The sequence below is a fragment of the Amblyomma mixtum genome, chromosome 3 (genome assembly GCF_055824585.1).
Source record: "Amblyomma mixtum isolate Tamu chromosome 3, ASM5582458v1, whole genome shotgun sequence".
Classification (NCBI taxonomy): Eukaryota; Metazoa; Arthropoda; class Arachnida; order Ixodida; family Ixodidae; genus Amblyomma; species Amblyomma mixtum.
The window spans coordinates 402,161,155-402,449,512 of NC_143014.1; the positions used below are offsets into that span (position 1 = coordinate 402,161,155).

Genomic DNA, 288,358 nt, shown 5'->3' on the forward strand with positions numbered 1-288,358 from the left:
TCGCACTGAGGTTAAATTTGGCTCCAAATTTTGTTTACAATGCGTTTAGTGTGGGTACTTGCTTGATTAATTATGAATTAATCTGAAATCTCTAATCAAAATAGCAATCTTTCGCAGCATTAGTACCGACAGCGCCACTTCACGCCCACGGGTCAGCGAGAACTGTATTGGGCACGGTGCTAGAATTTCTTGGGATGGCACGATGGCACCTCCGGAGGCAAGAGGCATGGGTAGGGACTTTCTTTGTCCACCTGGATGTGGCGTTACCTAGAGTTACGCCGTCTGCGCCTGTGATCAGCCCCATTACGCGTTGTCTCCTATGGGTGACGCTGTAAACTCTGAAGATGCGGCAAGCAGTAGCACGAGAAGGTACTCGTACAGCTTCCACCCTCACCTTTGATCACGTTCCACGAGACGGTCGCGGTAATGCCGGGCGTACAGTCGTCTACACACCTGTGTACACTGCTCGAATAGCGCGCCAGAGCCTACAAGTATGTCATTTACGAGTGGCTTAGAGCTCAAAACAAAACCTCATCGCACATGTAGATTCATATAGGTCGTGCTTAAGTTTTCAACTCTTCAAAAATTGTAGGGCAGATTTCAGCTACGCGACGTGACAAACCGGATGCGTGTTCGCTCTGCGGGGATGCGAGTGGCTAACCCACTGGGCACTGCCGGGGGATGAGCGAAATTTCTCGGAAGGGCAGAACCGGGCAATGAGGCAAGCAACACTTGGAGCGCCGCCAGTGCTCGCCACTTGAAGCTGTCACTTGGTCCCTCGCGCAAAATTTCGCAATACACAGAACTAAGCCTTATATAAAATCCTGCGCGTCATAAGGTGGATAAGTCTGAGTGCCAATCTATGATGGTTAAGAAGACTGGTGTGGGGAAGAAATGCAGACTAAGCTTGCGACAGTAAAACCGGGTGTAACATCGAGGCATTGGAAAGCAAGCCAGATCCGAACATGCGCCTTCTCAATGCATGTGACAGTCTGCTCCCCGAAAATCGTTAAGAGATTCTTAGCCAAAGGATTCTTTGTTGGTTTATGGGGCTGAACGTCCCAAAGCAGCTCAGGTTGTGAGGGGTGCCGTAGTGAAGGGACTGGAAATTTCGACCACCTGGAGGTTTAACGTGCACTGACATCGCACTGAAATATTAACCAAGTTGAGGCAGAGGGATCCAATTAAATACCTCAAACGGGTACGGAAGACGCATTACAAGGCTAGATTAGTGTTGAGTTCATTTTATGGCTCATAAGCGACTAAGGTCTGTTTTGGTAAACTACTAAAAAGTTTCGTAAACTACTAAAAATTTTCGAGCTAAAGAAATCAACTCGCCAAGTATCAACTTCCATTTCACCTCCAGCAAAGCTGCAGCTATCGGCTAAAACAACACCACGCTGCTTATCAGTTGTTTTTTGCAACATTACCGAACTCCAAGAGGGCCATAATTTGTTCACAGTTCGAATGTTTTGATGAAGCCCATGCATTTGTTCGCGTAAACCGGCAGTTCAAAATAAGCGAGTTTGCATTAACGAGATTCAGCTGCATTAATGTAAGTAGTGATTGCAGTTTAGGGGCGGTTTAGCACTATAGTGGGAACTAAGTCTATGGACCAATTACTACTGGACTAAGGCCTACCTGGACGAGTGACGGCGACACGGACAACGTGACCTGCTTGCATGTTGGGGCTTCCAGGGGTTCTGACGTAGCCGTGCGCCCCCCAGGCTGTTCTTTCTTTTCCGGCAGGAAACGCAAGTCTTTTCCCAAGCAAGGAGGCTGAAAAGGAATAAAAAGGATGCTAGCAGTAATAGTAAAAAAAAATCTCACAGGATGGTTACAACAGCATAACTCGAGCAACAGCTATTTGCGATGAATGCAATACTGGCTTTCCTTACTGGCATTTCTCGGAGTGTACGTGCCTTAGTCTCGTCAGCGTGTTCTCACTCGCAATGCAACTGGGTTCCCACCCACAGTGCGGCGCGTTGCCCTGGCATGTTGCAGAGACATTGTGCGTGACGACACGGCATGCTGACCAATCATTGTGACGCGCTATTGCACCCAAGTCACCACCGCATAACCGGGAAATGTGCCCTTAGTAAAGTTGTGGTTGGTTGATGGGGTTTAACGTCGCAAAGTGACTCAGGCTATGAGAGACGCCGTAGTGAAGGGCTCCGGAAATTTCGACCACCTGGGGTTCTTTAACGTGCACTGACATCGCACAGTACACGGGCCTCTAATAAAGTTGTAGTGGAGTTCATTTAAGGTATAGCGCCTAATCATTGTTTGTAAATGTTGCTTCTAATGTAATCATTGTAAACACACCGTGAAGAAGGGTGCGGCTTGTTTTATTTAGAAGGTTAGTCGCAACGCAGCAAGTAATTATTCGTCCAGACTACGTTATCTCCTGCTTTTACTATACGCAGATATTCCTGAACATTTCACTGAGCGCAAAAATGTTTTAAAACTAAAACAGAAATCGAAGACAGGCATGGAAAAGTGCCTGTCTTCTCAAACAGCTACCAAACAGCTATGATTTTCCAAAAGTGCTCTGGCGCAATCTTGCCTACCAAACACAGTGATAACCCTTATGCTACCGGCGATACACAAAGCGCCAAAGTCGAGGTCCGAAACGATAAGAACACTTCGCGAGAGTATTCGATTCTGCCGCGAGTGCCTTAACACGAGCTTCAATGTGATCTGTGCGGACATACCATGAGTCGGGATCCTTCCTGATGTTCGGGGTGGTCAGAGGGTGCTCGCTCTCTTTGGTGGGCATGAGTCGGGACCCTACAAGACTGAGAGGGAAACTCAACTGTGATGAAATATTGAAGCGATTTTCGGCAGTGGATATGAGGTGGCAACCAAATTGGCCGCACCCTTTTTGATTAGTCGGACGTACAGTTCGAACTTAATTTTTATGTACTCGGGAAAGGGATATAAAATAAAATGTCTCTGAGCATTGTCACCGTTTCGCTCGAGAAAGAAACAACAAAAGAAAAGGAGTAGATGCGACTGATAGTTAATACGAATCAAGCTAAGGCAACAGTTTTCGTTTTGCTTAAAATTATCGTGAAAGCGAGTGCTGCTGTTCAAATTGCCAATACCGAGAAGGCACCGAAGAACAAAATGTCCGGCGCCACAGCCAAAAATGTGACCAGAAGAGAACAGAAAACTGAGGGCGGTGGGCGGACGGGCGGCCAGGAGCTTTTCATAAACAGGTCGAAGGGTGCCGGCACGTTCGACACTAGACTGTGCTCGTAGAACAGGAAAGAATTGAAAAGTAAGCTCCAGCACGCTTTACCCGGAGTCCAAAAAAAAAATCGTCTTTTTTTTTTGTGGTCATGAAAGGGCTCCTGTAATCGTCATGTAAGCAGAACTCCGTCACCGGCAATCTGAGTGGCTGGGGCTGCCTTGGCAAGTCAACACTGCGTGCAAGCTTGTGCTGCATGTGTGCAGCGCATGGTTCGCATTTGTGGCACCTAATCTTTGGCACTGGGCGAGTGAAATCGAAATGGGCTTGTGAAATGCGATTTTGTTTATTTTTCGTGTTTTCTGTACAGTAAGGGGATTAACTGCTGTTTGCACGCACCGATTTCAGCAAATCTACCCTCACTGATGTCTGGCTCATTCTCATGAAGAACCCTGCGCACGCCTATGGATGCTATTCAAAAACTTGTCTAAGCATCTTAGCTGCCGACGCTATACAGGCACTCATGATCTCGGCAGCAAGTGCGGGAGCACACGTGTGTAGAATTCGGTGCATGGAATATGCGTGATGAGTGACTACTTTCCTCGAGCATCAAAACTGTGAAAATTGGCCAAATAGCCCGACAAAGCCTGGGTGGCTCACTACCACATCTATGCGTCTCAGGCTATGCTAGGGGAGCCACGAGGCCAGTCGGCCACGACAATAAATCTCTCATCCGCTCCGTCGTCAGCAAACAAACAAACAGTTATTGAACGTGAATGAGAGTGAGCAAACGTGAATGAGAGTGAGAGTGAGTGGACATGAGGGTGGTTGAATAGTTGTGAGCACCAGTGAGTCATTGTGAGAGCGAGTGGTCATGACTACGAGTGAGTGGTTGTGAGTGTGAGTGGACATGAGTATAAGTGAGTGTGAGTGGTCATGAGTGTGAGTGAGTGGTTGTATGAGTAGAGAAGCGTGCAAGTGTGAGTGAGTGGTTGCGAGTGTGAGAGGACATGAGTGCATGTGTGAGTGAGTGGTTGTGAGTGTGAGCGGACTTGAGTGCAAGTGTGAGTGACTGGTTGTATGAGTGGACAAGAGTGCAAGTGTGAGTGAGTGGTTGCGAGTGTGAGAGGACATGAGTGCGTGTGTCAGTGAGTGGTTGTGAGTGTGAGCGGACTTGAGTGCGAGTGTGAGTGAGTGGTTGTGAGTGCGAGTGGTCATGAGTGTGAGTATGTGTGAGTGGTTGTGAGTGTGAGTGGTCATGAATGTGAGTGAGCCACCTCTCATGGTGCCGCGGTATGTATTCCAGACATGTCAGCATAACCAACATATAGAACCACAATGAACTGGAACCACAACAGATAAGGCTCCAGAAGCAAAGGCTCAAAGTTTTGCACTCAATATACACCGCCAGGATAGGCACTGATAAGGGAAAGTACCTCTAAGCACCCCACTATATTTCTAACAAGGCAGACCGCAGTTTTAAAATATGGGAAATTACTGCAAAACGAACTACAAAAAGTACTAATTTTTTCCCAATCGTTCCCCATGCCGCCGTGCTTTCAGCGTCCCACGCTGCCAAGACATAAGAACACAAAAACCAAGACGGTATTAAAGACGAGAAAAAGCAGTAAGAGAATAAAAAAGCAATTAGAACACTATTCGAACACACGTGCATGTGCACGTGTGCATTCAAACACACGTGCAAATTGGTTACCCAGCACACTACCCAAGACAATACATCAGCTTTCCGGTGCCCGCCAACAATGGTGACACTAGGCCGCAAAAGCCATACTTTACCCCTAAAAACAACTTTTGAACCACCGCAGTGGCTCAGTGGTTACGGCGCTCAGCTGCTGACATGAAACATGCGGGTTCGATCCCGGCCGCGACGGTCGAATTTCGATAGAGGCGAAATTCTGCAGGGCCATGTCCTGTGCGATGTCAGTGCACATTAAGTGGGGACATGGGTCTTGAAACATTTTTTTTAATTACAGGTCGAATGCAATGAAACTCCACAGACTTATTCAGTTTTTCCTGCTGATTTCAAATATGCAATGTGTTTATTTCTAGGCCAATTATTTCCTGAGATATTAATATATATCATGCCATTGTCTGCTCAAACAATAGAAAAAAATGGGCCACCAGAAATTTAATTTTAATATGCGGGTAGGTACTACAATGTGTGAGGAATGCAACGCTGGAAGCAGTTTTCAGTTTTTTGCATGGAATGTTAAAGCACGCCGCGTTAGGAATATTGTCCAGCAAGATTTTTTTTAATGCGCTTTCTGGAAGCTCAGTTATCTGTAGCCAGAATTTGAATTTCAGCGTGTTCACGCCTTTCCCTCTCCTTTTCTCACTTTTTTGCACGCCGCCTAGCGGTGCGGAGCTTCCTGATCTGCCGGAGCTATGCGGCTTGTTGGCCGCGGCCATGGTAGCTGCCTAAGGTCTGAAAGAATGTAACCAATAGCCACCTATCAACTTGTATACGCAGGTGTGGGTGACGGAGTAGGATGCGAGCATGAAAGATTCGCCAGGAAGGGCTTGCCAAATTAAGAGGGAAGGTGTTTCAGAGCCTTTCAACTGCCCCCTCCCCCACTGCCGCTGCATCTGATCGGCGGGTCTACGTGTCAGTTGCATATGTCACTTACTCATCACGTGGCTGGCTGGCCTATTTTCACTGTTCTCTCATTGTTTTACGTCATCTGTGTTCACATTTTGGCGCCATTAGGCGATGAGAGATCAGCTATGAAAATTAAGACACGTGCGCAGAATAGATGCCACAAGTATTTCGCTCAATGATGCGGGAAGATCCGCATCCGGGAGATGGCTCTAATAGCTGTTCGTTATATCTAACCTACGCTCCGTACGTAGACGCCGTCCACAGACCCTCTGAATTTTAAATGGGAGCAGTGGGGAAGAAAGAAGGTTTTCCAACACCTCCTACATAAGAAACAAATGGAGTAAGACCACGAAACTAGGAAAATAAGTTATGACACAAATTTACAGCAAATAATGCGTCGGTAAACTTGATCCGGCTTTCACTGCGAAATGAGTGACTTCCTTCCACTTTTCCTCTCGACATGAAAGCTTCATTTCAGTTCCCCAAAGAATAATTCAGACGTACTCTACATTTGCCCTGCATGGAGATATTATATCTATAAGTATCATGTGCTGAGGTTGTCCACGCGACTTCGCACCTGCTACTAACCACAAAAGGCCATCATGCAAATTTAGCGTGTACAGTTATAGCCTTTATTAGTAGAGTGTCGGTCTGTGAGTGGGAGCTCAATACTCCACTTTAGCAGCGGTCAAGGAGCACTGAATTCGTCCTCCCTTACCCTTGAGACAGGCAGATTCAGTACATGCCGATGCGATGTGTCATCCCTTGACATGCACAAAAAAACTATTTATTTTATACTTTACTTACTGCCTTTTCAGCCTTTCCCACTCGAGGAGCTGGCTGTAATAACGCTGCCGTTCTTTTGGTCGCGACAAGACTTTGAAAATACGGCGTCACAGAAGGCACATAACCAGGGCAGCCAGGTGTGATTTCTGCATAGAAACCACAAAAAGTGCTCTTTGCAGCGCCAAAAAGCGAAACCTTACGCACATTTAAAAGGTGCCATTCTGACTTAAGCGGTGATATTTTTGCACCAAAAATTAAGTGCTTATGTGCAAAGTTTTGGAAATTCAAATTTTCTTTGCATTAACTTATGGAGTTGTGACGACATTCTGGCTGCCTTTTTTTTTCGCGGCAGTGAATATTTTTGAAGTGTGCTCTATACTCTCCCAAGTCCTAATGAATTCTGGTCGAGAGGACAGTGACATGTTGGATCAAGATTGTTGCGCAGGTCTGGGTTTTCTTGACATTCCCAAACTGTGTGAAATAGTGTGCCAGGTGCTCCACAGAAGGGGCAGAATGAATTGCGTATGTCTTGATACCATTAGCTCATAAAGTAGGGATTGGACAGTTTGCAGCCGCCGGATGATGTGTTCTTCAAATTTACTACGGCTTTTGTGAGCTAGAAAATATTTCCTTGTAACAATCTTATCGTAATCTTTAGTTTCAGCGTAGCTTAGTAAGGGTGAGGCATCGTTAATGGTGTCAGAGAGAGGCTGCGTGCCAGATGCTTGGAGGAGGGCAGCTCGAGCAGCTGTGTTGGCCACCCCATTGGCCGTCGTTGAGAGGTGCCCTAGTGTCCAGACCATCTGGACATTCTGGGGAATGGACGTTTCGAAAATGTTCCAACATGGAACGCCCACGTGGTCCCTAATATAACTAAGTACCGCTATGTGTGAGTCGGACATAATCGTTTCCTTGCTATTCTTGGATATCGTTAGTGCGATAGCTGCTTCTTCAGCCGATGTGGTATCCTATACATACTATTTCTCACCGGAACAAGCTGCCAATTGGAGCTGCGAGTGCTCATCGTGATGTATTTTTATGGCTAATCAATGACTGGTGATTTAACTGTTCTTTCAAATATTAGTTGAACAAATGCACTGCTGCTTCTTCGGTTGTATATTATTTGTTTAATTTATCTGTATACATTGCTTCTTTGTCAACCCTCACTCCCCCTTTGCTCTTTCTCTCATGTGATTTTATTCAACTGCTTATCACTTTAACGTTGTACCCACTCCCCTGCTATAAAGCTTTGGAGCTGCAGCGTGTACTGAAAATAAATAATAAAATAAACTGCATGCTTGCCGTGCAAAAGCTCAAAGGATAAACTTCTGAGTAAGAGACTAAAAGGTGCACGAACCATAGCACAGCAGCACATGAAATAAATGCGCTCACTGAGTGCCCTTTCAATCGTCCACAGAAAACATGGCAGAGATAGGCAAGTTGTCTACTAGCGCTGCTTCATGGAACCCCTGAGAGAGAGCCCATGTAGCTGTCGCTCCTTTTAAAAAGCAGAGCCTTAGTCATGCCGCCAAACTTCAGTTTGGTTTCCTGATTCTCCCAGCAGTGCAGCCTGCATAGAGATCCAGCAGCCTATAAGCTAGAATTTCTAATAAGTTGCCGTAATTGTCGAGCAGTCATGTCTGAATACGTTGCTGAGTAAAGACTAAGATGAAAAAGAATTCCAATTTCATTGAAGTGGAAAGTTTCCATACGTTCACTATTCCCTACATAAACAAACTCTGCCTTGTAACCGTACACAGGAAATGTACCGGGTGTTTCAGGGAACACCTTAAAAATTAAAAAAGGCTTTTTGGAGAAAAATTATGGCATTTGAGGCACAGTATTACTAGTGTTGGCAAACCAAGAAAACTGGTCAACTGTCTTCAGTAGTAAGCAGGTTAACGCATTTTTAACTTTTTACATGTAGAGTTAGGCACCTAGCTGCATATATAGATTTGTACCCGGTCGCTAGTAATAGCCATATCAGTTCTTAGCATTTCGAAAGCTACCCTTGGCGCTCTGGCTTGACAAAGTTTGGCTTTTTCCACTAGCCACGTAGACTGGAAGGGTTACTTGACATGCACAAAAAAGCTAGTTATTTTATACTTTACTTACTGCTTTTTCAGCCTTTCGCGCTCGAGCTGCTGTCTGTAATAACGCTGCCTTTCTTGTGGTCCCGACGAGACTGAAAATACGGCATCACAGAAGGGACATAATCAGGGCAGCCAGGGGTAATTTCTGCATAGAAACCACTAAAAGTGCTTATTGCAGCGCCAAAAAGCGAAACCATAAGCACATTTAAAAGGTGTCATTCTGACTTTAAGCGGCAATTTTTTGCGCCCCAAATGAAGTGCTTATCTGCAAAGTGTTGGAACTTCAAAATTTATTTGGATTAACTTATGGAGTTCCGACGTCATTTTGACTGCCTTTTTTTTTGTGGCAGTGAATGTTTCTGATGTGTGCTCTAAACTCTCCCAAGTCCACTCTCCCTGAGTTTCCTAACTTTTGTCTTTTTAAAATTTAGCGAGGGGCTAGATTCTTCTCCCCCAAGTAGTCAATCTACAACAAGGTTTCGAAACCTGAAATGAATTGTACCTCACTGTTGTCATCACTCTGGCTCAGATGCTTTCCACACCAAGAGATCCTGGTCACTTTGCATGCTTCCGAAAATCCACCCCCTCCCGCCCCGCATTCTTATCCAACCCTTATTCCTTTCACTACTCGTACTGCAACTGGCGCCTGGAGCAACCTTGCACTTCCCTCTGCTAAATAACAAGCACAGGATGTCTGCCGGATCTTAGCTACTAACATCTGCCAACGACGTGCCCAGAACCACTGCATTTTTTAAGAATGCTCGAATCAATTACTGTGTATTCTGTCCGGGAGCACCCTTTCATTCACGGGAGAGCATTTCTCATAACATTTTCATTAATTTTTCTGGCCGCCATCACAGTCAGTTCCTCCACGATTTGTGCGTACGCTTAGATACTTGTATATCTTGCGTCTAAATACCTTCCAATCCTGATATATAATCATTGGGGCCACCATTAAAAACTGTATGAAATGATGTCTGCAAGCATGGTTAGAGTCCTAAAACCTCCGCCTTCATTGAACGCATCTTCGCCAATGTCACCTCTTTTCACCCTTATGCTTCCTCCCACCCTTAGAGAGTGTGGAGATAGCGGTCTCAGTCTCAATGGAGATGTCCTCGACTGACCGTCCAAGCTCCCATTCCATGGGTTTCATAGCTTAAGCCCTAAGCTGGCACTAGCAGGCTATGGCTTCAAAGCTGAAAGCATTTTCATCTTCCTGTATTAAAATCATTTGCTTCTCTCTCTTTCATTCTCATATCGCATACCATTGCAAACCATGGCCTTGCACATTTAAAACCTATTTGGACACAACTGTTTCACTCGAAAAATTAGCGGTGTGAATAATGCCCTCTTCAGGTCTATTGCATTCGAGCAGTGATTTAGTTTTCAGGATGAAAATACTTCTCTTCACAAAATCCTCTTAACTGATTGTCTCCATTTCAAACGATAAGGCAATATGTAATAATCACTCATTATGGTTAGCCGTCGTTAATTCACCAGTTAACGAAAACACGTATAGATAATCACTGTTTCAGTATCATGGTTCAAAATAAGGAAAACTTTGCCAATAGAAGCCTGCTTTCAACGTGGTGTCCTCCATAAAGAGGTTCCATCTTTCAAAGGTCAGTTAAATAACTTGAGATGCCTACATGGAGCCAATGCTTTGTAATAAAATTATATCATTCCTGCATTGACGTGTGTTTTCTGTCATTCCAACTGATTACACTATTGTTCAATCCTGTTTTGTAAGCTGCTGCACTTATGCATGCATACTGTATGTGCCAATGCATGCTTTCGCTATTGACCCAACAGTTGTTTGCTGGTGTTTCCTGTGCAGTTTCATGATGAAATAAATTGAATGGGCATTTCTGGTGCTTCTCTGGAAATGAGCTTGCGACCTCACCTGGCGTACTTCCTGTGTTGTCGACAGGAAGATGACCAACAAGACACCCACGCGACGACAGCACTCTAGATGGAAACATGGAGAAAGAAATATATATATGGAATACGAAAAGATGGAAGTTCTCAAATATAAATTCATACAAATGATTTTCAACCATGCTACACACGTACTGCATACGCACTTGAAATTACGAATATTAGTTCACCCCACACCAAAGTTCTGTCATTAAAAAATGCAGTGAAAATGGAGGGCCACATCCAGCTGCAATCCATTTCGATATGTCAAAAGATTATCATATTATGCACGAAAGTAGTGCTTACCTTGAATATTCATTAAAGGATGCTGTAACAGGGCATTTATGCAGCCAAAAAAACTTTTACTCACGTATATTGAGCTCCGGACACACCTACCCAAAATTAAGTACACCATTAAATGTTTTCGGGTTACACTAGACAGATAATTTGACTCCAAGCCACACGGTGATAACTTAAGCCCTGAGCTGGCACTAGCAGGCTATGGTCTCAAAGCTAAAGGCATTTTTATCTTCCTGTATTAAAATCATTTGCTTCTCTCTCTTTCATTCTCATATCGCATACCAATGCAAACCATGGCTTTGCACATTTAAAACCTATTTGGACCCAACTGTTCGACTGGAAAAATTACCATTGTGAATAATGCCCTCTTCAGGTCTACTGCATTCGAGCAGTGATTTATTTTTCAGGGTGAAAATATTTCTCTTCACGTAATCCTCTTAACTGATTGTCTCCATTTCAAACGATAAGGCAATATGTAATTTATCACTTATTATGGTTAGGCATGCTTGTGATTTTAATATGACACGAAAAAAATGTTAATTTACCAGTTAACGGAAAAACATGTGGTGAATCACTGTTTCAGTACCATGGTTCAAAATAAGAAAAACCTTGCCGATAGAATTCTGCTTTCAACATGGTGTTCTCCACAAAGAGGTTCCATCTTTCAAAGGTCATTTAAATAAGTTGAGGTGCCTACATGGAGCCACTTCTGTGCATAAATAGGACCTACCATATAGACATGCACCATTCTAGTTGAGTAGCTTTGGAGCTCTCTGTAGATGAATCTGGGAAAGAATAAAAACCTGGTACCCTTTCTTTTTATAATAATGGGTCCAATGCATCAAGAAATGAGATTTTGAAATGTTTAATGTGAAACACGACAAACCTATTTACTTCAATATTTTACCAGAAAAACAAAGTCAACCTTCTTTATGCTAGCCAATTCCTCTGCTATGTCACATCTCCACTTTTATGCTTGCCAGTTTGCTTCTGGAGCCTCTTTCATCTGCTCTGCACCTCCCTAAGTGCCTTCGGCGACTGTCCTTGTCACGCAACCATGTCATGATGTAACGCCACGGTTGTATGCCAAATGCTTTAGCAAGCTGCCGGAAATATCACAGGGCAGAAACTGGGGCCATGCTGTCATCACCGAATGCGTGAACTGCATCTAAAATGATAACTAGGAGATGTGCATTCAAAAACGTCCATTCTTTCCTGTGCACAGTCGGACTAGTTGGGTAAACCACTCAGTGGACTTTTGCCTTCGCTTCTGGGGTCTTTCGAGCACAGGGTGTGACATGGATCCTTATTGCTAGCTAACATATCGACATACGTGGCCCAATCTGCAGCATGCATCTTTTCCAAGTCTCTTCAACAAAAAAGAAAAAAACATTGAAATAACTACCTAGATCTCATGAAATCACGCACGTCACCTTAAGTAAGGAAAGCGCAAAGCAAAACATGGCCACATTCAATCAAACATACAATGTACCTTATTTGCTTTGTCTGACAGGTGTTAAAAAATCAGCAGAGGTAAACGGAATTCCCAGTTTTGCTTCGGAATCGTCTTTAACCGCAGAATTGCGAGCGGGTGTGAACTCCGGAGAATTTGGGTGCCCTTCCTCGCCAGTTCAAAAACCAGGCTGTTCAGAGAGAAATTAATAGAACATTTGGAATGGGCTGCTGGGAAAGAGTGCAGGAACAGGGACAAGAGAAAAGAAGACGACAGGACGGCCAGCGCCTGTCCCGTCGTCTTCTTTTCTCTTGTCCCTGTTCCTGCGCTGTTTCCCAGCAGTGTGTACCAACTCGCTCAACTCACCGTTTTACTGAAATTTGGAATGAGCCTAGGTGGCAGATGACGTTTTAGCTGCAAATTGTACGACAAATTAGCGTTCCACTCAAATGTCAGTTATTCGCTCTTTAAGACTCTTTACAACTGCACAGAAATAGATGCTACAGGAAAACTCAGGATGCACTACATCACCCATACCCGCCCATGTGCAACGACATGAACATTGCATGAAGAAACAAAATGACCCCGCCCTGCGAGTGCTGCACGATGGTATTGTTCCAGCGCCTAATGCACATCTTTATTTAAAGCAGCAGGTTACCTCGCGTACCTGTTATACTAACCCAAGTGTTTTCGAGCTCTCTAATTACACGAAACACTGCAGGAACCAAAAAATCAGAAAAAAAATCCCATCTAATTTTTCAGTGTGCAAAAATGGATAGGGAAGCCAAACATAGTCTATCATGAACTTTTTTCCGTGTTCTGTGAAATAAAGTGAGACAAGCAAGCATATTGAGAACAGAATATAAAAATTTTTTCCCATTCCGACGCGACATAAAAAAAAAACAGAACAATGAAAGGCATTGAGGTAATAATATAGAAAAATTCTTATAGTAGTTAGTTTTTGTTTGCTTGGTTCTAAAATCTCTGCACCGATTTGACATACGAACTGCAAAAGAATGCTGCTTTGCATCCGAAGCTGGACTGAAACTGCACCGCGTGAACACACACCTTACACTCAGAAATCCTGGCTCGACACCCAGTGCGTTAACTCCCTTGTTTCTTTCTATGCATCCAAGACAACTTCTATCGACTCACTCTGAAAGGCCTTGTGCACCCTGGGTGTACCCACGTGCCTGACCTTCGTCTGGATGCGATGCAGGTATTCTACACGAGCTCTGCAAAAATTAGCACACACAACGAAGAATCCTCTTGAAGCAGCTCATATATCTCATGGCTGGAGATCTACCCTGCAACACACACACATCGAAAGTATCTAATAATGAAGCCAAAGTAGGGTGTGAATTTAGGACCGAATTCCTTATGCTTGCAGACTGGGTAATTCAGTGTATGTGAGACCTATTATGTAAGAATTTTATAAATATAATTACACCCTCTCATCGCCAAAACCACCATTTGACACTTTCACTACACATACATCAGGATGATGTAAGAAGCATTTCTGATCTTCCTTCTCTGACCGATGTCCGAAGTCTATGTCATCCCCGCTAGGAGCTCCCTGTGTAAGCAGCACGTCTTCCGCTCTACCACGTCCCGGCAGGTTACTCTTCCTGGTCCTGACACTGTGCTGACTTAAAGCTCTATTAACACAGAAACAATGAAGATAGAATGCAGAGAGAAGTACGAATAGTTGACTGAAAGTAGTTTTATGCCAAAGCAAGTCATAGAGAGCCCGGTACGAATTCTCTTGAAGGAGAAGAAACCTGTAAGCGAATTAGTGATGCTGCTGTTTGTGATAGTATTTTGTGCAGACTATGTACAGATAATAAAGTGGAATGACTTTCGCCAAAATCTGGAATAGTGCCTCTTTTAATTAAAAAGAAGCCGTGCTTTCCATGCTGACAAAGACTCCGCATGTGGCAACCGTGCACAGTCCAGTCTTCTACCTGTGCCCCTGTCTTTCTTAGATTTGTTCAATTTGGGCACAGGCCCAATGGACACTTTGATGCATTGGAAGCACGAACACTTTACGCAGCGTCAGCCATTGCAATGAAGGCCGGTTGCCTCAGGCTCAAGCCGGTGGGCAAATGGCAGCGGCGTCGTTATTGAGAATAGTCGAGAAACGGACCAGTGCCATCCTGAACTCGCAGTAACATTCTACAGCTTGGAAATCACAGCTTTCAAAATATTACAACAAACTGCAAAAAAGTTACAAGAATACGAGTAGGCAGAATCAGTGTTTTGAACATTGAGCTTTAAAGTTAAGGTAATCCAGGTACGTATTTGCAAATGACTTCAAAGTGACTGCCAAAGGCCAACCTAAAAGCATTTCACACAAGTTCGTAGAAATATACAAAAAAGTTTTGCATGATCTGATACTATTAACACCGTGAATCTAATTTAACGGAGTTCTAGAACACATTCAGAGGAGAGCACAACACGCTTAATCCCTGCAGTGTGTTGCCATAAAAACCTGAGCCAAATAATGCACTTCTGAATGCTGCAGAGAACCCACAATCACGTGCGACAACCAAATTTCACATGCTAAGCGCTCCAAATTTTCCACAAGTGCAAACAATGCCTAACAACAGAATCCTTACCTTTATACATTGGCAGGGGCAATGCTTGAACACTGTCGTGTGGAACTGTGCACCTTTAAAGAGAAAATAGGTGTCACTGCCAGAGCCTTTCATAAATCTTTCTTTAAACAGGCCAAGATGACAAAATTTCCAGTTTCAGAACAAGGTCTACTTTGCTTCTGCCAAACGCTCTCCTTAAAAGCTAGGAACCACAACTTAACACATTTCAAGCTAAAAACTAAATACGCAACTTTACACATCGCCTGGCACGGTCAGGCCAGAGCCAGGCCTCTCACAAACCAGGAAAAGTTAAAAGAGCCACATCTTTGCAGGCTACTAGGAGAGCCTACAGATAGGCATCAGTAATTTATAGATCACAGGTCTCCATTTCTACACTTCACAGTATGCAACACCATGCAATTTCTTGACTACCTAAGTGCTCACGCACTAACATTTTCCCTAGCTTTTCAATGAAGACTGTGATTGGCCCTTCGTTGGGCTCGAAAGTTGGCGAGCCGGCAGAAGAGCGGCAACCTTCCAGCGTGCAAAAAGTGACAAGAGGAGAGGGAAAAGCGTGAAGACACTGAAAATAACAATTTCACTAAAGATAACTCAACTTCTATGTAGCGCATTATAATTTGCTAGGTGGTGAAACTGCATTCACTGCTTAACAAGAGGGTCTTAGAAATAAATTTTTATTAATGAAGTCACAACTATGAAATCTTCAGAGAACATGCATTTTTGCGTGTTGATTCCAAATATGTAATTTAATTTAATAGACAACAAGTCCTTGTGCACTTACGCAATATGTTAGGTAACTTTTGCAGAGAGTTTGAAAGAAATTCTGCTGTAAGGAACTCGTTAGACTACATGCCACTGGTTTCTCTTGACATAAAGCTATGCAAAAGGGTAAAATTATCATCCTGCCTCTTATAGAAGGTGAGTAATAGGATTTTGAAATCATCAGTTTCTTCCAGCTTGTGAAGTGGCAAATTCAAAACCCTGTAACTCAACTTCTATGATAGGCAGGATAATAATTTTGCCCTTATTGCATAGTTTGATGTCAAGACAGACCAATGGCGTGCGTCCTAGCAAGTTTCCTGCTGCAAAATTTATTGAAAGCTGTCGGCAAAAAGTTGCATAACATATTATATAAGCTCCCCCCTCAAGTGAGCTGAGGGATCAGAAAAAAAAAAAAACTCATGCTGAATTATCAGTCTTTTTTAAAACTTCAAATTTACTGTTCTATTATAGTGAATTACATGGCGCATTGAACTCGAAGGCATTTTTCTATTGCCTTCTTTTTTTTTCTTTCATTTCAGAAGCTGAATACGCTTTCAGCCCCTGGCCCACCTACTGCATCAGGTTTCTCAATTAGTCCCATTTGATCCTTTGGCCTTCGTTTGCGAAAATTAACTACAAGCGGAAATTTAAATTCCTTCCACCCCACTGGGGCAGAGCACAACTAACCTGACGTTTATGTCGATGGAGCCCTCGGGGGTGCTGGACGACTGTGAATTCTGGATGGAGTGCAGGCTCACAAACCCGTCCGTCTTGAGACGTGACAGCTGCCGGAGGGTGCGGCCACCATTCATGTGGGCAGCCTGCATAAGGACCACAAGACACCCGCGTGTGGCCACTGCCCAGTTTGCATGCAATCATTCCGTTACGTGGCAAGTATGAGGGCTAGCTTCTTGTACGAAATGCATGCCTAGAGGTTTTCACGCACCTCATGCCGTTCACCACTTCACAGGTGTAGCTTTCGAGGTCCTGCTGACACTCAAGCGTCTTATCGTCACTGTGTTATTGCCCTGCCCGCAACTTTGAGACTGGCAAGGAAGGCTCTTCCTCCCGGAATCAGGAAGCAGCTGGTTTGTATCAGCTGCATTGTTAGCACAGATTTCTGCAAGGCACCGTACCACCTAGCCCATAGCACTGCTTGAGCCACAGCTGGCCTGCGCGTCCCGATTCTATGCTCTGCTGCTCTCAATGATGCACCGTAATGCCTCAACTCATATGCATCGTATGGTGTACTATGACATCTCACTGTGTTGCTCCTTCTCTCCTGCGCACACTCCGCTTTTCCCCTCAAACCACCGCGGTGGGTCAGTGGTTACGGTTGTCATCTGCCGACCTGAAAGATGCAGGTTCGATTCCAGCCATGGTGGTTACATTTCGATGCAGGCGAAATGCTAGAGGCCCATGTACTGTGCGACGTCAGTGCACTTCAAAGAGCCTCAGGTGGTCGAAACTATCTGAAGCCCTCCATTACTGCGTCCCTCATAGCCTGAGTCACTTTGGGGTGTCAAATTCCATTAACCCTTTGAAGGTTTTTGCCGTATATGTACGGCGGCGGTCTTCTGTCCCGCAAGGTCTTTGCCGTACGGGTACGGTTTCGATCTTCCGTTTGAAATTTTGCGCCAAAAGAACAATGCGTGCTCACTGGGGGGTGCTGCCACCTCTTTGGACTTACAACAAGTGTTTGAATTTTGTGCTGCCTTCTTACGGAGATAAGCAGAACTTATGTCTAGCTTTAGCGCAGCGGCACAGACTGCGGCAACAGCCCTTTTGTAGTTTTGGTTTCGCCGCGTGATCGCAACGGAGTCGCGCGAAATTTGAGTTTTCTTTTTGGCAGCACTATCTTGCAGTGGCTGCCGAAGTTGATCTCTATCTTTATTGGCGCTGCTCTTAGCTTGCTTACCACCGTTGCTCGCGAGGTATTCTCGCCCTCTGTGGCAACGCGCCTATGCGGTTTCGATTCCGCCGCGGGATCGCAACGGAGTCGTGCGAAACGTGTTTTCTCTTTGTGGGCACTGTTTTGCAGAGGCGGCGAAAGTTGATTTCTATCTTTATTGGTGCTGCTCTTAGCTTGCTTATCACCGTTGCTATTCTATTCTATTGAACATTTTAAGTTCTTGCTGGACAATATTCGTGGAGCGGTGTGACTTAACATCTCAGGCATACCGCAACTTTATTAGATCCCCCTTAAGAAGCCTTTTATAGCCGTAACAGAGCCCACTTGATCTAGACATTTTTAAGTCTAGCTTTTCTGCAAACAACACAGCCTATGCAGATAGATCGCACAAACAGCCTCCCGAGCCTTCTGACCTCTCCCTCACAATCTGTTCGTACCAAAGTTACTACTCCCACTAAGGTGTCCGGTTTCTGAAGTCAAGAACGGTACGTGACTGCCTCGCACCACTGACATCAGCAGTTATTGCCAAGGTGGCAGCCAGTGAATGAACGTCGTGCGGTATGAACGGCTTTCAGACTTAGTCCTTCGTGGGCGGACGCTTTGTACCGCAGCACTTTGCGGGCCGTGTAAAATTGCGCAGATAACCAAAAGAGCGGGTGCATACTCTGCGATATTAGCCGGAAGCACGAGGCGACACTACTACTGCACGACTGTGACTATACGTGAAAACGCCAGCTTGCCCAGCTATTATATTTCAGCGAGGTAAACCCCTGTCACTATATATTTCATCTCAGGGCAAAAAGCCAGCCGCCGAACCCCTCGACAAACTTATATGCGAAGATATTGTGCGTATGTCGGACGTGTAATCACCATCTTAATGGTCAGCTGTACACGAAATGTAACGAATACGTGACACTTGATTAGCAGATACCCTCGGTCTTTCCTGTGAAGACCATTCGCACAGGCAATGTAGATGGCAACATACTAATTCGGATCTGATAAAAAGGAAGCCTTCCAGATTGTGCCAGTGGCATTCCGAGCCTTTCCAAAGTGTGGTTCACGGCTTAAGCATAGGACTACTGCCAGAATCGTGGATATACTCTGTAGCCAAAATACTGTGTTCGTCGCCAAGAGTGTAGCTCCACACCCTGTGAGAACTGACTTTTTCAGAGAAGCATGCCACTTATAACTAAAAAATACCTCTTTGAGGTAGTAAAATGGCTTCTGCAATATAGTACTAACAATTTTGGCGGATGCCAGAAAACAGATGAATGCTGGTAACTAGTAAGCTGGTCAACTTAATTTGAATAGTTAATTTTTTAACGATTAGAGAAAGGCACTTGATTGCAAATGAAGATTTTGTAGCTGGCCATCAGCAATAGGCAAATCAGTTTTTAGAATTTCGAAAGCGTGATCACTGTGGGCACTGTGATTCAAAAAATTTCAGAAACTTCATGCGAGATTCGAAAATTGCCTTCTGGCAAAGCACACATAGCGACATCTGCTTTTGTACATCACTCCAAGAGGGCAAGACCATAACCACTGAGCCACTGCGACGGCCAGGTTTGAACCATTACGACACCAAGCAGTACAAGCGCTTGGTGTCGTAATGGTTCAAACCTGCCACGGTACAAGCGCTTGGCAGGTTTGAACCATTACGAAACCAAGCGCTTGTACCGTCCTCTCTTTTGTCAGGACAGCAGCGTGGGCATGTTGGTTACTCATTGGTGATGGAACAGCAAAAAACACCGGGGGCAACATACATGTGCTGACTTACAACTCATTTTAATTTCGAAGAAACAGGGCTTCTTTTAACTTCTTCACACCCTGAAAACACATGGGTCACAACTATATTGTTAACGATATCATTTCTGATGGATGAGCTTCCTGCTCAAGGGTCTCAGAGTTTAAGACCTGCGACTTGAGTTCAGTAGAGGGCATGCCTGCGGGGCCTATGAGCACGTGATTTTTGAATATGTGAAATTCTCGAAAATCTGCTGAGCCACAATGCAGATAGAAATTGTGTGATCAAAAATTTAGATACTATAATATTGATGTTACGACTCACCAGCTACAAATAACTAGTTTTCTCTCTTCTGAAGTACCCCAAACTGCTATCACTATACCACAGAAGTTGTCTTTATACATCAGAAAGCATACTGTCAAAAATTAGTGGCGGGCTTCCCTGAAACACCCAGTATATACATTGAGTCTGGCTGTCATCACTTCCCTATAGCACAAACATATTTAATCTTCGCCGTAGGTCAGCGGTAGATAGGGTGACTTTTTTATATATGGCTGCGATGTTGATGAATCAGCCACAAGCAGTGACTCTCATGGATGTGGAATGAGAAGAAGCGCAGCAGGCACTTGGTACCCCAACTCCGATGGCCACAGAACCCCAGGCCATGACCTTCGCCGCTGCAGTACGCACTCTTGAGCCCCCAATGACACCCTATATGTCCTCTCCACCATGAACCACTTGTTCCAAAACGCTGTCTGCCTGTTTCTGCCTGACCAGCCTACAGGCAACGCTCAAACGCCACGAAATGCCACGCCTAGAACTCTTCCGACAACTGTCCGCTACGCTTCCAATGCGCTGAGGCCGCATATTCTTCGTCACTGCACCTATAGAAGAATCGGCCTGCACAGCAACTTAATTGATGCCCCGTGACCAAAACGCAGCCAATGGCCCCAGACCTGCGCAGAGAGGATTACGGGTCATTGAGCTGCCTGTCCCGCTCACCATCACTGTCCACACCACGTTTCGCATTGCTGGGCCGCAGCTACGCAGCGGCTGTTCGCGGAAGGTGCTAAAGTTCCGCAGAGGAAACCAAAGAATGCAACTTTTGGAGCTGAGGTTGCTCACCAGCGAAACAACGAAGATCCTCCACAGAACATGAAGATGTTGGATCTGCCACGCCGACGCCGCACACAAACACGAGAATGATGAAGGCGCGATTGGGCTTTAGAATGACCACATCAACCAGAAAAGCCCTGACGACGCGAGCTACCCACCATCCACATACCGACAAAGCCGTGACCCGACGCACACAGGAGGCCATCGTATTACGTGAACAGGGTGATGCAATGCGCGAGTGGCCATCAAGGGACACACCTTTCCTGTGACCTTCGTAGTACTACAACATGGTCTCGCGATGTGATACTGGGAACAGATTTCCTTAATGAGCATCAGGTGATCATCAACCAGCGTTCCAAGCTCATCACACATTCAAGAAACGAAGCTTTCCCTTCGATGACAAGCACAAAGAAGCATGTTGGCCTGAATGTCTGGGTGAACAAGGGAGCATCCCAAGCCGGTCAAGCGTCATGGTCACCGTAGGTGCCACAGATGCCAAGAACATGAAAGCTCTCAATGAGGGGAACACAGAATTGGTTCTAGAGCGCGGAATCGGCTTCACAAGAGGCATAGTACACATCCGCAATGGCCAAACTGAAGTGATGCAGACGAACTTCAGCGAAGAATTCCGGCATGTTAACAAAGGAACAAGGATTCCTTTCATCGACGAACTCTCCGACATTCTCGACGCCTTCACCCTTTCCCGTCCAGACGATTTACCTAAGGAAGATCACAAGCACGTCTTAGACATAAACCAAGTCCTGCCCCAGAACAAGCAATACCAGGTCCGCTGTCTGCTTTGAAGCTACAGTGAGTGCTTCTCGTCATTGCCGAAGGCTCGACAAATGCACTTTGCCAAGCATCGTATTGTAACAGACCAGCACGCCAGACCTCTCCTCCAGAGCCCCTACCGTGTGTTGCCCCGATATGCTTTGCGACGACGTCATTCAGCCATGAAAGAGCCCCGGGCGGCACCGGTTGTTCTAGTGAGGAAGAAAGGCAGTGCACTTTGACTCTGCGGTGATTACCGACACCTGAGCAACATAACAAAGGACGTCTACCCACTTCATCGCATTGACGCCACACTGGACTGGCTGTGCATGTGCTACATGTGTATGCATGTGCTGCGTAAAAATTGTGAACTCATAAAATCAATATTAAAAATGCTATTTATGGATTGAGTAACTCACTGATTGATTGATTGAATGACTGAACCTTGTACACGGGAAATTCTCTTTCCAGCACATAGGATAGCTCTTGCTCACGAGTCCCATTAGTGAAGCATGCCACGACCACTCGAAGATGTCCGCCCAATAGTGGTTTCCAGCTTCAGCAGGCATAGCAATACTTAATTGCAAATCTGCGCGTCAGCGTCTAGCATCTAAGCTCGGACAAGGCATCAGTATCGAACTGGCTGCAAATTTTATCGGAATCTAGACAGGCGTGTCGCAACATTCTAATGTGGAATAGCAGCCTAACATTCACACGACCTCGGTAATATACAACGCGGATGACAATCACGGCGCTCTCGTTACTCCTTTTCCATGAGCGTCCTTAACAGCTCTCGGCAACTGACGTTGAATGCAGCGGTGCCATCACTGTGCACCTTGCCTTGGGCTCACCCTCATAAACATTCTTTCTTTTTCCTGCAGGCCTCATTTCTGGCACTCCCGCTGTGAACGACGCTGTTGCTTCGGCTTCACTCTGAACCGCCGATATCCAAAGTGCCGAAGCGCCTGCCAGAGTCCATGCACAGCGAAAGAGGAAGCAAACAATGACACCAAAGAAAAACGGCGCGGCCGCAGGCGTCGACACAGAAGCGCCGCTTCAAGTACGCCCACCCAAGCCCTGCTGCAGATGCGCAGTGTTTGCACTTGCCTCTTCGTGGCCCATCAGGCTCGCGAACGACCCTGAGGACGCCTCGCCCCGTGGAGAGGTACACGCGTGACCCCATCACTACCGAAGGTGGGGGAGGAGTCGCTCGCGTGATAATGTAGTTCGTGCCCAATTAACTCCGCTTAAGAACGGAATTCCTCTCACCCGGACTTCCTCACGGGAATAATTAATTATTTCATAGACGTTATTTATGACCAAGCCTACTTATACAGCATCTACAGGTTTAGATCGTGACAGACGCCTTGGGCTTCAGTGTAGGTTAGCTCCTAAGGTATTCAGTGACAGAACTGAACAGAAAGCAAAGTAGCGGAAGCATCAACCGCATTTCTCTGTCTGAAAGTGACAGGAAGAACTTACAGTATGCTGAAGCTTATCGGACGCCATCCAACTTTGGAATACGCGTGCTGTTTTTAAGTGCATGGATGCTCAGAAATAATTAAGTTATGGCACACTGGAGAGGCTCTGTAGATTATCATTAATGATAATTATGGCTCACCTACATGATGTGAAGGGTGCCAGTTTGCGGTAAAGCTCATGGCTTCAGTAGCGCAAGCCTTAGACAGTAGTGATAAGAACATCATGTTAGCGTGCCGCCTATCGGCGTGCTCAATGCACTACAAAATGGCGGTCACCAAAGTCTGAGTTCATGCCGCAATAAGGACAATCATTTCATCCATCTCAACGATTGAAAAATGAAAATGCCTGTATTTCTTAGTGAGCAGGGATTCGTTACAGCTGAGTCATATAATGTTTCGCATTTATACTTAAATTACGAGTAATGGGCGTCTAACAAGATTAAGTGATGTGATTAACGCTGCATATGTGATCGTCCTCACTTTGTGTAAACAAGCGTCCTCTTATTTTGTTGCGTTCTGTTTTCTTTTGGGGCTTCTCTTATTTGGGCTTCATGCGTAAGAATGAAGGTAGCGTTCAGCTCTGAAAGCAGCGAAGCGCACATCTCTGCAGAGCGCGCATTCCGCATTCAGGCTGTAGGTTTCGAGCACTGTGGTTTCAGGTTGCAACTTCATCAGCGATCCAGCTGCCATTCTAAACGTTCAAGCAGAACAGTGTGCACAACTACATGTTTTTTTTTCGTGCGCTTTTGGAACCAGCGGACTGTGCGACATAGAGCGAAGTGCGCATTGATGAGGAAATATGTGCTAACACGCGCGCGGCAGTTATTGAAATGTCGTGATAATAAACATTGCCAAGTCTGCCCGGACTGACGTGCTTAGCATGGAAGTTGATGACTGGATGGCTGTCGCAAGTTTGGCCCATCGCGGCGTAGATGGAATGTCTTGTGTTGTAATCTTGTTTGCGCCATAGTGGTACTGCCGCTCGTTATGCAACACTTCCCGTTTTTTTGTCTCCTAAATGGGAGTTATGTGTGCTGTGGCTACAAAGCTTGTATCACATTAGCGCAAGCAGCTCTTGTTTGAGAAAAATTCGCCATAACAAGGAGTCAGGGGAGATGATACAACAATGTTGCTGTTCTTCATTGATGTTTCCGTTTGTTTGCTGATCCGGCGACACGCTGCGACAGGCGGACAGGACAACGTTTTCTTCCACTATGTCCGTTTATCTTCAGCTATATTGCAAAGTGGTCAGCAGGTACTCCCAGTAAAATCTACAACTTCGAACTCTTAAGCAGACCGAGTCCACACCAAGCGGGATCCTCGTCAGCCTCCGACTATTAAAGAGTCTAGCACCCAAACTACAAGTTTCAGAGCCAGGCCAGAACCCGCAACCAAGTGAAATATCTGCCTCCAGCTCTCAAAGAGCCCGGAGCCTGCAACAAGCCGGATATCCGTCAGCCTCTGAGTCATGACCGTATAGGACCATTTCGTAAGGTTTAAAGCGGGTCGCTTCATACACTTTCCTTAGGCGAACAATCATTTGGCACAAATCTTAACACCCTGCCCGTTCAAACTTTCAGGCTCTCGAGCTGGGCTTGCAATGTCGTCGCCTGCAGCACTATCAGCGTTCATGCGGGCTAAACTACCAGTCTCCAAGGATGTGGATTGAAAACGTGGTCTTCTTCATCTTCCATTTCTGCGCGTGAAAGCGCCATCAGAAGACCATGCAGCAAGCCACACGAAATGACGGGAGATTAGAAGCAGTGAAATTCAGCTATAAGGCCCACTGATATCGCTATGTAATTAAGCAACCTAAAATATTCCTTGCCCTGAGTCTATGTCAGTGCACGTCAAAGAACCCCAGGTGGGAGAAATTTCTGAGCCCTTCACTGCGGCATCCCTCATAGCCTGAATCGCTTTGGGACATTAAACCATCATAAACTATTTTTGAAAATTTGATAGCCTTCCCTGAAACACCTGGTATATATCTAGGGAGCACTAGCCTTTATGCACTTCGGCTAAGGAGTACTGAAGAGCACTAATAAAGTCCATGAGCTGTAGCTGCCCATTTTAATCCAATAGAAATGCCTTCTGGAGGCATCTGCATTGCAGTCCTTTAAATAAACATCATCCGCATGCTTCTGAAAAAAAAATAATTGATTTGATGGATACTCACCCCTCAAGTTCAGGAAAAGTAAGCCGAGAAATTTTCAATTTCAGGGGAACTGAAAAGAAATAAACCCAGAAGTGCACGTTTATACGCAGCTTTCAATGTATCTCGCCATCTGAGGATTTGCAGAAAAGCCTTAAAAGTGTTTAGAATACAAGAAATCTAGAAAAAGAATCTACCCTACAATGAACTCAAGTAAGTCTACTCGGCTACTGACTTCATCAAGAGTGAAACAGTAAAGAGCCATTACGTCCTCGAGAAGGGCCGCATTTGAAATTGTGAAGTAGCAAATTCAAATTACACTGAGAGGCCAGCTGAAAGTAACTTCTATGCATACTCAAGCCGAAAAAAGCAATTTCTTTGAGACTGGAGAGTTAAAAAGACATTGCTGAATAAGTCAGGCACGGATATCCTCCCAAAGTTTTAACAAATGAAGGGCATAGCCTCTCCTTGACATTTTTGGCTGTTTTCATCGTTAGAACTGGCAGTGAACTTAAATAATAGCGGTGCAACTTCCCATGTCTTCCTCTTCACATCTAAGATCACTCGTAGACACTCACACCAGTGGGCGCTGTGCCTCTTCGGCCCCCCCTGTACGCGATGCAAGTGTTTCAGACGACATCTGCAAAAAATTTAGAACACAAGACCCTTAAATTTGTGGCATTGGGTATGTGAAACACGCTTTCGTCTCATCTTATTTTAAATTTTCAAACTGGAAAAACCTTCGTTTGCAAGCCCAGATCTCAATAATTCTTTTCGCACTTGTCTCTGGAACACGTGATGATATCTAATGATATTAATCGGTACCCAGGAACGCATCGCAGCGCACCTTTAAAGAGTCGCCGAAGGAAATGCTAAGTCAGGCTACACTGATACGTGGTAGGCTTCTCTGAAAGTTAGGAGAGTTTCAAATTGGGCTAGTTGGTGGTTGTTATTCTCGTGCATTGTTGCGCTTACGAAGGAACTTGGACACAATCAGGGACGACACAGAACAGATGTGCGCAAACTATCAACTGCAAGTTTATTTCTGAGTGCATGTATATATAGGCATTGTCAAGACAAAAACAAAAACAAAAACAAATCCGTGATCACATCGTCATGGCAAGATATCTTTTAACGTCCTGTCCAGCAGTAAAAAACATGCATTATCTTTCTGACTTAGCTGTTTGTTATTATTTTTCCAAAAATTCTTTTTCCTGATTTGAGAGCTCGATAGAAGGCACGCTTACACATGGCCCTTCTTTTCCTGATTGTATGCAGTATGCTTCCCAAAGTTCCCTGATTAGCTTCTCTCTTGAACCGAGCAGTATTGCTGTCTGCTTAAAGTGAGGTGTGCAATTTTTGCATCTGGCGCAATGCGCTGCCAGATTTCCCGGTGAGTTGACAAGACTGCAGTTGCGCCTATGTTCTCTGAGCCTCTCATTGAGGCACCTACTGGTCTGGCCAACGTACGTTTGCCCGCATGATAGCGGTATCTTATACACAACACCTTCGCGGCATTCCACGAACTTTGTCTCATGTTTGACGCCACATGACACCTCTTTCTCGGCATTGTCTTCGTCGTTTACTTTCGCGCACATTGCTTTCAATTTTTTGGGTGCTGAAAATACAACTTTTACGTAGTGTCTTTGTGCAACCTTTTTCAGGTTGTGGGAAAGTGCATGGACGTATGGGATAACCACAGGCCTCTTCTTTTCTTTGGCATTGCCTTGGTCCTTTGTTCGGACTGTTCTTCTTAGCACTTTCTCTGCCACGGAAACGAGCAAAGGTGTCGGATAGCCTGCTTTTCTCAGGCGTGTTGCCTGCAGATGGAAGCTTTCTTGCATCTTGTGGCTGCATGATTTCTTTATGGCCTGCTCAAAACATGACATGGCCATATTTCGTTTGATCAGCTTGGAATGGGCAGAGTCATACGGTAGTAGGCCTTTCTCATTGCGCGTTTTGATCTGCCAGCATATATGTGGTTCAAGAGTGAGAGCTAGATCAAGGAACTGTGTCCAAGTTCCTTCGTAAGTGCAACAATGCACGAGAATTCTCTGAAAGTATAATTTTCAACGAAAGCAGTGCCTTTCGCAGAGGTGCAATCGTTCCATGGGGTAAATTTTGTCCAAAAATTTTTGAGCACCGAAAATGCCAACAAGTTGCAAGTCAGACCCTTGTCACACGGGTGCGCTTAACCACAGTTTTCGATACCTGTGGTTACTACTATCCACACAGCAATCAAACTGCGGTTATCGCGAACCGTGCTTGGCAACCTTGGTTTAGGTCATTAACCGAGAAGGTGGCGGCATCTATAGACAGAAAGTGCACGTAGGTGTCAGAGCGAGAAGTGCACGAGGTGGCCCGCTTCAAGAACATACTTTCCTTTGCACAAAATTATGTTTCAAGAGCAACAAATCAAAATAGGCAGTGTGTATAGTACCATGCGATGACACTTTTATGCAGAGTTCGATCTCGTCCGAAGGTGCAGTAACAGTGCATTGCAGCAATGTCCCACGGCACTCAAGCTAATCATTTTACCACATTTAAACTGAAAAATCTGTGGTCCTGCTGCAACGTTGAAGCAGCTGACACATTCGCAATGCTCGCTGCAAGCGCCACCATCAATGGCGCTCTGGCGTGCTACTCCAAAGTCATCGCTAGGCCTAACTTCTTTCGTATCGAAGCCACAGAGGACGGCGCCTTTGAATTGACCAAAACTATGCTACATTGTCTACTTATGGCACTGCCTCACTGACAACCTCATGGTTTCATATTAAAAGAAAGATATATGATTGATTTAAGCGACACCTTAGCAGTGGCACTGGCGTGCAAGCAGATCGGGCCAGTTGCACTGAAATGGCGGCAGCTGCTACGGGGCTGGGAGCATAAAACTACCTTGTATTGCAATTATTACTCCTACCAGCAACTCGGTACAGGTCAGCAGTCCTCAAGGAGGACTGCTTTATTTTTGGCATTCACGTAACCCAGAGCTTATCACTGTGTTCGTTGCAGCGCAACTCAGAACGGTGGCGAGCCTTGTGACGACAACGAATCATGATTCGAGATAACCGCAGTCAAGTTTGGTATCTGTGTTTAGACTGCCTGAGTGACTGTAGGTCAACCAACACCAACGTTTCAGCATCAGCAAAATTTCAACAAACATAAAAAAAATGGTGGCTAACAGAGCAAGATGGTCATCTGCATGTGCCATCTGTGAAGTACGATCGTTGGCTAGACTTGGCACATAAAATGCAGCGGCAAGTTCAAAGTGCATCATTATGCGGGGAATAAAACAAATTGAATTTTGTCACCAAAATTCAGAGGTGTGATCATTACACGATTGCAATCATTATGAGATTAACACTGTAAGTGGCCCGCACAAATCTCAGCATAACAGTGTAATGCACTTCAAAAAAGTATGATAAGATTATGAGTGTACCACTACAGTTAAATGCTGAAGGCAACATGCAGCAGGTAATGTCGAAATTTATAAGCGCGATTGGTAGTTGTCTGAGCCAGGCCTAAATGACATTAAAAAGGGTAGACAAAATAGAACTGTTGGTCGACTTCATTCTGTTGTAATACTGAAAACATCTCAGTACCCATGTCCAACATTCTTGGGAAACAATTATGAAAGTTGAAAGATTTCAATATACTATTCTAGAAACATTAAAGAGCGCTTGCAGAAGAATGCAAAGGCATCACGTTGGGCCCGATGTCACTGCATTATGAACTCCATTTTTGGCCCGTCTTCCTCAGCCAGGAGGCACAGCTGCAGTCATGAGTAATTGAAGGAGTCCTCCAAATACCGAATGCAGAAAAAGCAAAACTGTTCCTAAATAAGCTTGCATGAAAGAACATTTCATCAACCTCCTTAGTTCGAAAACCTGCTTGAATTAGTTGCGTTGTCATTGCCACCTGCCACTTACAGGGGTACATATTTTAAAAAATACTATCCCTATTATTATATAGGTTTTAACATGGGCAATGAAAAAGGTTTTAGCGGAGGGCTCCGGATTAATTTAGACCACCTCAGAATCTTTACCGTGCAATGACATTTCACACCGCAGGCCCTCTTTGGGTTTCACCTCCATGGAAATGTAGCCACTGCGGCCTTGATTGCCTGCCACCTCCATGCACTCAGAAGCAGAGCACCCCAACCATAGCCACCATGGTTTTTGTTTGTGGCAGTTTAGAGTGCCAAAGCAAAGCAGGCTATGAAGGACACCATAGTGAAGGGCTCAGGAAATTTTGACTACCTGGGGTTCTTTAACATGCACTGACATTGCACAGTACACAGGCCTCTAGAATTTCGCCTTCATTGAAATTCGACTGTTGTGGCCAGGATTGAGCCCCCGTCATTTGGGTCAACACCCAAGCGCCCTATCCAGTGACCACCGTGGCGGCCGTACCTAAGGCAACAAACGTACTGAGCACTGCACTCTCGAAGGAAAAATGCTCAAGAGCGTAGTACTACTGCAAGAACGTAGCTTAAATGCCGCCTTTTCACATAGCCTAGAATAAACATAGTATGCATGACTATGCATATGCAAATTAAACACTACGACACTAAATCGCAAGTAATTTTTACTTCATAAAAACCAATAAAATTTTACCACCAGTGGTGTTCTTGATAAACTGTTCAAGGTGGCAATCAACCACGACACTGCCAGTACTATAGCTACATTAAAAAAATCAGAAAGGACCAGCAAACGACAAAGAGGAGAAGAGTGATTTCCTCTCCACCATCGGCAGAAGATCAGAAAGGGCACATTGAACACACATTTAATCTATACCACCATCAGGGGTACACCTCTTTAAAGGGGTAGAGATATCAAATTCCAAGGTTGTACAAAAGACTGCCATACGTTTCCTTTGTATGTGAGGACCATAAGAGCGAAGTATTAAATTTAAGGGAGGTCTAGAACATATTTTAATTTCATTTTAAAGTTTGTGAAAATGCTCACTCTTGAATGCTGAGCCATCGCTAGTGCATCAATGTGACGTAGGAACAGAGAAGAAAACACAAGCATTTCCTACGTCATTGCACAGTTTTCTGACGTACGGGACCAAGTTTTGCGGTTTTGCGGCCTAGCAACCTTGGTTACGCACGCTCGCTGCACGCTCGCGAGTGCGACGGTGCTTTACGCCCGGCGTTGCCGCAGGCGATGTCGTTGCCGAAAGATCCACTTTTGCAGAGGCATATTGCCCGTGCTATAATGTAGGAAGCATTCTCTAGTATCATGGATGTTATGTATTTTCTTGTGCGAACGTGAAGTACGCCGAGCATGCAGGCCGGCCGGCCAGCCTGGATCCCATCTGTCGGCGTCATAAAAAGGAGCTAAAGTGTGTTCTTGACGCAAAATAATAAACCCTCGGATAAGAAATGTGAAAAATGTGTCATTTTTGAGGATCGCTGACGAATACTGAGCTGCTGGCAAAGGTAACGACTGTGATACGAGCAAACTTTTTGCCACAACCGCCTCGCAGCTGCCGCTGGCCCGACGTTGCGGTCCGGCTCGCCTGGCGCCCACTCGCTTCGCTGCTGAAGACGTCGTGGAGATTTACTATACTATTATTTTATTGTGAGATGATGCTGTTGACAGTAAAGCAATGTGTAGAGTAGGCCTTTTATTATAGCGCAGGCGACTTCCGAAGCGCCGGCCGCTGCGACTTCGATGCGGAAGAGGCTATAGGCCTAGCGACGACCACGGCAACCAGGCAGCAGAAGAGCTCGTCGCCCGGAGTGCCCGCGAGCGATGCCGTTGCCGAAAGCTCGAAACATAAGCAGGCATGCTTTGTCGCTGCTCGAGCAGTCTTTCTGAGGGACTGCTGTACGGTGGCGAAGTGCGACACCGGTTGCGGGCGGAGCTTGGGTAGAGCGGCGCAGCGATGCTCACCGCTCCGTGTCCCTGTTGCAGTGGGGCGGCAGTTCTAAAGCGACGATGTGGCAATATGGCTTGATGAATGTTGCTGCGCGTGCATTATTTGTCTAAATAATGATTGCACTTCGCGCTCTGAGCTCGCTACTTGTTTTTGGTCGGAGAATGTTTTCGCTCGGCCACTGATATGCCCAAGGCACGTCGGCCAACGGGTCTCGTTTTGGTCGGCGGCGTTGTCACACTAGGACGACGCTTGGTCGTTGGGGCATCGTCGTCGTCGTCGGTGCAGTGTGACTGGCTAGTCTGGGAACGACCAGATTGGCCGACGCGACCGTCGGCGTCGCTGTCGCGTCGACCTCGGGATCCCGTCGGCCTAGTGCGAACGCGCCTGAACTGCGCGCTGGTCCCAGGCTGCCCTAGTCGTCGCTAGGCCTAGGTGGTCTCGCTTCCGCAGTTGACGGCGCTTTGGAAGTCGACTGTGCTATAATAAAAGGCCTACTCTTCACATCGCTTTAGTGCGAACTCGTTCCATAATAGAAGATAAGTTCGATTTCCACGACGCCTTCATCAACGGAGCTAGCAGACGAGCAGCGCGCACGAAGAAGCAGCGTCGAGCTGTCGGGATGGGAAAACGTCGGCGTGAGGTCGGCGCTGTTGTCGGCAGTGTGTGACACACGGGTCGGCCGACGGCTGCTATCTCGGCGACGCGACGACGATGCGCTCGTCAGGCGATGACCGGCGCTCGGTCGGCGTCTGCGCAGTGTGACAGACGCGCCGACGGCACGAAAATCGCTGCCGCCGACCATCGCCAGACTGAAATCGGCCGATCGTCGGCGTAGTGTGAACGCGCCTTTACCATTTGACGTTGCCTACACGCTCGGCGTTCGCTGGCACAATTTGAGCTGCGTCAGGCCTGACGCCTGCCTCCTCTTCGGAATCGCTGGCCAGCGGATCAAAAAAGAAGTGGTTGTCGGGGTTCGAACCGCGGCGTCTTCTTCCTCGTCTGCGTCATCCCGCGATTCCTCATAATCAGTGTCTTCGCCGAAATAAAACTCTTCTTTCCGACTCGGAGCTGTTCGACTTGCCCTCCGCCCGGCTCTCCGTGTTTACGCGCACCACGTGCGTGTCAAGCAGACGACATGCCTACACGACGTCACGGCTTTCCGGACCCACGTGACAACGCATTCTCTGGTTTTTGACATCATGAAAGAGCTTGGCAAAACCTGGCAACTACGAACCGAAACTGAAACTGCTGGGTACAAATAATACGATTATTATTTATATAATGCGAGTTCATGCTTCTAATTCTAAGATGGTGTTCCAGGCTCACTGAATCGCTACGCATTATTTACAACCCAGAGATACAACACAAAAATTTGGTGTCTCTACCCCTTTAAGGGTCCCAATGTTACATCTTGCTTAAAGGGGTGGAGACACCAAATTTGTGGTTCGCGCGTTCTTAGTTTCAGACGTTTCTTATGGCTCCAGGAAGCATGATACACACTCAAAGATTCATATATTCACAGTGAATAATTTATTATAGCATTTTTAGGTGAACGATTTTCGGTTTCGGTTTCGGAACGCCGAGTTGTACAGTGACGTCACAGAGGGGGAAGATCAACTGCTTCGCTTGGTCACGTGGGCCCACAAAAGTTGTGACGCACCTACTGCTGCATCGTCTGCTTTCCCACACACGTGCTGACCAGCGCATATGAAAACAAACAACTGCACGTCTAGTCCCAGCAGCTCGGATTCTGACAGATCTGATTCCAACGAGTGAGGACATCGACTTTTTTTTTTGTTCGCACGCTAATATCGCCTTCGCGGGTTCGCGTGAGGATGCGAAACACTTTGCAAAATGCCAGTAAGCATCGCTGCGCCGCTCTACCCAAGCTGCGCCCACAACCGGTGTCACACTTCGCTGCCGTGCAGCAGTACCTGAGCGCTGCTTGGGATGGAGTACAAATATCACAAGAAAAGACAAGATCGCCTTGTTATCAGAACTGCCAGCTATACTCGAGCAGCGACAAAGCATGTCTGCTTATGTTGGGAGCTTTCGGCAACGGCACCGCTCGCGGGCGCTCCGGGCGACGAGCTCTGCTGCTGCCTGGCTGCCGTGGTCGTCGCTAGGCCTATAGCCTGTTTAGCGAGCGGCCGGCGCTTCGGAAGTCGCCTGCGCTATAATAAAAGGCCTACTTTTCACAAATAGCTGTAGTGTTAACAGAATCATCTCACAATAAAATAATAGTATTGTCAATCTCCTCGACGCCTTCGGCAGCGGAGCTAGCGGGCGCCAGGCGAGCCGGACCCCGACGTCGCGCCAGCGGCAGCTGCTAGGCGCGGTTGTGAGAAATTTGCTCATATCACAGTTGTTACCTCTACTAGCAGCTCAGTATTGGTCAGCGATCCTCAAAAATGACATTTTTTCACATTTCTTGTCCCATGGTTTATTATTTACGTCAAGAACACTCTTTAGCTCGCTTTTATGACGTCGGCAGACGGTATCTAGGCTGACCTACCGGCCGGCAGACTCGGCGTACTTCACGTCCGCACAAGAAAATACAAAACAGCCATGCTACCAGAAAGGATGCTTTCTAGATTCGAGATACGACAGCATGACTGTGCTAAAAGTGGATCTTTCGGCAGCGACACTGCCTGCGGCAACGCCGGGCGACGACCTGCGCGCTGGTCCCAGACTGCCCTAGTCGTCGCTAGGCCTAAGCTGGTTTCACATCCGACTCCGCAGCTGAGGGCGCTTCGGGACTGGCCAGCGCTCAGAAACGTGCTCCGCTCGGCACCCCTTTACTGTGAACTCGTCCCACAATAAAAGATATGTTTGATTTCCACGACGTCTTCAGCAACAGAGCTAGCAGACGGCAGGCGAACCGCACCAGGTAGCAGCAGCACAAAACCGGCTATGGGATGAAATTTGCTTGCATCGCAGTCATCACTTCTACCAGGAACTCGGTATTGGCCAACGATCGTCAGAACAGATGCATTTTTGATATTCATATATCCCAGGGTTTGCTATGAACGTGAACAAACAATACTATCGCGTTCTTCAGATGCCGGCGTTCGGCACGAAGACTGGCGCAGGCCGCCCGTGTTTTGGTATGTGTTTTGGTATGACGTCACTAAAACTTTATTTTTCTACACCCCTTGTGACGTCATGGTTGATGGCGCTAGCGAATGGGTCTAGGTCGTGAGAGTGAGCATTTAGGTAATCTTTGGAACCGAATTAAAATATTTTTTAAACGTTTGTTGCGTCCAACACCTGGCTGTGACTGCCCTTGCATACATAGGAATCCCATAGCAGGCTTTTTATAGCTTCAAAATTTGGTGTCTCCACCCCTTTAACGAACAGCTGGTTATGAAGCACGTTTTCAGCTACATGTTCACCCACTAAAATTCCAGAAAGGAACAATACAAAATTATTATTCCACGATTGCCATTGCTCTCTTCCCTGAACATGCCATGTACGATATCTCCCACGCATTTCAGCAATTTCAAACAATCCACCACCGGTTGGAAAATGGAGTGTCAGTGAGTGGCATCATGCAGATTGCTGGCTCCACTGTAGAAGCCAATGCTGCAAGCTTTAAACTGATTGCTCCGGGACGATTTACTGAAACTAAGGTGTTGCTGAGATCCTGGCATGGTAACAGATCATGTTTAATCCTACGAGATACATGTGGCCTAGCACGAATCCAGAAGAATTGATGTGATAAACAAGGCCGTTAATCCAAGAACATTTTTGGAATTTTGCTAAAATATCATAGTTCCCTTGCGGAATAGAAAATGAAGAGTTCAACTGCGATTCTTCTTTCCTTTTCCACTTGCGGCTATAAAGCATCAAACAGATGGGCACAACTGCAAGAGGGCAATTTTGCAGGAAAAACAAAGGCAGTGAAGTTTTCGTGCACTGCAAAACAACAAATGCAGGGCGTCAGCTTAGGCAGATACTAATACCCTCTAAAAGAAACAAACCATAATTAAAAAGCCTATGGTTATACTGGCCTGCAGTCCCTCGTGACAAAATCGTCTGCTGAAAGCACTGTATCCTGTGGAATTTTGCGTACTACAAGTTCCATTCTCTCGTTACCGCGTCTCACACCCTTGTGCGGCCGTCGTTTATGAACCGCGGTGAAATGTCTTCAAAATAAAAGGTCATCGCGCATCTGGAATGACCAGACTAATCCACATCCTGTCGTATTACACACGGCAATTTTGTTTACAATAGTATCCGCAATGCACATTTGAAGAGCTAACAACAAAGCAATGCACTCCTAAGATTCATAAGGTTCAACAATAAATAGAAGAACCTCTAAAGTAGCCAGCGTGGAGTTCTGCCAAAGTAAGTTGCTCTGCTGTGGATGGCAGGTGAAGCGTAGTGCCTTCATCCTAACTCTTCTAACCACCACTAGGTGTACATAACCCCTAATGCTTTAGGACGCAAGCGCACAGTCTTGCCCAATCACACTCTCCATCATGCTATGGCAATTGAGTTTCTTCAGATGAAACATTAAGCATTCATGTCAATCACAGTGTGACTTGTGTCGCGCATTCTTCGCTATGAAGGAAACGCGAAGGAAATAGATCCTGAAGTGTATCTTTCCGCAGAAACGTATGCGTTCAGATTTAGTTTAAGGAGCCACTGCATCAACGTCCACACCACGTGCCCCTAACAGAGCCCTTCAGCTTGCTCGTCATATTTCAATACTCAGAAATCCAAGAAACGGACCGGAGAACATGCATTTTGTTTCCAGTGAGAAAAACATGTAGACAGAGGAAGAGTGGACACCACGCACATCGGAATGCTGCTGCTTTGCCTTGCTACTGAGGTGGGGATAAACACGTGATCTCACCTGGAAGGCCTTCCAGCACGCTCGGCAGAAAGACAAGCTGCCTCTACGTGACGACAGCAAGCCAGACAAAATCCTCCATTTACAGGACGTGGCGACAACTCTCCAGATTAGAAAACGTGAGCTGACCATCAAGCCGGCCTCTGTACTGGCCGCCGTCCTTCCTGCACCACGAGTCGCATACAGATCTCAGCTGCAGCATACACACCAGGGCACACATACACTGCAGAAAATCTATTCCTTCGGACCATATACTCCGCAGCCAGATTTCGAGTACGTGAAAGACAGCACTTTTGGAAGAAGTTATTTCAAGCGCCTCTTGGAGCCCCCAGGCATGAGACAAAAACCTGACAGCAGAAGCAGCTGAAGCAGCCTAAGAAGGTTACTGCTACCACGCTACGGGGATTTCTTGTCCAGATGGCAGTAATAACTGCGTGACAGCTTCACTTAACAAAGTGGTGCATAACCGGAATATGTGCCCAGTTCTCACACGTCACTTTTTCTGCAGGTAAAATCAATTGAGGCGCCCACGGAGATCAGAATGGTTGCTATTACGCTGTAAAAAAAAAATACGCGAAATACACGTCGTTCCCAAACAACATAAGCGAATTCATATCATTTTCTTCGAGTTGGGTTTTTCATACAAGCACTATCTGCCAGCCTCCAGACCAGCATCCTAGCTCAAACACACGAGCAGCTACCCCAACAGGGTGATGCAAAGCGCAACTGGCCGTCAAGGCCTGTGGCCTTCGTAGTACAACAGCATGTTCTCGCGACGTGATACTGGGCATAGATTTCCTTAATGAGCATCAGGCGATCATCAACCTGCGTTCCAAGCTCATCACAATTTCGACAAATGAAGCTATCCTTTCGATGAAAAGCAAGAAGAAGCATGTTGCCCTGACTGTCCTGGATGAACAAGGAAGCATCCCACACCGGTCAACCGTCATGGTCACCGCAGGTGGCACGGATGCCAAGAACATGAAAGCTCTCCTCGAGGGGAACACGGAATTGGTTCTAGAGCGCGGAATCGGCGTCGCAAGAGGCATAGTACACTTCTGCAATGGCCAAACTGAAGTGCTGCAGACGAACTTTAGCGAAGAATACCGGCACGTTAACAAAGGAACAAGGATTCCTTTCATCAATGAACTATCCAACATTCTCGATGCCTTCACCCTTTCCCGTCCAGACGATTCACCTAAGGAAGATCACAAGCACGTCTTAGACATAAACCAAGCGCTGACCCAGAACAAACAAGACGAGGCCTGCTGTCTGCTTAGAAGCTACAGCGAGTGCTTCTAGTCACTGCCGCAGGTTCGACAAATACTGGTTGCCAAGCAACGTATTGTAACCGACCAGCACGCCCGACCTCTCCTCCAGAGCCCCTACTGTGTGCTGCCTTGAAATGCTTCGCGACGACATCATCCAGCCATCAAAGAGCCCCTGGCCGGCACCGGTTGTTCTAGTGAGGAAGAAAGGTGGCGCACTTCGATTCTGCGGTGATTACCGCCACCTGAACAAGATAACAAAGGACGTCTACCCTATTCCCCGCATCGACGCCACACTGGACCGGCTGTGCAATGCCAAGCATTTCTCATCGATGACCTCAAGATCAGCTACGGGAAATTGAGGTCCATGAAAGAGATCGCGAGAAGACCGCATTCATTAATCCGGATGGTCTCTTCGAGGTCAAGGTGATGCCATTTGGTCCCTGTTCCGCACCAGCGATATTTCAGGGAGTAATGGATAATGCCGTCAGGCCTGAAGTGGAAGATTTGTCTGGCATATTTATATGACATAGTTGACTTTGTCTTGAACTTTGGAGATCATCTAAAAAGGCTTCTAACAGTACTGGAGGTAATCAAGTCATCCACTCTCACCTTGAAAGCAGAGAAGTGCCACTTTGACTATGAAGAGCTGCTGTTTCTCGGCCACATTGTTTGCAAAGAGGAAGCACGCCCAGACCCGCATAAAAGAGCTGCAATCGCACAGTTTCCATTGCCAGGTGATAAAGCTGTACGCAGACTTCTTGTACTATGCATGTATTACCGATGATTTTTCAAGAACTTCTCGCACATCGCCGTACCTCTGACCAAAATGACAAAGTTTCGCACATTGCCAAACCTCTAACCCAAATGACAAATGCAGACGAGCCATTTAAGTGGAGAGTGCCGCAAGCAGAAACCTTCAAGGAACTTCGGCGTCGTTTACAGTCCCCAACTGATCCTCGCGCACTTTGATAAAAATGCCGAAATTGAAATTCATACCTACACAACCATCGCGCACTTAGGCACCGTCCTCGGTCAGAAAACCAATGGGCTAGAGAAAGCAATCGCACCATCCACCGCATTCAAGAGAAGTATTACCCCCGACAGATCTAGGCAATGATGGCGCAAATTTACCAATTCCGGAGTGAGCATACAATAGCCCCAAAATCAAAGACAGAGATAATAATAGTGGCAAAGAGGGTGATTACACAAGGCACTGAAGCAGTGCAAAACATATTCACAACAACTCCTGCAAGACTACCCCACCAAGCAAAGAGAGATGCTACGATACCAAATCATCGATTTTAAGGTATGCTGCTTTTCCCAACCATCAAGGCATATCGATATTATGCGAGTAACAGTGGCATTTGCATGGCTGCTGCAACAACCCTGCTTTTCTTTTGAAGGCAAAGAGTAAATATTTTCTTCAGAAAGGTTCCCTAAGCTTTTAACAAATGCACGTGGAACTTTTTACAGTCATCGAACCCGGCCACTACAACGTTATTTTTCACACCATAATCCTTCGTCAAAAGATACTCCAAAAACAGTTCTTGATTTTCATGAATGAAGCTTTGTGATCGAAGAAATAGATGGACATAGGCTCGACTTGCTGCACCAATACCTGGCTCTTAAAGATGATTTCTACGGAAGCATTTCGGGAGGTTGTCACACCCGTATGTCTCCACCCACCCTGCCCATCTGGCAGGTTGAAGTTAATGGGTGATCCCGAGAGTTTGCTTACCATTGTCAGTGCTAATGCATGTAACACACATCTCTCTCACCACCCCAAATACATGTACGCATGATTCAGGCTTCCGCTGACCCAGGGAGCCAGTTATGCGCACTTCCTTTCCTTAACATGATCGGAGTGCAAAACGTAGTAAACGCCAACGGCAATGAGCACAATGAACGCCGACGGCCTATGGCTTCCGCGCTGCACATCTGGCACAACGTTGTCAATGTCTGCAGTCCACATCTCTCTCTCATCACCCCACGTATCTACAAGCTTTGAAGAGAATTTTAAGGCGAAAGCCTTTAATGGCTCATGTTTGCGGTGTCTGTCTATGCTCGCGGTGTCTGTCCATGCTCGCTGTGTCCATCCGTGCCCTGGGATCGTGCCAACTGTGGCCTCTCCTCCGCGCAGCGGCGCGGCCTCCTCCGTAATTTCCTTTCCTCAATTTCATTTTCTTCATTACGGCCCCTGTTTCTGTTTCTTCTTTCACTCCCACTTCCTCCCTTACTCTACAACTGAATGACGGGTGTCCACCGAGGATCCAACATAATCATCACGAGCACGCCATCCGAAGAGACGGCAAAACAAATCAAGCAAATAAGACAACTCAGCATCCAGGGGGTCAACTACGAAGTCAACACGTACATAGCGCGCCGGATGATGTGATCCGGGGAGTCATCCATAGAGTTGGGCCAGGCCTCAAGACCAAAGAACTACTGGCGGAACTTAGAGTCCTAACGCATGGAGTCGAAATTGTCGGGGCGAGACTGTTGGGTAAATCCTCCTCAGCAATGCTCCTCTTCGACGGCAAATTCCTTCCCAAGCAAGTAATTTTTGCAGAGGCTAAGTACTAACGCTACCCGAAAGACCCTGAAAAAGATCCATGCTACGATCGAAACGTCGGGTCAAAATTGAAATCTTGATACAACGAAGTTTGCGGGGTCGTGAATAATCGTTCGTTATTTTGAAATATCGTAATGATGAAATACTCGCAAAAAAAGATAGTATTACTGGACAATGAAAACACTGTACCTTCAGGAAGGGCACACAACAAGCTACGTAATTCTCAAACAGGAATGCACTCCAGCACCTCGAGGATAGCGCAAAAAAACAATGCGAAAGGCCAGTGATCAGAACCAAGCGTCAGCCAGTTAAATAGACTTAAACATCTTCCCATACTGAGCACAAATTCAGGCATTCAAACCTCTGATCTTGACGAGTCATTTAAGAGAAGACATAAGAAAGAGCTTGTTTTTCCATCAGAACAGTTGCTCAACCAAATTCGCCAGATTTAAACACTATAAAAGCGTTCAAGTCTGTGGCGCGATTACCCTACGGGAAGAGCCTCAGTACGCTCTGCTACAACGACAATGACTGTAGTACCTGCTCCGCCAATCCTGAGGTGTTGGTTGGATGGCGCTGACCATCTTCATGCTGGGAAGCGTGTACTGAGGCCCGAGCAGCAAAGGCCGCAGAGTAGGTCCCCTCCACTGAGGCCTGAAAGATATACAGATTATTAGGATCATTAGACCAAAACACGTCGGAAACCTCATCCCAGACCTCTCCTGCATCCAACAGCACTTTTCACTTTCATTATAACTGCACCAATCCGATTTAGTTCCGAGGGGTCTTCTCCGGCCCTCTCAGTTTAAGTGGTTTTCCTTTAATGAAATTCCGTTTAATGCGGTTGTCGTTCACAGCAGTGTGAAATTTTGTTTGGCCTTCCGGGCAGCCGTTCAGTTTTCGTTAAAATTGATTATGGCTCGTAGCCTATATCATTCTGTCAACATGAGGACTGAACGAAACGGAAGTGTTGCCATAAGACAGATATACTTACAGAAAGGTACTGTCATGTGGAGATAATGACGTCATGGAAAAGAGACGACCACACTGAAGTGGCACTAAAACTCACTCTTGAATGAGATGACCCTGCTGAAAAAAGTTATGATGCAAAAAACCCGATATACCTCTCCGATCCTTTCCATACATTGGTACGTTGTCCTCAATTTAACCTAAACTCTTAAAGGCTTCAGCCTCAATACAAAACAAGTTTTTAAGACCCTCCTCCCCCGTTAAGGAACGGCTAGTGGTGCGCGAGGATGCGCGATTGCGCTGAAAGCGGTAAAGAAGTGACATCCGCCTCTGCTCAGGCACCACCAATCGTGGTGCAAGGCTGAAGGGGGGCAGTCTGAAGCATTCACTTCTCCACAAGGATACTGCCTTTGTGGCCATTAGCGCCTAAGTAAACAGACTTCTCGCAGTGTACACAGGGCAGCATGGGGTGCGTAGTACGGTGCATTCACAATGGACCTGCGGCCCCGTTAGTTTGGCATCGGGTATGCTAGGTGGTTCGGACATGAAAGCATGACCCTCTCAGATGCAATCTAATATTGATTGTTTCTTTTACAAGAAAGTAAATTTTTTGAAGTTCACTGATTTTTTTTCCAAACTGTTTGGACCATAGTATCAGGACCTGCCAAGTCTGAAATATTGGTTGGAAACTGTGTAGGCAGCAGTATATATATATATATATATATATATATATATAGTAGCTAACCGGAAACCTTTCCAGTTAACATTCCTGCCTTTCCCCTTTCTCTGTATCTATCTATATAAAAATCCCGATGACTTACCACATTCATCTGTGAAATCTCGAAGTTCAATGATGGGTCATATCATGGAGGCAAGTGCTGATACTCAATGATTTGTACCTGCAATGGAAAAAACAATTTTTGGCTAAATTCTATAAACGGGCAAAAGCAGGAGTGCACGAATGTTGGCTTGTCTTGTTACTTTACTGTTGGCTTTCATGCTGCTTCTCATGTCGGTAAATAGCAGGGTTTTAACATGGTCAACAGAGTAGGACGAGTGAAAGCAATTGATGCAACACCGCCTCAAAGTCAACTGCGTGAAAAGACATGGCGCGAGCAGCCCGCGTGCATAGCACACTGATTCCACCCCGATGAAAGCCGCAAAGGCACACAGAACACTGCAAGCTTTCGTTTACGCTGTATATTATGTATCTTTTTCGCCTTCAGATACACAATCCACAGAGCCCAGGCAGCAACAAAAAAAGAAATCACTTCCTGTACTGATATCAACAGCCTGCCACAATGAACCACTGCATGACCGAGACTAAACTCGCCCTATCCGCCAACTGCAGATAAGCAAGCAAATAGGAAATAAAATGAAAAAAAAAAAAAAACTCCCGAAAAGGTTTTGACAATTAAGATATGTCGTATGCAGTACGTGAAAACTTGACATTGGCCGCAGTCAGAAGGACCGTACGCGAGCGCGCCTCAAGTCGGCGTCTTTTGCGCCGTCATTCAACAATGCATTCAATTCAGAACTTTCAAGCCTCTGCAAGAGCGCACGCAAGCGTGTCAAGTAAGCTGAACAAAATTTTCGAAATCACCGCGACGCCACGAATCAAACGGTCCCCGACAGCGAATGCTCAGAAAGACGCAAACGGCTCAATTTTACTTCAGTGCAAAAACCTCGTGTGGACGCTTACCGTCGAGCCGGCGCAAAAGAATCCCCAACTTCTCACTCGTCAGAATCGACCGAAGAATGGTCCCGACTTCTTCATTGAGGGAACCATTCCCCATGGCCGCATCCCACGCTGCCAAAACATAAGAACACAAAAACCAAGATGATATTAAAGACGAGAAAAAGCAATAAGAGAATGAAAAAGCAATTAGAACACTATTCGAACAGACGTGCACGTGCACGTGTGTATTCGAACACACGTGCAAATTATTACCCAGCACACTACCCAAGACAATACATCAGCTTTCCGGTGCCCGCCAACAATGGTGACACTAGGCCGCAAAAGCCATACTTTACCCCTAAAAAACAACTTTTGAACCACCGCAGTGGCTCAGTGGTTATGGCGCTCAGCTGCTGACATGAAACATGCGGATTCGATCCCGGCCGCGACGGTCGAATTTCGATGGAGGCGAAATTCTGCAGGGCCGTGTACTGTGCGATGTCAGTGCACATTAAGGGGGGACATGGGTCTTAAGACATTTTTTTTATTTACAGACCAAATGCAATGAAACTGCACAGACGTATTCAGTTTTTTCTGCTGATTTCAAATATGCAATGTGTTTATTTCTAGGCCAATTAGTTCCTGAGATATTAATATATATCATGCCATTGTCTGCTCAAACAATATAAAAAAAATGGGCCACCAGAAATTTAATTTTAATATGTAGGTAGGTACTACAATGTGTGAGGAATGCAACGCTGGAAGCAGTTTTCAATTTTTTTTCCGTGTGGACAAATGGGTTTAATATTTAGTTTCATGTGTGTCATGTGTTTTCTGACACTGTATGTCTGGTTAACTCACTTGAAAACTAACTATTAAGCCCATTTGTTCACACGGACAAAAAACTGAAAACTGCTTCCAGTGTTGCATTCCTCACACATTGTAGTACCTACCTACATATTAAAATTAAATTTCTGATAACCCATTTTTTTTTCTATTGTTTGAGCAGAGAATGGCATGATATATATCTCAGGAACTAATTCACCTAGAAATAAACAAATTGCATATTTCAAATCAGCAGAAAAAACTGAATAAGTCTGTGCAGTTTCATTGCATCTGGTCTGTAAATAAAAAAAAAATGCTCTAAGACCCATGTCCCCCCTTAAGAACCCCAGGTGTTCGAAATTTCCTGAGGCCTTCACTACAGCATCCCTCATAACCTGAGTCACTTTAGGATGTTAAATTAGCATAAACCATAAATTATTCTGGCAAATTTTTGGAAGTCTTCCCTGAAACTCCTGATATATAAGTATGCACACTTGCAACTGCAGTGTTTAAAATAAACGTCACCTGCAGCCTTCTGAAAAAAAAATGCTTTTATGGATACTCACCCCTTAAGTTCAGGACATACAAATAAGTGGAGACAAGATCTCAATTTCAGGGGACTTGAAAAAGGAAGAAACCCAGACGTGCAAATTTGAATGCAGCTTTCAATGTATCTTGTATCTGAGGAGTTTTATAAAAGCTTAAAGTGCTCAGAATACAAAAAATCTCCCAGAAAAAGAGTCTACCACATAATGAACTGAAGCAAGTTTACTCAGCTACTGACTTCGTCAAGAGTGAAACCATAAAAAGCCGTTACGTCCTTGAAATGGGCCGCTTTGGAAATTGTGAAGTTGTAGCATACTCGACGATACACTGAGAGGCCAGTAGCCCAAAAATGCATTTCTTTGTGATTGTGATGTTAAAAAGACATTGGTTATCAAGTCGGGCACAGATATGCTAAACTCCACCACTCTAGCAGTAGTCCTTTCACATCCAAAACTCTTTTTAGTGAGGGCTCTGAAATCTTGTTCACACAAACTGACACAGACAAGAAAGCCCATTAACAGAACACCACATACGACTCTCGCAGGGTGTCTAGCTGAAGTGTCACAGGCCATGCAAGGGATCTTTCAAGACCCCACCTTTTGGATGGCGTGTTTAGATAAATAGAAAGCACTCGCAGAAAGCACTCGAGCCCAAGAAGCCTACATACCTTCAAACTTGATCAGTACAACCCAGGAATGACGGACAAGAGAAAGAAATAGCGCTTTTGCACCAAGTCCTTAATACTTTAAACTCGATCTTCGGATGAGTTGCAAAGGTATTGGGCTTTGGCAAGGTCAGATTTATAAAAGTCTGCGTGGTATTTGAACACGACTCAATACTAGGAAGTTCTCAAATATAAATTTATCCAAATGATTTTCAACCATGCAACACACATATTGTATACGCACTTGAAATTCCGAACATTATTTCTCCACACACCAAAGTTCTCTCATTAAAAAATGTAGTGAAAATAGAGGGCCACATCCAGCTACAATCCATTACGATATCTGTCAAAAGATTACCATATTATGCACAAAAGTGGTGCTTACCTTGATTATTCATTAAAGGTTGCTGTATCAGGGCATTTATGCAGCCAAAAAAAAACTTTTACTCACATAATTTGAGCTCTGAACACACCTACCCAAAATTAAGTACACTATTAAATGTTTTCGCGTTACACTAGACAGAAATTTAGACTCCAAGCCACATGCTGATAACTTAAGCCCTAAGCTGGCACTAGCAGGCTATGGCCTCAAAGCTGAAAGCATTTTCATCTTCCTGTATTAAAATAATTTGCTTCTCTCTCTTTCATTCTCATATCGCATACCATTGCAAACCATGGCCTTGCACATTTAAAACCTGTTTGGACACAACTGTTTCACTCGAAAAATTAGCGGTGTGAATAATGCCCTCTTCAGGTCTATTGCATTCGAGCAGTGATTTATTTTTCAGGGTGAAAATACTTCTCTTCACAAAATCCTCTTAAATGATTGTCTTCATTTCAAATGATAAGGCAATAATATGTAATAATCACTCATTATGGTTAGGCATGCTTGTGATTCCTACCCATAACATTAAAAATGACACAAAAAAAGTTAATTTACCACTTAACGAAAACACGTATGGCCAATCGCTGTTTCAGTATCACGGTTCAAAATAAGGGAAACCTTGCCAATAGAAGACTGCTTTCAACATGATGTTCTCCATAAAAAGGTTCAACCTTTCAAAGGACAGTTAAATAAGTTCAGGTGCCTACATGGAGCCAATCTATGTTCAAATTATATCATTCCTGCATCGAACTATGTTTTCTATCATTCCAACTTATTACACCATTGTACAATCCTGTTTTGGAACTGCTGCACTTATGCATGCATACCTTATGTGCCAATGCATGCTTTTGCTATTGACCCAACAGTTGTTTGCTGGTGTTTCCTGTGAAGTTTCATGATGAAATAAATTGAATGAGCATTTCTGGTGTTTCTCTGGAAATGAGCTTGCAACCTCACCTGGGGAACTTCCTGTGTCCTCCACAGGAAGGCCACCAGACACCCACGCGACGACTGCACTCTAGCTGGAACAATGGAGATGGAAATATGAATATGGAAAGATGGAAGTTCTCAAATATAGATTCAAATGATTTTCAACCATGCAACACACATATTGTACACGCACTTGAAATTCCGAATATTATTTCTCCACACACCATTGTTCTGTCATTAAAAAATGTAGTGAAAATAGAGGGCCACATTCAGCTACAATCCATTACGATATCTGTCAAAAGTTTATCATATTATGCATAAAAGTGGCGCTTACCTTGAATATTCATTAAAGGATGCTGTATCAGAGCATTTATGCAGCCAAAAAAAAACTTTTACTCACATAATTTGAGCTCTGAGCACACCTACTCAAAATTAAGAACACTATTAAATGTTTGTGCGTTACACTACGACTCCAAGCCACACGCTGATAACTTAAAGCACGAGTAAGGTGTCCACTTTCCCGGGGGTCCAGTTATGCGCCTCTCCTAAAACCGAGGGTCATTTTTGATATCTATCTGTGTTGCGGCGCTATACCATTTTAGAGTCTGAGATATGGGCAAAATGCGGCCCCCACCGCTAGGCAGCATCGTACAACATTCAAACGCGCTGGGAACCTCGTGTATAAACAGCACAGAACAGCACTTTGACACATTCCTCATCTAAGTGTATACTACACAAATCCCTGGGTCATTTTTTGTAGGTGCTTTTGTTCACGTTTTACGATTTTTTTGTACCCCTTACCATTCAGCTACGCGCCGTGTCGCCGCCACTGCCGACAGATGGCGCAAGTAGTACATGTCCAGGAAAGCTGGGCATGGGAGAGCTAAAACCTTCCCTGATTCCGGAACAGTGTTTCAATCTTACCATAGAAAGCATGCGTAGTGCTTGCAATACCTCCAGGAGTCCAGGAATGCGAAACATTTTCATAGCGACTCTACTGCAAATTGCCGCAAATGCACCCCACTTCTAATGCATAACACAGCTTTGGCCACCATCAGAGTCGTGCCAAAATGAAGAATTTGTGCTGAAAAAGTTTTCACGAAATTATAGCAAAGCATAGGTACTGGGCATTCTACACGCAAAGTATCAAATCGCTTTCTTCGCTGTGCTCAGGCCTTTCACTAGACAGAATTTATGTTAATTTTCATCAGGGTAGATTTTTTGTTTAAAATGAGCATTGCGGCGGACAACAAGGAAACGGACGCAGCCCCTCATAGGTTCACGGGGAGTAGAAACATGATGCTAAACTTAAAACAGAAGCTGCGCTCGGCTGGAGCGATTGTTGGCGGAGAGCATTTGCAGCGAAACCAAAGTCGCCACGCTGCAAGCGAAGCGTGTCGCCCGTCCCAGCCGCATCGCTAGTGCGCCACCTGGAGAGACCTCACAACCGTGCACATTGCGGCCTGTTGCCGAAGTGGACAGACAGAACCACGAAAACAGATTCCTGGCGGTGCTACGCTGCATCTTCGCACGCACTCCCCTGGTGTCTTTTATACAGTGCGGATGTCTGACATTTAACAAAGAACTGAGGCGGTAAAAACAGGCCGGCGAAAACTTCCTTACGATCAAGTAAAACCTGGCGAGGTTTAGATGCTTAAACAACACGAAACAATCGTCAACAGTACAAAGCCGAGGATGAGAAATGCAGAACGATACGCGCGGAGCTGCGCAGTCCTTTTGTTTTGCGCTGCCATTTTGTCATTCTGCATTCCTTGTTGTCCTCGCATTTTTCGCATCGCTTGAAATTCCTAAAGGAACTCCTCCAGTGCTTGCTATAACCAGAAAAGCGCCAGTAATCAAGACTACTCAATCCTGTGCAAGCGCACTTTGTTACATTCAGCAATGCCTGCGATACCAGAGAATCACAAGGCACCGCATCAATGCCATATCGTCCCCAGCGCTTAAGGTAGCGGTTCCACTGCCGCCATCTTGCGAGTAGTTCATATTCTGCCACCAGGCTACGACACTGATCCATCACTGAGAAAGTGTCTACCCGTCTTGCCCCCAGCGACCCGAGACTGGTTTTGGTTGAGATGTTGAGATACGTGTCCGGTCCTTTCTTGACCCGTGCACCTGTGCTGCGTGAGGGTTCTTTTGTTGCTGCGCCTGCCTTCAGAGGATTACAAACGAACCATGGCAAGCCCGGCTGCTAGTCCTCGTCGTGCGTGGGGGGAGGTGTTGGCTGGGGTGGTTCCGCATGCTTCTTTCTCTGCCTGTCCCTTGCCAAAGCCAAAGAGAGTGGGGCGAGCCGGGGCAAAGAGGGTACCGTCTTTGTCCAAACGGCGTCAGAGGTGAGGTGATCCTTGTTCGGGATAAGGATGCCAGCACGGGAACAGAGGACCGTTTCCTTCTCTCTCTTGTTTAGCCTTGGCTAAATAGCCGCAGAAAGCTGTACCGTCGATGTTACTATCTGGAGGGCCTCCTTTGAGGGAATGTGCCGTTTCGTTCTTGAGTTTTACGCGACTACAGACTTTCCTGTTTTCAATGTCGTGACATATATTAGTGGGAGCAAAGAAAAAGAAAAAAATAATGCTGCCCAGCCCGCATCGCAAAAGGCACAACGTCGACACAGTGGAAACTTGGGAGAGTTAGTGATAACTGTCGACATAATTGCACAGAGCAAATTAGTAAGTAAGCGAAAAGAGGAAGCGGACGCCAAAAATAAGGAAGGTGTGAAATAAAGAAAATTAATTATGTTTATGTCCCATGTATATATTTCTAGCGTTTTTTTTTTTTCAATGAACCTTATAGTTGAAATCGGTGCCTTTCTTGTGTCCTTCCTTCTGCCCTCGTCTTTTGCGCGTTCAATCACTTCGTCACTGTTGATGCATAGTAATATTAGTAGTAGTCGGAACACTCCTGGTCTAGAGTGTAACCTGCTAACTATAGCGCTGAAAAAAAATATATTTTTTTATCAAATGATATTGCATCTATGATAAGAAAACTATAACAAAGACAGCTATACAATTTAGTCAACGCTCAGCGTATGCCTGTCCAACCTTATAAACTATGGTTGGTAAAGAAAAAGGCAGAGAGAAGTGGGCAATTGTCAATTTCTGTTTACCCTTGAGATGAATCGACATTGCGCAAGAGACGTGAAATTGCTATTGAGAGGGTTAGCACCGCAGGGTGTCGGAATGTGTTTACCTCAGAAGCAAATATTCGTCGTACATGCGGCGGCACCTTGCAACCAATTCCGATCAACTTCGACGGAATTTTGCCAAGGCTCACAAAAATGCAGTATACAGATGCATACCATTCACGAGGCGGACTCGAGACTTTTTTATAGACATTGTACGAAGAAGAACGGGGGGGGGGGGGGCGAGGTGTGCAGGAATGCTGCCAAAAAAAAGGGGTCGGCTACAAAGTGATAGTTCTGTAGGCACCTAGGGTGACCCCCTCCCCTCTCTCGTTTGGACCCTCAACTTCGTGCTCTTATTCATTTTAGACGTACGTCTTTCTTGTATCCAGTTCGCATCATTAGGTTGCTTATTCCCTCCAGAATTTTCCATCGCGTGTTGAAATGTATATCTTTCTAACCTTGCGTCGATTTGCCTCGATTTGGTTGGGTCAAAGATTGAAAAAGTGCGCCCGCGTATGTGTGTGTGTATGCGTGCGTGTCCACGCGCGCGTACCTGGAAACTGTAGGAACAGCTGCTATTTTCACACCGTCTATTGTCAGGAAACTATAGCCTCGTTTACATGAACCCGACTTCGGCGGGTCGAGCCAGGAGATCGAGTTGAGCAAGGTCAGCCCAACTTGACTGCATGTTTACATGAACTCGATTTTAGCGAGTCGCGACCGGTTCAACAGCAGCGGCACCAAGCGTCGAACGGCGCAGCGGGAAAGGGCAGTGGCAGCCGGGAAGATTGCGGCATGCACGGCTGCCTCGCAGGCGCTACGGCGCAAGCGAATAACAGGTTCGCATTTATCACCCCGCCTTCCACTAACCCTACTCAGACCGGTTTACGTGCTGTCTGCTGTTGGGGTCGAGTGAGTCAACCCACCCCCTGCAGCGGAGTTGACTGGACTCGCTCCCTCGACTCCCGGACCCGACTCGTTTACATGAACCCAGTAACCGGTTTTCAGCTCAAATCCTCCACTCAACCCGTCATGTAAACACCGCTTATAACGTGCTTGTAATCATTTGCCGAGAATTCCTTTTCCTGCGGCGCTAGTCTACCCCGCCTGCAGGAGGGGCGCGCAGCAAGGGGAGGGGGCGGTCCTTTGTGCCAGTTCCCGAAAAGGGGACTTCTCAGCACTATAGTCGGTTACAACAAAAGAACGAAGCGGCACACGCAACTCAGACGGAGCTCTCCAGCCAATCACGTCGATTTGTGTGGCTGTGCATGCAGCCAAGTCTGCGAAAGAGAACGAAGGAGTCGGCGCTTTGTCCCCGTGTCGCCGACGGTGGATGTCCTTTGTTCGGGATAAGGCTAAAAGAATAATAACGCAAAAAGAAAGGAAGAGATTTTGCTGCCCCGGCATCCGCCATCGTCTCTAGGAGCACCTGAGCAGGAGCAGGGGAAAAGACAGGGAGAAAGGCGAAGGTACTAGTAGGTGTGGTGCCCCCGTTAATTGTCTCAGCTGCACTGGCCACTAAAGGGGGAGGGGGGGAGAGGGCTGGGCTGCTCACCTTTCGCATAGATCCGCGCGAGAGCGTCTTTTTCGCAAAAGCGCTGAATGCTACAGGTGGGGTCATATTCGGCAACAGACGGTCGTGGCAGCTTCAGTCTCCACTGCTGTCGCGGCGCACCTGTGGTGACCGAACAGAAAACTGTTCGGTCGACGCGCTTGGCTGGGCGGTCTCCTTTGATAGGCATGTGCTGCTTCGTTCTTGAGTTGTACCCGACTTATATACCACATGGATTCATTTCAGCGGTGGAACATGGCGCCCTCTGAACCACGGCATTCGTTTGAAAGAAGTGCGAGTCTAGTTCAGGAAAACTGCACCTGCTCCATGGTTAGTGCTGAAATAGTGCAGCTGCAGCCGCCATGGAAGCAGATGTTGGTTTGCGGGTTGTGATAAACGGCGGAGACTCAAGTAACTTTCACTCGTCGACAAGCTAGAACGCTGCTCGAGTTCTCCAAAGAAACGGATCGAGGCTGGTTCATGGCAACATGTTATTGTGATGTGCGGTTTGCACATTTCTTCATGAGATACGAGAGGTTGGCTGCCGCTGATGTAGGCTGTAAACAGCTGGCTCCAATTCATTGGCATCGCAAAGGCTAGCGACGACCAGGCCTGCACTCGACCATCCGTTTTGGCAGCAGACAGTGCCAAACTGCGCTCAAAGTGCCGGAACTAGCGGTACACACCCGCCGCACCGCCGCTGCCGCAGAACTTTGCCGAACTGGTGCATTGAGTGCAGGCGAATCGAGCGCTCTCCAACTTCCCCTCCACAGCGCTAGCCGGAACAACGAACAACCGGCAGCACGAAGCGAAAGCCTGTCTCTTCCCTTTCCTGTCGCTTTAGCAATGCCAAAGCTGTCCTCGAAAAATAATACGACGCCCAGAATGCGTTTCGTAGCGTCAGGTGAAAAAAATTGGCAGTGGCTTAGCACTTCTATGCCTGGATATACGTAGCGTCAAGTGATCCGGTGTTTCGGCCGCACGTTTCGCCTTGGCTGCTCGACGGCAAACTGCCAGGCGACAACCTCGGGATCGGAAGAATTTACATTTTCCAGTCTTCTGCGCCGTTTGGCAGCGGCTCGACTCTCGTTAGCTTACCAGAGCTTACATGTTGAGCGCGACCGTCATTTCTCCGCGCACCCTCCTCGCGCATGCGCAGTAGCGCGCGGCGCAACTGTCGTAAACACGAGGTCACGCGTCGGAGAGGAGCGCACGCCGGCGGCGCCGGCAGCGAGGAGCTCGCACCGGCGGACCTGCGCCTCTCGTGACGTCACGCGGTTCTCGCGCTGCGCATAACAGGCGGCGCACACTCGCGCAAAACTCGGCTCTGACCCGCGTAGTGTGGCTTTACTAGCTTTACGCTACAAAACAATCCAGCAAAGCAATATGGCGGAAATCTGCTTGGAAGTTCGACACACACTACATAGGGCAAAATCGAGGGAAACGTGCGAACATCGTAGAGGTATCGTTCCCTCTCGTGAACACCTCCTGATTGTAAATGTTTAGCAGCGCCACACTCGTTATTTTTTTGAACTGTGATTATTTAGTACACGTGCATGTGTGTAGATGGCGCTACTTACTAAATTTATCTACATTTATCGCATGTCGCTGCGTTATTGCTATTATTGTTTGTATTCTGTGGACTTTGTTCTTGGCAATTGTTACAAGTTGATTAAAGGAATGAGAGACCGACATTTTAATAGTATATTTGCCAGAAAAAAAGAAGCCGCGGAACGTTTCAAGAGCTTGTGTCCTTCATGAGGAGAACAAAAAAGGTAGCTAAAATCAACTAGACATTGCGCATTCCCCAAAAGCCGTAGAGTAAAGGCGATGCTTAGCCGCGTAGAGCGAAGTATTAAGTTTCTTCACGCAAAATCTCAAAACTGCCACGCGCTGGTTACCTGAACAATTTTGCATTCCGTTTTTAACTATTTCGAAAAAACGCTAATTTTGATCAGGAATAATTTTAAACTAAACAAGGCAGACGGATGAAATTTTCAGAATGGAAGGGCGATTAGACGATCTCAAACTGTACAAAAAGGCGCCGCAATGCAATACATATCCCAAAAGTTATTGCAGATTACATTGTTCTGTTTTCTATGCTTTTCAAACATGTGTGGCTAATAAACTAATACATACACGTACTTCTAAATGCTTAACTATGTTGATTAGCATCCGATCTCAAAGTATCTCGAAAGATATTTCTCTAGGTGCAAGAGGTTTTTCACAATTTTGCATTTCCTGAGACAAGTTGAGCTCAACTGCCAGTTTTCATCTTTGCGTTTTCTTTTACAGTTGAAACAAATTTGCAGCTACCGTTAAACAAAATGCATCTTTTGAAAGCAGAGAAAAGTAGCTTTTTGGAGATATCTGAACCATATTTATGAAGCGAACGAGCGAGGTACAGTCGACGTACAAATATCACCAAAAATGGTTCCCGCTCACCGTCAGTGGGACCGCCACCTTAAAGGAGCTCTGAAATGGCGCTCTAATAAAATGGCGGTATGCATGGGATGCTAAAGCACGCCGCGTTAGGAATATTGTCCAGCAAGATTTTTTTTTAATGCACTTTGTGGAAGCTCAGTTATCTGTAGTCAGAATTTGAATTTCAGCTTGTTCGCGCCTTTCCCTCTACTTTTCTCACTTTTTTGCACGCCGCCTAGTGGTGCGGAGCTTCCCGATCCGCCGGAGCTATGCGGCTTATTGGCCGCGGCCATGGTAGCTGCCTAAGGTCTGAAAGAATGTAACCAATAGCCACCTATCAACTTGTATACGCAGGTGTGGGTGACGGAGTAGGATGCGAGCATGAAAGCTTCGCCGGGAAGGGCTCGCCAAATTAAGAGGGAAGGTGTTTCAGAGCCTTTCAACTGCCCCCTCCCCCACTGCCGCTGCATCTGATCGGCGGGTCTACGTGTCAGTTGCATATGTCACTTACTCATCACGTGGCCGGCTGGCCTATTTTCACTGTTCTCTCATTGTTTTACGTCATCTGTGTTCAAATTTTGGCGCCATTAGGCGATGAGAGATCAGCTATGAAAATTAAGACACGTGCGCAGAATAGATGCCACAAGTATTTCGCTCAACGATGCGGGAAGATACGCATCCGGGAGATGGCTCTAATAGCTGTTCGATATATCTAACCTACGCTCCGTACGTAGACGCCATCCACAGACCCTCTGAATTTTAAATGGGAGTAGTGGGGAAGAAAGAAGGTTTTCCAACACCTCCTACATAAGAAACAAACAGAGTAAGACCACGAAACTAGGAAAATAAGTTATGACACAAATTTAGAGCAAATAATGCGTCGGTAAACTTGATCCGGCTTTCACTGCGAAATGAGTGACTTCCCTCCACTTTTCCTCTCGACATGAAAGCTTCATTTCATTTTTCCAAAGAATAATTCAGAGGTACTCTAGATTTGCCCTGCATGGAGATATTATATCTATAAGTATCGTGTGCTGAGGTTGTCCACGCGACTTCGCACCTGCTGCTAACCACAAAAGGCCATCATGCAAATTTAGCTTGTCCAGTTATAGCCTTTATTCGTAGAGTGTCGGTCTGTGAGTGGGAGCTCAATACTCCACTTTAGCAGCGGTCAAGGAGCACTGAATTCGTCCTCCCTTACCCTTGAGACAAGCGGATTCAGTACATGCCGATGCGATGTGTCATCCCTTGACATCCACAAAAAAACTACATTTTATACTTTACTTACTGCAAATATTTTCAGCCTTTCCCACTCGAGGAGCCGGCTGTAATAACGCTGCCGTTCTTTTGGTCGCGACGAGACTCTGAAAATACGGCGTCACAGAAGGCACATAACCAGGGCAGCCAGGGGTGATTTCTGCATAGAAACCACAAAAAGTGCTCTTTGCAGCGCCAAAAAGCGAAACCTTACGCACATTTAAGCGGCGATTTTTTTGCACCAAAAATTAAGTGCTTATGTGCAAAGTGATGGAAATTCAAATTTTCTTTGGATTAACTTATGGAGTTCTGACGACATTCTGGCTGCCTTTTTTTTTTCGCGGCAGTGAATATTTTTGAAGTGTGCTCTATACTCTCCCAAGTCCTAATGAATTCTGGTCGAGAGGACAGCGACATGTTGGATAAAGATTGTTGCCCAGGTCTGGGTTTTCTTGACATTCCCAAACTGTGTGAAATAGTGTGCCAGGTGCTCCACAGAAGGGGCAGAATGAATTGCGTATGTCTTGATACCATTAGCTCATAAAGTAGGGATTGGACAGTTTGCAGCCGCCGGATGATGTGTTCTTCAAATTTGCTACGGCTTTTGTGAGCTAGAAAATATTTCCTTGTAACAATCTTATCGTAATCTTTAGTTTCAGCGTAGCTTAGTAAGGGTGAGGCATCGTTAATGGTGTCAGAGAGAGGCTGTGTGCCAGATGCTTGGAGGAGGGCAGCTCGAGCAGCTGTGTTGGCCACCCCATTGGCCGTCGTTGAGAGGTGCCCTAGTGTCCAGACCATCAGGACATTCTGGGGATTGGACGTTTCGAAAATGTTCCAACATGGAATGCCCACGCAGCCCCTAATATAACTAAGTACCGCTACGTGTGAGTCGGACATAATCGTTTCCTTGCTATTCTTGGATATCGTTAGTGCGATAGCTGCTTCTTCAGCCGATGTGGTATCCTATACATACTATTTCTCACCGGAACAAGCTGCCAATTGGAGCTGCGAGTGCTCATCGTGATGTATTTTTATGGCTATCAATGATTGGTGATTTAACTGTTCTTTCAAATATTAGTTGAACAAATCTACTGCTGCTTCTTCGGTTGTATATTATTTGTTTAATTTATCTCTATACATTGCTTCTTTGTCAACCCTCACTCCCCCTTTGTTCTTTCTCTCATGTGATTTTATTCAACTGCTGGTCACTTTAACGTTGTACCCACTCCCCTGCTATAAAGCTTCGGAGCTGCAGGGTGTACTGAAAATAAATAATAGAATAAACTGCATGCTTGCCGTGCAAAAGCTCAAAGGATAAACTTCTGAGTAAGAGACTAAAAGGTGCACGAACCCCAGCATAGCAGCACATGAAATGCGCTCACTGAGTGCCCTTTCAATCGTCCGCAGAAAACATGGCAGAGATAGGCAAGTTGTCTACTAGCGCTGCTTCATGGAACCCCCGAGAGAGAGCCCATGTAGCTGTCGCTCCTTTTAAAAAGCAGAAGAGCCTTAGTCATGCCGCCAAACTTCAGTTTGGTTTCCTGATCATCCCAGCAGTGCAGCCTGCATAGAGATCCAGCAGCCTATAAGCTGGAATTTTTAATAAGTTGCCGTAATTGTCAAGCAGTCATGTCTGAATACATTGCTGAGTAAAGACTAAGATGAAAAAGAATGCCAATTTCATTGAAGTGGAAAGTTTCCATACGTTCACTATTCACTGGCTTGTAACCGTACACAGGAAATGTACCAGGTGTTTCAGGGAACACATTAAAAATTAAAAAAGGCTTTTTGGAGAAAAAAAATGGCATTTGAGGCACAGTATTACTAGTGTTGGCAAACCAAGAAAACTGGTCAACTGTCTTCAGTAGTAAGCTGGTTAACGCATTTTTAACTTTTTACTTGTAGAGTTAGGCACCTAGCTGCAAATAGAGATTTGTACCCGGTCGCTAGTAATAGCCATATCAGTTCTTAGCATTTCGAAAGCTACCCTTGGCGCTCTGGCTTGACAAAGTTTGGCTTTTTCCACTAGCCACGTGGACTGGAGGGGTTACTTGACATGCACAAAAAAACTAGTTATTTTATACTTTACTTACTGCAATTTCAGCCTTTCGCGCTCGAGCTGCTGTCTGTAATAACGCTGCCTTTCTTGTGGTCCCGACGAGACTGAAAATACGGCATCACAGAAGGGACATAATCAGGGCAGCCAGGGGTAATTTCTGCATAGAAACCACTAAAAGTGCTTATTGCAGCGCCAAAAAGCGAAACCATAAGCACATTTAAAAGGTGTCATTCTGACTTTAAGCGGCAATTTTTTGCGCCCCAAATGAAGTGCTTATCTGCAAAGTGTTGGAACTTCAAAATTTATTTGGATTAACTTATGGAGTTCCGACGTCATTTTGGCTGCCTTTTTTTTTGTGGCAGTGAATATTTCTGATGTGTGCTCTAAACTGTCCCAAGTCCACTCTCCCCGAGTTTCCTAACTTTTGTCTTTTTAAAATTTAGCGAGGGGCTAGATTCTTCTCCCCCAAGTAGTGAAGCTACAACAAGGTTTAGACACCTGAAATGAATTGTACCTCACTGTTATCCCCACTCTGGCTCAGATGCTTTCCACACCAAGTGATCCTGGTCACTTTGCATGCTTCCGAAAATCCACCCCCTCACCCCCCCCCCCATTCTTATCCAACCCTTATTCCTTTCCCTACTCGTACTGCAACTGGCGCCTGGAGCAACCTTGCACTTCCCTCTGCTAAATAACAAGCACAGGATGTCTGCCGGATCTTAGCTACTAACATCTGCCAACGACGTGCCCAGAACCACTCCATGTTTTAAGAATGCTCGAATCAATTACCGTGTATTGTACCCGGGAGCACCCTTTCATTCATGAGAGGGCATTTCTCATAATATTTTAATTAATTTTTCTGGCCGGCGTCACAGTCAGTTACCCCACGATTTGTGCGTATGCTTAGATACTTGTATATCTCACGTCTAAATACCTTCCAATCCCGATGTATAATCATTGGGGCCACCACTAAAAACTGTATGAAATGATGTCTGCAAGCATGGTTAGAGTCCTAAAACCTCCGCCTTCATTGAACGCATCTTCGCCAATGTCACCTCTTTTCACCCTTATGCTTCCTCCCACCCTTAGAGAGTGTGGAGATAGTGGTCTCAGACTCAATGGAGATGTCCTCGACTGACCGTGACAAGCGCAGCCAGACTCCTTTGCTGTCCAAGCTCCCATTCCATGGGTTTCGTAGCTTAAGCCCTAAGCTGGCACTAGCAGGCTATGGCTTCAAAGCTGAAAGCATTTTCATCTTCCTGTATTAAAATCATTTGCTTCTCTCTCTTCCATTCTCATATCGCATACCATTGCAAACCATGGCCTTGCACATTTAAAACCTATTTGGACACAACTGTTTCACTCGAAAAATTAGCGGTGTGAATAATGCCCTCTTCAGGTCTATTGCATTCGAGCAGTGATTTAGTTTTCAGGATGAAAATACTTCTCTTCACAAAATCCGCTTAACTGATTGTCTCCATTTCAAACGATAAGGCAATATGTAATAATCACTCATTATGGCATTATGGTTAGCCGTCGTTAATTCACCAGTTAACGAAAACACGTATGGCCAATCACTGTTTCAGTATCATGGTTCAAAATAAGGAAAACTTTGCCAATAGAAGCCTGCTTTCAACGTGGTGTCCTCCATAAAGAGGTTCCATCTTTCAAAGGTCAGTTAAATAACTTGAGATGCCTACATGGAGCCAATGCTTTGTAATAAAATTATATCATTCCTGCATTGACGTGTGTTTTCTGTCATTCCAACTGATTACACTATTGTTCAATCCTGTTTTGTAAGCTGCTGCACTTATGCATGCATACTGTATGTGCCAATGCATGCTTTCGCTATTGACCCAACAGTTGTTTGCTGGTGTTTCCTGTGCAGTTTCATGATGAAATAAATTGAATGGGCATTTCTGGCGCTTCTCTGGAAATGAGCTTGCGACCTCACCTGGCGTACTTCCTGTGTTGTCGACAGGAAGATGACCAACAAGACACCCACGCGACGACAGCACTCTAGATGGAAACATTGAGAAAGAAATATATATATGGAATACGAAAAGATGGAAGTTCGCAAGCGAGATGCATTGCCAATCAAATTGGTTTTTGAGGAAACAAAATGGCGCAGTATCTGTCTCACATATATATCTCAGTGGACACCTGAACCGCGTCGAAAAATGAAGGGAGGAAGGTGAGAGTGAAAGAAGAGAGAAAGAGGTGCCGGTCTGTGGAACGCAAAAGGCGCCCGTCAGCTTGCGCAAGCTTAGAAGTTAGATATGCCGAGCTTCGCACTGGGCTACGGAAGCGCTTCATGAAGCTCGATAAAGGAGAGTGTTACAAATTTTGGAAAACCTTCATCTTGACTACAGTTGCCTTCCAAAAGGGCTACGCAAGTTTTGAACATCTGTGTTGGCGACATGACGTACACAAGCTAGAACACAATTCATACTGGTGTGGCACCACAGGGACAGGGACAGAGACAGAGTGACAACAACACAAGTGCTCACTAACAACTGACAAAGTTTATCCCTGTCCCTGTGGTGCCAAAGTTTATCCCTGTCCCTGTGGTGCCACACCAGTATGAATTCGTACCAACTCGCCCAGTTTTCAACTCTTTAGAACACAAGCCCGTCAGCAACAAGAATTATGAGGTTGGATACTAAAATCAAGGTAAACAGGAGGGAGCGGAGTCTTTTGTGGCAACTGCAATATCCATCTATCCTTCACAAAGGAAAAAAAAGCTTCTTTACAAGTCTCCACACTGGAAAATATGAAATTTTTTCGTTAATTTATTTGTGGTCGGTTGTGGCAACCAAAACGGTCCCTTTCGCATTTTACACCCATTAAGCCCTGATGTCCAATTTTGACACCATACCTGTAAATCAATTATTACTTGCACCACGAGCTTCAACTTTTTACTGCGCGGTTATAGTGCGCTAGACATTCTAAAAACATGAAGCAAAAAAATCTACGACGAAAATAAAAAATCCAGAGCCGAAAGGGCTAGACAAGGTCCACATTGCCCTCATGCGTCGCCATCGTACACCCGTAATGAGGTTGGCACCGCGCAGGGCTCGGTGCTCTCCCCTTTTCTATTCAACGCAGCACTCGTACCACTTTCAACAACCGTTCACGTGATCCGCCACCTTCGACACACACTCTATGCAGGCGATATCACGCTGTGGACCATTCATGGTAGTGATTCAGCCACAGAAAAAACCTTACAAACCACAGCTAACATCCCACAGCACAAGATAAACATCGGACTTTCCTGCTCCCCAGAAAAGTCTGAACACCTCCTTATACGCTCCACATCCCGCTCTTCACCCACCGCTCGCATTACCATCGCCTTGAACCAATGACCCATTTCCTATGGGATGGACTTCCCCAATCCTCTACTGCAAGCCAAGGCCTCAACAACTTAAAATGCGTATCCAGACTGCAGAGCCCTTCTTTCTCCCCATCACACCACCCATACCTTCGCTACTCTTAGTCAACTTTTCCTCGAAACACTCACCCAACATACCACCAGCCGCGCCACGCGGCCCGTGCACGGGAACGTCTGAAATACCACTGGTCGGAACCTTACGCTGTATGGGTGGACGCGGCCTGCACGGTTACTGCGGCAGCAACAGTGCTTGTAGATCACACCCTACAACCTACTGCTACGCTCTCCACTCACCTTCCTCCAGCTAGAAACCGCTGAGAAAGCAGCGATAGCGCTCGCGCTTACTCGCCCGGAAGCCGCCAATATAATTAAAGGCTCCGTTAACCTCCCTCCTAAATTTCCCGAAACGGTGAGTCGACGAGAATTGTTGCATTCTCAATTTGCTTCCCGCATGCCTGCCCTTCCATGTGGAGCTCATATGAGACTTTGCGTACTCCGGTAATCCCGAAAACTAGGCCGCCAATGACCACGCCCAAGGACATGGCTTGTGCAGGGAGAGTAATGGGAAGGCAAGATAACCGCCGGTCTTCCTGGTGGCGGCGGACTGGGCGCCGGCTCTTCCCGGGAGCGCATGCACCCTTCAGCGAGCTGACGCAAGCTTATAAGGCCGAGCGCGCCAGCTCTACCCTTCACCCCTCCTTGGATAACTACCACCATCTCCTCCGGAAACGCCTTCAGACCCGGACACTCCCATCCCCCTATATCCTCTCCCTGATCCACCCGCGAGCCTACATCCCCACTACTCTCTCTGCACCACCCACTCGCCACCGTCAGCTATATCCTCTCAAAATGCTAGGTGCATCCTCCCCCGCAGGGCATGGAGCGCATGACCAGCCGGTGGAAATGAGAGACCCTCTTGCGCTTCGCGGATTCGGAAACGCACAAGATCGCGACACACAGGACCGCCGACGTGAAGGACCATTGTGGACTCATGGCATCTGAGCGCCGTGTGGTCGTATGGACGCTGAAGGGCGTACGTGCCCTCAACACCCTTCGGTCTAATAAAGTTTCTCTCCTCTACATGCACTTCGGTCAATTGGCGACGGATTTCAGCAGGTTGAAGGCCTCTTGAGTTCAGATATCGAAGAACAGCGTGAACGTCGCACCTCGCGGTAGATATAAGACAGCGTTCCGTTACACAAGCGGCTGCCGAGCCGAGAATGGCCGGCCAGGTGGCACGCGATAGCTGGTTTTAGAGAGAAGGGAACCGCGAACAAAGCAGTGTGGCCAACAGCGGCGCTGATAGTTTTCCTGCAGCCCCAACACTTTGGAGACCTTACTTTTGGAATTGCCCTGGTACTTGTCTACCTCAAGAGGTCGCTAGCCGCACTGAGCTCACGGTGCATCGTGAAGAAGGCCTGGAAGCTCATTCTTCTGTGTGCTCAGTGCTGGGGCATATAGGCAGCTTCACAGCAGTGACCGCGAAAGGCGGTGGTGGTCCGGGTTCCTCCGGAACTCTGCTTCGATTGGCAGGGCTTTTTAGAGTATCAGTGAGTTGGCGCGCAACTGGAGTCATGGAGGTGGTAGATAGAGCGCCAGGCGCGGATTGGCGCATGGCCCTTAGCCAAGACCTGCTATCCTGTGGTTGAAGTTCTTTGATAGATGCCCGAAGCATGGCGGAATGAGCTTATTTACACGCATATTGTACACATCCCTTCAACTGGCTGCCAAAATGCACAATTTATTTTTTCTTCTGGCCGCAAATGCACCGTTATGAATTAGTGGACAGTCTGCTGAAGACTAAAGTAAGTCCTAGAACGCAGCCCTTTTTGGACAAAAAAATAGCCACGAAATATATATTGTGCGCTATGTTTTATGTTCGAATTAATGTAGTTCCACCTAGTCGACGAAGAGGTGGCTAAATGTTGAGTGAAAAAATCGAGACCCTACAGGAACCACGCCTGACCGCAAAGCGTTTCTGTTGTTGATCAGTCGCTTTAAGGATTGTAGCAACTTCATGACGCTCGGCTTAGAGCCTATTTTGTTTCAGTTGTGCTAAAAAGAAAGAAACATTGGAGTCTATGATAAAAAGTCTTTCATCAAGCTCTGGGCAAGGAAATCGTCCTAAACAGTGTCTTTTGCTTTAGTTATGAGGTGAAAGGAGTCTACCCTCGGCGACCTTTTTAATTGTTGAAATTTCTAAGCCGAAAGCCTTTAATGCCTCATACTGTCGTGACCAAGACGTGTTAGCAAATGTTCGAGTTTCAGATGCATGCCTTATATGGGCATATGCCAATCAATAGCCAACCGATACTTAATAGGGCGCAATCGAAAGATATCGGAACATGATATAAACGAATTTCATGATTATATCATTGCACTTAATGACTAAATGACAAATTGGTAATTAGTAGTAAAGAAGTGGCATGTGGGACTGTGCATTGCGCCTGTACCTTAACTAACGCTAATTAATCAGTGTATCAGTTAAGGTCACGTTAACTATTACTAACGATACATTAACTAGTATAGGAAAATGCGCGAGTATTGCTTAACTATCAAACATCAATAATAGACGTTTCTAGGCGTTTCATACACATTGTGTCGAACATTCTAGAGTTCCGTCACTTGACAGGTGAGTGACAGGACATGATGGATGGCATTAGAAGAATAGTAAAGACCAATTAGCCTAATTAACCTTTCTAGTCAGACCAGATAAATAAATAAAACCGAGCAGGAAATCGGTCGAGTTGGGGAATAGAACCAGGATGAGCGGAGTGCGAGACGAGCGCGCTAACTACTCCGCCATGCCAGCTGGATAGTTTGGAATGAACAAAGGCGCGTCTAGCTAATACGACGGCTTCGTTCACTCTCATCTTCCTCCCTTCCCTTACGGCGAGGTTCAGGTGTCCACCGAGATATGTGAGAGAGATTTCCTTTACTCAAAAACCAATTTACCATCGAGCAAAGCGTAGAGCCGAATGGGCGATGGCGTTCTGTGAACTCCCTGGCAGCGTTGCAAGACGCTGTCACGTTCCACTCAGAGGCGAAGCTTAACATCTTAACCATACATCACTGATGCAAGCAGCAACACTGCCTTAAGGCTTTCGCCTCACCGCACTTTAGGTCAACAAAGTGCCGTCCTGAATTTTTCTAATCATATGCAGTGACTTAAATTCTTCTCAAACTTCTCAATGAAAAAAGTACATAGAGAAAGTTCACCTGTCCTAACGACACACTCCTTCATAGCTAGCCCCGTTCTTCTTCATATGAAATGTGCTCTGTGTTCATCTGTGAAATGATACATCTTTAAACATCAGGCAGGTAGCCTAGGAGTAAACGCTGCAGAGCATATTTGTCTTTGAATGATTAGAAAACCGCAAATAAAAGTGGCTTTCCCAGCTGAGGGGTATTTTAGTTCAGTTTTACATCGACGGTGACGCCACTCCAACGTCTGAATTCCTGTAGTGCAATCATTCATCTGAAAAAAAAATCACCCTGGTTTTCTCAGCCCAGCAAGATGATGATTTGGGTTTATTACCGAGCAGAGCGCACTTTCGCCTCCTTGACAAAATTACTTAAAGAGACAAAAAGGGCCTCACTGTCAGAATAATAAAATTACATCACTGAACGTTTTCCCGCAAACGCTCCACCCAATCAGAAGGCACGGCGTATTCTTGCACAGTTTTCCTGGGCATCCCAGCTAGAGTCAGCTGATGGCCGCCACACCCAAAAACTACGTAATTTAATGAGAATTTTTTTAGCTTAAAATTTTGTGCCAACTCGAGAATACGGCAATATTCAGGGCGAACATGGCAATTAATATTTCTGACGCTGCTTTGCCACAAGTGTTAATCGCGATATCGCAGTTTCCTTCCGGGGGAACTTTATATGCAAAAAGTAATTGTTGCTGTTCGCACAGTGGGTTTTATTTCCTTCACATTTCCTCACAACTTGCTCCTTTGTCTAACGTCTCCGAGAATTTTAACCCTCGAACGTTAACTAGGTGCCCGTTCCTTCTATAGTAGCAGCAACGTACTTACAAGCGTCAGTAAAGTGTATGCCATAATAGCCGTAGTATCCTATTTCATGCATTAGCATTCCTTGGCGTACTGCCATTTCTTGACTTGCGTTCAAGAAATGCACTTGACAACCAGTTTTTTTTTTTCGTAAGCCGCGCCTCCTATTTGTCAGGATTTACAATCACACGAATAGACTGCGTACAGACCAGACTACGACAATAGCACCTGGACCGGTTAGCTCGAACGCTAAAACGCTCAAACCGTTACGAAGTGAATATAAGCCTTGCATAATAAGCGAGCTTGGGAACCTCTAAGAGTGCTTAATCACGCCCCTCTCATTCTCCTACAAGTACAGGAAGTCGTCTGGGCAACGCTGCGCTGTCTACGGAGGCAGTGACAGACACAAAAGAAGCAGCTGGGTTGTGGAGCGCTGTGACCGATGTACACGACGTGTTTGGATATTGCCGCACTTAGTTTAGCCATCACTCTACCGGCGCTCCCGTGCGGTCTGTCTTCGACCTTTGTCGCGCGCCGGACTTCGTCCTCTTCTGCTCGGTGCTAGTGGCTGCCGGCTGCGCTCTGCCCAGTGTGCTCGCCAGGTACTGTTCTGCCAGAGATAGAACGTCCTACCGGCGTCCGTGACATTTTTGGTGGAGGTGCTGGGTACGATCTATGTACGAAGACGTCCCAGGAACCTCCAGCGCTCAGCCACACCCCCTGGACACGACACCTGTCCACAAGTCAAGCCGCCGCTTGAAAGGCTTAGCCCCCGAGTACAATCCCCTCACCGCGCCATCACGCAAGATGACCTCTACGGTGGCCAGCCAGACCTTCCAGCAAACTGTGAGTTCGCCACCGCTGCTTCTTCATTCGCCTCGTAAGCCCGCGTCGTTTCATGGTGACAAGTTTGAAGATGTGGAGGACTGGTTGGACGGGTATGACAGGGTCTCTGAATTTAATCTGTGGGACGAGGACCGCAAGCTTCGGAACGTCTACTTTGCCCTCCAGGACGCCGCTAAGACGTGGTTCGAAAACCACGAGTCCGCCATCCACACCTGGCAAGACTTCCGGCGCCATTTGCTGGATACGTTCAGCAGCAACGAACGGAGGGAGCGTGCTGCATTGGCCCTGCAATCGCGAGCGCAGCAGCCAAACGAGAGCGTGGCGATGTTCGTGGAGGATATGACCCGGCTTTTCAACCGCGCTGATCCTTCGATGTCGGAAGCCAAGAAGGTGCGCCATTTGATGCGGGGCGTGAAGGAGCAATTGTTCGCTGGGCTCGTGCGCGATCCTCCGGCTACAGTCGCCGATTTTGCAAAGGAAGCGGCAGGCATGTAGCGCGCCCTGCAGCAGCGGTTTGCGCACTACGGCCGTCCGTCAAACATCACTGCTGTGGAGTGCCACATGCCGAGGCCCGGGGATGAGAACACCACCCTCCGAGAGCTCATCAGGAGCATCGTTCGCGAAGAGCTGCAGAAGCTTCGCTCTGTGGAGCAGCCTCCTAGTGTCACCGCCATCTCGGAGGCTGTCCGTGACGAGATACGCCGCACGGTGCAGCCCACTCCACCTCCGCAACCGCCAGCGCCCTATGTGATGACATACAGCGAGGCATTGCGAAGCCCTGCGCCACCACCGCCGGCGTTCTACTCTCCAGCCCCTACCGCGCCGTCCGACCGATTCCCGTATACGACAGCGCTGCCAGCCGACCGCCCACCCGTCACGAAGGCAAACATGTGGCGAACGCCGAACAACAGGCCCCTGTGCTTCCACTGCGACGAAGCAGGCCACATCCGTCGTCACTGCCCGTACCGCCGGATTGGCCTGCGTGGCTTTTCGCCCGACGCACCCCTGCCACGCTATGGTGAACGACCCCGCAAGATCGATCAGTACCTAGCGGCCAACGTCCCACCTGCACCCACTGCCCAACGTCAGTCCAGGTCACCGTCGCCTCGACGTTTTTCTTCACCAGCCCGCCAGTCCTACGTCCGGCAGTCCTCCAGCCCGCGCCGGGAAAACTGAGGACGGCGACCCCCGGAGGTAGGGCCGCCGTCACCGGACATGACGAACATCCTCCGCTCACCGACGTTAGCATGCGACCCGACCTCCGACCCCACGCCGCGACGACCTTTCGACGCCCAGAGACGCCTTCGCTTGACGCCTCAATTGGACAATCTGAACGACCCTTAAGTCCGACGACTTTTCAACGAACGGAGACGCCTCCGCTTGACGCCCCAACCCGACCGCGAGAACGATCCCCTAGTCCGACCTCCCTCACACAGCGTTTTTCTGAAGGTGACCAAGCTTCGGCTGAAATCCCGGTCATCGTTGATGGCCGCCGCGTGACTGCTCTCGTAGATACCGGCGCCGATTTCTCCGTCATGAGTCGTGGTCTGACGCTTGTCCTGAGGAAAGTACTGACACCTTGGCCTGGAACGCACATCCGGACAGCTGGAGGCCATCTGGTGACACCGCTTGGCGTCTGCACCGCTAGAATGGAGATTCGTGGTGTTACCTTCACTGCCTGCTTCGCTGTGTTGGCTCATTGCTCGAAGAACCTCATCCTCGGGTTAGATTTTCTTCAGGAACACGGTGCGATAATCAACCTCCGCGAACTTGTCGTGACGTTCTCAACTCATTGTGCCCTAGCCGACAGCAGCGAGCCCGACAGGCCTGTTTTTCGCGTGTGTGATGACAATGTCACGCTACCACCACGCTCCAGTTTGTTTATTACGGTGGAGTGCTCCAACCCACGCACTCCTCACGGGGTTGCGTAAGGCAACCTGTCGTTACTGCTGAATCAACAAGTCTGCGTTGCGCGGGGTGTTACTTCCCTCCGCGGACTGCGAACGCAGCTTTTTGTTACGAACTTTAGCGCCGAATACCGCCACTTGCCACAAGCAACCGCCATAGCCTATTTCGATGAAATTAGTGACTCAGTCTCCCACTGCGCCTTGTCCCTCAACGATACCCATGCATCGACCTCTGACGCCCCCGTTATGACTGACGTGAACCCCGACCTAACCGCCGATCAGAAACACCGCCTCCACATGATCCTCGACTCTTTTCGTGACTGCTTTGCGACCACTTCTAAAGTTCGGCAAACATCGGTCGCTAAACACCGCATTGTAGTGGATGAAGGCGAGATGCCTATACAACACCACCCCTATCGAGTGTCTGCGAAAGAACGGGAGGTGATTCGGAGGCAGGTTGAGGAAATGCTCCGCGACGAGGTTATCCAGCCGTCAACAAGCCCGTGGGCTTCGCCCGTTGTGCTGGTCGCCAAGAAGGATGGCACTCTCCGATTCTGCGTCGACTATCGTCGCCTCAACAAGATTACTAAAAAGGACGTTTATCCGTTGCCCCGAATTGATGACTCGTTCGATCGCCTGCGTCATGCCCGATACTTTTCCTCTCTTGATCTACGCAGTGGGTACTGGCAGATCGAAGTTGATGAACGGGACCGTGAAAAGACCGCGTTCATAACCCCCGACGGCTTGTACGAGTTCAAGGTGCTCCCCTTTGGCCTGTGTACCGCTCCTGCCACCTTTCAAAGAATGATGGACACTGTCCTGGTTGGCCTCAAATGGCAGTCGTGTCTCGTCTATCTTGATGATGTGGTTATTTTCGCTGCGACCTACGAAGAACATCTCAAACGCTTGAGTGCAGTATTGACGGCCATCCGATCAGCCGGTCCATCTCTAAAACCCGAAAAATGCCACTTCGCGTACCAACGATTGAAGTTTTTGGGCCATGTTGTGACACCTGAGGGTGTAAGCCCCGACCCCGACAAGACGGCCGCTGTAGCTGCGTTTCCGACTCCCACTGATAAGCGAGCTGTGCGCCGGTTTCTTGGCCTCTGCGCATATTACAGACGCTTCGTGCAAGACTTCTCCAGGCTGGCTGAGCCTCTCACACGGCTGACAAAAGACGATCAGCCTTTCGTCTGGGCACAGGAACAGCAGGACGCCTTCGAAAAGCTCCGCAAACGCCTACAAACAACGCCCATTCTTGCCCATTTCGACGAGGAGGCGGATACAGAACTTCACACCGATGCCAGCAACATTGGCCTCGGTGCTGTCCTCGTCCAGTGGCAAGATGGTGTTGAGCGCGTGATTGCTTACGGCAGCCGCACGCTGTCTCGGTCCGAGGCCAATTACTCAACCACTGAAAAGGAGTGCCTAGCTGTTGTGTGGGCGATAACGAAGTTCCGGCCCTACTTGTATGGTCGCCCGTTTCGGGTCGTGAGTGACCACCACTCACTGTGTTGGCTCGCGAATCTTAAAGACCCCTCGGGCCGGCTAGCTCGTTGGAGCCTTCGCTTGCAAGAATTTGATGTAACAGTTGTCTACAAGTCGGGAAACAAACACAGCGATGCAGACTGCTTGTCCCGTGCTCCTATCCCGTCCATCTCTGACGACCTCGAAGATGACCCTCTCTTTATTGGTGCTCTGACCACGTCCGCCCTCGCTCAACAACAGAGGGACGACACGGAATTGCGGCCACTCATCGATTATCTTGAGGGTACCGCCTCGTTACCGCCTCGTCTATTCGTGCGTGGCTTGTCGTCGTTTTGCTTGCGAGATGGCGTCCTCTACAAAAGAAATTACGGCCCGACGGACTCCGGTTACCTGCTCGTGGTTCCAACGGCGCTCCACACTGACGTTTTGCAGGCATGCCACGACGAGCTTCCTTCCGGCCACCTCGGATTTTCTCGAACGATGGCACGAGTTCGTCACCGGTATTACTGGCCCAGGCTTTCTGCGGCTGTCAAGCGTTATGTACGCACTTGCCGAGAGTGTCACCGTCGGAAGAAACCACCTTTCATGCCGGCTGGCTTGCTCCAACCCATTGCTCCGCCGAGAATTCCTTTCCACCAAGTCGGCATGGACTTACTGGGCCCATTTCCCACGTCATCATTGGGTAACCGGTATATTGTGGTTGCCACCGACTACCTCACCCGGTATTGTGAGACGAAAGCTCTTCCCCGCGGCACTGCTGCTGAAATTGCTGACTTTTTCATCATCAGCATAGTCCTCCGCCATGGCGCCCCTTATGTCGTTTTAACTGACCGAGGCACAGCGTTCACGTCCACGCTTACTCAGGAAGTTATGCGGCTCAGTGGCACAAGTCATCGTAAGACCACAGCTTACCATCCTCAAACCAACGGCCTAACCGAGCGCCTCAATAAGACTATCACTGATATGATTTCTATGTACGTCGATGATGACCATAAGAACTGGGACGAAATCCTTCCGTACGTCACGTTTGCCTACAATACTGCCCTTCAAGAGACGACGGGGTTCACCCCATTTCGTTTGGTACACGGTCGTGAAGTTGTGACTATGTTGGACACGATGTTGTTGCCCGATATTGCACGCCCATCCGTTGCCGACGCTGATTCATTCGTTCGCCATGCAGAGGCTGCCCGCCGGCTGGCTCGGCAACGAACCTGCGTGCGGCAAGAAGTCGATGCTCACCGCTATAACCTCCGTCACCGCGAAGTCATTTTCCAGCCTGGCGATCAAGTGTGGGTTTGGAGCCCCATCCGTCTGCGCGGTCGCTCCGAGAAGCTTTTGCGCCGTTACTTCGGCCCCTACGAGGTCCTCCGCAAACTCAGCGACGTTACGTATGAAGTGCGCCCGCAAGGAAGTGTTCGTTCTTCCAGACGCCCGCCGACATCCGAAATTGTGCACGTCGCAAGACTCAAGCCATACCATGCCCGCTAGGACACCTCTCACCACGTACGGTGCCTGGGATTCTGTTAACACCCACACGTGGCTCCCCCTCACTTTCAGGCATCGAGTCGATGCCTTTCCAGAGGGGAGGGGCAATGCCGCACTTAGTTTAGCCATCACTCTACCGGCGCCCCCGTGCGGTCTGTCTTTGACCTTTGTCGCGCGCCGGACTTCGTCCTCTTCTGCTCGGTGCTAGTGCCTGCCGGCTGCGTTCTGCCCAGTGTGCTCGCCAGGTACTGTTCTGCCAGAGATAGAACGTCCTACCGGCGTCCGTGACAATATCTATGCCGCTGCATGCTGTTCAGCTTGCGTTTTTTTTCTAACGGGCGTTAAAAACGCCAACCTGCGTTAAATATTGATCGGCGGGGCGCTCAAGACGAATTATAAGACAAGTAAGAAAGCCGAAAGCACAAAATGGGCCTCACTGGAGCATTCAGTGATCGTGTAAGAGGAACATGCAAAATTGCTCGATGGGATGGTGTGTGTGTGTGTGTGTGTGTGTGTGTGTGTGTGTGTGTGTGTGTGTGTGTGTGTGTGTGTGTGCGCGCGTGTGCGTGCGTGTGTGTTTGTGTGTGCGTGTGCGTGTGTGTCTCGTTTATTCAACCGTTCTTCTGAGACACACACACACAAGGAGGACAGCTCCTCGCCCGGAGGTTGCGTGCGCCCCCACGGTGCGTTTATAGGCGTGCTGAGGACTGGTGGCGGATTTCGGCTCGCATGGCGTTCGAACCCATGCTGATTGATGGCCTGTACCCACCGCAGTACCCACTGTGCCAATGCTGCTAATCGGCTACACAAGATGAAAAATGCAGCTTACACATACAGCGTTGATTTTGTGTGTTTACGCGTTAGCAGCATCGATCTTGGCGGACGCGCTGAAGAAGCGCGACTGCATAGACTTGCGGATAGATTGGAACTTAGACTTCCAAGCAGATCTCAACATAGAAGTGAATGAATTGGGTCGAGTGCGGTGGTCCAAAAAATTATTTTTTAGCATAGGAGATGACACAGCAATTTTCTCACATCCCTCTGGGTACCCGAACCGCGGCGTAAGGAAAATGGGAAAGGCAGGATGAAAGACGAGAGAGAGAAAGAGGTGCCGTAGTAGAGCGCTCCGGAGTAATTATGATCGCCTGCGGGTCTCTGGGCAATGTGCTACGACATCCCACAGCCCACGGCAACCTTTGCGTTTCACTTTCATTGAAAAGCGGCCGCCGAGGAAGGGTTCGAACCCGGGAGCTCTAGCTCAGCACTCGAGCGTCGTAACCACTGAGCCACCGTAGCTCATAAGAGCGAACGACAATGACCCATTTTAGTCATTCCAACCACCTCGCTTGCATTTTGTCGTCTTCAGGGCTCACCGCCTTATATTGGCACATCACGGCTACACGCTCGCAATTCGTGGCTCTCAAAAATACCAGCTCGGGAGGGCTTGAAATAGTGGCTTGTCAAAATTATATCACAACTGCTATGTGTACAATTACTCCCACATTATCCCTCAAATGGCAGAGGTCCAGATAAACATTTTATATCAATGCTCGCTGCATTACTGAAGATTGTGGAGTTCTCACAACACATAGTTTCAAAAAACCTTCAGCGGTTCTCACACTTACCGGAGAGATTTGAGCCGGTGGGGTACAAAGTTCCTGCGAAAGACATCGTCAGTGAACAGAATGGCCTCGCTGGAAGTCCCATACTCAAGAACAGTTCGACTACAAACTATGTCTTTAATTATGGCTTCGGGCAGCGCTGCCAAAGTGCGGTCTGGCGGTCCTCCCGTCTGTACCCTACGTCGTGCCGCTTGGCATGACAGCCAGAAAATTGTGGTTCTCTCCGTGTTTAACAGGTGGCACCACAACGCTTTTCAAATTGCGGCGCCCAAATTTCTTTCGTGTTCTATTCTATGAAGAACACTGTGCGTTTTCTGTATCTTGCGAAGTAGTTTATCACTCAGTTTATCTACTCGACTAGCGGTGCGCTCGCACCGAGGCAATGCTCTTGTACACCGCCAACTGCCTGACTGACCTGCAACCGTAATAAACTCGAGCGGTCTGTCCCTTAACGCTACTTCTTATGGAGGCAGGCACTGCCCGTGCTACTTCAATAGCTTAGCAACATTTATTCTGCGCCTGCTTCTGCAGACAAAGTACAATGGCGCCGTCGTTACCCAATTCCATGAGAGAAACCACAAATAGAGAAACCACTACAGTGTCCCTACACAATGCGAATAATGGCTGCAGTGAGGCGATTCCATGTTGGAGCTCAGTCAAAAACAGGAAGTGTGCTCAGACCACTACGCGCTTGCTGTAGCGTCTCTGCGCATCTTATGACCGGCAATAATCACGTAAAGTCAATGTGATCTCGTGGGTACGCGATGAATAAGAGGCAACGAGAGGTTTTACTGTGGTTTTCATATGCAAGCTTTCACAGCAAAAAGGAGCGCAGAGATTAGCCTAGAGGCAAGCAGAACGCGCAACCCGGCCGCTGCTCGTTGTCGTCAGGCGTAGCGAGCGCAGCGACTCGCGGCTGCTTTCAGCTGGAATAGCTACGCTTGGGATGTCGCCGAATCAATGCTAAAGAAACATGCTTAATGCCCAGTCTTGATGGGTAAGTCTGGTTCTAAACCGTATTCCTATAACGTGCACAAATGTTTAGCACTTCGCACCTTTACCTTTGAACTATCATTCAGGAGAAGACATAAGCAAGTGCAGCGTCCTCCATTTAAAGAGTGGCTCGACCGAGTCTACCAAATTTGAACAGCAGAAAAGCGTTGCTGTGTGCGTCACGAGTACGTTATGGCAAACGGCGCAGTACTCTCTACTTGAGCCAACGTACCAGATCCCAAGGTTCACCAGGTTGGTCGCGACGCCAGCTCAAAGCTTCGGGTTGACGATAGCTTGCATTGGCCCTTGGGACGTTACCCGCGCGGTGTCCTTGCTGCACGATAGGATGGAAATGAGACAGAGTCTATTTGACAAATGCAGCTAGCCGTAAATCACATCCCACTTCTGCCCTCCTGTTGCGAACTATCCAATTGAGAGCTGAAAGGTGCTACCATATGAAAGATTTTAATGGGTTCGTTTGCGCTGACAATGAAATTGCTTGGCGAGGCGACAGCAACAACCTTGCTCAGGGATCTTCGAGAAAGAAAAGCACCACGCCGGCGGACGAACTCAATTTAAAGACAGAATCGTATTTCGTGAACAATGGGTATGTAACAACGGGAGTCATCGTGAATAACGTGGAAAGAGAAACCGCTTTGATATAACTATTGAGCGAGTGCTCTAAACGGGAATTAAAGGTACAAAAGCTAAATGAGAGGAAAGAAGTGTTCATTTGGGCGCATAAATGTACGCAGATGTCTCCTCAGAGGCCAAGCACACCTGTGCGTGATGACCACCTCTACGGCGCCCTGACGCAGTAAGGAGTTCGTCGAAAACAGTAACAAAAGATTTATCTTGGTTAGGCGAAGTGTGACTCAGGTGAGTTAGCTATAGTAGTTCTGGATAGTTTCACATGAGGCTTCTCGACGGTTTCGCTTATTACGGAAAGTTTTCGTTGCAAAAAAAAAAATTGCGCAGTATACCCTTGCAGTACGATGAGCGCACAGCCCAGCCACTGCTCGTAGGTTTCTGACGCAGGCATCCCAATGCCTCGAGGGTAGCGCCAAAGTAACGCAAAAGGCCATTGATCACAATAGAGGGCCAGTCTGTTAAATCGGCTTAAATATCTTCCCATACTGAGAATAAATTCAGGGATTCGTACATTTGTTCTTGATGAGCCACTTATGAGAAGATATAAAAATAGCTTGTTTTTTTTTTCACTCAATCAGTTACTCAACCGTATGCGCCGTATCTAACACTACACAAGTCTGTGGCGCGAGTATCCTTCGGGGACCACCTAAGTACCCCCTGCTTGAGTGAACGTACCAGCTCTGGGAATTCGATAGCCTGGGGGGAGCGCCGCATAGCCTCTTCATAAAAAGAAACGGGCAACATGGCCGGATTAGCCACGGCAGCGGAGTATTCATCCTCCGCTAAGACCTGAAAAAGATACAGACTATCAAGATCATTCGACAAAACCACGCTGTCGTGAACCTTTTCCCAGACCTTTCTACTCCCAACAACCAATTTCCCTTTCGCTGCAATATCACCCTTCCTCTTTAATACCGCAGGGCCTTCTCTGAGCCCTCTCAGCTTAAATGGTTTTCTCAAAGTACTTTAACCTTTCTTACCTCCTCCTCCTCCTCTAAGTACTGTCATTCTCTTCCCTGCTACTGTTATTCACAGCAGTGTGAAATTTTCTTAGAACTTCTGGGTACCCATTCAATTTTCTATAAAACTGAATAAGGCGCATTACCTATACCATTTTGCCGGCATGAGAGCGGAAGTAAGAAGAGGTTTTGCCATAAGATAGAAATAGTTAGAGAACGGTACTAGCACGCGGCGATAACGATGACGACGCCGTGAACAAGAGACGACCGGACTGAAGTGGCACTAAAACTAACCTTTCAATAAGCTGATTATCGCCCACAAGGACTAAAAAAATCGTGCCCGGCGGCGATAGCAACCAGCGGGTCGGTGTTCGTCCAAGAACACAATGACAACATCCTCCACCGTACTAAATTGAAAGAGAGCAATAAATGCTCGAAATAAAGGGCACAGTAGAACGGCAGTAATTTCGAAGACCGTAGAAACAGGAAAGCATAAGTGTGTTTTTCTAGAGCATTCTGATCTGTTCTTGCATATGTAATCCTCATAGCCCAAGTGCCACCGAGGATAAACAAGGCGCAGTAGTAGAGGTACATGAAAACAGCAAAATTACCCCTCTTGTAAGCAGGCCCCATCTTAAGAGTGTGCGGCGAACGAGAATAAATGGTTTGGTTTGGTCTCTCGGGGTTTTGCGTTTCAAAGCAACTCAGGCTATGAGGGACGCCGTAGATAAGAGCTACGTAAATTTCGACCACCTGGGGTTCTTAACGTGCACTGACATCGCAGAGTACACGGGCCTCTAGAATTTCGCCTCCATCGAAATTCGACCTCCGCGGCCGCGATCGAACCCGCGTCTTTCGGGTCAGCAGCCAAGCGCCATAACCACTGCGCCACCGTGGGACATCATGTGACCAGCGCTAATCACGTAACTGAATGTGATCTAGTGCGTGTGCGATGAGTACGAGGCGACGAGCGCCTTCTTTGCGATTTTATTATGAAGCTTTCACTGTAAAAAGGAAGACATAGAATAGCCTAGTGGCCCGAAGAAAGCGCCACCCGGCCGCTGCCGTTGTCTTCACGCGCAGGGAGCCCTTACGCGTCGCGGGTGCTGGCAGCTGGAACCTAAGCATTCAATGGCGCCGAAACAATATGAAAGAACGATATTCAATACCAAATCTCGGATGGTAAGCATGCCTGAAACGTATTCCCATACAGAGCTCAAAGGGTTGTCTTCGAAGTGTTCTCTTCTCCAGTGACGCAACACCGCATTGCGTTAAGCGCTACCTTGGCTTCCTTGACGTGCATAAGCTGGATAGTGTTATTGTAATGTGAATTGCACCGCGCTGCTCCTAAGCCTGGTTGTCATCTTAGCTCTTTTGCTCTGTATCGACATGCGTGGCAAGCGTATCGGAAATTGTCATGCGAAAGCGTTGCTTTCGGCCGGTGTTCTATCGATCGCACGCAGTTGTCTCCAATATTGTGTGTAACACACTACAAAATAGACGCTCTCAGTATAGTAGTAAACCCCTCACTCAAGTGCGCGATGAGCACTTCTAGGGCGCCGAGACGATCTAAGTTAGAAGAAAAAAAATACCAAACGTTTTATCTTGGTTAGGCCAAATGCCAAAAAGGTGCGCTAGCCCTAGTTGTTCTGGATAGTGTAAAACCTGAGACTTCTCAGCGGTTGGGTTTCTTAATGAGCTTTGATTGCAAAATAGATCGCGTAGGACATCGTTGCAGCAGGCCGAGCGCACAGCCCAGCCACTGCTCGTAGGCTTCTGGCGAAGGTATTCCGGCGCCCCCAGGGGGCTGGCGAACAAAAATACAAGCTTGTGGTAGAGCCAAAACAAGGCGGAAAGCTGATGATACCGACCGTTAGTTATTAACGGCGGCTTAAATACCTTACCATACTGAGAACAAAATTCGGGGCTTCGGAACTTTCTTCTTGACGAGTCACTTAAGAGAAGACATAACAAAGATCGAGTTCTTCTATTCAAACAGCTGCCTAACCGAAGGCGCTGGGTCTAGATATTACAAAATGATTCAAGTCTATGCCGCGAGTATCTTTCGGAAAGCGCCTAAGTACCTCCAGCTACAGTGAACGTACCTGCTCATGCAAACATGCAGGCTGGTTGGCGCGCCGGCGAGCACCTTCAGGAAATGAAGGGCACACCGTATCCCGGGTAGCCACCACCGAAGGATATCTCCCCTCCACTAAGGCCTGAAAAAGAGATTATCAGCGTCATTCGACAAAAACACTTTGTCGTATATTTCATACCTGACCTCTCTTCCTTCCAACAACCCATTTCCCTTTCGCTGCAACCTCACCCTAGCCATTTCAAGTCGGGAGGCATTTTCGGGCGCTTTGAGCTTAAGTGGTGTGCCCTTGGTGTCATGCTGTTTCCTGCCATTGTCTTTTACAGAAACGTGGCATTGTGTGAGGTCTCTGAGGTATCCATTCATTTTTCATAAAAGTGAATAAGGCACGTAACCACTATCTTATTCGCCGCGGGAGGGGAAAAGAGGTAGAGATGATGTCGCAAGATTGAAAGAGAGAAAGGTATTTTCTTAAGGTGATGACGACGCCGTGGACAAGAGACAACGGGACTGAAGAGGCACTAAAACTAGCTCGTGAATTACCTGATTTTTGCCTACAAAGACAAACAGCTAGCCGGAGGCGATAGCAACCAGCCGCTCGGCGTTTTTTCAGGAACAAAATCACCACAACCTCCAAGGCACTAAATTTAAAGATAGCTATAATTCCTGGAAATAATGGACAGTCATTCCGGCAGAACGGGCAGAATAGCAGTCATTTCGAAGACCTGGAAACAGGAGCGCATAATACTGTTCTTCTAGAGCGGCGCTTTGGTCTCTCCTTGGATATCAAAGACTGATAGCCTATGTTCCACCGATGGTATACAAGGCGCACTAGTAAAGGTACAAGAAAACAGCAGCCTTAAACCCCTCTTTATCAGGGACTCAGAGGTTGCAGTGAACGTGACTAAAAGGTATACAAACGAAACGACTACAGAGAACAAGCATACATTAGCGGTCGCAAATGGCTTAAAGAATACGACGCAGTGAACGTCACTAGTAGCTCCGTCAGGATTTACTTTGCATTTTAGCTCGTCAAGTGGTCGCAGCATTTTTAAGGATCCGAAACGGCGGCGTAACAGTTTTTCTCCCAGTCCTCAGCGACAAAGAAGCGTCTATACAGATATGCGGTGAACTGGCTTGTATTCCCCGTCGTGTAATCAACGATTGCATACCATGAAGCGTCGGTGGGTTGCCATCCCTACCCACATGATCATTTGTTAGCTGTGCGCTAGGGATAGGTGGCGACGTCGAGATTGTCTTCTGTGAGGTTCGGTAGCATTCCGTAGAGTGCGGCGGAGACTACTCAGGTATGTAATAGTGTTATGTTTGCTACTGCCTGTGTTAACTCCAAGGGTTGCTTTCTTCACTTTCCAACATGGCTGCCTCAGGTCTTGCGGTGACCGCCACTACGTACTTGCATCGTAGCGACGCAAAGAGGACAGAAGACAGCGACGGGACGAGGTCGAGAGGTTCAGCTTGTATACGGCGAAACACAAGTACTATTCTTCCTCACGAGGTCGCAGACAGATTTGTGTTCGCGGCGCTTCATGGAACAGGCGCACATGCTTATTCTTCGGTTTGCGCAGCGGCGATAGAACTGGCCGGCTTCAATGCAGTGAACGCAAAGTGGGAGGTATTGTTCAGCGGTCCTCCAGATCTCTCCAGTCCTTGGCCTGGCTTGCTCAAGTATGGGTTCTTACGGCTGCGAAGAGGGTTCCTGACTGTAGCTTTGCGTGACTGCGTCGGATCCGTAACGCGGCGACATGAACCATGAGTCGCGATCTTGGTCTATGCTGCCCTTTGACAGACGACCAAAGCCTGATGCACATATTCACCAGCCGCAAATGTTACTGAGGCCACGTCAGGTGAACGTGGCAGAAAAGGCCTAGCAGATGCGAGCAATCTGGCGGCCGGCTCCCAGCACATCAGCGTTGCTCGCTAACATGTATCTGGGTGGCCATATAATAGACGTGTATCCGCCAGTAGTGCTAAGCCAGCTCTGGCAGGGGGTGCACCGGCCATGGGGTATTAGGCAACAATTTTCGGTGGGTTCGGTACGAAGGCGGCGCAAACCACCCCTTAATGCCTTGCGCCGAGGAACTTGATTACATTGTTCTCTGCGATTTCATATTTCAGGGCAGACACGATCCTTCGATGCAGACGCTTGCATCCGCGCCAGGGAGCTGGTTGTGAGATCTGAGCAAAACGCTTGCTCTTTGCAAGCGAGCTCCTGAATGCCTCGTTCGAATGTGTCACCCGATGTCCGAGAACCCTAGCGGTTCTCGTATAGGCCGTTGGTGTCGAACGCCCTATTGAGAATAAGGCGCCTCTTAACTTGTTCTCCTTGTCAAATCAGTTATGTAGGTCGCACAGTTGAACGAGTCCAGTTACTCTTCGGCTATTTTCTGTGGCAGACCCTGGAAGCTTGGCGGGTCATTGGGTAGGCCGACAAACACTAACGATGTCTAAACGACGAGTTACCTCTTTGGTAGCATAACCAATAAGATACTCTGCATCTCCACCAGACGGCACGTACTCGTGAATGCACCAGTAGACTGATGGGGTACTGAAACGAAATCTCTAATTGGCTTCATTGCTCACGCCAAATAATTTAACAACTCGGCGGAGGTGGAAGAAAGACTCCTCTGTGGTACTCGACGAACAGCGTTATCAACAGCGCTCTGAATCCCGCTCAATTTAAATACAGCATCAAAGATCCGCGGTAAGTGCGTGCGTGAACGATAGCCATTATGAACAAAAATTAGGGTGGCCGTGTCAAAAAGGAAAGGAAAAGAATAGCGCCCGGCCCGCACCGCTTAGAGCACAATGGGCTAGCCATTATGAACAGCGGGAAAACAGCAGAACGCAAGTAATACTTTTAAAAAACCTTTGTTCTCTTCTTACCTAGCAAAAGAAATGATAAGCCCCTTTGCTGCCGAACATAAAGATCAAAAGTAGAAATAGAGACAGATACAGCGCCTCCCGAGACTTTGTGACCCTTTCGCGAGTACCTTGCGGCGCCCACCAACGCACCTTCTGCACTGTGGGATGAACATGATATTGGGAGCCAGCGGGCTGTCTGGGCCGGAGGATACTGCCTTGTGCAGGAGCAGGGTATGTGTATCGTGCTTGGTTGCCTCGAGACTGCAAACCTTCGACGGGATCCTAAAAAAGAGCGGGAATATATCAGGATAATCGCGTAAAAATCTCGTTGTCCCCAGTCGTATCCCAGTTATCACATATTTCCAGAAACCCATTTTTCCATTTTAACAAACCCATCTCTTCCCGTCTTATCACAAAGGAGCATTCTGCGGTCCCACCAATTATTGTGCTTTTCGTTTTGTAATACCGCCGAAAAAACTAACGGCACGGAGAGATCCAAAAATATTTTTCTCATCATCGTCATCATCACCGTGACTGCACCCACTGCAGGACAAAGGCCTAGCCTATATCTGACAATTCAACCCGTCAAGTGCCCCCTTCTCATCTCCGCCCACCTAACTTTCAGCCGCCCCCGGCTCCACATGCCTTTTCTTGGAATCCAGTCTTTTACCCTTAAAGATCATCGGATATCTTGCCTTCGCATTACATGCACTGACCACTCCCTTTCCTTCCTTTTCATTTCGACTAAGATGTCATTAACTATTTTTGTTAGCTGACACCTTCTGCACCCTTCCTGTCTATTGACATTATACCTCTCGCGATCCTTTCCATAAGTTGGTGCGTTGTCCTCAATTTAACCTTAACTCTTTTAGTTAGCATCCAGATGTCCGCACAATAGGTAGTACCCGTAAGATACAGCTGTTATATACTAGTCTCTTAAACATTGGTAAGTTGCCACTCTTGGTCTCAGAGGACCTGCCGAATGCGCACCTCACTATTCTTCTTAGTGCGAAAGCACTGTTCCGACGGGTCACCTACGAGATAGATCTTGGGGTGTTTGTATGTTTCCGCAGTTTGTGAGTATCTGCCAAGTAAGATGGTTTGGTTTCTGGGGTTTAACGTCCCAAAGCGACTCAGGCTATGAAACGTCGTAGTGAAGGGCTCCAGAATTTCGACTCCCTGGGGCTGTTGAACGTGCACTGACATCGCACAGTACACGGGCCTCTAGAATTTCTCGTCCAAAGAAATTTCCACCGCATAAGTAATAATAAATATAAAAGAAAATACCTATATATATATATATATATATATATATATATATATATATATATATATATATTTATATTACTGGCATTCGGACCCTCCGTGGCACTGACAGACCAGCTTCACACGCCGCTGCTCGAGAGCATTAGGCTATCGCCGCAGCCGAATGCTTTTCGTGTTATAGTGCAACACACTGTTGCTGTGTGCACTGCACATCACTTTCTTCATCCACTAGTACTAATACTACTAAAATATTACTTTCGTTTTCGGATATGTGGAGCAGTGACAGGGAGATGTACACTGCGGTGTCATCGAACTCTTGCAAACGAAGCATCAATCAAGCGAGGTGTCCGTTGGTGCCTTTGAACTTGTGTAGCCACCACACAGCTTCTTGATCGCGGACAATCTTCGTATTGCACACAGTTTCCTGCGGCTTTTCCGCGCTACCTTGACGATTGCGGGGCTTCGAGTGCATACACACTCTGCTCGGCCAGCGGCAAGCAATGGCTGACGCTCCTTGACTTGGTCAACATCACTCGCGACGTTCTCCTCTCAGTCTGTAGCACCGAAAGGACTGTACATGTCGCTGAAGTGACTGCCGGCTTCCCATTAGAGTGGCAGCTCTGCTTATGTGAGCTCGGTGACAGGTTTGGCGATCAGTCAAAACGTACTCCAAGACTATTCTTATTATGCACGTAGTATGAGCTATGGATTCATTTCTTCTCACTGGAAAAAAGGGAAGTGGCAAAAAGCAGGTGCCTTGTGAGTGCGAGGGTATACGCCGTCCTTGGTGATCATGTTGTAGAGAGAGACCAGCTCCTGGTATGGGAAACGGCACTTCACAGGCTTGAGAGTTCCTGCAGAATTCTTCTTTGTCAGTAGAGATTTCAGGCTTTTCAGGTACTCGTTGAAGCCCACCGCGAAGACGACACGTTGTCTGCGTACACGAAACAGGTTTGTGACTCAAGGTCTGCCCATAACTAGCTTAAATGGCGGTGGGAAGGAGTAAAGAAAGAGGGTCATGGCCATGATCTCGAATAACTTATCTGGCGTGGAGAAGACCCTTAACTCTCAGTATCATACGCAGAATGCGTATGGCCAGTAGCCCAATTGTAAGTACTTGGAGGAAAAGTATTTTGCATGAAAAAACTCAGTCGAGGGCATCATATTCCAGTTGGAGGGTTCAATAAGTTTGAAGCGAAAAGCTTCACTACGCTAGTCAACACCGCGCTTCGCGTGAGCCAGCGTATGTCGGAGCACGAGTGACGTCGCGTACGGCGCAGGCTACTGCGCATGTGACCCGCCGCTTCTCCTCCTCGCCACCCTTTGACCTTTCGCCGCAGCCGTGCGCAGTGCGCATTTGAAAGGAGGGGTATATAAGGCAAGCTTGCCCATAGAACAGGCGCACGCTGCCGCGCGCTCTGCGTCATCGTGTGACGTTCGCCAAGCGCGTGTTTATTGCGGATGACCGCAGCTTTTCGCTTCGAGATATCCAGGCTTAACCTTAGCTAAGCCCCAGCTAAATTTATTCTTCGATACGCTGCTCAGTCTTTCGTAATCGAGGCAGTACCAGACAGTTTGTTTCTCTTCTTTAGAAGATGACCATTGCCACTAAAGGTGAGGAAGTTAAGCGCAAAAAAACAAAGACAAAGTGGAGACGTGGACGGGACAAGCGCTATCGTCCACGTCTCCACCGTCCACGTCTCCACTTTGTCTTTGTTTTTTGCGCTCTAACTTCCGCATCATGAACTACCAACAGGCCCAAATTACTACTCTGCCACTCAAGGGTTCGTCGAAGGCTTGATGGTGTCGTTGCGAAGGATGGTGTTCATAGAGCCCCAGATTGCTGGGCGTTCTGCCTGCACACACAGTAGAGGCTTTGGTAAAAAGGTGGTATTAGGTCTTCAGTAAAATTCCGATAATCGGCAATCCACATTACCAGGAACTTTGATGCGGGTGAGAAGTATTCCCTATAACTCTGAAGGAGAAAGCAGATCTGGGTGCTATAGTCATGGGTGAAGCACGTCCTTGTAAGTTTGCTGGGCGGCGTTATTTTGAACTCTAGTAGCGCCGTCCTCGAGTTTCTTTTTCTGTGAACTTCTGTCACCTTAAAAGGCAGCAACCTAAACTCCAAGATTTGCTTTTTTCAGTTTCCATCACGGGGGCTTGCAGGTCTTCCGGTGATGGACGCTACGTACTTACGTTGTGGCGGCGCAAAGCGCATAGAAGACGGCAAAGGCACCACCATTAATGCGGGAGTTAGGCCCGGCGAGAGTTCTTCCCGAAACAAGTACCGTTGTACCTCATGAGGTCGCGGACCAGGTTGTGGTCGCGGTGTTTCGCGGAGAAGGCGCTCTTCCAGAATGCCCGGTGTGCGCAGTGCCGTAGGATTTGGTCGGCTTCACCGCAGTGAAGGAATTGGAAAGTGTACAGTACGGTCCACTGTGAAAGGGCACATGCGATCGCGTGGCCTCCGCGCTTCATGAAACGCTGCCGCTCAGAACTTGCGGGAATTGTCGGCAAAAGACGCATGCGCAGTAAGCACAGCGGCTGGTCTTTTCTCGCATGCTCCTAATGCCGTACATTCTCGCCGCATCTAGGTAGGAGGGCTTCGTGAAACGTGGAGGCCACGCGATCGCATGTTCCCTTTAACAATGGACCGTACTGTACATCCGCGGTGCTGCAGAGGTCCTCCTTCCATGCCGGGGCTTGCTGAAGCATGGGTTAGCAGGTCAGCCACTGGAGTGTTAGCGGTGGTGCGCAGTGTTCCAGGCCTCGGCTGGCGCGGCTTCTTCGGCTGCGTACGCGGCGCCGTAAATCATGGTATGGGATTGTGTGGTCGAGGCGGCCGTTTCACACATGCCCAAAGCCTCATGGACTTTTTCATGAATCACATATATTGTTACGTGGTGGCCACCCGAAGAATGAGGCGTTATGAACGATGGACAAGAGATTATTTAATGGACCCCGACCTAGAGCGAGCGCTCCGTTCACGCCACTGCCAGCTTCGTCTTCTTCGCAACATTACCCGGGGCAACCGAGCGATCGTCCCGACCGTAAATAGAAGACACCGACGAAGGGATGCGCGATACGGGGATGGGCTTCCAGGGTAGAAAAGAAGTGGCAATGTGGTGAAGTGCTGGCCGCCACAGGGGATGAGATGATAGGCGAATGAGCCCCGGCCCACGAAGCATCCAGGCCGTAGGGTGCCAGGAGCTGACGGCCGAGGTCCTTTGACGCACCAAACGGCAGGGGCAGGGGAGCGGTGTCCTCACCTGTGGGCAGGCTCTTGGGTCAGTCGGGTGATTCTGGTCGCGGCAACGATGTCAATTCGTCGTGTCTTGTGGTCCGGGTGGAGGACGGGGTTGGGGTGAGCGGCGAGGTCGGTTCAGGTCGGGCGGGGCGGACCAGGTACTCACCGCCGACGTCCATGGCATGCGCTAGACGGTGAAGCTCCGGGACCAGGATGGCGATGAAGGGACCCTCCCCCCCCCCCCCCCCCTCCCCGCATTTCACACCAAATGTTACGTGGCGGCCAGCCGAAGAACGAGATGTGATGAGCGATGGAGAAGAGATGATTTAATAGCTGCTGGCCCAGCAAGAGTGCTCCGCCCCGTGCCACTGCCAGCTTCGTCTCCTTCGTAACAGTATTAGTGATTCGATATGAAGTTAATGCGGTCAAAGTCAACGAAATTTAACCAGGATTCTCTTCGGTAGCACCCAGAACATTTCCTTCACCCGCTGATGTGGTATCGTGGTGCCTGGCGGAAAACACACTTAGCAAACGGTTGTATTTGCCAGGTGTGGCAGACTGTGGCTGCTGTCGTGGTGAATTCAGGAACAGTTTTCGGCGGATTCGATACGAAGCCGGTGAAAACGGGCCCTGCATGTCTGGAACTTTATTGTCTTCTCCGCCATTTAAAGGCAGGCACGATCCTTCTATGTAGGCACTTGCTTCGTTCTAGGGAGCTGGATGGGGGATCTGAAAAAAAAAATGACTGCTCTTTCCATGTGAAGGAAGCTCCTGAATGACTCCAGGAACGCTCTTTCGAATGCATCCCACAACGTGCGAGAGCACTAGTGGCACTGGCATCATGTTTACTCACGACGGTATGAAATGTGAACAGCGCCTGTGAACAAAACGAAATATTTACCTCTGTGCTTTAATTTTCCATATTCAGCTACCCTGATTCGTGGTTGAGGGCAAAGGATCTGCCGAAGCACAAATTTGTAAACCTTTTCTGAATGGATATCGAGCTGCAGACTAGAAATATATGTGTATTTGCGTTTCATTCCGTCCTGGATGTACATGCAGGGCATTCCATTGTGAATTAGGCACATCATAACTTGATATTCTGGTAAAATGACTTATCTACGTCCCCGAGTCGAACAGCTGCAATTATTCTTTGGATGCTTGGGCTTTGGATGCCTGCGATAGTCTTTGGATGCTTGGCTGGTTCTTGGGCTCGCGGAGAAACACTGGCGATGTCTAAGTGACACCTCGGCGGCGGCAATAAAAAGAAGATTGCTGTTCTCGAAGACAGCATCGCTGCCGCTACCATCGCAGCTTAATTGACGGCATCGAACATTCGTCATAAGGGGCATGGAAGAACGACAGTCATCTCAAACAGAATGGAAAGAGCAGAGAGTGATTAATGTTTTTCGAGGCGCTCTGGTCTCTGTTTCCCCAGGTAATAACGCGGCAAGCCCCTGTTCCGCCGAAGATAAAGTGCAAAAGTAAATGTCAAATACGTATACAGAGCCTTGAGAAAATTTCCGACGCGGTCGCGAGTACCTTGCCGCAACCGCCAACGCACCTTGTGGACCTGAGGACGCAGGAGGTTCCAGGAGGGCTGCTCGCGGCCGCGGTGTGCATCTTGAGCAGCGGTAGCAGCCGCTGCCACCCGTGTATAGTTGTCAGGAAACTGCACTGTCGGTCGGGGGGCCTGAAAAGGAGCCAGAGTTTGTCAGAATAATAGCATAAAAATGCCATTGTCTCCAATCACATCCCAATTCTCATTTATTTAAACTATTCATTTTTCCTTCTGAACAAATAATCTGTTCCCAACTTATTTCAGTGGAGCATTCTCGGGAGCCATCCAGGGCAGGCCTTTCGTTTTTCGATACCGCGGAAGGAACGGATATTACGAAGTGCACACAAACTCTGTTTTTAGTAGCGTGTTTTCTTCAGTCATTGCCATCTATAAGCATATTTTATTTTTCATTGTCCCTCCTTCGAAGTATTTATTTCATACTGTATATTTATTACGCCAGATAACCCTATCTTTTAGGACAGGGGTGGCGGTGAGTGGTATTTAGCCAGTACCACTAGGAAGTATTTTGACACCGGTGCAATAAGAAACACTTTTCCGGCGAGATTTCTGTGAAGATTCAAAACTGCATGACAACGAAAGGATCTGCATGTATTGTATGACGCGTGGAGGCGGTCTATGCCTTAAGATCAAGCTCTGAATGCTAGGTAAAGCAGGTAGTATGAAGAATGTGGATGTACGATATTTGTACCTAGCTTCGCTATACCCCGTTATATTTGGTGTAGTGAAGCGGTTCTGGTCAAGTACACCGCGTGCCATTGAAACACCTCATAAACATAGAGTAGTAATTAATTACCCGCATAATGAACACCTCCCAGACTTTGGCTGTCCAAAAGTACTACACATTTTTTTTTTTACCAGTAAATCCACCCATTTAATTTAGCGGCTCTCTGTTCATGTTGATAGTGAATCCAATGAGACAGCCTTTCTTCAACGCTGAAATAGGTGCGAAATACTATAAGGTGCCTAGTCTCGCAAGTCAAGATACTGCACTTCGAGGAAACAGCTAGCCTGAGGATTCCGCGAAGTTCTAGAGCCAATAAAAACCGCGCCTCCCATCTCTTCCCATCTGATCACAAATGACAATTGTGAGGTCCCACCCATGTTTGTGCTTTTCATTTTGTAATATCGCGGAAAAAAGCTAACGCCACGGAGAGAACAAAAAGTATTTTTGTCATTATCATCATCACCCTGACTACACCCACTGCAGTACAAAGGCCTGGGCTAATTTGATAATTAACCCCGTCAAGTGCCGCCTTCTCATCTCCGCCCACCTAACGTTCTGCCGCCCCCGGCTGCCCTTGCCTTTTCTTGGAATCCAGTCTGTTATCCTTGAAGACTATCAAATATCTTGCCTTCGGATTACATGCCTTGACCAAGCTATGTTCTTCCTTTTCATTTCGACTAGGATGTCAATAACTATTTTTTGTTCCCTCACACCCTCTGCACTCTTCCTGTCTCTTGAAATTATACCTCTCGCGATCCTTTCCATAAGTTGGTGCGTTGTGCTCAATTTAACCTTAAGTCTTTTAGTTAGCGTCCACGTTTCTGCCCGCTAGGTAGGCACCCGTAAGATACAGCTTTTATATACTAGTGTCTTAAGGGACATTGGCAAGCTGCCGCTCACGGTCTGAGAGGACCTGCCGAATGCGCCCCGCACTATTCTGATTACTGCGAAAGCAATATCCCCATGGGTCACCCCCGAGAGAGTCCTTGGGATGTTTGTATGTTTGAGGTGTTTGTGGGTATCTGTCATGTAAAAGTACTAAATAAAATTAAAACGAAATATATATAAAGATATATATGACTGGCATTCGGACCCTCGACGGCACGGTCAGACCAACTTTCCACGCGCAGCTGGAGAGCACTAGGCTATCGCCGCAGACGAACGCTCCTCGCGTTATACTGCAACACATTCTCGCTGTGTGTACTGCACATTACCGTCTTCATCCACTAATCCAAATACTACTTCCAAATCTTGTTGGCGTTTTGGGATATATGAAAATGGTACGCTGATAAGAAGATGTACGCTGCATGTGTTGGTGTGCACATCAATGCGGCAGAAACACGGTCCCATAGCAGTGCGCGTTGGTGTTGACAACATTGCTGCAGAGACTGGGCACTAAAAGATAGGCCACTGGCGGTTGACTATGAAAAGCTGAAGATGCGCGTAATTAAAGCTCGAAACTTTCTATCAGAGCTCAAAAATCTCTTCACTAATAAAAGATGCACAACTTCTGGGGACGCACACCTTCGCGGAGAGGTAGTCGCTCTGTCGAGAATGGTTTTGTATTCGACTCCATCAAGTGATTGCACGATCTTGAAGAGTCCAAAATAGCGCCGTAGTAGTTTTTCATTCAGTTCTCAGAGGCGAACTAGCCTCCACAAGGATTCTAAGTCAACTGGCTTGGATTCCGCGTTGTGTCACCGACGATTGTGGCGTCGATTATCATTGGGTTGCTGGTTATTGCTACGAAACAAGGCTATCTGTAAGAAGTGATGTGGACAATTCACGAGATGGAATACTGTTTTTTTTGTCTTATCCACCCGTTCCACTGCAGTACTTTCTGTGCTTCCTTCGACTCCGAATAACGGGCTAGGAAATCGGTCACAACTAACACTAATTAATCAGTATACTAGTTCAGGTTACGTTAACAGTCACTAACCATACCTTAACTAGTACCACGAAATGTGAAAGTCATGTTTCACTATCATCAACCATCATTATTATTTAGACGTATCTAGATGTTTCATACACATTTTTTTCGAAAATTCCAGAGAGTTTCATTATTCACAGGTGAGTGACAGGTCATGATGGATGACATTACAACAACGGCAAAGACCAATTAACCTAATTAACCTTTCTAGTCAGACCCCATAAATAAATAAAACCGAGTAGGGAATTGTTCGAGTTGGGGAATCGAACGAGGGCCTCCGGACTGCGAGACGAGCGCGTTAACCACTCCGGCATGCCAGCTCGATTGTTTGGAATGAACAAAGGCGCGTCTAGCTTATACGGCGTCTTCGTTCACTCCCATCTTCCTCCCTTGGCTTACGTCCAGATTCAGACGTCCACCGAGATATGCAGGAGAGACATTTCCTTTCCTCAAAAACCAATCTACCGTCGAGCAAGGCGAAGAGCCGAATCGGCGATGGCGTTCTGCTGACTTGCTGGCAGCGTTGCGTAATGTTGTCACGTTTCACTCATAGATGCGAAGCTTAACATCTTAACCACACATCAAGCAGCAACACTGCGCTTAAGGCTTTCGCCTCACCGCACTTTAGGTCAACAAAGTGCCCCGCTGATTTTTTATAGGGATTACACGCGCTCACAAACAATTGTAAAACTCTGCGGGGCGATTACAACAAGAATGCTGTGCGGTAGTTGAAAAACAGCATCTCTGCCGCTTTCTGCCGTGCTCAGTTTAGAGACAGCATCGAAATATCGAGATAAGGAGATTGAGCGACTGTTACCTTAAAAAGCGTAGAAATTATAGCTCGCGATCATGATTTATGAGAGTGCTCTGGTCAATTTTTGCTTCGCAAACGAAGTGATAAGCCCTTGTGCCACTGGCGGTGAACAAATCACAAAGGTAATGATCACAGACGGCAACAACGGTTCGCGGCGATCATCACATGTGCCGCGATTACACTGAGGCAACCGGCAACGTACCCTGTGCACCGGAGGACGTTCAAGTTGCCGAAACATTGCGGGGTGTGCGGGGCGGTGGAGTGCCCCTTGAGTTGTGGAAACTTCCTCTAGGGCTCGCATGGGGATGTGCGTAGGGTGCTGTCCCTCTAGGCAGGCCTGAAAAGGAGTCAGGGTGTATCAAGATGATTCAACAAAACTATCATTGTCGCTGGTCTCAATTTAATTCTGCTAGCATGTTTCTAAAAAGTCATCCCTTTTTCCGCACAACAGGCATCTTCCCGTCTTATCGCACGGGAGTGTTCTCAAGCCCGCTCCACGTCAACGTTGTTCATTGTTCAATATTGCGCAAATGAACTATAACTCGAGGAGCATAAAAACGCTTTGTTTCTGTCCTTTATTGCCATCGAGAAGCCTGTTAAATTTTCGCGGTCGATCGTTCTTCGAGCACCGCCACAGCGTTGTTCGACAAGCGCTGTTTCGAACACCGAAACTTCTACGAAATGCTATAAAGCGCCATCAATCGTCTGTAAGTATTACTGCACTTCAGCCTTGTGGAAGAACTGCTACCATGAATTTTCTACAGAAATCCCTGAAGCAAAAAACTGCGCCTTACCACAAAAGGTCTCTGTAAGAGCAGCTGTATTACGGAAGCTAGTAGCTTGCTGATCTTCGGGTTGGAGCCTAAAGTCGTTTGCTTTGCTACAGTGAGCTCTAGTTGTGCTTTCTTTCGGCAACATTACGAGTTGCTACTCGAATTAAACACAGTAGTTTATGATAAACGTTTTCAACAAGCTCTGGCAAGAAGGAATAGTGCCGGCCGAGTGGAAACACGCGGTAGTGGTAATGATCCCGAAGCCAGGCAAGAAACTCCAGGTCGAGAACCTCAGGCCGATCTCCCTCACGTCGTGCCTGGGCAAGACGTACGAGAAAGTAATCACAAAAAGGATCCAGTCGCACCTAGAGAAAACCCAACTGTACCCAGACAGCATGTACGGGTTCAGAGCCCACCTGTCTACGCAGGACGTACTACTCCAACTCAAGGAGGAAGTACTCGAGAAAATGCCGAGAAGTGGCGAAAACGTTGTCATGGCCCTCGACATAAAGGGAGCCTTCGACAACGTGAGCCACGCCGCCATCATGGAAGGCATCAACAACACCAACTGCGGGGGAAGAACCCACGACTACATCAGGGCCTTCCTGAGCGACAGAACAGCGACCGTGGGACTAGGCGAGCTGAGAAGCGACGTCTTCACCACGCCTTGCAAAGGAACACCCCAAGGCTCCGTGATATCGCCCGTCCTGTTCAATATGGCGATGATCGGGCTAGCAAGACGACTCAAGGAAATCCCGGGCATCCAACACGCGATTTATGCCGACGACATCACGGTGTGGGTCACCCAAGGATCGTTAGGGGAGAAGCAAGACAGACTACAAGAAGCTGCGACCTGCGTAGAGACCTTCGTCAGGGAGAGAGGCCTGAGATGTTCGACGGAGAAGTCGGAAATCATCAGGATCGGAAGAAATCCTACCAAAGCCTCGCTGGAAGTAGTTCTAGAGGGGCAACTGATCCAAGAACAGAACATGGTACGAATCCTAGGCATGTGGCTGCAGAGCAGCCGAAAATGCAGCCATACCATCAGCCTGCTGAGAAGAGCCGCGGAGCAGGTTGGCAGAATGATCAGTAGAGTCTCTCAGAGAAGGTACGGGATGAAAGAAGAAGATACCCTCAAACTCGTCAACAGCCTAATCGTTAGCAGAGTTATGTACTCCTTGCCCTACCACGCAACAACAAAGGCGGAGCGAGAGCAAGCCGACTGTATTCTCAGGAAGGCATACAAGATTGCTCTACACCTGCCCAGAAACGCATCAAACGAGAAGCTACTCCAACTCGGAATCAGCAATACCTTCGATGAGCTTGCCGAGGCTCAATTGGGGGCACAACTCATTAGACTCAGAGGCTCCTCTACGGGAAGGGCGCTCCTGAGAAGGTTGGGTCGGAACACGTGCGGACTGGTAGACAGATACGCGGACGTACCGGACGACCTTAGAAAGACCTTTAATGTAGGACCCCTGCCTAAAAACATGGATCCTAACCTACACGAGGACAGACGAAAAGCAAGGGCCGAGCAGATAGAAAGGAGGCTAGGCCGATCAGAGAACACAGTCTATACGGACGCCTCCATGTACGTACATGCAGGGAAGCGCTTAGCCGCTACGGTGGTAGTTAATAGCACAGGAGACATGGCCACATGCGCCTCAGTGGAGGTCGTGGGCATAACGGAGGCCGAGGAAATTGCCGTCGCGCTGGCGGTAGCAGAAGGCTATAGGAAAGGCCGATCCCTAAACATCTTAACAGACTCGAAAGACACGTGTAAAAACTATACGAAGGGCAGAATTAGCGGCATGGCCCTCAGGATAATCAGTGGGGCAGCAGCCTCTGCTGAGAAGACACCCATACAACACATAATCTGGGTCCCAGGCCACGCAGGCGTAGCGGGGAACGAAAGAGCAGACAGCCTAGCTCGAGGGCTTACATACCGAGCAGGCATGTCAGATGTTCTGGAGCTTCAGCTACTACCATGCGAGGGGGGATACACAGAGACATTACAACTATATAGGGGGACTAGATTCAAGTACCCACCACCACACAAAGCCCTCACGAGGGAGGAAGCAGTCGGCTGGCGTAGGCTACAAACAAACTCCTTCCCCAACTTGTACATCTATAACAAGATGTCACCAACACAATACAGAGCAAACTGCCCCTGGTGCGGCGACACACCCACACTATACCACATAACATGGGAGTGCGAACGAAATAAAGCATTCCACCAACACGAATTCCCGAGTGCGGAGCAATGGGAGAGCCGGCTCACCAGCAGCGAGCTCGCGGCCCAAAGGGCCTTAGTGCGGCACGCTACTGATGCAGCGCGACTCAGTGGAGCCCTGGACTAGGGGCCCAACCTTGCTGAAGAGAAGCCTCAAGTCGCTGGCGCCACGAAAGACGACGGAGGCTTCGAATCCGCGAATCTCTTAAAAGATTTCAATAGAAGTTTTCTACTACTACTACTATCACTAAGCTTTAGGTACATAAAACACTCTCAAGAGGGTGAGTCGTAACAGAAGAAGTACCTATTCGATCGGGCTAATTATATCTCATTTTTCTTCTTCCATCTTATCACATTGGAGCATTCTGGGGTCCCACCCATGGTTGTGCTTTTTCTAATCATCATCATCAACCTGACTACACCCACTGCAGTACAAAGGCCTCGCCTGTAACTGATAATTAACCCCGTCAAGTGCCGCCTTCTCATCTCCCCCCAGCTAATTTTCCGCCGCCCCCGGCTGCACTTCCCTTTTCTTTAAACCGTCAGATATCTTGCCTTCGCATTAACTGCCCTGCGCAAGCCCATTTCTTCCTGTTCATTTCGACTAGTATGTCAATAGCTATTTTTTGTTCCCTGACACCCTCTTCCCTCTTCGTGTCTCTTGATGTTATACCTCTCGCGAACCTTTCCATACGTTGGTGCGTTGTCCTCAATTTACGTTTCTGCCCAATAGGTAGGCACTCGTAAGATACAGCGTTTATATATTACACTCTTAAGGGACATTGGCAAGCTGCCACTCATGACCTGAGAGGACCTGCCGAATGCGCCCCGCACTATTCTTATTAGTGCGAAAGCAATATCCCCATGGGTCAACCCCGAGAGAGTCCTTGGGATGTTTATATGTGATGACATAGTATCCGGCTGCCTTGTGGAAAACATGTGTAGCGAGCGGTCGTAATGGCCAGGTCGGGCAGACGGTGGCCTGTCGTAAATTCAGGAAGAGTTTTGGGGGGTTTCGATACGAAACAGGCGAAAAACAGCCCTGTATGTCTTGCATCTGGAACTTTATTGTCTTATCTGCCAATTAAGGGCAGGCACGATGCTTCTGTGCTTCAGAGCTGGATGGGGAATCCGAGCAGAAATACTGCTCTTTCCTTCCGATGGGAGCTCCTGAATGGCTCAAGGAACGCTGTATTGAATGCATCCCACGGCTTGCGAGAGCCCTCGTGGTGCTGGTATAACATTTACTCTGGATGGTATGAACACTGAACAGTGCCCGCGAAAAAAACGAAATATTTTACCTCATTACTTTCAGCTGCAACATGCAGCTAGCCTGATTCGTGGTTAGGAGAAAAAGAATCTGCGGAAGCACACATTTCTAAACCCTGTCTAAATGGAGATGTAGCTGCAGAGTAGAAATGTACGCTATATGTGTATTCGCTTTTCATTCTACCCTGAATGTACATGCCGAACATGCCATTGAGAATAAGGCGCATCTTAACTTTCTATCCTAGTCAAATGAGTTATGTAGGTCCCATAGTGGAACAGCTTGTCTTATTCTTCGGCTCTTGGAGAAACACTAGTGATGTCTTAGTGACTGGTTGCAGCTTTGGTGGCTTACGAGCAAGTCACCCTGCATCTCCAGCAGACGCCACATTCTCATGGCAAAACCGTGACCGTAACAGTAGAGGGATGCGGCACTGGCAAGAACTTTTAATTGGGCTGACTTGCACCCACAAAGAATTGAACACCACGGTGGCGGCGATAGAAAGAAGATTCCTCTGTGGTTCTCGAAAAACAGCATCGTCGCCGCTACCATCGCAGCTTAATTGACGGCATCGAACATACCCAATGAGGGTCATGGATGAACGACAGACATCTCGAACAGCATAGAAGGAGCAGAGAGTAATTAAGGTTTTTCAAAGCGCTCTGGTCTTTTTTGCCGAGCCAATAAATTGATAAGACCCTGTGCCACCGAAGATAAAGTGCAAAAGTAAATGTCAGATATGGATACAGCTCCGTCAAAGAATTCCCGACACGGTCGCGAGTACCTTGCCGCAACTGCCAACACACCTCAAGCTCATGACACAGGAGGTTCCAAAAGGCCTCGTCGCCGCGGCTGAGGGCGTCTCGAGTAGGGGGAGCAGCCGCTGCCACAGGCATCGTGTAGTCAGGGGACTGCACTGTCTCACCGGGTGCCTGTAAGGAGCCAGAGTTTGTCAGAATAATTGCATAAAAATGTCATTGTTTTCAATCACATCCCAACTCTCATTTATTTCCAACCACCCATTTTTCTTTTGGAAGAACCAATCTGTTCCCAAGTTACCCCATACGAACATTCTCGGGTGCCATTCATTACAGGGCTTTCCATTTTCTGATACCGCGTTTTCTGATACCGTTTTCTGATACCGCATCACGGAGTGCCCACAAACAGTGTGCTCTTATTATCGTGTTCTGTTTGGTGAATACCATCTATAAGCAAATTTTATTTCTTATTTCCCCTCATTCCACGTATTTATTTCGTATTGAAAATTTATTAGGCCCGATAACAATTAATCTGATCTTTAGAAGCAGTTGGGGGGGCGAAGATCTACCCTGAAATATTTTTTCTTATTGAATGGTATTTAGCCAGTGCCGCCTAGAGAGTATTTTGGCGCCGGTGCAATGCAAAACACTTTTCCAGTGAGATTTCTGTGAAGATTCAAAACTATATGACAACGAAAGCCTCTGCATGGCTTTGTATGGTGCGTGGAGGCGGAATGTGCCTTCGAGTCGAGGTCTGGACGCTCGGTAAAGGAGGTATTATGAAGAATGCGGCTGTAGGGTCTTTGTAAATAGGCTCGTTATACCCTATTATACTTTGTGTACTGAAATGGTTCTCCCAAACTACGCCACGCACCGCTGTACAGTGTATAACACTTGGGTGCATACTGTATCAGAACGAGTCAACATAAAATCTCGTTTGCCCCACTCTCACCACTATGGATGCGTTAGCATTTGTAAAGTCTGTATACCACTTGGCTGCATACCACTTGCATTCAAAACCTCAGTAAAACACTCTCCGGGGCATGTTGGTTCATAGCTGGCAAGAATTAAAGCGCAACAAGACGACACAAAGTAGGAGAAAAAACGACAGGACAGGATTGCATACCACTTGGATTCCCGGAATCTAAATATATGTCTTGAAACAGCCACGGCTAAGTAGGCTATTTTCTTTTTTACATTTTCCTTACAAATATATTACAGCGGTAAATTTTTTCAAGCTGACTTCCACCATTTTCGTTCGGGTACTTGGCAGCCACTTTATTCTCTAAATTACGAACCGGTTGGAAAAGCTTACGAGTGGGGTTTTTCCAAGCTGTTTTAAATCACAGCAAATGTCTTAATTCCCAGCAAATATGATGCCTAATATATACGCTGATATATCATCAGTTATTTGCCACACGTTTACCGTAATATCGCCAATTTATGCTAGAGAACTTCACAAAGACTTAACTATTTAACTTCGCAGAGCGCGTTTTACAAGCTTCACATTTGCGCGCAAGTTGCTGCTTTTCTTTGGCTCACATCGGAGGGTTTTATGGAAGCGACGAGGTTTAACAATGTGCCCTTTACTTCTGTATAGTATTAGCAAGCAACTTCGTTAAATTTCCAAATGTCACATGAGTGCTAGCATAACAGCGGAAGCAGCCTACATCATCCACTGGCATTTCTCGATCCTGAGGCACTACTTGATTTTCATATGTTGCATATCTCGACACGGGCATTCCTTGCGTGCCTGGCGCGCGTTGCACAGATTGATGCCACTGTTTTTCTCTCTTGAATCCCCCATTATCACCCTACGCAGGCGTGCACGCCCTGCGGTCATGGAACTTTAATTCACAATGTCAACTCTAATTTAAGCTTAGATAGTAATGATGGCGTAATTCAGCCTCCACATAACCAATCACTATCCTATTTTTAGTGCTTCAGAATTAGAAGGGTTTGCTTAAGGGTTTGCTTAAGCGGGTTTGCTTAGAAGGGTTTGCTTAAGCCACCGTCACCCGCAGCCACCTCAACCCAATGCGTCGACACCTCGAACACACGGAACTTTAGGCATAGGTTGCTCTTCACGAGGAATTTCTCGGGTCGAATCATTAATTCGCCTGTCACCTGCACGATGGGAGTAACGAGGGCCGCGTGACGTGGTGCGGACCGTGCGGTGTCATCACAACCTTCCCACCATAGCAGGTGGCAGAAAAATTAATGACTGGTCGTAACCGGTTGCTACAGACGAGTAGCTTGGGTGTTGCAAGCCCCACCAGTGGCCGTTTTGTAAGCAGCCACCTCGCGGAGCATTGGTGCATTAATTAACCACTGCACCACTTCGCCATGAGTGCTGTAAGGAGTCCCAGCGATCCACGATTGGAAAGTAGGCAATGACCAATTGCGGTATGTGCCCCTTAACCCCTTACGCTGTTGCGCCATACCCTTACGGCGTAGTCACAGTAGAATTAGAAGGGACAGAAAATGCTAACGCACTGAAACAATCCACCAAAGATAGCCTGACAGTTTTCATGTCTATTGGTTCTCCAATGCCTAGCAATCGTAAATGATTCACTACATCATTATTCAAGCGGGGTTAACTTGTCCAGATGGTTCGTGTTACTGAGAGGTCTTCGGTTACTACTGTCATCATCATCATTGCAGCCAACGTATCCCCGCAAACTTAATCTCATCCGCCCACCTAACTTTCCGCCGCCCCCTGCTACGCTTGCCTTCTCTTGGAATCCACTCCGTTACCCTTAAGGGCCAGCGGTTATCTTGCCTTCACATTACATGCCCTGCCCAAGCCCATTTCTTCCTCTTGATTTCGACTAGCATGTCATTCACCCGCGTTTGTTCCCTCACCCACTCCGCCCGCTACCGATGTGTTAACGTTACAGCCATCATTTTTCCTTCCATAGCTGGCTCTGTTGTCCTTAACTTAAGCTCAACCCTCTTTGTTAGCCTCCAGGTTTCTGCCCCATAGCTGAGCACCGGTAAGGACTATAACTTGTCCTTGAACAGCCATTTAGTTTATTAACGTGTGAGCATTAGAAGGATGTGCGCAAACGGAATCAGCGAGCTACGGCTCACTGGCAGCTGTTCCACCTGCGACGTTTGGCGGATGGCAACCTGCCCTCCTGGGTACAAACTTAGCATACTACATATACGAAATTATTAAACTACCATAGGTAGTATATGCCCCGCATCGTGTACCATGAGGACACTTCAAATGAGCAATGATTATTGTCACGATCACTACAGAAGTTTTTACAGGACACTGGCCTTATGAGTCCGTGTCAGTGGTAGGGACGCAAGCTCAAGCAGAGCAATTGCTGACAGGCGTCTGTAAGGCGGTAGTCCCGTTTGTGTATTTACTCCACCACCACCACAACGAACCTCAGTAGGTCACGTCGGTACAATGACTACTAGTGCGTTAGGCGTGGATGAACTGAACCTAAGTATACCACCTCGGATATAAGGAACGTACCTGTGTTAGCCTCGGATATAGTTTACTTTTGTGTGTTATCTCGGATAATACAAAGCGAAGTATTCGACTTCAGATATATCCAACTATCGTGCCTGGACCTCAGATGTGTGCAAATTGGTAAGTTAATTTTGGTATCTCGCGCATTATCGGCCACTTGGAATGCGACTTCTTTGCTGCTAACCCATACTAACGGTCCACGAAGGATCGTCTAAAAGTAATATTGAGCAAAAGTTTCTGATTGTATTCACCATTCCAAACGACACGCCACTGTCCAACGTACATTTGGACCGCCCGGAGTAACTAGAGCACCAAGGCTTACTAAAAGCCATAAGAAAGAAAGGGAATCTACAGATCAAGGTGAAGTGATCAGCTATTCAGCACTGCTATTATACAGTTCTGAAGGTGTTTTGATACATTTTCACTAATTTTAAAATGCGCATAGCGTGACTAGTATCCAACTAAAAATTACTGAAAACGCTAATGACACCCGGCACGAATGGCAGTTAATAACCAATTTCCTTCATAAGGATTCTAACATCCATAGAACTAAAATTCAGAATGACACAGGACCATGCAATGACCGTAATGAAATTTCCATTAGCTTAAGTGGCCACTTTTTTCTGCTGCATTGCTCTATGATCAACCATGTTGAATAATCTACTCAGGTGTGAATTTTGATATTGCATGTGCCCCACATGTACCGAAAAAGAGCAAAATACGTATATATTTTTTTTTTCACTCAAAACAACTCGTGCTAGTTTATGCTCGGTCGGTTCACTTACACTTTTCCAGGAGATCCTGGTCGACGGCTGAGGGGGAAGACATGGCTGGAACCGAGCTGCACCTCGGATTCTTTTTGAAGGGTGCTAATACGTGTTACTTTCTCTCTCTCTCTCAGTAGCAGAAGAGCTATCACCTCTACTACCAGAAACTACAGCTTCATTCCATTTCACCATTTTCTTAGGAAACGTATCGAAAAAAAGCAATCTCCACGCGACTCATGTCTTAGCTTTTGAAATTCGAGTTAATTTCACCTCTCGAACTTGGTTTCCTTGAATGACCTTCCACTTGCGCGGTTATCATTTGCTGATAAGATCAAGGAGGCCATTTACAATCCTGTTCTCGTTGGAGCCGTATATTTATCTTTAGAGTACTTTTAACCTCACCGAGCAGCACAGCACCGAAGCATATCATGCTAGCGCATATATCCGCAATTGGCGTAATTGGCCACATCGACTGACATTATTTTGACCAGCCTAAGTGCGGCTCTTTTAATGGAAGCCTCTTTATCATAAAGGTGATCTATATTAAAAAGACAATAGTTCATAGCTTGTTCCCTGTATTTTCACGTGCATTGTGCTGCGTGTTCCACTGTGAGTACACCTTTAAACATGAGAAAACTAGAACGAGAGGAAATCCAGATAAAGCCTTTTCATCTTTCAGCCTTTAGAAATTCATATATCAAAGAAAACCGGTTTTGCCACGAAAAAGCTTTTGAGCTCAGCGTTGCATATGCAGGTGATCGCACTGCAGCCTTCCTTCGTCTGAAAAAATCAGCTCAAAGTCCTCGAGATGAGTACCTGAATTTTGCTTCCGAAAATCCTCGTTGGAGCCGTATATTTATCTTTAGGGTACTTTTAACCTCGCCGAGCAGCACAGCACCGAAACATATGATACTAGCGCATATATCCGCAATTGGCCTAATTGCCCACACCGACTGACATTATTTTGACCAGCCTAAGTGCGGCTCTTTTAATAGAAACCTCTATCATAAAGGTGACCTAAACTAAAAAGACAATAGTTCATAGCTTGTTCCCTGTACTTTCACGTGCATTGTGCTGTGTGTTCCACTGTGAGTACACCTTTAAAGATGAGAAAACTAGAACGCGAGTAAATGCTGATAAAGCCTATTCATCTTTCAGCCTTTAGAAATTCATATATCAAAGAAAACCGGTTTTGCCACGAAAAAGCTTTTGAGCTCAGCGTTGCATATGCAGGTGATCGCTCTGCAGCCTTCCTTCGTCTGAAAAAATCAGCTCAAAGTCCTCGAGATGAGTACCTGAATTTTGTTGTTAGGAAGCACAGCGCTTTCGCACTTGCCACTCATGGACACATTAACAAAATTCGCCCCACAAAGCAGGAGCGGAGCGAAGTAACAACACGCCCTGGGGGAGGACCCAGCATACTATAAAAAGTACACCTGTGTAAATTTGAAACGACTCAAGTAATCAGGACAAAATACCAGTAACCTCTTTTTTCTTTATAAGTGAGCATTATGTGCTAGAAATGAAGAAAATCCTCCCGTTAGATTTTTCTTGGTCCCTAATGGGTTATGCCCATGTGCTGCAGAAGATGAATAAGACGCAAAAGTAAATACATGACACGAAAACAATGCCTGACAGCGTTACCCACGTCCCCAATACGCATCAAGCTTATGCTGTAAACGAGGATAAAGGAAAACATCCATTAGTACCCAAAAAAATTCCATCCAAATTCCAAAAAAACTGTCCATCGTGGCAAGTGGCAGTGGCATCATTGCTCGTGTGATGTTGCTCGCTAGAAGGAACCTCAGTCTCACAAGCCCCACCAGTGGCGAACCCTGCCATCGCAGGCCGGTGGGGCATTGTTTAAGCACGGCACCACTGCGCCATGAGTGTTAAGACAACTGCAAGTGGTCTATGAATTTTACGCAGAGAATGACCCATTCCGCGTATACGAGGATTAAGACATCAACGTTCTCGGGTCCATACCATTCTCGCTGATCTAAAAGGTGACCTGAAAGCGGCTTTCAATAGTGTGGTGGTATCCCTAGAAGGTAAGGGGACGCCGCTTAACAAATGTCCTTAACATAAATCAGTATGTCAGGACAAACAACGCGGCTTCATGGTTTCACGTCATGGAAGGAGGCTGGCTATGTGTTGGGAAGACGATTTAAACACAGGTAAATAACGTAATACGAAGATAAGGACTGAGACAGTTATCTTCCTCAAGGATCTTTGTACTTGCGTTCATTTTACTGCGTTTTGTTGTGTTTAAGCTTTTCCCCTATGCGCACACATGCAGTTGAAACACCTTAAAAAAAAAGTAGTACTTGTTTACGACCTAACGAACATACCCGTACTTTGGCTGTCGAGGAGTACAACTTATTCTTCCTTCCCGCAAAAAATGAGCCCACTTCAACTAAAAGGCACACTGCTAATGATGGTTGTGAATCCTCTAACCAGCAATTTTTGAGCCCCAACATAGGTAAGAAATAAATAATCATCTGTCTTACGTCAAAATCACTGTACTTCAACATAGGCAGTGAACAGCCAGAATGAATCTTTCGGGAAAAATCTTAAGAAACAATAGAAACCGCGCCTGGTTACAATAGGTCTCTCTTTGATTGGCCGTATTGAGGACTGAAGAAACTTCTTTATTTAAGGTTTAACGCCTAATCATTGTTTGTAGATGTTGCTTGTAATGTAATCATTGTAAACACACCGTGAAGAAGGGTGCGGCTTGTTTTATTTAGAAGGTTAGTCTCAACGCAGAAAGTAATTATTCGTCCAGACTACGTTATCTCCTGTTTTTACTATACGAATATATTTCTGAACATTTCATTGAGCTCAAAAATATTTTAAAACTAAAACGGAAATCGAAGACAGGCATGGAAAAGTGCCTATAATCTCAAACAGCTACCAAACAGCAGCACATGGCTATGATTTTCCAAAAGTGCTCTGGTGCAATCCTGCCTAGCAAACACAGTGATAACCCTTATGCTGCCGGCGATACACAAAGCGCCAAAGTCGAGGTCCGAGACGATGAGAACACTTCGCCAGAGTTTTTGATTCTGCCGCGAGTGCCTTAACACGAGCTTCAAAGATGATCTGTGCGGACATACAATGAGTCGGGATCTTTCCTGATGTTCGGGGTGGTAGAATGAGCCTTGAGCACGGCGAATACAGACTGTGGCTCGTTCTGGGCTGTTCAGAGGGTCCTCGCTCTCTATGGCGGGCTAAAAAAGAGTATGAGTGTATCAGAACGAGTCAACAAAAATCTCGTTGTCCCCACTCTCACAACTATGGATGCGTTGGCATTTAAACGTCTGTATAATCCTTGGGTGCATACTTTATCAGAACGAGTCAACATAAAATCTCGTTGTCCCCACTATATCCACTATGAATGCGTTAGCATTTTAAAAGTCTGTATACCACTTGGCTGCATACCAATTGCATTGCATACCACTTGGATTTCCGGAATCTAAGTATCTGTCTTGAAACAGCCACGGCTAAGTAGGCTATTTTCTTTTTTACATTTCCCTTACATATAGATTACAGCGGCAAATTCCTCCAAGCTGACTTCCACCATTTTCGTTCCGGTACTTGGCAGCTACTTCATTCTCTAAATTACGAACCAATTGGAAAAGCTTACGAGTGGGGCTTCTTCCAAGCTGTTTTAAATAACAGCAAATGTGTCTAATTCCCTGCAAATATGATGCCTCTGCGCTGATATATCATCATTCGTTTGCCACACGCTTATTTGAAGCTAGAGAATTTCACAAAGACTTAACTATTTCACTTCGCAGAGCGCGTTTTTCAAGCTTCACATCTGTGCGCAAGTTGCTCCTTTTCTTTGGCTCACATCGGAAGGTTTTATTGAAGCGACGAGTTTTAACAATGTGCCCTTTACTTCTGTATAGTATTAGCATGCAACTTCGTTAAATTTCCAAATGTTACATGAGTGCTAGCATAACAGCGGAAGCAGCCTACTTCATCCACTGGAATTTCTTGATCCTGAGGCACATCTTGATTATCATATGATGCATCTCTCGACACGGGCATTCCTTGCGTCCCTGGCGCGCGTTGCACAGATAGATGCCACTATTTTTCTCTCTTGAATCCCCCATTATCACCCTGAGCAGGCGTGCACGCGCTGTGGTCATAGCACTTTAATTCACAATGTCATCTCTAATTTAAGCTGAGATAGCAATGAGGGCGTAATTCAGCCTCTATATATCCAAGCACTATCCAGTTTTTAGTGTTCCAGCGTTAGAACGGTCCAGCATTAGAAGGTGACCACCGTTGCCCGTCGCCACCTCACCGCAATGTGTCGACACCTCGAACACAAGGAACTTTAGGCATAGGTTGCTCTTCCCGAGGAATTTCTCGGGTCGAATCATTAATTCGCCTGTCACCTGCACGATGGAAGTAACGAGGGCCGCGTGACGTGGTGCGGACCCTGCGGTGTCATCACAACCTTCCCACCATAGCAGGTGGCAGATAAATTAATGACTGGTCGTAACCGGTTGCTACAGAAGAGCAGCTTGGGTGTTGGGAGCCCCACCGGTGGCCGTTTTGTAAGCAGCCACCTCGAGGAGCCGTGGTGCATTAATTAACCACTGCACCACTTCGCCATGAGTGCTGTAAGGAGTCCCAGCGATTCATGGTTGGAAAGTAGAGAATGAGCAATTGCGGATATGTTCCGCTAACCCCTTACCCTACTGCGCCATACCCTTAAGGCGTAGCCACAGTAGAATTAGAAGGGACAGAAGATGCTAACGCACTGAAACAATCTACCAAAGATAGCCTGACAGTTTTCATGTGTATTGGTTCTGCAATGGCTTGTAATCGTAAAAGATTCACTAAATCATTATTCAAGCGGGGTTAATTTGTCCAGATATTTCGTGTTACTGAGAGGTCTTCGGTTACTACTGTCATCATCATCAGCCTGACTGCACCCACTGCAGGGCAAAGGCCTCTCCCAGGTCCCTCCAACTGACCCTGTCCTTCGCTAGTTGGAGCCACCGTATCCCCGAAAACTTCTCTGATCCGTCCACCTAACTGTCTGTCGCCCCCTGCTACGCTTGCCTTCTCTTGAAATCCACTCCGTTACCCTTAAGGACCAGCGGTTATTTTGCCTTCGCATTACAGGCCCTGCCCAAGCCCACTTCTTCCTCTTGATTTCGAGAGGCAGACGCTGAGTACAGAGTCCGTATTCACGGCTAAAATATCGTACCGTACCGAGCACAAACGGCAAGAGATAAGCACCCATGTGCTTAACATAAGAGCGCCTTCATCAATTTAAAGACCTACACAGCAGGCTGTGCCCGATATGAAGAGCGCAAATTGTTCCAGTATGTGCTCCTAGCACCTTGCAAAAGCACCAGAGTACCCTCCACTTCAATGGCTTACCACGCTCCGCGATCTTGAAAGCCAATCGGGGCGCCTGAACGAAGCCACCGGAGGCGGAGTGCACACCGGAGGCTGCTCGCGTTGTAGCGAGGCCTGAAAAGGAGACAGTCTATCATTCATTACGATCAATCGACCAAAAAACCTTTATAGTAAATCTCACACCATATCCGTCCTGTTCTCAAAAACCCACTCTCTTTCTCTGCAATCTCTCCCTTCCCATTTTATTCCTGGGGGTGTGCTTGGTTCCGCTGCTCAGAAGTGGTCCTGATTAAGTATCGTTCTGTTGCGTGCTATTTTAGTTCACAGGAATGTCAAATTGTTCTTGGCCTTCCAGTAGCCTGTTCGTTTCCCATTAAAATGAATTAGACACCTGAGCAAGATCGTTTTCGCCCAAGCAAAGGCGAGGAGGGGGGGTGGAGGCGAAAGGGGTGCCGTAGGATACTTGTTATCGAAAGGTATTCGCACGTTGGGTTGAGAACGCTGAGGACAAGGACCTAGAAGACGTAGCTGTTACTGAAACTCATTTTCTAAGGGGCTGGTTTTTGCCCATAAAGCATGAAACTATCGGTGGCGGTGATGGCAAACATGCGTGCTCTCATCAGCGCTCAGTTTAAAGAAACTATCAGATGTTCTGAATAATACGCATGTAAGAACGGCATTCATCACGAACAATGTGGGCACTGCATCGAATAATGATATTTTTCTAGACCGCTTTGGTCTCTACTTGCTTAGCAAAGAAAGTGTAAAGCCCATGCGCTGCAGACGATGAACAAAGCGCAAAAGTAAATATATGAGACGAAAACAATGCTTCACAGCGTTATCCCCATCTCCAATACGCATAGAGCTTATGCTATGAACGAGTATAAAAGTGAAACATTTATTAGCGCCTAATAAATGGCTTCAATAGTCCGATAAGAACAATGCCTGGACGCGCACGCCGTCATGCGGGGTTGGGGGGGGATTGGATTGGATTGGAGTAAACTTTATTTGTGCCTGCAGTTGGGCGCTCGCGCGCCCCGACGAGGGCTTACGTCGTCTACGAGGCTGCCGTTACTCGGCGCGGGTCTGCGCTCGCCGTTGCCGGCTCGCTGGGTCCCTGCCTTTCGAGCGCCCCGAGGACCTGCTGGACGGCCCATAGCTGTTGGTCATGGTCGTTGCTCTTCGCTGCTGCCTCCAGCCGCGGCGGGATTGTTCCTGATCTTGCTTCCTTTGGATTTCTGATGCAGTCCCACAAGATGTGCTTGTGATCTGCCGGCTCCCTCCGGCAGACTCTACACGTATCGGTCGGGTAGGTCTCGGGGTACATGCGATGCATCAGTCCCGGGCTCGGTAGCGATCCGGTCTGGAGCTGTCTCAGTAGTACCGCCTCCGCTCGACTCAGCCTCAGGTGCGGGGGTGGGAGAGTCCTGCGAGCCAGGCGGTAGGCCTTCGTGATTTCGCTGTAGTCGGTCATGCGGTCCTTGGCTCCGAACCACGTCGGACGGTGTGTTGCCGGGGCGCGGTTGGTTAGCGCTCGCGCCGCTGCGTGTGCCGTCTCATCGTGGTTCGCGCTGCGTTCCGACGCGTCGCCCGCGTGCGCCGGAAACCATTTGATTCTTACTCTTCTGTCTTGCAGTTTAGTCGCTCGTAGTACGCGCTCGGCCTCCCTGCAGACTTGGCCTTTGGCGAAGTTTCGCACCGCCTGTCTCGAGTCACTCAGCACCGTGTAGCAGTCTGCGTCGGCGATGGCCCGGGCGATGGCCACCTCCTCCGCTTGTTCCGCTCCGGCGCCTCTCACGCTCGCTGCCGTCCTCGTGGCGCCGGTCGACGCCTCTATGGCGACCGCTGCGAAGGCGTTCTGTTGGTATTCGGCCGCGTCCACGTACCGCGCGTGCTCGTCGTTGGCGCGCAGGTCGATGAGAGCCTTGCCCTCGCCGCTCTTCTTTCCTTGTTATACTCGGGGTTCATGTTCTTGGCTATGGGGTCGATTCTGGTCTGGCGTCGGACCTCTTCGGGAACGGGGAGCTTCGTCTCCGCGTCGTTCGAGTGTCCTATTCCCAGGTCGTTAAGTATCTTCCTCCCGGCTTTGGTCGTGGACAGCCGCAAACTAGATGGACAACCTAGCTGGCAGGTGGGCCCATCGTGGCCGGCGGCAGTAAAGAAATCATTGATGGCGTGATGTTGCTGGCTAGAAGGAACCTGAGTCTCAGAAGCCCCAACGGTGGCAGCACCTGGCATCGCATCCCAGTGACGCATTGTTTAGCAGCGACACTACTGCCATGAATTTAATGACGACCGCAAGGGATCTATGAATGTTAATTACAGAATGATCCATTCCGCATGCATGGGCATTAAGTCATAAGAAACGTCACTCCTACGCCGGCCCCACCCACTCGGCCCGTCCGCCAGCTTCTGACGCGCGCGGTAGTTCCTCGGGAGGAGGGGGGGAAGAGATGCGGTGCTTCCAAACCAGCTGGAGTGGCCGCGGCCATGGTAGCTGCACGACGTCCGAGAGAGTCGGCGCGGTGAACCCATGATAGCCCTCCGCTGCTGACGTCACTTGCACGACATGACTTCGTGTTCCAGGTTTCGCGCTCAAGCCCGATACCTCTGTTCGCCGCTAGGTACTAACGCTGGAACCCGCTGGAGGTGGGTGGTGGTGAAAAACTTAATATTCAAAGAGATTTTGAGGATCAAAAAACCCTGCTGCATGGTCGGTATCCTTAGTTCGGGACACCGCACGACGAGGCCCCGTCTCGCGCCCGCTTTACTAGAGCCCTTTTGGACTCCAGTGTGGAGTAGTTGAGAAGGGCAGTCTCGCATGCCTCTCGGGTGGGGGTGGGGGAAGGGGGAAGGTGAGGATTCTGAGTACATGCCCACACCATGTGAAAGATATCGCAGATCTCTCCACAGTGCGGGTAGCGCCCATCGGTGTTCGGATCGAAGTGTTTTGCTATGGCAGGACAGAGAAGAGTTCCTGTCTACAGGCGCCGCAGAGTTCGCTCCTCCGCCTTACTCAGCCCCTTGGCAGGTACTGGGTAGAGACGGTGGCTGTCGCAATAATGAATTAGGATTTCGCGGAACCGCAGAAGCGGTTTATGAGCTTCTGAGCCAGGAGAGCTAGGATGAGGAGCCCGGTGTGTGAGCGCTCGGGCGGCCGCATCAGCGGCTTGATTGCCTCGTAGACCCTGGTGGCCAGGAGCCCAGATCACTTTTGTGCGAGTTGGATCGGCGGCAGCGCGTCTTAGAATTTGGGAGGCAGGAGAGGATATTTCGCCTGCAAGATAATGTTCACAGGCCCGGCGAGAGTCTGTGATAACTGTTCTCGATTTTGGATCGGCGGCAGCGAGAGCTATTGCGACTTCCTCCGGGCTCGCGGCCACTGGACGACCAGCGGCCGAATGCTCCCAGTAACGTCTAGGCGCACCTCGTGATCGGCACTGCTCACTTAGTAGGTGGGGACTACATGATGCCGCGCAATAAATACGGTACGATGTGATTCCTCTATACAGTTGGATTGTTATGAAAGCTTTCACTTTAAAAAGGAGCGCCAGAGGTCACCTGGGCGGTGGGCAGAGCATGCTGCCCAGCTTGTGCTCTTTGGCATATGGTGCTGGACGCATGACGCATCACGGGGGCTGGTAGCGGGAAAAACTAAGCTTTGGCTAGCGGAAAAAACAATGCGAGAGGCAGACGCTAAGTACAAAGTCCATATTCACCGCTTAAATATCCTACCGCTGCAAGCAGAGATAAGGCCAGAGATAAGGCCAGAGATAAGCACATTTGTATGTGATAAGTCATTTCAGGAAAAACATCAGAGCGGCTTCATTAATTTAAAGAGCTGCTCAAAAAACTCTGCCCGATCTGAACGCTGCAAATTGTTCCAGTATGTCCCCCAGCACATATCGCAAGCACCAAAGCACCGTCCGCTTCGAAGGCTTACCAGGCTCCGCGAACTTGAAGGCCGGTCGGGGCACCGGAGCGCAGATTCCAGAGGCGGAGTGCTCATCGGAAGGTGGTCTCGCTCTAGCGAGGCCTGAAAAGGAGACAGTCTAATCCATTATGACAATCCGACAAAAACCTTTATTTATATCTCTCCCCATATCCCTCCTGTTCTCAAAAACCCACGCATTTTTCTCTACAATCTCTGCCTTCCCATCTTATTACCATTGTTCTTTTGCAGGATAATTTAGTTCATGGCAGTGTGAAATTATTCTCATCCTTCCTGTATTCTCCTCATTTCCTGTATTCTCTTCACTGCACCATGAGTGTTATGACGACTGCGAGTGGCCTATGAATGTTAAGTAGACAATGGTCCATTCTGCATATATGGGGATTAAGCCATCAATGCTCGCGCGTCGACACCCTTCTCGCTGTGCTAAAAGGGGCTCTGAAAGGGGTTTTCAATCAAGTGCCTGTATTCTTAGAATGCTAGGGGACGCCCCTTAACAAATAGCCTTAAGAAAATCCAATATGGCATGACAACGAACGCGGCTTCATGGTTTCACGTCATGGGAGGAGGCGGGCTATATCTTGGGAACGCGATTTAAACACAGGTAAAGGACGTCATACGAATAGAAGGACTGACACAGTTACCTTTCTGAAAAATCCTTGTTCCTGCGTTCATTTTACTCGGTTTTATTGTGTTGAAGCCCTTCCCCTATGTGCACACATGCAGTTGAAACACCTTAAAAAGTAAGTTGTACTTGTTTACGACCTAACGAACGTGCCCGTACTTTTCTGTCAAGAAGTACAACTTGTGCTTTCTTCTCGCAATAAATGAGCCCACTTCATTTGGTAGGCACACTGCTGATGATGGTTGTGAATCCTCTAAGCAGCAATTTTTGAGGGTCAAGATAGGTACGAAATAAAGAATCATGTGCCTTACGTCAACATAACTGTACTTCAACACTGTCGGTTAGTAGCCAGTATCAATCTTTTGGGGAAAATCTTAAGAAACAATAGAAAGCTCGCCTGGTTACAATATGGCTCTCTTCGATTGGCCGTATTGAGGACTGAAGTAAGTTATTTATTTAAGGTTTAGCGCCTAATCATTGCTTCTAAACGTTGCTTCTAATGTATTCATTCTATACGGACATCGTGCAGAAGGGTGCGGCTTGTTTTATTTAGAAGGTTAGTCGCAACGCAGAAAGTTATTAATAGTCCAGAGTACGTTATCTCCCGTTTACACTATACGAATATCATTCACAACATTTCGCTGAGCATAAATATCTTTTAAAACTAAAAGGAGCATAGAAGACAGGCATGGAACAGTACCTGTCATTTCAAACAGCTACCATACAGTAGCGCATGACTATGATTTTCCAAAAGTGCTGTGGTGCAATCCTGCCTAGCAAGCACAGCGATCACCTCGAAGCTGCCGGCGATAAACAAAGCGCCAAAGTAGAGGTTGGAGATGGAAAGAACACTTCGCGAGAATTTTCGATTCCGCTGCGAGTACCTTAACACAAGCTACAACGTGCCCTGTGCGGACATACCCTGAGTCGGGATCCTTCCCGATGTTCAGGGTGGGGGAGGGAGCCTTGTGGAAGGCGAAGACGCACTGTGGCTCGTGGTCGGCTGCTCACATGGTGTTCGCTGTCTTTGGTGGGCTAAAAAAGAGCATGAGTGTATCAGAACGAGTCAACAAAAATCTCGTTGTCCCCACTCTGACCACTATGGATGCGTTAGCATTTGAATTCCAGGATTCCTTGGATTCCAGGAATCTATATCTTTCTCTTGAAACCGCCAATGCTATGTAAGCTATTTCCATTTTTACATTTCCCTTACAAATAGGAAACCGTGGTAAATTCCCTCAAGCTGACTTCCACTATTTTCGTACCAGTATTTGGCAGCTTCTCTATTCTCGAAATTTCGAGCTGAATGAAAAAACTTACGAGTGGGGTTTTTTCCAGGCTGTTTTAAATCATGCCAAATGTGTCCAACTGACAGCAAATATGATGTCTCTGCGCAAATATACCTTCACTGGTTTGCCACACGTTTACCGTGGTGTCACCAGGTTCGAGCTAGAGAACTTCACAAAGACGACTTAACGGTTTCACTTCGAAGAACGCGTTTTTAAAGCTTTACTTTTGTTGGTGAGTTGCTCGTTTTCTTTGTCTGGCGTCACAGGATTTCATTGAAGCGACGAGTTTCAACAATGTGCCCCTTACTTCTGTGTAGTATTAGCACGTAACTTCGTGAAATTTCCAAATATTAGATAAATACTAGAATAACAACGGAAGAAGCCTACTTCATCCAGTGGCATTTCTTGACACTAAGGCACTTCTTATACGCGGCATCTCTCGACACGGGCGTTAATTGCGTGCCTGGCCCGCGTTGCATGGACAGATGCCACTATTTTTCTCTATTGAATCCCTCATTATCACCCTGAGCAGGCGTACGCGATAAAACTGATGGCTAATTCAGCCTCCATAAAACGAATCACTATACCATTTTTAGTGTTTGAGCACTAAAAGGGTCTGCTTCAGCGAGAACGGTGGCCACCATCGCCCGTCCCCACCTCGCCGCAATGCGTGGACACCTCGAACACAACGAGCTTTAGGCATAGGTGGCTCTTCCCAAGGAACTTCTCAGGACCGATCGTTAATTTACCTGTCACCTGCACGGTGGTCAGTAACGAGGACCGCGGGACGTGGTGCGGACCCTGCGGTGTAATCACAACCTTCCCACCAATGTGTTACAAGCCCCACCGGTGGCCGTTTTGTAAGCAGCCATCTCGAGGAGCAGTGGCGCATCCATTATACCACTGCCTCCCTTCGACAGCCCAGCTGTAAAGAGTCCCAGCGATCCGTGACTGGAAAGGAAAGAATGACCAATGGCGGATATGTGCCCATTAACCCATTACCGCTATTGCGCCATACGCTTCAGACGTAGCCACAGCCGAATTAGGAGGGACAGAAAATGCTAACCCACTGAAACAATCAACCAAAGATAGCCTGACAGTTTTCATATGTATTGGTTCTGCAATGCCTTGTAATCGTAAACCATTTACTAAATAATTATTCAAGAGGGGTTAATTTGTCCAGATGACTCGTATTACTGAGTGGTATTCCGTTACAACTGTCATCATCATCAGCCTGACTACGCCCACTGCAGTGCAAAAGCTTCTCCATTTTCTTGCCAATTAACCCTGTCCTTCGCCAGTTGCAGCCTCCGCATCCCCGCAAACTTCTTAACTCATCCGCCCACCGAACTTTCTGTCGCCGCCTGCTACGCTTGCCTTCTCTTGGAATCCACTCCGCTACCCTTAAAGTTCAGCGGTTATCTTGCCTTCGCATTACATGCCCTGCCCAAGCCCATTTCTTCCTCTTGATTTCGACTAGCATGTCATTAACCCGCATTTGTTCTCTCACCCACTCCGCCCACATCCGATCTCTTTACGTTAGAGCTATCATTTTTCTTTCCATAGCTCGCTGCGTTGTCCTTAACTTAAGCTCAACCCTCTTGGTTAGCCTTTACGTCTCTGCCCCATATGTCAGCACTGTAAGGACTGTAAACTGTCCTTGACAAGACTTCTAGTTTATTAACGTGTTAGCATTAGAATATGTGCAAACAGAAACTGCGAGCTACAGCTCACTGGCAGGTGTTCCACCTGCGTGTAAACCGGGGCTCTCGAACTGAGCAATGATTAATGTCACGATCACTCCTGAAGTTTTTGCAGGTGATGGGTCTTGTGAGTCACTGGTGGGGATGCAACCTCTTAAATCAGTGACTCAGGCGAAGCAACTGCTGACAGGTATCTGTAAGGCGCTTGTCCTGTATGCGCATTTACTCTGCCACGACCACAACGAACCTCTGTAGGTCACGGCGGTACAAAGAGTATTAGTGCGTTAGGCGTGGATATACCGAGCCTAAGTAGGCCACCTCGGATATAATGAACGTTCTTGGTTATCTCGGATATTGCAGACCGAAGTATACGACTTCAGATATAACCAACTATCATGTCTGTACTTCGGATATGCGGAAATTGTTAAGTTAGCTTCGGTATCTCGCGCATTATTGTGCCACCTGGAATACTTCTTGGCTGCTAACTGATGGAAACGATCCGCAAAGCATTGAGCAAAAGTTATTGCCTGTATTAACCACTCCAAACGACACGCCATCGTTCACCGTCCACTCGGACTAACCGGAATAATCTCACCACCAAGTGTTTACTAAGAGCCATAAGTAAGAAAAGTCACCTACAGTAAAGGTGAAGTGACAGACATTTAGCTCTGCTCTTACACAGTTCTGGAGGTGTTCTGGTACACTTTCAGGCATTTTTAAATGCGCTGAACGTGACTAGTATCCGAGTCAAAATTGCTGAAAAACGCTAACAGCACCCGGCGCCGTTGGCAGTTCATTACCGATTTCATTCATAAAGATTGTAACACCCATGGAACTGAAATTTAAAATGACAGGGGAACATAAAATGACCGTAATGATTTCCATTTGGCTTAAGTGAAAAATTTTTCTCCTGCATTGCTGTATGAGCAGCCATGTTGCCTAACGTATATGCCGATGCGAATTTTCATTTTGCGTGCGCTCCACACGTCACGATGAAGCGCGATTTTTTTCACTCGAAACAACTGGTGCGGGTTTGGACTCGGTCCCTTCGCTTAATATAAACTTATCCAGGAGGTCCTAGTCGACGGCTGAGGGGGAGGACGTAGCTGGGATCCACCTGCGCCTCGGATCCTTTTTGAAGGGTGCTAATATGTGTTACTTTTCTCTCTCTCTCTCTCTCTCTCTCTGTGAGAGAATATCTATCACCCCTACTGCCAAAAAGTGCCCTTCCATTTGATATCATCTTTTTCTTAGCAAAGGTATCAAAAAGCAATCAATCTCTAGGCGACTGATTACATAGCTATTGAAATTCAGGTTGATTTCACCTCTCGAATTTTGTTTCATTCAATAACTTTCAAGTGACTTAAGCTGTTATCATTTACTGATAAAATCAAGGAGGCTGTTGTCGTTGCAGGAGTATGTTTATTCACCTCACCAAAGTTTTTGATAGAGGCCACCAAGGCTCCGTTCATCACAGACTGACCTAGTTAAGAACTGGTACACCTCTACAACTCCTTCAAACCTATTTTTCTAACCGATCGCAAATTATCCAGATAAACGTTAACCTGCTCACTGCAAAGCCTGTAATCATGGAAGTTTCTTAATATATCTTGGGCCTTTTACTTCTTCTGTTGTACAATAACGATTTTTCCAACTCATTGTGTCACGTGAAATATGTTGTACTCAAACGACACCACAGCTTTCACATCCGCAAAATCTGTGACTGTACTTTTACACAAAATTAACGCTGGTCAAAATAATTTATTACAGTGGGGAGTTAACCTTGAGCATATCAATCGTGAGAAACTCGAATTCATTATGTTTGATTCACCAAGAATTCACTTCCCATATCTGCATCGGTGCACCTTCAGTCTTTTTCTAGCACCTCCTGACACAGCCAATCTTGATGGAGTAGTTCTAAAGGGAAATATAAAATTTTATCTCATGCTCATTCTTTATGAAAGAAGTTTATGTTTGGACTATATATCATTATCAGACCGCACTAATGTTTCCAGCCAGATATTTTACCGCTACACTACATTAATGTCCATAATCATCTCTCTTAATGCTTGTCTTTCGCGGCCAATACATACCTCATGCATTTATACCACAACGAGCGCCCTTAGAACGAAGCTAGAATCTGCACAACATCCAGAACTACACAATGAAGATTGGTTGTGTCAGTAGGTGCTAGAAAGTGTCTGTTAACGCGCACCTATGCAGATATGGGTGGTGAAATCTGAGGTAAATGGAATATAACCAACTTCAAACACGTACGCAGCCCGAAAAAAGCGTGTCGGAAACCACTGATGATATATCAGCGCAGAGGCATCATATTTGCTGGGAATTAGACACATTTGCGGTGATTTAAAACAGCCTAGAAAAAACCTCAGTTTTAAGCTTTTCTACCCGGTTCGTAATTTCGAAAATAGAGGAGCTGCCATGTACTGGGACGAAAATGGTGGAAGTCAGCTTGAAGGAATTTACCGCCGTTATCTACACTCCAAACGGAAAGGGGTAAAAAGGGAGTGAAGTTGTCATACAGCACACAAGCTTTAAAAACAATGTGCACTAGTGGACCCCTTACTCCCTTTGTAGTCCCATACAGGCGTATTCGTGTCTAGAGTGTGTTTGTACGAGAAGTACAAAAAAGAATATAGCCTACTTAGCCGTGACTGTTTCAAGACAGAGATTTAGATTCTGGGAATCCAAGTGGTATGCAGTGGAAGTGGCATGACGCCAAGTCGTATACAGACGTTTCAAATGTTTTTTCCTTTCCTTTCCGTCACGTGTATGAGTTTGAGGGTGAGGAGAATGCCTTCGAAGTAGCCTATTCTGCGGTACATCCGCGGGTGTTCGTTTCCAGCTGGTGGTCGAGACCTGTTGCCGGCATCTCTACCTGAAACACGCGACACGGCGCGTGAGGCAAGCTCGACCGAGGGAAGCACCGGAAACGGGACCTTCTTTTCGAAATATGGCCGTCACGGTTGGGCATAGTACCCGCCAACCCACCAGGTGCTCGGCACTGTAGGAGGCACAGGAAATTCGGCTCTTTTGTGCCCAAACTTAAGCCCATTGTTCGCTTGGGTCGAAGATGACCGCACGTCGACACGGCCAAGCATGCTGACTGCAGCCAGGCTGCACTGCGGTCTTCTCAGCGTAGTCCGTAATGGCAGGCATGGCATCAGTCATCGTCGAATATATAGAGGCTCGGAGCCACCATGGAAAAGAGATGGTGGTGTTGGTGAAAAACTTTAATATGCAAAGAGAGTTTGAGGGTAAAAAAACCCTGCTACATGGTCGGTATCCTTAGTCCGGGACACCGCTCGACGAGGCCCCGTCTCGCGCCCGCTTTACTAGACCCCTATGAGACTCCAGTGTGGAGCAGTTGAGGAGGGCAGTCTCCCATGCATCTCGGGTGGGGGTGGGGGAAGGGGGAAGGTGAGGATTCTGAGTACATGCCCACACCATGTGAAAGATATCGCAGATCTCTCCACAGTGCGGGTAGCGCCCATCTGGGTTCGGATCGAAATGTTTTGCTATGGCAGGACAGAGAAGAGTTTCTGTCTACAGGCGCCGCAGAGTTCGCTCCTCCGCCTTACTCAGCCTCTTGGCAGATACTGGGTAGAGATGGTGGCTGTCGCAATAATGAATTAGGATTTCGCGGAACCGCAGAAGCGGTTTATGAGCTTCTGAGCGAGGAGAGCTAGGATGAGGAGCCCGGTGTGTGAGCGCTCGGGCAGCCGCATCAGCGGCTTGATTGCCTCGTAGACCCTGGTGGCCAGGAGCCCAGATCACTTTTGTGCGAGTTGGATCGGCGGGAGCGCGTCTTAGGATTTGGGAGGCAAGAGGGGATATTTCGCCTGCAAGATAATGTACACAGGCCCGGCGAGAGTCTGTGATAACTGTTCTCGATTTTGGATCGGCGGCAGCGAGAGCTATTGCGACTTCCTCCGGGCTCGCTGCCACTGGACGACCAACGGCCGATCGGCACTGCTCACATAGTAGCAGGCGACTACATGATGCCGCGCAATAAATACGGAACGATGTGATTCCTCTATACAGTTGGATTTGTTATGAAAGCTTTCACTTTAAAAGGGAGCGCCAGAGGTCACATGGGCGGTGGGCAGAGCATGCTGCCCAGCTTGTGCACTTTGACATATGGTGCAGAACGCATGACGTATCACGGGGGCTGGTAGCGGGAAAACTAAGCTTTGGCTAGCGCCAAAAACAACCCGAGAGGCAGACGCTAAGTACAAAGTCCATATTCACCGCTTAATTATCCTACCGCTGCAAGCAGAGATAAGGCCAGAGATAAGGCCAGAGATAGGCACATTTGTATGTGATAAGTCATTTCAGGAAAAACATCACAGCGGCTTCATTAATTTAAAGAGCTGCTCAAAAAACTCTGCCCGATCTGAACGCTGCAAATTGTTCCAGTATGTGCCCCGAGCGCATAGCGCAAGCACCAAAGCACCGTCCGCTTCGAAGGCTTACCAGGCTCCGCGAACTTGAAGACCGGTCGGGGCGCTGGAGCGCAGATTCCAGAGGAGGAGTGCTCATCGGAAGGTGGTCTCTCTCTAGCGAGGCCTGAAAAGGATACAGTCTAATCCATTACGACAATCAGACAAAAACCTTTATTTATATCTCTCCCCATATCCCTCCTGTTCTCAAAAACCCACGTATTTTTCTCTACAACCTCTCCCTTCCCATCTTATTATCATTGTTCTTTTGCATGATAATTTAGTTCAGAGCAGTGTAATTATTCTCAGCCTTCCTGTATTCTCCTCATTTCCTGTATTCTCTTCACTGCGCCATGAGTGTTATGACGACTCCGAGTGGCCTATGAATGTTAAGTAGAGAATGGTCCATTCTGCATATATGGGGATTAAGCCATCAATGCTCTCGCGTCGACACCCTTCTCACTAAGCTAAAAGGGGCTCTGAAAGGGGTTTTCAATAAGTGACTGTATTCCTAGAATTCTAGGAGACGCCCCTGAACAAATAACCTTAAAAAAATTCGATATGGCATGACAACGAACGCGGCTTCAAGGTTTCACGTCATGGGAGGAGGCCGGCTATATCTTGGGAACGCGATTTAAACACAGTTAAATGACGTCATACGAAGATAAGGACTGACACAGTTACCTTTCTGAAAAATCCTTGTTCCTGCGTTCATTTTACTCCGTTTTATTGTGTTGAATCCCTTCCCCTATGTGCGCACATGCAGTTGAAACACCTTAAAAAGTAAGGTATACTTGTTTACGACCTAACGAACGTGCCCGTACTTTGGCTGTCAAGAAGTGCAACTTGTTCTTTCTTCTCACAATAAATCAGCCCACTTCATTTAGTAGGCACACTGCTGATGATGGTTGTGAATCCTCTAAGCAGCAATATTTGAGGGTCAAGATGGGTACGAAATAAAGAATCATGTGCCTTACGTCAACATAACTGTACATCAACATTGTCGGTTAGTAGCCAGTATCAATCTTTCGGGAAAAATCTTAAGAAACGATAGAAAGCGCGCCTGGTTACAATATGGTTCTCTTCGATTGGCCGTATTGAGGACAGAAGTAAGTTATTTATTTAATGTTTAGCGCCTAATCATTGTTTCGACACGTTGCTTCTAATGCATTCATTGTAAACAGACATCGTGCAGAAGGGTGCGGCTTGTTTTATTTAGAAGGTTGGTCGCAACGCAGATAATTAATCGTCCACAGTACGTTATCTCCCGTTTACACTATACGAATATATTTCACAACATTTCGCTCAGCATAAATATCTTTTAAAACTAAAAGGAGCATAGAAAACAGGCATGGAACAGTGCCTGTCATTTCAAAGAGCTACCATACAGCAGCGCATGACTATGATTTTCCAAAAGTGCTGCGGTGCAATCCTGCCTAGCAAGCACAGCGATAACCTATAAGCTGCCGGTGATAAACAAAGCGCCAAAGTAGAGGTTCGAGACGGAGAGAACACTTCGCGAGAATTTTTGATTCCGCTGCGAGTACCATAACACAAGCTACAATGTGCCCTGTGCGGACATACCCTGAGTCGGAATCCTGCCCGATGTCCGGGGTGGGGGAGGGAGCCTTGTGGAAGGCGAACACGCACTGTGGCTCGTGGTCGGCTACTCACAGGGTGCTCGCTCTCTGTGTTGGGCTAAAAAAGAGCATGAGTGTATCAGAACGAGTCAACAAAAATCTCGTTGTCCCCACTCTGACCACTATGGATGCGTTAGCATTTGAATTCCAGGATTCCTTGGATTCCAGGAATCTATATCTTTCTCTTGAAACCGCTTACAAATAGGAAACCGTGGTAAATTCCCTCAAGCTGACTTCTACTATTTTCGTCCCAGTATTTGGCAGCTTCTCTATTCTCAAAATTACGAGCTGAATGAAAAAACTTACGAGTGGGGTTTTTTCCAGGCTGTTTTAAATCATGCCAAATGTGTCCAACTGACAGCAAATATGATGTCTCTGCGCAAATATACCTTCACTGGTTTGCCACACGTTTACCGTGGTGTCACCAGTTTCGACCTAGAGAACTTCACAAAGAAGACTTAACGGTTTCACTTCGAAGAACGCGTTTTTAAAGCTTTACTTTTGTTGGTGAGTTGCTCGTTTTCTTTGTCTGGCGTCACAGGATTTCATTGAAGCGACGGGTTTCAACAATGTGCCCCTTACTTCTGTGCAGTATTAGCACATAACTTCGTTAAATTTCCAAATATCAGATAAATACTAGAATAACAACGGAAGCAGCCTACTTCATCCAGTGGCATTTCTTGACACTAAGGCACTTCTTATACGCGGCATCTCTCGACAGGGGCGTTAATTGCGTGCCTGGCCCGCGTTGCATAGATAGATGCCACTATTTTTCTCTATTGAATCCCACATTATCACCCTGAGCAGGCGTACGCGATAAAACTGATGGCTAATTAAGCCTCCATAAAACGAATCACTATACCATTTTTAGTGTTCGAGCACTAAAAGGGTCTGCTTCAGCGAGAAGGGTGGCCACCATCGCCCGTCCCCACCTCGCCGCAATGCGTGGACACCTCGAACACAACGAACTTTAGGCATAGGTGGCTCTTCCCAAGGAACTTCTCAGGACCGATCATTAATTTACCTGTCACCTGCACGGTGGTCAGTAACGAGGACCGCGGGACGTGGTGCGGACCCTGCGGTGTCATCACAATCTTCCCACCAATGTGTTACAAGCCCCACCGGTGGCCGTTTTGTAAGCAGCCATCTCGAGGAGCAGTGGCGCATCCATTATACCACTGCCTCCCTTCGACAGCCCAGCTGTAAAGAGTCCCAGCGATCCGTGACTGGAAAGGAAAGAACGACCAATGGCGGATATGTGCCCATTAACCCATTACCGCTATTGCGCCATACGCTTCAGACGTAGCCACAGCCGAATTAGGAGGGACAGAAAATGCTAACCCACTGAAACAATCAACCAAAGATAGCCTGACAGTTTTCATATGTATTGGTTCTGCAATGCCTTGTAATCGTAAACCATTTACTAAATAATTATTCAAGAGGGGTTAATTTGTCCAGATGACTCGTATTACTGAGTGGTATTCCGTTACAACTGTCATCATCATCAGCCTGACTACGCCCACTGCAGTGCAAAAGCTTCTCCATTTTCTTGCCAATTAACCCTGTCCTTCGCCAGTTGCAGCCTCCGCATCCCCGCAAACTTCTTAACTCATCCGCCCACCGAACTTTCTGTCGCCGCCTGCTACGCTTGCCTTCTCTTGGAATCCACTCCGCTACCCTTAAAGTTCAGCGGTTATCTTGCCTTCGCATTACATGCCCTGCCCAAGCCCATTTCTTCCTCTTGATTTCGACTAGCATGTCATTAACCCGCATTTGTTCTCTCACCCACTCCGCCCACATCCGATCTCTTTACGTTAGAGCTATCATTTTTCTTTCCATAGCTCGCTGCGTTGTCCTTAACTTAAGGTCAACCCTCTTGGTTAGCCTCCACGTTTCTGCCACATATGTGAGCACTGTAAGGAATGTAAGTTGTTCTTGACAAGACTTCTACTTTATTAACGTGTGAGCATTAGAATATGTGCAAACAGAAACTGCGACCTACAGCTCACTGGCAGGTGTTCCACCTGCGTGTAACCCGATGGCTCTCGAACTGAGCAATGATTAATGTCACGATCACTCCTGAAGTTTTTGCAGGCGATGGGCCTTGTGAGTCAGTGGTGGGGCTGCAACCTCTTAAATCAGTGACTCAGGCGAAGCAACTGCTGACAGGTATCTGTAAGGCGCTAGTCCTGTTTGTGTATTTACTCTACCACCACCACAACGAACCTCTGTAGGTCACGTCGGTACAAAGAATATTAGTGCGTTAGGCGTGGATATACCGAGCCTAAGTATGCCACCTCGGATATAATGAACATTCGTGTGTTATTTCGGATATCGCAGACCGAAGTATTCGACTTCAGCTACAACCAACTATCATGTCTGGACCTCGGATGTGCGGAAATTGTTAAGTTAGCCTCGGTATCTCGCGCATTATTGTGCCACCTGGAGTACTTCTTGGCTGCTAACTGATCGAAACGATCCGCAAAGCATTGAGCTAAAGTTACTGACTGTATTAACCATTCGAAACGACACGCCATCATTCAACGTCCACTCGGACTACCCGGAATAAGTTCACCACCAGGGGTTTACTAAGAGCCATAAGTAAGAAAAGTCACCTACAGTAAAGGTGAAGTGACAGCCACTTAGCAGTGCTCTTAAACAGTTCTGAAGGTGTTCTGGTACACTTTCAGCCATTTTTAAATTCCCTGAACGTGACTAGTTTCCAAGTCAAAATTCCTGAAAAACGCTAAAAACACCCGGCGCCGTTGGCAGTTCATTACCGATTTCATTCATAAAGATTGTAACACCCATGGAACTGAAATTTAAAATGACACGGGAACATAAAATGACCGTAATGATTTCCATTTGGCTTAAGTGAAAAATTTTTCTCCTGCATTGCTGTATGAGCAGCCATGTTGCCTAACGTATATGCCGATGCGAATTTTCATTTTGCGTGCGCTCCACACGTCACGATGAAGCGCGATTTTTTTCACTCGAAACAACTGGTGCGGGTTTGGACTCGGTCCCTTCGCTTAATATAAACTTATCCAGCAGGTCCTAGTCGACGGCTGAGGGGGAGGACGTAGCTGGGATCCACCTGCGCCTCGGATCCTTTTTGAAGGGTGCTAATATGTGTTACTTTTCTCTCTCTCTCTCTCTCTCTGTGAGAGAATATCTATCACCCCTACTACCAAAAAGTGCCCTTCCATTTGATATCATCTTTTTCTTAGCAAAGGTATCGAAAAAGCAATCAATCTCTAGGCGACTGATTACATAGCTATTGAAATTCAGGTTGATTTCACCTCTCGAATTTTGTTTCCTTCAATAACTTTCAAGTGACTTAAGCTGTTATCATTTACTGATAAAATCAAGGAGGCTGTTGTCGTTGCAGGCGTATGTTTATTCACCTCACCAAAGTTTTTGATAGAGGCCACCAAGGCTCCGTTCATCACAGACGACCTAGTTAAGAACTGGTCCACCTCTACAACTCCTTCAAACCTATTTTTCTAACCGATCGCAAATTATCCAGATAAACGTTAACCTGCTCACTGCAAAGCCTGTAATCATGGAAGTTTCTTAATATATCTTGGGCCTTTTACTTCTTCTGTTGTACAATAACTATTTTTCCAACTCATTGTGTCACGTGAAATATTTTGTACTCAAACGACACCACAGCTTTCACATCCACAAAATCTGTGACTGTACTTTTACACGAAATTAACGCTGGTCAAAATAATTTATTACAGTGGGGAGTTAACCTTGAGCATATCAATCGTGAGAAACTCGAATTCATTATGTTTGATTCACCAAGAATTCACTTCCCATATCTGCATCGGTGCACCTTCAGTCTTTTTCTAGCACCTCCTGACACAGCCAATCTTGATGGAGTAGTTCTAAAGGGAAATATGAAATTTTATCTCATGCTCATTCTTTATGAAAGAAGTCTATCTTTGGACTATATATCATTACCAGACCGCACTAATGTTTCCAGCCAGATATTTTACCGCTACACTACATTAATGTCCATAATCATCTCTCTTAATGCTTGTCTTTCGCGGCCAATACATACCTCATGCATTTATACCACAACGAGCGCCCTTAGAACGAAGCTAGAATCTGCACAACATCCAGAACTACACAATGAAGATTGGTTGTGTCAGTAGGTGCTAGAAAGTGTCTGTTAACGCGCACCTATGCATATATGGGTGGTGAAATCTGAGGTAAATGGAATATAACCAACTTCAAACACGTACGCAGCCCGAAAAAAGCGTGTCGGAAACCACTGATGATATATCAGCGCAGAGGCATCATATTTGCTGGGAATTAGACACATTTGCGGTGATTTAAAACAGCCTAGAAAAAACCCCAGTTTTAAGCTTTTTCTGCCCGGTTCGTAATTTCGAAAATAGAGGAGCTGCCATGTACTGGGACGAAAATGGTGGAAGTCAGCTTGAAGGAATTTACCGCCGTTATCTACACTCCAAACGGAAAGGGGTAAAAAGGGAGTGAAGTTGTCATACAGCACACAAGCTTTAAAAACAATGTGCACTAGTGGACCCCTTACTCCCTTTGTAGTCCCATACAGGCGTATTCGTGTCTAGAGTGTGTTTGTACGAGAAGTACAAAAAAGAATATAGCCTACTTAGCCGTGACTGTTTCAAGACAGAGATTTAGATTCTGGGAAACCAAGTGGTATGCAGTGGAAGTGGCATGACGCCAAGTCGTATACAGACGTTTCAAATGTTTTTTCCTTTCCTTTCCGTCACGTGTATGAGTTTGAGGGTGAGGAGAATGCCTTCGAAGTAGCCTATTCTGCGGTACGTCCGCGCGTGTTCGTTTCCAGCTGGTGGTCGAGACCTGTTGCCGGCATCTCTACCTGAAACACGCGACACGGCGAGTGAGGCAAGCTCGACCGAGGGAAGGACCGGAAACGGGACCTTCTTTTTGAAACATGGCCGCCACGGTTGGGCATAGTACCCGCCAACCCACCAGGTGCTCGGCACTGTAGGAGGCACAGGAAATTCGGCTCTTTTGTGCCCACACATAAGCCCATTGTTCGCTTGGGTCGAAGATGACCGCACGTCGACACGGCCAAGCATGCTGACTGCAGCCAGGCTGCACTGCTGTCTTCTCAGCGTAGTCCGTAATGGCAGGCATGGCATCAGTCATCGTCGAATATATAGAGGCTCGGAGCCACCATGGAAAAGAGATGGTGGTGTTGGTGAAAAACTTTAATATGAAAAGAGAGTTTGAGGGTAAAAAAACCCTGCTACATGGTCGGTATCTTTAGTCCGGGACACCGCTCTACGAGGCCCTGTCTCGCGCCCGCTTTACTAGAGCCCTATGAGACTCCAGTGTGGAGCAGTTGAGGAGGGCAGTCTCCCATGCATCTCGGGTGGGGGTGGGGGAAGGGGGAAGGTGAGGATTCTGAGTACATGCCCACACCATGTGAAAGATATCGCAGATATCTCCATAGTGCGGGTAGCGCGCATCTGTGTTCGGATCGAAGTGTTTTGCTATGGCAGGACAGAGAAGAGTTCCTGTCTACAGGCGCCGCAGAGTTCGCTCCTCCGCCTTACTCAGCCCTTTGGCAGGTACTGGGTAGCGACGGTGGCTGTCGCAATAATGAATTAGGATTTCGCGGAACCGCAGAAGCGGTTTATGAGCTTCTGAGCCAGGAGAGCTAGGATGAGGAGCCCGGTGTGTGAGCGCTCGGGTGGCCGCATCAGCGGCCTGATTGCCTCGTAGACCCTGGTGGCCAGGAGCCCAGATCACTTTTGTGCGAGTTGGATCGGCGGGAGCGCGTCTTAGAATTTGGGAGGCAAGATGGAATATTTCGCCTGCAAGATAATGTTCACAGGCCCGGCAAGAGTCTGTGATAACTGTTCTCGATTTTGGATCGGCGACAGCGAGAGCTATTGCGACTTCCTCCGGGATCGATGCCACTGGACGACCAACGGCCGAATGCTCCCAGTAACGAATAGGCGCACCTCGTGATCGGCACTGCTCACATAGTAGCAGGCGACTACATGATGCCGCGCAATAAATACGGGACGATTGATTCCTCTATACAGCTGGATTTGTTATGAAAGCTTTCACTTTAAAAAGGAGCGCCAGAGGTCACCTGGGCGGTGGGCAGAGCATGCTGCCCAGCTTGTGCTCTTTGGCATATGGTGCAGGATGCATGACGCATCACGGGGGCTGTTAGCGGGAAAAACTAAGCTTTGGCTAGCGCAAAAAACAACGCGAGAGGCAGACGCTAAGTACAAAGTCCAAATTCGCCGTTTAAATATCCTACCGCTGCAAGCAGAGATAAGGCCAGAGATAAGCAGATTTGTATGTGACAAGTCATTTCAGGAAAAACATCACAGCGGCTTCATTAATTTAAAGAGCTGCTCAAAAAACTCTGCCCGATCTGAACGCTGCAAATTGTTCCAGTATGTGCCCCGAGCACATAGCGCAAGTACCAAAGCACCGTCCGCTTCGAAGGCTTACCAGGCTCCGCGAACTTGAAGACCGGTCTTGGCGCCAGAGCGCAGATTCCAGAGGCGGAGTGCTCACCGTAAGGTGGTCTCGCTCTAGCGAGGCCTGAAAAGGAGACAGTCTAATCCATTACGACAATCCGACAAAAACCTTAATTTATATCTCTCCCCATATCCCTCCTGTTCTCAAAAACCCACGTATTTTTCTCTACAATCTCGCCTTTCCCATCTTTTTCCCATTGTTCTTTTGCATTATAATTTAGTTCAGAGCAGTGTCAAATTATTCTTAGCCTTCCTGCATTCTCCTCATTTCGTGTATTCTCTTCACTGCGTCATGAGTGTTATGACGACTGCGAGTGGCCTATGAATGTTAAGTAGAGAATGGTCCATTCGGCATATATGGGGATTAAGCTATCAATGCTCTCGCGTCGACACCCTTCTCGCTCGGCTAAAAGGGGCTCTGAAAGGGGTTTTCAATCAAGTGACTGTATTCCTAGAATGCTAGGGGATGCCCCTTAACAAATAGCCTTAAGAAAATTCAATATGGCATGACAACGAACGCGGCTTCATGGTTTCACATCATGGGAGGAGGCGGGCTATATCTTGGGAACGCGATTTAAACACAGGTAAAGGACGTCATACGAAGATAAGGACTGACACAGCTACCTTTCTGAAAAATCCTTGTTCCTGCGTTCCTTTTACTCCGTTTTATTGTGTTGAAGCCCTTCCCCTATGTGCACACATGCAGTTGAAACACCTTAAAAAGTATGTTGTACTTGTTTACGACCTAACGAACGTGTCCGTACTTTGGCTGTCAAGAAGTACAGCTTGTTCTTTCTTCTCGCAATAAATGAGCCCTAATATGTGTTACTTTTCTCTCTCTCTCTGAGAGAATATCTATCACCCCTACTACAAAAAGTACCCTTCCATTTGATATCATCGTTTTCTTGGCAAAGGTATCGAAAAAGCACTCAATCTCTATGCGACTGATGACATAGCTATTGAAATTCAGGTTGAAATCACCTCTCGAATTTTGTTTCCTCCAATAACCTTCAACTGACTTACGCTGTTATCATTTACTGATAAAATCAAGGAGGCTCTTGTCCTTGGAGCCGTACATTTATTCACCTCACCAAAGTTTTTGATAGAGGCCACCAAGGCTCCGTTCATCACAGACTGACCTAGTTAAGAACTGGTCCACCTCTACAACTCCTTCAAACCTATTTTTCTAACCGATCGCAAATTATCCAGATAAACGTTAAATTGCTCACTGCAAAGCCTGTAATCATGGAAGTTTCTTAATATATCTTGGGCCTTTTACTTCTTCTGTTGTACAATAACGATTTTTCCAACCCATTGTGTCACGTGAAATATTTTGTACTCAACCGACACCACAGCTTTCACATGCGAAAAGTCTGCGAGTGTACTTTTACACAAAATTAACGCTGGTCAGAAAAAATTATTACAGCGGAGAGTTAGCCTTGAGCATATCAATCGTGCAAAACTCGAATTCATTATGTTTGATTCACCAAGAATTCACTTCCCATATCTGCATCGGTGCACCTTCAGACAATTTTTCTAGCACGTTCTGACACAGCCAATCTTGATGGAGTAGTTCTAAAGGGAAATTTGAAATTTTATCTCATGCTCACTCTTTATGAAAGAAAAATATGTTTGGACTATATATCATTATCAGACGGCACTAATGTTTCCAGCCAGATATTTTACCGCTACACTACGTTCATTTCCATAATCATCTCTTTTAATGCTTGTCTTTCGCGGCCAATACATACCTCATACATTTACACCACAATGAACGCCCTTACAACGAAGCTAGAATCTACACTACATACAAAACTACACAATGAAGATTGGTTGTGTCAGGAGGCGCTAGAAAGTGTCTCTTAACGCGCACCTATGCAGATATGGGTGGTGAATTCTGAGGTAAATGGAGTATAACAAACTGCAAACACGTACGCAGCCCGAAAAAAACGTGTCGCAAACCAGTGATGATATATCAGCGCAGAGGCATGATATTTGCTGGGAATTAGACACATTTGCGGTGATTTAAAACAGCCTGGAAAAAACCCCAGTTTTAAGCTTTTCCACTCGGTTCGTAATTTCGAGAATAGAGGAGCTTCCATGTACTGGGACGAAAATGGCGGATGTCAGCTTGAAGGAATTTACCGCCGTTATCTACACTACAAACGGAAAGGAGTAAAAAGAGAGGGAAGTTGTCATACAGCACACAAGCTTTAAAAAGAATGTACACTAGTGGACCCCTTACTCCCCTTTGTACTCCCATACAGGTGTATTCGAGTCTAGAATGTGTTTGTAAGAGAAGTACAAAAAAGAATATAGCCTACTTAGCCGTGACTGTTTCAAGACAGAGATTTAGATTCTGGGAATCAAAGTGGTATGCAGTGGAAGTGGCATGACGCCAAGTCGTATACAGACGTTTCAAATGTTTTTTTTTCCTTTCCTTTCCGTCACGTGTATGAGATTGAGGGTGAGGAGAATGCCATCGAAGTAGCCTAGGCTGCGGTACGTCCGCGCGTGTTCGTTTCCAGCTGGTGGTCGATACCTGTTGCCGGCATCTGTACTTGAAACACGCGACACGGCGCGTGAGGCAGGCTCGACCGAGGGAAGCACCGGAAACTGGACCTTCTTTTCGAAACATGGCCGCCACGGTTGGGCATAGTACCCGCCAACCCACCAGGTGCTCGGCACTGTAGGAGGCACAGGGAATTCGGCTCTTTTGTGCCCAATCTTAAGCCCATTGTTCGCTTGGGTCGAAGTTGACCGCACTTCGACACGGCCAAGCATGCTGACTGCAGCCAGGCTGCACTGCGGTCTTCTAAGCGTAGTCCGTAATGGCAGGCATGGCATCAGTCATCGTCGAATACATAGAGGCTCGGAGCCACCATGGAAAAAGAGATGGGCTCGCTGCCACTCCACGACCAACGGCCGAATGCTCCCAGTAACGTCTAGGCGCACCTCGTGATCGGCACTGCTCACATAGTTGCAGGCGACTACATGATGCCACAAATAAATACGGGACAATATGATTCCTCTATACAGTTAGATTTGTTATGAAAGCTTTCACTTTAAAAAGGAGCGCCAGAGGTCAACTGGGCGGAGGCACAGCATGCTGCCCAACGTGTGCTCTTTGGCATATGGTGCAGGACGCATGACGCATCACGGGGGCTGGTAGCGGGGAAAACTAAGCTTTGGCTAGCGCAAAAAACAACGCGAGAAGTAGACGCTCAGTACAAAGTCCGTATTCACAGCTAAAATATCCCACCGCTGCAAGCACAAAAGGCCAGAGATAAGCACATTTGTATGTGATAAGTCGTTTCAGGAAAAACATCAGAGCGGCTTCATAAATTTAAAGAGCTGCTAAAAAAATTCAGGGGGCACTTTGACTGTCTAAAGTGGGTAGAGGCGGAAGCGTTTTCCGCATCACCTTCGCTGTTTCTGTGGCACTGGTGGCGTCACATGTAATTGAGTACTAATTACTAAGTGATGACAAATCACTAATCAGTGGTTAATTACTGATTAATGCCTGAATACGAATTAACTGCTAATTAATGACGCTTAAGCTTCGCCTTTAGGAGTGGAACGCGAGAGCGCGTTGTAGCGCTGCCAGGGAGTCCACGGAACGCCACCACCCGTTCGGCGCGATGCCTTGCCCTTTGAACGCAACGCTTTCTGAGGAAAGGAAATGGCGCAGTAATTCTCTGTCATCTCGGTGGACACCTGAACCGCACCGTAGAGGAAGGGAGGAAGTGGGAGTGAAAAAGATAGATAAAGAGGAGCCGTAATGAATAAAATGAAAATTGTATTTGAGGAAAGGAAATTACGCAGTAATTGTGTCACAAAATTCAGGGGGGGGGGGGCACTTTTTTGACCTAAAGTGTGGTCACTGATGTGTAGTTAAGAAGTTAAGCTTCGCCCCTAAGAGTGGAACGCGACAGCGCCTTGCAACGCTGCCAAGGAGTCCATAGAACGCCATCGCCCATTCGGTTCTACGCCTCGCTCGTCGGTAAATTGGTTTTTGAGGAAAGGAAATGTATCTGTCTCTCATTTGTCGGTGGACACCTAAACGTCGCCGGAAGGGAATGGAGGAGGATGACAGTGAGTGAAGACACCGTATTCACTAGACTCGCCTTTGTTCATTCCAAACCATCGAGCTGGCATGGCGGAGTGGATAGATGCTCGTCTCTCACGCCGAAGACCGGGGTTCGATTCCTGAGCTCGACCAATTTCTTAATCGGTTTTATTTATTTATAAGGCCTGACTAGTAAAGCTAATTAGGCTAATTGGCTAATTAAGCAATTAACTAAGCTCAGTCCCACTTACTTGGAGCATCACTATACGATCCCTTCATTTGGTTGCATGGTTACTAGCCAAAGTACAATTGGCCCCGTTTGAAATTCGCGCACCGTGACGTCACGACCGTTTCCACCAATTGAAAAGCGTGACATTTTCTGTCGACAACTGCTGCTTACAACGATGAGACATTAAAGGCTTCCGCCTTAAAAACTCTGCCCGATCTGAACGCTGCAAATTGTTCCAGTATGTGCCCCGAGCACATATCGCAAGCACAAAAGCACCGTCCGCTTCGAAGGCTTACCAGGCTCCGCGAACTTGAAGACCGGTCGGGGCGCGGGAGCGCAGATTCCAGAGGCGGAGTGCTCATCGGAGGGTGGCCTTGCTCTAGCGAGGCCTGAAAAGGAGACAGTCTAATTCATTACGACAATCCGACAAAAACCTTTATTTATATCCCGCCCCATATCCCTCCTGTTCTCAAAAACCCACGTATTTTACTCTACAATCTCTCCCTTCCCACCTTATTCCGATTGTTCTTTTGCATGATAATTTAGTTCAGAGCAGTGTCAAATTATTCTTAGCCTTCCTGTATTCTCCTCATTTCCTGTATTCTCTTCACTGCGCCATGAGTGTCCTGACGACTGCGAGTGGCCCATGAATGTTAAGTAGAGAATGGCCCATTCTGCATATATGGTGATTAAGCCATCAATGCTCTCGCGTCGACACCCTTCTCGCTGAGCTTTTAAAAGGGGCTCTGAAAGGGGTTTTCAATCAAGTGACGGTATTCCTAGAATGCTAGGGGACGCCGCTTAACAAATAGCCTTAACGAAGTTCAATATGGCATGACAACGAACGCGGCTTCATGGTTTCACATTATGGGAGGAGGCGGGCTATATCTTGGGAACGCGATTTAAATACAAGTAAAGGACGTCATACGAGGATAAGGACTGATACAGTTACCTTTCTGAAAAATCCTTGTTCTTGCGTTCATTTTACTCCGTTTTATTGTGTGGAAGCCCTTCCCCTATGTGCACACATGCAGTTGAAACACCTTAAAAAAAAAGTTATACTTGTTTACGACCTAACGAACGTGTCCGTACTTTGGCTCTCAGGAAGTACAAATTGTTCTTTCTTCGCGCAATAAATGAGGCCACTTCAATTAGTAGGCACACTGCTGATCATGGTTGTGAATCCTCTAAGCAGCAATTTTTGAGGGTCAAGATAGGTACGAAATAAAGAATTATGTGCCTTACGTCAACAAATCTGTAGTTCAACATTTTTGGTTAGTAGCCAGTATCAATCTTTCGGGAAAAATCTTAAGAAACAATAGAAAGCCGCGCCTGGTTACATTAGGTCTCTCTTCGATTGGCCGTATTGAGGGCTGAAGTAAGTTATTTATTTAAGGTTTAGTGCTTAATCATTGTTTGTAAACGTTGCTTCTAATGCATTCATTGTAAACAGACATCGTGCAGAAGGGTGCGGCTTGTTTTATTTGGAAGGTTAATCGCAACGCAGAAAGTAATTAATCGTCCAGACTACGTTATCTCCCGTTTACAATATACGAATATATTTCACAACATTTCGCTGAGCATAAATATCTTTTAAAACTAAAAGGAGCATAGAAGACAGGCATGGAACAGTGCCTGTCATTTCAAAGAGCTACCATACAGCAGCGCATGACTATGATTTTCCAAAAGTGCTGCGGTGCAATCCTGCCTAGCAAGCACAGCGATAACCTCTAAGCTGCCGGCGATAAACAAAGCGTCAAAGTAGAGGTTCGAGACGGAAAGAACACTTCGCGAGAATTTTCGATTCCGCTGCGGGTACCTTAACACAAGCTACAACGTGCCCTGTGCGGACATACCATGTGTCCGGATCCTTTCCGATGTCCGGGGTGGGGGAGGGAGCCTTGTGGAAGGCGAATACGCACTGTGGCTCGTGGTCGGCTGCTCACAGGGTGTTCGCTGTCTTTGGCGGGCTAAAAAAGAGCATGAGTGTATCAGAACGAGACAACAAAAATCTCGTTGTCCCCACTCTGACCACTATGGATGCGTTAGCATTTGAAAGTGCATACCACTTGATTCCAGGAATCTATACCTTTCTCTTGAAACCGCCAATGCTATGTAAGCTATTTCCATTTTTACATTTCCCTTACAAATAAGAAACCGTGGTAAATTCCCTCAAGCTGGCTTTCACTATTTTCGTCCCAGTATTTGGCAGCTTCTCTATTCTCGAAGTTACGAGACGAATGAAAAAACTTACGAGTGGGGTTTTTTCCAGGCTGTTTTAAATCATGCCAAATGTGTCCAACTGACAGCAAGTATGATGTCTCTGCGCTCATATACCTTCACTGGTTGGCCACACCTTTACCGTGGTGTCACCAGTTTCGAGCTAGAGAACTTCACAAAGAAGACTTAACGGTTTCACTGCGAAGAACGCGTTTTTAAAGCTTTACTTTTGTTGGCGAGTTGCTCTTTTTCTTTGTCTGGCGTCACAGGATTTTATTGAAGCGACGAGTTTCAGCAATGTGCGCCTTACTTCTGTATAGTATTAGCACGTACCTTCGTTAAATTTCCAAATATCAGATGAGTACTAGAATAACAACGGAAGCAGCCTACTTCATCCAGTGGCATTTCTTGACACTAAGGCGCTTCTTATACGCGGCATGTCTCGACACGGGCGTTAATTGCGTGCCTGGCCCGCGTTGCATAGATAGATGCCACTATTTTTCTCTATTGAATCCCTCATTATCACCCTGAGCAGGCGTACGCGCTAAGTCATAGCACTTTAATTCACACTACCATCGCTAATATATGCAGATAAAACTGATGGCTAATTCAACGTCCATAAAACCAATCACTATACCATTTTTATTGTTTGAGCACTAAAAGGGTCTGCTTCAGCGAGAACGATGGCCATTTTCGCCCCTCCCCACCTCGCCGCAATGCGTGGACACCTCGAACACAACGAACTTTAGGCATAGGTGGCTCTTGCCAAGGAACTTCTCAGGACCGATCATTAATTTACCTGTCACCTGCACGGTGGTCAGTAACGAGGGCCGCGGGACGTGGTGCGGACCCTGCGGTGTCATCACTACCTTCCCACCAAAGTGTTACAAGCCCCACCGGTGGCCGTTTTGTAAGCAGCTATCTCGAGGAGCAGTGGCGCATCAATTATACCACTGCCTCACTTCGACAGCCCAGCTGTAAAGAGTCCCAGCGATCCGTGACTGGAAAGGAAAGAATGACCAATGGCGGATATGTGCCCATTAACCCATTACCGCTATTGCGCCATACGCTTAAGACGTAGCCACGGCCGAATTAAGAGGGACAGAAAATGCTAACACACTGAAACAATCAACCAAAGAGAGCCTGAAAGTTTTCATATGTATTGGTTGTGCAATGCCTTGTAATCGTAAACCATTTACTAAATTATTATTCAAGAGGGGTTAATTTGTCGAGATGATTCGTATTACTGAGTGGTCTTCCGTTACTACTGTCATCATCATCAGCCTGACTACGCCCACTGCAGTGCAAAAGCATACCCCTTGTCTTTGCAATGAACCCTGTCCTTCGGTAGTTGCAGCCTCCGTATCCCCGCAAACTTCTTAATCTCATCCGCCCACCGAACTTTCTGTCGCCGCCTGCTACGCTTGCCTTCCCTTGGAATCCACTCCGTTACCCCTAAGGACCAGCGGTTATCTTGCCTTCGCATTACATGCCGTGTCCAAGCCCATTACTTCCTCTTGATTTCGACTAGGATGTCATTAACCCGCCTTTATTCCCTTACCCACTCCGCCCGCTTCCGATCTCTTAACGTTACACCCACCATTTTTTTTGTCCATAGCTCGCTCCGTTGTCCTTAACTTAAGCTCAACACTCTTGGTTAGCCTTTACGTCTCTGCCCCATATGTCAGCACTGTAAGGACTGTAAATTGTCCTTGACAAGACTTCTAGTTTATTAACGTGTTAGCATTAGAATATGTGCAAACAGAAACTGCGAGCTACAGCTCACTGGCAGGTGTTCCACCTGCGTGTAAACCGGGGCTCTCGAACTGAGCAATGATTAATGTCACGATCACTCCTGAAGTTTTTGCAGGTGATGGGTCTTGTGAGTCAGTGGTGGGGATGCAACCTCTTAAATCAGTGACTCAGGCGAAGCAACTGCTGACAGGTATCTCTAAGGCGCTTGTCCTGTATGCGCATTTACTCTGCCACGACCACAACGAACCTCTGTAGGTCACGGCGGTACAAAGAGTATTAGTGCGTTAGGCGTGGATATACCGAGCCTAAGTAGGCCACCTCGGATATAATGAACGTTCTTGGTTATCTCGGATATTGCAGACCGAAGTATTCGACTTCAGATATAACCAACTATCATGTCTGTACTTCGGATATGCGGAAATTGTTAAGTTAGCTTCGGTATCTCGCGCATTATTGTGCCACCTGGAATACTTCTTGGCTGCTAACTGATGGAAACGATCCGCAAAGCATTGAGCAAAAGTTATTGCCTGTATTAACCACTCCAAACGACACGCCATCGTTCAACGTCCACTCGGACTAACCGGAATAATCTCACCACCACGGGTTTACTAAGAGCCATAAGTAAGAAAAGTCACCTACAGTAAAGGTGAAGTGACAGCCATTTAGCTCTGCTCTTACACAGTTCTGGAGGTGTTCTGGTACACTTTCAGGCATTTTTAAATGCGCTGAACGTGACTAGTATCCGAGTCAAAATTGCTGAAAAACGCTAACAGCACCCGGCGCCGTTGGTAGTTCATTACCGATTTCATTCATAAAGATTGTAACACCCATGGAACTGAAATTTAAAATGACAGGGGAACATAAAATGACCGTAATGATTTCCATTTGGCTTAAGTGAAAAATTTTTCTCCTGCATTGCTGTATGAGCAGCCATGTTGCCTAACGTATATGCCGATGCGAATTTTCATTTTGCGTGCGCTCCACACGTCACGATGAAGCGCGATTTTTTTCACTCGAAACAACTGGTGCGGGTTTGGACTCGGTCCCTTCGCTTAATATAAACTTATCCAGGAGGTCCTAGTCGACGGCTGAGGGGGAGGACGTAGCTGGGATCCACCTGCGCCTCGGATCCTTTTTGAAGGGTGCTAATATGTGTTACTTTTCTCTCTCTCTCTCTCTCTCTGTGAGAGAATATCTATCACCCCTACTACCAAAAAGTGCCCTTCCATTTGATATCATCTTTTTCTTAGCAAAGGTATCGAAAAAGCAATCAATCTCTAGGCGACTGATTACATAGCTATTGAAATTCAGGTTGATTTCACCTCTCGAATTTTGTTTCCTTCAATAACTTTCAAGTGACTTAAGCTGTTATCATTTACTGATAAAATCAAGGAGGCAGTTGTCGTTGCAGGCGTATGTTTATTCACCTCACCAAAGTTTTTGATAGAGGCCACCAAGGCTCCGTTCATCACAGACTGACCTAGTTAAGAACTGGTCCACCTCTACAACTCCTTCAAACCTATTTTTCTAACCGATCGCAAATTATCCAGATAAACGTTAACCTGCTCACTGCAAAGCCTGTAATCATGGAAGTTTCTTAATATATCTTGGGCCTTTTACTTCTTCTGTTGTACAATAACGATTTTTCCAACTCATTGTGTCACGTGAAATATTTTGTACTCAAACGACACCACAGCTTTCACATCCGCAAAATCTGTGACTGTACTTTTACACAAAATTAACGCTGGTCAAAATAATTTATTACAGTGGGGAGTTAACCTTGAGCATATCAATCGTGAGAAACTCGAATTCATTATGTTTGATTCACCAAGAATTCACTTCCCATATCTGCATCGGTGCACCTTCAGTCTTTTTCTAGCACCTCCTGACACAGCCAATCTTGATGGAGTAGTTCTAAAGGGAAATATGAAATTTTATCTCATGCTCATTCTTTATGAAAGAAGTCTATGTTTGGACTATATATCATTATCAGACCGCACTAATGTTTCCATCCAGATATTTTACCGCTACACTACATTAATGTTCATAATCATCTCTCTTAATGCTTGTCTTTCGCGGCCAATACATACCTCATGCATTTATACCACAACGAGCGCCCTTAGAACGAAGCTAGAATCTGCACAACATCCAGAACTACACAATGAAGATTGGTTGTGTCAGTAGGTGCTAGAAAGTGTCTGTTAACGCGCACCTATGCATATATGGGTGGTGAAATCTGAGGTAAATGGAATATAACCAACTTCAAACACGTACGCAGCCCGAAAAAAGCGTGTCGGAAACCACTGATGATATATCAGCGCAGAGGCATCATATTTGCTGGGAATTAGACACATTTGCGGTGATTTAAAACAGCCTAGAAAAAACCCCAGTTTTAAGCTTTTTCTGCCCGGTTCGTAATTTCGAAAATAGAGGAGCTGCCATGTACTGGGACGAAAATGGTGAAAGTCAGCTTGAAGGAATTTACCGCCGTTATCTACACTCCAAACGGAAAGGGGTAAAAAGGGAGTGAAGTTGTCATACAGCACACAAGCTTTAAAAACAATGTGCACTAGTGGACCCCTTACTCCCTTTGTAGTCCCATACAGGCGTATTCGTGTCTAGAGTGTGTTTGTACGAGAAGTACAAAAAAGAATATAGCCTACTTAGCCGTGACTGTTTCAAGACAGAGATTTAGATTCTGGGAATCCAAGTGGTATGCAGTGGAAGTGGCATGACGCCAAGTCGTATACAGACGTTTCAAATGTTTTTTCCTTTCCTTTCCGTCACGTGTATGAGTTTGAGGGTGAGGAGAATGCCTTCGAAGTAGCCTATTCTGCGGTACGTCCGCGCGTGTTAGTTTCCAGCTGGTGGTCGAGACCTGTTGCCGGCATCTCTACCTGAAACACGCGACACGGCGCGTGAGGCAAGCTCGACCGAGGGAAGCACCGGAAACGGGACCTTCTTTTTGAAACATGGCCGCCACGGTTGGGCATAGTACCCGCCAACCCACCAGGTGCTCGGCACTGTAGGAGGCACAGGAAATTCGGCTCTTTTGTGCCCACACATAAGCCCATTGTTCGCTTGGGTCGAAGATGACCGCACGTCGACACGGCCAAGCATGCTGACTGCAGCCAGGCTGCACTGCTGTCTTCTCAGCGTAGTCCGTAATGGCAGGCATGGCATCAGTCATCGTCGAATATATAGAGGCTCGGAGCCACCATGGAAAAGAGATGGTGGTGTTGGTGAAAAACTTTAATATGAAAAGAGAGTTTGAGGGTAAAAAAACCCTGCTACATGGTCGGTATCTTTAGTCCGGGACACCGCTCGACGAGGCCCCGTCTCGCGCCCGCTTTACTAGAGCCCTATGAGACTCCAGTGTGGAGCAGTTGAGGAGGGCAGTCTCCCATGCATCTCGGGTGGGGGTGGGGGAAGGGGGAAGGTGAGGATTCTGAGTACATGCCCACACCATGTGAAAGATATCGCAGATATCTCCATAGTGCGGGTAGCGCGCATCTGTGTTCGGATCGAAGTGTTTTGCTATGGCAGGACAGAGAAGAGTTCCTGTCTACAGGCGCCGCAGAGTTCGCTCCTCCGCCTTACTCAGCCCTTTGGCAGGTACTGGGTAGAGACGGTGGCTGTCGCAATAATGAATTAGGATTTCGCGGAACCGCAGAAGCGGTTTATGAGCTTCTGAGCCAGGAGAGCTAGGATGAGGAGCCCGGTGTGTGAGCGCTCGGGTGGCCGCATCAGCGGCCTGATTGCCTCGTAGACCCTGGTGGCCAGGAGCCCAGATCACTTTTGTGCGAGTTGGATCGGCGGGAGCGCGTCTTAGAATTTGGGAGGCAAGATGGAATATTTCGCCTGCAAGATAATGTTCACAGGCCCGGCAAGAGTCTGTGATAACTGTTCTCGATTTTGGATCGGCGACAGCGAGAGCTATTGCGACTTCCTCCGGGCTCGATGCCACTGGACGACCAACGGCCGAATGCTCCCAGTAACGAATAGGCGCACCTCGTGATCGGCACTGCTCACATAGTAGCAGGCGACTACATGATGCCGCGCAATAAATACGGGACGATGTGATTCCTCTATACAGTTGGATTTGTTATGAAAGCTTTCACTTTAAAAAGGAGCGCCAGAGGTCACCTGGGCGGTGGGCAGAGCATGCTGCCCAGCTTGTGCTCTTTGGCATATGGTGCAGGATGCATGACGCATCACGGGGGCTGTTAGCGGGAAAAACTAAGCTTTGGCTAGCGCAAAAAACAACGCGAGAGGCAGACGCTAAGTACAAAGTCCAAATTCGCCGTTTAAATATCCTACCGCTGCAAGCAGAGATAAGGCCAGAGATAAGCAGATTTGTATGTGATAAGTCATTTCAGGAAAAACATCACAGCGGCTTCATTAATTTAAAGAGCTGCTCAAAAAACTCTGCCCGATCTGAACGCTGCAAATTGTTCCAGTATGTGCCCCGAGCACATAGCGCAAGTACCAAAGCACCGTCCGCTTCGAAGGCTTACCAGGCTCCGCGAACTTGAAGACCGGTCTTGGCGCCAGAGCGCAGATACCAGAGGCGGAGTGCTCATCGGAAGGTGGTCTCGCTCTAGCGAGGCCTGAAAAGGAGACAGTCTAATCCATTACGACAATCCCACAAAAACCTTAATTTATATCTCTCCCGATATCCCTCCTGTTCTCAAAAACCCACGTATTTTTCTCTACAATCTCGCCTTTCCCATCTTTTTCCCATTGTTCTCTTGCATGATAATTTAGTTCAGAGCAGTGTCAAATTTTTCTTAGCCTTCCTGCATTCTCCTCATTTCGTGTATTCTCTTCACTGCGCCATGAGTGTTATGACGACTGCGAGTGGCCTATGAATGTTAAGTAGAGAATGGTCCATTCGGCATATATGGGGATTAAGCTATCAATGATCTCGCGTCGACACCCTTCTCGCTCGGCTAAAAGGGGCTCTGAAAGGGGTTTTCAATCAAGTGACTGTATTCCTAGAATGCTAGGGGATGCCCCTTAACAAATAGCCTTAAGAAAATTCAATATGGCATGACAACGAACGCGGCTTCATGGTTTCACATCATGGGAGGAGGCGGGCTATATCTTTGGAACGCAATTTAAACACAGGTAAAGGACGTCATACGAAGATAAGGACTGACACAGCTACCTTTCTGAAAAATCCTTGTTCCTGCGTTCCTTTTACTCCGTTTTATTGTGTTGAAGCCCTTCCCCTATGTGCACACATGCAGTTGAAACACCTTAAAAAGTATGTTGTACTTGTTTACGACCTAACGAACGTGTCCGTACTTTGGCTGTCAAGAAGTACAACTTGTTCTTTCTTCTCGCAATAAATGAGCCCTAATATGTGTTACTTTTCTCTCTCTCTCTCTCTCTGAGAGAATATCTATCACCCCTACTACCAAAAGTACCCTTCCATTTGATATCATCGTTTTCTTGGCAAAGGTATCGAAAAAGCACTCAATCTCTATGCGACTGATGACATAGCTATTGAAATTCAGGTTGAAATCACCTCTCGAATTTTGTTTCCTCCAATAACCTTCACTGACTTACGCTGTTATCATTTACTGATAAAATCAAGGAGGCTCTTGTCGTTGGAGCCGTACATTTATTCACCTCACCAAAGTTTTTGATAGAGGCCACCAAGGCTCCGTTCATCAGAGACTGACCTAGTTAAGAACTGGTCCACCTCTACAACTCCTTCAAACCTATTTTTCTAACCGATCGCAAATTATCCAGATAAACGTTAACCTGCTCACTGCAAAGCCTGTAATCATGGAAGTTTCTTAATATATCTTGGGCCTTTTACTTCTTCTGTTGTACAATAACGATTTTTCCAACTCATTGTGTCACGTGAAATATTTTGTACTCAACCGACACCACAGCTTTCACATGCGAAAAGTCTGTGACTGTACTTTTACACAAAATTAACGCTGGTCAGAAAAATTTATTACAGCGGAGAGTTAGCCTTGAGAATATCAATCGTGCAAAACTCGAATTCATTATGTTTGATTCACCAAGAATTCACTTCCCATATCTGCATCGGTGCACCTTCAGACAATTTTTCTAGGACGTTCTGACACAGCCAATCTTGATGGAGTAGTTCTGAAGGAAAATTTGAAATTTTATCTCATGGTCACTCTTTATGAAAGAAGAATATGTTTGGACTATATATCATTATCAGACCGCACTAATGTTTCCAACCAGATATTTTACCGCTACACTACATTCATTTCCATAATCATCTCTCTTAATGCTTGTCTTTCGCGGCCAATACATACCTCATACATTTACACCACAATGAACGCCCTTACAACGAAGCTAGAATCTACACTACATATAGAACTACACAATGAAGATTGGTTGTGTCAGGAGGCGCTAGAAAGTGTCTCTTAACGCGCACCTATGCAGATATGGGTGGTGAATTCTGAGGTAAATGGAGTATAACCAACTGCAAACACGTACGCAGCCCGAAAAAAACGTGTCGCAAACCAGTGATGATATATCAGCGCAGAGGCATGATATTTGCTGGGAATTAGACACATTTGCGGTGATTTAAAACAGCCTGGAAAAAACCCCAGTTTTATGCTTTTCCACTCGGTTCGCAATTTCGAGAATAGAGGAGCTGCCATGTACTGGGACGAAAATGGCGGATGTCAGCTTGAAGGAATTTACCGCCGTTATCTACACTCCAAACGGAAAGGAGTAAAAAGAGAGGGAAGTTGTCATACAGCACACAAGCTTTAAAAAGAATGTACACTAGTGGACCCCTTACTCCCCTTTGTACTCCCATACAGGTGTATTCGAGTCTAGAGTCTGTTTGTAAGAGAAGTATAAAAAAGAATATAGCCTATTTAGCCGTGACTGTTTCAAGACAGAGATTTAGATTCTGGGAATCAAAGTGGTATGCAGTGGAAGTGGCATGACGCCAAGTCGTATACAGACGTTTCAAATGTTTTTTCCTTTCCCTTCCGTCACGTGTATGAGATTGAGGGTAAGGAGAATGCCATCGAAGTAGCCTAGGCTACGGAACGTCCGCGCGTGTTCGTTTCCAGCTGGTGGTCGATACCTGTTGCCGGCATCTCTACCTGAAACACACGACAGGGCGCGTGAGGCAAGCTCGACCGAGGGAAGCACCGGAAACTGGACCTTCTTTTCGAAACATGGCCGCCACGGTTGGGCATAGTACCCGCCAACCCAACAGGTGCTCGGCGCTGTAGGAGGCACACGGAATTCGGCTCTTTTGTGCCCAAACTTAAGCCCATTGTTCGCTTGGGTCGAAGTTGACCGCACTTCGACACGGCCAAGCATGCTGACTGCAGCCAGGCTGCACTGGTGTCTTCTAAGCGTAGTCCGTAATGGCAGGCATGGCATCAGTCATCGTCGAATACATAGAGGCTCGGAGCCACCATGGAAAAAGAGATGGGCTCGCTGCCACTCGACGACCAACGGCCGAATGCTCCCAGTAACGTCTAGGCGCACCTCGTGATCGGCACTGCTCACATAGTTGCAGGCGACTACATGATGCCACACAATAAATACGGGACGATATGATTCCTCTATACAGTTATATTTGTTATGAAAGCTTTCACTTTAAAAAGGACCGCCAGAGGTCAACTGGGCGGAGGCAGAGCATGCTGCCCAGCTTGTGCTCTTTGGCATATGGTGCAGGACGCATGACGCATCACGGGGGCTGGTAGCGGGGAAAACTAAGCTTTGGCTAGCGCAAAAAACAACGCGAGTTGCAGACGCTCAGTACAAAGTCCGTATTCACCGCTAAAATATCCTACCGCTGCAAGCACAAAAGGCCAGAGATAAGCACATTTGTATGTGATAAGTCGTTTCAGGAAAATCATCAGAGCGGCTTCATAAATTTAAAGAGCTGCTCAAAAAATTCAGGGGGCACTTTGACTGTCTAAAGTGGGTAGAGGCGGAAGCGTTTTCCGCACCACCTTCGCTGTTTCTGTGGCACTGGTGGCGTCACATGTAAATGAGTACTAATTACTAAGTGGTGACAAATCACTAATTAGTGGTTAATTACTGATTAATGCCTGAATACGAATTAACTGCTAATTAATGACGCTTAAGCTTCGCCTTTAGGAGTGGAACGCGAGAGCGCGTTGTAGCGCTGCCAGGGAGTCTACGGAACGCCAACACCCGTTCGGCGCGATGCCTTGCCCTTTGAACGCAACGCTTTCTGAGGAAAGGAAATGGCGCAGTAATTCTCTGTCATCTCGGTGGACACCTGAACCGCACCGTAGAGGAAGGGAGGAAGTGGGAGTGAAAAAGATAGATAAAGAGGAGCCGTAATGAAGAATATGAAAATTGTATTTGAGGAAAGGAAATTACGCAGTAATTGTGTCACAAAATTCAGGGGGGGGGGGCACTTTTTTGACCTAAAGTGTGGTCACTGATGTGTAGTTAAGAAGTTAAGCTTCGCCCCTAAGAGTGGAACGCGACAGCGCCTTGCAACGCTGCCAAGGAGTCCATAGAACGCCATCGCCCATTCGGTTCTACGCCTCGCTCGTCGGTAAATTGGTTTTTGAGGAAAGGAAATGTATCTGTCTCTCATTTGTCGGTGGACGCCTAAACGTCGCCGGAAGGGAATGGAGGAGGATGAGAGTGAGTGAAGACACCGTATTCAGTAGACTCGCCTTTGTTCATTCCTAACCATCGAGCTGGCATGGCGGAGTGGATAGATGCTCGTCTCTCACGCCGAAGACCGGGGTTCGATTCCTGAGCTCGACCAATTTCTTAATCGGTTTTATTTATTTATATGGCCTGACTAGTAAAGCTAATTAGGCTAATTGGGTAATTAAGCAATTAACTAAGCTCAGTCCCACTTACTTGGAGCATCACTATACGATCCCTTCAATTGGTTGCATGGTTACTAGCCAAAGTACAATTGGCCCCGTTTGAAATTCGCGCACCGTGACGTCACGACCGTTTCCACCAATTGAAAAGCGTGACATTTTCTGTCGACAACTGCTGCTTACAACGATGAGACATTAAAGGCTTCCGCCTTAAAAACCCTGCCCGATCTGAACGCTGCAAATTGTTCCAGTATGTGCCCCGAGCACATATCGCAAGCACCAAAGCACCGTCCGCTTCGAAGGCTTACCAGGCTCCGCGAACTTGAAGACCGGTCGGGGCGCGGGAGCGCAGATTCCAGAGGCGGAGCGCTCATCGGAGGGTGGCCTTGCTCTAGCGAGGCCTGAAAAGGAGGCAGTCTAATTCATTACGACAATCCGACAAAAACCTTAATTTATACCCCGCCCCATATCCCTACTGTTCTCAAAAACCCACGTATTTTACTCTACAATCTCTCCCTTCCCACCTTATTCCGATTGTTCTTTTGCATGATAATTTAGTTCAGAGCAGTGTCAAATTATTCTTAGCCTTCCTGTATTCTCCTCATTTCCTGTATTCTCTTCACTGCGCCATGAGTGTCCTGACGACTGCGAGTGGCCTATGAATGTTAAGTAGAGAATGGCCCATTCTGCATATATGGTGATTAAGCCATCAATGCTCTCGCGTCGACACCCTTCTCGCTGAGCTTTTAAAAGGGGCTCTGAAAGGGGTTTTCAATCAAGTGACGGTATTCCTAGAATGCTAGGGGACGCCCCTTAACAAATAGCCTTAACGAAGTTCAATATGGCATGACAACGAACGCGGCTTCATGGTTTCACATCATGGGAGGAGGCGGGCTATATCTTGGGAACGCGATTTAAATACAAGTAAAGGACGTCATACGAGGATAAGGACTGATACAGTTACCTTTCTGAAAAATCCTTGTTCTTGCGTTCATTTTACTCCGTTTTATTGTGTGGAAGCCCTTCCCCTATGTGCACACATGCAGTTGAAACACCTTAAAAAAAAAAGTTATACTTGTTTACGACCTAACGAACGTGCCCGTACTTTGGCTCTCAGGAAGTACAAATTGTTCTTCGCGCAATAAATGAGGCCACTTCAATTAGTAGGCACACTGATGATCATGGTTGTGAATCCTCTAAGCAGCAATTTTTGAGGGTCAAGATAGGTACGAAATAAAGAATCATGTGCCTTACGTCAACAAATCTGTAGTTCAACATTGTCGGTTAGTAGCCAGTACCAATCTTTCGGGAAAAATCTTAAGAAATAATAGAAAGCGCGCCTGGTTACATTAGGTCTCTCTTCGATTGGCCGTATTGAGGGCTGAAGTAAGTTATTTATTTAAAGTTTAGTGCTTAATCATTGTTTGTAAACGTTGCTTCTAATGCATTCATTTTAAACAGACATCGTGCAGAAGGGTGCGGCTTGTTTTATTTGGAAGGTTAATCGCAACGCAGAAAGTAATTAATCGTCCAGACTACGTTATCTCCCGTTTACACTATACGAATATATTTCACAACATTTCGCTGAGCATAAATATCTTTTAAAACTAAAAGGATCATAGAAGACAGGCATGGAACAGTGCCTGTCCTCTGAAACAGCTACCATACAGCAGCGCATGACTATGATTTTCCAAACGTGCTGCGGTGCAATCCTGCCTAGCAAGCAGAGCGATAACCTCTCAGCTGCCGGCGATAAAAAAAGCGCCAAAGTAGAGGTTCGAGACGGAAAGAACACTTCGCGAGAATTTTCGATTCCGCTGCGAGTACCTTAACACAAGCTGCGACGTGCCCTGTGCGGACATACCTTGAGTCGGGATTCTTCCCGATGTTCGGGGTGGTGGAGGGACCCTTGTGGAAGGCGAACACGCAATGTGGCTCGTGGTCGGCTGCTCACAGGGTGCTCGCTCACTTTTGTGGGCTAAAAAAGAGCATGAGTGTATCAAAACGAGTCAACAAAAATCTCGTTGTCCCCACTCTGACCACTATGGATGCGTTAGCATTTGAAAGTGCACACCATTTGGATTCCAGGAACCTAAATCTTTCGCTTGAAACCGCCAATGCTATGTAAGCTATTTCCATTTTTACATTTCCGTTACATATTGGAAAGCGTGGCAAATTCCCTCAAGCTGAATTCCACTATTTTTGTCCCAGTATTTGGCAGCTTCTCTATTCTCGAAGTTACGAGATGAGTGAAAAAATTACAAGTAGGGTTTTTTCCAGGCTGTTTTAAATCATGCCAAATGTGTCCAACTGACATGAAATATGATTTCTCTGCGCTCATATACCTTCACTGGCTTGCCACACGTTTACAGTGGTGTCACCAGTTTCAAGCTAGAGAACTTCACAAAGAAGACTTGACGGTTTCACTTCGAAGAACGCATGTTTAAAGCTTCACTTTTGTTGGCGAGTTGCTCGTTTTCTATGTCTGGCGTCACAGGATTTTAGTGAAGCGACGAGTTTCAACAATGTGCCCCTTACTTCTGTATAGTATTATCACGTACCTTCGTTAAATTTCCAGATATCAGATGAGTACTACAATAACAACGAAAGCAGCCTACTTCATCCAGTGTCATTTCTTGATACTGCGGCGCTTTTCATATGTGGCATTTCTCGACTCGGGCGTTCCTTGCGTGCCTGGCGCGCGTTGCTAGATAGATGCCTCTATTTTTCTCTATTGAATCCCCCATTATCACCCTGCGCAGGCGTACGCGCTGAAGTCATAGCACTTTAATTCACACTACCATCGCTAATATATACAGATAAAACTGATGGCTAATTCAGCCTCCATAAAACCAATCACTATACCATTTTTAGTGTTTGAGTACTAAAAGGGTCTGCTTCAGCGGGAACGGTGGCCACCATCGCCCGTACCCACCTCGCCGCAATGCGTGCACACCTCGAACCGAACGAACTTTAGGCATAGGAGGCTCTTCCCAAGGAACTTCTCAGGACCGATCATTAATTTACCTGTCACCTGCACGGTGGTCAGTAACGAGGGCCGCGGGACGTGGTGCGGACCCTACGGTGTCATCACTGCCTTCCCACCAAAGCAAGTGGCAGATAAATTGATGACTGGTCGTTACCGGTTGCTACAGAAGAGCAACTTGGGTGTTACAAGCCCCACCGGTCGCTGTTTTGTAAGCAGCCACCTCGAGGAGCAGTGGCGCATCAATTATACCATTGCCTCACTTTGACAGCTACCAAACAGCAGCGCTTATGATTTTCCGAGAGTGTTCTAGTCCATTCTTACCTATAGTCGGATACAACTTAAGTCTGCAGTGAAGCTCCGCCCACATTCATGCTTCGCGCACAGAACTCCTCCACGACGAAAAAGTAGTCCTCTGCTTAAACGCTTTTTGTTACGTAAACAAGAAGCTTATCACAGGAAAAAAAATTATGAGCTCTAGAATTTTTACATATTGATTATTTTATATAGTTTAACATTGAAAAACTAATTTCGTTTACAGTTGCGATTGGCCAGCGGAGTAATACAGGATGCCGCGGACCGCGGCCCAGTGTTAGCAACTGCTGTTTTTTTTTAAGTTGTATCCTACTATAGTAAGCACAGTGAGAACCCTTATGCTGCAGGCGATAAACTAAGCGCCAAAGTAGAGGTCCGAGACGTGAACAACGCTTCGCGATAATTTTCGATTCTGCTGCGAGTATCTTAAAGCAAGCTCCAGCGTGCCCTGTGCGGACATACTATGAGTTGGGATCCTTCCCGATGTTCGGGGTGGGGCAGCGAGCCTTCAGAAAGGCGAACACGGATTGTGGTCCGTCCTGGCTTGTGTACAGGGTGCTCGCACTCTTTGGTGGGCTAAAAAAGGGGATGAGGGCATCAAAATGAGTCAACCAAAATCTCGTTGTCTCCATTCTTACCACTTTGAATGCGTGAGCACCTGAAACGTGTGTGCGAGCGGAAATGCCGTCTGTCAGTAGCCAGCAGCAGGTGAAAATCTGCTCACCGGCTACGAAAGAACTTTGTATACAACCTGTACTATTTTTGGTACACTACCGCTGATATACAGAACATAAGTATGCCATCTCGGAAATAACGAACCTAAGAAGGCCACCTCATTGTAACAAAATTTTGTGCCTGCAAGTTGAATTTAAGAAACATGGTTGTGTTCACCGTGGATAAAACGAGCTTAAGTGCATCACCTCTGATATAACGAAGTTTGAAGTGTCTACCTCTGATATGACGAAGTTTTAACTGCTAACGCATTTAAAGGGCGTGCAGAATGTCGCCTCAAAGTTTCTTCTCCACTACAGTTTCCAAAAATACATTTTTTTCTAAACGTGCCATCTCTTCCCATCCTACGTCATGGGACTATTCTCGGACTCGTTCTAAAGCCATTTTTGTTGTTCATACCGCGGGAAGGGTCGACAACACTAGGAGCATACAAACGAAGTTCTTTGGTTTTAGTATCAAGCTCTTTTTCGTTAATGTCATCGAAATTTCAGTGCAGGTGAAAGCGTCTATCTGGTTTTATGTCATGCGGAAAGCCGGGATGTACCCTTGGGGCATGGTTTAAACGCTGGGAAAGGAGGTAATACGAGGTGCAGGACTAAGGCAGTTATGTTCCTCTAAGCTCTTTATCAATTTGTTCGTTTTACCCCGTTTTAGTGCGTTGAAGTCGTTTTCCTCGAGTACACCGCATGCCGCGGAAACATGTTAAATGAGGAAGTAGTTATTTAGTCGCATAAAGAACGCGCCCCTATTTGGCTGTAAAAATGTAGAATTTATTTTTCTTCGCGCAATAAATGAGCCCCTTTTCATTTAGTGGACACACCGTTCATGATGATAGTAAATGCTGTAAGCAGCCTTTTTTAGTTCTAAGATAAGGAAGAAACAAAGAAGTATCTGTCATATGTCAACATCACTCCAATTAAACACAGCCGACAAGCAGCAAGATTGAATTTTCCGGCAAAAATCTTAGGAGAATAGAAACCGCGCTTGGCTACAATGGACCCTCTGATCGACTGTATTGAGGACTGCAGTAACTTGTTTATTTTAGACTTAGTGCCTAATGTTGTTTTTGTGCTACGATGTACTCAAGCTGTGTTTTGTTCACCGTACTCCCTGCACAGACTCCGCCTTGAAGGGTACGTTTTGGTTGATTTAGAATGTTAGCCACAACGCATAAAGTATTTACTCATCAGGCCTAATTCATCTCTTGTTTTTACTACTTGAATATATTTCTGGCCTTATATATAGCCTTGTCCACCTCCATAACGGTCCGTCAGACCTCCTGATTACTGAGTTTACAAACGAACCTCCTGCCTTTTCCGAGCTACTGCCATTGCGTGGGCCGACCAATTGGCCGAAGTTACTGAGTGTTTTGCGTTCGAGGCCATGGTACGACCGGACACGTCCCTAAATCGCATCGATATTTGCTCCGGGCTATCAGCGGCTCAACAGCGCGGCCAACGCGCCCTTCTGCTCCAATACAAAACCTGCTTCGCAACCTCCTCGAAAGTGCGGCAAACGGCGGTCACGAAGCATCGGATCTCAGCGGTTATGGTGCTCGGCTGCTGACCCAAAAGACGCGGGTTCGATCCCGGCCGCGGCGGCTAGAATTTCTTTGGAGGAGAAATTCTAGAGGCCCGTGTACTGTGCGATGTCAGTGCACGTTAAAGAACCCCAGGTGGTCGAAATTTCCGGAGCCCTCCACTACGGCGTCTCTCATAGCCTTAGTCGCTTTGGGACGTTAAACCCCATAAACCATAAACCATGACTTCCGATAATGCTCGCCCCATACGACAGCAGCCGTAACACGTTTCCCCGAAGGAAAGCGACGCCATCCAAACGCAGGTGAAGCAGATGCTTACAGACCGCATTATTCAGCCACCTAAGAGCCCGTGGTCGTCGCCTGTTGTTTTGGTAAAGAAGAAGGAAGGGACATTGCGCTTTTGCGTTGATTACCGTAAGCTGAACGCCATAACGAAAAAGGACGCATACCCGCTGCCTCGCATCGACGACTCACTCGACAGACTTCGCCGCGCCAAGTATGTTTCGTTGATCGACCTAAAGAGCGGATACTGGCAGATTGAGGTTGATGAACGTTACCGCAGAAAAAAACTGCCTTCATCACACCCGACGGCCTATATGAATTTAAGGTGTTGCCTTTCGGCCTTTGCTCAGCGCCGGTAGCGTTTCAGCGCATGATGGACACTGTCCTGGCTTCTTCAAAAGGGCTGAACCCCTGGCCCGTTTAAAGCGTCCCGATCCATCATTCGTCTGGACTGTCGCGCAACAGGCTGTTTTCAGAGAGCTGCGATGACGGCTGCCCACTACCCCTGTGCTTGCTCACTTTGATGAGGAGGCTGTTACCGAGATACACACCGACGCTAGCAATATTTGGCCTAGTGCCGTCCTCGTTCAACATCAAGAAGGCGTGGAACGTGTGATCGCGTATGCCAGTTGCACACTCTCGCGCACCGAAACCAACTACTCCACCTCAGAAAGGAGTGCCGCGCTGTCATCTCGGCCACGATGAAATTTCGGCCTTATATCTACGTCCACCATTTCGAAGTGGTCACAGACAACCATTCCTTGTGCTGCCTGGCCAATCTCCGGGACCCTTCAGGCCGCCAAACACGCTGGAGCCTTCACCTTCAGGAATTTGATCACACAATTGCCTATAAGTCCGAACGTAAACACGAAGATCCCGACCCGCTCTCGCGCGCACCCGTCGAGCAAGCTGATGACGGCACAAAGTATGACAATCGTTTTAGGCGTAATCAGCAGTTTGGACTTGGTGGCAAGGCAGCGTGCTGACGCTGACCTGCGGTCTGTCATGGATTACCTAGAGGGCCATGCTTGCAACGTAACTCGACCCTTTTCCGGCCACTTGTCCTCTTTTTACATTCGCAACGGTGTACTGTACAAGAAAAACTCACGCAATGGTGACCGGACCTACCTCCTAGTCGTGCCATGAGACCTCCGCGAAGACATCCTTTCCGCGTGTCATGAGGAGCCCACCTCTGGCCACTTGGGATTTGCACACACGCTTGCTCGAGTGCGTAAGGTCTATTATTGGCCTAAATTTGCTGTGACCATCCACCGCTACGTCAGAGGTAGCCGTGAGTGCCGGCGTCCAATGTCGCCACCGCTAAAGCCTGCAGGTTAACTCCATCCAATTCAACCACCTCGCACACCTTTTTACCATGTCGGCACTGCTCTTTGGGCCCATTGACTATCATCTTCTGGCAGTAAGTGGATTATAGTTGCGACTGATTATTTGACGCGCTATGCCGAAACCAAGGTAGTACCGTGCAGTACATCCTCTGAAATCACGCATTTCTTCATACAACACATCGCTTTACGACACGGCACCCCATCCTCCGTAATCACCGATAGGAGCACTGCGTTCACGGCGGAGCTCATGCACGAGGTGTTCCATCTGAGTCACACGACCCACCGCAAGACTTCTGCATACCACCCGAAGTCAAACGGGCTCACAGAGCGCCTCAACAAAACCTTAGCGGACATGCTCGCAATGTACGTCGACGTACAGCAGACGACCTGGGACGAGATCCACGCATACGTGACGTTTGCCTATAACACGGCGATTCAGGAAACGACTCGCTTTACGCCGTTGACCCTCGTCTATGTGCTTGACGTACGAACAATGCTCGATGCCATACTTCCGTGCACCCCTGTCGACCAGGCGCTCATGTCAGACGCCGAGGAGTTTACCCGTCACGCAGAGGAAGCCCGGCAACTGGCCCATATGCACGTCCGACGGTAGCAGGGCATGGATGCACAACGCTACAACCAACGACATCGACACGTCGAGTACTATCCCGAAGACAAAGTGTGGGTATGGACCCCAGTACGTCGCCCAGGACTGTCGGAGAAGGTCCTGAGCCGCTACTGTGGACCGTACACAGTGCTGTGCCGCATCACGGATGTGACGTATGAAGTCCTCCCAGATGGCACTCTGCCGAACTCTGCCGAGTTCGCGCCGCCCACCTCAGGCTGAGGCCGTGCACGTACTGCGTATGAATCCTTACTTTACGCAGTAACGGGCGCCTCTTCCACGTTTTCTTTAGAAGCGAAAAGCTTCACTAGCCTAGTCAACACCGCGCTTTGCCACTTCTGCGCATGCGCGGAACCGAGTGACGTCACGCAAAGCGTAGGTTGCCGCAGCCGTCACCGTCGACTCGTCACTACTTAAAAGAAAGAAACTGTGTCGAGGCTGGAAATCGACCAGGGCCTTCAGCATTTGAAGCCGAGACGCTACCACTCGGCCACGAAGGCTCAAGGTTTGAGCATGAATAAAGGCGCATCTAGTGAATGCATGGGTTTCATGAATAAAATAAAAGGGATGAAAAAATAACAAAAGAAAAATAAAAAACGAATAAAAGCAAGTAAAGGAAAATTACAAAAAAGAATAACCATACGAAAAGAACCAAATATAAAAATAAAAATGAAAACAAGAAATTATGAAAAATTGAAAAAAAAAGAATAGAAACGAAAATGAAAATTAAATGAAAACAGAAGATATTAAAAATAAAATAAAAACAATAAAATAGGGAAAACAGAAAAAATGGGGAAAATAAAATATGAATAAAAAGAAAAAAAACAATGCGCAAGGAAACGCTTTCGTCTTGTAGCACTTTACACAGCCAAAGTGTCCCCTGAATTCTAACCGCGTCGGTTACCGTCTCCTCCTCCGCCTCCATACAGGCAGCGTGTTGTGGACGGCCGAACGCCTCCACCGTTATCGTGGTGCTCCCAGTGCTTTGTGCGCCAACTTCGACAGCCATGACTTCCAACCAAGCACAACTGCAGCTTTTCGCTTGTATATCCAGGCTTAACCAGAGCTAAGCCGCTGCCTAATTTTTTGTTTGTGCCTGCAGCCGTTGAGCGGCCCGTGACAGTTCGTTCGCTTGCTTACTTCCTCCCGTACGCTCAAAGTGCGCCCTCGTTTTTGCTTTCTTTTTTTGAGGGGGAGGCGGAATATTGCCGCCAGGTGTCCCTGGGCGGCGCCCAGATGACGAAGAAGTGAGCGACTCGCGTGCTCTCAAAGCTGGGACTCTGCTTCTCTGCTTGCGGCCTGTGCCTAGCTCTTTTGATTCCGGTCCTATTTGTGACATGTACACTCGCCGTCAAATGTAAATGGAAGCTGACTTTGTCAAGAAATTTATTTTCCTTACATCTAAATCATAATGGTCCATGTTTGTTGGTGCACACTGCAAGTCGCAAAATCACAATTAGGCTTCACATATGTATCCAAGGATGCATGAATTCAGGGGGCTATGACTAAATTTTTTCGTTATTATTGCCTTCTATTTACTTCTGACGCCACCTGTACATTAAAGTCCCCACCCACCCTGCTACCCTGGCAAGTGGCAGTTAATGGTTGATCGCGAGAGTTCGCTCACAGTTGTCAGCACAGCCCACATATCTCTCTCATCACCCCACGTAAGCGCGACTGGAAGCATAGCGCCTCACGATGGTTGGAGGTTTGAAAAGCTAAGCTTGGGTTAGCGCGAAAACAACGCGAAAGGCAGACATTCAGTACAGACTATGCACTCACAGCTAAAATATCTTAACGTAACGAGCACAAAAGGCAAGAGATAAGCACCAATGTATTTGATCAGCCATTTCAGGAAAAATATAAGAGAGAGCGCCTTCATCAATTTAAAGACATACTAAGCAGATTCTGCCCAATCTGAACGCCGAAAATTGTTCCAGCATGTGCCGCGAGCATCTTGCGCAAGCACAAAAGTACCATCCGCTTCAATGACTTACCAGGCTCCGCGATCCAAAACGCCGGTCTGGGCGCAGGAGCGCAGCTTCTTGAGCCGGACTGTACACCGGATGGTGCACTAGTTGTGGCGATTCCTGAAAAGGAGACACAGTCTATCATCCATTATGAACATTCGACAAAAAAATTGGCAGTGATTTAGCTCTGGTTAAGCCTGGAGGATTGCGAAAGCAACATCTGCGCCTAGCCGTATATTGTTGCGTGAGCTACATTGCCCACAGTCTCGCCAGTGCTCTTTCACGGCCATACTGCTCATACGCGAGGAGAAAGTGACGTCACTACGCACAGCTGGCGTGCCTCGCCCCGCGCACTCGCCTTCCTTTGCTTAAAACGATTGGAGTGTACAACGTTGACAACTCCAACGGTCTCATTTCAATTCTGCTCGCATGTTTCCAAAAATCCCTTCTATCTTCTGTACAGCCTGGTTCTTGCTTGGCAAGGCCATGTGCCGCCGATGGTGAACAAAGCGCAAAGCAAATAATCAGAGACGGCAAGTTCGTTTCGCGGAGATCTTCACATTTGCCGCGATTACCTTGCGGCAAGCGCCAACGTACCCTGTGCACCGGATGACTTTCAAAGTCCTGGAACTTTGGGGGGTCTTCACAGAGACGAAGAGCAGGGAAAACACCCTCTAAGGCTTGCGTGTGGTCGCTCGCAGGCTGCCATTCCTCTACGCGGGCCTGAAAAGGATTCAGGGTGTACCAGAATGTTTCAACAAAACTGTGACTGTCCCCGGTCCCATTTGAATTCTGCTCGCATGTTTCCAGAAATCTATCTTCTACGCAGCCTTCTCTTGCTTGGCAAGCCCATGTGCCGCCGGCGGTGAACAAAGCGCAAAGCTAACGATCAGAGACCGCAAGTACGTTTCGCGGACATCATCACATTTGCCGCGATTACATTGCGGCAAGCGGCAACGTACCTTCTCCACGGGAGGAAGTTCAAATTCCGGGATCCTTGGGCGGTCTTGAGTGCCCTGGTGTGCCCGGTACGCAGGGCAAACCCCGTCTCTGGCTACCGTGGGCTTGTGTGTAGAGTGCTCTCGGGCCTGAAAAGGAGTCAGGGTGTATCAGGATCACTCAACAAAACTGTGATTGTCCCCGGTCCGATATGAATTCTGCTCGCATGTTTCCAAAAAGCCATTCTATCTTCTGCACAGTCTGCCTCTTCCCTCCTGATCTCACGGTGGTCTTGACTCGCGAGAGATTGGCTCGCATCCCACGAACGGGTGAGCCTGTATAACAAATGGGATGACGAGACAAAGCTAAACAATGGCATTGTTTTATTTTACCGGCGTTTCCAACTTATGGTATCGCAACATTAAGGGGACGTTAGAACTTGGTCGGCCTTCAAGACGAAGTTCTCCGAAGTCTTTGGTCGCCCGGCTGTCAGACAACTCTGCGCCGAACAGCGCTTGCGTGAACGGTCGCAGCAGGTCGGCGAAAGCTTCACTAGTTATACAGAAGATGTAATCGCTCTCTGCAACCGAGTGAACGTCAGCATGACGGAAGCTGACAAGATAGAACAGATCATGAAAGGCATTGATGATGATGCCTTTCAAAGGCTGCTCGCTCGAGACTTGCGCACCGTTTCGAAAGTCATCACGATGTGCCAGAGCTTCGACGAGCTGCGTAAGTAGAGGGTCCTGACTCGTACGCACTCAGCTCAGGCCGAGTCACTTGCCGGACTGACACCCGCAGCTGACAACTCTTCTCTGCTGCAGCAAATCAAGGACTTTGTACGTGAGGAGGTGCCCGTCAGCTTTCACTTTTACCTAGCCCTCAAGGGTCGCCACCATATTTGGCCCTTGCTCTCCAACATGCAATTCGAGAGCAGGTTGCTGAGTGCTTCCGTCAGCGCTTTCTCCATCACCTGTCGCAGCTCTGCTGACGTACGCTGACGACGCCCCCACACCTGTCGCAACCCCTCTGAATTATGCCAACCTAGTCCCAAAACCTGTCGCGCGTCCAATGACTTACGCCGAAGTCGTCGCACAAACTCTGCCGCCTACGTACCCTGTAATGCCGGTGCCCGTAAGGGCGCCGGCACCTTATCTCCGACCCTCTCCACGAAACCGACATCCCTGGCACACAACGGATAACCGGTCTATTTGCTACACTTGCGGATTGCCTGGCCACGTAGCCCGCCATTACCTTCGCCGTCTCCCAGTTTCGGCACCGCCAGTCGGGTACTGGCCTCCATAGCTTCAGTACTCCGCGTCTGCTGAGCCCCGTGTGTCGACTCCTCCTTTCTCCCCCGACCGTTCAGCTATTCCCGACCGCCGTTCCCCTTGGCCGCGACGCCGTTCCATTTCTGCGATGCGTCGCCACCCTAATGATTCTCAGAAGGAAAACTAGATGTCGCACTTCCTGAGGCAAGAACTGCGTCCTCGTCGAACTACCCAAGCCCCGAGCTGTCACCTGCGAACGTTATTGACGTTTCGGTCGAGGGAACTTCTGTCATGGCCCTTGTTGACACTGGCGCTGCAATTTCTGTAATAGACGCGAAACTTTGTCGCCGCTTCAAGAAAGTTAAGACGCCAGTTGCCGGTCTCTCGCTGCGCACGGCCAGCGCTCAGCACATCAAGCCGTCAGCAGCTTGCACCTCTCGAGTTTTAATTCAGGACGTCCTCTATACGATCGAGTTCGTCGTCCTGCCGTGTTGTTATCACTCTGTTATCTTGGGCTGGGATTTCCTGTCTCGCCTTGCCGATGTCATCGATTGCGCTCGCGTTGAAGTCGGGTTCTCTGCTCTGCCCCAGTCCCTGCCGGACGCTGCTCCTTCACCGCCATGTACTGAAGCCCTCGTCGCCGAAGACATCGACCTGCCTCCATGCTCTTCCGCCTTGTGCGCATCTCTTGTGACCCTTTCCGTGACGACACTGTCCTTTTAACGCCAGCCCATACTTTTCTCCGCCGCAAGTGTCTTCCCCTGCCTTACGCCGTATTGACTATTTCTCCTGGCCTTTCCGCGCTGTGGGTCTGTGAGCCGTTCTCCTGCCCTAGTGCTTTGCGCCGTGGCGAATGTGTCGCCATTGTCCAACCGATCGCGTCTATTCTCACCCGTGAGGAGACTGTTGTTTCGTCGCACATCAATCTCGCTGTGCCTAACCCATCATCTTCTACACCCACTCCTTTCTCTACACAACTATTTCTCCGCTCCATCGACGCAGTTCTTCCTCCGCCGCAGCGCACGCAGCTTCTCCACTTGCTCCACCAGTTCCGCGCCTCCTTCGACTGTCATCACAGCTCACTGGGCCAAACGTCGACTGTCACACATCGCATAGACACAGTTAGCCACGCTCCTCTATTGCAGCGCCCCTATCGTGTGTCGGCACCCGAGCGCCAAGTTATTGAAGATCAAGTCGACCAAATGCTCAAGAGCGGCACGATTAAACCCTCAAGCAGTGCTTGGGATTCGTCAGTTGTGCTTGTCAAAAAGAAGGACGGCTCCATCCGTTTCTCTGTAGACTACCGAGCCTCAACAAGATTACGCGCAAGAACGTCTATCCACTGCCACGCATCGATGACCCGCTAGACTGCTTGCAAGGTACCGAAATATTTTCCTCTTTAGATTTACGTTCCGGGTACCGGCAGGTACCCATGGAAGAGGCCGATCACCCCAAGACAGCTTTTGTAACACCTGACGGCCTATATGAATTTACTGTGATGCCTTTCGGCCTTCACTTTACTTCACTTTATTCCCTTAAAGGCCCCCAGGATTGGGGGTATTACATAAGGGGTGGGTTACATTGAAAAATCAGATTGAATAAACAAAGAAAAAACGTAAGATACAAATATTATTCGCTGTTAAAGGTAGAAGCTAGACAGTTCGCAAATGTTGATGGGCAGGTGATTGCGGCGATGTCGTGTGGAAGGCTGTTCCAGTCCTTGGCTGAGCGTGGAAAGAATGACGATGCAAATGTAGTTGTACGCGTACATGCTCCCGCCACGCTTGAGAGAATCATGGATAACATTCTGCGTGTGCTCAAGTGGAAGACCTGCCTATATTACCTCGACGACATCGTCGTGTTTTCGCCTGACTTTGAAACTCACCTCTACCAACTGAAGCACGTTTTGACCTGATCTCTGACGCCAGCCTCCAGCTCAACTTAAAAAAGTGCCATTTTGCCGCTCGTCAACTTACCATTTAGGCCACGTTAGGAGGGTGTCCGTCCGCACCCGGCTAAACTTCGTGATGTGGCTGCGTTCCCTCGAAATACTTCTATCAAAGAACTGCGCAGCTTCCTCGGTCTGTGCTCATACTTCCGTAGGTTTATACGCAACTTTGTCTCAATTGCTGCGCCTTTGACACAACTTCTGTCCAGCAGTTCCGAAATACTTTACACAGCGTTCCACTGATGCCCTTAATTGAAATGAACGTGCTGTGGGTTGCACTGCCCATCTCTGCATTTTCATGTCCGTTTGTTTTACTGTTAAGCTGCTGGACTACGATGCCCTCTAGTCATAGACCTTAGTTTTTTGGAATCAGGTTTAGCAACTGCGCTTTTTTTTGAAAAAAAAAGTATGCTTGATAAAAGAGACCTGTGTTTTCGAATAAGGGACTAATTACTCATTAGCATCCACAGAAGCCCAGCGTTACGGCTGCAAAGGAAAGCTGTGCATCTTCCACGGTTCATCATCAGCCTGACAAAGCCAACTGTAGGGCGAAGACCTCCCCCATACTTCTCAAATTAACCTTGGCGTTTGCCAGCTGCAGGCACCGTATCCCCGCAAACTTTTTTCAGACACCTATCATTTTTCTTTCCGAATCTCGCTGCGTTGACCTTAACTTCAGCTTAACCCTCTTGGTTAGCCTCCACGTTTCTGCCCAATAGGTGAGCCCCGATAAGATGCAGCTGTTGTATTCTTTTCTTTTAAGGGATAGTGGCAAACTTCCATTCATGATCTGACAGAACCTGCCATATGCGCTCCATCCCATTGTTATTCTTCTAGTTATTTCCCTCTCATGATCCGCATCAGCGGCCACTACCTGCAAAAAGTAGATATATTCGCTTTCTACTTCCAGGCCCTCGCTACCAACTGCAAACTGCTCTTCCCTTTCTAGACTGTTGAGCATTACTTTGGTTGAGCATAGTGGTGTTCTGAGCCAGTTGGTAAAGCATGTTTAAGGGAGGCGTAGCGCGAAAAAAAGACTGTCCTGTGTCTTGTGTCTCTCTCGTCCCTGTCTTTTTTCGCGCTATGCCTCGCTTAAACATTATTTTGGTTCTCTGCATGTTAATTTTCGGACCCACCGTTGTGGTCTGACTGTTCAACTCATTCATCATGCTTTGCAATTCATGTCCTGAGTGACTTAGCAAGGCAATGTCGTAAGCGAATCGCAGATTACTTTAGTATTCTCCATTAATTCTTATCCCCAACTGTTTCCAACTCAGGCTTCGGGATACCTCCTGTAAACAAGCGATGAATAGCATTGGCGAGATTTTGTCTCCCTGTCTGACATCTTTCCTTACTGGAATTTTATTGCTGACTTTATGGAGGAACATTGCAGTAGCGCAGTGGTTAAAGTATATATATATATATATATATATATATATATATAGCGAAGTAACGTCGATCGGAAGACCGATCTTCTTCAGGAAGAAGATCGGTCTTCCGAACGAAACGTCGAGTCGAATAAATATGTTTCCTTTAACGAAGCGTATACTTCGCTATATACTCTTGTAAGCAGCCAAGTACTTTATGATTTCGCAATATATATATATATATATATATATATATATATATATAAGAAGGGGGTGAAGATCGGATGGATCCGGTAGAACATAAACGTAATTCGGTTGACACACGGTAGAAAAACAACAACTTTATTCTAACGTTTCGACCAGGGTCTGGCCTTCGTCAGAGTGATGATGATCACTCTGACGAAGGCCAGACCCTGGTCGAAACGTTAGAATAAAGTTGTTGTTTTTCTACCGTGTGTCAACCGAATTACGTTTATATATATATATATATATATATATATATATATATATATATATATATATATATATATATATAAAGCAAACAAGGGAAGGGTAATGAGGGGCTCGTTATAAATATGACAGAAGCCAACAGCCACAGAAACCAAGGGGCACAGGGGATTTTTTTTAAATTCATTTATTTATTTTGTGGTGTTGATCAATTTAGAATATTACTGAATATGTTATCGCTTAAAGATAATTGATTAGAAAAGCAGAAGAAAAAACAACCACATGCCGCCGGTGGGATCCGAACCCACGACCTCCGAAAGCGATAACATATTCAGTAATATTCTAAATTGATCAACACCACAAAATAAATAAATGAATTTAAAAAAAATCCCCTGTGCCCCTTGGTTTCTGTGGCTGTTGGCTTCTGTCATATATATATATATATATATATATATATATATATATATATATATCACGATGAAAAAACTTGCTCGACTGCTAACAACATAAGTAAAGAGTTGAAGTACACTTCTTAAAGAAACATTTATTTACCGACGGTTTCGGACGGTGGACCGTCCTTCATCAGGGTAAGGTTGTTTGTGAACAAAAACGATCCACTTGCTCACGGCACCGCACACAGATGGAGAGGGGAAGACGCTCTCCTTTGAGGAAACAAAACAAAACACGAAAAGCAAGACAGTGGCGGACAAGGGTGTTCCTGCCGATTAAGGGGAAAATGAGGGCTGCAATGCGAGCACACAAAAAAAAAGAGAAAAGAAAAGAACGAATTCAAGAAAGGGGAAAAGAGGGGGTGGGGGAAGGGAAGGAGGCAAAAGGTTGTAGCGGAAGTGGAGAGGGGTGAGATGTCTGCGAGGAAAACCGTTGAGAAGAAATATTGTGGGCGGAGGCTTCCTTCGGCGGGAGCGGGACGTTCGAACACGCGGGAAGAAAACATTATCGCGCCCGTTGCATCACAGTGCCAACCGCCCGACAGAAGTGTGGTTACTGACTCTTTGAATGTGAGTTACGGCGGCGGCGCGATCACATCGGCGGAGAGTTAACCGACCAGACGCCGGACGGAAACCTGATCCCGTGGCTGGGCCCCGCGGAGACCCAGCGCCAGCCCCCGGCCGCTACTCGTCAGCCGCGCGCCCCCTCGCAGACACATAATAAACGTTTTCCTCCTCCTCCCTCGCAGACACTGCGCCGCCGACGAGGTGCCCTTTCCAAGGAGCGAAGTGGGGGGCAGAGCAACGAAAAAACGAGAGAAAGAGAGTTCGGACGCAGAGCAGGAAAAATAAAGAAGAAAAAAGAAGGAAACAAAAGAAGAAAAGAGAAAGAAAAAAAGGAAAAAAGGAAAGAAAAGGAGGCATGACGACTTGCAAAAAAGTGAAAAAGGGGGGGGGGGTGGCTTGCTAAGTACCTCCCTCATCTACCTCACCTTATTGAAAAACACGAGGTAGCCCAAATTCACTTACGGCCCCTTGTTAGCGCCCTGCGCCTTCGTAAGGCAGGCAAGTAGAAAATTGGGCTATCTAGCTGGACGACCGACGAACGGGATTCACAGTGATCCACAACCATATTAGTGTATAGCAACACTCCTAATCCTCGTTCGCAAACCAATGTAATGTATAGAGTATCATTCTTGTCGTTCTGTTTGAAATGGCATTTAAAAAAAGGGGGGGGGGTGGAAGGCCCCCTTATGGTTTACTGCAGAAGTCGTTTCAGCAGCAATGTTTGGGCATAAGGAAGAAAAGAAAGGCTGGGGTAGGAGACAGGCGGCATGTAGACGCAAACACTCAAAATGGTATGACCTCAGGCGATTCAGTCGAAGAGGCTGTGAATCTTACTGGGCCTCTGATTTCTGAAGTGCGGAGAGAGCTCCGGGGTTCTCATTTATACCGGCCTGCACCGTATTAAATTTGAAAATAAAGTATGACTCCCGTTGTTCCCGCTCACGGGTATTTTTGAAACCGCTCTGTAGCAGAGTGACTTTAATTTTGTCGAAATCATGATTTTCTTGACGGACGTGTTTCGACAGGGGGAGGAGAGGAAGTGATTTGGCATGCGCTCGGTGATTATTGAATCGAATTCGGAAGGGATTCTCGGTCTGGCCAATGTATTGCATTTGACAGTTGCCGCACTCGAGCATGTACAGTACGTTACTACTGTCACAATTCAAGTTCTCTCGAATGGAGTGTTTGAAATTAGAGTGTGTGCTCTGAGCCGACGTCGTTTTCTGCATGTGCTTGCAAACTTGACACCGATTCTTCCCGCAAGGCACGCAACCTACAGGCTCTTGTTTACTTATAGTAGAGTGAACCACATAATTTTGCAAATTTTTTGGTCATCGGTAGGTGACCAGTGGAGCCGTTGGGAAAACCTTTGAGAGTCGGTCGCTTTGTTCGATGATGTTAAAATGTTTTCTTAGAATTTTGTTTACATTCGGAAGGTTGTTCGCAAAGGTTAAGACTAGATTAGAGCGGTGTTCATTGGGAGCTGCTGACGCGGGATCCCCGAACAGTTCGTTACGGTTTCTCTCTTCCGCTTTTCTAATTGCATCATCGACAATGGAGAGCGGATAGCGCTGATGATTCAAAACCTCCCGCATACGATTAGAATTATCCTTAAAATCTTCTGAGCGTGAGCACACTCGTTTGAATCTGATGGCCTGAGAGTATGGAATAGAGGTTTTGCAGTGGCGTGGGTGGCAGCTCTTGAAATGGAGGTACTGTTGTCTCTCAGTGGGCTTCCTGTAGACACTGGTGATTAAGATGCCCTGTTCTATTCGAATCAAGACGTCCAAAAAGTTAATCTGATTGGTCGAATAGGTGTGCGTAAAAGAGAGGTTTGGATGTATGTTGTTAAATGATGAGATAAACTGGATGAGTTGGTCCTCAGTGCCGGTCCATACCATGAATATATCGTCTAGGAAGCGTCTGTAGAAAGCCGGTTTTGTTGGATATGACCGAAGAAAGTCCGATTCAATGCTGTTCATGAATATGTTGGCATAGTTTGGCGCCATCTTTGTGCCCATAGCGGTGCCACTCGTTTGTAGGTAGAAAGAGTTGTTGAATTCGAAGGAGTTGAGTTTGAGAACCAGATTAGTCAGTTCTGCGAGGGTACTTTTGCTGGGAGAATCCAGTCATTTGTATTTCTCATACGATGTGACCAGAGCCCGGATGCCGTCATCATGCGGTATATTAGTGTACAGGGATACCACGTCCAGGGTTACCAGAAAAGCTCCTTCTGGAGCAGTAAATTGACTTAATTCTTTTAGAAAATGAGTAGTGTCACGAATGTAAGATGTGTGTTTAGGAGGGATATGCCTGATCAGAGAATCAATGTAGCTGGAGATCGGTTCCGTGAGTGTGCCAATGCCGGAAACGATCGGTCGACCCGGATGATTTTCTTTATGTATTTTTGGGAGCATGTAAAAGCGCCCTGGAGACGCATTTAATGGCGTCAGCGCCTTACTTACTCGTGGCGGTAATTCACCTTCATCGGTGAGTTGTTTCAAGGTTTTTTCTATAATTTTACTGTGCCCAGTGGTGGGGTCTGATGAAAGCAAGCGGTAGAAATTGGAGTTATTGAGTTGGCGGTATCCCTCCTGGATATACTTTTCTTTATCTAAAATTACTATGCCGCCTCCTTTGTCAGCGGGTTTAATAACAATGTCCGTTCGCTTGCTGAGTGATTCCAAGGCGTCACGCTCTTCTCTGGAAAGATTCGGTGGTCCCGGTTTGTGTGCCTCGAAGGCCTGAATGATGTCTCGTTGAATCGCTTTTAAATACATGTCCAGATGTTTATCCCTACCGGATCTCGGTGTCCACTGTTCCTGAGAGGGAGGGAATGAGTTATAATTTTGGTTCTGCTTATCAGAAAAGTACTCCTGGAGTCTCAGATTTCGAGAAAAATTGTCGAGATCCTTTAGTAATTTGTATTCGTCATATCGGCCAGTACTTGGACAGAATTTCAGTCCACGTGACAATACCGATTTTTCCTCTTTGCTAAGGGGTGCGTTTGAGAGATTAATAATGTTCTCCTGTACATCCGAACCCTCCAATGTTTGATTAAATGGGGTTGCATGATCGCTTGCAGGCATGAGGGTGTATGTAGGTTGTAATTTGTCCTCTCTTTGTTGTGAAGGCACGGCGCTCTCTCTTCCTTCCTCAAGCTGGATGTTATCTCGCGAGAATTTTTTGCATTTGTTATTCCAGATTTGCTTAGCCTTGCTCGACTGAAAGAACTCAAGCTCTTGAGTCTCCATATCCGAAAGTACCACGTTTTGACGAGCTCGCCTCTCCTCACGGCTCAGTGATGCCAACATCTCTTTGCAATGGTCTATAGTTATTTTCAGAAGGTTTAGGGATGCGTTAAGCAGAACTTGGCTCCAAGCTAGGTGATTGGTTTTCGAGAGATTGTTCATCGACGGCGTTAAAGACACGGAAAGGCCCTTGGGCACCGTATTTGATTTTAGGTATATTTTAAGGGACTTTATGTGGAGCTCGTGCCTGATCCTTTTGTCTATCATTTTTCTTAATTTTAAAAATTGTCGAGAGTGTGTAGCAGCAGCTGAGGGGGGAGTGGGCGGCTGAGCGCGATCACACCGTCAATCCTGTCTCACTCGCTGGGCGGAGCCGCAGCGTCGCCTGAGGTCATACCTCGATTTCGGGGTCATACCATTTTGAGTGTTTGCGTCTACATGCCGCCTGTCTCCTACCCCAGCCTTTCTTTTCTTCCTTATGCCCAAACATTGCTGCTGAAACGACTTCTGCAGTAAACCATAAGAGGGCCTTCCACCCCCCCCCCCTTTTTTAAATGCCATTTCAAACAGAACGACAAGAATGATACTCAATACATTACATTGGTTTGCGAACGAGGATTAGGAGTGTTGCTATACACTAATATGGTTGTGGATCACTGTGAATCCCGTTCGTCGGTCGTCCAGCTAGATAGCCCAATTTTCTACTTGCCTGCCTTACGAAGGCGCAGGGCGCTAACAAGGGGCCGTAAGTGAATTTGGGCTACCTCGCGTTTTTCAAAAAGGTGAGGTAGATGAGGGAGGTACTTAGCAAGCCACCCCCCCCCCTTTTTCACTTTTTCGCAAGTCGTCATGCCTCCTTTTCTTTCCTTTTTTCCTTTTTTTCTTTCTCTTTTCTTCTTTTGTTTCCTTCTTTTTTTCTTTTTTATTTTTTCCTGCTCTGCGTCCGAACTCTCGTTTTTTCGTTGCTCTGCCCCCCACTTCGCTCCTTGGAAAGGGCACCTCGTCGGCGGCGCAGTGTCTGCGAGGGAGGAGGAGGAAAACGTTTATTATGTGTCTGCGAGGGGGCGCGCGGCTGACGAGTAGCGGCCGGGGGCTGGCGCTGGGTCTCCGCGGGGCCCAGCCACGGGATCAGGTTTCCGTCCGGCGTCTGGTCGGTTAACTCTCCGCCGATGTGATCGCGCCGCCGCCGTAACTCACATTCAAACAGTCAGTAACCACACTTCTGTCGGGCGGTTGGCACTGTGATGCAACGGGCGCGATAATGTTTTCTTCCCGCGTGTTCGAACGTCCCGCTCCCGCCGAAGGAAGCCTCCGCCCACAATATTTCTTCTCAACGGTTTTCCTCGCAGACAGCTCACCCCTCTCCACTTCCGCTACAACCTTTTGCCTCCTTCCCTTCCCCCACCCCCTCTTTTCCCCTTTCTTGAATTCGTTCTTTTCTTTTCTCTTTTTTTTTTGTGTGTGCTCGCATTGCAGCCCTCATTTTCCCCTTAATCGGCAGGAACACCCTTGTCCGCCACTGTCTTGCTTTTCGTGTTTTGTTTTGTTTCCTCAAAGGAGAGCGTCTTCCCCTCTCCATCTGTGTGCGGTGCCGTGAGCAAGTGGATCGTTTTTGTTCACAAACAACCTTACCCTGATGAAGGACGGTCCACCGTCCGAAACCGTCGGTAAATAAATGTTTCTTTAAGAAGTGTACTTCAACTCTTTACTTATATATATATATTATATATATATTGCGAAATCATAAAGTACTTGGCTGCTTACAAGAGTATATAGCGAAGTATACGCTTCGTTAAAAGAAACACATTTATTCGACTCGACGTTTCTATATATATATATTGCGAAATCGTAAAGTACTTGGCTGCTTACAAGAGTATATAGCGAAGTATACGCTTCGTTAAAGGAAACATATTTATTCGACTTGACGTTTCCATCGCAAGATCGATCTTCCTCAGGAGTGATTTTACTTTGTTAATGCATCCCCTTTTATAGGGGTGGGCACAGACAGGTAAATGAGAAACACAAAGCACATAGCAGAAAAATACACATTAAAAAAATTGGAGGGATTACGACCCACACGGAGAAAAAATAGACAGTGCGATTAACAGGTACACAGTAAGAAATTACAACGTCCAGATGCGGCCTCTGCTTTGTTAAGCACCACAGGCTTGCTGACTGACAGGCGTGCCCAGCTCCGAGATGCTCGACAGGGTGCGTGGCCGTGCAGAAACTTGCTACGAAAATTGCTGCACGGCAACTATATATATATATTTATATATATATATATATATATTGTCACGTGCTTCCACAGAACCTCGACGGAAGAAGCAGAAGATGAAGGACTGACCAGCAGGGAGAAAGGAAGAGAAAGAGCTGACGGACGCTGGTAGGCTTCCTGCTTCCATCCTGCTCCGACCGATCCCCTCTGTGAATAAACCCCCGTGCGTGCTAAGCACGTAACAATATATATATATATATATATATATATATATATATATATATATATATATATATATACGAAGGGGTACCCAAAAGGAAACCGGACTAAATTTTTTGGTCGGCAAAGCTTCTGTGGTACCGCGTTTTGCCACTAGGAGCGCATAGAACGAACATTCCAGAGTCAGTAAGCCGAGTGCCGTCGTTGAAGGAGGTCAGACTAGTTTAGGCAGAGTTTTAGAGTGACGACTGTTTTGTGTGAATGTCGTTTTTGCAATGGCTGATTTTCGTGAACAGCGTGCGCCGGTGAAATTCTGATTTCTGCTCGGGAACAGTTGAATGGAAACTTGAAATATTAAGAAAGACGTACAAGGACGATGCTATGGGGACAACTCAAGTGTTCCTGAATCGAATCTTGAATCAAAGCAACAATCATGCCAATGGAAAACTTCAAATTCACCTCGCCTCAAGAAAGCTCGTCAGGTGAAACCAAACCTCAAAACAATGCTAATTTGTTTTTTCGACGTGAGAGGAGTCGTCCATTGAGAATTCGTTCCGCAGGGTCAGACAGTTAGCCAGGATTTCTACTTGGATGTTTTGAAATGATTGGGCAACAGTGTGCGGTGGAAGCGGTCAGATTTGTGGCGGTCGGGTGACTGGTTTTTCCATCATGGCAATGCCCCTGCTCACACAGCCCTGTCTCTACGACAATTTTGGACCAAAAATGGCATGACCTCTATTCTTCAACCCTCATACTCTTTTTTCCTTCATACGTTCATACGTTCAACCCTCATACGTTCTTTTTTTCGGCACCAAACAAGCTCGGCAAATTGTGCGCCATTGTAGATAGAAGGGCCAGGGAAGAGGAAAAGAAACGAAGAAAAACAAAAAAAGGTTGCCAGATTAAGCATGACCGGCGGTTTGTCCCTTGTGCTGAAGGGGTTGTGTATCAAGTGCCGTTCACGTGCGGGAAGACCTATATAGGTCAAACAGGAAGGTGCTTGAACACCCGCTTAAGAGACCACAACACTTCATTAAGGGGGGCTCCGTCGTCAAACTTGGCCTTGCATTACAGGAACTGTTCCCAGAATAACCAACCTGATTCTTCTGAAAAATCATGTACCCCCATTTTTAACGAAACTAAGGTTCTGTACAAACACAAAGATAAACTAACACGGGAAACCAGTGAAGCCTTTCATATTCAAAAAAACAGTGACTCGTGCGTGAGCATCCCCTCTGTAACAGTTCATGACTGTGAACTGAAGTATCTGGATCCAGGTGATTGATGTATCATTGTAGCTTTTGGTGTTGCCATGCGTTCTTGGTTGTCATTGGAGTATATATTGCGTGTTGTTCCTAATAAAGCCTTCAGTTGATAGTCAGCGCCGGTCCTGTTGTACTCTTTTTCGTTGTCCTTTCGTTTAGCGCTGTTTTTTCCAAGAAACATGTACCAACTAGCTCAACTCTCCGTTTTATTGAAGTTTATTTCTTGTACATTGAGCCCTATTCCTTGTGTTAACCCCGCTCCTCTTAACAACCAGTCTGCATTGGCTTCACTAATCGCTCTGTGTGCTTTCAAGGCACGGCTAGCCTCGTGGCATGCGAGTCGTGCGCTGTGCCCGGTTGAGGTCCAGGTGTTGTGCGACGGGATGCTTCCTTCAAAGGGCCACAGCCGCAGGATGTGCCGGATAATATCTTCGGAGTGGTGGCGACAGCATCGCTTTTACAAGGACTGCCTCTGGGTAGCATGCGGCCAGGATCCTCTTCACGCCCGGCGCTTCCGTGAGTGGTGTGAAGTGGCGAACAAGCACACGGATTTCCTTTGGTACTCGTCCCGCCCTTGGGCGCCTACGAAAATGAAGCCCACCAATCCTGAAGGGAAGCTACTGGTGTTGGGTGAGCAGCGAGTGCCAGAGAGGTTCCAGGAGGTGCTGAAGGTCGGTCCGAAGTTTTGCTTCGAGCCGACGCTTGACAAAGAGGAAAAACTGGCTCTAGGAAGGTCCATCTCACCTCATACTCTCCCGACCTTGCCCCGTGCTACTTTCTTTGTTTCCTAGAATGAAAAAATAGGTGAATGCAAAGCGTTTCGCTGTTGTTGCTGAGGTGAAGAACAAAACGACGGAGGCACTGTCAAGCATCACAAAAGATGAATTTAAACTGTTTTGAAAAATGGAATGAAAGATTCGACAAGCGTACCATTGCAAGTGGGGAATACTTTGAAGGAGATTGAAGGTCTGTGCTTAAAATGTGAACAAATAAGTTGAAACAAAAATAAGTCCGGTTTCTTTTGGGTACCCCCTCGTATATATATATATATATATATATATATATATCCTTGTATTTTCACATAAGGCTCTTCTTCTCCCTGGGTCCGCAATGCCCGCATGACTTCTGAGGTTTCCGCTGAGTCAAATGCTATCTCGGAAGCAATGAATACTATATGTAAGGGTCGGTTATATCATGCACATTTCTCTGTCACCTCATCGACAGTGTGAGTATGGTCTATTGTCGAGTATCCTTTACGAAAGCCTGCCTGATCATTTGGTTGATTGAAGTCTAAGGTTGTCCCAACTCTATTAGCGATTACCTCATTAAATACCTTCCAGACAACAAACAGTAAGCTGATCAGTCTGTAATTCTTCAAGTCCTTGACGTCTCCTTTCTGATGAATTGAGATAATATTAGCGTTCTCTCAAGCTTCTGGTACGCTCGCGGTCATAAGGCATTTTGCATAGAGTGTGTCTAATATTTTTAGCACAATCTCTTGTCCGTCGTTGAAGAGATCCGCTTTTAGCTGATCCTAACGAGCTGCGTTCGCGCTTTGCATTCACCTTAAGGCTTTCTTTAATTCCTCTTTCTTTATTGGCTGGAAGCCCCATTGCTGTGCGCTACTGCCTCTCTGATTAGGGTCCTGATTACATTGGCTACTTGATAGTTTTCTGTAGAACTCTGGCGACATTAACTATGTCCTCCATACTGGTAATTATATTCATATTATTATATTAGTTTATTATTACCTGATTCCTTGAGTTTGGCTCAGATATGACGCCTTCGGCCACGCCCTCGCGGAGCCATGTAGTATATTTCTCCATTGTCGTCCAATGCAGTGGTCCACTCTGGAGGACTGGGTGTTAACACCGGCTTTGCCACACGTTGTCTAGCCAGGCTGGGCACGGATGATGAATCCTGGGCTTGTATCTGTAAGAAAAGTGAAACCTCCTTTCAATGTTGGTCAGTTAAAAACTAAATTTCGTTTCGGACGAGCTCCTGCCTGTTGACTGCGGCAAAGGAAAATGGAAGCGTGTAGCTCTCACACAAACACAAAAAGAGTGCTTTTTGAGAATTTTGATTGAGAACAAGAAAGAGCGCTAATCTGAGAAGTGAGAAATTATAGCTGCCACGAAGCAAACTAAGTCAAGCTTTTAAATGTTGGAAATTTTGGGGTTTAACTTTTCGAAACTACACATGCACCAAAGAGTGGCTCCTGATTGTGGGGCTCACAGTTATACCACCCGTGGTTCCTTAACTTGCGCAGACATCGCATAGCCCCTGACATTTTTTTTTGGAATTCGCCTATACCAAAATCTGGCCGTCGATGCCCGACACAAAACAGCAACCTTACGCTGACCAGCTTCTTGAGTCAAGTGACGTTTTCGTTCCACTCTCAACAGAGACACAGATTACAGTGAGACGTAATGGAATGCATGGTGTTTGGGATCGCTTATTCTTCAGGTTTATAAGACAATAAAGGGAAAAAAGCTCTCAGCTCTTCCTTTTCTCACGTAGTGCAAGGTATTTATGCTAGAATTTGATACATTTCTAAAAAAACTAATTTTAGAACACAGCTTTTTGGATTGAAGTTTTAAGGCGCATCTCCATGTGCCCATCCGAGGCGCACGAGCCCAGCGCCTACGCATACCAGCCTACGCAGGAGCCGGTCTGCGCATGCGCGAGGCGCAGACGCGTGCTGGCGCTGGCGCTTGGCAAGTATCTGTCCCTGTCAGATATTTGCGCCCCGCTTGCGCAGGCGCCGGAAGTGGCTCGCTGGTTTTCGGTCGGTGTAACCAATCACAGAACGCAGTTGACTCGGCATCCGGTACGGACCTTCGCGCCGTTTTCTTCGCTGAGCTGAGCGGAGCGCGAGTACAATCGACACGCCATTGAGTTGCGTATGTTTTAAGGCGAAAGCCTTTTATGCCTCATCGTTGTCGACAGAAGGTCGTCAGCAGAAGGTTGTCAAGCAGAGGTGTCACGCTTTTCTAGTCAGACCAGAAAAAAAAAATTTGTGCACGATGGGATTCGAACCACCATCCTTCCGTTACGCAGCCCAGCGTGCTAATGGCTACGCTACTTCCGAAGATCAGCTGGCATAAATGATTCGCAAAAAAAAACCAGAACCAATATAAACAACGACTGGCCACAAAGAGCATCTCTGTAGCTTCTTGGATAGTCGGCTTGGCGCCTAAGGTTGTTTCGTTGTGCTAGAGTGAGCTCTTCCTGTGCTTTCCATCGGCGACATTTCGAGCGGTACACGAAGTAAACAACGGAGTCCAATTTCACCATGCTCTGCGATGGAAATCATGGTAAAGAGTGTGTTTTGTTTGATTTATAAGGTGAAATCAAAAGTATTTATTCGACCAGCCTCCGTTCGGTGCCGTTTTAACTTGTTGACATTTTTTCTGGATATTTTACCTCGAGTTAAATTCTTCCTAAACTACACCAATCGTTTAGAATCTTCACCCTCTGAGTGCCGCCTAATGAAAAGGGTTTGTACAAAAAAAATATCAGTCCTAAAGACGCATTACTTCCTAGCTTGCCCCGTGTATTTTTATATAAAGTGTGCTCTGTTGCGCTGTGCACTAATATGTCTTTAAGCATCAAGTAAATAGCTCCAGAGTAAACTTTGACAGACCTTATTTGTTTCCCAACTTCTCACTCGTCAGAATCGACCGAAGAATGGTCCCGACTTCTTCATTGAGGGAACCATTCCCCATGGCCGCATCCCACGCTGCCAAAACATAAGAACACAAAAACCAAGATGATATTAAAGACGAGAAAAAGCAATAAGAGAATGAAAAAGCAATTAGAACACAATTCGAACAGACGTGCACGTGCACGTGTGTATTCGAACACACGTACAAATTATTACCCAGCACACTACCCAAGACAATACATCAGCTTTCCGGTGCCCGCCAACAATGGTGACACTAGGCCGCAAAAGCCATACTTTACCCCTAAAAAACAACTTTTGAACCACCGCAGTGGCTCAGTGGTTATGGCGCTCAGCTGCTGACATGAAACATGCGGATTCGATCCCGGCCGCGACGGTCGAATTTCGATGGAGGCGAAATTCTGCAGGGCCGTGTACTGTGCGATGTCAGTGCACATTAAGGGGGGACATGGGTCTTAAGACATTTTTTTATTTACAGACCAAATGCAATGAAACTGCACAGACGTATTCAGTTTTTTCTGCTGATTTCAAATATGCAATGTGTTTATTTCTAGGCCAATTAGTTCCTGAGATATTAATATATATCATGCCATTGTCTGCTCAAACAATATAAAAAAAATGGGCCACCAGAAATTTAATTTTAATATGTAGGTAGGTACTACAATGTGTGAGGAATGCAACGCTGGAAGCAGTTTTCAATTTTTTTTCCGTGTGGACAAATGGGTTTAATATTTAGTTTCATGTGTGTCATGTGTTTTCTGACACTGTATGTCTGGTTAACTCACTTGAAAACTAACTATTAAGCCCATTTGTTCACACGGACAAAAAACTGAAAACTGCTTCCAGTGTTGCATTCCTCACACATTGTAGTACCTACCTACATATTAAAATTAAATTTCTGATAACCCATTTTTTTTTCTATTGTTTGAGCAGAGAATGGCATGATATATATCTCAGGAACTAATTCACCTAGAAATAAACAAATTGCATATTTCAAATCAGCAGAAAAAACTGAATAAGTCTGTGCAGTTTCATTGCATCTGGTCTGTAAATAAAAAAAAAATGCTCTAAGACCCATGTCCCCCCTTAAGAACCCCAGGTGTTCGAAATTTCCTGAGGCCTTCACTACAGCATCCCTCATAACCTGAGTCACTTTAGGATGTTAAATCAGCATAAACCATAAATTATTCTGGCAAATTTTTGGAAGTCTTCCCTGAAACTCCTGATATATAAGTATGCACACTTGCAACTGCAGTGTTTAAAATAAACGTCACCTGCAGCCTTCTGAAAAAAAAATGCTTTTATGGATACTCACCCCTTAAGTTCAGGACATACAAATAAGTGGAGACAAGATCTCAATTTCAGGGGACTTGAAAAAGGAAGAAACCCAGACGTGCAAATTTGAATGCAGCTTTCAATGTATCTTGTATCTGAGGAGTTTTATAAAAGCTTAAAGTGCTCAGAATACAAAAAATCTCCCAGAAAAAGAGTCTACCACATAATGAACTGAAGCAAGTTTACTCAGCTACTGACTTCGTCAAGAGTGAAACCATAAAAAGCCGTTACGTCCTTGAAATGGGCCGCTTTGGAAATTGTGAAGTTGTAGCATACTCGACGATACACTGAGAGGCCAGTAGCCCAAAAATGCATTTCTTTGTGATTGTGATGTTAAAAAGACATTGGTTATCAAGTCGGGCACAGATATGCTAAACTCCACCACTCTAGCAGTAGTCCTTTCACATCCAAAACTCTTTTTAGTGAGGGCTCTGAAATCTTGTTCACACAAACTGACACAGACAAGAAAGCCCATTAACAGAACACCACATACGACTCTCGCAGGGTGTCTAGCTGAAGTGTCACAGGCCATGCAAGGGATCTTTCAAGACCCCACCTTTTGGATGGCGTGTTTAGATAAATAGAAAGCACTCGCAGAAAGCACTCGAGCCCAAGAAGCCTACATACCTTCAAACTTGATCAGTACAACCCAGGAATGACGGACAAGAGAAAGAAATAGCGCTTTTGCACCAAGTCCTTAATACTTTAAACTCGATCTTCGGATGAGTTGCAAAGGTATTGGGCTTTGGCAAGGTCAGATTTATAAAAGTCTGCGTGGTATTTGAACACGACTCAATACTAGGAAGTTCTCAAATATAAATTTATCCAAATGATTTTCAACCATGCAACACACATATTGTATACGCACTTGAAATTCCGAACATTATTTCTCCACACACCAAAGTTCTCTCATTAAAAAATGTAGTGAAAATAGAGGGCCACATCCAGCTACAATCCATTACGATATCTGTCAAAAGATTACCATATTATGCACAAAAGTGGTGCTTACCTTGATTATTCATTAAAGGTTGCTGTATCAGGGCATTTATGCAGCCAAAAAAAAACTTTTACTCACATAATTTGAGCTCTGAACACACCTACCCAAAATTAAGTACACTATTAAATGTTTTCGCGTTACACTAGACAGAAATTTAGACTCCAAGCCACATGCTGATAACTTAAGCCCTAAGCTGGCACTAGCAGGCTATGGCCTCAAAGCTGAAAGCATTTTCATCTTCCTGTATTAAAATAATTTGCTTCTCTCTCTTTCATTCTCATATCGCATACCATTGCAAACCATGGCCTTGCACATTTAAAACCTGTTTGGACACAACTGTTTCACTCGAAAAATTAGCGGTGTGAATAATGCCCTCTTCAGGTCTATTGCATTCGAGCAGTGATTTATTTTTCAGGGTGAAAATACTTCTCTTCACAAAATCCTCTTAAATGATTGTCTTCATTTCAAATGATAAGGCAATAATATGTAATAATCACTCATTATGGTTAGGCATGCTTGTGATTCCTACCCATAACATTAAAAATGACACAAAAAAAGTTAATTTACCACTTAACGAAAACACGTATGGCCAATCGCTGTTTCAGTATCACGGTTCAAAATAAGGGAAACCTTGCCAATAGAAGACTGCTTTCAACATGATGTTCTCCATAAAAAGGTTCAACCTTTCAAAGGACAGTTAAATAAGTTCAGGTGCCTACATGGAGCCAATCTATGTTCAAATTATATCATTCCTGCATCGAACTATGTTTTCTATCATTCCAACTTATTACACCATTGTACAATCCTGTTTTGGAACTGCTGCACTTATGCATGCATACCTTATGTGCCAATGCATGCTTTTGCTATTGACCCAACAGTTGTTTGCTGGTGTTTCCTGTGAAGTTTCATGATGAAATAAATTGAATGAGCATTTCTGGTGTTTCTCTGGAAATGAGCTTGCAACCTCACCTGGGGAACTTCCTGTGTCCTCCACAGGAAGGCCACCAGACACCCACGCGACGACTGCACTCTAGCTGGAACAATGGAGATGGAAATATGAATATGGAAAGATGGAAGTTCTCAAATATAGATTCAAATGATTTTCAACCATGCAACACACATATTGTACACGCACTTGAAATTCCGAATATTATTTCTCCACACACCATTGTTCTGTCATTAAAAAATGTAGTGAAAATAGAGGGCCACATTCAGCTACAATCCATTACGATATCTGTCAAAAGTTTATCATATTATGCATAAAAGTGGCGCTTACCTTGAATATTCATTAAAGGATGCTGTATCAGAGCATTTATGCAGCCAAAAAAAAACTTTTACTCACATAATTTGAGCTCGGAGCACACCTACTCAAAATTAAGAACACTATTAAATGTTTGTGCGTTACACTACGACTCCAAGCCACACGCTGATAACTTAAAGCACGAGTAAGGTGTCCACTTTCCCGGGGGTCCAGTTATGCGCCTCTCCTAAAACCGAGGGTCATTTTTGATATCTATCTGTGTTGCGGCGCTATACCATTTTAGAGTCTGAGATATGGGCAAAATGCGGCCCCCACCGCTAGGCAGCATCGTACAACATTCAAACGCGCTGGGAACCTCGTGTATAAACAGCACAGAACAGCACTTTGACACATTCCTCATCTAAGTGTATACTACACAAATCCCTGGGTCATTTTTTGTAGGTGCTTTTGTTCACGTTTTACGATTTTTTTGTACCCCTTACCATTCAGCTACGCGCCGTGTCGCCGCCACTGCCGACAGATGGCGCAAGTAGTACATGTCCAGGAAAGCTGGGCATGGGAGAGCTAAAACCTTCCCTGATTCCGGAACAGTGTTTCAATCTTACCATAGAAAGCATGCGTAGTGCTTGCAATACCTCCAGGAGTCCAGGAATGCGAAACATTTTCATAGCGACTCTACTGCAAATTGCCGCAAATGCACCCCACTTCTAATGCATAACACAGCTTTGGCCACCATCAGAGTCGTGCCAAAATGAAGAATTTGTGCTGAAAAAGTTTTCACGAAATTATAGCAAAGCATAGGTACTGGGCATTCTACACGCAAAGTATCAAATCGCTTTCTTCGCTGTGCTCAGGCCTTTCACTAGACAGAATTTATGTTAATTTTCATCAGGGTAGATTTTTTGTTTAAAATGAGCATTGCGGCGGACAACAAGGAAACGGACGCAGCCCCTCATAGGTTCACGGGGAGTAGAAACATGATGCTAAACTTAAAACAGAAGCTGCGCTCGGCTGGAGCGATTGTTGGCGGAGAGCATTTGCAGCGAAACCAAAGTCGCCACGCTGCAAGCGAAGCGTGTCGCCCGTCCCAGCCGCATCGCTAGTGCGCCACCTGGAGAGACCTCACAACCGTGCACATTGCGGCCTGTTGCCGAAGTGGACAGACAGAACCACGAAAACAGATTCCTGGCGGTGCTACGCTGCATCTTCGCACGCACTCCCCTGGTGTCTTTTATACAGTGCGGACGTCTGACATTTAACAAAGAACTGAGGCGGTAAAAACAGGCCGGCGAAAACTTCCTTACGATCAAGTAAAACCTGGCGAGGTTTAGATGCTTAAACAACACGAAACAATCGTCAACAGTACAAAGCCGAGGATGAGAAATGCAGAACGATACGCGCGGAGCTGCGCAGTCCTTTTGTTTTGCGCTGCCATTTTGTCATTCTGCATTCCTTGTTGTCCTCGCATTTTTCGCATCGCTTGAAATTCCTAAAGGAACTCCTCCAGTGCTTGCTATAACCAGAAAAGCGCCAGTAATCAAGACTACTCAATCCTGTGCAAGCGCACTTTGTTACATTCAGCAATGCCTGCGATACCAGAGAATCACAAGGCACCGCATCAATGCCATATCGTCCCCAGCGCTTAAGGTGGCGGTTCCACTGCCGCCATCTTGCGAGTAGTTCATATTCTGCCACCAGGCTACGACACTGATCCATCACTGAGAAAGTGTCTACCCGTCTTGCCCCCAGCGACCCGAGACTGGTTTTGGTTGAGATGTTGAGATACGTGTCCGGTCCTTTCTTGACCCGTGCACCTGTGCTGCGTGAGGGTTCTTTTGTTGCTGCGCCTGCCTTCAGAGGATTACAAACGAACCATGGCAAGCCCGGCTGCTAGTCCTCGTCGTGCGTGGGGGGAGGTGTTGGCTGGGGTGGTTCCGCATGCTTCTTTCTCTGCCTGTCCCTTGCCAAAGCCAAAGAGAGTGGGGCGAGCCGGGGCAAAGAGGGTACCGTCTTTGTCCAAACGGCGTCAGAGGTGAGGTGATCCTTGTTCGGGATAAGGATGCCAGCACGGGAACAGAGGACCGTTTCCTTCTCTCTCTTGTTTAGCCTTGGCTAAATAGCCGCAGAAAGCTGTACCGTCGATGTTACTATCTGGAGGGCCTCCTTTGAGGGAATGTGCCGTTTCGTTCTTGAGTTTTACGCGACTACAGACTTTCCTGTTTTCAATGTCGTGACATATATTAGTGGGAGCAAAGAAAAAGAAAAAAATAATGCTGCCCAGCCCGCATCGCAAAAGGCACAACGTCGACACAGTGGAAACTTGGGAGAGTTAGTGATAACTGTCGACATAATTGCACAGAGCAAATTAGTAAGTAAGCGAAAAGAGGAAGCGGACGCCAAAAATAAGGAAGGTGTGAAATAAAGAAAATTAATTATGTTTATGTCCCATGTATATATTTCTAGCGTTTTTTTTTTTTCAATGAACCTTATAGTTGAAATCGGTGCCTTTCTTGTGTCCTTCCTTCTGCCCTCGTCTTTTGCGCGTTCAATCACTTCGTCACTGTTGATGCATAGTAATATTAGTAGTAGTCGGAACACTCCTGGTCTAGAGTGTAACCTGCTAACTATAGCGCTGAAAAAAAATATATTTTTTTATCAAATGATATTGCATCTATGATAAGAAAACTATAACAAAGACAGCTATACAATTTAGTCAACGCTCAGCGTATGCCTGTCCAACCTTATAAACTATGGTTGGTAAAGAAAAAGGCAGAGAGAAGTGGGCAATTGTCAATTTCTGTTTACCCTTGAGATGAATCGACATTGCGCAAGAGACGTGAAATTGCTATTGAGAGGGTTAGCACCGCAGGGTGTCGGAATGTGTTTACCTCAGAAGCAAATATTCGTCGTACATGCGGCGGCACCTTGCAACCAATTCCGATCAACTTCGACGGAATTTTGCCAAGGCTCACAAAAATGCAGTATACAGATGCATACCATTCACGAGGCGGACTCGAGACTTTTTTATAGACATTGTACGAAGAAGAACGGGGGGGGGGGGGGGGCGAGGTGTGCAGGAATGCTGCCAAAAAAAAGGGGTCGGCTACAAAGTGATAGTTCTGTAGGCACCTAGGGTGACCCCCTCCCCTCTCTCGTTTGGACCCTCAACTTCGTGCTCTTATTCATTTTAGACGTACGTCTTTCTTGTATCCAGTTCGCATCATTAGGTTGCTTATTCCCTCCAGAATTTTCCATCGCGTGTTGAAATGTATATCTTTCTAACCTTGCGTCGATTTGCCTCGATTTGGTTGGGTCAAAGATTGAAAAAGTGCGCCCGCGTATGTGTGTGTGTATGCGTGCGTGTCCACGCGCGCGTACCTGGAAACTGTAGGAACAGCTGCTATTTTCACACCGTCTATTGTCAGGAAACTATAGCCTCGTTTACATGAACCCGACTTCGGCGGGTCGAGCCAGGAGATCGAGTTGAGCAAGGTCAGCCCAACTTGACTGCATGTTTACATGAACTCGATTTTAGCGAGTCGCGACCGGTTCAACAGCAGCGGCACCAAGCGTCGAACGGCGCAGCGGGAAAGGGCAGTGGCAGCCGGGAAGATTGCGGCATGCACGGCTGCCTCGCAGGCGCTACGGCGCAAGCGAATAACAGGTTCGCATTTATCACCCCGCCTTCCACTAACCCTACTCAGACCGGTTTACGTGCTGTCTGCTGTTGGGGTCGAGTGAGTCAACCCACCCCCTGCAGCGGAGTTGACTGGACTCGCTCCCTCGACTCCCGGACCCGACTCGTTTACATGAACCCAGTAACCGGTTTTCAGCTCAAATCCTCCACTCAACCCGTCATGTAAACACCGCTTATAACGTGCTTGTAATCATTTGCCGAGAATTCCTTTTCCTGCGGCGCTAGTCTACCCCGCCTGCAGGAGGGGCGCGCAGCAAGGGGAGGGGGCGGTCCTTTGTGCCAGTTCCCGAAAAGGGGACTTCTCAGCACTATAGTCGGTTACAACAAAAGAACGAAGCGGCACACGCAACTCAGACGGAGCTCTCCAGCCAATCACGTCGATTTGTGTGGCTGTGCATGCAGCCAAGTCTGCGAAAGAGAACGAAGGAGTCGGCGCTTTGTCCCCGTGTCGCCGACGGTGGATGTCCTTTGTTCGGGATAAGGCTAAAAGAATAATAACGCAAAAAGAAAGGAAGAGATTTTGCTGCCCCGGCATCCGCCATCGTCTCTAGGAGCACCTGAGCAGGAGCAGGGGAAAAGACAGGGAGAAAGGCGAAGGTACTAGTAGGTGTGGTGCCCCCGTTAATTGTCTCAGCTGCACTGGCCACTAAAGGGGGAGGGGGGGAGAGGGCTGGGCTGCTCACCTTTCGCATAGATCCGCGCGAGAGCGTCTTTTTCGCAAAAGCGCTGAATGCTACAGGTGGGGTCATATTCGGCAACAGACGGTCGTGGCAGCTTCAGTCTCCACTGCTGTCGCGGCGCACCTGTGGTGACCGAACAGAAAACTGTTCGGTCGACGCGCTTGGCTGGGCGGTCTCCTTTGATAGGCATGTGCTGCTTCGTTCTTGAGTTGTACCCGACTTATATACCACATGGATTCATTTCAGCGGTGGAACATGGCGCCCTCTGAACCACGGCATTCGTTTGAAAGAAGTGCGAGTCTAGTTCAGGAAAACTGCACCTGCTCCATGGTTAGTGCTGAAATAGTGCAGCTGCAGCCGCCATGGAAGCAGATGTTGGTTTGCGGGTTGTGATAAACGGCGGAGACTCAAGTAACTTTCACTCGTCGACAAGCTAGAACGCTGCTCGAGTTCTCCAAAGAAACGGATCGAGGCTGGTTCATGGCAACATGTTATTGTGATGTGCGGTTTGCACATTTCTTCATGAGATACGAGAGGTTGGCTGCCGCTGATGTAGGCTGTAAACAGCTGGCTCCAATTCATTGGCATCGCAAAGGCTAGCGACGACCAGGCCTGCACTCGACCATCCGTTTTGGCAGCAGACAGTGCCAAACTGCGCTCAAAGTGCCGGAACTAGCGGTACACACCCGCCGCACCGCCGCTGCCGCAGAACTTTGCCGAACTGGTGCATTGAGTGCAGGCGAATCGAGCGCTCTCCAACTTCCCCTCCACAGCGCTAGCCGGAACAACGAACAACCGGCAGCACGAAGCGAAAGCCTGTCTCTTCCCTTTCCTGTCGCTTTAGCAATGCCAAAGCTGTCCTCGAAAAATAATACGACGCCCAGAATGCGTTTCGTAGCGTCAGGTGAAAAAAATTGGCAGTGGCTTAGCACTTCTATGCCTGGATATACGTAGCGTCAAGTGATCCGGTGTTTCGGCCGCACGTTTCGCCTTGGCTGCTCGACGGCAAACTGCCAGGCGACAACCTCGGGATCGGAAGAATTTACATTTTCCAGTCTTCTGCGCCGTTTGGCAGCGGCTCGACTCTCGTTAGCTTACCAGAGCTTACATGTTGAGCGCGACCGTCATTTCTCCGCGCACCCTCCTCGCGCATGCGCAGTAGCGCGCGGCGCAACTGTCGTAAACACGAGGTCACGCGTCGGAGAGGAGCGCACGCCGGCGGCGCCGGCAGCGAGGAGCTCGCACCGGCGGACCTGCGCCTCTCGTGACGTCACGCGGTTCTCGCGCTGCGCATAACAGGCGGCGCACACTCGCGCAAAACTCGGCTCTGACCCGCGTAGTGTGGCTTTACTAGCTTTACGCTACAAAACAATCCAGCAAAGCAATATGGCGGAAATCTGCTTGGAAGTTCGACACACACTACATAGGGCAAAATCGAGGGAAACGTGCGAACATCGTAGAGGTATCGTTCCCTCTCGTGAACACCTCCTGATTGTAAATGTTTAGCAGCGCCACACTCGTTATTTTTTTGAACTGTGATTATTTAGTACACGTGCATGTGTGTAGATGGCGCTACTTACTAAATTTATCTACATTTATCGCATGTCGCTGCGTTATTGCTATTATTGTTTGTATTCTGTGGACTTTGTTCTTGGAAATTGTTACAAGTTGATTAAAGGAATGAGAGACCGACATTTTAATAGTATATTTGCCAGAAAAAAAGAAGCCGCGGAACGTTTCAAGAGCTTGTGTCCTTCATGAGGAGAACAAAAAAGGTAGCTAAAATCAACTAGACATTGCGCATTCCCCAAAAGCCGTAGAGTAAAGGCGATGCTTAGCCGCGTAGAGCGAAGTATTAAGTTTCTTCACGCAAAATCTCAAAACTGCCACGCGCTGGTTACCTGAACAATTTTGCATTCCGTTTTTAACTATTTCGAAAAAACGCTAATTTTGATCAGGAATAATTTTTAAACTAAACAAGGCAGACGGATGAAATTTTCAGAATGGAAGGGCGATTAGACGATCTCAAACTGTACAAAAAGGCGCCGCAATGCAATACATATCCCAAAAGTTATTGCAGATTACATTGTTCTGTTTTCTATGCTTTTCAAACATGTGTGGCTAATAAACTAATACATACACGTACTTCTAAATGCTTAACTATGTTGATTAGCATCCGATCTCAAAGTATCTCGAAAGATATTTCTCTAGGTGCAAGAGGTTTTTCACAATTTTGCATTTCCTGAGACAAGTTGAGCTCAACTGCCAGTTTTCATCTTTGCGTTTTCTTTTACAGTTGAAACAAATTTGCAGCTACCGTTAAACAAAATGCATCTTTTGAAAGCAGAGAAAAGTAGCTTTTTGGAGATATCTGAACCATATTTATGAAGCGAACGAGCGAGGTACAGTCGACGTACAAATATCACCAAAAATGGTTCCCGCTCACCGTCAGTGGGACCGCCACCTTAAAGGAGCTCTGAAATGGCGCTCTAATAAAATGGCGGTATGCATGGGATGCTAAAGCACGCCGCGTTAGGAATATTGTCCAGCAAGATTTTTTTTTAATGCACTTTGTGGAAGCTCAGTTATCTGTAGTCAGAATTTGAATTTCAGCTTGTTCGCGCCTTTCCCTCTACTTTTCTCACTTTTTTGCACGCCGCCTAGTGGTGCGGAGCTTCCCGATCCGCCGGAGCTATGCGGCTTATTGGCCGCGGCCATGGTAGCTGCCTAAGGTCTGAAAGAATGTAACCAATAGCCACCTATCAACTTGTATACGCAGGTGTGGGTGACGGAGTAGGATGCGAGCATGAAAGCTTCGCCGGGAAGGGCTCGCCAAATTAAGAGGGAAGGTGTTTCAGAGCCTTTCAACTGCCCCCTCCCCCACTGCCGCTGCATCTGATCGGCGGGTCTACGTGTCAGTTGCATATGCCACTTACTCATCACGTGGCCGGCTGGCCTATTTTCACTGTTCTCTCATTGTTTTACGTCATCTGTGTTCAAATTTTGGCGCCATTAGGCGATGAGAGATCAGCTATGAAAATTAAGACACGTGCGCAGAATAGATGCCACAAGTATTTCGCTCAACGATGCGGGAAGATACGCATCCGGGAGATGGCTCTAATAGCTGTTCGATATATCTAACCTACGCTCCGTACGTAGACGCCATCCACAGACCCTCTGAATTTTAAATGGGAGTAGTGGGGAAGAAAGAAGGTTTTCCAACACCTCCTACATAAGAAACAAACAGAGTAAGACCACGAAACTAGGAAAATAAGTTATGACACAAATTTAGAGCAAATAATGCGTCGGTAAACTTGATCCGGCTTTCACTGCGAAATGAGTGACTTCCCTCCACTTTTCCTCTCGACATGAAAGCTTCATTTCATTTTTCCAAAGAATAATTCAGAGGTACTCTAGATTTGCCCTGCATGGAGATATTATATCTATAAGTATCGTGTGCTGAGGTTGTCCACGCGACTTCGCACCTGCTGCTAACCACAAAAGGCCATCATGCAAATTTAGCTTGTCCAGTTATAGCCTTTATTCGTAGAGTGTCGGTCTGTGAGTGGGAGCTCAATACTCCACTTTAGCAGCGGTCAAGGAGCACTGAATTCGTCCTCCCTTACCCTTGAGACAAGCGGATTCAGTACATGCCGATGCGATGTGTCATCCCTTGACATCCACAAAAAAACTACATTTTATACTTTACTTACTGCAAATATTTTCAGCCTTTCCCACTCGAGGAGCCGGCTGTAATAACGCTGCCGTTCTTTTGGTCGCGACGAGACTCTGAAAATACGGCGTCACAGAAGGCACATAACCAGGGCAGCCAGGGGTGATTTCTGCATAGAAACCACAAAAAGTGCTCTTTGCAGCGCCAAAAAGCGAAACCTTACGCACATTTAAGCGGCGATTTTTTTGCACCAAAAATTAAGTGCTTATGTGCAAAGTGATGGAAATTCAAATTTTCTTTGGATTAACTTATGGAGTTCTGACGACATTCTGGCTGCCTTTTTTTTTTCGCGGCAGTGAATATTTTTGAAGTGTGCTCTATACTCTCCCAAGTCCTAATGAATTCTGGTCGAGAGGACAGCGACATGTTGGATAAAGATTGTTGCCCAGGTCTGGGTTTTCTTGACATTCCCAAACTGTGTGAAATAGTGTGCCAGGTGCTCCACAGAAGGGGCAGAATGAATTGCGTATGTCTTGATACCATTATCTCATAAAGTAGGGATTGGACAGTTTGCAGCCGCCGGATGATGTGTTCTTCAAATTTGCTACGGCTTTTGTGAGCTAGAAAATATTTCCTTGTAACAATCTTATCGTAATCTTTAGTTTCAGCGTAGCTTAGTAAGGGTGAGGCATCGTTAATGGTGTCAGAGAGAGGCTGTGTGCCAGATGCTTGGAGGAGGGCAGCTCGAGCAGCTGTGTTGGCCACCCCATTGGCCGTCGTTGAGAGGTGCCCTAGTGTCCAGACCATCAGGACATTCTGGGGATTGGACGTTTCGAAAATGTTCCAACATGGAATGCCCACGCAGCCCCTAATATAACTAAGTACCGCTACGTGTGAGTCGGACATAATCGTTTCCTTGCTATTCTTGGATATCGTTAGTGCGATAGCTGCTTCTTCAGCCGATGTGGTATCCTATACATACTATTTCTCACCGGAACAAGCTGCCAATTGGAGCTGCGAGTGCTCATCGTGATGTATTTTTATGGCTATCAATGATTGGTGATTTAACTGTTCTTTCAAATATTAGTTGAACAAATGTACTGCTGCTTCTTCGGTTGTATATTATTTGTTTAATTTATCTGTATACATTGCTTCTTTGTCAACCCTCACTCCCCCTTTGTTCTTTCTCTCATGTGATTTTATTCAACTGCTGGTCACTTTAACGTTGTACCCACTCCCCTGCTATAAAGCTTCGGAGCTGCAGGGTGTACTGAAAATAAATAATAGAATAAACTGCATGCTTGCCGTGCAAAAGCTCAAAGGATAAACTTCTGAGTAAGAGACTAAAAGGTGCACGAACCCCAGCATAGCAGCACATGAAATGCGCTCACTGAGTGCCCTTTCAATCGTCCGCAGAAAACATGGCAGAGATAGGCAAGTTGTCTACTAGCGCTGCTTCATGGAACCCCCGAGAGAGAGCCCATGTAGCTGTCGCTCCTTTTAAAAAGCAGAAGAGCCTTAGTCATGCCGCCAAACTTCAGTTTGGTTTCCTGATCATCCCAGCAGTGCAGCCTGCATAGAGATCCAGCAGCCTATAAGCTGGAGTTTTTAATAAGTTGCCGTAATTGTCAAGCAGTCATGTCTGAATACATTGCTGAGTAAAGACTAAGATGAAAAAGAATGCCAATTTCATTGAAGTGGAAAGTTTCCATACGTTCACTATTCACTGGCTTGTAACCGTACACAGGAAATGTACCAGGTGTTTCAGGGAACACATTAAAAATTAAAAAAGGCTTTTTGGAGAAAAAAAATGGCATTTGAGGCACAGTATTACTAGTGTTGGCAAACCAAGAAAACTGGTCAACTGTCTTCAGTAGTAAGCTGGTTAACGCATTTTTAACTTTTTACTTGTAGAGTTAGGCACCTAGCTGCAAATAGAGATTTGTACCCGGTCGCTAGTAATAGCCATATCAGTTCTTAGCATTTCGAAAGCTACCCTTGGCGCTCTGGCTTGACAAAGTTTGGCTTTTTCCACTAGCCACGTGGACTGGAGGGGTTACTTGACATGCACAAAAAAACTAGTTATTTTATACTTTACTTACTGCAATTTCAGCCTTTCGCGCTCGAGCTGCTGTCTGTAATAACGCTGCCTTTCTTGTGGTCCCGACGAGACTGAAAATACGGCATCACAGAAGGGACATAATCAGGGCAGCCAGGGGTAATTTCTGCATAGAAACCACTAAAAGTGCTTATTGCAGCGCCAAAAAGCGAAACCATAAGCACATTTAAAAGGTGTCATTCTGACTTTAAGCGGCAATTTTTTGCGCCCCAAATGAAGTGCTTATCTGCAAAGTGTTGGAACTTCAAAATTTATTTGGATTAACTTATGGAGTTCCGACGTCATTTTGGCTGCCTTTTTTTTTGTGGCAGTGAATATTTCTGATGTGTGCTCTAAACTGTCCCAAGTCCACTCTCCCCGAGTTTCCTAACTTTTGTCTTTTTAAAATTTAGCGAGGGGCTAGATTCTTCTCCCCCAAGTAGTGAAGCTACAACAAGGTTTAGACACCTGAAATGAATTGTACCTCACTCTTATCCCCACTCTGGCTCAGATGCTTTCCACACCAAGTGATCCTGGTCACTTTGCATGCTTCCGAAAATCCACCCCCTCACCCCCCCCCCCCCCCCATTCTTATCCAACCCTTATTCCTTTCCCTACTCGTACTGCAACTGGCGCCTGGAGCAACCTTGCACTTCCCTCTGCTAAATAACAAGCACAGGATGTCTGCCGGATCTTAGCTACTAACATCTGCCAACGACGTGCCCAGAACCACTCCATGTTTTAAGAATGCTCGAATCAATTACCGTGTATTGTACCCGGGAGCACCCTTTCATTCATGAGAGGGCATTTCTCATAATATTTTAATTAATTTTTCTGGCCGGCGTCACAGTCAGTTACCCCACGATTTGTGCGTATGCTTAGATACTTGTATATCTCACGTCTAAATACCTTCCAATCCCGATGTATAATCATTGGGGCCACCACTAAAAACTGTATGAAATGATGTCTGCAAGCATGGTTAGAGTCCTAAAACCTCCGCCTTCATTGAACGCATCTTCGCCAATGTCACCTCTTTTCACCCTTATGCTTCCTCCCACCCTTAGAGAGTGTGGAGATAGTGGTCTCAGACTCAATGGAGATGTCCTCGACTGACCGTGACAAGCGCAGCCAGACTCCTTTGCTGTCCAAGCTCCCATTCCATGGGTTTCGTAGCTTAAGCCCTAAGCTGGCACTAGCAGGCTATGACTTCAAAGCTGAAAGCATTTTCATCTTCCTGTATTAAAATCATTTGCTTCTCTCTCTTCCATTCTCATATCGCATACCATTGCAAACCATGGCCTTGCACATTTAAAACCTATTTGGACACAACTGTTTCACTCGAAAAATTAGCGGTGTGAATAATGCCCTCTTCAGGTCTATTGCATTCGAGCAGTGATTTAGTTTTCAGGATGAAAATACTTCTCTTCACAAAATCCGCTTAACTGATTGTCTCCATTTCAAACGATAAGGCAATATGTAATAATCACTCATTATGGCATTATGGTTAGCTGTCGTTAATTCACCAGTTAACGAAAACACGTATGGCCAATCACTGTTTCAGTATCATGGTTCAAAATAAGGAAAACTTTGCCAATAGAAGCCTGCTTTCAACGTGGTGTCCTCCATAAAGAGGTTCCATCTTTCAAAGGTCAGTTAAATAACTTGAGATGCCTACATGGAGCCAATGCTTTGTAATAAAATTATATCATTCCTGCATTGACGTGTGTTTTCTGTCATTCCAACTGATTACACTATTGTTCAATCCTGTTTTGTAAGCTGCTGCACTTATGCATGCATACTGTATGTGCCAATGCATGCTTTCGCTATTGACCCAACAGTTGTTTGCTGGTGTTTCCTGTGCAGTTTCATGATGAAATAAATTGAATGGGCATTTCTGGCGCTTCTCTGGAAATGAGCTTGCGACCTCACCTGGCGTACTTCCTGTGTTGTCGACAGGAAGATGACCAACAAGACACCCACGCGACGACAGCACTCTAGATGGAAACATTGAGAAAGAAATATATATATGGAATACGAAAAGATGGAAGTTCTCAAATATAAATTCATACAAATGATTTTCAACCATGCTACACACGTACTGCATACGCACTTGAAATTACGAATATTAGTTCACCCCACACCAAAGTTCTGTCATTAAAAAATGTTGTGAAAATGGAGGGCCACATCTAGCTGCAATCCATTTCGATATGTCAAAAGATTATCATATTATGCACGAAAGTAGTGCTTACCTTGAATATTTATTAAAGGATGCTGTAACAGGGCATTTATGCAGCCAAAAAAAACTTTTACTCACGTATATTGAGCTCCGGACACACCTACCCAAAATTAAGTACACCATTAAATGTTTTCGGGTTACACTAGACAGATAATTTGACTCCAAGCCACACGGTGATAACTTAAGCCCTGAGCTGGCACTAGCAGGCTATGGTCTCAAAGCTAAAGGCATTTTTATCTTCCTGTATTAAAATCATTTGCTTCTCTCTCTTTCATTCTCATATCGCATACCATTGCAAACCATGGCTTTGCACATTTAAAACCTATTTGGACCCAACTGTTCGACTGGAAAAATTACCATTGTGAATAATGCCCTCTTCAGGTCTACTGCATTCGAGCAGTGATTTATTTTTCAGGGTGAAAATATTTCTCTTCACGTAATCCTCTTAACTGATTGTCTCCATTTCAAACGATAAGGCAATATGTAATTTATCACTTATTATGGTTAGGCATGCTTGTGATTTTAATATGACACGAAAAAAATGTTAATTTAATAGTTAACGGAAAAACATGTGGTGAATCACTGTTTCAGTACCATGGTTCAAAATAAGAAAAACCTTGCCGATAGAATTCTGCTTTCAACATGGTGTTCTCCACAAAGAGGTTCCATCTTTCAAAGGTCACTTAAATAAGTTGAGGTGCCTACATGGAGCCACTTCTGTGCATAAATAGGACCTACCATATAGACACGCACCATTCTAGTTGAGTAGCTTTGGAGCTCTCTGTAGATGAATCTGGGAAAGAATAAAAACCTGGTACCCTTTCTTTTTCTAATAATGGGTCCAATGCATCAAGAAATGAGATTTTGAAATGTTTAATGTGAAACACAACAAACCTATTTACTTCAATATTTTACCAGAAAAACAAAGTAAACCTTCTTTATGCTAGCCAATTCCTCTGCTATGTCACATCTCCACTTTTTTGCTTGCCAGTTTGCTTCTGGAGCCTCTTTCATCTGCTCTGCACCTCCCTAAGTGCCTTCGGCTACTGTCCTTGTCACGCAACCATGTCATGATGTAACGCCACGGTTGTATGCCAAATGCTTTAGCAAGCTGCCGGAAATATCACAGGGCAGAAACTGGGGCCATGCTCTCATCACCGAATGCGTGAACTGCATCTAAAATCATAATTAGGAGATGTGTATTCAAAAACGTCCTTTCTTTCCTGTGCACAGTCGGACTAGTTGGGTAAACCACTCAGTGGACTTTTGCCTTCGCTTCTGGGGTCTTTCGAGCACAGGGTGTGAAATGCATCCTTATCGCTACCTAACATATCGACATACGTGGCCCAATCTGCAGCATGCATCTTTTCCAAGTCTCTTCAACAAAAAAGAAAGAAACATCATTGAAATAGCTACCTAGATCTCATAAAATCACGCACGTCAACTTAAGTAAGGAAAGCGCAAAGCAAAACATGGCCGCATTCAATTAAACATACAATGTACCTTATTAGCTTTGTCTGCCAGGTGTTAAAAAATCAGCAGAGGTAAACGGAATTCCCAGTTTTGCTTCAGAATCATCTTTAACCGCAGAATTGCGAGCGGGTGTGAACTCCGGTGAATTTGGGTGCCCTTCCTCGCCAGTTCAAAAACCAGGCTGTTCAGAGAGAAATTAATAGAACATTTGGAATGGGCTGCTGGGAAAGAGCGCAGGAACAGGGACAAGAGAAAAGAAGTTGTTTGTTTATGTTTGTTTATTAGGGTTTAACGTCCCGAAGCAACTCAGGCTATGAGGGACGCCGTAGTGAAGGGCTTCGGAAATTTCGACCACCTGGGGTTCTTTAACGTGCACTGACATCGCACAACACACGGGCCTCTAGAAGAGGAAAGAAGACGATGGGACGGGCAGCGCCTGTCCCGTCGTCTTCTTTTCTCTTGTCCCTGTTCCTGCGCTGTTTCCCAGCAGTATGTACCACCTCGCTCAACACGCCGTTTTACTGAAATTTGGAATGAGCCTAGGTGGCAGATGACGTTTTAGCTGCAAATTGTACGACAAATTAGCGTTCCACTCAAATGTCAGTTATTCGCTCTTTAAGACTCTTTACAACTGCACAGAAATAGATGCTACAGGAAAACTCAGGATGCACTACATCACCCATACCCGCCCATATGCAACGACATAAACATTGCATGAAGAAACAAAATGACCCCGCCCTGCGAGTGCTGCACGATGGTATTGTTCCAGCGCCTAATGCACATCTTTATTTAAAGCAGCAGGTTACCTCGCGCACCTGTTATACTAACCCAAGTGTTTTCGAGCTCTCTAATTACACGAAACACTGCAGGAACCAAAAAATAAAAAAATCTTATCTAATTTTTCAGTACTCAAAAACGGAGAGGGAAGCCAGACATAGTCTATCATGAACTTTTTCTCGTGCTCTGTGAAATAAAGTGAGACAAGCAAGCATATTGAGAACAGAATATATAAATTTTTTCCCATTCCGACGCGACAAAAAAAAACAGAACAAAGAAAGGCATTGAGGTAATAATATAGAAAAATTCTTGTAGTAGTTAGTTTTTGTTTGCTTGGTTCTAAAATCTCTGCACCGATTTGACATACGAACTGCAAAAGAATGCTGCTTTGCATCCGAAGCTGGACTGAAACTGCACCGCGTGAACACACACCTTACACTCAGAAATCCTGGCTCGACACCCAGTGCGTTAACTCCCTTGTTTCTTTCCATGCATCCAAGACAACTATCGACTCACTCTGAAAGGCCTTGTGCACCCTGGGTGAACCCACGTGCCTGACCTTCGTCTGGATGCGATGCAGGTATTCTACACGAGCTCTGCAAAAATTAGCACACACAACGAAGAATCCTCTTGAAGCAGCTCATATCTCATGGCTGGAGATCTACCCTGCAACACACACACATCGAAAGTATCTAAGAATGAAGCCAAAGTAGGGTGTGAATTTAGGACTGTGAATTCCTTATGCTTGCAGACTGGGTAATTCAGTGTATGTGAGACCTATTATGTAAGAATTTTATAAATATAATTACACCCTCTCATCGCCAAAACCACCATTTGACACTTTCACTACACATACATCAGGATGATGTAAGAAGCATTTCTGATCTTCCTTCTCTGACCGATGTCCGAAGTCTATGTCATCCCCGCTAGGAGCTCCCTGTGTAAGCAGCACGTCTTCCGCTCTACCACGTCCCGGCAGGTTACTCTTCCTGGTCCTGACACTGTGCTCACTTAAAGCTCTATTAACACAGAAACAATGAAGATAGAATGCAGAGAGAAGTACGAATAGTTGACTGAAAGTAGTTTTATGCCAAAGCAAGTCATAGAGAGCCCGGTACGAATTCTCTTGAAGGAGAAGAAACCTGTAAGCGAATTAGTGATGCTGCTGTTTGTGATAGTATTTTGTGCAGACTATGTACAGATAATAAAGTGGAATGACTTTCGCCAAAATCTGGAATAGTGCCTCTTTTAATTAAAAAGAAGCCGTGCTTTCCATGCTGACAAAGACTCCGCATGTGGCAACCGTGCACAGTCCAGTCTTCTACCTGTGCCCCTGTCTTTCTTAGATTTGTTCAATTTGGGCACAGGCCCAATGGACACTTTGATGCATTGGAAGCACGAACACTTTACGCAGCGTCAGCCATTGCAATGAAGGCCGGTTGCCTCAGGCTCAAGCCGGTGGGCAAATGGCAGCGGCGTCGTTATTGAGAATAGTCGAGAAACGGACCAGTGCCATCCTGAACTCGCAGTAACATTCTACAGCTTGGAAATCACAGCTTTCAAAATATTACAACAAACTGCAAAAAAGTTACAAGAATACGAGTAGGCAGAATCAGTGTTTTGAACATTGAGCTTTAAAGTTAAGGTAATCCAGGTACGTATTTGCAAATGACTTCAAAGTGACTGCCAAAAGCCAACCTAAAAGCATTTCACACAAGTTCGTAGAAATATACAAAAAATTTTTGCATGATCTGATACTATTGACACCGTGAATCTAAAGGAGTTCTAAAACACATTCAGAGGAGAGCACAACACGCTTAATCCCTACAGTGTGTTGCCATAAAAACCTGAGCCGAATAATACACTTCTGAATGCAGCAGAGAACCCACAATCACGTGCGACAACCAAATTTCACATGCTTAGCGCTCCAAATTTTCCACAAGTGCAAACAATGCCTAACAACAGAATCCTTACCTTTATACATTGGCAGGGGCAATGCTTGAACACTGTCGTGTGGAACTGTGCACCTTTAAAGAGAAAATAGGCGTCACTGCCAGAGCCTTTAATAAATCTTTCTTTAAACAGGCCAAGATGACAAAATTTCCAGTTTCAGAACAAGGCCTACTTTGCTTCTGCCAAACGCTCTGCTTAAAAGCTAGGAACCACAACTTAACACATTTCAAGCTCAAAACTAAACACGCAACTTTACACATCGCCGGGCACGGTCAGGCCAGAGCCAGGCCTCTCACAAACCAGGAAAAGTTAAAAGCGCCACATCTTTGCAGGCTACTAGGAGAGCCTACAGATAGGCATCAGTAATTTATAGATCACAGGTCTCCATTTCTACACTTCACAGTATGCAACACCATGCAATTTCTGGACTACCTAAGTGCTCACAGACTCACATTTTCCCCAGCTTTTCGATGAAGACAGTGATTGGCCCTTCGTTGGGCTCGAAAGTTGGCGAGCCGGCAGAAGAGCGGCAACCTTCCAGCGTGCAAAAAGTGACAAGAGGAGAGGGAAAAGCGTGAAGACACTGAAAATAACAATTTCACTAAAGATAACTCAACTTCTATGTAGCGCATTACCAAGTTCTTGCTGGAATATATTCGTAGAGCGGTGTGATTTAACATCTCAGGCATACCGCAACTTTATTAGATTCCCTTTAAGAAGCCTTTTATAGCCGTAACAGAGCCCACTTGATCGAGACATTTTCAAGTCTGGATTTTCTACAAACAACACAGCCTATGCAGATAGATCGCACAAACAGCCTCCCGAGCCTTCTGGCCTCTCCCTCACAATCTGTTCGTACCAAGGTTACTACTCCCACTAAGGTGTCCGGTTTCTGAAGTCAAGAACGGTACGTGACTGCCTCGCACCACTGACATCAGCAGTCATTGCCACCAAGGTGGCAGCCAGTGAATGAACGTCGTGCGGTATGAACGGCTTTCAGACTTAGTTTCTCGTGGGCGGATGCTTTGTACCGCAGCACTTTGTGGGCTGTGTACAATTGCGCAGATAATCAAAAGAGCGGGTGCATACTCTGCAATATTAGCCGGAAGCGTGAGGCAACACTACTACTGCACGACTGTGACTATACGTAAAAACGCCAGTTTGCCCAGCTATTATATTTCAGCGAGGTAAACCCCTGTCACTATATATTTCATCTCAGGGCAAAAAGTCAGCCGCCGAATCCCTCGACAAACTTATATGCGAAGATATTGTGCGTATGTCGGACGTGTAATCACCATCTTAATGGTCAGCTGTACACGAAATGTAACGAATATGTGACACTTGATTAGCAGATACCCTCGGTCCTTCCTGTGAAGACCATTCGCACAGGCAATGTAGATGGCAACATACTAATTCGGATCTGATAAAAAGGAAGCCTTCCAGATTGTGCCAGTGGCATTCCGAGCCTTTCCAAAGTGTGGTTCACGGCTTAAGCATAGGACTACTGCCAGAATCGTGGATATACTCTGTAGCCAAAATACTGTGTTCGTCGCCAAGAGTGTAGCTCCACACCCTGTGAGAACTTACTTTTTCAGAGAAGCATGCCACTTATAACTAAAAAATACCTCTTTGAGGTAGTAAAATGGCTTCTGCAATATAGTACTAACAATTTTGGCGGATGCCAGAAAACAGATGGATGCTGGTAACTAGTAAGCTGGTCAACTTAATTTGAATAGTTAATTTTTTAACGATTAGAGAAAGGCACTTGATTGCAAATGGAGATTTTGTAGCTGGCCATCAGCAATAGGCAAATCAGTTTTTAGAATTTCGAAAGCGCGATCACTGTGGGCACTGTGATTCAAAAAATTTCAAAAACTTCACGCGAGATTCGAAAATTGCCTTCTGGCAAAGCACACATAGCGACATCTGCTTTTGTACATCACTCCAAGGGGGCAAGACCATAACCACTGAGCCACTGCGACGGCCAGGTTTGAACCATTACGACACCAAGCAGTACAAGCGCTTGGTGTCGTAATGGTTCAAACCTGCCACAGTACAAGCGCTTGGCAGGTTTGAACCATTACGACACCAAGCGCTTGTACCGTCCTCTCTTTTGTCAGGACAGCAGCGTGGGCATGTTGGTTACTCATTTGTGATGGAACAGCAAAAAACACCGGGGGCAACATACATGTGCTGACTTACAACTCATTTTAATTTCGAAGAAACAGGGCTTCTTTTAACTTCTTCACACCCTGAAAACACATGGGTCACAACTATATTGTTAACGATATCATTTCTGATGGATGAGCTTCCTGCTCAAGGGTCTCAGAGTTTAAGACCTGCGACTTGAGTTCAGTAGAGGGCATGCCTGCGGGGCCTATGAGCACGTGATTTTTGAATATGTGAAATTCTCGAAAATCTGCTGAGCCACAATGCAGATAGAAATTGTGTCATCAAAAATTTAGATACTATAATATTGATGTTACGACTCACCAGCTACAAATAGAACTAGTTCTCTCTCTTTTGAAGTACCCCAAACTGCTATCACTATACCACAGAAGTTGTCTTTATACATCAGAAAGCATACTGTCAAAAATTAGTGGCGGGCTTCCCTGAAACACCCGGTATATACATTGAGTCTGGCTGTCATCACTTCCCTATATCACAAACATATTTAATCTTCGCCGTAGGTCAGCGGTAGATAGGGTGACTTTTTTATATATGGCTGCGATCTTGATGAATCAGCCACAAGCAGTGACTCTCATGGATGTGGAATGAGAAGAAGCGCAGCAGGCACTTAGTACCCCAACTCCGATGGCCACAGAACCCCAGGCCATGACCTTCGCCGCTGCAGTACGCACTCTTGAGCCCCCAATGACACCCCATACGTCCTCTCCACCATGAACCACTTGTTCCAAAACGCTGTCTGCCTGTTTCTGCCTGACCAGCCTACAGGCAACGCTCAAACGCCACGAAATGCCACGCCTAGAACTCTTCCGACAACTGTCCGCTACGCTTCCAATGCGCTGAGGCCGCATATTCTTCGTCACTGCACCTATAGAAGAATCGGCCTGCACAGCAACTTAATTGATGCCCCGTGACCAAAACGCAGCCAATGGCCCCAGACCTGCGCAGAGAGGATTACGGGTCATTGAGCTGCCTGTCCCGCTCACCATCACTGTCCACACCACGTTTCGCATTGCTGTTCGCGGAACGTGCCGCAGTTCCGCAGAGGAAACCAAAGAATGCAACTTTTGGAGGTGAGGTTGCTCACCAGCGAAACAACGAAGATCCTCCACCGAACATGAAGATGTTGGATCTGCCACGCCGACGCCGCACACAAACACGAGAATGATGAAGGCGCGATTGGGCTTCAGAATGACCACATCAACCAGAAAAGCCCTGACGACGCGAGCTACCCACCATCCACATACCCGACAAAGCCGTGACCCGACGCACACAGAAGGCCATCGTATTACGTGAACAGGGTGATGCAATGCGCGAGTGGCCATCAAGGGACACACCTTTCCTGTGACCTTCGTAGTACTACAGCATGGTCTCGCGATGTGATACTGGGAACAGATTTCCTTAATGAGCATCAGGTGATCATCAACCAGCGTTCCAAGCTCATCACACATTCAAGAAACGAAGCTTTGCCTTCGATGACAAGCACAAAGAAGCATGTTGGCCTGAGTGTCTGGGTGAACAAGGGAGCATCCCAAGCCGGTCAAGCGTCATGGTCACCGTAGGTGCCACAGATGCCAAGAACATGAAAGCTCTCAATGAGGGGAACACGGAATTGGTTCTAGAGTGCGGAATCGGCTTCGCAAAAGGCATACTACACATCCGCAATGGCCAAACTGAAGTGATGCAGACGAACTTCAGCGAAGAATTCCGGCACGTTAACAAAGGAACAAGGATTCCTTTCATCGACGAACTATCCGACATTCTCGACGCCTTCACCCTTTCCCGTCCAGACAATTTACCTAAGGAAGATCACAAGCACGTCTTAGACATAAACCATGTCCTGCCCCAGAACAAGCAATACCAGGTCCGCTGTCTGCTTTGAAGCTACAGTGAGTGCTTCTCGTCATTGCCGAAGGCTCGACAAATGCAGTTTGCCAAGCATCGTCTTGTAACCGACCAGCACGCCAGACCTCTCCTCCAGAGCCCCTACCGTGTGTTGCCCGGATATGCTTTGCGACGACGTCATTCAGCCATGAAAGAGCCCCGGGCGGCACCGGTTGTTCTAGTGAGGAAGAAAGGCGGCGCACTGTGATTCTGCGGTGATTACCGACACCTGAGCAACATAACAAAGGACATCTACCCTCTTCCTCGCATCGATGCTACACTGGACTGGCTGTGCATGTGCTACATGTGTATGCATGTGCTGTGTAAAAATTGTGAGCTGATAAAATCAATATTAAAAATGCTATTTATGGATTGAGTAACTCACTGATTGATTGATTGAATGATTGAACCTTGTACACGGGAAATTCTCTTTCCAGCACATAGGATAGCTCTTGCTCCCGAGTCCCATTAGTGGAGCATGCCAAGACCACTCGAAGATGTCCGCCCAATAGTGGTTTCCAGCTTCAGCAGGCATAGCAATACTTAATTGCAAATCTGCGCGTCAGCGTCTAGCATCTAAGCTCGGACAAGGCATCAGTATCGAACTGGCCGCAAATTTTATCGGAATCTAGACAGGCGTGTCGCAACATTCTAATGTGGAATAGCAGCCTAACATTCACACGACCTCGGTTATATACAACGCGGATGACAATCACGGCGCTCTCGTTACTCCTTTTCCATGAGCGTCCTTAACAGCTCTCGGCAACTGACGTTGAATGCAGCGGTGCCATCACTGTGCACCTTGCCTTGGGCTCACCCTCATAAACATTCTTTCTTTTTCCTGCAGGCCTCATTTCTGGTACTCCCACTGCGAACGACGCTGTTGCTTCGGCTTCGCTCTGAACCGCCGATATCCAAAGTGCCGAAGCGCCTGCCAGAGTCCATGCACAGCGAAAGAGGAAGCAAACAATGACACCAAAGAAAAACGGCGCGGCCGCAGGCGTCGACACAGAAGCGCCGCTTTAAGTACGCCCACCCAAGCCCTGCCGCAGATGCGCAGTGTTTGCACTTGCCTCTTCGTGGCCCATCAGCCTCGCGAACGACCCTGAGGACGCCTCGCCCCGTGGAGAGGTACACGCGTGACCCCATCACTACCGAAGGTGGGGGAGGAGTCGCTCGCGTGATAATGTAGTTCGTGCCCAATTAACTCCGCTTAAGAACGGAATTCTTCTCGCCCGGACTTCCTCACGGGAATAATTAATTATTTCATAGACGTTATTTATGACCAAGCCTACTTATACAGCATCTGTAGGTTTAGATCGTGACAGACGCCTTGGGCTTAAGTGTAGGTTAGCTCCTAAGGTATTCAGTGACAAAACTGAACAGAAAGCAAACTAGCGGAAGCATCAACCGCATTTCTCTGTCTGGAAGTGACAGGAAGAACTTACAGTACGCTGAAGCTTATCGGAAGCCGTCCAACTTTGGAATACGCGTGCTGTTTTTAAGTGCATGGATGCTCAGAAATAATTTAGTTATGGCACACTGGAGAGGCTCTGTAGATTATCATTAATGATAATTATGGCTCACCTACATGATGTGAAGGGTGCCAGTTTGCGGTAAAGCTCATGGCTTCAGTAGCGCAAGCCTTAGACAGTAGTGATAAGAACATCATGTTAGCGTGCCGCCTATCGGCGTGCTCAATGCACTACAAAATGGCGGTCACCAAAGTCTGAGTTCATGCCGCAATAAGGACAATCATTTCATCCATCTCAACGATTCAAAAATGAAAATGCCTGTATTTCTTAGTGAGCAGGGCTTCGTTACAGCTGAGTCATATAATGTTTCCGCATTAATACTTAAATTACGAGCAATGGGCGTCTAACAAGATTAAGTGATGCGATTAACGCTGCATATGTGATCGTCCTCACTTTGTGTAAACAAGCGTCCTCTTATTTTGTTGTGTTCTGTTGTTTTCTTTTGGGGCTTCTCTTATTTGGGCTTCATGCGTAAGAATGAAGGCAGCGTTCAGCTCTGAAAGCAGCGAAGCACACATCTCTGCAGAGCGCGCATTCCGCATTCAGGCTGTAGGTTTCGAGCACTGTGGTTTCAGGTTGCAACTTCATCAGCGATCCAGCTGCCATTCTAAACGTTCAAGCAGAACAGTGTGCACAAGTACATGTTTTTTTTTCGTGCGCTTTTGGAAGGAAAAGAATCGGGAATAACCCAGCCAGCGGACTGTGCGACATAGAGCGAAGTGCGCATTGATGAGGAAATATGTGCTAACACGCGCGCGGCAGTTATTGAAATGTCGTGATAATAAACATTGCCATGTCTGCCCGGACTGACGTGCTTAGCATGGAAGTTGATGACTGGATGGCTGTCGCAAGTTTGGCCCATCGCGGCGTGGATGGAATGTCTCGTGTTGTAATCTTGTTTGCGCCATAGTGGTACTGCCACTCGTTATGCAACACTTCCCGTTTTTTTGTCTCCTAAATGGGAGTTATGTGTGCTGTGGCTACAAAGCTTGTGTCACGTTAGCGCAAGCAGCTCTTGTTTGAGAAAAATTCGCCGTAACAAGGAGTCAGGGGAGATGATACAACAATGTTGCTGTTCTTCATTGATGTTTCCGTTTGTTTGCTGATCCGGCGACACGCTGCGACAGGCGGACAGGACAACGTTTTCTTCCACTATGCCCGTTTATCTTCAGCTATATTGCAAAGTGGTCAGCAGGTACTCCCAGTAAAATCTACAACTTCGAACTCTTAAGCAGACCGAGTCCACACCAAGCGGGATCCTCGTCAGCCTCCGACTATTAAAGAGTCTAGCACCCAAACTACAAGTTTCAGAGCCAGGCCAGAACCCGCAACCAAGTGAAATATCTGCCTCCAGCTCTCAAAGAGCCCGGAGCCTGCAACAAGCCGGATATCCGTCAGCCTCTGAGTCATGACCGTATAGGACCGTTTCGTAAGGTTTAAAGCGCGTCGCTTCATACACTTTCCTTAGGCGAACAATCATTTGGCACAAATCTTAACACCCTGCCCGTTCAAACTTTCAGGCTCTCGAGCTGGGCTTGCAATGTCGTCGCCTGCAGCACTATCAGCGTTCATGCGGGCTAAGCTACCAGTCTCCAAGGATGTGGATTGAAAACGTGGTCTTCTTCATCTTCCATTTCTGCGCGTGAAAGCGCCATCAAAAGACCATGCAGCAAGCCACACGAAATGACGGGAGATTAGAAGCAGTGAAATTCAGCTATAAGGCCCACTGATATCGCTATGTAATTAAGCAACCTACAATATTCCTTGCCCTGAGTCTATGTCAGTGCACGTCAAAGAACCCCAGGTGGGAGAAATTTCTGAGCCCTTCACTGCGGCATCCCTCATAGCCTGAATCGCTTTGGGACATTAAACCATCATAAACTATTTTTGAAAATTTGATAGCCTTCCCTGGAACACCTGGTATATATCTAGGGAGCACTAGCCTTTATGCACTTCGGCTAAGGAGTACTGAAGAGCACTAATAAAGTCCATGAGCTGTAGCTGCCCATTTTAATCCAATAGAAATGCCTTCTGGAGGCATCTGCATTGCAGTCCTTTAAATAAACATCATCCGCATGCTTCTGAAAAAAAAAATAATTGATTTGATGGATACTCACCCCTCAAGTTCAGGAAAAGTAAGGCGACAAATTTTCAATTTCAGGGGAACTGAAAAGAAATAAACCCAGAAGTGCACATTTATGCGCAGCTTTCAATGTATCTCGCCATCTGAGGATTTGCAGAAAAGCCTTAAAAGTGTTTAGAATACAAGAAATCTAGAAAAAGAATCTACCCTACAATGAACTCAAGTAAGTCTGCTCGGCTACTGACTTCATCAAGAGTGAAACAGTAAAGAGCCATTACGTCCTCGAGAAGGGCCGCATTTGAAATTGTGAAGTAGCAAATTCAAAATTACACTGAGAGGCCAGCTGAAAATAACTTCTATGCATACTCAAGCCGAAAAAAGCAATTTCTTTGAGACTGGAGAGTTAAAAAGACATTGCTGAATAAGTCAGGCACGGATATCCTTCCAAAGTTTTAACAAATGAAGGGCATAGCCTCTCCTTGACATTTTTGGCTGTTTTCATCGTTAGAACTGGCAGTGACCTTAAATAATTGCGGTGCAACTTCACATCTAAGATCACTCGTAGACACTCACACCAGTGGGCGCTGTGCCTCTTCGGCCCCCCCTGTACGCGATGCAAGTGTTTCAGACGACATCTGCAAAAAATTTAGAACACAAGACCCTTAAATTTGTGGCATTGGGTATGTGAAACACGCTTTCGTCTCATCTTATTTTAAATTTTCAAACCGGAAAAACCTTCGTTTGCAAGCCCAGATCTCAATAATTCTTTTCGCACTTGTCTCTGGAACGCGTGATAATATCTAATGATATTAATCGGTAACCAGGAAAGCATCGCAGCGCACCTTTAAAGAGATGCCGAAGGAAATGCTAAGTTAGGCTACACTGATACGTGGTAGGCTTCTCTGAAAGTATAATTTTCAACGAAAGCAAAGCCTTTCGCAGAGGTGCAATCGTTCCATGGGGTAAATTTTGTCCAAAAATTTTTGAGCACCGAAAATGCCAACAAGTTGCAAGTCAGACCCTTGTCACACGGGTGCGCTTAACCACAGTTTTTGCTACCTGTGGTTACTACTATCCACACAGCAATCAAACTGCGGTTATCGCGAACCGTGCTTGGCAACCTCGGTTTAGGTCATTAACCGAGAAGGTGGCGGCATCTATAGACAGAAAGTGCACGTAGGTGTCAGAGCGAGAAGTGCACGAGGTGGCCCGCTTCAAGAACATACTTTCCTTTGCACAAAATTATGTTTCAAGAGCAACAAATCAAAATAGGCAGTGTGTATAGTATCGTGCGATGACACTTTTATGCAGAGTTCGATCTCGTCCGAAGGTGCAGTAACAGTGCATTGCAGCAACGTCCCACGGCACTCAAGCTAATCATTTTACCACATTTAAACTGAAAAATCTGTGGTCCCTGCTGCAGCGTTGAAGCAGCTGACACATTCGCAATGCTCGCTGCAAGCGCCACCGTCAATGGCGCTCTGGCGTGCTACTCCAAAGTCATCGCTAGGCCTAACTTGTTTCGTATCGAAGCCACAGAGGACGGCGCCTTTGAATTGACCAAAACTATGCTACATTGTCTACTTATGGCACTGCCTCACTGACAACCTCATGGTTTCATATTAAAAGAAAGATATATGATTGATTTAAGCGACACCTTAGCAGTGGCACTGGCGTGCAAGCAGATCGGGCCAGTTGCACTGAAATGGCGGCAGCTGCTACGGGGCTGGGAGCATAAAATTACCTTGTATTGCAATTATTACTCCTACCAGCAACTCGGTACAGGTCAGCAGTCCTCAAGGAGGACTGCTTCATTTTTGGCATTCCCGTAACCCAGAGCTTATCACTGTGTTCGTTGCAGCGCAACTCAGAACGGTGGCGAGCCTTGTGACAACGAATCATGATTCGAGATAACCGCAGTCAAGTTTGGTATCTGTGTTTAGACTGCCTGAGTGACTGTAGGTCAACCAACACCAACGTTTCAGCATCAGCAAAATTTCAACAAACATAAAAAAAAATGGTGGCTAACAGAGCAAGATGGTCATCTGCATGTGCCATCTGTGTAGTACGATCGTTGGCTAGACTTGGCACATAAAATGCAGCGGCAAGTTCAAAGTGCATCATTATGCGGGGAATAAAACAAATTGAATTTTGTCACCAAAATTCAGAGGTGTGATCATTACACGATTGCAATCATGATTAACACTGTAAGTGGCCCGCACAAATCTCAGCATAACAGTGCAATGCACTTCAAAAAGTATGATAAGATTGTGAGTGTACCACTACAGTCAAATGCTGAAGGCAACATGCAGCAGGTAATGTCGAAATTTATAAGCGAGATTGGTAGTTGTCTGAGCCAGGCCTAAATGGCATTAAAAAGGGTAGACAAAATAGGTTTGGTTTGGTTTATGGGGTTTAACGTCCCAAAGCAACTAAGGCTATGAGAGACGCCGTAGTGGAGGGCTCCGGAAATTTCGACCACCTGGGGTTCTTTAACGTGCACTGACAACGCACAGTACACGGGCCTCTAGAATTTCTCCTCCAAAGAAATTCTAGCCGCCGCGGCCGGGATCGAACCCGCGTCTTTCGGGTTAGCAGCCGAGCACCATAACCGCTTAGCCACCGCGGCGGCGGTAGACAAAATAGAACTGTTGGTCGACTTCATTCTGTTGTAATACTGAAAACATCTCAGTACCCATGTCCAACATTCTTGGGAAACAATTATGAAAGGTGAAAGATTTTAATATACTATTCTGGAAACATTAAAGAGCGCTTGCAGAAGAATGCAAAGGCGTCACGTTGGGCCCGATGTCACTGCATTATGAACTCCATTTTTGGCCCAAGTCTTCCTCAGCCAGGAGGCACAGCTGCAGTGATGAGTAATTGAAGGAGTCCTCCAAATACCGAATGCAGAAAAAGCAAACACTGTTCCTAAATAAGCTTGCATGAAAGAACATTTCATCAACCTCCTTAGTTCGAAAACCTGCTTGAATTAGTTGTGTTGTCATTGCCACCTGCCACTTACAGGGGTACATATTTTAAAAAATACTATCACTATTATTATATAGGTTTTAACATGGGCAATGAAAAAGGTTTTAGCGGAGGGCTCCGGATTAATTTAGACCACCTGGGAATCTTTACCGTGCAATGACATTTCACACCGCAGGCCCTCTTTGGGTTTCACCTCTATGGAAATGTAGCCACTGCGGCCTTGATTGCCTGCCACCTCCATGCACTCAGAAGCAGAGCACCCCAACCATAGCCACCATGGTTTTTGTTTGTGGCAGTTTAGAGTGCCAAAGCAAAGCGGGCTATGAAGGACACCATAGTGAAGGGCTCAGGAAATTTTGACTACCTGGGGTTCTTTAACATGCACTGACATTGCACAGTACACAGGCCTTTAGAATTTCGCCTTCATTGAAATTCGACTGTTGTGGCCAGGATTGAACCCCCTTCATTTGGGTCAACACCCAAGCGCCCTATCCAGTGACAACCGTGGCGGCCGTACCTAAGGCAACGAATGTACTGAGCACTGCATTCTCGAAGGAAAAACGTTTAAGAATGTAGTACTACTGCAAGAACGTAGCTTCAATGCCGCCTTTGCACACAGCCTAGAATAAACATAGTATGCATGACTACGCATATGCAAATTAAACAATGCGACACTAAATCTCAAGTAATTTTTACTTCATAAAGACCAATGAAATTTTACGACCAATGGCGTTCTTGATAAACTGTTCAAGGTGGCAATCAACCATGGACACTACCCGTACTATAGCTGCATTGAAAAAATCAGAAAGCACCAGCAAACAATGCAGCAGAGAGGAGTGATTTCCTCTCCATCATCGGCAGAAGATCAGAAAGGGCACATTCAACACACATTTAATCTATACCACCATCAGGGGTACACCTCTTTAAGGGTCCCAATCTTACATCTTGCTTAACGAACGGCTGGTTATGAAGCACATTTTCAGCTACCTGTTCACCCACTAAATTTCCAGAAAGGAAAAATACAAAACTATTATTCCACGATTGCCATTGCTCTCTTCCCTGAAAATGCTATGTAAGATATCTCCCACGCATTTCAGCAATTTCAAACAATCCACCACAGGTGGGAAAATGGAGTGTCAGTGAGTGGCATCATGCAGATTGCTGGCTCCACTGTAGAAGCCAATGCTGCAAGCTTTAAACTGATTGCTCCGGGACGATTTACTGAAGCTAAGGTGTTGCTGAGATCCTGGCATGGTAACAGATCATGTTTAATCCTACGAGATACATGTGGCCTAGCACGAATCCAGAAGAATTGATGTGATAAACAAGGCCGTTAATCCAAGAACATTTTTGGAATTTTGCTAAAATATCATAGTTCCCTTGCGGAATAGAAAATGCAGAGTTCAACTGCGATTCTTCTTTCCTTTTCCACTTGCGGCTATAAAGCATCAAACAGATGGGCGCAACTGCAAGAGGGTGATTTTGCAGGAAAAACAAAGGGGGCAAAGCTTTCGTGCACTGCAAAACAGCAAATGCAGGGCGTCAGCTTTGGCAGATACTAATACCGCCTAAAAGAAACAAACTATAATTAAAAAGCCTATGGTTATATACTGGCCTGCAGTCCCTCGTGACAAAAACATCTGCTGAAAGCACTGTATCCTGTGGAAGTTTGCGCACTACAAGTTCCATTCTTTCGTTACTGCGCCTCACACCCCTGTATGCCGTCGTTTATGAGGCACTGTGAAATGTCATCAAAACAAAAGGTCATCGTGCATATGGAATGACCAGACTATTCCAAAGCCTGTCGCGTTACACAGGGCAATTTTCTTTACAATGGTACGCGCAATGTGCATTTGAAGTGCTAACAACGAAGTAATGCACTCCTAAGATTCATAAGGTTCAGCATTAATTAGAAGAACCTTAAAAGTAGCCAGCGTGGAGTTCTGCCAAAGTAAGTTGCTCCGCTGTGGATGGCAGGTGAAGCGTAGTGCCTTTATCCTAACTCTCCTAACCACCACTAGGTGTACATAACCCCTAACGCTTTAGGACGCAAGCGCACAGTCTTGCCCAATCACACTGTCCATCATGCTATGGCAATTGAGTTTCTTCAGGTGAAACATTAAGCATTCATGTCAATCATGGTGCGACTTGTGTCGCGCATTCTCTGGCTATGAAGGAAACGCGAAGGAAATAGATCCTGAAGTGCATCTTTCTGCAGAAACGTATGCGTTCAGATTTAGTTTGAGAAGCCACTGCATCAGCGTCCACACCACGTGCCCCTAACAGAGCCCTTCAGCTTCCTCGTCATATTTCAATACTCAGAAATCCAAGAAACGGACCGGTGAACTTGCATTTTGTTTCCAGTGAGAAAAACGTGTAAACAGAGTAAGAGTGGACACCACGGACATCGGAATGCTGCTGCTTTGCCTTGCTACTGAGGTGGGGATAATCACGTGATCTCACCTGGAAGGCCTTCCAGCACACTTGGCAGAAAGACGAGCTGCCTCTATGTGACGACAGCAAGCCAGACAAAATGCTCCATTTTCGGGACGTGGCGACAACTCTTCAGATTAGAAAACGTGAGATGACCATCAAGCCGCCCTCTGTACTGGCCGCCACCACGTGTCCTTCCTGCACCACGAGTCGCATCCAGATCTCAGCTGCAGCATACACACCAGGCCACACATACACTGCAGAAAATCTATTCCTTCGGACCATATACTCCGCAGCTGGATTTCGAGTACGTGAAAGACAGCACTTTTGGAAGAAGTTATTTCAAGCGCCTCTTGGAGCCCCCAGGCATGAGACAAAAACCTGACAGCAGAAGCAGCTGAAGCAGCCTAAGAAGGTTACTGCTACCACGCTACGGGGATTTCTTGTCCAGATGGCAGTAATAACTGTGTGACAGCTTCACTGAACAAAGTGGTGCATAACCAGAAAATGTGCCCAGTTGTCACACGTCACTTTTTCTGCAGGTAAAATCAATGGAGGTGCCCTGGGAGATCAGAATGGTTGCTATTACGCTGTAAAAAAATATACGCGAAATACACGTCGTTCCCAAACAACATAAGCGAATTCATATTATTTTCTTCGATTTGGGTTTTTCATACAAGCACTAACTGCCAGCCTCCAGACCAGTGGCCTAGCTCAAACACACGGGCAGCTGGCTGCAAGTAGGCCGCAGATCTGTGGCCTGCTTCAGCCAGCCCTCCAAGTTTCACTTTTATTCACAAAGCTCGTTCACCATCGCACTTCTTTTCAAACTAAAATCGGCCAATCAGCTACGTCCACAGACAATACTGATCCTTTGTTGACAGAAATATGTGAGGGTCCCTTAATTTATGTTACCTTCAGATAGATGTCAGGTGCCTTCAAAAGTGCACAAGGAGCGAGGAACATGGCAACCGTCTATCTCCCCTTCACCCTCCTAAACTGGCAAATGAATCAACCCACCAAGACATGGGAACAGAGGGAGAAAAGCCCACCTCCTTTCCGTTCCTGTGTAGCCTTCGCTGCAGATCCACTCAAGTGTAGTAACTTCCTACTTTTCTATTTATTGCATACCATCAGGCATTAACTTCAATATTGCAAAGGGTGAAAGCATTGAGGTGGTAATAAAAGGCATGGAGAATGCACATTGCAGTGGCCATGGCACAGGTAATCTATAAGCTGACCCATTACCTACCTTCCCCAATGCACAAACCATCCTTATGCAGGTAGAATAGAAGAGCTCCTCAGTTTATTTTTTTTTCTGGGAGGGGAGGGGAGTGGTGCCTGCTGCCATTGTTAAGTTCTCGCCTCCTTACTGAAAGCAAGACAAAGGAGAGTTATCTACCATTAAATTGTTCCTGCTCGAGCAAGCCATGGACTTCCATTGTGCCAGTAATGCTATGAAAGCTTGGTCCTGCTTCATTCGGAAACCCCACTCTTACCCACATGTACGTTTCCCCATTTTAATAGACACTAACTTCAATATTGTAGAGGGCGAAAAGATTGAGCTGGTAATAAAAGGCATGGAGAATGCACATAGCAGTGGCCATGGCACAGGTAATCTATAAACTGACCCATTACGTACCTTCCCCAACGCGAAACGGTAAAACGGTGGCTAGAAATACCAGCAAAACCAAGGTGGGAAAGGCTACAAGCAAGAAGGGTTGCACGTTTAGCTGGTGATTATTTTATACCAGCTTTAACAACTGGATATCCAGGAATTCCAGGGGAGTGTTAAGGCATGTAGAGTGAAGACAAAATTAAGCTGGCCACTGCCTTTGCTTGTTTCCTTCAGTGCTTTCACTGTGTGCAGATAATCGCAACGCCATACAAGCGAACAAGTGTGGGTGCTATGTATTTTTACTTCTAGGTTGCAGCTAAGATATCTACTGCCATTTTTATATTATGAACCATCAGTGTACCGAACTAATACACAATTGCCCTGAGGTTCAATATATCCAGATTTGACTACTGTTAGTACACTATAAAATACAAAATTGATGCAAAAGGCATTGCGAGCAGTGGCGATTGCTACCTAACATGAGCAACCGAGCTGCGGCAGACAGGAACCAATGGACATGAATAAGGATGCAAGGACAATTAGAAAGTGCAGCGATAGTGAGAAAGCACATGAGAGAGCTCTGAGGACTGTTTGATATTTAGAAAAAAATAAAGATGAACATCTTTTCACCGAACACACGCGCATGTCTAGGCACTCTCCTAATGACAACCGCACACAAACGACTACTGCACATATCTACAACACCAAAGAAGCACTGTATACACAAAGCTGCGTGCATGTTGCGTCCTTTCCCTAACTGACCATGCATGCGGCTCAACAAACAGGATTTCTGCCTTTGCAAGGAAAAACAATGGAGCTTGCGGTATCAGACAAGGACTGCATCTGGTTCCAGTTCTAGTTCAGTTACAAGTTGGCAGAAAAAATTATCTTCATTTCCGTTCTGGTTGAGATACGGCTTTGCTTCTGGTTTTCAGTTCAGTTCCGGCTTCGGTTGGAGTTCCTCCTTGCTGGTACCAAATAGAAAAAAAAAATAAATCTCTTGACCTGCACCTTCTTCGACACTTATTGCTTAGTAAACGTTAGGGAGGCATGCAGCAGCAGTAAAAGCTCCAAAGTTACTCAATTCCGAATCCAAGAGAAAGCTGGACTGCAGCTGGGACATACCATGCGATGGCTCAAGTGAACCCTACATTCCGATAAGTAGCTTCATTGCCCTTGAAGCACAGCATGCCTCTAGTGGAATAGGTTGGAGACTGCCGCAATCCACGCTGGCTTTGCGTATTGTTTCCCATCAACTTTGATGTCGGAGGCCATCCTGCAGCAAGAAGAAACCAATGTAAATGAAGGCATGCAAAGGATTTCATGTGAAGACCATGCACCGTAATAAATTTAGATTTCAAAATCATCTTACACCGACTTGAGAATGAAATTCACATCCTAGAGAATAACGCAACCTGTGTAAACGCAAGAGAGCTGCACTGATCGACGTATACATGTAATAAGACATTTATTCAAAATAATATTATTGCTAAAATTTGGATGCACACTGGAATAGATTTAATTTAGTGATTTTGAGCATGCAAATTGCATGGAGCAACCTTAAATATCAACAAGCCCAGCCTAACTTTCAATACATTTTCATCGCCAAATGATAGCTCCACAACTTTTCAAAAATTTTCACAAACGGACGTAGAAACAACTCAGTGTAGAAGAGTTATCGTCCCCATCATCGGTTGAATGAACATAAAAAAAAAATTGGAGAAAACACTTAAGCTTTGCTCTAAGCATACGACACGATAGAGCTAATGAGTTAATGACCATATATAAGGAATTGGTCATTCTCAACTTTACATTCATAGGTCTCTGGGAGTCCTCACACCACTCCTTGTGCCATGATGCAGTGGTTAATGGATGCACCACTTCCCTGCAATGGCAGGTGCTGCCATCGGTGAATCTTTTGCGACCCAAGTTGCTCTTGCTGTGCAATCTTTCACGATTAACCATTAACTTAGCCGCCACTTCCCAGGGCAATTAGTTTGCTCACAATTCGGTGGGCAGCTTGTGATGACACCACAAGGTCACGTGACCCAGGTAGCCCACCTAGGCTGCTTTTGTGAGGCTGGCTGCCTATTTACCACACCACCCTATTTATCGATCCACGCCGACGACACCCGAATTTCTGCACAGCAGAAGCCTTAATGCTATCGCGTTTTATCAAATCTGGGCACGGCTCTGAATCTTGACTGTAATCAGCTGCACATCCTTATTTATGCCACTGTGAAATAGGCAACACTGTCGCTAGAGGACTCCTCTTTAGACAACCAACGGCCTGACAATCCAATTGAGAACTAGCTGCGCTGAAGAAGCCTGAACATTATGCAACTACAAAACAATCCTTGAAGGAAGCCTCATTAAAGCATAACTCGGTGGAGACCAAGACTCGCTTACAGAGGTTCACATAGTATGAGAAGCACCGTATTTACTCGCACAATGATCTCACTTTTTTTTTAAATTGACGCAAACTCAGGGATGCGATCATTATGTGGGGGAAAATTTTCTACAAAAAATTTTTGAGCACCGAAAACGCAAACAAGTTGCAGGTCAGACCCTTGTCACACGAGCATGCTTAACTGAGATTTTTTCTAAATACTGTATATGCTACCAAAGGTAGCAGAGTTGCACGTAGGTCCACCATCTTGCCTGTCAAGCAACCGAAGTTATTCGGTGAAGCTGCACTCCGTTTCTGCAGGCGACATGCATAGTGCATCACCGATCAACTGCGGGTGCTTTTCCAAGGTTTGTAGGCCACTTTTTCGCTTAATCACAAACAGAGCATCGAAACAACTGGCAGCGCAACACATTCAAGTAATATAGGAAAGAAAAAAAACTGCTGCTCTTTCTAGTGCTGTACGTGAGCTGCAGGAGCAGGCGATTTACACAGCTGCCTTCCTCGAACTCTTTACTTGTAACTTAACAACACTCAGTATTTTAGATACACCGTACAAATGCAGCATTCATCTTTGCGGCAACATTTATTCACCGGAACTGCGTCAAAAAACCAGTTTATACCCCCTTTATTGAATCCGAAACTCCTACAAAAAGTTACAAGCCAGAACTATAAAAAATACAGTATAAAATTCAGAATACAGTTTACTCAAAACTGGATGAATGTTAACATCTGAAACAAACAATCAGATGCCTAAACATGTTTTCCATCGCTTGAAAGTTGTTTTTCATTGAGGTTTTATGCCAACAAGGATAAATACGCACTGCAGAGCTCTATTTTAGTGCTTGAACAGTGTAAACGAAAAAGTGCACAGCCGCAAGTCTAGCCTGTTTTCAGTAAAGAAATCTCAATCAAACTTTTAGCAAAAAAAATGTTAATAAAGTGCCTGTACTTGAACAAAACATGCTCACTGTGCAACATAACCAGATTTTTTATCTAGTAAGCTGTACCTAGTTCATGCTCTGTTTCAGATAGAAAACTGCACTAAATATGAGGTCTATACCAAATTATCTGTAGCAGCTCTCAATATCCAGGTTCTCCGAGATCATATCACTTATGAATCAGCGATCAACTGCCAATGGTATTGAAACTCGTGTACACCTTTAGATTTCCTCCGGACCCGTACCATCGACCTTCCAGAAGGCACAGGGTATCACAGCCACACTTTCAGGAAAGCTGTTTCGTTGGGTGCCTTTCAACTCTGGTGACTCGAAACGTAACCTTTAAGAGTGGCGAACTGCGGTTCATTTCTCAAAAGGTAGTTATAGGTGTACTATGTAATAAAGCAAAAAACCAGTTAAATCCTTATATTTTACATCACGGCACATTCACTCTCTTCTGTATGCTTTAACCTAGTGGTGATCTACAATGCTGGTTTGTTGGTTTATGGCGTTTAACATCCCGAAGCAACTCACGCTAGGACAGATGCCGTAGTGAAGGGCTCCAGAAATTTTCACCACCTGGGGTTCTTTAACGTGCACCGACATCGCCCAGTACATGGGCCTCTAGAATTTAGCCTCCATCAAAATTCGACCGCCGCAGCCAGGATCGAACACACGTGTTTCGGGTCAGCAGCCGAGCACCAAAACTACTGAGCCATCGCAGCCGGTGTGTCGACATCCCGAGCCGTGCATTATTAGGAAAAGAATATGAACTATCTTTTCTATACCAGTTTGTGAAAAGGCAGTGGTGTGCATTCCATGCAAAAAACTGGCAATTCCAGCGACGTTTGCATAAATCTAACAGCTCACACACATCTGCGAAAATTCAGGAGGCTTGCAGCAGCCTTTTAACTTCCCCCCATGGATGCACAGCCAACAAAAGCACCTTGCTGTGAGTCAAGCAATTCCACCTGAACAATACTTGATGTAAATGGCACTTGAGTGAAAATTGATGTCTCTTAAGGCATCCTTGCCTACAAACCTGTCAGTAATGGTACCAAGATCAACAGCTGCTGTTGTGAGGTGTTGCTCTTTAAAAACTGTATAGTTTAATTCCAAAATAACACACAAACCTTGTAGGTGAATGAGAACACCACAGCATTTCATTTCAGGAGAGCAAGCTGCTGGGCTAGTTGCTGAAGCATGTTAAATAGAATTCAGCACAAAAAAAAAGGACAAGGGACAAAGTAAGAGACACAGAGCGCTCGTGAACGTCTCTGTGTCTCTTACTTCGTCCCTTGTCTGTTTTTTTTGCGCCGAATTCTATTTAACAGCATTTCATGACTGCAGACACAGACAATTCACAAAACAAACACTGTGGAAGTATGCTTAGATTTATTTATCACATTATGCCGCGTGGCAACCAAGCATTCAGAAAAGAGAAAAAAAAACATTCGTAGCAACCACTGAAGTCAGCGGCGAATGACGGAGCGGGGAATGACGGTATAGAGTACAACGCTTTGCCACTTTCCGAACGATTGGTGCAGCTGGGAGCTGAGCACCCAGTCATTCTGATGGAACTGTGATAGAATAGCTGCACCGCGAGAGCTACGGATGTGAACAGCACCGAACATAGACAGCGGCTGGACAGTGGAAAGACTTCTAACTTGGCAGGCTGTCAATCCAGTTAGTTGCAGCGGTGGTGTTGGGAATTACAAAAAAGCGTCCCGAAAACGCAAACAAGTTGCAGGCAACTTGGTTAAGTTTGGTATCCACGGTTAAGCATAACCACGTTTAGACTGCCCGTGTGACTGCAGGTCAACCAGCAGCAATGTTTCACCATCAGCAACTTTTCAACCAACCTCAGAACAAAAATGCCGGCTGGCAGAGCAAGATGGTCATCTGCACATGCCATCTGTGAAGTAAGATCATCGGCTAAACTTGGCACATAAATTGCAGCGGCAAGTTCGGGGTGCGATCACTATGCGAGTAAATACAGTATACATATCTAGGGAGCACTTGGCTTTACGCCATTCGGATCAGGAGTGCTGAAGTTCAGTAATGAGGTTTTAGGCTGTAGCTGCCCCTTCTAATCCAACTGATGCACCTCCCAGAGGCATGTGCACTGCAGTGTTTTAATAAAACATCACATGCATGCTTCTGAAAGAAAAAAATGATTTTATGGATACTCACCCCTGTAGTTCATGATGGAAAAGACATTGGAGATAGGCCTTCACACCAGTTGAGGGTTTTTCAGTTGCAGGGGAGCTGAAAAGGAAAAAACGAAGAAGTGCATGTTCGAACACAGCCATTAAACTTATCTTGTAGTTGAGGAGTTGCCCACTAAGCTTAAAAGCACTCAATTTAAAAATCTGAGAAAAAGAATCTACCACGTAACTAAGTCAAGCAAGTTTACTCAGCTACTGCCCTGGTCAAGAGTGAATGCATAAGCAGCCATTACACACGTGAAAAGGACCACTTTTGAAATTGTACAGTTGTAGCAAATTCATTGATAATCATTTACACACTGAAATGCCAGCTGAAAATGACCTCAATTACCTTCTATTTGGTCTAAAGCTGAAAATGCAACTTGGTGTTTGTGGGGTTTCTAGTTGTGGTTTTGTTGCGATTGTGGCTTGTTAAGAAAAGTCAGGTACTGATATCCTACCAAAGTTTTAATAAATGAAGGGCATGGCCTTTCCTTTAAATCTTGGAAGTTTTTATCGTTAGTGCTGGCAAAGAGACCTTAAATGATTTCGGTGCAACTTTTCATGTCTTCCTCTTCACATCAAAGGTCACTCGTAGACACTCACACCGATGGGCGTTGTGCCTCTTCTCGTCTCCCCTTGACGCGACGTAGGTATTCGAGACGACGTCTGCAAAATATTTAGAACACAAAATCCTTAAATTCCTGGCCCGACAGAAAGTGACACACAGATGCACGAAAGACATGTTCCTACAATGAAACTGTTCTGTTGGACAAAAAAAAAACATCCAAAAATAATATATATAATGCTGATCCCGAGCGCCCTATCATTAATGTAACTGGTGCCTGCCACGGTGGGCAGTTTGCTCTATCTGATAGGCAGGTTGTGATGACAACGCAATGTCACATGACTCAACTGCCTTTCAGGTTCCTCTCCGGGCGCCACCTGTCAGAGTCATGCTCGTTATTTTTTTGCTCACAATGCTGATGCCAGATTTTCTTGGTAACGGGGCCTTTAATGTTATTAGTTTAAAATATCATAAATGATAGGATCCATTATACAATAACTGATATGAAATTTAAAGCAAGGTGCTCACATTGCTAGGACTGCACCAATGTGCCGTTCCCAAGCATAGGATAGCAAGCTCATGGAAGCGCCATACGTGTCACTTCCACTATCAACTGAGGAGGACACCCTCTTCTCTATGGGCATGTGCAGCACCATTGCAGTGAAGGTTAGCGCAGTGTACATTACGTGGTAGTCCAGCGTTGAGGACACGGGACTGTGCGACCTGGTTCCGCAAAACCTGCGACAGGCCGAGCATCGGTCCAGGAGAATGCCGCAATGTTTCTTGTGGGAAGCAAGGACTTCATGGCTTGTGCACAGACTGGATCTAGGAAGATGGCGCCGTTCTGGCTTCCAACTCTGCACATGGAAAAGCAACAATCCTTTGAGGAACCATTCGTGCTAACCGGGGCAGACTCCCCAGGCCGTCTTTGTGTCTGGTTACTAAACAAAACCAGCACATTACAAATCAAAGCAAATGATAAGTAGCACCCCTACTCAAGAATGTCCTAATAAAGCCTATACTAAGCCTTAAGCCACCGCATGCTCTTTGATCATGGTAGTTGTCATGCCTAGGTAATGAAGCCTGCCTTGCCCCCTCCCCACAGCAAAGAAGATTCCGCAAGTAATCAAATTTTGTTCTTTATTCATTTGCGCCACAGACTTGATGCTTACCTCTACTATTTGACTGGCTGATGACAAAATAGATGCACCACTGAATTTGGAAAAATGGAAATAAGGTAAAGCTAGATCCGCATGCAGACCAAAGTGCGTATTCCAGGTCAAGCTCGGCACATGGAGGACAGTTCGTGTGAAGCTCCAATTTCTCTTACGCAATGAACTGCTCAAGCCCAGCTGAAGGTCGACAAAAGCCACCAAAATCAAGGATCATGGGAATGTTTTTTTTATTATTGTTCACCTGTGGTGTTGATCTCGCACACGGTGCTCTGCCACTAGGTGACTGCTGTCCATTCTTCTGCTTTCGGGGCTATTTATGTGTAGTGTAAACTAACCTTCAGGGTGTTCACCAGTGCCACCTCCTTTCATAGCGGCGGACGTAGTCCGTTCTGTATTATCGCGAGCTCCACATGGAACTGATCAAACGGTGGCATCAAGAATACCAAAGGCTACCTATTGCATAGAAAAGAAAAGCATCACTTATGTTCCTTTCTTTTGGTGATTGTTGGCTTCCTTCATGTATGTCATAACGAGCCTTTTTTTTCCCTTCCCGTATCTGCTCAATTGCGGTAGCATGGCTCACAAGTGGAGGAAGGTACGGGCTACCAAAACGCACAGCACAAGCTCAAGCAACTGCGTGCACTCGGTACAAACAAAACGGTCTGAGTGCCAAGGGAGCGACAGGGTCAGTTCGTATATGCCTTCGGTATAGCACAACAGAATGCACAAGAAATTCATATTGAAAGCCATCGTGCTGGCTGAGGCTCAGATATAAGCCATTAGAGGATATTCCTACAATGTAAATATATATCAGCCTGAACAGGAGCATAAATAGCTGTCTGCTTTAACTTCATCATGAAAGAGTCCCATAAGCAGGAGGAAGGAAAAATGAGATCCCATTTTTTTGCTGTCACGAACCAAGGGGCAAACCATAGCATTCACAATTACTGCTTTTCCGAACAGGAGTACATCGGTTTGGATATTTCTTCAGACCCTGATGGATTTTACGAACTCCTTTCTTAGCGTCTGCCCACCACCTAGTGGCAGCTGCAGGTTTGCCACACATGCAAGTTGCAGGTGATGACACTGGCTTCCTCGTCGCTGCATGTCCACTTATCGCCTCTGTTCTTGCTGCTTCAGGCAAGTTTGTCATGATACAAGACATCGGGTCGCCTCGCGTACCATTCTGCTGCATAGACTCTGCCTCTAAAGCCACCAAAGTGTTCGCGGACCACTTGGTGTTGCTTTGCCTGTGCCGCCAATCCATGAGAGGCCTAGCTCCCTCGGACCAACACAGCTGTGTATGACACGTCGGCCTCGACGCAGCTGCCACCTTACCACCCATTTCTCCATGCATGCTTGCCGTGATGCAAGATATTCGACACGATCGACCTGGGCACTAGCATACCGCAGTGAACATGCATCGTCTATGCAGCACACAAATAAATGCTGGCAGCTGTCGTCTCCCTATGTTGGCATGGCAGTGTGTGCATGTCGCATCAGTTTCATGTGAACCTGCTGGGATATGAAAGACCATATTATCCATCGTTCTGTATAGGCGTAAGCAGTACTGAACTTTCCTTTGATGTCACTGATCCCCACGCACTAAATGCCACTCCCTCTCCAGTGTGCAGCGACATGCTGTGAACCCCGTAAGGAATTTGGGTGTAACGAGACAAAATGCTTCATCATAGAGACTCGAGGAGACAATTCACATAGCAGTATCAAAATACTTATTCTTGCATGCAGCTGAATAATGTGTATGGCAGTAGTCATGGCTGTTTACGTTAACTACAGCTGGTAGTAAAATCAGTTTCTCATCCAAATGCTAGCTTTTTGAATTTAGTTAATACGCAAATTAATTACCTTGATTCACCTGTATTCTGACGTTCACCAAAACTGCTATTATCATACTGCATAACCTCTTTTTACATAAAAAAAGCCTATTTTAAAAAATTAGTGGCGGGCTTCCCACAATACCTTGTATACAGACTCAGTCTGGCAGCCCCCCGCTTTCCAGCATCCAAAAGGTATTTAAATTCGCAGCAGGTTAGTGTTAGAACGGGTGGCTTTTTTTATATGGCTTCGATGCCTATGAATACATGACAAGATATACAATTAAAATGCGAACTGCGTAGCCTGCTGTGTCCATCAATTTATGCCAACTGGAAACATCCCTAGCTGATCGCAATGAGCAACAGTAATGATTAAACGGTGGGGGAAAATGTTCACAACCTGACCTCATGTTCCAAGCTGTCACCTGTAGCAACATCGCTGCTTCCAGATAATTAAACGTATTTGTGCAGATGTGTTATTCTACGCTCTCATGCAGAAGTCCAATATTATGCACAGGGCAACAAGAACTAGAACACCCTGCAGGGAAGTGGTATACAAAGAATTCTGTTCATCTGTGCTCCGTGAGCACTGCATGCATGCGTCTGAAAAACTGCGTCCGGTGGACGCGCTGTGCATCTACCTTTTTTGTTCTCTGGATGGAGAGCCTGCTGGTCAACGTGGTTACGCGATGCAGGTATTCCACACAGACTGGCAAGTCTTCATTCCCGGTGCACCAAGAGACACAGCCAGGAAGCCTGCAGTGGTAATTACAGACCGCAATTTTTCCCAGTACTGACGAGCAAAGTGTCCGGGAACCAATTTTGGCATGCTAAGTAGAGAGTGTCAATTAGGACTGAGGATGCGACAAGCCTTGCTGACAGCAGCTAAAACCTAACTCACCTAACTAGACACGTTAAATGATTGCTATACATTAACGTTCACCCCAAGCTTAGCTTTAGTGCATTCTCTATTCCCTAAAGCATAAATTGCTTCGTTTCGTTAAGCCGACAATAGTAACCGAAAAATGATAAAATCGTAGCTTGATTGTGCAGGCCTTCCAAACCTACAGAACTGTCTTCTGCCCCCCCCCCCCCCGGTCCCTGTGGCGTTTTGCAGCTAAGCCCACAGTCGCGTGGAGACAAAATGAAAAAACACCGTGTGTTTTGCGATGGCAGTGCAAGTTAAAGGACCCTAATTGGTCGAAATAAATTCCTAGTCGTTCACTACAGCATCTCTCAAAGGCCAGCAGCAGCTGCAGTACATTACATCCCACATAACACTACATGCACTGTCATTCTGCACACCAAAACCTATACTATTAGGATTTTCACTGCGTGCATGTTTAGCGGTATGCTCATTATTTCCCAGTAAAGTTAACACATACATCATATGAGGAAAAAGCCACAGCTCATTCTAGAATAACTTGTAGTTACATTTACACCCCAATGGTAACTGTAGTGTGACTTTATGGCACTTTGACAGCAGTATGCAAACAATCAAAATGCTGAATGAGTGCACACGCCTGCTTTTGGCTGAGTCATGAATATTGCTGCCATCCATGGTCATACCCCAGCTTAGTGTTCAACCTGCCTTTTAATGTTGCTCTTGATGTTGAATATTACAATCTGAATATTGCATTGCATATTTTTGGGCAGCTGGCTGTGTCAACAGTACCGTCTGCTGAAGCAGTGAGGGCAAGAAAAATACTACAGTATTTTGTTTGTGGTCTTGGATACTGTTTGATCTTAATGGTGTGTTTTGGTGCGGCTGGCCATGCCAGGAATGCTTTCCCATACAGCAGTAAAGATGGGCAAATACATATACTAAATAGTTTGAGTTCATGACCATGAATGCAAAATTCACTATGAACGACCACACTAACAATGTCTTTTGAATCACAACTCGAAGAGCCACTCATAAAGGTGACAGAAACAGAGAGGGTGCCTATAGTAGCATGGCAGGGGAGGATTTCCTATGCAAAGCATGAAAGCCTTAAAAAAAATGTCCAAGAAATCATAACGAAAACAGCGCAAACTTCACGAAGGATGCAGAAAGGGGAGAGGAGAGACAGGCAAGAAATACATGTTTCAAATGGGACCGCCCCCTTTAAGAATGACCCATAAATCCACCCTTGTAGCACTACAACACACCATGTTTCACATCCACATATCTAGTTCGGTGCATACTAATTAATACACATGACTGTACCTTTTCGGACTATTACTAGAAGGGTAGGAGTACCTATAGCGGCTGCAGTATAGGTTTCAGTGTTGTTCATTATTTCAATGCTGTTTGTCATGTTTAACGTGCAGAGCTGCTGTTTAACATGTAGAGCTGCTGCTGTACACTACAATTTCCTGTACTTGGTGAAATACTAGCTTGCAGTGTCATTCACTTCACTTTATTCACCTTAAAGACCACCTTTAGGGGGTATTACATAAGGTGTGGGATAATATATGCAGTAACAAGTACAAGTCATTATCTTTGAATTATAAGTATATTTCATGAGAAATGGCATTAGGCAGGCAGAATTCTTTTACCCTAATTTCTTTGGGGTACTTGCCTGAATCGATAAAAAGAAAGTCGGATATGGGCATAGTCAGCGGTGACGATGAAACAAAACTAGCGATTGCACCGGTGGCGCCATCTCGTTTGTCGACCGTAGAGATTCGGCAAAGGAAGGGGGTGCTTTGCAGAGGATTTGAAGACGCTGCTTCAACTGCTTTATCAATGACCACAAGAAACAGTTTGGCCAAAACTCCCCTCAATCTTTCATGAAAAAGTGTCTTCAAACTTTCCGCAAAAGCAACCCTCACCGTTCTCCTTTGACGATTCTCCATGGCTGAAACGAGATGGCACCACCGGTGCAATCGCTGAGAAAACACCTAGTTTTGTTTCGTCGTCACCACACACGATGCGAATATCCAACATTTTTTTATATCAATTCAGGCAAGTAGCCAAAGCAAATGTAGCATAAGACAATTCTTCTGACCAAATGCCATCCCAGGTGAAAAAATCCTAACTGGTTCCAGCTGGAACCAGTTCAACTGGGTTATGGAACAATTCCCAGCTGGAACCAGTTGCCTTTCTGGTTCCAGCTGGAACCACTTGCCTTTCCAGTTCCAGCTGGAACCAGTTGCTTTTCCGGTTCCAGCTGGAACCAGTTGCCTTTCCAGTTCCAGCTGGAACCAGTTGGCTTCTGGTCTAAACTCCGACTAGTGCCAACAAATTCGGCGACATTCTTTGTTCCTACTGGCACCAGTTAGACCTTATATTTTCAGCTACTTATGCTGCCTGTACTGAATGCATGTAGGGTCAAAAGCTATTCACTGTGCAACCATGCAATGAATTACATGCGACAATACGATGAACAATTTAAGCAAATATGGGTCACTACGGCATTTCTGGCTGAAACCATTTATTTTGTCTGCCTGTTCAACGCTCTCCGCAAATCTTGGATTTTCTCCGAGAGGAGCTTCGGCACTGCAGCGACTGTCTGTTCCACGTCAACTCCTTTTTTGCGCCCCCAGTAGCGAACTGTCTCTGCATATGCAAAAAAAAAACATAGTTGTAGCTTGCATGTCTAATTAAGCATGACAGGCACATGAACAATACAAATTCCACACCTGCAGCAATTACTAGCACTAGCTGCAACTACAATGGTAATACTTTTTTTGCTATAACATGAAGAGAAACTATACATTATCACATAGCAAAGATACCGAATGCACTTATGATAATACGCACATCACTGGCAGTAGGTAACATACAGATATAAGTGGCAAAGCATGTGCCCAGCATGATCTGCCGCATGCCACTGAAAGCAGCCCCACACACTTCCACACAACAAACCACCGGATAAGCACTCTTCCTTACCTGCAACTACGTCCACTTTCTCAGGAGTAAGTTGCTGCCTGGGTGGCTCGCCCAGGCCCCTTTTTGAAGGGGCAATGTTGCCACTGAAGCTCCGCGTTGCCAGGACTTCAGTGCTCCATATAGCCTGCGCGGTGTCTTTGCACACAATGGTTGGCTTTCTGCCTGCCATTATTTTTAGTGCACTTGCAGCACTGATAATTACTCCTTTTGCAAGGTGGAACTGCAAGGAATAAGAATTTCACCTTGTGTAATATGGGTTCATAAATGCTGAGCAACAGGTTAACAGGTAAAACAGATCATTCAGCACTCTGCTATCTTGGCAAGTTTTATGTACTGAGGTTTTTACAGACACTGTTTGGTGGAATAAGCTGAAAAGAGCTCTAAAAGAAGTTGGATGCTGTTTCGAAAGACGTAACAGAACTGCGGGTTTCTGTTTAATATAGTATCCAGCAAATGAAACTCGTATCTTCACAATTGTATTAATGTGATTTTTAGCTAACAACCAAGCATGGTAACATGATACTTCTGCTACAAGATTGATTACTGGAAAGAGACACTGTGGTCAGAACTACTCACAGATCCATCCGCGAGGTGTGTGAAATCTTGATCTGGAACTGCAAACAAACCACAGAAATAAAGTATGCATCACAATAACACAAGCTTATCCTCCCAACAGGTTCACAGCACATAAACAATAGGTCAATTATGTTTGCCACTGTCTTCAGGTAGCCACCAGCATCACCTAGGTCACATTCATGGCACACAATTCAACTAGTAAAGTTAAAGGCTCAGTAGACTCCACTGACCATTTAAAAATAGTTACCTTCACTGCTGTAAGTGATACACAAAGTGCTGGCTTCTTGCTTATGACACCTTTGTCACAACATGCAGTACAAAACTGACAGCCAGAATATGTGTAGCAGGATGTCCTGCAGCCTTTTTCAAACTCTCTAAATCTAGTGAAGTTTTTAAGACATTAGCAAGTGAATGAACAATAAGCAGAATAACAACAGAAAGCAAGGCACCAAAGAATGGCAGTTGAAGATAAGAGAAATAAAGTTATATCACAAACCAGCATTTTCATGGGACATTCTGCATTTATCTACTGGCGCTTTGGTATGTTTTAGACCAATGGTTATGAAAACTTACCACACGAGGGCTGCGAAGGTGCTGCATCACTTTGCTCCTTTGTGGGAGAAGCCTGCACTGATGCAGGGGCATCTGCAATATTAAAAACAAATGAAATAACTTGACATTGCTATATATATTACTATATATAGGAAGTTAGTGAGATTACTCTCATGTCCACTCGCAATACGTAAAAAGAGGAGGACAAAACTAAAGTAAACATTGCAAATATTGGGGATTGAACAAAAACAAAGTTCATTGGTGAGGCACATGCATTTCCACAACAGCTTTGTTCAGGTTTCATGCTCACGCTTTGTCACCTGAGGGCATCATGCCTGCGTGACAGATTGTGATTCTGCTTCTCACTTCATCCCTCTCCCTCACAGTGCAAGGTAGCCAACTGGAGCAGCCTTCTGGTTAACATCCCTGTGTTCTCTCTTCCTCCCTCTACAAATGATCTACTGGTGATTCCAGATGCTTCAGTCCAATGTGTAAAAGCTACTGCACATGAGCCCCGCAAGCTCCACGTTTTTCTCAAGGACGGCTCTGTGCTAGTGCACCTGAGGCTGCAAATTACTAGCTCTTTCAAAAAATAGTGCACACAGTACAGTACACTGTTACATCATATGGACTGCAACTATGATGGAAGGTCAATTAGCCTATATATAGATGAACTAACAATAGGCTAGGCAACCGAAAATAGAAAGGTAAGGGAACAGCACGAAATACCGACAGACTATAGTTGGATACAACTTAAGAAGGCAGCGGCTTTTCCCCGTCAAGGGACTCCCTTCCAGCCAATGGCGTCGGCCGATTTTCATGACCTTGCTAGTGTCACAAGGCAGGGAGTGGTAGATAAAAGGGGATAGTCCCCTCCCTCCATAGTCAGGAATAGACCCCTCTTTCCATTGTGGCACCGCTCCCTGCATTGTCACCCTAGCACAGTCATGAGAATTGGCCGACACCATTGGATGGAGGGGAATCCTTTTACGGGGAAAAGAAGCTGCCTTCTTAAGTTGTATCCGACTATAGGAAACGGCAAATAAAAGTAAAAAATAACATATATTGGCTAAGCATGCGACATTAAAGAAAGACGCCTGGCATAAAAGTGCACTTACTGCATTGTGGTTGCTGCTCAGTGCTCTTGTGGACCCTAGCATAAGACTTATCCACAGGTGGAGCTGCATTTAAAAGTTCGCATCCGTCATTTTGTGCATGTAAAAAACATGAACAAATGTTGAGCTGCAAACTGTGTCAACAATATACTAGCCGTTCATGAACTTAAATGTCGTTAACAGCAGAGAAATGAACCAACTTACTTTTGCAGCTTTTCACTACTTCGTGAGGAGATTCCTCAGCCACTGTAATAAAAATTCTGGCATTACAAAAATTACTGCGCAATTTACATTATGAAAAACTAATTACAATCAGTTTATAGTAGAAACTGCCTTGCATGCTTCAGCAACAAATGACATGCAAAGAGAACTGAAATGCCAACACAGAAACAAATATATTAGGTACTGGAAATACAAGCGAGGTTGATTAAAACTTCTAAAAGACACTCCTTACACCTTCGAGAAATTAATCTGTGCTAGTATTGAGCTTCCCCTAGCTAAGATCTCAATTTGTTGTTGATGTTTCAGTTGTGTTCACATTTCATTTGTTGCTTATGTACGTACGAAGCAAAGTGGTCAAGTTGAAATTTTGGTCATGCTTCAATAAATTTAAGAGTGCCATACAGCAAAAGTTCCAAGTACACTTTCATATACACAAGCCCAGACTGATCTCATGCATCAAATATAAGATTGTGCAGGTGATGAGATTCCTAAGCAAACTCCATAAGATAAATTCAGGAAATTAACCCAGTCTTTCATATAAGTATTAAGCAACTGACAGGCACTGTAAATTATGAATGTTCATTTTTCAATCTGTCAGCTTGCTAATCACACTATGGTGAAAGTTTAAAGCATAACTTAGCCCTTTCATTTAATCCCCTTTTCATTCTTGCAATGATTTATCACACTGTCAATCATCAAGGTCGGGAAGAACTTACATTTAAATATCTTGCTCTCGAGGCATCGCTGCAGAGAGTCAACCTGGTTTTTTAAGAATTCTTTGTCTGCCTCCAGTTTCCGGGCCGTCTCTTTCCAATAATTTTTGCTGGCAACTGCCTGCCGCAGCTCCGACGATGAACACAGCGATTCGTCATCTCCCGAAGAGCTAGATGTGGAGAGGCGCCTCTTTTTGTTCTGAAGCATAGAAATGATAAACACATAAAATATTGTCCCATAAGAAATGATGAACTGGTACCTACTTTCTGCTCGTCGTTTTGCATCGCCTTTGTTTTGCGGTGAGCATCGTTCAGATGCTTATCCAAGATATTGGCATACGTTGTTTGCCTGGCTTTTGCTTTTTGTTGTTTCTTTTTTCTGGATATCTGAGGAATTATGGGATAACAGGAATGGTATATTATACATATATTCGGCATGTGCATTTAGCATATGTGCAACTGTATGTATGTTCACACAGTACCTGTTTTTCTTTCCTCCTTTGATCTTCTTCATCCGAGCATTCCTCAGCCCTAATCTTCGGTTTGAGGACCCTTTTTGTTCTTTCTTCAATGTCTTCTCGTCTTTCTGCATACATCGTGGATAAAATTAGCACGGTCTCATAAAATAGACAATTTAATCAGTATCACTGGAATTATAAAATCAATATGATACAATGAGGGTAATTAAGCCCCGGCTCTACAATCCAGTACAATGCTCCAAAATTTCAGTTCGTTTACGTGCGTCGCAGCGTTTTCTGCAAACCTTGCTCACCTCGAGATCTGTACATACACGTTTTTTTTTTTTTTTGTTAAAGCTCGTATCTTGTAAAGGCGCTATACTAAGGCTGTATCGTAATTCAATATATATCTGAGAGATAACTGGGTAGCGGTATCATTGACAGAATTTTTGTTCCAACGCTGTAGAACAATGAACCATGTAGGACTGCATGCTGCGCCGCAGATATGCACTGCCAGAATTATTTCACGCCTCCAGCAATCTGCTTCAGCAGGCGAATTATGCACTCATAATTGTGCACAATGACGAAAGTTAGCGCATGCGTTGTCACCCTTTCTGTTGTCCAAACTAACCAACTATATATAGCCCAAATCGCGCCACTCAGAGTAAATATCTGGGCACGTGCATGCCCACACTTAGAGCGTATACGACTTACCGGCCAGGAGGAGTACTTGGGCGTTATAAAACCCCGTTCCATCACCATCTTCTTTGGTATCAAGCCAGAATACCGAGTAAATTGCTTTGTTGTCAAAGTCTTTTGTATTCGCCGGTTTGAAGCTGTCAATGTCGGCCACGTCTACAACGTGCAACTTATTGTCTCTGTCGTCAACAAACCTTACTAACGCAAACATCTCCTAAGTTAAAAGAAAAGCTCTAATTACAAGCGAGTGGAGCCGGCAAACAATTATATCAGGGAACCAACGCAAATGAAGCACGGCGCATTCAAAAAAGCATGGAGCAAAAAAGCAATTTCCTCCATGCAAAAAAGCCATGGACAAGGTAGATGGCGATGGCGATGGAAGAGACCGAAAGCGCCGAGGCCCCAAAGGCCCAAAGCAGCGTCGGTGCGCATTCGGGGCAAGCGCTATACAAAACATCATTTCAAAAACTTTTTGAATAACAATAAACATTAATAATAATTTTTTGCAATATTATTTAAAATTGCTTTTTGCTTCTTTTCAACAATTTTTCGTAATATTTTAACATGGCTAGTAGTACGCTAATCAGGCAACTCAATCCAATCCAATCCAGTTGTCAGTTGTGTTTTGTAGCGTGTGTTGCGGCGTGTTGTGCTTTGTGCGTGGAGCTCTCATCGGTGGCACAATGCGGAAGCGGTACCTGGACTCAGAAGCCAGTTTCTCTGACATTCCAAGGTCTACTAGATGGCGATTTGGTCATACAGAGCGCGGCGCATTGGCAGAAAATGAAGTCTCCGACGGCGACGAGCAGGCTCCGCTGCCCGAGCAGGCGCTACTCGAACAGCACCCCATAGCCGACCCATTCTTAACAGCGTTCACGCTGCCGCCCGATGATCACGCTTGTGAAACAGAGCAACCAACACAGCAGCACGAAGAATCAGGCCTTAGTGCAGCCGACCTGCTTGCGCTTACAGTAGACTTCGTGGTGCGGTTCGACTTGCCCTGGACTGCAGCTGAGGCTCTCCAGAAGCTTATGACCTTCGTCCTTAAAAGACGGGATATCCCCTCGACAAAGTATTTGTTCAAGAAATGTGCCGAGGTAAACATTACGGCTGCAACATTCAATTTCTACTGTGACCAATGTATGACACTTGTTGCGGAAACATCGGGCAGTCTTGCCGAACGTAATGCTGTCCGCGGGAGATGCCCATCTTGCAACACGGAATATTGCGGACGACAAATGCTGCTTCATGGACACTTCTTCCTCAGCCTTCCAATTGAGGATCAGCTGAAGTTACTCCTTGCCGAAGGAGAGGTGTCAGCAGCTCTTCACGAGCGGCTAAAAGATATCAATAATCCCGAGAAGCCACCGGGTGAGATGTCCGACATCACTGACGGTGAAGCCTACAAGGCAATGCGTCAGAAGCTATCGATTCACGACCTGACGTTGACGCTGAACTCAGATGGAAGTAATGTCTTCAACTCGTCAAAATACAGCATCTGGCCAGTTCAAGTCATGGTGAATGAACTTCCTGTACGCCTCTGCCAAAAAAGTGTGCTGACGTCCATGCTCTGGTACGGGCAATCGCACCCTGACATGACGTTGCTCCTGGGAAGTTTTGTGCGGCAAATAGAGAGATTGGCTTGCAATGGAGTGAGCTGGAAGGTTGGCACAGAGACTATCCTTTCAAAGGTATGTTGCTGTTGGCGGTTGTTGTTGATCTAAATTCATTATTGAATCGGAGTAGAGGCTTATTTTTTGTCGTGCACTTGGCTTGCAAATATAGGCTAGTTGGCATGCCATTCATATAACAGTCAAACGTGAGTAGGCAGGCTGAAAAAAAGAGATATGGACAAGACGTTGGGATGTGGGCCTGTATAACATACTACTGAACTGATGCTGAAAATATGCTATGAAATTGTGTTTCACATGCGAGAGTCTGAGTTAATTTGAAATAGTCTTAATTTTGAAACATTCATTACAAGGTAATTTCTACATTGCTTGGACAACATACGTATAAATGTTTCATCATTTAATTGTAAAAGCTACAAAATCTTAGCCAAGTGGTAACTAAAGTAAATACGATTAAAATGTAGCACCTCACTGCAGCGGAAATACACCTTTGCAGGAGTCATTATATAGGATTGGTTTCTAGCCTTCATTTTGTATTTGTGATTTTGTTACCCTGCAGATTCATTGCTTCAGCTGCTGTGCTGACTCCCCAGCAAGGGCGATCATGCAGAACATGCTCCAATTCAATGGGCATTTCGGCTGTGGATGGTGCCTACACCCAGGCACTGTTATTGATGGTGAGCAGCCTTACAACCACTTGACATTCAGAAATTATAAAAACTGGTCAATGGATACATCTGCCTTGATAAAATGGACATCTCAAAATATGCGCAATCAATGCTTAAAACCACTGGGCACAGTGACACTTTTGTATAGGAGTAGTAAAAGGAGTGCAAAGATTGGGAGGTACCTTTACTTTTTAGATTCATGCCAAGAGCCTAGAGGAGCCTGGAAAAACTTGCACAAGTCTTAAACCTGCTGATGGAAAATATTCAATTATGTTGTTGCGAGTGCATATTTTGAATGCATTTGGCTGTGCATTGTTAAGTCCACATTACATGTGTCAGATTATAGGTTGTTTACAGAAAGCATTTTTTTCGAGGCAACAGGTGGCACTACGAGGTATTTATCATAGCAATATTGTGGCCATTGCAATGGGTTTATTAGTATGTTGTAAAGCTGCCAAAAGCTGGTACGATAACTGCATTTTGCTTCAGTAGTTGTGGCCGTTCTATTGCATCTTCACATTCTTGTGTGCGCTAATTTGTCTCCTTAGATCACCCAACACTGATCTCAGTGTTGTTGATTTGCTCTCGTCTCTGGTGACTGCCCTTCATTGGGAGTAAATGCAAAAACATTTGTGTGCTTTGCAGTGCTAGACATCTAAAAAAATCTCTAGGTGTCTAAGTTATTCCACAGCCCTCCACAACAGTTTGACTCATTGCAGAGGTGCAATGTAAGACCCTATTTACCTAATGGTCCCCATGACCCCTAGGCTTTATTTAATACTGCTGCATTCAGTTCATTAATGGTAATGGTGAATATAATTTCAATTCTCAGCATCACGTTTTTCATGTTGCAAAGTGCTAAGATTATTCTACCTCTCTAGACGACAGCACTGAAAAGCTAGAGCAGCAAAGCATCCGCATGAGAACATTTTGCCCACAGGCCTAGGTTTGTTGAACAACAGTCCATTCTTTTTCAAATCTATTTTTGTGATTTTTTTTTTTAGTATATCACAACTGCTTTTTTCCTGTATAGTTGTTTGAAGTTCTGGACACTGCAGACTTTAAGGCAGAAATACTGATCGAGCTCTTTTCCAATTTCTCATTGTGCCTGTTATTCTGTTCTTGCTTTTGGATACAGGGACAGTCAAGTATACTGTTGGTGACCCAGTGCCTGATAGGACTGCAGATGAGACCATTGAACAGATGAAGGAGGCAGCAGCAAAAAATATGGTTGTGAAAGGGGTAAAGGGACCGACAGCTTTGCTGAACTTGCCGAATTTTGATGTAATCTGGGGGTTTACCCCAGATTACATGCACTGTGTTCTGTTAGGTGTGGCACGACAGTTCACAGACCTTTGGCTCTCAAATCCAGGGGAAGAATATTATATTGGTGAACCAGCACTTGCCGAGGTTCTGGACAGAAAACTTCGCAGCTTGAAACTTCCCCTTTGTTTTCATAGACTGCAGCGTTCGCTCACAGTACGTAAGTACTGGAAAGCGATTGAGTGGCAGCAGTGGCTGCTTTGCTTTTCCCTACCATGTCTGGATGGCATTTTGAGGGTAAAATTTCTGAGACATTTTGCCCTACTGGTGAGAGGAGTCTCACTTCTACTCCTAGACAAAGTAACAGGAGATGATGTCACCCACAGCACACAATGTCTTGTTAAATTTGTTGTGGAGACGCAATTTCTTTATGGTCAAAAAGCCATGACGTTCAATGTCCACCAGCTTCTACACTTGCCCAAGAGTGTGGTGGCACAGGGGCCACTCTGGGCACATTCATGTTTTGCCTTTGAATCGAATATTGGGCAACTGAAGAAGCTGGTGACATCATCCAAAAGTGTGCCACTCCAGATCGTTGAACGACTCATGATGGCCGCTTCTCTAAACCATCTAAAAGCGCTTGCTAGTTCAGAGACGCAACAGTTTTTAAGAAAGGATAGTGCCTTGAGCCGAAAGCCTGTCCAGCCACTTGGCAAGCCGAGAGAGGCTTCTCAAGAAGTTTTGCGGTGTCTTGAAGGTCAGATTGGTGATATTATATGCGGTCCTGTTGTGGAACATGACCGGGTTGCAGTATCTCAGTATGTGTTCCACAGCGAGCAGTACAAAAGACCGTACATGACTGACTCCACTGCTGCAATGCTGGAATCTGGAGCCTGTATCAAAATTAAGCATATAATTTGCTTCAGTGATGTGGCCGGAGATAATAGAACATTTGCGATAGCACGCAAGTTCTTTACCACTCCAGCCTACAAGACTATACATATACTCAGTGCTGAACTGACACAACATGAACATATTACAGAGATAAAGCCTGGTGTCATACCATGTGTTTTCATGGAAGGAAATGCATCATGTTTTTTTATACCACTTAAATTTAAAGCCCTATATAAGAGCCAGTGATTGCTGATGTGATGATGATAGTGAATTTTTATGGCGCAAGGGCACCTGCGGCCAAGGAGCACCATGGCACAAGGTTTTTTCATTTTGCTCAACATTGGGTCACAGACCCATTTCCCAAGCATTTCACCCTGATTAAGCCGAGCACCGGGCCAGGGGAAAGCTTGTACCCATTGTATCAGTGGTGGGCACCAGGCGGCACTGGGGATCGAATCCCGCACCTCCCGCATGTGAGGGGGATGCTCAAACGACTGGGCCACCGCTGCGGTTCGCTAATGTGCAGTGCTGTGAAGTAACATTGACTATAATAATATGCAAGTGCACAAGAAATTCACTTTCGTTGCACCAACATAGAGCAAATAGCACAGTGTCTGAAGTTAGTACTATGTGTGCAGTGCTGTGAAGTAACATTGACTATAATAATATGCAAGTGCACAAGAAATTCACTTTCGTTGCACCAACATAGAGCAAATAGCACAGTGTCTGAAGTTAGTACTGAACACATGCTTGCTGGTATTTGTGGGAGCTTTGCGTGCTTTGTGGTGCACACAAGTTGCACAATGCTTGTCATGGAAATTGATCTCAAGCCATCTGCTGTTTCTCCCATTGCCTGCTGTGTGTAGCTTGAGGATTTGGAATACTTTTTTTTTCAGGTGAATTAGGTAGTGGGAGACTTCCTTTGAGCACATGCTTCTTAAAAATATAAATAGTTGCAGTGATTGTTCATTGCTGTGAGTGATTAAAATTTTGTTGGGTGGTATCTGCACACCTCCTTTTGGTGGGACACTGAGGACAAATTCATGCTGGCCTTTATCGATTAGTGCATTCCAGCGGCATAGACACTATTTGCACTGAAAACGAAGCTTTCATAAGAAAAAAAAGTAAACAACAAATGAAATACAGGTCTCTGAATTACTGGCCAATTTGCAAGCAAAGTATGATGCACCAAAACAGTTTTCAGGCTGTCAATCTTATAGGCTTGGGCTCACGTGAATTCATTTCCAAGCAATGATCGTGAAGCCTTTTTCAGCTTTGACATCATGATTTTGAAAGATGTGGCCGGAAAATTTTTTAATCCTTATTTTCTCAGCAACACATCTTTGCTGGAAAAAAAAGATCAACATAGCCTGAAATAACCATAGAATTGATGTTTTCAAAGAACAAAAACTGGGCGAAGTTGTCTCCATTGTCTCTCCAGTGCTTGTTTATGGTTGCGTGCGATTCATGTGCATTCATTTAAAAAAAATGTCTTTATATCAGTATTTCATCTCCGTTCTTTGCCTTGAAATAAATTGCATATTTATGGTTTTATGATTTGACAGTTTGAATGTTCATTCCTCCATGAAGAAACAGTATGCATTTCATGGCTGTTCTGCATCTTTTACACATGCAAATGTTAATCACTTTACTTTTCCACACTGCACAATCAGCAAAAATGAATGCATCTGTGTTGAAACTAGTATTCAAAACATAGCACAGTTCAGTTCATCAGTGAAATCTTTTCACAAGCACATTGTGAATGTGTCAGTTGTACAGCTGACCAAATTTTTAGCTGGCGTGTGTGACGGCCAGGTTTTGCTTGTTCCTACAGCTTATGACAGAGCAAGCTTGTGAAAATATCAAATCCAAGCACAGGCTCACTAAGCCTGTGCTCAATATTGAGCGTTCTGCAAGTTTGCTTCATCATAAAGTGCAGGAGCGCAGGAAAAGTGGCCATTGCACATGCTAACTAAAGAGTTGGCTGGCTGTACACTTGTCAAAGCTACAGTTCAGCCTGCATCTAATAGCAGAGCTGAAAATTTTGATTAGCAATGAAACCTCTTGCAGTAAGGAAGTATATGGCAGTGCAACGATTGCAAGCTAACTATAAGGACTTTTGTGGAACGAAATGTGAGCTATCACTGTGAGCTTTTGCTTTGCTTTGTTTTGCCAAAGCTCTCAGGGCTTCCACATGCAGAAGCATCAGTTTGTATGATTCACAGGCTTGCACACTCGGTCGGATACCACCTGGACAGAGGTCATTTCTATAAAGAACCAGCACCTCATATGGGTATCAACTCATGTGAACCACACATAAATCCCACGCTCGAGTCCCAGTCTACTGTTTCACAGTCTGGTTCCATTTACAGACTACAAGGTTTCCGATCAGCTGGTTTTATTTTCAGATCAAATGGTTCCAGCTGGTACCATTTCCAGAACGACTGGTTCCATCTGGTACCATTTCCAGGCCAACTGGTTCCATCTGGTACCATTTCCAGGCCAACTGGTTCCATTTGGTACCATTTCCAGGCCAACTGGTTCCAGCTGGCTCCATTTCCAGGCTGCACTGGTACCTGTTAGGACCAGCTGGAACCAGCTGATTCCAGTTGAAACCAGCTAGAACCAGTTAGGATTTTTTCACCTGGGATTTCTGTGCGAAATTTGAGCTCGAAGAACTCGCCACTGTAGCTGAGAAAAGCATTCTACGGAAGCGGCACGGATAAAATTCTAATAAAAGAATCTTTAGGAAGCATTTAATATTTAAGCGAAAGAGCACATCGATCGATGCAAAGCATGACGAGTTAATTTTTTTCACTGCCCACCAGTTATGCTCTGCCGCTGTGCCAGCTGTCATCAGTTTTCAAGGCGCATGGACTGGAATCCTCGGAACGAGTCGACAACTGTTCGATGTGCAGCTATTGCTTTCATGTCATTTTTGATGCACAGTAAATGGCTCAATGGCAACGAAGCCTGGTGCTGTTGTCCAGATGAAACAGTCCAAAAAATGTGTCATCAGCACAGCTGCCATAGTAATCATATATGCCAAATTGTCTTTAGGACAAGGGCCTACTGAGTGAAGGAGGTTAGAGACCTTTAAGCCGAATGCCTTTTAAAGGATTTTTGGTCAAAGACCTTTAGGGTAAACGCATTTGACAAAGGCCTGCACCCTAAATGCTTTCGACATAAAGGCCCTTACCTAAGCACCTTCAACCTAATGCCTGCAACCTAAACACGTGCACTGTAAAGATCATCAACCTAAAGGCCTCTAATCTAAATGCATGCACTATGAAGGTCTTCAACCTAAATACCTAACTGTCTTCAGAGACCTCTGAGACATCAAAACTACTTACTAACAGATATGGTTAACTAGTAGCCCACAATGAGAGAGAATGCTTTTGAATTCACAGCATGTAGTCTTAAGTGGCCTCATTAATTTGCACTTTAAATTCTAGTTATTAAAGTGATGCTTTGTTAAAATCTACCTGTGGCTTCCAGTGACTGCACTGGTGTAAATTCATTCATTCTGGCACTGAACCCATTACTGCAGAAAGCTCGAAAACTGGAAGCTGTATCAATGTGTCTAGCACTGAAGAATACTCAAAGCATAAAGGCTCGAAAGAAAAAATCAGCCCCTTCTCACCATCGAATGCCCTCCAGCAGCTGGTAGTCTCTGCGTCGATCAGCCGCTGTCCCGATGCCGAGGCAGGAATGCCCCGTCTTGCGAAGGGGACCTCCAAGGTAGTTTCTGATGGGTGATTTAAGAATGTGCATTAACATCACCGAAAATGCTACACATGACTATTTTCATGCTGCAGAAATCCAAGTAAAAAATGGAGTTCCTACCATTTACGAAGGCAAAGCTGTCGGCGCGGCCGCCACGTCTGAGCACGTTACGGCACGCCGGGACGGCGGCCTGAAGACATACTATACTGCCAGTGGCAGTATTTGTGGCGAGCACAACCCGGAAAATTCGCCGAGTGCTCCGGCGAGACAGCGAAAACAGCAGCAGCCGGGTCGAGCCGACGGCGCGGAGGCGGCCGGTTGCATCCCTTCCTGACGGGGAGGCCGACCCCCTCGCTCTCGGCGTCGCCATCGCTACCCGGTCGGGGGGGGGGGGGGGGACGCCAGTCCGTTGGCCGCCATCTTGACGCCGGGCGGGGAAGGAGACCGCCATCTTGAACTGAAACAGGACAGAAAAGACCGCCATCTTGCAATGAAGCCGGGCAGGGAAGGAGACCGCCATCTTGAACTGGAACAGGAAAGGAAAGACCGCCATTTTGAAATTCTCGCAGAGGACGAGACCCTCTTGTGTCTGACGACGCTGTGAAACGGCGTCTACTTCTAGAACGCATAGCTGCTGCATTATTTTATCGGTGTGTTCCTCTTCCTGAGCAATCTCCATTGCCTGCTTGATCGTAACATTCTCGACGAGTTAAATGAACCGGCGACGAAATTATGTGACTGCAAGCTGCAAAGGATTTGATCTTGCACCATGATGTGGGTAGCGGCCAAACTTGAACGATTTGGAGAGCCGTTGGACATCGCGAATGCATTCGGCAGTTCGCTCAGCAGGTCTCTGCACACTGCGTTTGAAATGAACGCGGCTGAAATATTCGCTTTGTTCTTCTTGAAAGTGCATGTCTAGCATTTGAAGGGCCGCTTTGTATACGTCCGGTGCCTCAGAGTCACCTGTCCCTATGTCGGTTCTATCCTGCGTCTCTTTCTCGATGAAGCTCTAGTAGACATTGATGCCTTCTTCCCACAGCGCGTTGAGCAGAAGCGCTTTCTTGTGGTCCGGCGTTGCGGTCTTGGCGGCGGCGTCGTAGGGCCTGGAAAACACGTCGCCATTTGAGCCAAGGAATAGCCGGGGCATGACCAGACGGGTGCCGGAGGTATTGCCAAGTTCATCTTGCAGAAGGAGCAAGCGGAACGAGGTGGTCAGGACAGCCGTGCAGAAGGCGCCGCAGTAGCGTCGATAGGTCACGCAGACGACGTTGAATTCACGTCAAAAAACAGCCAAGTGCAAAAATGCTGCGTGAAAGTAGGTCAGCAGAAGTAGTAGACGCAGCAGAGAAGTAAGTAAAATTTTCTCACTCACGTATAGGCATGATGCATGTGGATGGATCCTCGTCGCCAAAATGTGTCGGGCGCGGCCGCCATGCCGGAACACGTTAGGGCACGCCGGGACGGCAGCCTGTATAAAGACATCGACGCTAACGCTGAACGACGTTGAGAGAGTCACCGTTTATTCAGAGCGCGGCGCGTTAAATAGACTGAGCGACGCCAATACAGCGCCCCCATGGGGTGAGCAATCTGTGGTCCCGAAAGCGAAACCAAGTTAAAACACTAATAGCTTTTGGAGCGAGAAACGGGCGTCGAGTTAGATGAACAGCAAATTTTAAGGCGGAAGCCTTTAATGCCTGATCGTTGTAAGCAAGAGTTGTTGACAGAAATATCACGCTTTTCAATTGGTCGAAGTGGTCGTGACGTCACAATGCGCGAATTTCGAATGCGGCCAATTGAACTTTGGTTAGTAACCATGCAACCAATTACAGGGATGGTGTAGTGATGTTCCAAGTAAAATAAATAAATAAATAAAAGCGAGTAGGAAATTGGTCGAGTTGGGGAATCGACCCAGGCACTCCGGAGTGCGAGATGAGCACGCTAACCTATCCGCCGTGGCAACTCGATGGTTTGGAATGAACAAAAAAGGCGCGTCTAGTGAATACTGTGTTTTCGATCACTCCCATCTTTCTCGCTTCCCTGGCAGAAAAATTAAAAAGAAAGAAAACAGAACAACAAGAAATTGAAAAGGAAAAATTAAAGGAATAAAAACTAAGAAAAATAAAAATGTTGAAAAATAAATAAATATTTATAAAGCACAAAATTAAAGAAATGAATGCAAACCAGTGCGCAAGGAAAGGCTCTCGCCTTGCAGCACTTCAGAGAGCAAAAGTGCCCTCTGAATTTTTTGTCTCGTGCTTCAAAGTTTTGCTATAGGTGCCAAAGTTCAGCCACAGCTTTTCGCCTCTCCTTCCCCGCTGTGCTTTCCAAGCCTTCGACAGGCAAATAAATGTGGCCACGGTGTCCTGACTTTGCACGCACAGCATTGATGCCGCCTGACTGGCGACCTCAATACCACGCGTCCAAAGAACGATATGTTAAACAGCAGCACACACACTATATTATTCAAGTTCACTATAACACATATGCACGTCACTAAACTGGTTGCGTTCTAGTTATCTGTCCCTGCCAGTCTAGCTGGGGTGAAATTTCCGACCTACATCTTGACACCTACACGCAAGCTGCAGCGTTCGCCAGCGGCGTTCGCAGGCCCCGAGGCACCGCTTGCGACGCGTAGCGCACTCACCGAAGCTGGGGCTGGTCGAATGCAGCCAATGAACGAACACGTGGAAACAGAGCCGAGCGGCGACCTTCACGGCAGCTGGTTGTCGTCCCCAAGGAACGAGCGGAGACCCTTCCAGAGCGTAGCTGTTGGCTGGCCGACAGATCCAATGTGCCACAGCGACGCAGTTACGTCCACGTCACTGTTCGATCAGCGCCTTTCTACATTGCTGCGCTGTTTGCACGTGGCGGCGCTTCTTCGCAGTCGCCTTTTCTTTCTGCTTTTAGTCGTGGACTTACCCGAATCCGAATCCAGTGCGCCTGCTTCTCGATATTCACTATTCTAGTTGACTATAATATTCACATTTGGCTGGTGGCGCCAAGTTGCCTCACTGATCACCGTCAGTGAGACCAGCGCCTCCTTGATTTTTTACAACTCGAGCCGCATCACCCGCTTCGTAATGTGAGCCGTCGGTACGCCTCATTTCAGTTAGTTGCCGCGCTGCGGCGCTCCCCACTGCTTGCGTCATGCTTGCGAATTAGATACAAGCCATCGGGTCGCCCCGCGCAGCACTCTGCTGCACAGACTCTGCTTCTGAAGCCACCAACGTGTTCGCGGACCACTTGATGTTGCTTTGCCTGTGCCGCCAGTGCGCGAGAGGCCTAGATCCCTCGGACCAACACAGCGGTGTGTTCGGCCTCGACGCAGCTGCCACCTTACCGCCTACTTCTCTATGCATGCTTGCTGTGATACAAGAGGTTCGACACGATCGACCTGGAGCATACTGCATTGAACATGCATCATCTGCGCAGCACACAAATGCTCCCAGCTGCCGTCTACCCATGTCGACATGGCAGTGTGTGTAAGACGCATCGGTTTCACGTGAACCTGCTGGGATATAAAAGACAGTATTAATCATCGTTCTGTATAGGGGTAAGCCGTACTGAACTTTCCTTGCACTAAATGCCCATCCCCATGCACTAAATCCCCATGCACTAAAAGCCCCTCCCTCTCCAGTGTGCAGCGACATGCTACGAAGCCTGTAAAGAATTTGGGTGCAACGAGACGAAATGCTTCATCATCGACTCGAGGAGCCAATTCACATAGCAGTATCAAAAAATTTATTCTTGCATGCGAGTGGAAAATGTGCATGGCAGTACAGTCGTGGCTGTTTACAGTAATATGTACTTACAGCTGGTAGTACCAACATTCTTGACGGTATTGGTGAGAGCCACCAAAACAAGGATAAGGGACGAACACACAGGACGAAGCGCTTCGTCCTGTGTATTCGTCGTTCTTCCGCACTATGATAGCGCTCACCAATACCTTCAAAAATGTATTTCCAACTAGCCCCGGTAGCAGATCTTTTGTCTTTAATTTCCAGTATAAAGAGTTTTTGATCCAAACGCTAGCTTTCTGAATTTAGTGAATACGCAAATTAGTTACCTTGATTCACCTGTTCTCTGACGTTCACCAAAACTGCTATTATCATACTGCATAAGCTTTTTTTACATAAAAAGCCTATTTTAAAAAATTAGTGGCGGGCTTCCCCGCAATACCTTGTATATAGATATCTTCAGCCGGGCACTGAAGATAGCGGGTAAGACCCATTAATGAATGTGGGCGATTTCAATGCTCCCAGCCAATTATGGGGCTACAAGAAGGGGGAGGCGCGAGGTAGAAAGCTAGCGCAGCTCACCTCTACGCTATGCATCACCCTCCGGACCAACCCAGCGCATCCCACAAGAATTGGAAACTCTGTGACTCGGGACACGTGTCCTGATCTCACACTTTCTAAACACATCCAACACGTGGAATGGAACACAGAAGACACACTAGACACCACTGCATCATTAACTCACTAATTCACACGCGGCCCCTCAAAAGCCGCTCAAACAAGCTCGACTTCCAGATTGGCAGGCCTTCAGAAAGTCCCTGCCCTCAGCCAGCCTGATTAAAGATGGATACGAGCGGTGGGCCCAAATACTGATGACAACACTCAAGAAACACGAAACGCAGATACAGACCAACTAGGACTGTCCGGCGGTGGACAACCATCTACTCCACATCCGGGAAGCCCGCCGCAGTCACACCAAACGTTGGAAAAGACAGAAACATAACAGAACACTCAAGAACAAGGCCAGGTTAAGAAAAATAGTGGCCCTGAGCTAATGCGCATGACACGCCCCCTCTCCCTTTACCTCCACTGGCCCCCCTGCACCCTGCTACACTACTGGATTATATCCCATGTTTCATTCTAATTCCACCTAATTAAAAAGAGCGAAGTGCAATCGATAAAGGATTCATGCAATAGTAACGCAGTAGCATTAGTTTTACAGCGCACGCAGATACAGACCAACTAGGACTGTCCGGCAGTGGACAACCATCTACTCCACATCTGGGAAGCCCGCCGCAGTCACACCAAACGTTGGAAAAGACAGAAACATAACAGAACACTCAAGAACAGGGCCAGGTTAAGAAAAATAGTGGCCCTGGGCTAATGCGCACGACACGCCCCCTCTCCCTTTACCTCCACTGGCCCCCCCTGCACCCTGCTACACTACTGGATTATATCCCATGTTTCATTCTAATTCCACCTAATTAAAAAGAGCGAAGTGCAATCGATAAAGGATTCATGCAATAGTAACGCAGTAGCATTAGTTTTACAGCGCACAAAACACAACGCGACTCTTGGAACGCGCGACACGTGTCCGTCTGTGGCCGAAAATATCAGTCCTGGATAAGTGGTGAGCGTGCTCGGCGCTGAGCCGAGTACCCGGGCTCAAACCCAGCCGTGCGGCGGCCATGCTTTGATGGAGGCGAAATGCAAAAAGGGGCCCTTGTGCTGCTCGATTTCAGAGCACGTTAAAGATACCCAGGTGGCCTAAATTATTCCTGAGCGCTCCGCAACGGCACCACTTTTTTTTTGGCTGCTGCGGTGGCTCAGTGGTTATGGTGCTCGGCTGCTGACCCCAAAGACGCGGGTTAGATCCGAGCCGCGGCGGTCGAATTTCGATGGAGGTGAAATTCTAGAAGCCCATGTACTGTGCGATGTCATTGCACGTTAAAGAACCCCAGGTGGTCGAAATTTCCGGAGACCTTCATTGAGGCGTCTCTCATAGCCCGAGTTGCTTTGGGACGTTAAACCCCCTTAAACCAATAAACCAACGGCACCTCTTTCTCTCCTTTCATTCACGCCATCCTCCGTCCCCTCAAGACAGGTTGAGGTGTCCACCTAGAAATCAGGCAGTTACTGTGCCTTTTATTTCCTCAAAAATTAAATTTCACCTGGCTCTACAAAACCAGTCCCAAAAAAAAGAACGAACAAAAGAAATTGCCCCGGCCACGGCGGTCACATTTCGCTGCAGGCGAAATGCTAGAGGCCCGTGCACGATGCGATATCAATGCACTTCGAAGAACTCGAGGGGGTCGAAATTATCCGTAGCCTTCCACGACGGCGGGCGTCCCGTACAGCCGCACTTGATATGGGACGTTAAAGCCCATAAACCTAAACATAAACCCATTAACGAGTGTTTCGCTTCCTTAGTGGCCGCCAGAGCACAAAGTGAAACTGTGGGACTTCCAAGAAGCTAGCATAGCCTGATTTGTTTTTCAAATTGGTAAAGCTAAAGAAGAAAAGCCGGAGTTGTGTAAAATAATTCTGACGACCAAATGTCATATCTGTGCGAAATTCGAACTCGAAGTGTAGCTGAGAGAAGTATTCTACTGGCATTCTTCGCCGAATACAGTTTAATCTCCTACGTACACCAGGCAAACTTTATCTGTACCGGCACACTTCCACACCTCGGCGCCCAACTGTCCATACACATATGCAGCCATAGAACACTGCCTTACACAATGCCACGTAGCCTTCCAGTCCCCCGCCTATCCTTTCCCGCCACCCCCACCGTGGCCCATCTGGCTTGCCTCCTGGGACCTGAACCTGCAACGCGCCCTCGTCACCTTGGCCCAGGACCTATTTAATTAAACGTCTCACATAAAGGCTGTTAATAAAAAGTGCCACACCACACCACCACTGTGCGCGTTTATTTTCTCAACAGTCTGTATATGATACTTGCACAAGTAGGCGTCGCTTCAAATACCGCTGCGCATTTTAGTTTCGTTTTTGCCTACCCTGCTGTAATCATACTTCTGACACTAAAGCGTTGCATTTCCTTATATTTGTAAGCCATGCAGAGGGCGCAAAGCAAGTACCTTTTACATCTAGCACCGCATTGCATATTAGCGGATATATGTGTTGTTTTAAAAATTAATTAGTAGATTTTTAGCGGGTTATGAAGCAGTTCCAGCAGAATTCTTGGCGGCGAGGCGGAAGTCCAGCCTGTTATGCCGACGCCAGGATTCTCAAACACACTACACCTTCAGACGCCATTGGACAGGGAGGATTGACAGAAAACCACGAAAACGTTTCCTCAATCCGTAAGCAAACGCATATGTCGCTTCATAAGAAAGGGGGCCCCCTTGGGGTGGCGGGGGATTCCTGCTTTTGCAGCTCGACAAGCTCCCTCAAACTGATTAGGCTAAACGAAGTTACATGAGGTCGGGGCCCATCTCATCGTTCTGGTTTTCTCGCTTCATACGTGTCGCTCAAAGTTGCATTGCCCGTGGTTCCATATAGTAAGCAAGTTAGAATGAATGGGCCCGTTCTCGTGTTGTCGGAGGTGAGGCCCTGGGCTGCAGCCCCCTTAGACCCCCCCTTAATCCAGCGCTGCTCAAGAAGCGCATCCTCGATCTCAATCACAAAGCAGCTCAGTATGCCTCCCAGCTTGCTGACGCCAACTGATAGATCACTGTAACACGGCTGCCAGACAGAACACTTCTAGGCTTTCCCGCAACCTTATAGACCCCGCGGAGACCCGGGGCGAAACACAGCGCCACTTACAACGATCTCTTCGTAATTTCAAGGGCAGCACAACACAACTCGCACAGACACTCGGGGACAAGTATCTCTGCTGAAAACAGTAGCGCGTGGTTATGAGTATCTTTACGCAGGCAAAGATAATCCTGAGTTGTACCAACCATTATAACTCTTTGATCTCAAGGCAGCCCTGGCTAAAATGAGAAGAGGCACTACGCCTGGGCGGGACAAGGTCACAGTCAAGCTGCTGGCCAATCTCTTTGACTTGGCGTATGAGGCGCTTCTGGAATACATGAACACTATATGAAAGGGCGAAACCCCGCTCCCCCTTGACTTGAAAACAGCTCTAGTAACTTTCATACCCAAGGCGGGAAAGGAAACGAACACAGACAACTTGAGGCCTATCTCGCTCACCTCATGTGTGGGCAAGCTGATGGAGACCATGGTGCGGGATAGGCTCTCCGAATACTTGGAGCAACGAAACACATTTCCAACATTATGTTCGGCTTTCGCCCACATAAGTCGGCACAGGACATATTGCTACAACTCAACAGAGACATAATACAGCCAGTTGAACACCCACATAATGACAAGGTCGTCCTGGCGTTTGACTTAAAAGGAGCCTTCGACAACATCAAACACAGCGTCATTCCGACACACCCCAATGAGATCCACTATGGCCGAAACACTTTCAACTATACAAAATACTTTCTCACCGATCGAGCTGCACTAATCAGAATCCAAGAGGCAGAATATGGTGCGTATCAAATGGGTACGCGGGGGACACCACAAGGTCCGGTGCTATCCACCCTCCTACTCTTTAATTTGGCGATGCTCCATCGCTCGGACCAGTTGAAGGGTATCGAAGGCATACGGGATGCGCTGCATGCCGATGATATCACGACATGGACCACAGAGGGAAACTTATGGCAGATGGAGGAATGCCTGCAAACTGCCGCTGACGTAGTGGATCGCTACGCAGGGCACTGGGGTCTCCAGTGCGCACCCAACAATTCTGAATTTGTGCACCTATAGGGACTCCTAAGGACATTACCCAAATACATCTCTCCATAACAATTGGCCCCATACAGGAGGCCAGAGAGATTCGAATACTAGGACTATTTATTCATAACCAAAGAAGAGTAGACACAACATTGCACAAACTCCGCAAAATTGGAGACCAGGTGGGCGGTATGGCCTCCGCGTCTCCAATAAGAGAAGAGGTTTGCGAAGCAGGGATGCCGTGCGGGTGGCCCGTGCTTTCGTAATCAGCTGAACTCTCTATTCGGTCCCTTATCTACACTTGCGGAAGCACGACGAAGACAAAGTTGAGGTAATCTTGCACAAATTGATGAAAAGGGCACTTGACCTTCCGGTCGCCACCTCCAATGCGAGACTTGCATTGGGAGTGATGAACACCTTTCGGGAGCTCAAGGAAGCCGATCTCACCAATCAATACACTAGGCTAGACCAAACGAAGTCGTGTCGGCACATGCTAGCCCGGCTTCACATCCAACACGATTTTCACATTCAGGAGCGGGTGCGAGCGCCCAAACTGTCGTCAAAGTTCGACCCCTCCCCACTAAGATGGATAAGGAAGATCATAGTGGTCATCGCCAGCGGGCGGAAGCCTTAGCGCGCCACTGTGGCAACAAACATGGTGTCTATTACGTAGATGTAGTCGGGCCGAACCACGGGGGGGGGGGGCCGCGGTCATACATAAAGAAATACAGGTGTATGGGCTCTCCTATCGAGCCCCAGGCACAACTCAAGCCGAAGAGGTTGCCATCGCACTGGCTGCTTCTGATTCAAAATCCAAACACACCATAACAGACTCGCGTTCGGCGTGTCGCAATTATGGGGCTGGCTGGATAACTGCACTAGCTGATCTGATACTAAGGAACTGCAGCCGAGGTACCGATCCTACTCCCCGCTGTATAGTTTGGACTCCGGGCCATAAGGGCCTAGCAGGAAACGAAGCTTCAGACACGGCGGCCCGAGCACTCATTCACCGGGCATTCCCTTTCGCTCCTGGGCACCTGGAACCTGAAGGCGGCTGCTTACACTCCTTCAGATATCACATCCTATTATAAAGATAGGCATCACCTGGGGAAAGCAAACGAACGCGTTCCGCCTTTTTCACGACGCGACTGCGCATGCGCCCATCCCCTGGCGGCGGTGTCGCGAAACATACTGGGAGTGTAAACAAACCGGCTTCCTACGCGGCGGGGTGCTTTGCTGCAGCCTTCGGGCGCTCAGCACGAAGCGTTTTGCGATGCCTACGACATGTGTTGCATACGGCTACAATGCCCACTATGTAAAGGGAAACAAAGTCGACTTTTTCCGCTCTCTGAACGCTTCCCGGGACGGCCTTCGGCGCGAAGCGTGGATAAAAGCAGTTCGGCGGCTCGACTATCATGGCAGCTTTTGAGCACCGTCAAGAACGTCAAGACTGAGCGGGAATCACTTTGTGACAGGTACGAACGAGGTACCGCGGTTAAATGCGTGTGCAGACTATCACAAAATCTTTTATTCGTGGGCAGGAAGGCCTCGGCACCGCGGCACCCACATTTCCGGTCGCTGATCTCAAGATCGCGGTTTCGATGCACACCACGACAGCCGCATTTCAGTGGAGGCGAAATACAAAAACCAGTGTGCTACACTGGTTTTTGTACATACAAAAACACAGTATACACAGCACACATACACAGTGTGCTGTGTATGTCAGTGCACGTGAAATAAGTCCAAGTCGCATATATCAATACGGAGCCCTCCACTGAAGCGTTCCGCACAGCCCATGTGTCAGACGTTCAAATCCACGTATAATACCATGGCGTGCGCTCATCGCAGGCAACTGTTTTTCAAGAAACAAGCAAAGGTGCACTGCGGCGGTAGCCTCACACGCTCCCAGTTCGTCACCAAAAATGGGTTTAGGTTTGTATCCCGGTAGGGCAAAAAGTGAATCGGTATATTTAAGTTCTCCTAAAGTTTTGCAGCACGCACATCCGTAGGAATCCTTACGGGCGGGCGGATGGTGGAATGGAAGAAAAAATAGAGGACACTCGAGGCAGAAATGTGGCCATTTCATCTGTTCCTAGATTAAAACACTGCAAACTGGAATCGCACACCAGCAAGCCCATACGAGTTTCCACATTCAATATCGCGACTGTATGAAGATCAGCCTCCATGCAACTAAGCTGCTGCACGTTTTGATAAAGCTAAACAGCACTACCACCAATAAATAGGAAATGATCGGGGATATTTCATCGAACATTGCGTTCCGAATGTAGCCTTCATCTTTGAAGCGGCGGCCCTTGCTTAGTTGGTGATCGCATCGCATGCCGGATGATCGGAGATACTGAAGAATTTGCTCTTCGGTGGGCACAGCAGCCTGCCCCGGACTTCGCACCAGCCATCAGTCAGCCGTAGAAATTCTCCAGATACCAGGTGCTGCCCAGGACACGCCATCGTCGACAGATTCCAACAAAACGTGCTCCGCAGCGGCACTCAGTCCGGCTGGGTTGGGCGCGCAATACCCTTCCAGTGAGCTTCCAGCGTTGTACGCGAGGTGGCAGCACAGGAAAATGAAAAAGGCACAATGCTGTGCCCGGCAGTAAAACCACTTCGGTCCCGCGTTCACTGGCAGGTGCAAACACTGTGGCGAGGTGGCTGACACCTACAACATGCTTTGGGCTTGCCAGCGCAACTCAGCTCTCTCCTCCCACCCAACCCTACCAGACAGCAATGGGAGGCGGCCCTGCTTGGCTGCTCGGACCTTCAGGCCCAAAAGGCTTTGGCCAAGAGGGCTAAGCTGGCGGCTTCGAATATTGGAGTCCCGGAATAAGGACTCCACCCATTGCGGGGCTCTTTTAAGAGCCTCACCTCTTTTTAAATAAAGACTTTTCAACACCGCGTATCACTTGAGGATCCCGGCTGGCATACTTGAGGCGCTGCTTGAGGTGTTTGCGCCGCTGATTGCTATTTCTTGCCAGATGAATAAAGCGCTGTATGCTGTTACCTTCGTTCGTTTCGTGGCACCATGGTGTGAGGATCTGTGAGATTGCAGGTCTTATTTTAAACAAACACAAAAATACAAACAATAAACGAGGCGGCTTTTATCGGAAAGGAAACCAATTTCAATATGAGCGAGAAAAAAGGAAAGGAACAAGAGAGCAACGCAACAACACACGGGGAAAACACACGGGGGAACAGAACAAAATGCTTACGAAAAATACAGGAAAAAGAAAGTCAAAGAGGAAAGTCACACTACTTGTCTCTTGTTCGAGCAACGTGCGGGGAGGACTGGCTGGGTGTCGGGCAGTTAGGGAGTCTCTTGGCGTTCCAATGTCGATGCAACGCTACCGCAGCGTCAGCGTCCGTGGGCTCCCAGCACGGTTCCCAGGTCTGGTATCCCGGAAAAGTCACGTAGGCGCCAGAAGCGGCCTGTGTGGAGCAGCTGACGGATGGACGGAGAAGAGTGGCGCCTGGGCCTGGTGGTTGAGGTCTCGACGATGGATGTCCAGGTCTGGTGGCCCGGACGTCTGCGGCTGAGGCCCAAGCCCGGAACTCGGGGAGCCAGCAGAACTCGTCCACGTCCGTCGCCCACCGCGCTCTTCTCTTCTCTGCCACGTAATCCTCTTCGACCAGCCCCGCGTTCCCCTCCGCACGCGCTCCTCGTGCTTTGTCTTCTTCTCCTCACGAACGCCGCTGGGTGGCGCTATCTCCTTACAGAAGGCCCCCTCTTCGGAAGTTTTTTCCAAGGGAAAGAACTCAACTTCAGGAGAGCGACACCAGACGCGTTCGACGATCACAACACAGAACACCGCACCACAGCGCGCACACTACACACCACACACAATACGACGGTCGTCAATGTTCGAAGCGTTCACAGACATTCGCACACACAGCACAGAGAGCACATGGAAAGTCAACGTAAAGCGTCCATAGAGGGCGAAGAAACACGGAAAGCATAAAAAGTAAGTAGCCGACACCCAAAAACAAACATGAACAAACAAAGACAATGCTAACAAGAACAGGTGTGGGCTACATTCTTCTGTATTCCATTCTTCACATCAAACCACTTCACCGTCGCGAGAACTCTTTCAACTAGTACTTCCGTTTTCCTTTGTGAAACCGGTTTCTCCAAACCGACCTCGGTCTCCACCATGGTTTTAAATGTCCCCGTCCTACGATGTTATACACTCTGTGCCGGCCGTTGTCCGCCGGCACCGATGGAACAACGGCGTCATTTACTTTGTTCTCCCTTTCCTTTGGCACAGTCGGTTGACACTTAGCACACGATCTGACATAACTCACTGAGCACCCTAGCTATTGTTTGCCGTATTCCTTGATGGCCGGATAATGCACTCTTATGCGCCAACTTAAGAACTTGCGTGCGTAAGCCCTTCGGTACCACCGCCTGCTCAACGACTCGGCCAGGACACACTTGGTATGTCCGGAAGAGAACACCTTCATCTGTATCAAAAAAGTGGGCGGTCTGTCCCTTGCCACGAAATATTTGCCCCAACTTCCTGCGACACACCTCTAAAGTCGGGTCTTCTTCCTGTTTCAGGCGAAACTGCGGCCGTGACAAGTGGAGTGTGTTCAGAGTGGGGCTTTTACTACTCTCTGAAACCTTTGCTGTCACCGTAAGGGAAGGAACATCGACCGCACCCGTCATGGCAAGGGAAACTGCCTGATCAGTTAGAACTGGCGGGTCAACCGAGAATGGAGGTTTAGCGCCAGGGACATTGCCTATTATGATGTCGTATAGGGGTGTAGACAAGCACCGCACGATGGCCTTACCCGAAAAGTACGGTGAGGAAATCACCACCTCCGCTTCCGGAACTTCTACACGGGTCCCATTGGCCAAGAATAATGTAGCCTGCTTCCCTGTAAGTGCCGCTGCCGGTACAAGGGACTCACGCACAACAATGCCGGTGCTGCCCGTATCCCGTAATACCGAACCAGGCTGGCCGAACACCTCGCCGTGCCCCACGGGCATAGCAGTTTCCACAGGGGTGGAAGGACAGACCATCTCCCCCAACTGGCCCTCTACGCGCGTTACCACTGCAGGGTTATCGGGACATGAATACCGAGGTGTCATGCAACATGCGGACGCCTGACGGTCTTCTGGTCTCTTAGCTCTGCATGACTGGGCATCATGTCCTACCTTGCGACACCAGGTGCAATACAATTGCTTCGGCTTCGTCCGACAATCCGACGCCTTGTGCCCAGTCTTGTCACAAAGAAAACACCGAAGGCGAGACTGTGGACCTGAAATCTCGTCTTTGGCTTTATCTATCTTGTGCTCCCCCTTTTCTTTAAAAACCAACAAGTTATTTTGCCGTTGTTCTTCGAGAAAATGATCGGCAGCCTCCGCCAGCTTGCAGACTGTCTTGCCCTCCCGTTCACGTAAGAAGAGAGCTAAACGGGAATGACAGTTGTTCAGGAACTGCTCGCTCACGACCATTTCACGAACCACCTCAAAAGTGCGGCCTTCTCCCCGCATCTCGACCCAACGGTCAAAGAAACTAAACAACCTGGCAGCATATTGCGAGGCCGTTTCGCCATCATTGGGCTTGCTCTGGCGAAACTTTTCCCGGTACCCTTCCGCGGTGAACCTAAACCTCTGAAGCAAGGCAAGCTTCGCTTTGTCATAGTCCACTGAATCCTCAGGCGAGAGCCGACCGAAGACTCTAAGTGCCTCGCCGCCAAGGCACAAGCTCAACGCCGTTGCCCACTTTTCTTTTGGCCAACCCTGCCCAGTGGCCACATGCTCAAACCTCTTTAAGTAGGCATCGAGGTCATCCCGCGCTTCATTGAACTGTGGTATGAGGCTGTGCGGGTTAATGGAGCTATTCGATGAGACGCTACGCTGTCCACGGTCACTCGGAGGATTTGCGCCACCCTCCATGAGCCTTATTTGTAGCTGCAAGTTCCGCGCCTCTAACTCCAAGCGTTCCTTCGCAGCCTCACGCTCCGTCTCTAAATTCCGTGCCTCTAAATTAAATTTTTGCTTCGTAGCTTCACGCTCTAACTCTAATTTCTGCTTCGTAGCTTCTCGCTCTAACTCCAATTTCTGCTTCGCAGCTTCACGCTCAGCGGCTCTCTCTTCCCGTGCCTTACGAAGCTCGTCCTCCACCCACGCTCGCAACTCCGCGCCGCACAAGCCCATGCGCTCGCCTAAGGCAACCAACTCTGACGCGCTCATACTGTTCCTAAATTAACACAACAGGCAAAGAAATAATAACCGACCTCGTCCTGTCGTAGTGGACGCCAAATTTGTGAGGATCTGTGAGATTGCAGGTCTTATTTTAAACAAACACAAAAGTACAAACAATAAACGAGGCGGCTTTTATCGGAAAGGAAACCAATTTCAATATGAGCGAGAAAAAAGGAAAGGAACAAGAGAGCAACGCAACAACACACGGGGAAAACACACGGGGGAACAGAACAAAATGCTTACGAAAAATACAGGAAAAAGAAAGTCAAAGAGGAAAGTCACACTACTTGTCTCTTGTTCGAGCAACGTGCGGGGAGGACTGGCTGGGTGTCGGGCAGTTAGGGAGTCTCTTGGCGTTCCAATGTCGATGCAACGCTACCGCAGCGTCAGCGTCCGTGGGCTCCCAGCACGGTTCCCAGGTCTGGTATCCCGGAAAAGTCACGTAGGCGCCAGAAGCGGCCTGTGTGGAGCAGCTGACGGATGGACGGAGAAGAGTGGCGCCTGGGCCTGGTGGTTGAGGTCTCGACGATGGATGTCCAGGTCTGGTGGCCCGGACGTCTGCGGCTGAGGCCCAAGCCCGGAACTCGGGGAGCCAGCAGAACTCGTCCACGTCCGTCGTCCACCGCGCTCTTCTCTTCTCTGCCACGTAATCCTCTTCGACCAGCCCCGCGTTCCCCTCCGCACGCGCTCCTCGTGCTTTGTCTTCTTCTCCTCACGAACGCCGCTGGCGCTATCTCCTTACACATGGTTAACGAAAATTGTTCTGGCCGGCTAAATGGCGTGGTCCGCGAGCTGCCGAGGTGTGCTCGCAGCAGCTCTGAAATGGCACCGGTTATGTGCAGGACGGCTGCTGCTTTCAGTTTTGTGTGACATCTGGGAGATTTGAAGCTCATTTATGTGGAGCTGAGGAACTTCGCTGCACAGGCTGTAGAAAAGAAGGAGACATTTGCGTGCATTTGTTTACATATATTTACACTTATATACAATAATAGTATATATACGATACTTTGCATGTATCTGCGGCTATACACACTACAACTCTGTGTTTGTAGCCTGTGTTTGTAACTCTGTGTTTGTAACTTTATAAAATTAGTTTCTATTTACTTGCATTTGCATGTAAATTTACAGTCCTAAGATATTTGCACTGTAGCGCCACTTTTGCACGCGCGAGGAGAACGAAGCATCTCATGTGCGAGCTGAACACACCAACAAAGCAAACAAAACTCACCTAACGCTCGAGTGGAGACGCCAGTTCGTACGCCCTGATGTGTTTGATCGCCCTCTCCTGCGGCGGCGAGTGACAACGCCGGGAGAAGAGACGCTGACGAAGCGCCGAAAAATCGCTGCCTTGTGGTTCGGCCGTTAGGGTGACTGACCCTGAACACGTGCTGAAGCGAACTTGATTTCTGTTTTATCTTGCCTGGTTTCCTTCACACTCATTTTTTTAGTTTTTCATCATTTTATTAGTGCCTGGTTTTGCACGGCGCAGCAGCTGATGCTGCTGCGCCGTGCATTTGCAAATGGAGCTCACTCTTCGTTCCTACAAGAATCGTAGCTGCAGGCTGCCACGGACAGAGAAAAATCCTCACCTAGTTGTAAAGATGACAGCTTATCCTGCAAAAAGTAGAGTTATGACTTGAAAGCTATTGCTACCTGGTAGTTTCAAAAAATGCTCTCTCGGGAAGGCTTACCATACATTCTTTATATCATTCTCCCATTCCGCTTACTGAACATGAGTGAATCGCTAGCCAAAATAGCATAACTTATTATCCACTACATTTGCCACCTTATTTCATATTTCCGCCAAGCGGTTTCAGCCTGTCCCGGAACTTTTCAGCATTGTAGCTAAAATACCAACATGATTCGAACAAGCCGCGAAAGCATTTCGTCGCAATGCCAACGTTAGCTAAAAGGCCAACATGATTCGAACCAGCCGCTACAGCATTTCGTCGCAATGCCAACACCGCTGCACCGCACTCTCTGTGGCTCATTTTAAAACCAGCGCCTGCACCGGTTTCACGATGAGCAACGACACGGTGGGCGCATTTGTTTTTCCAGTCCCGGACTACTTGCTGACAGGTCTCGGCTTCCGCTCCGACAGGAAACAGCGTCATGGTCACATGACCTACATACCAGAGGCTGCTTGCGGACTCACCGCCAGAGTCGGGCTTCTCGAAGTACCAGTATAGTGCCTAGAATACTGACTAGTGTGGCAAGGGCGGGCTTGGCGAGGGTTCCGATGTTTACGATTTCCGGCGGCACCCGCTTGGTGCGCTGTTGTTCGGGTGGGTGCATCTGCGTTCAATACGCGCGCGCGGAGCAGCGCGAAGCAAACTATTCTTTTTTGTATCTGAAGCGTTCTTGAAAAAAAAATGTTCCGTTATATAAGAACTATGCGAGCTCACTGACAGTGAGCACATTTTGCAATACCAGTTATAGATCAATTTGTTGACGTATTCTTGCAGTTTGCCTTCGCCCGCAAAAAACTCGATACTGACCATGCAACCGATTCTTTTTTATTCACTAAGCTCTCGAGGGCAAAATTATTTTAGAAAGTCCAAAGCCCCTTACCACATAGCCTTCATTCGACCATACTTGAAGTGGAAATCAAGATTCACAATAAGGTTCAGCAATAAACTGCCACACTAAAGGAACGTGCGAGATGTTCCTTGCACTGGAAATCGAAACGCTGAAATAGAGAACTTTATGGCAGTGAAATTTAAAGCGCCGCACCTTTAGATCGTTGCAGATATTTTTGCAAGCATTTTCGTTCAGGCAGAATCATAATGCTCTGCTTCCGAAGGTGCTCGTAGAGCTTTGGGCTCCGCATCCTCATTAGCAAACATTCCACAATCCAGACATCTTCATAAGGCATGCCTCTCAGAGACTTTCGTCTCGCGGCCAGGAAACAAGCTCTCGCAGCTAACTGCTGCTTCTTCGGGAGTGACTGTATTTTTGCCTCGAGTGCTTCTTCGCTCAGTGCATTGTCTTGCTCCTTCATTTGAGTCATATGCTGCTGAGCATTAGCCACGCTTTTCTTTGTCTTTCTCAAAGGACGAGAAAAATTCTTGAATTTTTTTGGTCACTGCAAGGATCTTTCGTCTTTTTACTTCTGCACATGTTGTTCTACGAGAGCTTACGTAAATATCTGCAGTGCAAGCATGAATCTCTTCATCGGTGGTCAGCAAGAATTTCTCTGCAAAGTACATCCTTCTGTATGAAGTATGCTTGCCTGCAACAGGAATCATGCCTCCCGCCGCAGTGGCTCAGTGGTATACGGCGCACGGCTGCTGACCCGAAAGGCGCGGGTTCGATCCCGGCCGCGGCGGCTGATTTTCGATGAAGGCGAAATTATAGAGGTCCGTGTGCTGTGTGGTGTCAGTGCACGTTAAAGAACACCAGGTGGTCGAAATTTCTAGAGCCCTTCACTACGGCGCCCCTCATAGCCTTAGTTGCTCAGGGACGTTAAACCCCAATAGACCAAACCGAACCAGGAATCATGCCACATCCATTACAGAGGCCACGCAGAGGCATTTCTTTGATCATTAGAGAGTTTTAGTATAGCGGGCTTTGCGTAATTGCGTGCATAGCGGAATAGCGGGTCCAGAGTGCGCATGCGCAGAACGCTAACGGGGAAATAGCGTTAGCGTACGCACGCAATTTTCAGAATTTAGCGTTGCGGCAGTTGCGGCTTTTGCGCCCTTGGCGTGGAAACATGGCGGCGTCCTTTCAAGCGACAGCCGCCCGCTTCAGCCGATTCAGCAGCTCTTGCGATTCCGGTCGGTATGTTTACCGGCAACTACTGGTGTTTTTGCTTTTCGCTATGACTTACCTTGCTTCGACGATAAAGTTTAAGCTGCAATTCAGCCCTGTTTTTAAGATACGCTCTCGATTCTGGAGCGCGCAAGCCTAATAGCACCTCCAGCTGCACTGCTACCGTCTGCAACGGCCCGAAACGCAGCAGAAACCTAGCAAAAACGTCTGGAACGAGACAAAAATAGATTTGGAGGCTTTTCGCGGTGTTTTATGGACAAATTATGTAAAGAGAGTTTATATTAAATTTACAAAAGTTTTTTTAACATTAGACGTCATGTGATAACAAATATTCTTGCTCCAACGGCTTGTAGTTAACATTGCCTTTACTAGATGGCGCCACTATTTTACGTTTCTATTTTATTTTTTTTCAATTTCGGGGTAATTTTGCAGACGAAAATGAACGCTGCACTAATAATTCGTTTAACAAACTCGGAAATATTATACTTTGGCAAGTTAGCGGCAATGTCAACCATTTTAGAAGGAGCGTTGGCATCCATGTCAAGCAGATGGCGTTTAGCGTTTTCAAAACGCTACACTAAAACTGTCTGTGGGGATAAGTTGCTTGCGGCACGCTAACGTAATTTCCCTTAGGTCCGCTATCACGCTAACGCTATACTAAAACTCTCTATTGTCTCTGCCTCATGGCGGGCTGTAAGCACACGCTTTTCCTTTTCTCTTCCTCGGAAGTAAATTGTGGCAATTACAGAACCGTGCTCACGCAAAGGTTGTCCAAAAGTCGCCAGCTTCGGTCTCGCTACAGGCATAAGTTAAAGCGCCATTTGACGCAGAAGGCAATTTCATCCATGTCACCAGAATCAAAATTTCATCGAACGGGTGCCGAACATCACTTGGGCACGGACACTGCAGTATCGCTTCGCTATGACACACCGGTCCTGTAGCAATGTCTGTCTGCTCGGAATCGGAATGCTTCTGGAGTTCCTCTGATGCGCCTCCACGAGCGACGCAATGAGAGTCAACCCGCGTATCATCACCGTCGACTGCAGAGCACAACTCGGGATCCACCAGCTCGACATTTCGTTTCCGTTGTTTAGGTGCCGGTCCTTGGTCGCAAATGTTTCGCACCTTCCTTTTCACCGTCTTTTGAGGCACAAGACGAGGTGGATAATTTTCGAATGCTGTAGGGACAGCATCGGTCTTCAGGCGTGGCTTCACTCGGGCGAGTTTGTTCACGACGCCGTTTACCGTAATCTTAAATGATCTTTCGATGTATTCGTTCTCGAAATGTTATTCGCATACGACAGCCTTCGGTGTCAGCCTTCTGTTTGGCCTCCTGATCTTATTTTCCCATTCAGCAAGCCGCGCTGGGTCCACCGGTGCGGTGAACAAAGACACCTTTTCTTCGTTAGACCGATAACCGCTTCGACACAACGGAACAAAACACGTCCTCTATTTGCATTGCCGCTTAGCCTTTAACATTTCAGGATGTTTTTGCTCACGTTTAGCGTCTTCCAGCTTCACAATTAAAGAGATGATGCCTGCCAAATATTGATTTCACACGAGCAATCGCGCGAGGCTGCGGTATCGGCGCGACAGCAGACGACAGGAGTTCGGCGGCTTTCGCGCACCCACCCGACCGGCAGCGCCCCTTGCGGCCTCTCCGCGCAGTCATCGCGGCGGGGGCCTCGCCCTCCCGTACGAAACGCGCGCGCTGCGCACACTAGCCAGTCTGCAAGCAGACGACGCAAGCCATGGCCACCACGACGCCAGAGCAACGCCGTGCGCGCCATCATGATACTGAGTCGATGTGAAAACCCTACCGTCAGCTTAGCGTAGGTGCATTACAGAACTCAGCTTCGGGGGTATGGTTGCCGCTACTGCTCGCGGCGAAGTTCACACAAAGCAGCCAAACTCGTTGCGGTTAGGCAGATAGACGAAAGCCTTCGCAAAAATGTTGACAACAAGTGCTTTAGCTGCTCCAGTATACGAGTGCTTCACCTGCGATGCTTTCAGGTAAGCGCGCAGACAGCATGGGAGCGCCTCTAGCGGCCGGAACTCGCAATTAAAAACACTCATAACCGATAGGAAGACGATGAAGATGGCCTCTGGTGGTCGAAGACGATAAAGATAAGCTAGAAGTATCTCTGACGAGGTTGCGCTGCCGCATCCCTCCTCTAAATTTCTATCTGCACAGATCTGGTTTGGCGTTATCTCCACTCTGTGCATTTTGCCGTGAGCCTGAATCTATCGATCATTTTTGGCTCCATTGTCGTCGTTTCACCTCTTTGAGAAGAAGGCTGCTGGAGTTGCCCTTACAGCAACTTGGCCTTAGTTTGAGCAGCCCATACTTGCTATCATTTGGTGCCACCACGCTTGGGTTCAGCCACAGGTCTGTTTGTGACGCTGTTCAAAATTTCTTGCTGGAATCTCATCGACTGCCTTGCTAAAGCTTTCAGTATTTTCTTTTTATGCTTCATTATTTTTCGAAGTAATCCCTCTCTTTTCTCTCTCTCTCTCTCTCCAATCCAAACTCCTATATATATATATATATATATTATGATTATTATTATTATTTATAAGTATTATTCATTTTTATTTTTGTTTATTTTATTTATTTATTTTTTTTCATCTTCTCCCTGCCCTTCTTGTGGTAGACTCCCACGGTGTTCCTCTCCCGTGTGCTTTCCTTTTGCCTTTACTACGCACAGGTGAATACCAACCTTTACCTCCCGATTCTTGGCCGATCCCCCAGTGTGGGTATGTGCCATTCTGTCAAAGGCTACAACAACAACATTATCGCTCAAATGTCATGGTTCAGCGGGAATGCCCGTTGGGACAACGTCAGCCCAGCTGAGCAGTGAAATGCAAGTCTCGCCTGCGAGCCCCGCAACCACAAAACTCTACCTCCGGGAACTACCGGCAAAAACAAAAATGCAGCTCCGACATGCGAGTTCAGCGCCTCCCAGCACCTTACGAAAACGATGCGCGCGCTCTAACCACTAGGTCACCACTGCTATGTCATGTTATTATGTTATATTACATCGCACAGCACAAGGGCCTCATGAATTTTGCCTCCATCGAAATTCGACCGCCGCGGCAGGGTTAGGACCTGCATTTTTCGGGTCAGCAGCCTATCGAGCGCCTTAACCACTCAGCCACGTCGACGACTTTAATAAATCTGCTCTAGTTCCTTATACACTTGCTTATAGGGCCGCACCCCTAGCATGGGAGCCGATAACCTGGAACCAAAATTACCCGCAAAGAGCAAAAGGCTCTCACTTGAGCGTAAAATTTACTTGCATGGCACGCTCACCGGGAGGGTTCCACAAGACGCCTGCCTGCTGCGATTAACATCTTATTAATGCCATCATTACTCTCATTATCATCGTCTTCCAGCATACAATGTTGTCCAGCTGCCTTCCATTTGAGCGAGAATTCAGACGCCTGTATTCCGTATAGATGGTAACGGCTGACCACGAAGTTACGTCCACAGGACGGCTATGAAGAACTCCACTTCAGCTCGCCTGCTCTTATGAATTCGTGACGCGCGGTGTCCCTGGACATTACTGCTAAAAGGTTTGCAGTTAAGAGAATTTCGAATGCAGTAGATGGAGCCGAGGATTATTTCATTTCCGAGGGTGATGAGGAGGCGGGCTCGAGCAGCAGCGACCGTGACAGCAATGAAGAATCTTAACCTATCTACAATCAAGCGCCAGATATAGCGTCAAACTGTGCGGAACTTCGTCGAAGTAGAGCAAAGGATGAGGACACAAGAAAGGTGACAAGACACGAGATACAATGAAGAAGGCTATCCGCAGGACAGATGGAAAGCTGAAATGAAAAATGCCACTTTCGTGTAAGGGCGAAGAAAAAGTGCTGGCACTTAGGCGACTCTAGATGCTGTCTCCTTCACTTGGCCAACACGATCTAGCTAACGCTGGGTCATTCACGTTACAAACAATTTTACATTTCAGATTTATGCTGCGAGAGGTCCTCAGATGCACACCAGGGGCCATATTCTATATGCTCTCCATTTTCCATTGTCCATTTAGCATCCATCCGGTCCTCTGTCAGTGGTCACTCAGATATACCCGCGGCTTGCAAGCCTCTGTGGCAAGCGACCCGGCCATTGCGTTTTCAGCGAGCGGACCTTACCATTGGCTGAAACTGGATGCCATATGCAGTCCAGGCGGCCGAAATTTCCGGAGCCCTTCACTACCGCGTCCCTCATAGCGTGAGTTGCTTTCGGACGTTAAACCCAATAAACCAAACCAAACCAGTATACAGTCAATGGTGAGGTGCATTGCGGTGCTCTGTCAACAGCAGGAGAACGGCCCTGACCACTGGCTACCATTGCCTGCGATATGCAGCCAAGGGTGAGGTCATGTCGGCAACCAGCCAGTGGCCGGGCCGCCGGCCCGGGACGCTTGCAAATCGCGCGCATATGTGAGCGACCACTGATAGAGGACCGAATGGACGCGAAAAAGACGACGGAAAATGGACAGCTTATATAATGCTGCCCCAGGACGTTTGAGCAAGAGATCTCTGCCACAATTTCACCGCATTAAATAAAACTTCGGCAGAGACACTTCAGTTTACTTACCAGTGGTAATACGAAACCATTACGGTTCCTGGACGCATTGCTTACGCGTTATGTTTGTACGTGCATTAAAGTTATTTTCCAAGAGTGTAGGCGTTTGCATATTAAATGACCACCAGACCGCAAATGTCCGGCCTCTGTCGCTGCACGGCGTTGAGGTTGGCCGAGTTTGCATGTTGAGGACGCAAGACGTACAGGCTTAGCTGCTTGGGACGCCCACGTACACACGCTCGTATGACACCACCTGGAACGCATACGACGAACGGTTGCATCACAGTTTTGATACAAAAATCTGTGAAGCCATTCAAATGGACGTGCATATGTCGACGGTTCGAATCACTGTTGCAACCTAGCCTCAAACCTGACTAGCACTTGTAAGCAATACGAAACCAGAAATCGTATGGCGCCAACCGGTACGCTATACGACAAATGGTTTTTTCATAGTTTTGGTACCAATATTGGGAAAACTGGCGCTACGTGTTGGTCTGCTAGTGGGGGGGGGGGGGGGGTGTGTAGACGAACGACGCATACAGCTTTGGCTGAAGTGGCGGTTCTTGGCTTGCTGTGTGCGTCATACGCCCACATGATGACGCAACCCTATTTTTCTTGCCATCACTGGGATCTTCTGCACCACCTGCTATCCCGCTATCACATGCTATACCCGCCACGCATACGGTTAATGAACAAACTAGCGGACGTATAAGCATTAGTGAGAACATGGCATTGCGGATTTGTTTTCACTTTTTTTTTTCTTTTTGCTCAAAGAGGCTGAAGTCATATGGGTCCGTCAGTATAGGCTGACGTCGTATAGTGACCAGATACGTGCAGGAGGGCATGCGGCGAATTTGGGGTTTCTCACATCTACGTATAACCTCAGTTACCATGTTCGTTTGATTTTTCCGAAACGGACAAACAATAAGCATCGCGCCACTTACCAACTGCAGTTTAATGGTGTACCTGTTACCCAGCTTACTAGCATACAGCATGCGTTTCCTACATCCATGCAGAATTATGGCGATAGCTCTATTGAAACGTGTATCCATTTTCATGAGATTTGCCGCCGCATACATGACATAGTTTGATGCGCTTACATAGGAATAGCGCTTGCATTCACGCAACTTTTTTGTTGACACTCTTCGCTGCCTTTTGTGTGGGTGCGTGCGTGCGACCGCGCGCGCGCGCGCGCCCCTAACCGCTCATATAGGCCTAACCGCTAGACCACTGGCAGGCCTCCAACCGATTGCCACCCTTCACATATCCCTCGCTGCCACTTCGGAGGAGGCCGAAGAGGCCGCCATTGCCCTGGCCATCACACGCACGGAGGCACGATATATAGCTATCTAATTCTAAAACTGCCATACTAAATTTTGCTCGCGGGAGAGTTCACGTCCCTGCATTTCGCATACTGAACTCCCTCGCCGCACACCCGCCCCGCCACGTGGAACTGATATGGGTGCCTGCCCACTCCGGGAATCCCGGAAACGAGGCCGCCAACGCTTTAGCCCGAGGTTCTCTCAACCATGTACCAGCGGCCTCTGATCTGGGGTTTTTGCGGGAGCGCATACACTCATTCAGTGGAATGACGCAGGCCTGCAAAGCCGAGCGTCGACTCTATCCCCCACCCCATTCCTCCCTCGACAATTACCATCATACACTTTGGAGGCGACTCCAAACACGCACTTTACCCTCCCCTTATATACGCTCGCGCTATCGCCAATTCCACACAAACCCCTCCTGTACCCTCTGCCACCACCCCAAAGCCGCTCTCCACCATACCCTTTTCAACTGCTCGGCAAATCTTCGCCCGCGGGGCCTGGAGCACCTTACCGCTTGGGAGGCATGGAAGACCCTACTGCGCTCCGAGGATCCGGCCAAGCAAGCCACTGCCGTAAACCGGGCTGCCAGCGTCATGAGCCTCCGGGTCATGAACGTTTGAGTGCAGTGGGGCCGTGCGGGGGCCCAAGGGCCTACGTGTCCCAAACTACCCAGTTTCAAAATAAAGTTTTCACCGCCACCACCACCTACACTGCTGCTGGAGGCACCACTGATGGAGGCTTACCGACGGTTAGAAGGGGTTGGATCGGCACAGAACGTGATGCTTTGCAAGTGTAGGCGTCTGTCTTGTGATAATGTAAATAATAAATTAATATAATGTAAATAATAAATAAATGCGCTCGGGTGGATGTCAATGGAGACCTTGCTCCATACAACTGGTTTCTTGACACACAGGCTAAGGACACATGATTTTCGAAGCTTTCACCAATTACGTAGCCGCAGAAAGGTATCGCCTGCTCACAGTGGTTGTGTGAATGCACCGTTTACGAAGTATAAGGGCTCTGAGGTAGAACCTTTTCTTGTGCCGCCTTATTCATTAAGACAGCAGACGACACCCACGGCCGCAAGATGATGCGTTTCCATCGAGCGGCCGGAATGCACCTAGCCGTTTCCCCCGCATGATGGTGGAACAACAGTGACCTGATGCGATCGCATTTTTTTTTATCCGGCACTGAGGCTTTCAACCTTACGGTGTATTCCAATCGCAGGCCCGGAGCGGTCTGCACGCCCTGTGACAGAGCGCCTGAATCCGGCGGAGAGCCCGCGACTTGAAATTGCGATTGGAGTACACTTGCTCTGGCCAGAGCATGTAGGTGGCACTCGCGAATTGCTTGAGGAAGTACCCGTCATTCCTTGCGCTTGCCCGCGCTTTTTGCGAGCTCGTCGTCTGCTTTTCGAGCGTAGCTGCAAGAGGTGAAGATTATTCCCGCTGCCTTTTGAGATGGAGGTGACGCCTGAAGTTTATGCTGTGCGGTCAGCCATGTTCGCACATGTTCACTTTTGAGTCCATACCGGCGGGAGATGCTACGCAGCGCGGAGCCGGCGCGGCGGACGCGACAAGCCGCCGAAAATTGGAGGGCGCTGCTTACAAAGAACGTCACGCAATCTTCCGGTCGACTCCGATGATTTCGGCGGAGCAGGCCCGACTGCTCCACGGAGCGATCTCGGCTCGGGAACCGCTCCCTGTCTACGATTGGAAGACGCGATCCGTGGCTCAGATCAGCGTTTGGAATACAGTTTCTCCGAAAAGAGCAGAAAACGTTGCTCCCGAAGTGCTCCAACTCTGCGTTTGGAAGTCACCATGAGATTTCGCCGAGGTCCGTCTGTATGTCTGGAGTCTGTTTGACCTGAAATAAAATGAACTAAACGAAAATACTTTACGGCAGCGAGTGGGTTTCGAATCCGGACGGCGCAATTAGATCAGTTTTGCTTACCACTGCATTAGACCACTACATCATCGACTTTTGTTCTATATACATGAACAACGTGCAAACCATGAGGAAAACTGGCAGATCGACGTGATACATAATACGACACATCTCAGCAGCCCAGCACCCGCTCTTACATCATCGCCGCAGCCGAACATCCCGTGTCCTAAACTACCAGTCTCTCGCACACTGCTTCGGGTATCTTCTGCATCAACTTCAAGCCGTGCGCAATGGATCCGAACACCGCAACCGCAGTGAAAACCGAAATGCTAACGCACCTAATTCGCATTTGGCGCAACCGCGCCAAATCGACCAAAATTTGTTTTTATGCCACTCTTTCTGCCTTGCACTGCGCTCTTCTCAAAGCTGGTGGAAGTCCTGCGGAACGAGGGCGTCGAAGAATGCCACTGATTCCCTTCAAAAACTCTGATCTTATGTTTGGGAAATGTCTGTCCGCTTGAGGACTGACCCTTCGCCAGGAGACACATTAGTAGTTGCATGTTTTTCTTCTTTTCACGAGAGTCTGGCGGCAAGGATGCGTTCATGTATCAGACCTTTCAGGACCGGTTTGGCAGAGGCATCAAATTTGTCGTTCTACAGCATCGGAAGTAGAAAAAACAGTCCACTTGAGAAGCAACCTCGGTCTGCGGCCCACGGCTCTCGGAAAACTAAAAGGGGAAAAAGAGAAAGGCGCAGCAAGGTACAGCAGGAGAGGCCGCCCTCTCCCTACTGCCCTTTGCTCTCTCCTATCCCATAGCCCCGCAACCGGTCGCTCGCGTACTTCTTGAAAATAGCGCCCTTTTCTCCATATATGCACCCGCTCACATCCTTTTTCGCGCTTCACACTATCGCCCCTCCCCAATCGTCATCCATTCTGTGAATTTTGTGTCTCGTTGTCATAGCCTGCCTGCGAGGAACATTGTCAGAGTTGTGTCGGAAGGGCACGGTGAAATTCAAGGAAGTTTAGGTTGTAGGCGATTCCCAATACTTGCGTATTTATTTTAAAATCAGCGACAGCAGCGCTTTGGGCATGCGGTTCGCGGGTGGTTCGGGGTGCGATCCCCAGTGCCGCCGGGCACCCACCGGTTTACAATGCGTACAAATGTTCTCGTGGCCTGCTGCTCGATTTCTGTGACGTGGAGTACTTCGAAAAACGTCTTTCACCTAGGCTTGTGTAGAAGAAAACAGTGTTCCATGGCGCTCTTTGGTACAAGGCTGCCCTTGCACCATTAAAACTCATCAACAAAAGAAAACATCCCTACGAAATAGATATCCAAAATTGAAAAAAACGCAACGAAAACAATTCTACGCCCAGGCTAAGCACACACCAGGAGCAAAAACGCGTATGAAATCCGTACGTAAAAGCGAAATCTTGACCAGTATTCTCGGAAAGCAAGTGGTGGACACTGGGTACAAGCCGGACACGATTATCAGGCGCCTCCTCCACCGTCCCAAAGGCCTGTCATCCTATAGAAAAGATGCTAGGCGTGGTATGCAAAACCCCTGCTTCGAGTGCCTCGTTTACATGAGTCCGACTGGGGTGGATCGAGTCAGGGGGTAGATTCTAAAAGGCCAGCCCGACTCGACGACTGCGTGTTTACATGAACTTGGTTTTAGCGAGTCGAGACCGGTTCAACTGCAGTGACACCAAGCGTCGAGCAGCGCAGCGAGTGAGGGCAGTGGTAGGTGGCAACCTCAAAAATTGCGCCACGGCACCGCTGTCTCGCAGGCGCGACGGCGCAGGCTAAAAAGAGGTTCGCATTTACCATCTCCCCTCCCGCTAACCCGACTCTTCGACTCGATCCGGTTTACATGCTATCTGCCGTTGGGGTCGAGCGAGTCAACCCACCCTCTGCAGCGGAGTTGACTGGACTCCCTCCGTCGACTCCCGGAACCGACTTTGCGGTGTTTAAATTTATTGAAGCGAACAGCTTCACTAGGCTAGTCAACTCCGAGCCTCGCGTGTGCTCCGTCGTTAGAAAAAGCCACAGCTGCGCATGCGCGAAACCGATCGACGTCACGCGGAGCGCAGGTGGCTGCTGCTGGCGCAGCCGTCGTCGCCGCCGCGCGCTGACTCCGTCATCTGAGCGCCGCCGCTTCTCCTCCTCGCCACCGTTCTACCCTTCCCCGCTGCCGCGCGGTCGCCGCCGCCGTCCCAAGAGGAGAAGGTTCTTCGCAAGGCATTGCGAGAACGCGTGAGCGGCGGCGGCGGCCATAGAAGAGCCGGCCATGCTCGCCACCGTTTGACCTTTCGCCGCAGCCGTGCGCAGTGCACATTTGAAAGGAGGGGTATACAAGGCGCGCTGGCCCACAGAAAAGGCGCAGACACTCACCATTGAAGGAGAAGAAGAAGCAACAGTCGGACGGCGCAAAAACACCGATCCAGAAGTGGTAGCTTGGGAGCTGGCTGAAAAGCAGCGAGAGCTTTTCGCTTATACAGGCTTAACCTTAGCTAAGCCACATCGAATTTTTTATTTATTTCCGACAACAACACATGGTGTCCACGGGAAGAGGCTAAAGGAGACTAAGATGTCTCCTGACGAGGCCTAACACCTGCATTAGACGTCGGGGCAGATGGTACAGAGTAGCATATCAGTGAGCAGTGGTACATCAAACACATAAGCAATTACGCAAGCACTGGTCAAGTAGAAAATAATACTGAAGAAGTCATGGGCGACGGACGCCAGCGTCGAGGAATGTGGACGAATCCTATGTGCGCTCCGCAAATTTTCGATGTTTTCGTCGGTTTTGTCGTTTGTGCTTGCAAACTACTGAGCTATTTCAACACCGGAAGTCTTCGCGACCACCGGGATACCACTTTTTCGGCAAGTGAAGCCCTCTTTTGCAATTTCTACAGACTTTTGGACTCACGCCACCCGGCCAGGCTGCTAAGCCTAACATGGTGAGCGGCTCTTCGAGCCGCCCGCCGAGCGGACGCACAGGCTGGCTTGTCGCGGTGTAACTCAGCTGCGCCATGTCTCGCATGGAAGTAACTGTGGAAGGAGAGAGTATTGTAGTGCCGGCGCCCACATTTCGCTGGCTGGCCTCATCTGGAAACAAGCGCTGCGCGCCCGCCGTCGCTCAAAGCAGGCCCAGACTCTCTCGGACATGTCGCGACGTGCAGCGTGACTCATCCCGCCAGGCCGGCGCCGACACGGACCCTTCCTCCCCTCCTCTCCGTCGGTGCGGGCTACTCCGGCGCGTCGCCGGCCGTCGCCTCTCGACCATTGGTCTAATTTGAACGGTGGCCAGTTCCGTGACCTGATTGGAGGATTTGAACTGCTGCCTGCCGCAACCGACAACGGTGGCTTTAAAAACGGAGCCGCGCTGAGCCCGAGCAGCAGACGGGCAGCAGAAGAGCCATCACGCCGGAGCTACGCTCGCCGCCGGGGACGCCCTTCTTTGTGCTAGCCCGTGGTGCTCTTGGCCCTTGTATCATGTAAAAGCCCTTGTACATACTGTACATAAAAGCCATTTTACTCACCGTCGCCACGACCGTTTCCTGGCTCGGACTCCCAGTCCCAACAGTGGTGGCAGCGGTGGGATGCCCAAATCCCAACAGTGGTGGCAGCGGTGGGATGCCCAAATCCCAACAGTGGATGGCAGCTGCGGGTTCGACCGGCGTCAGCTACCTCGGCGCGGTGAGTGCCTGATGTTTTCCCCTCAATTCGCCAGACTGCTCTAGCACACGTGATTGTAGTCTAGAGTAGGGCTGTGTGTGTAGCACTGTAGAGAGCTTTGCTGTTTCGAGCCAAGTCGGAGCGCTTTGAAACGAAAGCTGGTGCAGAGGGAGTAAACGAGGCGTTTTGGAAAGAATTACTTGCGCGTGTCATGCTAGTAGCGCTATAGTAGTGAACGGCAAGGGAATTCTAAAAAAAGGGGCAAACTACAAGAGGCTATTGTGCGCGATGGAGAACTTCAAAGTGAAGGAACTCATCGAAATTTGTGAAGAGTTGGGCATTGATTTGGGCCCCGCAAAACGAAAGCTTGCGATTCTTGAGATCATGCGAAAGGAGAATGTAACGGCTGAGGAAGCCAATGAGGCCCGGGAAGAGATCACAGAACGCCGTGAGCGCGAGGAGGGCGAAAGACGCCGTGAGCGCGAGGCGGCCGAAAGACGCCGTGAGCACGAAGAGGCTGAAAAACAGAAGCAGCTTGAGCGCGAACAGGCAGAAAAACGGAGGCAGCTTGAGAAAAAACGGCATGCCCGCGCTAAGAAACTGATGGACCTGGAGCTTGAAGCGCATGAGATCGATTTCGAGAGATATAAAACATTGTCCGCTCTGCATGAGAATAACGGTCAGCTGCTGAGAGACAGGCCGCAGCCCTTCGTGATCGCCGAAGATATGGCGAAATATTTGGCGGAGTTCGAGCGCGTCTGCGAGAGAAAGAGCGTTCAGCGGAATGGTTGGGCACAGAAGTTGGTAGCCCTGATTTCCAGCGAAGCGTATGACGTTGTCAAGCGCCTGTTGGACGGCGGCTTGGCAGACTACGATGAGCTGAAAAGCTTCTTACTGGCGAAATATAACGTGTCACCGCTGGACCTTCGCCAAAGGTACCTGCGAGAGAATATCACTCCATCGTTTAACGAATTTCCCTACCAGTTTCAAGCCGACATTTTAGAGTGGCTCGAAAATGCTGAAGGGTCGGAAGTTCGTGACACAGAGGTAGAGTGCGTCGCTGTAGAGCAGCCCTGCCAGTGCGGCACAGAGGAAGGTAGTCCGTACGTGGCAGATGTAACCGCTGCTGTAACATTGGTAATTGCCCCACATTCGCCAACCGAGGAAACCTCTCTACCATCGGATAAGGTAGTCACAGCATCGGACGATGCACTTACAGAGGTCTCGCCCATTGAAATTGTGGCGGTGTTAGCAGAAAGCGGATCTCCTAGCGTGTCGAAAGCAGGAGAAGTTGCCGAACAGGGCAGAGAGGATGTCCGTCTGGACCTTAATGAAAGCGCCAGTGCCAACGCTAGCGAAGTAAACGAGGATGACACACCGCGTTGTGCATCGCATTCAACAGAACTGCAGAAACCCGACGCTTACGATCAACGGAAGCGGGTGCATGTAGAGTTTGCGGACGATGAGTTGTGCGTTAGTGTTTCTGGCGAGCGATGCAAAACGAGTCCTGTGATTTCGCACTGCTGTGAGCTTTGCGACATTCCAGAAAGCAGCTGCAGTAGCGGGAACATCGCGACTGAGTGCAGTGCCGACCCTCATCCGAAATTGGCTGAAACGCGTCAGGAGCATGACGAGAGCTGCGTGTCAGCAGTAATGTCAGTAGAAAACACTGGTTCGTCTGCGCCTGAAGAAACTAAGGTGTTGGACGACAGTGGAGAACAGAACGTTCCAGACGACATAAGGGCGGTAGACGTCAACCCGTCCGAGAAAGAGGAGGACGATTGCGCAATCAAAGACGCTGAGCAGGAAGAGCGCAGCTTTGAAGAACTTAGTAAAGGCGCCAAAGACAGGCCTGATCTAGGTAGCGCACGTGAATTGCCCGACAATCAAAGCGACGTTGTCAGAGAGCAGAAACCTAGGCGACGGAAGCAGAATGTGCTTCCTCAGGAAAAAATGAAAGGAAAGCTCACGATAGAAAGCTGCAACCGCAAGAAAAGGAACCGGCAGTTCAGGAATGTGAGCTATCGCCACAAGGTGATAGCCAAACGAGAGAAACAGTGCTGCCGTCGAAAGGAGAGGAAATGCAAGCTCAAGAGAGAAAGCTGTCACCGAAAGACGATAGAAGGCAGGCAAAAGAAAGAGTGGTGCCGCCGAAAGATGAAAGGCAGGCATAAGAAAGACGGGCGCTGCCGAAAAGAGAGAGGGGGCAAGCGCGCGGAAACGGGTTGCCACCATCGGAAGCGCCAACGTCGCTGGCAAAATGACTTCAATAAAGTCATTCACGTTGTTAGCCCTGAAACTAGAGTCAGAATCAGAGCTAAAGAAGTGTTCGAGGCGTCGCTATCGCGCAAAGTGAAGCGCATCGGTGTGTCGAGGCACATAGATCTGAGCAGTCGAATAAACAGCAAAAAGAAATCGTACAAGTATTCGCGCGGGAAAGAGTATCTTGGGAGGAAACCGAGATACAAGAGAGCGCTGCCCGTGAGGCGAAAAATTAAGGAGCGGGTCATGCGTGAATCTTGCCGCCAGCACAGAGAGAGCGAGACGCGCATAGGCGCGTGCTCTCAGCACGGCTCTCGATTTCCACTGCAGTCACGGGACAAACCGCGCTCCCACAGAAAGCGGCACGCGCGCACAGGGAAAACGCGAGGGCGGCTCAAAAAGCGAAAGATTGTACGAGGCCGCAGTGACAGGGGCAAGAAAATTTGCAAGACCGTCTAAGCGCTCGGCCAAGCACAGTTATCGCGATGAAAAGCCGCGTGTCAGGATAACGCTATTTGGTAGGCGTGAAATCAAAAGGCCGTGTAGATGCGATCCTCACATTCAGCGGAGAGGCAAAAGGGTGTGCGAGAAATTGAAGACTCGTGGGTCTCACTTGCCCCCACGAACAAAGAGAAAGAAAGAACGGTCCCATCGGAAGCGTTGCGCACTCGATATGGGACGTCGCGACTGGCGCGCGAAGCGCAAAGAAAGGGATAAGTCAGTAAGAGAAAGCAAATCATTCTCGTACTGTACCACCCGTAGAAACTGGAAAGACAAGTACAGAGAGAAAGAAAAGCGCGTCTACCGCGAAAGAGGTAGAGGCGTTAGCTACCACGGTAGTAGAGAGAGAGAAAAGTGCAGCTACAGCGAAAGAGTCATTAGCTTCCGCGGTAGCGGGTGTCGTTTAGCCGAGTTAAACGCTGAAGTGGACACACTAAGCCGTGTGTTCTAAGCAAGACTGCCTTCTCCTCCTCGTGTCCTACATTTTGTCTTCGCGAACGGTTGTCAAGTTCGCTCGTAGATCGGGGAAAAATTGATGTCCTCATTTGTGGCCTCAGCTGAGTGTTTTCCTGGCCGAGTGATCTCAAGAGATCGAATTTATTTTGAATTCATTTTATTCCGTGTGTTACATGTGTTTGACACTCTGAGTTTATTGCTTTGGAGTTCTCGTCTCCCACATGCGTCTCTGGTAGAATAGGGAACAAAAAGGGGACAGAAATATAGCCAGCAGAGTTTTTTTTTTACTTTTAAGTCTGGTGTATTGACGGGTGACAGAAGGCACTTGCTCGTGTTGGGTGTTGCCTGTTGTCGGTCGGTTCTTGGCAACATGCAGAACGATCAACGACCGATGCTGAGAAGCAAGCTCTTCCGAAGGACCGAGCGAAGCTGATACAGTCACCTGGGCGACAAGGCGGCGGAGCAGTGATCCTGTCCTGACGAGCGGGACCCGTTCTCGGAAAGGAGCCTGGAGCTACCTGCGGCTGAACACCGGACGAGAACTTGGAGGAGCCTGGCGTACGAGCGCGCCCCGCATCCGAGCCACGCGGAAGTAGCTCGTCTTCGCGGCGCATTGTCTGGCGGCGGTGGTGCTGTAGTGCCAGAGCCCACATTTCGATGGCTGGCCTCTCTGGAAACAAGCGCTGCGCGCCCGCCGTCGCTCAAAGCAGGCCCAGACTCTCGCGGGCATGTCGCGGCGTGCAGCGCGACTCATGCCGTCTCGCCGGCGCCGACGCGGACCCTTCCTCCTCCCCTCCTCTCCGTCGGTGCGAACTCCTCCGACGCGTCGCCGGCCAGCGCCTCTCGACCATTGGTATAATTTGAACGGTGGCCAGTGCTGTGACCTGATTGGAGGATTTGAACGGCTGGCTGCCGTAACCGTTACCAGCGGCTTTAAAAGCGGAGCTGCGCTGAACCCGCGCAGCAGACGGGCAGCAGAAGAGCCATCACGCCGGAGCTATGCTCGCCGCCGGGGCCGCTCTTCTTCTTTTTGCTAGCCCGCGGTGCTCTTGGCCCTTGTATCATGTAAAAGCCTTTGCCAGCCTGAAGAACTCCACTCTCAAGTAGGTTGGTTTAAGGTTAATTATTCCAAAGTCAAGGCCCTCTCGCAGACAGGGGAGGGAGAGCAAGCTGGCGACCTGACCCGAGATGGGAGGCAAGACAAAGCTTCAGCGCAAATAATGGTGATAAAGAGAGAGGGAAGGAAGCTGGCAAGGCAATCTGTTGGCACGCAGCAGACGCGCCTCTCCCCCGAGCTTCATAAAATAGTGCTCAGACCGAAAGAGGGTCTCAAACTGATCATGGAACGCACTGACGCAACAGTGGCGGACGCGGTGAAGATAGCGCCAGGTTTTAAACCGGCGGAAGTTAAGGAATATATCGTACTCGTCAACCACAAGCAAAACTCGATTCTCATAGGCACTGACAGCCAGGAGAGGATGCAAAAGTACCTGAAAATCGGCTCCATTCCAATGCCAGAGGGACGCGTTGAAGCGTTCGTCTATCTGGCTGCTCCGGACGGCTGTGGGAAAGGAGTTATACATGGAATTCCGGTCTCGCACACCGTAGAATTCATTCCAGATACGTTGAAGTGCTCGCGTAACCCGGAGGTGATGGGAGTCAGGCGACTTGGCCGTGAGTCGCGCACCGTGTTGTTACTCTTTGAAGATGAGACAGTGCCGCACTGGATTTATTATGGAGGCATGCCGCTACGCTGCCATCTCTACAAGAAAAAATATGAGGTCTGTGTGACATGTGGCCAACTCGGACATCGAGCCGACGTATGCCCGAACGCAGACAACATTAAGTGTCGAGGATGTGGTATGAGCAACCCCCCTCGGGAACATACTTGTGACCCAAAGTGTGCCCTATGTGGGAAAGGGCACATACTCGGAGACAAGAAGTGCCGGGAACTGTACAGAACCCCGCACATAATTAAGAAGCGACAGTGGAAAGAACGAACGCAAGACAGTGAGAGCAAGGCAACAACAGACAGCGAGAACAACGCATCTGGACGACAGAGCAGACCAAGAACCAGGTCAGAAGGGGGATTTCACATACGACTGGACTCCTTCCCGCGCCTGGAGTCGGGGACAGGCTCTGGTGGTCACGGCCAGGCCAGTCCACGGGACGCTCCAACTCCCGAGGTCGCTCGGGTTCCCGGGACCGCCTCAGCTGCAAGGGCCCTTCCTGCTCCCAGGGTCGTTCCAGCTCCCGGGGTAGTTCCGGCTCCCGGGGTAGTTCCGGCTCCCGGGGTCATTCCAGCTCCAGGGGCCATTCCAGCTCTCGCAAGCGCTCCGCTTCCAGGGGGCGGGACAACACTGGCAACAAAAGGAACATCGGAGCCCGGTCCAAAATCGAGGGACGCTCTGAGTGTCATCAGCAAGGGTCAACGCCGCCCACGGACAAGACCAACGTGCCGGATGACCACAAGAGGGTGAGCTTTGTAGATAAGGACTCCCATACTCACCCACCCGGTGGGTCTGAGGACATCTTACAACTTAAACGCATGGTGGAAAAATTAACCGGGGCGGTTACGGCCCTTCAAAATGAAAACGCGGAACTTAGGAAGCAGCTGCAGCTTAAGATCCAGATAGATAAGAAACGACAGGAAGCCGAAAAACCTCCAAATGATACCCAGGAGAGTACGATGGTGGTGGAGAAATCCCTACCATCACCCAGCAAGAGAAAATCGTTAGAGGGCGCACAACCCGAACTTACGCTGGATGAAGTCTGCCATAAACTGGAGACCAACATTCAGACCCAGATTCAGGCCCTGGATACCAAAATGCAAGCGCAATTTCAGGCATTGGAAACTAACATGCAAAACCTAATTCAGTCGATTCTCTCCGCAATACAGGGACTCACAGACGTAATACAAGGACGCAGGAATGAGCTCTTAGCCATCAATATATGGCAGCAAACTGTGGAACATACCATTCAGCAAATTCAACATGGCCATATACACAAAGAATAACAACTACTTGCTGTGGCAATGGAACTGCCGGGGGTATCGGCGGAAAAGGCCGATCCTCCAGCACCTCCTTGCGTCTCTGAAGGTCCACCCAGAGGTTATCGCCCTCCAGGAGACTGGAGGCGCGTCAAAATTAATTGGTTATCAAGCTTTTAACGCCGCAGGCGACAAACCTAATGTTACCACATTCGTTACAAGGAACATTACGGCCATTGAACATGACACTGGCATCCGCCACATAGAGCACGTCCTCGTCGAACTTATTCCGGCCAAAAAGACTCAACGCAGTCTTTTCATTCTGAATATTTATATCACTCCAAGTCAAAAGAAAGTTAAATTCGACTCCCTATTCAGGAAAGTGATGCGTATCGGCAACAAGCACGCACTGGTTATTCTAGGTGACTTCAATGCCCACCACCCTGCGTGGGGCTACCCGCGGCCCTGTACGAAGGGGAGAGAGCTATAGCTAGACATACAGAAGATGGGCTTCACCCTGCTCACGGATCCTCTCACCCCCACAAGAATGGGTAACAGCGTGTGCGCCGACACGTTCCCAGACCTCACCCTGGTGAAGAATGCGGGTACAGCTAATTGGTCCAACTCCTTGCTAAACCTAGGCAGTGACCATTACACACTTGTCATGGAAACTGACGTTGGCCCTGCCAAGCGCCAAACGCGCTCCCCGTATATTATCGAATGGGACGCTTTCCGCGACGCTCGTAACCAGGACGGGAGAAAGGCAGAAATCACAAACATAGAACAATGGGCGGAGGAACTCCGCAGGGATGCTAAGAATGCGACTAAAACGCTCGACGACAAAGACAACGTGGAACTTGAAGTACTAGACAGCCGCCTTCTTCATATGTGGGAGGCCCAAGCTAGTATGGAAAAGCGATCAAAGAGACAAAGGTGGAATCGCAATCTCAGAAGACGCCTAGCGCGCCACAACAAAGAGATTGAGGCATATGCACTTAGACTCTGAGATCAGAACTGGGAAACAATGTGCGACCAGCTTGAGGGCAATATCGGCCTCGCCAGAACATGGAACCTCCTTCGGCACCTCCTCAATCCAGAAGGTAGTAAATTAACACAGCGACAAAATTTACAGAAATTAGGTTATAAATTTGAAGGTTCGGAGCAGGAGCTCCTCGATGCAATTCGTTGTCGATATATAGGCTCCGCCACCAAAACTTCCTTACCGCGCTATGAGGGTAAATCCAACAGCCAACTACACGCCCCTATTCACGAATTCGAGGTTCGAGCAGAAATACTAAAACTGAAAGCCAAATCAGCCCCCGGACCCGATGGTGCAACCAACAAAATGCTTAGAAACCTAGATGACAAATCTATAACGGCGATGACCAATTCCATGCAAGAATGCTGGGAGAAGGGTGAGATTCCCAAACAATGGAAAACCGCTAAGGTAATTTTCATACCTAAGCCAGGGAAACCACTCAATCTAGAAATTCTAAGGCCCATATCCCTCACATCTTGCGTAGGAAAACTGATGGAACATGTCATACAAACGCGACTAAACAATTTCATGGGAGACAACGACTTATACCCCATTCGATGATAAGTTTTAGATCGCATTTGTCCACGCAAGATGTCATGATACAGCTCAAACATGACATATTAGACACTAAGTCGCTGGATGCGAAAGTAATAGTGGGACTTGATCTCACTAAAGCTTTCGATAATGTAAAACACGAGGCGATACTGGAAAACCTGGCTCTTTTAAACGTCGGGGAGCGCACATACAACTACATTGCCAATTTCCTTTCGGGCAGGATAGCGCGCATCCACTTTGGTGAAAGTCAGTTTCAAGACATACACTTGGGCAGCATAGGCACCCTTCAGGGTTCGGTACTTTCCCCTCTTCTCTTCAACGTGGCCATGATACGGCTCCCGAAGAGGCTGGAGAGGATAGATGGCTTGAATTTCTGCATGTATGCGGACGATATCACCATGTGGATGACCCGTGGACACAACGCGCACATCGAAAGTACGCTACAGAAGGCCATAAATGAGGTCGAAAACTGTCAGCCGTAGGGGCTTGCAATGCTCGCCGCAAAAGTCTGAACTTTTTTATCGACCTCTGCATCAAAGACAAACTAGAACCATCCCTAACATCAAATAACAAACTCACGGGGCGGAGATTCCTCACGTTGAAAAAATCAGAATTTTAGGAATGATTATACAAAGCAACGGGTATAACGGTGATGCAATAACTAAGATGGAAAACTGCGCGCAACAAACTATGCGGCTCATACAGCGGATTGCCAACAGAGGACACGGCATGAAAGAGCAGAATCTCCTACGGCTGGTACAGGCGTTCGTAGTAAGCCGTATCTCGTATGCTGCCCCCTTCCTTGATCTTAAAGTTTCAGAAAAGGAAAAGATAAATGGAATTATCAAGCGATGCACGAAACAAGCTCTCGGATTGCCCATCCGTACATTCACTCACCGCCTCCTATAGCTAGGAATGCATAATACCCTGGAAGAAATTACGGAAGCAGTGAGAACGTCCCAAATCGAACGCTTAGCCGGGACCACAACCGGCAGGGCCATTCTAGAAAAACTCAATCTGAGCCGAGATAACAGAACAACCGCCAAAGTTGACATGCTCGGAAAGATTCGAGACAATATAGTTGTACCCGTGTTACCCAGGAATATGCATCCTATTCATCATTCAGTGCGCCGGGCCAAGCGGGCAGAGGCGCTAGAGAAACGCTTCCGCTCCTACAAAGACGACGACGTGGTCTACGTGGATGCCGCTGAGTATGGTAAGAACATGATGACCGTCGCGGTCGTCAATAATAAACAACTCCTCAAAATAAGTGCCTCCATACTCTCGGGTAACCCAGAGACTGCAGAGGAAGCTGCCATAGCACTGGCTTGTGTAGGCACAAAAGCGAGATACATCATCAGTGACTCCAAAGTTGCCATACTAAATTTCAGCAGGGGCCGGGTCTCCCCTCTAACGAATACAATTCTAAGCCGTCATGTAATAGACCGGAAAATTACACTAGTCTGGACACCAGCACCTGCATCCCTGCCTGGTAATGAGACGGCCCACGAGTTCGCCGGAGGCTTTTCTTTCCGGGCGGACCCGAGCGAGGTGGTCTTTACAGATAGGGATCGCATGGTGACCTGCAGAGAAATTACACAACACTATCGTTTGCAACGAGCTAGACTTCCTCCAGCGGATAGATCCTTGTCCAGATACCAAGCCATCAACTGGCGTCGGTTACAATCTTACACCTTTCCAAACCCGGCCCTGTGGAGTCTTCTGTACCCAGGGCAATTTTCAGAAAAATGCGCAAACTGCGAACCTATAGGGCCACCTTGGACCATATACTGTGGGAATGTCCTCATGCTCCCCGGGAGGGACGAGGTATAAACACAAAATATCAATCGGAGACCTTACTACTGAGCTCCGACCCGGCGACTCAGTTACAACTCGTCCGACTGGCCGAAGCCGCCGCCGAGAGTCAAGACCTTTCGGCCGTCGTCTAGGCGGGTAGCCCTCTGGCTACCCTCTTTCTGTTGGACATTAAAAGTTCTCCTATCCTATCCTAAGAAGTCATCAAAAACGAGCGATAGTAAGTGGCGTAGAAAATAAAAACACATTCGCACAGAACAAAATAAACAGTAGAGAGCAGTAGGAGTAACAATGAATGCAGCAGGTATGTATAACAAAATTTCACACGGGGGTCTTCAAAAGATGGCCCATTTTCTTCTTGAATTGGTGAATGGTCACATTCTCCTGGGCACAAGCAATTAATGTTGGATATGTGTTGCATAAAACTGTTATTTGGTGATCTGTAGTCTGGGTGCCGTACTTAGTGCGAGGCCTGGAACCAATCAAAGAAATTGTGCGCAAGTTATGCATGATTTCTCTATTAAAATAAGAATGAGAGAAAGATTTAAAGTCATGTTTTATTTTTTGGTACATTAGGAGTGCTATGTAGTTGCATGAACCGGTTACATGAACCCATTAACCGGTTTTCAACCCAACTCCTCAACTCAACCCCGTCATGTAAACGTCGCTTAGGTTGGGGACACCAACAGTATGACCGAGAGGGTGAAGCAGCACAGAGTTTATGTCAGAAAAATGACCAGAAAGCGAAGCGCAGTGGCCGAGCACTTCCAGGCATGTCACGAGAAGATTGACTTCGATGCAACCATTGTGCTGGAGATAAAACTAAACTGCTACTTGAGTCGTGACACAGGAGAGGGGTAATTGTTGTCTGGGTTCCGTGACCCTGCGGTCGACCTTATGTGGGCTTTTATTAAAAAGCCTCTGCAACGCGCCCGCAGTCACACCTTGAAGAAGTAGAAGTAATGGTTTACTGAAAAAAAAAAATACAAAAAGGAAGCACCAGGGCTGCAGTCAACGGAAATAAAGTCACAGGGAGCGGATAGAGAGGAGAAGTACGGAGGAAAGTGACCGAGAGAAAAGACGAGGAAGCTTTATACACCATTTACAAAATACAAAGTAACAAGTTCGCGCTGCTCGTGAGCTAGTGCCTACGCATTGTTGTACACATTTTCAACATGTGTAAATTCACTGCATATTCAAGGCCGCGTGCACGTAGCGTCCTGTCGCTAATGAATCGCGCGCGCGGCACATTGCACAAGTGGCCGGGATGCAGCGCCCAGCTGCCGCCTTAAAGCAGAAACAGAGCCAGTTTTGAAACGTCGTGTTATCCTATAAGAACTTATTTGTTTGGCGTTCATTTCTCACTTAAATGACAAAATCAAACGTTTAACTAGGATTTGCCTCTGGATTGCTGCTTTGGGAAAAGGCATAGCTTCCTGCAGAGCAGACGACAAATTTGTCAGCAGAATAGTTCAATATATGCCGTTCTATGAACTCTGCTTTATTTCTTCGTAGTTTACATACACCTTTGACATGACAGGCAAATGGCAAACTGGCAATGGCAATGACCCGCAATGGCAAAGCCCTTAGCGAAGGCGAACCATCGAATAATTGGAGGCACTTTAACAACCTAGAAAAAATGCTGTGAATTACCACACTACGAACTGTTACACTGGACAAATTACCTAATGCGCATAATGAGTTAGCGAATTAAGCACGAAACGGAGTACCAGGTTTGCTACATAGAATCCTGCAGTACTTGAAACATTCGATTCAAGTTTATTGACATCTATATACGTAGAGGTGACAGGAGTGCAACTAGAAACCAAACGAATTCTGCTTGATTGGGCCTGTACGCCTTACAGAAATGGCGTTATATTCAATTATGAGACTACAGAGGTACAGTGACTTCAATGCATTCGTGCTGCATTTGAAATGAAATGAAATGAAATTTATTTCAGCAGAATCGGGGTACATATACTTGGGAATTTTTTGCTTTTATATCTGCTGAGGTTCACGAGGCAAAAGGCGTCCATATATGGCGCCTGACGGGGCCTCGTGACCTTCACGCACGCTGTGCGGCGAACAGTGCCAGTATTTGCTGAAGGAGACCTTGTACATTAGAGAAATCACATCACATTCAAGCGCAGTCTTTTTCAATTCAAAACAAAAAGAAATAAACATAAGTAATAAAAGCAAAAACAGAGTATCGACAAGAAAAAGCTAACAGCACAAAACAGTTTCACACATTCTTTGGTGATGTCTCAGCTCACATCAGGTTGAAAACGTTATCAGGGTATAACTCGCCAACAACCACGATTGAAGACTAGTCCTGGTTCTGAGTTAACGTTCGATATGAGCCAGCTCGTATTGGCTGCCTTTTTGTTTTTTATTTCAGGTTTTTCTTTTGAGGTCACGATAAAATGAAAATATTATCGCGACATTTGATAATAATCTGCAACCTTTAGCAGTAGTGCTTCTTTCACTTGTTTTTTAAAAGAATAGCGTGTTTTAGAATCATTTGCGATGGAATGCAGTTCTGGAAACGTGTTTAGTAATAACGGTAGCTGATAATCTATTGACTCCTCACCGTAGGTTGTTCTAGCGCGTTGTTTCACGTATTTTTCCTCTCCTAACATATGACCACAGTCTGGTCTTCTATATCTCGTAACGAAATTTTGTCCGTGTGAGTTGATTTTTAAATACAGGTAGTTTGCCAGGCTCTGTTGGAACACATAAGTAATGGGTAATACTTTATATTTTAAAAACAAAGGGAATTGTTCATATCGCGATTTATTTGCTATAAATCTAATACACTTCTTTTGCAGGCCGTACATTTTTTCTAAGTTATCCTTACCAGTGCTGCCCCAAACTAGTATGCAGTAGTATAGGAGGTATTCACATGACGTCATACGCAAGGGGCGCTAGCGACCGGCGCGGCATTCGCCATGTTGGTGGTCGCGCGCGCGTCCGCCGCAGCCAGCCGCAGCCTTTAAGTAGCTGGTGATGGGTGAAATGTGAGTGTATTTCGCGTCTCGCCGCAGGTAATTTCCGCCCGACCCGTACCGCCGCGTGACTGAGTGAATATTCCGTGAACTGTGCGAAGCGGAAAAGAGCGGGCACGCTTCTTTCTACTTTGTGAAAAGGTCGACCCCCCGTAGGAATGCGGAGGCGCCGGCATGGTGTGCGACGTACAGGACTGCTTCCGCGCGTTGAATTCACCGGTATCGAGGCCCACCTTGTGCACGGCTTAAGTTTGCTGACAGGCCAAGGAATTAAAGCATACAAACCTATGAGAGGGTGCAATTACTTGACAAGCGGGTGAGTCCAAGAGCCGTGCTTAGGGTGCCGAAGGCCGAGGTGCCGAAAGCCGAAGTGCTGTTTTTGGAGAGGTGAGTAATTCGAAGGGTCTGTTCGCTTAGCTGTAGCTTAACTTGTCACCTCTATCTGCTGAAAGTGACGTGTTGCTACGGCTCGAAGCAGCGCTACGTAGCTACAATCAAAACTGCAAAATTTTCTCGCTGGGTCTGACGTTCGTGCTGCGAGCATTTGTTTGACCGTTCTGCCGCTGGAATTATCAGTTTCTGCAGCGCCAGTTTTGGAATTTCGGTAGTTAATCGTGCTGTTTATCCACGATGTGCCTTGAATGACTAGCTGACAGTTATCAACTGATATTAAAAGCAGCAAGTCGTGTACATTTTTACGTGCAGTGCAGCCAGCCAGTTTTGCTGCCGAGTTGGGGCAGCTCTGTTTTATCACGGCACAGAGGAATTCTGCTGCAAACTTCATGCACAATAAGCGTACGCGGTCGCTGATGCATGTAACCACGTGCAAATATGTTACGGATCACTGCCGGGTACCTCACGGCGTACCGTGATCACTGCGCGAGCTGGCGTGAAACGACCGCAAACATGGCGCGTTTGCCGCGGCGACGCTCGCGCCGTCTGGTAGCGCGGCCTCAGTGAATACCTCCTATAGGCGGGAGAAAATCATTGTGTAATAGACTTTCTGTTTAAACCAAGCTCGCAAAATAAACCTTAACCTCTTGAGGAGGCCAAGCGTTTTTGAAACGTTTATCCGCAGTTTTGATGCGTGATGTGTCCAGCTCAGATGTTCATGGAAGTACACGCCTAGGAACTTATGTACATCCACTCTATTAATTTGATGGCCCTGAAATGTTAACTTTATATTATTGTGAATTAACTTATTCCTTGCTCGGAATATTATATAATTGGTTTTTTCTACATTACGCGCTAGTTTGTTTGATTGGTTTGGTTTGGTTTACTTGGGTTTAACGTCCCAAAGCAACTCAGGCTATGAGGGACGCCTTAGTGAAGGGCTCCGGAAATTTCGACCACCTGGGGTTCTTCAACGTGCACTGACATCGTACAGTACGCGGGGCTAGTTTGTTTGAGGATAACCATGTCGACAGAATACAAAGCCACTCATTTGCCGTATCCATTACTTCCACAAGATCGGGACCACTGGAAAATACATTTGTGTCATCTGCGTACAAGATAATGTTAGGTGTCTGCGGTATCATTACAATATCGTTTTATATTTATTTTATTTATTTATACAGAATACCCCTAGAGGCCCTCGAGAGGGTATTACATAGGGGGGGGGGGGGGGGCACAGGCAATTGAACAGAATAAAACAAAACCACAAATATAAAACAAACAACAAAAGCACAAATAAGACACTTTGCATGACATAAGTAAGCGAAAGAATCAAAAGAATGGCAGCGCGGCAAAGAACGAAGATTACTGCAGTATTAAAATTATACAAACAGAACACTAATGCAATTAATCATTTTAGTAACATACCCTGCAAAAAAGGAAGCCATGAACAAATAAAATAACAATGTATGCGAAGAGTTAAGCAGTAGTTATTGAAGATATAAGTTTAAAATATTTATCAGGATCAGTGGTGGTTGCGATATGTGAAGGCAGAGTGTTCCAGTCAGATATTGTGCGTGGTAAGAATGAATGCGCATAGTTAAATGTTCTGGACGTGAAACGCCTAACTTTAAAGGGATGATCGCGGCGGTCAAAAATCGAAGGAGGCAAAGAAAAAAAGTCGTTATGAAGTGATGGATAATGATAAAGTTTATGAAAAAGTGATAGTCGTGCAATTTTGCGGCGGAGACATAAATCCTGGAGACCTGCGCGTTTCTTTAAGGCTGTGATGCTGGTGTTACGTGAATAATCGGAGTAAATAAAACGAACGGCGCGGTTCTGCAATGGTTTGGTTTGGTTTATGGGGTTTTAACGTCCCAAAGCGACTGAGGCTATGATAGACGCCGTAGTGGAGGGCTCCGGAGATTTCGACCACCTGGGGTTCTTTAACGTGCACTGACATCGCACAGTACACGGGCCTCTAGAATTTCTCCTCCAAAGAAATTATAGCCGCCGCGGCCGGGATCAAACCCGCGTCTTTTGGGTCAGCAGCCGAGCACCATAACCGCTGAGCCACCGCGGCGGCTGGTTCTGCAATGATTCAATGTTATTTATTAGGTAAGATTGGTAAGGGTCCCAAATAGCCGAGGCATATTCAATTTTAGGTCGAATTAGAGTGGTATAGGCATGGGCACGGAGGTGAGGAGGAGCATGCTTTAGGTTATGTTTTAAGAGACCTAATGACCGATTAGCAGATGCAAGCATAAGGTTAATATGGTGGTTCCATGCTAAGTCTGAATGAAGGTGAAGTCCTAAGTACTTATACGTGGTGTCTAGCTCGAGTGAGCTATTATTTAAGGAGTATGCTGTTTGAATTCGAGACATTCGGTTAGTAAAAGAGATCAATTTAGTTTTTGAATGATTAAGTTGCATAAGCCAGGTTGAGCACCATGCTGTTACTGAATCCAGGTCAGATTGAAGGGATTGGGAATCGGTGTTAGAATAAATTTTGCGATAAATTACACAATCATCAGCAAAAAGTCTGATATGGGAAGAAATGGAATCCGGTAAATCGTTGATAAATATTAGGAAATGAAAGGGGCCAAGCACACTTCCTTGTTGGACGCCAGAGTGTACTTGGCTGAAAGACGAATTGTGGTTATTGACAGTTGTAAATTGCGACCTGGAAAAGAGAAAATCTTTAACCCATGAAATGACAAGAGGGTGAATATTAAGCAGTGCTAGTTTCATTAGTAACCGGTTGTGAGGTACTCTGTCGAAAGCTTTAGAAAAATCATGAAATATGGAGTCTACTTGAATGCCAGCATCAATCGATGATTGTATGTCTTGAATGAATCCGGCAAGTTGCGTTTCGCATGAGTAGCCTTTACGGAACCCATGTTGATATTTAAAGATAATGTTATGTTCTTCAAGATAGTTAATTACCTGCGAGTGAATTACGTGTTCAAGAAGTTTGCAAACAGTGCTAGTTAATGAAATGGGTCGGTAATTTAGGGGTCAGGAACGATCGCCAGACTTGAAAATTGGCACAACTTCAGCTAGGCGCCAAATCCAGCGGAATCACGCCTGATGATAGAGATTGTGAAAAAATAGCGGACAAGATGCGATGAATACCATCAGATTAATTTTTGAGTATTTTGTTATTAAAGCCAAGGTGATCTGATGCTGATGTTGTTTTAAGCTTCCCTAGTAAGGATAGGATACCGGTCTCACTGATACATATTTCGGACATTGACGTATTAGAAGTGCTGACAGAAATAGGAGGTAGAGGGAGATCTTCACGGGTAAAAACGGATGTGAATGCGTTATTGAAAAGTTCGGCGCATTAGGCCACTGGAACACTGCTGCCTTCCGCGTTGGTAAGAGTAATGTCAGGATGATCAGCGGGGTTTATTTGCCAGAACTTCCGTGGGTTGTTTGTTAGCATTGCCCGTAGATCGTGTGTGAAGAAGTGCCTACGTGCAGCTATCAACTCAGACTGATATTCCTTATCACATAGTTTGTACCGTTGCCAAGATTCGGAGTGTCTGTTCTTGTCGGCTTGTCTGTAAAGGCGCTTTTTCTTGTTATTAAGGCGACGTAGATGCCTATTAAACCAAGGCGCTGTGCTAGTGCATGGGATACTGATGACGGGTATGAATCTGTCAATGAGAGTAGCAAGTTTCACGCTGAACAGGTTCCAGTTCGTTTCCACGGAGCGTGACGAAAAATCGTGAAGAAAATGATCAGCGAAGACTGACAACTGAGCGTTTATTTCACCGAAGTTTGCTCGGTTGTAGCACCTTATTTGTTTAGTACCAGTTACATTTTTATGGGGCACAAAATTCAGGTTACCCGTGATTATGGAATGGTCGGAAAGGCCTTCTAAGAGCGCAATGTTGGAGCAAAGGTAAGGATCACTTGTCAAGATAAGATCGAGAATATTGGCTGTAGTGGCGGAACGACGCGTAGGTTCAGAAATAAGTTGTTGCAAAGAGAAGTCGAGACGGGACTGGAGGAAAGCCTGAGCTTCAGGATCATTGGCAGGAGCTGTTAATGACGACCAGTTAATAGCCGGAAAGTTAGTCACCAAGTAAAAGTAAGCTTGAATTCGGGAAACGACAAGTAAGATCGCTTAGTAAATTAGAAAACTGACTTGCGAATGAGAATTCATGTCCGGAGGGCGGTAAATGACGCCAATGATGGCGACCGTGGGACCACAACTCAACCGAACCCATACCGATTCTAGGTACGACGTGACGTCAATAGGCACAGCAGTGAGCACTTATCAGAAGGACACCGCCACGTCTACGGCCCGTGCGGTCACAACGAAATATGTTGAATTCGGAGTCACAGGCGAAAACGACATCATCAGGAACCATGTCATTTAACCAAGTCTCGGTAAGCGCGATGACCGAGGAGCAGCATGAATCAATTAAAGAAGAAAGAGCTACGTTTTTAGAAAGAACACTCCTTATGTTAGTGTACAGAAAACTGACATCGTAATTGGAGCAACGCTGCGCGTTTGGCCGCACGGTTGGTTTGACAGCCACTTTAGGAGAACTGGAAGGGATGCGTCAGGCAAGGGACACGCGTACTGCGCTACTGGTTTGATCATCCCAGAAATACGAGACACCATTGATAAGCAGTTTATCAAAAGACAAACGGACCTTGTCACCTTCTTTTTTTACTGATTTGGCATACTTCCACAGTTGGCTGCGTTTCGCACGAACCGTTTTCGAGTAATCTCGCGAAATGCTGAAATCGGTATTTTTGAGTTCATAGCCCTTACTCATAGAGAAGGAACAGTAATGGTCCTAAAATCGAACCCTGTGGCACACCATATTTTATAACTTGCAAACTTGATTTAACGTTACCAAACCCAACGTACTGGAGTCGATTCTGCAAATAACTCTTGATTAAACGTAGCGAAGTTTCACGAACACCGTATCTTTCCAGTTTATATAAAAGAATCTCATGCTTTATGGAGTCGAAGGCCTTCTTGAAATCTAAGAATATGCCTACAGTGTAAAGTTTATTTTCAATCTTCGAAATTATTTTTTCTTTTATGTTTAACAAAGCAGACTCTACTGATTACATTTCTGGAACCCGTACTGCTGCGGTTTGATGACGCCCTTGCTGTATAAGAAGCTACCCAATTTACTGTTGATTACGTGCTCCGCTGTCTTTGAAAACACCTGAAGCACGGAAATAGGACGGTAGTTCCCGAAAACGTTCTTGTCGCCTCCCTTGTGTACCGCGCAGACGCGGGGAATTTTCATTTTTTCAGGAAACAAACCATCACGCAAGATACAGTTACAGATGTGTGAAAGAAGTAAGCTGAGCAGGTTAGCCACCGCTTTCACTGCACGAGCTGCTATTTCATCGTACCCGATACCACAGTTGTCCTTGAGACCTTTCAGCACGGATTCAACTTCATACGGTGTAGTTGGAGATAAAAATATTGTATCTGCCAACCGATCATCAAAATACAATTCCGAGTGGGCGCTATCGCAAATATGCGTAATGCCCGACGTTAGAAAATGAGTATTGAATTTTTCAGCCAATGTGGAGCCTGAATAAGCAATGCCATCAATTATGAGTTCTTGTGGGGCAGTATTCGCATTTTGCGACAGAAGGGATTTCATTAGAGGCCAAGCTTTTCCAGGGCAGCCGTAAACCGTCGTAAACTTGTTAACATAATACTCTGTACTGGCTTTCTTCAGGTCAGTATTAAGCTTGTTTCTAATCTTCTGATATTGCAAAAATTTACTTATATCTTTAGTCCTGATAAATTCCTGAAGTAACCTGTCTCGATTATTTATTCTTTCCAAAAGTTCCCTTGTAATCCATGGCTTTCTTGCTTTGCGACATTTAACGACTTTCTCAACAGGAAATGCTGCTTCATAGAATTTAATTACTTTGTCAACAAAAGCATTGTACGCATCATTGGCATTCTGAATGCTTAAGACTTCACTCCAATCTGTATTTGATAGCATGCTACCGAAAATAATCATTCCATTTTCGCTAATGCGTCGTCGATGAAGCAGAGTTCGAGGCGTCTGATTCTCAATAGGGTGGAAACAGAAAAAAGGCATGTGGTCACTAATACCAGTTGCTAGGACACCTGCACAGAAATCTTTTAAACAGCTACTAAAACACAGGTCAATGAGCGTTTCACTTCTGGCGGTCACACGAGTGGGTGCATCAAGAACATTTTTCAGTGCAGCTGAATGCGCTGATTCAAGAAGTGCAACTGATGATGAGTCTTTGCACAGTACATTAATGTTGAAGTCCCCCACAATAATGACGGGAAGACCTTTCGATGTGAGATATTCCGTGAAATGTTGAAAAAAGTTTAAGAACACGGGAAGGGATCCAGAAGGCGGGCGGTATAACACTGTTATAATAAAACCTTTGGAATTGATTGTAAGCACTTCGTAGTCAATGGTGACCACAGAGTATTCTTCCAAGACAGTATAACTGAATGTATTACAAATGTATAGTGCTACACCACCACCCATTTGGCGGTTGCGACAGAGGGCTTCACATCTGTAACCATCAAACTGGAAAGCATCATGTTTGTCAGTAAACCATGTTTCCGTAAAGCACAAAACGCTAAATTCATGTTTCAGGGATGTTAAATAGCTAATTACTTCTAGTTGTTTACTACGCAAGCTTTGCGTGTTCAGGTGAAAAACTGAAAGGAATCTACGCAGTGGGTGTAGATGGATGAGAGCATCAGCGAATGCCAGTCCGTCATAGTAGCCGTATTGCGGGAAGGCTGTGACATGGGTCAGAGGCATTAACAGGGAATTTGCGTCTTTCAGTTGATCTTGCTGAGATCATCTTCAGTCTTTATCAGGATGGCGAGCTCACCTGCCTTTTTCCTCACATAGATTCTTCCGTTCCTCTGCCAAGAAAATTCATACGACTTCTCGGTCGCCCTTGTTTTGACTAGCCAAAAGAGCTTCTTATTTTGCGGGCTCAAGTTATCGAACAATCTGATGCCTGGTACTTTTGTCCTCAAGACTTTTGTCCTTCTTTATCATCCCATTGGTTTTTCAGCGTACGTGAAGAAAACCGCACTAGCACTGGAGGGACTTTGTCAGGTTTGCAAGGGAGTCTGTGAATTGCCTCTACGTCTCGCGTTGTTACTTCCGGGATTTCCAGTTTCCGTGCGATAATGTTTAGTTTTGCCAGCAAATTTTTATCTTCGGTATATTCCATGCCATGAATTTCCAGGTTCTGTCTACGGCAATACTGATCCAGGTCGTTTATCTCTCTTTCCAGTTCTTTAATTTCTTGAAGGGATGCATCCGACTCGACTTTGTCTAACCTTTCCCTCAGTTCAGTTATCTCTGTTTGTTGGGCTGTGACGAGCTCTATTACGCTATCATATTTGTCCCATAAGAACTTGACATTCTTTTCAATTGCTTCCACAGTTTCTTTCATGGTCATAAGTTTCTCGATTTTGCTCAGGAGGGGCAGAAGGGCTCCAATTTTCTTGTTCATATTGGCTAGCCTTGCCACAATGTCAACATCATAGTCATGTTTAGCCTTTCCAGTGTTCTGGCTACCTCTTAACTTCGAGGCTTTGCATGTTGGAATAAGCCATGACTTTCCTATGTCAGGCTTGGCCTTTACGGCTGCCTCTCCCACTCCTGCGCAACTCCCGGCATGGTATGTGAAAGTACACTCAGGACAGTTTATGGCAGTGGAATCTTTCTCGATGGCTACGTGACATGCCAGACAAGTACACCACTAACAATAGCAACAGCAGCAGCAGCGGCAAAAAAAAACTATTGTTTGAACTCTTACGGTAGACAAAAAATACAACTAACCTGTAACAGCAAGACGAGGGATTAAACGATGGAAGGAACTTCCGCCACTGCTGCGTGCTATGTGGCCGCGCCGGGGGCAGAGCTGTCTTCTTATAGTCTTGTCCGGTGGTGACGTAGCGCTTGCTTCCCTTGTAGCGCAGCTATTTGTCGATGGCCTGCCAGCTGATCATGCCTGCACGTGGTAAGAAGTCTGCAAAAGCAAGACGAGGGATTAAACGATGGAAGGAACTGCCGCCACTGCTGCGTGCTATGTGGCCGCGCCGGAGGCAGAGCTGTCTTCTTATAGTCTTGTCCGGTGGTGACGTAGCGCTTGCTTCCCTTGTAGCGCAGCTATTTGTCGATGGCCTGCCAGCTGATCATGCCTGCACGTGGTAAGAAGTCTGCAAAAGCAAGACGAGGGATTAAACGATGGAAGGAACTGCCGCCACTGCTGCGTGCTATGTGGCCGCGCCGGGGGCAGAGCTGTCTTCTTATAGTCTTGTCCAGTGGTGACGTAGCACTTGCTTCCCTTGTAGCGCAGCTATTTGTCGATGGCCTGCCAGCTGATCATGCCTGCACGTGGTAAGAAGTCTGCAAAAGCAAGACGAGGGATTAAACGATGGAAGGAACTGCCGCCACTGCTGCGTGCTATGTGGCCGCGCCGGGGGCAGAGCTGTCTTCTTATAGTCTTGTCCAGTGGTGACGTAGCGCTTGCTTCCCTTGTAGCGCAGCTATTTGTCGATGGCCTGCCAGCTGATCATGCGTGCACGTGGTAAGAAGTCTGCAAAAGCAAGACGAGGGATTAAACGATGGAAGGAACTGCCGCCACTGCTGCGTGCTATGTGGCCGCGCCGGAGGCAGAGCTGTCTTCTTATAGTCTTGTCCGGTGATGACGTAGCGCTTGCTTCCCTTGTAGCGCAGCTATTTGTCGATGGCCTGCCAGCTGATCATGCGTGCACGTGGTAAGAAGTCTGTAACAGCAAGACGAGGGATTAAACGATGGAAGGAACTGCCGCCACTGCTGCGTGTTATCAATTTTGACCACATCGCCGAAAATTTAGAAGAGCTGACTGCTATTGAGCGTTAACCTGAAGCGAATAATGCGAGATTTCAATTACTTCAACGCACGGTGCAAGTAAGGAAAAGTAGCAAGTATGTTCAACTGTTACAAGCATCGTTGAATGAGCTGTAAGTACGCGCGTCCTAGAATTGAGCGTTACACTACTTCAACAGAAATGCCTAAGTTTCATTGCTTTATATTCTTAATGCACACGCAATTCCACTATCACTCATCTTCCTGTAGTCTCTGTATGCGCTTGCAGTAATAAATTTACCTGTCAAGTACAAGAATTTCCTTATAATTCTCTCTATATACACATACAGGGCGCGCGCTTTCTTGTAGCAGCCCATGTTTGTGTGCATCCTTCCGACAGGGATACTTTCATAAAAGCGCGCATTCATACAGCATGACTCACCCTCCCTAAAGCAATCAACCAAAGCGTAGACGTGCGCCTAGCCAAACACGCAGAGAGAGGGCGCCACGCGTTTCTTGCGGATGCTGAGGATGCATGATCAATAGAAAAATAGCCAAGGAAAAATTTTGCCTGTTTCGAATGTCAAATACTTTATATCTATTAAAAGATGGGATATTTAGCTGGCTAAAACTCCGCGTGCAATCCGATATATTGTAAATTAGGGCAGCGGTGAGTGATCAAGTGAGGACAACTGGTTTTTTTTTCACGACCTGGTCATAGGCTTTATGCGACCATACCTCATCGCGCAGGGTAAACGCAATATTCGAGCCAAACTGATGAAACTTTATTAAAAGAAACTTTAGCAGGTATTTGACACCTCAGCGCGAGAGCTCGCTTGTAACAGCTACGCGTGACGAGATATTGATTTTTATTTTTCATTGCCATTCAGTTACGCGCCACCGCGCCGCCGGCTGTCACGAGATGGCGCGACCGGTTTTCCGAGGCGCATGGGCCGGAATCCTGGGGACGAAGATGAAAAGGTCTTGAAAAGTGAGGACAAGGGTTCACTTTACCTTAGAAAGAGTTAGCTTGAGGGATAGCTAAAGTGCTCCTCTATACGACTGAGGGCCAAACCGTGCAGCTTGGTTACTTTTGTCAAAGGCGCTACCTGAGACTTAAGCGGCTTTGATACCGATCATAACGCTATTAATGCCTGGTGTAAGACATGGTACATGAAATTTAAGAATTGGAAATATATGCGCTTATCAAGAACACTTCGCGAGCCACCTAATTACTACCCGAATAAACTTATTTCAAAATAAGTGGCTCATTACAAACATCTCGGTGTCCACATCTAAACTAACCTGTTTGGGCTGCTCACATCTCGCGTGTTATTACCAATGTTCAGTTTCCCTCGGGACACTTTCATCATAACTTGTTGGAAGTGCCTCCAACAATCAAATCAGTGCTTGAAAAGTCGCTTATTCCATCGTAGACAGAATATGCTGTCTCAGTGTGGGAGCCGAGTCAAGTGCGTCTAATATGTATAGCCGTTTAAAAATGAAGCAGAATAACTCCGTTCCGTTCACGGCCTCTAAAAACATAACATACCTTGCAGTAGAATACTTCCAAAAGCCACCCTTGACCTGCTAGCTTTTACATATCCTAGTAAACTAACTCCCTTCACCATTTTCACTCTACATTACATCATCCTCACTATCGAAATGCACTCCTTCTTCAATTCATCTCGACTTGACTAGATCATGTCCACAACATCGCAATTTATTTCTGCCCAATTAGTTGTTCATGCAGTAACTTTGGTAAGGACATTCCCACATTGGAATCGCCTTCCTGTACAAATCGCTGTCATCAAAGTTCATAGCCAGTCCAAGAGCGTTTGGCCTAACATTAAATAATGCCCATTAGGATTTACATTAATTAACGCGTTGCTTCCGTTCTCTTGCAGTTGTATGTGAGCAATTGTTAATACAGGTGTTCTGAAATGGGCTTGTTGGTTACCGATCACATTTGAAACAGCGCAAGCACGGGACATAGTAAAGAGAGCACTCGTGGTGTCTCCTATGTGCCGTCCTTGCGCTGTCTCAAATATGATTCGGTTATAGTTACTGTTATACATGCCGGCCCTGAAAGTAAGTTAAAAATTAAATCAACAAAAATGGCGCATCACGCTTGCGACTGGAGTTTCGTTTTATATTTACTTTTTCAGCTGTACGCCACCCTTTGTAATAGAATATAACTTAAGATCGAGCAGAAAGCGTTTCATAGCACGGCGTACAAAGCTGTTTGATGCCCCTTGTTGTTTAATATAAAGCAATGATGCAATTATGAATGCTCCAGTCATGTCCTAACGGAATAAAACAGTGCACGCGCGCTGAGAGGTGCATGGGCTAGTGCTGGTTGATCCTTCGTAAATTACAGAGACAAATGAAATGGCCGCAGCTGGCTGCTGGCCTCTTAGGCCTGCACTGTACGGAGCGTTTTTCGCACGTGAAAACGCGGCCGTGCCGCCGAACTTGCACCATTAGGGGGGGGGGGGGTAGTAGCGGGCTCGAAAAGCGACCACGTTAATTGCGCAAGTTGGGCAGCTGGGCCGCGTGCATTTCACATGCGGCGCGTTTTTTCCTGCGAGAAACGCTCCATGCGGGCCTGGCTTTATACTCTGCACGTGCACGCGTTTCGTGTGTTATTTCAGACGAGGATGCCGCCGAAAATTATCTCTCCTGAAGCTGCCTTATTTTTTACAGCGACAGCTGTTAAGCACCAGTTGCTGGGCTTCGCGTCGTCATCGTCGTAGTAATCGCAGCAGCAGTGTGTCGTAGTCATCGCCATAACCGGTTGCCATGCGAAACACTCGTGGGGTGGTTACCGCAGAAGGAGGAAGGTTATGAGTAGATCGAGCGCAGGCATCCGTAATCGGTGGGTAGTTACCGCTGGATTTATCCTGACGGCAGTTACCCTCGAAGGAGGGGGATGGTACCGTGGAATTAGAGGGTACAGCGAAAATGGAAGAAGACGCAAACGGTAGGTGGTTGCAACGGCAGCAGCCGGAGGGTAGTTAAGCTGGAAGAAAGAAGTTAGTTACCATAGGAAGAGCAGGGAAAGAGGCGCTACCGGCTTACAACTTCTTCTTGGGCTAGATGGTGCATGTTGTAACAAAAGAACTATATCGCAACCAAGACAAACACAAGAAAGGACCACACAGACACTACTGGTGCGTGGTTGGCCCGAGATCCACCAAGAGGGTAGTTACCCTGTAGAAGGAAGTGGGTCACCATGTAAGAAGGAGATTATGGCGAGAGCGTAAGAAGGCGCGACCGGTTGATGGTTGGCAAGCGAACCACCCGAATTGTAGTTACCCTGGAAGGAAGACAATGATTACCTAAGAAGGAGAGCACGCCGAGAGCGTAAGAAGGCGCAACAGGTAGATGGTTGGCAAGAGAACCACCCGAATGGTAGTTACTCTGGATGGAAGACGATGATTACCATAGAAGGAGAGTACGCCGAGAGCGTAAGAAGGCGCAACAGGTAGATGGTTGGCAAGAGAACCACCCGAATGGTAGTTACCCTAGAAGGAAGACGATGATTACCATAGAAGGAGAGTACGCCGAGAGCGTAAGAAGGCGCAACAGGTAGATGGTTGGCAAGAGAACCACCCGAATGGTAGTTACTCTGGATGGAAGACGATGATTACCATAGAAGGAGAGCACGCCGAGAGCGTAAGAAGGCGCAACAGGTAGATGGTTGGCAAGAGAACCACCCGAATGGTAGTTACCCTAGAAGGAAGACGATGATTACCATAGAAGGAGAGTAGGCCGAGAGCGTAAGAAGGCGCAACAGGTAGATGGTTGGCAAGAGAACCACCCGAATGGTAGTTACCCTGGATGGAAGACGATGATTACCATAGAAGGAGAGTACGCCGAGAGCGTAAGAAGGCGCAACCGGTAGGTGGTTGCAACGGGAGTAACCAGACGTTAGTTATCCTCCAGATCCGGAGAGGGGAAGAACTAGAAGAATAAGAATAGCGTGGAGCGCATCTGGCGGGTTGTCTGAGGTCATGAATGGAAGTTTACGAATATCCCTCAAGAGAAAAGTATACAACAGCTGTATCTTACCGGCACTCACCTATATGGGGCAGAAGCATGAAAGCTGACGAAAAGGATTCAGCTTAAGTGAAGGGCAACGCAGCAAGCTATGGAAAGAAAACTCATAGGTGTAACGTTAAGAGAGTGGAAGCACTGGAAGCGGGCAGAGTGGGTGAGGGAACAAGCGCGATTTAATGACATCCTAGTTGAAATCAAGAGCAAGAAATGGCTTTGGGCAGGGCATGTAATTCCAAGAGAAGGCAAGAGTAGCAGGGGGTGGCAGAAAATTAGGAGGGTGGATGAGATTAAGCAGTTTGCGGGGATACGGAGGCCGCGGCCGGCAAAGGACAGGGTTAATTGTTGAGACATGGGAGAGGCCTTTGTCCTTCAGTGGGCGTAGTCAGGCTACTGATGATGATGGTGATGTGTGACCGTAGAGGTAGGAAGTGTGTTGCCGTAGAAGGAGGAGGGTAGGGCGACATCAGAAGGAAACGCAACGGAGGGTGGTTATCATGGAAAGAGAACGATGTTACTGTGGAAGGAGTAGATGGGAAGGCGTGAAAGGAAGGCAGTCACGGTGGCAGGAGGAGGGTACGGCGAGAACACCAGGAGGCGGGTGGCTACCACAGGATCCACTTCGAGGGCAGTCATCGTGGAAGGGTTACGTGGAAGCAGTAGCGAGAACGCAGGAAGGCGCAACCGAAGGGTGGGAGAAACGGAAACCGTCCGGTAGGCGACTGAGGAGGGTCTGGCGACAGCGGAGGAATCCCCATCTGGAGAATGGCTACCGTGAAAGAGGGAGGGCATGGCGAGGGCATATGAAAGTTTCACCGGAGGGCGGTTACCGTGGACGGAGGGAGCTATGGCGAGACTGTAAACCGCAAGCGGAGAGTGGATGTCACTGGAACCATCCGGGTGGTGGCTACCTTGCAAGAAGGAGGCAGAGTATGGAACCGAGCCCACGACCTCCGGAGGTCGTGGGTTCGGTTGACACTGGCGTCATATGTTTTTTTTTCACAATTCTCACACATTCTGACAGCCGGATTTTCCCTTGCTCCGTCGCCTCCGCCGCGCCCGCAGCTGATGGAGAGAGCTGGCTCTGGACCAGTTTCTGCCCGAAAACGGGCGGCCGGTGCCGCTGGTGGTTTATTTAAAAAAAAATAAAAAAGGTGAAGCAAAAGAGTGTTGCCGGACGCGGCAATTGCTATTTAATATTTTAAACACCCGAGCTGCAGCCGGCATAAATGAAAGGGAAAGGGAGAGTATAGTGAGGAGAGTATAGAGGGGAGCGATAGCAAGAAAGGACAGGGGAGAGCTTTGTACACGATTTACAAAATACAAAAGTAATCAAATTCGCGCCGCTCGCGCGCTGATGTCCAAGCATTGTGCGAAAATAAATACCCGCGAGCGGCCACTGCGCACAATCACTTACAAAAAAAAAATTGGCTGGGGCTTAGCTCGGTTAAGCCCGGATATCAGAAGCGAAAAGCTTCGGCGATGCCATGGCTTAAAACTGGTGGTAGTTGTTGATGATGATGATGAAAAGCTTTATTAAGAAAGAAGGGAAAAAAAGGAAAAAAGTACAGATACGGGTGGAATCTTTAGTTCAGGATCCCAGTGGCCACCGCTGTGGCTCTAACCTGGGACACTAGTGCGCGCTGCGTCGCCAGTTCTGAGCTGAGCAGGGTGCAAAGTGCAAAAAAAGAGCGTTTCCTTTCGTGGTAATGCTTTCTGCTGTGGTGCGGCGTCTTGCAGGCGGGCGCATAAGGCCGAGTCACACTGCGGAAACAGTCGGCCAACCCGTCCGACAAAACAGCGTTTTCGTCGGGTTGGCGATCCTGTCACACCGCGTCAACACGAACAGTGGGTAAACGTGTCGCTGTCTCCCGCCAGCCTGTGTTGGCCACATGTGCGCCACTTGTTCAGAAACTCTCTGTCACAACGGAGAAACCACTTCAATCGTGTTCCCCGGCGCTTCTCTACTGTTGCTCGCGCGCTTTCCTCCGTGCGTATGCACAGCCGCGGAAACTGGAGAAACGTTGCGCTGCCGTAGCTACTGGCGGTTTTGCAGAATATCGGACGAATTATGACCGTGCGCGGCGGCTGAGGTGCAGCCTTGCTCGATTCTGACTCGGACGGCGAGCTGCCACCGCAGAGAAACCACGCTGGATGATCGACAGGCTGGGAAAGGCGCCTGAGCAAGGCATTTTCGAAACCTTCATGCGAGAGAATTAAACACGGGCTACACGCGTCTATTTTCTGTGCCCTGCGTCTACTTCTACGCATTTCGTATTTTGCGCTGCTGTTCCACAATGCATTGTCAACCCAGCCGGACACTCCAAATCCGCCGCAATCTCTGCTGAGTCATCGAGTTTGTTGCAGGCTCTCAGAGTACTAAAAAAAGGTATAATTATACGCGTCATTCGTGCAATCAAATGGGTACTCACTAAAGTCATTCCGATTGCTATAGCAAAGAAAAATGTGCTGCACTGCTTTCTTGTTCAACTCAAGTTCAAAAATAGCAGGAAAGGTAACTCGCGCTCACCTGCGAAATACGGTCCCAAATATCGATCTCTTGAAACACAGATTCCTTCAGGTCACGCCGTTGATATTTTGGGTCTGTTATATCCCATGGAAAGCGCCTCTCTACAATCATCGCGAACAGGTCACTTTCCTGGCGGCACGAGTACGACGGCGGCATGTTCACGCGAGCAACTGGCACACTCGTATGCCGGCTCCTGCTCGGGTGGTTCTCGCGCACAAACCCGTCAAGAAACTTCTGTAGCTCACGGCCGAGGCAGTCCCTAGAACAAGGCATTCCTTTTGGCTCCCTACAGAGCCGCGTTCGTCAGAAGTGTACGCTTATTCACAAGAATGCGACGGGGATCGTAGGAAACGTGTTTCTCCATGGCGGCCGCATCCGCCAGCCGACGGTGGCCACGGCAGCCTTCCCGTCTCTATGCGCCCGCCTGCAACACGCCGTACCACAGCAGACTGCGTTACGACGAAAGCAAACGGTCTTTTTTGCACTTTGCAAACGACGTTTCCAAGCACGAAAGGCACAAAAGCGTTGAATCACCACAAAGGGCTTGGTTTGGTTGGTGCGGTGTCTCCGGGAAATTCGCCCGCCCGGCGAACAGCGCCAACTGGGCCCACGAACGCTGTTTTTTTATTGTTCCGGTTCCCGGAAGCTGTCATACCGAGGCAACACCCCAGCAACCTGTCTGGTTTCCCTGCCGTTCGCGCAGTGTGACAAGAAGTTGTGGGACGAGTTGGTTAGACGACTTGTTGACGGCTCGCTTGCAAACGTGTTTGGTTCATGTCGTTGTTGTGTTTCCGCAGTGTGACTCGGGCTTAAATCTGGGGGTTTGTCGCAAGAGCATCCCCATGTTACGTGGTATGTGGTGGGAGTCTCGCCACACCATGGGCAAACCCCGTCATATTGGTCCGGAAAGATAATCTGAAATTTATCTAGGTTTGGGAAAGTGTTAGTCTGTAATCTACGCCAATCCCTGGCCTCTTCTGCGTTGAGCTTGCGGTGCGGGGGAGAGTACACTTGTTTCTGCGTTCGTGGGATGTGTAGTGTTTCCCCATATGTAGGGGGGAGAGGAGAGAGGTCAGGGAGGTTAGACGAACGATGGAATGAGAGGCGTCGAGACAAACGAGCAGTGGAGACCCCTGAACAAAGAGCTTTTTCTGACGACGGGGCCCACGCTAGACTTGGTGTTGACTAGCCTAGTGAAGCTTTTCGCTTCAAAAGGACTCACGTGGAGTCACGTGGGAGCAGCGAGCGCCCACCCGAACAGGTTTGCCGGTGTCCGGCGCCTCTTTCGATTCGACCACCACTCCGTTCCGTTGTGGCCGTTGTTTCCACCTCCGTCACCGCCGCGCCGTAGAGGAGGCCGGCTGTGAGAATGAGGCATTACACGTAATACCATAGCCTCCTTTATACTCTCTGTGCCTGTCAACGCGCCGCGCAAACTATGGAGCATGGAGGAAAAAAAACTAAGGAGGGAGCGTCCGGCGACAACCTTGAAGCCTAGTGTAAACAAGTAAAGATATAGCAAAAAAAAGAGAGTGTGTCCCCCTGTGATCGCACCACGTGATAGCGTGCGGTAAAGTCTAGCCCCGCTGAGCGCGCGCATGCGCCGATTAGCGCGGCAGACTAACTGTAGATCAACTTCCTTGCTGTAGACGCCCGCGCCGCGGGTCGCGCATACGCGCGCACTAAAACATACCAGAACCAAAACATAAAGGACTGCCTCGGAGAGCGAAAAACTGAGGGAGAAAACGACTTCAAAACAACTCGGCTTGCGAACGCTGGCCGCGTGACGTCACGCTCCCTCCTTAGTTTTTTTTCCTCCATGCTATGGAGCGGCGCCGTCGGGAAAGTTGCGCGGCGCCGCCGCTCCCGCCTCTGAGGGCGCCACTGACGTAGGTGTCGAGGCGCACTGGTGCGAATGCCGGCGCGAGGATGGGAGCGCTGGTATTCCCTCGCGGGATAACTGCTACTAAGCATGAATCGTACATATTCGTTATATTTACTTGCGAGGCCGACATCCTCTAACGATAACAAGTTATCGCGTTAGTTGTTAGCCAGTAACAGCAATGCTATGACGTGGTATTTGATGCAGTTTCAAGATATGTGGGCATGGCTCGAAAAACTGCATGACTGCTCCGCTAGCGTCGGTGGTAATAGAACAGTTACAATGCTAGTTTACGCTGCGCTAAAACAAAATTTAAGAAGAAAGGCACCAACATTTATTTACACATTTCACAACAGCA

At 47.0% G+C, this 288,358-nt stretch overlaps 3 protein-coding genes and 1 pseudogene across 56 annotated transcripts in view; 1 reads left to right on the forward strand and 3 right to left on the reverse strand.

Moving 5' to 3' along the window:
• Positions 1–8,789, reverse strand: part of LOC149357392 (uncharacterized) — a 12,450-nt gene extending 3,661 nt beyond the window's left edge. Inside the window, exons 1-4 of the mRNA XM_089584587.1 lie at positions 8,715–8,789; positions 6,621–6,745; positions 2,715–2,798; positions 1,642–1,779 (exon numbers count right to left, since the gene is read on the reverse strand). Of these exons, the coding sequence (XP_089440713.1) occupies positions 1,642–1,779; positions 2,715–2,779 (203 nt within the window). The 5' untranslated portion in view covers positions 2,780–2,798; positions 6,621–6,745; positions 8,715–8,789. The remainder of the gene's footprint in view (positions 1–1,641; positions 1,780–2,714; positions 2,799–6,620; positions 6,746–8,714) is intronic.
• Positions 8,790–10,640: 1,851 nt separating this feature from the next.
• Positions 10,641–182,973, reverse strand: LOC149357393 (uncharacterized). Of its 50 annotated transcripts, XM_089584594.1 has the most exons (45): positions 182,907–182,973; positions 180,982–181,051; positions 178,920–179,048; positions 170,538–170,602; positions 167,198–167,293; positions 165,303–165,483; positions 150,573–150,698; positions 150,208–150,333; positions 149,638–149,730; positions 143,578–143,691; positions 141,679–141,792; positions 140,123–140,231; positions 135,498–135,590; positions 128,862–128,975; positions 127,302–127,394; positions 122,679–122,771; positions 121,173–121,369; positions 116,128–116,241; positions 114,578–114,670; positions 108,010–108,123; positions 106,455–106,547; positions 102,533–102,625; positions 100,243–100,356; positions 92,918–93,043; positions 88,041–88,175; positions 84,353–84,481; positions 78,423–78,554; positions 75,400–75,513; positions 73,011–73,124; positions 71,917–72,018; positions 70,695–70,727; positions 57,891–57,955; positions 55,971–56,040; positions 53,909–53,984; positions 45,530–45,594; positions 42,177–42,284; positions 41,296–41,373; positions 40,046–40,159; positions 35,666–35,826; positions 25,497–25,558; positions 24,943–24,991; positions 22,137–22,250; positions 21,426–21,497; positions 16,689–16,841; positions 15,954–16,563 (listed from the first exon to the last, which is right to left on the reverse strand). In XM_089584594.1, the coding sequence occupies exons 6-36, from the start codon at positions 165,375–165,377 to the stop codon at positions 42,216–42,218; spliced, it is 3,198 nt and encodes a 1,065-aa protein (XP_089440720.1). In that variant the 5' UTR covers positions 165,378–165,483; positions 167,198–167,293; positions 170,538–170,602; positions 178,920–179,048; positions 180,982–181,051; positions 182,907–182,973; the 3' UTR covers positions 15,954–16,563; positions 16,689–16,841; positions 21,426–21,497; positions 22,137–22,250; positions 24,943–24,991; positions 25,497–25,558; positions 35,666–35,826; positions 40,046–40,159; positions 41,296–41,373; positions 42,177–42,215. The 50 variants fall into 50 exon arrangements, with proteins under 50 accessions (XP_089440751.1, XP_089440764.1, XP_089440720.1 ...); XM_089584595.1 differs by lacking the exon at positions 16,689–16,841 and having other exon boundaries at positions 15,956–16,563; XM_089584596.1 differs by lacking the exons at positions 16,689–16,841; positions 21,426–21,497 and having other exon boundaries at positions 15,956–16,563.
• Positions 182,974–190,254: 7,281 nt separating this feature from the next.
• LOC149357394 (uncharacterized) lies at positions 190,255–229,213 on the reverse strand. Of its 4 annotated transcripts, XM_089584642.1 has the most exons (12): positions 229,050–229,213; positions 227,795–228,131; positions 227,592–227,696; positions 218,818–218,921; positions 218,600–218,722; positions 218,339–218,534; positions 217,605–217,646; positions 217,404–217,466; positions 216,307–216,378; positions 215,734–215,771; positions 215,158–215,377; positions 214,574–214,824 (listed from the first exon to the last, which is right to left on the reverse strand). In XM_089584642.1, the coding sequence occupies exons 2-12, from the start codon at positions 228,123–228,125 to the stop codon at positions 214,700–214,702; spliced, it is 1,419 nt and encodes a 472-aa protein (XP_089440768.1). In that variant the 5' UTR covers positions 228,126–228,131; positions 229,050–229,213; the 3' UTR covers positions 214,574–214,699. The 4 variants fall into 4 exon arrangements, 2 of the variants coding, with proteins under 2 accessions (XP_089440769.1, XP_089440768.1); XR_016291814.1 differs by lacking the exons at positions 214,574–214,824; positions 215,158–215,377; positions 215,734–215,771; ... (5 more) ...; positions 218,818–218,921; positions 229,050–229,213 and adding exons at positions 190,255–191,665; positions 195,140–195,188; positions 195,679–195,740; ... (4 more) ...; positions 208,957–209,127; positions 211,922–212,036 and having other exon boundaries at positions 227,795–227,828; XR_016291813.1 differs by lacking the exons at positions 214,574–214,824; positions 215,158–215,377; positions 215,734–215,771; ... (5 more) ...; positions 218,818–218,921; positions 229,050–229,213 and adding exons at positions 190,255–192,418; positions 195,140–195,188; positions 195,679–195,740; ... (4 more) ...; positions 208,957–209,127; positions 211,922–212,036 and having other exon boundaries at positions 227,795–227,828.
• On the forward strand, positions 219,878–224,064 carry LOC149357395 (uncharacterized; annotated as a pseudogene). Its single transcript, XR_016291812.1, has 3 exons — positions 219,878–221,183; positions 221,683–221,800; positions 222,930–224,064. The product of XR_016291812.1 is annotated as an uncharacterized LOC149357395 (transcript).
• Positions 229,214–288,358: the final 59,145 nt, after the last annotated feature.

Excerpts from the sequence above, each read along its gene's own strand:
- LOC149357393 (XM_089584594.1), bottom strand. The coding sequence starts at position 165,377 with ATGGAGAAATATACTACATGGCTCCGCGAGGGCGTGGCCGAAGGCGTC. Across the intron at positions 143,692-149,637 it reads GTTTTGGATCGCGGAGCCTG|CCCACCAAAGAGTGCGAGCA; the intron begins GTAAGTCATTGA and ends CCCCTTTTTTAG. Across the intron at positions 114,671-116,127 it reads GGGCAGGATTCCGACTCAGG|GCCTCGCTAGAGAGAGACCA; the intron begins GTATGTCCGCAC and ends TATCCTTTTCAG.
- LOC149357394 (XM_089584642.1), bottom strand. The coding sequence starts at position 228,125 with ATGGCGGTCTCCTTCCCCGCCCGGCGTCAAGATGGCGGCCAACGGACT. Across the intron at positions 227,697-227,794 it reads CAGCTTTGCCTTCGTAAATG|AAACTACCTTGGAGGTCCCC; the intron begins GTAGGAACTCCA and ends ATCACCCATCAG. Across the intron at positions 215,378-215,733 it reads CACACCTCGCGGATGGATCT|TTCCACCTTGCAAAAGGAGT; the intron begins GTGAGTAGTTCT and ends TATTCCTTGCAG.